The sequence below is a fragment of the Mustela putorius genome, unplaced genomic scaffold (assembly GCF_011764305.1).
Source record: "Mustela putorius furo isolate JIRA1106 unplaced genomic scaffold, ASM1176430v1.1 tig00003875_pilon_pilon_pilon, whole genome shotgun sequence".
In the NCBI taxonomy this organism is placed as follows: Eukaryota; Metazoa; Chordata; class Mammalia; order Carnivora; family Mustelidae; genus Mustela; species Mustela putorius.
Genome location: NW_025422026.1, coordinates 11,475,868 through 11,764,225, shown reverse-complemented (window position 1 = coordinate 11,764,225; position 288,358 = coordinate 11,475,868). Strand labels below are relative to the sequence as shown.

At 45.8% G+C, this 288,358-nt stretch overlaps 2 protein-coding genes, 1 long non-coding RNA gene and 1 pseudogene across 16 annotated transcripts; 2 read left to right on the top strand and 2 right to left on the bottom strand.

Annotated features, from left to right (window-relative positions):
- The first annotated feature begins 57,983 nt into the window (after positions 1-57,983).
- On the top strand, positions 57,984-58,305 carry LOC101691307 (annotated as a pseudogene).
- Positions 58,306-63,721: 5,416 nt separating this feature from the next.
- Positions 63,722-77,726, bottom strand: LOC101689389. Its single transcript, XR_200921.3, has 4 exons — positions 77,583-77,726; positions 69,495-69,609; positions 65,880-66,031; positions 63,722-64,698 (listed from the first exon to the last, which is right to left on the bottom strand). It is a non-coding gene; the product is annotated as an uncharacterized LOC101689389 (long non-coding RNA).
- Positions 77,727-79,041: 1,315 nt separating this feature from the next.
- On the top strand, positions 79,042-123,816 carry RGMA (repulsive guidance molecule BMP co-receptor a). Its single transcript, XM_004774147.3, has 4 exons — positions 79,042-79,377; positions 97,356-97,471; positions 113,376-113,890; positions 121,387-123,816. Exons 1-4 carry the CDS (start codon positions 79,364-79,366, stop codon positions 122,107-122,109), a joined length of 1,368 nt encoding a protein of 455 aa, XP_004774204.1. The 5' UTR covers positions 79,042-79,363; the 3' UTR covers positions 122,110-123,816.
- Positions 123,817-133,443: 9,627 nt separating this feature from the next.
- On the bottom strand, positions 133,444-270,879 carry CHD2 (chromodomain helicase DNA binding protein 2). Of its 14 annotated transcripts, none has more exons than XM_045067161.1 (45): positions 270,743-270,879; positions 268,363-268,431; positions 267,724-267,810; positions 263,188-263,256; positions 262,280-262,349; positions 259,479-259,655; positions 254,483-257,617; positions 253,998-254,130; positions 231,303-231,534; positions 227,515-227,601; positions 225,730-225,791; positions 219,715-219,822; positions 217,605-217,745; positions 216,259-216,392; positions 214,149-214,374; positions 212,500-212,600; positions 211,372-211,416; positions 211,022-211,200; positions 208,987-209,111; positions 207,530-207,746; positions 205,699-205,788; positions 204,706-204,896; positions 197,567-197,755; positions 192,894-193,056; positions 192,421-192,573; positions 189,967-190,038; positions 186,636-186,785; positions 185,747-185,895; positions 184,661-184,757; positions 184,113-184,205; positions 180,574-180,744; positions 179,487-179,662; positions 174,938-174,979; positions 173,522-173,661; positions 162,138-162,276; positions 161,791-161,941; positions 160,542-160,664; positions 159,196-159,324; positions 158,113-158,253; positions 156,260-156,394; positions 150,433-150,611; positions 148,381-148,480; positions 147,136-147,349; positions 141,225-141,468; positions 133,444-136,979 (listed from the first exon to the last, which is right to left on the bottom strand). In XM_045067161.1, exons 8-45 carry the CDS (start codon positions 254,057-254,059, stop codon positions 136,646-136,648), a joined length of 5,484 nt encoding a protein of 1,827 aa, XP_044923096.1. In that variant the 5' UTR covers positions 254,060-254,130; positions 254,483-257,617; positions 259,479-259,655; positions 262,280-262,349; positions 263,188-263,256; positions 267,724-267,810; positions 268,363-268,431; positions 270,743-270,879; the 3' UTR covers positions 133,444-136,645. The 14 variants fall into 14 exon arrangements, with proteins under 14 accessions (XP_044923096.1, XP_044923097.1, XP_044923091.1 ...); XM_045067162.1 differs by having other exon boundaries at positions 263,192-263,256; XM_045067156.1 differs by lacking the exon at positions 259,479-259,655.
- Positions 270,880-288,358: the final 17,479 nt, after the last annotated feature.

Here is a 288,358-nt window from a genome sequence, read left to right as displayed (position 1 = left end):
GCCAGTGGGGCCTCTGTCCCCTCCCTGATATTCTATCTTTCCCCTACGCTACTCTGTTCTCCATCCCCAGCTCTTCGTAAACATCAACAAATCATAGCGAAAATTATAGTGAAATTCACCCCATGTACCCTTTAGGCCCATTTTACATGGATTTCCTAGTTTTGTCTTCCCAAGAGCTCTGAGAACTATCTTCGTCCTTACTTTACCCTTTAGAAAACCGAAGTCGAGTTGGCCTCCTCCATGAAGCCTTTCCTGACTGCCCCTGGCTGATAGTTCTGTGCCTTCCTCTCACTTCCCAGCCTCCTCTGGAGCCCATCATAGCCCCCGCAGGCCCCGGCATGTCATTCTTCACCTGTGTGTGGGTATGTCTGGGGTCCTATTGATGGCCACGACTATCATACTATATCAGCATCCCAGAGCTGCCACAGAAAGTACCACAGACTCGTTGGCTTCTACAACAGGAAGTGACTTCCTCACAGTTCGAGAGGCTGGAATCTGAGGTCAAGGTGTTAGCAGGACTGGTTTCCCCTGAGGTCGTTCTCCTCAGTTTGCAGATGGCCGTCTTCTGTGTCCTAATCTCCCCTTCCCACAAGGACTCGAGTCATATTGAATTAGAACTTCCTGTTACTTTAATCACCTCTTTAAAAACCTTACTTCCAAACAGAGCCACATTCTGAGGTCCTGGACTGGGTTAGGACTTCACACATGAATTTGAGAGAGTGTAACTCAGCCCCTCACATGTGAGTCATGGTTCATGGCCCACAAGGAAGAATCACATTTGTCACCTCATCTGGCTGTATGGAGGCAGCCGGGGCTGTACGGAGAGGAGGTATGATGATTATTACTATTTTTAATCATCCTCCTCACCTCAGCCTTCACTTCCTGACAGGAAGGCCACAGCTTCACCCAGGGAATGGCCATTCCCAGCCACAGCAGGAAACCTCTCTTCACAAGGTCTTCACACCTGAGAGGATGGTTACCTCAAGGCTGAGTGAGCTGACCCTGCAAAGAACTCCCAGGAGGTGCTCCTTCTTCCCCCCACAGCACCCAACACTGCCCTTGAACTGAGCTGGGGGACAGTTGGTCAGTCCCAAGACTGAGGAAGAAGCCACTAGAAGCTACCTCCACCCCCAGACAGACAGCTCGAAGTGCTGTTTGCACCAGAGAAGGCAGAGAAGAAAGAGCTGACGTGAGGTGCTCACTGTTCCATAGTGGCCAGGACCTCATGGATCTCTTCCTTGGGTCCCTCCTGGCTGGAAGGCTCCTGCCTGACCCTGATTCAGGTCTCTGCTCTGCCACACTGAGGCCCATATTTGGCCCAATGTGGGGGCCGGGGCCGGAAGCACAGCGAGGGGGAGACGCTGGGGGCCTGGCCCCTCTGAAAGGCTCCCCCCTCTTCCCTGCCAGCTGAGGAACCCTGCTTCTCAGCAGCAGGGATCCCTCGGAAGCTCCTAGGGGCACACAGGGCAAACCTCTTTTCCCAGACCCAGCCAGGCGCGGTTTCTTCCAACAAATCAGGCCTTGGTGCCTCTGTGTTTACGCCCTGACCCATGGTTGAGGCCTATTTTCTCTCCCGGGGCTGTGACCTTACCTCCCAGGACGCCTGCCATATGTCTGTTGATTTTTCTCCTTCCTGTCTTCTCAGTTTCCCCATCTTTCCCATCTGCAAATGGCATTTCTTTGGGTGGGGGGAGAGGCCCCAGACCGCAGGTATGTGTCCTGTCTCTGCCCGGCCCAGTCAAAGGCAGATGCCTGCGGTGCCCGGTCCTGGCGAGAAGAGAGGAACGCATCCCGGGCGTGTGGTCAAAGGAAAACCCTGCTCCTTCATGGCTGACTGTTTCAGGGGGCAGCTCTCTCCTCGCCTGGGACGATTTTTACTTTGGAAAGATGACTTCTCCTGTCTGGGGGCTCCTGCTCTGCCTAGGGAAACAAGGGGGAATGAAACCACCAAGCGGTGTTGAGCCCAGAGAGTCATGGGTTCAAATCCTCTGCCATCCTGTCTTAAGTGTCCCGAAACTTCCTCCTCTGGAAAGGAGGGATGCTCTGTGAGGGAGGGGGGGATGGCACAGCCACTCTGGCTTGGCTCTGGTCAGGGTGAGGTGGCAGGGTCCCATAATGCCAGCTTCTTTCCCACCCCATCCCACAGGGACCACACCAGCATGAGGACAGGCACTGGTGCTCCCACGCAGGGCGCCCTCCCAGTGTGGAGCCGCACCCTGGAGAGCTGCCCAGGAACAGTAGGCTCTGTGTCACTCCACATCAGCCTCTTGGGCCCTGGAGTTCCCTTCAGTCACCGAACCACACTGTCACATTTTCGGTTCAACAGTGGGGACGGGGGTGTCCTGTAGCTGTTTCCCACCTCTAACCCTCCCCTCCTTGGCCTTCCCCCATCCCTCTGTCCCCATGCTCCTGCCCCACTTGTGGAGTTCAAGTCCTTCCGGTTCAAATCCCAGCTCAGTTCCTTACTGGCTGTGCGACTTAGGGAAGTGGCTTAACCTCTCTGAGCCTCAATATCCTCATCTGCAAAATCAGTGGGACTGGTGGCAACCTCCTCCTCCCCCAGCTGATGACGAGGTTAAATGAGAGGCCACCCCAGGGACACTGGTGCAGGGCAGGAGCTCAGTGGATTGCCGGGCCCCTCCAACAGGCTGGCACTCCTGGCGGGTAGGCAACGCAACCCTGGGGACCCTCCTGTGCTGGTGATTTATCGGGGCTCAGAACTCTGACCAAACTCCAATCTCAGCAGAACCATGGGTGATTTCTTCAGCCCCCGAGCCACCCTTGACCAGCAGGGGGAAGTGGCTTGAAATAAAACTTTCAAGGTGTGGCTTCTACCCAACTTCCCAACTCACCCCAACCCTCAACGTCCAACCCCACTCCCAGGTGTCCCCAGAGTTCATGCTGTGCCCCAGGCAAAGCGCTTCAACTCCTTGTGGGCGCACCTGACTCTGACATCACTGTGGACCCTGTGAAGGGACACAGGTCCCCCAAGAGAAGGCCAGGCACCAAGAGGGCACCCAGCAGTGTGGTCACCCGCACCGGGGAGCCTCCAGGAAGGCGGCAGAAACTGGGGGAGGGGTTGAGGACCAGCGGGGAGCAGTGGCCACCCCACAGACTCAGGGCTTTGTTTGTGCAAAGAATGGGGACACTTCGAGCCCTCACTGGGTGCCAAGCACTGGGCTAAGGGCTTCATATCTCTGTTTCTTGAGGGACAGAAACCACTGGGAATTGGCTGGCTCACGTCCCCAGAGGTTTCCTGTCTCTCTGTGTGTGTCTAGATGTGTGTCTCTCTTTCCTGTCTGTGTCTCTGTTTCTCTCTCTCTCTCTGTCTTTATCTCTGTATCTCTGTCCCTCTCTATTTCTATCTCCCTCCCTCCCTCCCTCTCTCATATCCTCAGAGGTGTTTATGCTGCGTGGGTGTTTTCACAGAGCTTTCCCCACTGAGCTATCATCTGGGATCTCTATCAGCCTCCACCTGCTTCCAGAACTGTGTGCAAACAGTAACATCCAGAGCTCGGGGAAACAGCGGGCATAAAACACTTTCTATTTGTTCTGACCTGCAAAGCCATACGATCTAGAATGTGTGAGAGAAAGTCCGAAAAAGGAAAGAAGAACAGATGGTCGGGCCTGGTCACAGCCTACCAGGAGCCTCCCAGACCCAAATACTGTGGCTTCATAGTACATAAAAGAAGCCCCCAGAATGGGCCTCGCGCCCCATGGTGGGTCTTTCTGAGCAGCCGCGCGTTGCCTGTCAGAAGAACATGTAGGCCTGGGTTAAAATCCTGGCTCTCCAGCTTTCTACTGTGTGACCCTGAACAAACTCCTGAACTTCTCTGAACCTCAGCCCCCTCCACTATAAACAGGACTGATAATTCCCACTGTGGAGGAGTGCTGTGAGGCTGAAGTCCCTGGACGGCTGTTAGCCCGGTGTTTGGCACCTCACAAGGACTGGGGAAATGGAGGTGCCCATGTCGCTGGGCTGGTGGTGGTAGAGGCAGTGATGACAGTGAGGGGGTGGGGGAGGGGGGCCCAGGTGCTAACAGTTCTGGCGGCGATGGTGTCAGAGGCAGGGGCAGAGCTGGCTGTGTTGGTGGGAGGGGGATGGGGATGCTGGTGGTGGAGGGAGAGGTTTTAGGAGGATGCAGGTTGGGGGTGGTCATCCTAGAACCTGCCTGTCGACTTCCCTCCCTGCTACATCCTTCTTGAACATCAAGAAGCCTGGCTGTGTGATCCACAGTGTCCCTGCCTTTCAGGCGCACCTTCTCCCTCAGAGACTTCCAGAATCACCTTTCAGCATTCCCATCCCCTCAGCCTCATTCCCTCAGTAATTGCCCATGAGTTGCCTCCCCCTGGACACCACCGAGCCAGGCTCCATGCAAAGACGCATGCGTTCTTTCACCTGGCTCTGCCCCTGTCCTGTCCATGTCCTGCCCCCAAGCACAGCGTGGCTCCCTAACTGGCTCCCCTGCTTTTCTCCCCGCTCCACTTCCGGCTCTGAAAACCCAATCCCTGGGTTCCTGCCATACTTGAGATCTTGCACTAGGGAAACCAAAGTGAACAGCAAAAATACAGATTTTCTCCTCAACATAAACCAAGACCTTCTTCCTGCCTTGCCCCAAAGTTACCAGGAGGAGACCCCTCAACATTTAGAGAGCAAACTCTAAAAATCAAAGTAGCCTCACAATTACAAAGCCAACCTGGATTTAGAGCACGAGTATCAGGATTTGAGTGGCACGGAGAAAGGGAAACCCTCCTACACTGTTGATAGGAACGCAAGCTGGTGCAGCCGCTCTGGAAAACAGTATGGAGGTTCCTCAAAAGTTGAAAATAGAGCTACCCTACGACCCTGCAATCGCACTACTGGGTATTTATCCAAAGGAAAACATAGTGATCTAAAGGGGCACGTGCGCCCATATTTATAGCAGCAATGTGCACAACAGCCAAAGTAGGGAAAGAGCCCAGATGTCCATCAACAGATGAACAAATAAAGAAGATGTGATATATTTATATAGAGAGAGGTCTCTCTCTGTCAAATAAATAAATGAATAAATAACCCTTTTTAAGAAAAAAAAAAAGGGGGGGTGCCTGGGTGGCTCAGTAGGTTAAGTATCTGTCTTTGACTCAGGTCATGGTCTCAGGGTCCTGGGATCAAGCCCTGCATTGGGCTCTCTGCTCGGCAGGGAGCCTACTTCCCCATCTCTCTATCTCTGCCCCTCTGCCTACTTGTAATCTCTCTCTGTGTGTCAAATATATATATATATATAATATTATATATATATTTAATATAAATATATATTATATATATAATATAAATATATTTAATTATTTATATATTATTTATATATTATTATTAATATATAAATATATTTATATTATATATATATTATATATATATATATATATTTAGAGAGAGAGAGAGGAGTATTATTCAACCGCAAAAAGAATGAAATCTTGCCATTTGCAATCACATGGATGGAACTAAAGGGCACTAAGCTAACTAAGCTTTCAGAATAAGTCAGAGAAAGACAAATACTATATGATTTCACTCATATTTAAGAAACAAACTTAGAGGAACGCCTGGATGGCTTAGTCAGTTAAGCCACTGCTTTTGGCTCAGGTCATGATCCCAGAGTCCTAAAATCAAGTCCCGCATCGGGCTCTTTGCTCAGTGGGGAGCCTGCTTCTCCCTCTGCCTGCCACTCTGCCTGCTTGTGCTCTCTGCCTCTCTCTCTCTCTCTCACAAATAAATAAATAAATAAAATCTTTAAAAAAAAAAAAAGAAACAAAACAAAGGGCAAGGGAAAGAAACATAAAATAAAATGAAAACTGAGAGGGAGGGAAACCACAAGAGATGCTGAATTCTAGGAAATAAACTGAGGTTTGCTGAAGGGGAAGGGGGTAGGGAGATGACGTAACCCGGTGAGAGGTATTAAGGAGGGCACTCGACAGAGTGAGCACTGGGTATTATATGCAACTGATGATCACTGAACTCCACCTCTGAAACTAATATGTGTGTGCATGTGTGTGTATAAAAGAACTGAATGACACACTTTAAAAGATGATATGGACCCAGAGCTCATTTCACCCTTAAGTGAGCCAAAACTTCTTGAGAGACAGAGAGACACTGTCCCATTCAATTTTATAGAAAACATGTCATTCTTGGAGATTTCTGGAAGTATGATGCAAGGAAAGAAACAACAGGTCCAGAACCAGAGGCAAATTTGAGATAAATGTGAAGCTTGCCTCCATGAGGATGAAGGCTTGGTCTGTAAACCAGTGAAGACCTCGGCAAAAACGAGCCTTTTTTTTTTTTAATATTTTATTTATTTATTTAACAGAGAGAGATCACAAGTAGGCAGAGAGGCAGGCAGAGAGAGAGAGGGAAGCAGGCTCCCTGCCGAGCAGAGAGCCCAATTCAGGGCTCGATCCCAGGACCCTGAGATCATGACCTGACCGAAGGCAGAGGCATCTGAGCAGCTTTCTAGAACAACCAAACTTTCATCCTTGAGGGCAGTGCTGTGGCTCCCAGCTGTCCCAGTGCAATGTCCAGGAGCCAATCTCATTCTATTTTCAAGCCCCCTTCTAAAAGCCAAAGTTGCTGTGAGCTCATCACCGGATGAGCTCCCCTGAGAGAGGGTCGGGAAGGCCCATACACTGCCATGAATTGTGGTCTGTGATTGTTATTAATGGAAGCCTCTGGTGCATTGAAATTAGTGGGCCAGCAAACGTTTTGCAGGGTAGCTCATGTATGTGTGTATTGTCCTGGGCCTGGCAGTCTATTCCTGGGGAACTTTCCAGGAAAACAGGGAATGGAGAGTTTTTGGTTTTGTGTTCTTTTTGGGGTTTGTTTGTTTGTTTGTTTGTTTAATCTTCTCTGCCCTTCCTTCTCTGACAAATTCCATTCCCACCAGCCAGGAAATTTGTACGGGGTACAGTCTTCTCATTTAGAGAAGATTGTGGTGACACAACACGGAGGGCAAGTATCACAATTTGAGAAATACTTGGGTTGGTTGGTTGCTAAGTCATTGAAAACCCGCACCCACCCTCCCCTCTACCTACACTTTGCACCTGCCCCCGCCTTACCTGTTTATCTTTTGAACTCAATTCACAGCTCCCTTTTCTGGAAAGCCCTTCTCCTACCGCCCTCTTCCTCTTCCACTTCCTCTAAGCGGTGCCAGAACAAGTTGAACATAAATCTCTAAACTCCGTTCACCCTGTGCTGGGATTCTTTCTTCGGCTACATTCCCTACACCGGACTACCAGCATCTATTGTTTTTTTTTAAATTATATATAATGTATCATATAATGTATTATTAGCCCCAGGGGTACAGGTCTGTGAATCGCCAGATTTACACACTTCACAGCACTCACCATAGAACATACCCTCCCCAGTGTCCATAACCCAACCATCCTCTCCCGACCCCCCGACCCCCAGCAACCCTCAGTCTGTTTTGTGAGATTAAGAGTCTCTTATGGTTTCTGACTACGAGCATCTTAAAAGCAAAGACGGGGCTTCCTTTCCACATACCTCCGTGTCTCCAAACCCGAGGAAACTGAGTGAACCTGCTCACTGGTGTCGAGGTCTTATTTAGAAACCAGAATCTGCACGTTGCAGGTAACAACTGCATTGAAGGGGAGACAACTCAAAAGGAAGGTGGGCGTTTTGTCTGGAAATTGTCTAGAAATTGGAATTTAATTCCCGAAGTCAGTGGTGATCAGGATACATGTCAGAAGAGGTTTTCTTCACATGCATGGCCTGAAACACAACAAACATAAAAGAGAATCAACTAGGGGCACCTGGGTGCCTCAGTTGGTCAAGCATCTGCCTTCAGCTAGGGTCATGATCTCAGGGTCCTGGGATCGAGCCCCGTATCAGGCTCCCTGCTCAGCGGGGAGTCTGCTTCTCCCTCTCTGCCCCTCTCCCCCCACTTGTCCTTGCCTTTTCTACCTCTTTCTCTGTGTTAAATAAATAAATAAAATCTTTAAAAAAGAGAGAGTGATGAACTGGATTGCCTAAGGGTCAGAACTTTTACAAGTGACTCTTCTCTGCAGTGACTCTGGTTCCCCAGGAACAGGGCGGTCTGCTTACTGTGGAGCCCATCTAGCTCAAACGCTTGGCTTCTTTCTTTTTCTCACTCTTTCTCTCTTACTTTCTTTCTCTCTCTCTTTCTTTCTTTCTTCCTTTTTTTAGAGAGGGAGAGCAGGGAAGAGAGAATGCTAAACAAGCTCCACACCCTCAGAGCTCCACTCAACGCTCCATCTCACAACCCTGGGATCATGACCCGAGCCAAAATCAAGAGCAAGACACTTAAGCGACTGAGCCACCCAGGCATCCCTTGGTTTCCTTCTTCAACAAATGATCACTGACGCCTGAAAGAATTACAAGATCGTCAACCATGCAACAGGGACACTCGCTTTCGTCCCCCATCTGTACCTCACCCCTCTGAAAACACGGATTTGACTGTGTCTCTAAGCATAGGCTACAAACCTAAACTTCTCATAGCCAGGTGGCGTTCCCAAAATCTTCCCTGCCACCGTCCACCACTGTCTGCCACCGTCCACCACTGTCTGCCACGTCCACCACTGTTAAAAGCCAAAGAATTCTCACAAGTCCCAAACCAGAAGGCTTTTGCACCTCATCCTTCCATGTTCTTAGTGCTGTGTTTACAACCCCAACGTTTGGCCAATGAGGCAAAGGGAGCCTGTGCCTTCTTGCTAAGCAGGTAGGAGACATCCATCCATCCACCGACTCGGTGGGACACTCTCCTTTAAAATCACGGCACAGATGAACATAACACAGGAAAGTGACTCAGTTTGCCTTTCATCAGAGAATGTAGCTGGATGCCTCCCCTGAAAAATATCTGGACTGGATTTCAAGTCTGCAAATGACTTTTCAGCAACTTGTCAAGAGCACTGCTCCGTGCTGAATAAAGAATTTAAAATTATCCCAGAGAAAAACAGACAAAGCACCAAAAGAAGCCAGTTACAAAAGAAGAGGTACAAACAGCTCTAAAACATATAAGATGATATATTACTTCATCAATAATTTTTAAAAGGCAGATCAAGGGGCGCCTGAGTGGTTCAGTGGGTGAAGCCTCTGCCTTCAGCTCAGGTCATGATCTCAGGGTCCTGGGATCGAGCCCCACATCGGGCTCTCTGCTCATCAGGGAGCCTGCTTCCCTTCCTCTCTCTGCCTGCCTCTCTGCCTACTTGTGATCTCTGTCTGTCAAATAAATAAATAAAATCTTAAAAAAAAAAAGGCAGATTAAATGACAATAAGTAACCAATTTATCACCAATCAAGTCACTACTGATATTATAAAATTAAACAAATGGTTCTGGAAAAGACACACATAAACTATTATCCACTGGAGGTAGGAATGTGAAATGGCTTCTTTCTGGCAGATTACTAAGAAAAACTGAGGGGCGCTTGGGTGGCTCAGTCAGTTAAGTGCCTGCCTTCAACTTAGATCATGAGCCCCGGGTCCTGGGATTGAGCCCAGGGTGCTGGGATGGAGCCCAGAATACGGCTCCCTGCTCAGCAGGGAGTCTGCTTCTCCCTCTGTCCCTCCTCCCCCCACGCATGCTCTCTCTCACTTGCTCTCTCTGAAATAAATAAACGAAATCTTTAAAGAAAAAAGAAAAAGAAATATTGCATCAAACCCCCCAAAATGTACCATCCTCTGACTCAGCAGTTCTACTTCTAGGAAAATATCCTAAGGTAATAATCAATGCTTATCTTTGTGACATATGTTCAGGGATCTATATCCCTGCATTGTTGAAATAGGAAAAATCTAGAAACAATGCAGTTGAATGTTATGAGATAAGAATATTACCATATGTACATTACTGTATGTACATACACAGAATATTATGCCGCTCTGAGAAGCCATTCTAATACAATAGCATGCAGCAAACATTTTCTTTCAAGTGCCAGAAATAAATATTTTCAGCGTTGTGAGGCCAAGAGGCAAAATCAAGCATATTATGTGGTACTTCTAACAACAAGAGCAAACAAATTCCCACAAACCTTCATTGACAAATTCAACATGCAAGAATGACTGAGTATGACTGTTTTGTAATACAGGCCTACTTGTGAGAATAATCTAATTCTTTTCAGACTAATAACATTTTGCTTAATTGGGGTTCAAAACCAGTTTTTCTTACTGTCAAATTGACTTCAAATGTTCATGTGTAAAAAGCATTCTCAGTTCACAGGCTGAAGGAAAACAGACAGCAGGCTAGATGTGGCTTGTGTCTTGCAGTCTGCTGACCCCTGCTAAGGAGGAATGTTCGTGAACGTGGAAGAAACTTCCGGAACTATCGGGAAGCGGACACTAAAATAGTATGAGCAGCCTGTGGGGTGGTCATCACACTGTTCACCAAATATTCTCAAGGAAACAACACGTGACTCTCAAGGGCCAGACTTGACGGGGGGGGGGGGTTGGGGAAGGGGAAATATTTGCAAATCACATATCTGACTCTGATCCAGAATTTATTTATTTTTTTAAAAGATTTATTTATTTATTTGACAGAAATCACAAGCAGGCAGAGAGGCAGGCAGAGAGAGAGGAGGAAGCAGGCTCCCTGCTGAGCAGAGAGCCTGATGCAGGACTTGATCCCAGGACCCTGGGATCATGACCTGAGCCGAAGGCAGAGGCTTTAACCCACTGAGCCACCCAGGCACCCCCAGAATTTATTTTTTAAACACTCCTGATACTTAATAATAAAGAAACAAACAACCCAATTTATTTTAATGGGGAGAAGATTTAAAGACCTTTCACCAAAGAAAATATATGGATTGCAAATAAGGACAGTGAGACACAGTCAACGTCATAGGTCATTACAGAAATGCACATTAAACCCGCAGTAAGATACACTTCCATACCTATCAGAATAGCTTAAGTAACTTTGTTGAAGATTTCATTATAAGTCATCTCTATACCCAGTGTGGGGCTTGAAATTACAACCCTGAGATCAAGAGTCCTATGCTCTACCAACTGAGCCAGCCAGGTGTCCCTGAAATAATTTTTTTAACTGACAATACCAAGTGCTGGGGAGGCAAAGGGGTAACCAGAATTCTCATACATTGTTCATGGGAATGAAAACTGGGACAGTCACTCTGGAAAAGTTTGGGAACTTCTTATAAAGTTGATCATATTTACCATATGACCCCACAGTCTTGCTCATAGATATTTACATATTTTAAAAATCGATATTCACATAAAAACCTACATCTAAATGTTTATGGCAGCTTGATTGGTAATCCCCCAAAACTGGAAACAACCCAAATGCTCTTTACCTAGAGGACAGATACTCAAGCAGTGGTATATCCATACAATGGAATACTATTCGGTAATTAAAAAGGAGGGGACTATTGACAACAGCAACATGGATGAATTTCAAATGTATTTTCTTTTTTTTTTTTTAAGATTCTATTTATTTATTTGACAGAGAGAGAGATCAGAAGCAGGCAGAGAGGCAGACAGAGAGAGGGGGAAGCAGGCTTCCCGCTGAGCAGAGAGCCCAGTGTGGGGCTCGATCTCAGGACCCCGGGATCATGACCTGAGCTGAAGGCAGTGGCTTTAACCCACTGAGCTACCCAGGCGCCCCTCAAATGTATTTTCTAAGTGAAAGCAGTCACACCCAAAATGTTACTTTTTTTAGGATTCCACTTACATGACATTATGGAAAAGGCAAAACCATGGGGCAGAGAACAGGTGGTTTCCAGGTGCTGGGGATAGTGAGGAGTAGATCGACTACAAAATGGAACACGAGGGATATTTTGGTCGATGGGGGGCGGGGGCAGTGACAGAACTGTTCTTTATCTTGATTGTGGTATTGGTCAAAACTGTGCTCAAAAAAAAATGAATTTTATTATATATAATTTTTAAAATAAGTTTTCTTAAGTGTTTAGTAACCATACCAGAAGAAAAAAGGAAAAATACAAATACTAGAGCCTAGACCATGTGGGTGGGCAGCTCAGTCCTGCTCAGCCAAACAGCAAGTCTCCCTGGGTGCAGTGCAGGAGCTGAGGGTGCACTGCCTTCCTAGAAAGGCATCTGCCAGCTCCTGACTCTGCCCTTTGCACAGTCTGGTCCAGCAACTCCCTGGGTCTGTAGGCAGGGGTTCTGCCACATGCTCCCCATCTTTCTATTTCTCTTCCGTTAAACCCAAATCCTCTTAAACAGAAGCAAACAGAAGTCAAGGGAAGAAGCCAAAGGCTCTTGGCAGAATTAGCAGCCTTGGTTGGATGCCGAGCTGTGCCCAGAGAGTAAAGAGGTAAGAACACCTCAAGAGAGATGACCCCCCACCCTCTTGTACAGCGGTGTTCTGCATGAGCCCCAAGCTCAAGGCCTATGCTCCAAGTCTGCATCCTCCTTGCTCAGTGTGCAGCCCCAAGCAGCACCCAGCCAAAGCAGGCCACTGACTTTTGTCAGTGTGACTTCTGTTTGGCTCCTTGATCCTAAGGTCTGCATCCTGGGGCAGGAGCCCGGGTTGAAGGTAGAAGATAAACATTAGACTTGTGTTACACAACCACACGTGTGGTCAAACATCCTAGCAAAGCCTGTAGAGCGCATGTACTGGATACGTGGTCCTGGCCCCAGGGTCACCCCACCCAGAGCCAGCAGTCTCAAAGAGACTGTGTGCTTCCAGCAATGCGTGACCAGTCTAACTAAGTTCAGTTCCACCCAGAACCAGGGCCGCAGCTCCCTGGGGAAGGTTGTGGGTCTCATTCAAGTTTCCAGTCGGCTTGGCAGCAGGCGTAGGCTTAAGTCACATAGGGTGGTAGATGAATGAATGAATGAGTGAGTGAGTGAGTGAGTGAAACTTACTGCGTGCACTGCCGTCTATATGTGTTAGACCAAATGATCAAAATTGGTGAATGAGGGCGCCTGGGTGGCTCAGTGGGTTAAGCCACTGCCTTCAGCTCAGGTCATGATCTCAGGGTCCTGGGATCGAGTCCCGCATAGGGCTCTCTGCTCAGCAGGGAGCCTGCTTCCTCCTCTCTCTCTCTCTCTGCCTGCCTGTCTGCCTACTTGTGATCTCTGTCTGTCAAATTAAATAAATAAAATCTTAAAAAAAAAAAAAGATTAAAAAAAAATTGGTGAATGAAGCAGAAGGGCACAAAGTAGGTAAATTTGTGATATGTCCCTCCAAGGGCTGTGGGAGGATTCAAGGAGGGAATTCATGGAAAGCACTTAGGACAAGGCCAGGAGCCAGGCAAGTATCAGTGAACGGTGGCTATCGTGATCATTTTCCTAATCATTATCACTATTCTGCAGTATCAGAAGAACGAAGCAGCCAATGCGAAAGGAATGAAATGTGGACACTGCTTGCCTGTAAGCCAGGGACCCCCGACAGACCTAATGAAAGGAGCCGAATTAGCAGATTGCCCTGTAGTGCCTCTACCACTGTAATAACAAGAAAGTCCACTGAATAGATTTTGTAAGGATCCTTTTTCGCTCCCGAGCCTCCAGGAATGGCAGGCAGTAGCCGAACGTCTCCTGATAGCCCCATCTCACCTATTGTCCCCGGCATTCTGCGTGTTGTTGCTATTTGTGCATTTCTGTGTTTCTCCATCACTCTCTCTGAGCAAATCTGATCTCATCAGCAGCTAGGAAACAACCGGCTGTGATCTCAAGTCTTTGGAAGGTCGGCTGGAGAGGCAGCATCTTCCTAGCAACAGTTGCCAGGCAAGATTCTGAGGGTGGACTCAAGTCCCACTGGAGACAAGACAGACGGAGGGGCATATAATTGGTATTTGTTTGAATGGGGGGGTAGAAAGGAGTTGCCCCCACAAAGGGCATATGCAATCTCCCACTTGTGCACTGTTCATCCCTCTCGTTAGGAGCTCAGGCTGACCTTTTTGTTTTACTTGATGGTCATTCATTTTCCTAAAATATTCAGACTGAAAAATTATCCAGTCCAAAGTTCCTACTTCTGTTGAATGCAACATTCCATTTTTATAGCTAATATTTTGCAAATATCCCCCTTGCTATTCTTAGATGTAATTATAGACGTGTAACCTACTGAAGCCCATAATTTTAAAAATAAATATAATGCCCCATAATAGAAATAATATATGAAAAATCAAGTAATTTCTAATAAAATAAGGTGAATTTCAATATGCAAAGGCTTGTGAAAAAAAATACTTAAAAGACGTAACGAATAAATCAGATGTTTATATCTAGTTTCGATGTATTGTCCACATTCATTCTTTCTAGTTGACATTTTGAAGGAAGAGCTAAATAAGTACATTAACAACAGATATAGAATCACCAAGAATTCAATGCCTACGGGTACAAAGCATTAAGAAAGACATAGTCATCAGTGACATGATTTTTTCAAAATGGCATATAACTCTTGGTAAAGCTACAAATAAGACAAAGTGTATACTTCTTCAGGTTACATGTTACTGGCCTTTCTAGAAAATTCAGTGTATACCAAAACCATGCAACAATGTGTGATTTTATATGTAAATATACACAGAGTTGGGTTTGAGACCCAGGTGATTACAAACAAGTGTTTTACCGACTTGAGAAAGGATGCGGGGACACACAGTTTAGGATGCCTTATGCACTGTAGGATGCTATCACTCCCTGGTCTCCACCCTACTATCTGCCAGGAGAACCATTCCTAATTACTTGTGACAATCAGAAACATCCCCACAATTTCCAAAACGTTCCCCAGGAGCACCAGGATTTAGCCTAATCCCCTTCATCCCAAAGGTACAAACTGAGATTCTTTGTTGGAAGAAAAGCCACAATGAAATTCAGACTCTTCTCACTCTCAAGTTAGGGATTAGAGCATTTGCTGAAACTTTGTGAAGCCCCTTCAGTCCTTGGATGTGTAAACCTCAGTTATGGGATGAGATATATTGACATTATCCATGGTTCTATTTATCTCTGCCTTCTCTCCATTTTCAAAGGTAACCTTGATTTCTGATTGCCAGTGATTTCTCGTTGGCATTCACTTGTGAACTCTTTGGAAGCTCTCTGATTTTGGCAGAAAGGCATTGTTCTTAAGAGAAAAGAATCGTTTCTCCACTTGCTTATTTTGCTTGGGATAGCTCAACAATAGAATCTGTCAGTGCTCAGCCAGTGGAGGACAATGCAATAAAACCATGCAGAGGTCACAGTGAAGCGTTTTTATTTCACTCATAAGCCAAAAAAAAAAAAAAAAAAGTGTGATATTCTGATATATTATGAAATATTTATTTGAGGGACATCTGGGTGACTCAGTCAGTTAAGCCTCTGCCTTCAGCTCAGGTCATGACCCAGGGTCCTGGGATCAGCCCTGCATTAGGCTCCTTGCTCAGCAGGGATCCTGCTTCTTCCTCTCCATCTGCCGGCCACACACCCTGCCTGTGCTCTCTCTTTCTCTCTCTGTGTCAAATAAATAAAATCTTCTTTAAAAAAAAATAAAAGAATAAATATATATTTGATTTTCATCCCCAGTTCCTGGACAGAATTCTTAAAACCCTGAATTTCTGAGAGATGGGGTAAGAGGAATGTGTTTTGTTATTCATAAACCCCTTTCAACCACACCTGAGTTTATGCTAATGAGAGGACTCCTGAAGGAAGGGGCTGGTTGCCAGGGAAACCAACATTGTGATCAACGGGTAGAACTTCCAGCCTTGCCCCCTGGCCTCCTAGGAGGAAGGGCTGAAGGCTGAGTTAATCACTAATGGCCAATGACTTAATCAATCATGCTACATAATGAAGCCTCCATTAAGAAAAGTCCTAACTGAAGGGCTTGAGAGAACTTCCCAGTTGCTAAACACACAGGCGCTGGGAGGGTGGTACCCCGTGTTGGGCTGGCAGAAAGGGCTACTTAAGATGGCGAAAGTTCCCGCCACAAGACCTGAGCTCGGACAGAACAAAGACCCAAGCAGGAATCTGAAAACCCTCCCGTCGTGGGCTCCCGTGAACCAATGGGACCCTGACAAGTGGGAATCTGAGAGCCCCGCCCTGGGCTCTAGTGGACCAATGGGACCCTGACGAGCAGGCAAAATATCCGAATAAGGGAAACTTGCCAAAAGACCCCTGAACTCCCCTCCAGGCCCCCTTAAAAGCCCCCTTCTCCCTGCCTTGGGCGCGACTTCCGCCACTCTGCTTTCCAGAGTCGGGGAACCTCGCCCGAGGGTGCCCACCTTCTCCCTGCGCAACTTTACTGGCTCCCCTTCTCCTGAGCCCTGAAACTTCCCTGGAGAGTGTTTTTAATAAATCTTGCCTTGCACCCACTTTGCCTGGTGTTGTGTTTATCTTGCCGGAAAAACTTTACACCCCGCAGACAGGGCACAAAAGCTCCACACCCCTTCTCCCATACTCTGCCCTATGCATCTCTCCCATCTAGCTGTTCCTGAGTTGTATCCTTTTATAATAAACTAGTAATCTAACAAGTCAACTGTTTTCCTGAGTTCTGTGAGCCACTCTAACAAATTACCAAACCCTTGAAGGAGGTTATAGGAACCTCCAAGTGGTTGGAGCCAAGCTGAACAGAAGTTGTGAATGACCTGGAGACCCACAGGTACCCTGGCATCTGAAGTGGGGGATGTGTAAACCTCAGTTATGGGATGAGATATGTTGACATTAACCAGCAGGGTCTGCAAAAACACCAGGTAGAGAGTGTCAGAACAGAATTGAATTGTAGGATTCCCAGTTGGTATAGGAAGGCTGAGACGTGGTTGGTGTGGAAAACCCACCCATTCAGCGAAAAGAAGGAAATAGTTTTTCCTTCAAAAGGTATTATCATGTCGTAAGAAAAAGAGTTTTATCCTCTGATTCACTTTCTTACAAAAAAGTATCAGATGTCATGTATTAAGATTATTATTTAAGGGAAACATTGAGGGACTGATATATGTTCAAAGGTGAGGCCCAGGATATGGAGGAAGTAGAAACTAGACACCAAAGGAGGAGAGAAGACTGAGTTGGTGCTGTTGAAGAGAAAGGGCGGGTTGGAAAGATGAGTTCACCCTTGGAAGTGCTCATGGACATCCATGTGGAAATGCCCAGCGGGCCTTTGCCAATGTGGTCTGAGCTTTGTGGTGAAGGAGCTGGGCGGGAGGCCCAGATTATTGGGTCATAATGAAGGATAAGGGAGTGGACACCAAAAGATTAAGTTACATCACCCCCACATAGACATGGGGACTAGGGGAGAAAATACAGATTAAGGCTAGAAGAAACTTCAGGAAAGCCCAAGGGGCAGAAAGAGGCAGAAGGCCAAGAAAGGACAATGAGAAGGAAAAAAGAGGAGAAAAATGAAAAAAGTGTTGTCAAAAAAGAAGAGTCACCAAGGACAAGGTCTTGTGAAGTTTTACAAAGTATGCCATCTTGCCGAATGCTCACCACCACACTGACAGGGAGGTAATATGATGAGCCCCGATTTATTCTTGAAACCACAGTGAAGAAAGGTTAAGGAACCTGCCCAAGAATGCACAGCTAGTAAGAGGCATAACGAGAATCTGAAACCAAGTCATCTGACCACAAAGACTAACCTCTTCCCTCCAGCTTAATTAAAGGAAACTACAGACTAAAGATTGTGCCCTAGAGCAAGCATTTATAACAAAATGCTAAGGAAAACCTAGATTTTCAGCCCATACAGCTGAGTTAGGGGGTAGGACAATTGTTCCAGATAAAGCCCCTCAGGTAGGGGGCAAAGCCGAGATGAGAGTGAGCTCTGCCATTCTCCATTCGTAATTCTCACCCTCATGCACTCCTCAGCACCAGCACGAAGGGGGAATATTTATCATTTTGGATTTTCTTTTCAACAAAGCGAGAATTATTCCCCCAAACAGATCTTCCCAAATGAGTAAAGGGATGAACAAAGAAAACATGAGTCCAATGTGGTATATAGAGCAAATGAATTTTCTATGAAAACGTGGAAAGCAAAAGTGACTGGATCACTGACACTAGTCATTTCTTGCTCCTAACTCTTAGCAGCCTGGTCATCCATGTGAAACAGCAATGCCTACACTCAGGACTGGTTAAGTAAGAGGACAGCCCCAATCGCATCCCATAAAAGAAAACCAAGTATGGACGAATTGATCCAAGCCATCCCACAAGAATGGAGTCCTGCCATTTTGAATCAAACTATCCTTACAGAAAAAAGATGAAATACCCATGGCTTGTCTTTGAGTTTGAGGGATATTTGATTTGGCCAATTTCCTTCAGGAGAGGAGAAATCCAGGTGATCCTCAAAAACAAAATAACAGTCACAGCCCTAGTGAGGCTGTGGTGATGGAGATGAGAGAAGTGGACAGATTTGAGAGAAACTCAAGAGGTAAAATGAATGAGACTTGAGCATGCATAAGGAGGGCAGTGAGAGGGAAGGAAGAGTTGAGGATGACCTGTCGTCACCTTCCTACAGAATGAGGTGAGTTACTGATTTGGGAAAAGGACAGGATGAGGCAGAAAGATCACAGTTTATGGCTGTGGACATTGAGTTCCATCGAGCCAAGACATCCAAGAGGCTGTTGGCATTGGTCAGGATTTCCAGAGAGGGGTCTGAGTTGAAATGGGAGCGACTGGGCCATCCTCATGGAAATGGTATCAGACACCATTAGGGTGTAGGAGACCCCTGAGGTTTGAGAGAGACAGAGGGGATGAGAACACCTAGGATCCAGTACTTGAGGAACTCCCAACATTCAATGCCAATTAGAAGAGGGGAATCCGACAATCCAGCAATCCCGCAAAATCGGGGAAGTGTTACTTCACAGGAGTCAAATGAAGAGAGTGATTCAAGAAGGAGGGAGTGATCGTCATTGCACAACACTATGCAGCCGTCAAGAGAGAGACTTGCAAAATACCCAGTGTTTACACGACAGATCATTCATGCTTTCAGTAGGAACTGTTTCCATGGTGTGGTGGGGACAGAAGCAAGATCGCAGTAGGATGCAGAGGGGCCGTAGGGAAATGAAGGTGTAACGGCTGCCAAGACCTGTCAACTCTATCTCCCATTGTACTTAAACGCGGGCCATTACAAAAGTCTGCGCATGCGTGAACCCACAGAGGGCTGGCAAAGCTGGGCTCCACGTCCCGCATCCGGCACCCTGCCCCTCAGTCCTTGGTCCTCGGTCCTCAGCAGAGAGCCGTTCCTCTCCCAGGGCAGCAGGGAGGACACAACAATAATATGTCTGGGGGTGGCTTACTGGCAGGAAATGGGGGCCACTTTGGGGGCCCTGCTGGCTGGTAGCAGACCTTTGGGTTTTCCCTTTCCAAACTGGGGTTCTTTGTATTTTAAGGAAAAGCTTCACTGTCTTTTCTCACATGCCCACTGCCTTCCATATCAATACCATGATCAATAACCAACCTTTGGAGGTACTGCTACTCAAAGTGAGGTCCCCGCGGCAACAGCATGGCGTCACCTGGGAAGCTGCCAGAGACTCAGAAGGACAGGCGGTGCCTCAGACTTGCGGAATGAGAGACTGCATTTTCACAAGACACCTGGGGGGTTCATGGGCACTTTCAAGTCTGAAGGCATTCGTTTGAAGAACACATCCTGTGCATTTATTACTGATTCCTCAAGACAACTCTAAGTCGGGTGGATTATCCCCCACTTACACTTGGGGATACAGGTTTAGAGAAGCTCCATGCCCCGCCCCCCAGAGGGGAAGAGCCAGGACTTGAACCTCTCCTCTTCACCACCACAGTGCTCGCCTTGCTGAGCTGTGAACTCGAGGGAGCTGGCAGAGGGCCGGTCCCCACCTAAGAGCTGGGGTGCCAGGAGGAACCAGCCTGCAGGGATTCCTGTCCCAGTGAAACCAGCTCTGCACCAGTTAAAGCCCAAGGGTGTCTGGGGCACTCTGCTAGCCATCATCTCTACAGTTCGATGCATTGGAAGGAAGGGGGCAGGGCACTGGGAGAGAGGGTCAGGAAAAGTGACAGAGGTTGTGGAATGGAGTGGAACCTTGACAGATGGGAGTCCCCAGGCAGATCTAGAGGACTGAGGGTACATCCAGGCAGAAGGAGGCTGGCAGCAAAGGCCTGAATGCAGCAAACATTGGGGGAACGCTGGGTCTTAGCATGCAGCAAAGTCACCATGGAACCTGATTGAAAATTAAAGCCTGCCTCTCTGTCCTAATGACAATGACGACAAAAGCCAGCTCTGTAGATCTGGGGAGGAACCGGGAATATGCATTTTGAGCTATCATCCCAGATCATTTCTATGCACGTGGTCCGCAGAAGGAACCGTGAGAAATAAAACTAAGCCGGTGTGCATAGCTGTCCTCCAGGGAGGAAGGAGGAAGATGTAGGAGATGAGAAGGAAACAAGGCCTTGTATTCCTGGAGGCTAAGAGATTGGGGAGAAAAATCCAGCGTGGGAAGTCAGATGGCCCTTCAGAGCATCCTGATCAACAGCTTCCTTCCCACTGAAATACCAGCTTACTGCCACAGCATTGTTCCCCAAGGGTTAGTGCATAGTAGGTACAGAGTACTTCCAGAAGGGAGGGAGGAAGAGAAGATGGGGGGGCAGGGGGAGTAAGGAAGGAACAGTGGCCCGGTACAGAGTGATTTAGGAGGAGGTTAGGGCTAGAAGTCCCTTACTAGCAAAAGATAGGGACCTGTCTGCAGCAGGGGAATGGGTGTGGAGAGAAGGCACAGAACGTACTCTCATTCTGGCGAATTTGAGGCCACAGAGGCTTTTCAGTGCTCTTTGGAGGCATTTCTATATTTCTGGCATATTTGGGAATGTCTGTGAACCTAAAAAATATAGGGGACAGAATCAGGACTGAAATGTATGGCAAAGCCTGGCAAAGGCTTCCACCCCACCCCAACCCTGGGAAGAAGTATTCTTCATGCATAGAGAGCCGGGCCGCGGGATGGGGCTCCCGCCTCATCTGAACCAGAGCACACACCCAGACCAGGCGTCGCAATCATAGCTGTTCCAGCCAGAGGTTTCGCTCTGGGTTTGGCAGTCACTTTGGGGTTTCTGCATCCTAGAGACATTTAACTCTGTACTTAATTTAGGTTTAATAGGCAGCTGTTATAGTAAATAGAGACCAGCTGAACTGATTATTTAAGACCCAGTTATGGTCATTTAACAACTGTGGTTTGACTGCTACATCTCAATAAAGGTTTTCCAGTACTCCGTGATTAGCACAATCGTGCCCTCAGCCACTGTCCTCGCCCTGCCGCTGATCTCTTTAACTGCTGCCTGAGGGCCTGGAAGCTCCCTGCTCTGCTTCTTCCCCTGGTCCCCAGATGGCTGAGCGTCCAAGAAGGAACAAGTGGCCACACAGATCAGAAACACGGAGCAGGAGGGCCCCGCCCTGCAGACAAGGGCTCTCAGCTGCACGCCAGCTCCGGTCTTCACTGCTGATCACCCAGATTCAGGACTTGCCTCCTAGAGGCAACTTTGGGTGGCTTTGCTGGGCAGCTGGGGGCCCACAGCTGAGCCCAGGAAGTGACTAAGGCACTTGGGAAGCCTCTAGGAGAAAAGACTCTGTATGTAAGAAAGAGAACCAGGAGGAAAACTGTGAGCATACAAATCTCCAGAAGTCTGTAGGGCCGTGTTACTGGAAGTGTGATTCACGGATCAGTGCTGGCAAGAAACCTGTTCGCACAGGTCCACAGACTGAGAATGAGCATTCCTGATCATGGGCAGCCATGTGAAATTGCTGTGACGGCCAACATGAGATCAAAGCACCTGGCTGGTCAAGCAGGGTGTAGACGAGTGTGAACTCGTGCACAGAGCCGGTGTGCCTGACCTGGCCGGTGACCATTGCTGTGTACTGGGACCAAGTATCTGTCTCCCAGAGTTTAGAAACAGGCAAAATGATCTTTGTGCTCATTTTGAGAACCACTGCCGTGGGGTTATATCTCCCACTGCATTTGTCTCCTACCCTGTGGGCACATTTCAGGGCACACAGCAAAACTTTTAAAACCTTGATGGGTATTTACAAATAGTTACAATGGCAAATCACATGTGTATTTTTTCACAATTTAAAAAAAAAAAAAAAACTTCCTTAACCTGGATATTTCGGTTTCCAGAATTAAATGGAACCAGTTGTTCCTTTTTAAAAAAATCAAGAAAACTATGTATATTCTAAAAATCACCTAATTGTACACTTTTTAAAAGGGAAATTTTATGATAATTTTTTGTGACTTGTATCGCAATAAAGCTACCATTTTCTAAAAGAGAGAGGATACATGGATATAGATGCTGGATGGATGATATAGATAGCAGTAGATATATACATATTTATAAAGCTGTTATACAGATTCATGAATATATGGATGGATGGATGGACGGACGGACGGGTGGATATAGATGACAGGTAGGTAGGTAGATAACAAAGAGACAGAAAGTCCATAAATGTCTTTCTGTGTCCAAACAAAATCACAATGGAGAGTATGCACAGATGTGGGTTTTATTTTTTAGATTATTATTTACTTGAGAAAGAGACAGAGACAGAAAGTGTGCAGGAGCAGGGGGAAGGGCAGAGAGAGAGGCTAGAAGAAGCAGACTCCCCACTGAGCAGGGAGCTCAATGCAGGACTCAATCCCAGGACCCTAGAATCATGACCTGAGACAAAGGCAGACACCGAACTGATCCAGCCACCCAGAAACCCTACACAAATGTGTTTTGCACAAACTATGCTGGACGGTCTTCTAGCCCTTCCAAATCCACTCTCCACCTGCTGTGCTGTGCCCCAGGAACTGGTCACTACAGACCACCTCACTCCGAAAGACATCCTCTAAAGAGTAGAGGTCAAAGAACAGAGAGGTCAGGGCACCTGCTGTCCAGCCCCCTGCATGCTGGGCTGTGGCTGGGCGGAATCTGGGTCTGTCCTGCATGGAGAACGCTAGTCCCAGTACCTGTGTCTTTGGGTGCTCACCACTCCCAGGTTGTTCTCCATAGTCCCGCTCACATTCAAATACTCCCTCCGCTAAAGCTTGCCTACCACCCTCCTGGTACGTGCCATCTGCCCTTTGCCAGGACTTGGATTGAGACACAATTCACATGGATCTCGTGAATCTCCTGCAAGGCACACCTCCTTGGTCCTGTTCCCTTAGAAACAAAACCTTCCTCTTGGTGACAGACAAAATACTGGTGCACAGACCTAAGGGCAGGTATGAAATAGACAAAAATGTTAGCTGCTGTAGAATTACTGGAGAGCTTTATCCTGGGTAAATATATAACTTCTAAAAGATGTCTTAAATCTGCTTTATGCAACCTTTCAAAGGACAGACTTTTACCCAAGAGCTGCCAATACTCCAACCCAGACATACTGCTAGAGGGTCTGCATGGGGAAAAAAAAAGTATCTCTGAGATGAAAGCCCCACAGGGACGCCCAGGCCTATCTCTGACATTCACTGCTGAGTTCACGACTCATATTTCCGACTGTGCACTGAACATTGTTGCCTTGATGTCTCATAAGTGCCTCGGAATGTCACATACACAAAAACAGCCAGGAGCCTGGACTGCCCCCTACGCTTGCCTTACCCAAAGCAGCTGCTTTTGTCAGGCCTTCCTAAATATCTTAAAAGTCCATTAAATACAAAGGTCCATATTCTGCAGGATTGGGGTATGCATTGTATATGCTCCAGAAAGCGGGCTGCCAATGGCAATGTGGGATGCACAGAGGAATTTAAATATTTGACAGTTCTTCATCTTATCACTTTATGGTCAGTTTCTTTTTTATTTCAAGTATATTTTTAATATATTTTATATTTTCTCATTTGAAAACTTGACACTGTGTAACAAACCACGGTAAATACCAGTCCTGGCGTTGGCAACTGACTCGGGAGCAAGCACACGGACTCAGTTCTGTCAGTCCCCGAGCTGTGAGACAGGAGGTGTTCTGGGGATTTGGGGGGAAGTGTTCTTGTCCTTAAGGAAGATCAGAGCATGAAGTGGTCCCTCTTTCTAACCCCTGGATGTGCATTTGGCCCCAGTTACTCCTGGCAGCCTTCTTATAAGTGCCTAAGGAACAGTCTCAGCACGAAAGCATCTGTATTCATTTCCCGTTGCTGTGTAACAAATTGCCACAAATCGAACAGCTTAGAAGACAAATGGATCATTTCTCACTTTCTGTAGTGCAGTCACAGCGCAGCTGGATTCTCTCCTCTGGGTCTTACCAGGCTAAAGTCAAAGTGATTCTTAAAAAGCCGATGGTCTTTGATGCTGATGCCACTGGTGATTATAATGTAGTAACAGAGCACCAGGTACCAAGAACGGTTCTGCAGCCTTACCTACATTAACACTTAATCCTGTGAGATGGGTGCAATTCTGAGTCCATTCTACAGAAGACAGAATGACGAGAACAGTCAGGGAACTTGCCAAAGGCACAACAACTGGCTACTGGATGCTGGCTCTGGTGCCAACCCAGGTAATTTGGCTCCAGAGTCTCACGACTCTGTGCCAGTGCGGGTCCTTACTGCTTAAGCGGACCCCAGATGAATTTGGCTTTGCAGCCCAGAACATTCTAATCAATATCAGTGGCATCAATCAGAATCTTCACAGTTTGCCCCCTCATGCATTCCCTATTATCCCTTTTACCTACTTTCCTTCTCTGGAAGATTTTATTGCTTTTTTTTCTAGGTGATCCTGAGGCCATAATCAATCCTGTCTAGGTGTTTTGTGAGCCCATCCAAGGCAAATATTCTCAACAAGACAGAAAATCCTACCAGGGAACATGCTAGAAATGGGGGCATAGGGGGGTCCACTGTCCATCATTTAGTGGCCAGGAGACCTGGATGCCAAAGGTCTCAGTCCAGAGACTCTTCTGTACAATAAGGAATTATCTTGCATCCACCACAACTTACAAATGTACTTACAGACATTCATGTGGGTAAAAAAAAAAAAAAAAAAAAAAATCTACTTAAAATATCTGAACTCAAAACTTAACTCCAGTTTAGGGACACTTAACTCCAGTTTAGTACCATGTACAACTCTTGATCTTAGGGTCGTGAGTTCCAGCCCCATGCTGGGTGTAGAGATTACTTTTTAAATATTAAAAAAAAAAAATTTTTTTTACTCTAGATATAAAAAACAAGGTCATTTTAAAATAGTTTTCCAGAAATGCAACTCTAATAAAAAGTGTTCTGTTTAAAACTTTTTAGAAAATGTTAAAACATTTTTTTAAAGATTTTATTTATTTGTCAGAGAGAGAGAGAGCACAGACAGACAGAGGCAGAGAGAGAAGCAGGCTCCCTACTGAGAAAGGAGCCCGACGAAGGGCTCGATCCCAGGACCCCCGGGATCATGACCCAAGCCGAAGGCAGCTGCCTAACCAACGGAGCCACCCAGGCGTCCTTGTTAAAACATTTTAACGTAAAATGTTAAAGCATTAACGTGTTTTAGAAAATCCTATCACCCCTGGCAATGCCCCTTGCAGCATGTCCGTTGTCAGTAAACACACCTGAAACAGATCCAGTCTGAAGTCACCACATCCACCACATCTATGAATGAGCGCAAACATACGTATATATTCAGCCCTCATTTATGCAACAAATGAATAGCTGAATGCTACATCAAAAACTAGTGACACTGGCTAGCCCTTACTTGAAAAGGTCAAATATTCGTTACGTTTCAAAATTAAAATATTATCCTACATTTCAAACAAACAGAAGTAAGTTACATTCTCCTGTAAGTTTTGTACTTCATTATTAAATACAAAATATCCTCTTACAAATATTTCTCATTTCTCCTTCATCTGGCAATGAAAGGCATATTTTTTAATTATCTGAGTAAGTAGGTGATATAGACTATGAATTTCATTTCAGGAGAGTAAACAAGGCATTGCCATATGATGGCCATGGAGAGGTGAGGCCCTTTAGGGTTGCCTGTCACCAGTCTGGTTTACCTACAACCACCATCTCATATACACGCTGTGCAGCACAGTCAAATAATTTCCCTCTCTCCCTCTGCTTTACAGGAATGTTCGAAAAAGAAATTAAATGGCCGGGGCACCTGGGTGGCTCAGTTGGTTGAGCAGCTGCCTTCGGTTCAGGTCATGATCCTGGAGTCCCAGGATCGAGCCCCACATCCAGCTCCCTGCTCGGCAGGGAGTCTGCTTCTCCCTCTGACCTTTCCCCTGACCTTTCTCCTTTCATGGTCTCTCTCTCAAATAAATAAATAAAATCTTTAAAAAAAAAAAAAAAAAAGAAATTAAATGGCCGAGTTCCTCCGAGGACTCATGTATTAGGTTTTGGTGAACGCATCTTCTATGAGCTCCTTTTGCAAATGAGGGAACAGAGGCCCCGAAAAGTCAGGACAAATACGCAAGGGTCACCTGGTGCACTCCTAGAAACCCTTACCTCTGTGCCCTGGGCCCCTGGCAGCTTGGCCCATCCCCCAATGGCCCACTTAGAACCTCCCTGGTTTGGGATGAGTACCAAAGGAGGAAAACAGCAAAACAATGACCTTGGCCCACAGGCCAGAGAGGGATCATTCATACTCCATTAGAGTTCTCCAGAGAAACACAACTAATAGGATAGACAAATGGATATTTATTATAGGAATTGGCTCACACCGTTATGGAGGCTGAGAAGTTCCATGATCTACCATCTGCAGGCTAGAAAACCAGGAAAGCTAGTGGTATAATTTAGTTGGAATCCAAAGGCCTGAGAACGGGAAGAACCAGGGGTGTGTGTTTCAAGTTCAAATGCCCAGAAATCAGGGGTGGGAGGAGATAGTGTAAATCTCAGCCCAGATCTGAAGGTCAGAATACCAAGAGTGCCAATATCCAAGGGCAAGAGGAGATGGATGACCCAGCCCATGTAGGAAGAGCCTTTTTGTTCTGTTCAGGTCTTCAATGGATTGCATAATGACCCCCTGCTTGGTGACAGTGGTCTTCCTTACCCAGTCTATTGATACTAATGCTAATCGTTTCTGGAAACACCCTCAAACACATACCCAGAAATATTTTACCAGATATCTTGGCATCCCTTAGCCCCGTCAAGTTGGCACATAAAAATAACCATCATACACTCACTCAGCCATTCAACAGCCATCTACTGATTCCAACTATTCATCACTCACCAGCCTGAAGACTGAAGATTAACCTGGGGGGCCAGTATTAGCCAGCAGAAGAGAGAGAGATGTGTGCACAACTAGTTGTGACTCTCTGAGTTGGAAACTCACCCGAGCTGTTCATCATCATCAAAGAGCATGAAAGCAGGCGTAATAAATGCCTCATTCACATCAGGGACTCTACACAATCCAGACAAAACTTTGCCACTTCTCCCTTTCCAGTAAATAGAGATCCATTTGACAAGGCTTTCTGGATTCAAGACTTTGACCTCCAGGCACTTTGCCTGGGGTCTGTCTATGAACCGAGGCTGCTCTGTAGTACACGGGCTCCCCCCGCCAAATGAGTCAACACCCCACACCCAACTCTCCCAGATTGGAGGTCTGGGGTTCTGCTGACTTTGACTGCAACTAATTTTGACAGCTAAAGCCTGAGACAAATCTAGGGGAGGAAGGCCTCCCTGGGGTGTTCCTCATGGGCCAAGATACTAAGCATCAGAAACACATGTTTCAATCTGAGACTGTGGAATGAAAAATAAAAAAACAAAACAAAACAAAACAAAAATAATAAAACTGTATCAGTGTAAATCCCACAAGCAGAAAACAAAAATGCCAGAGGTTAGGATAATAGTGCTACAATAGTATCTTTTCATTCATTGTCCAAAAAAGAATCATGATCCAAACAGAATTGTCAGCTAGAATTGTGAATGAAACTTTAGGAAGGACTCTACCAGAATCTTTTCAGGTAAGGGAAATCAGACTTTTGGAGATAAGTCCTCCAATATTGATTTGGGGCCTTGACAATGAGCAGGTAGCTTTCCAAATGCCCGGAAACAAATCAGAAGTCAAGTTGTAATTATAGCAGGCCCCCCTTCTCTGCAGGGGCCATGTTCCAAGACCCCCAGGGGGTGCCTGAAACCACGGAAAGTAGGAACCCCATGTATGCTGTGTTTCTCCTATACATATGTACCTTTGGTAAAGTTTAATTTCTTTTTTTTTTTTATAAAGTTTAATTTCTAAATTAGGCACAGGAAGACATTAACAGCAATAACGAATAATAAAATAGAACAATCATAACAAGATACTATAATAAAGGTTATGTAAATATGGTCTTTTTCCCTCTCTCTTAAAAATCTTATTGTCCTGTACTCCCCCCTTCATCTTCTTGGGCTGATGTGAGATGATAAATTGCCCACGTGATCAGATGAAGTGAAGGGGATGACATAGGCGCTGGGACACAGCGTTAGGTTATTAGTGACTTTCTGACCGTCAGAAGGAGGGTCATCTGCTTCCAGACCACGCCTGACCTCGGGTGACCAAAAGTGAAAAGCGAAGGAAGGGTCAAGAGAGAGACGCCGTATTTATGTTAATCAAGGCAGGTTAGTGTGGATGATTTGAGCCTAAACCCAGTCCAAAGCATCCATCTGTCTCCCTCTCCACTAAGCTGACCTCACCCCCACCCCAGCCTGAGCACATTTCTCACCAAACCCCTTACCTGCCACAAAACAACCCAATTTCGGTTCCATCTCCTGTCCAGAAAACACGCTCTGCCCAAAACCCTTATTTAAATGTCCCAAATATCCTACTTTGCGTTTTCAAAAACAAAGTTGCTTTCGTTAAGGCAGCATGTAACTGAAACCACTATTTCTAATTTTTGCTAGAAAGTTATTGACTAATTTGTGAGTCAAAAAGCTGGTGTCAGCCAGTTCCAACCGAAGCACAATGCGCCTTCCCCACCTCCCTCCATTACAAACACAGGACTGTTGTCCATCACAGACCCCTGGCTCTCAAATGCAAGTTTGCATCATAAATTCTGAGAGAAGAGACTGGCCTGAGTGTCTACATCACCCCAGCCCATGTTCCCAGACAACTCACAGGCATCTGGGCCTACGTATGTCTCCCCAGAGGCCCAGCGCTGCAGACCTGCCAACAGCTGAAAGTTATAAATAGGATAGTTGGGGGGTGGGAGGGAGGATTGAGAAGCAAAATCTAATAAGTATTCAGAAGCAATAGGCCAAGAAAACTCGTTGGAGAGACAAAGAAGAAAAAAAGATCAGTGGTGTGTTTCTAAAACCAAATGGAATGGTTGTTGCCATGAACTTCATTGATTAAACCCATTGTCCCAGCGAACCAACTGTCCAAGAAAACCTGAGGAATTTCCCTAACCCGGTGACATTCCTTGGGGGATGTTATTTCCTCAGATAAGATCCTACCCAGGCTAGTGTCTGGGAGGGGGGGGGGTGCTAGCAGGCCCCTCCAAAAGTGGAATTCCAGGGGACCCCTGAACCTGGGCAAGATGGTGCACAGTAGACATGAGGCATGGCCTGCGCCACTTTCCATCTGTTGGGTGACTCACAATGTCTTCCCACCCGGTCCTAAGCTTTGTCTCTGTCCTCCTTGCCACTCAGTCCCCAGTACCAAGTACCGCACCTGGAGCAGAGCAGGCGTGCATGGTTTCACCGTCCCCTGCCCTGTCTGGCCCGCCTCTGCCCCGAGCAGGGTCTTGCCTCCCCAGAGCTCTGGCTGCACTGTGCTGCGAGCCTGCCTCCCCGTCTGCCACCTTCTGGGCAGTTCAGAGGCCCGTCTCGGGCAGCCTCATGGTCCAAGTACCTCGCATGCCGCCCGGCCCACCAATGTCATGGCACGATGAATTGCTCCCTAAGGAAAACACACAATTTAAAGAGCCCCTTGCTTGTGATCCTTTCCTATTATATGCATTAACAATTTGGGACTCCTCTGTTTCTCCATGAGGTCATATATTCCTGCCTGGGAGTTATGAGTAAGCTGTTCCTTTATAGAACAACTCAGGGGAGATGAGAAACCACAGGAAGGGAAACAATCCTTTTTGTATCATGCCCGAATTGCTTCCTTAGCGATGCTTCCTTTTCTGACATGTGAGGATTGGCAAGTTCTGTGTGACTGCAAACGTCCCCACTCAGGGACCCCTCCCTGATCGCTCTTATGAGGCTTTCAATCTGGGGACTTTAGGATCCACCCTGAATGGACAAAAACCAGATGTGTCCTTTTGTGCACCAACCACACTTAGGCTCCTTCCTAGGGCCTAGAGGGGAGAGTTCACTGAGTCCCCATTTGCCGGCAGTCCAACGAGCCCCTTCCCCGTGTGTCAGGGGCCCCCGCTCCGGGTGGCTGACCTCGTGCCCTTGGAAGAAGCCGAAAGCTCCATCAGAACTGAGATGAATGTCAGCCCCCTGTCTTCTCTCCTGAGGCCTGAAAGTCCTGGCTTGTGGGACAGAAAGAGGGGGCAGATTGAAATGGATCTGCCCCCAAAACAGATGGCAGGAGAAGGTGGTGATTTTCCCCTTGCATCTTCAAATTATGGTTTACACCAAGAAATTCATTTGTAATCACCATCCGGTATATACTCATGCTTATTCTGATGGGCAGTTTGACGCATCCCTGTGTCTAGGCTACAGTCCCCAGCGATTCAAACACGAGGCTAAATGTTGCTGTAAAGGCATTCTGGAGACATAATTAAGGACAGTAATCAGTTTGCTTTAAATAAGACAGATGATTCTAGATAATCTGCATGGGCCCGGTTTGATCAGTTGAAAGGTCCTCCACGCAGAGCTGAAGTTTCCCTGAAGGAGAAGAAATCCTGCCTATAAACAGAGCCTTCAGCTTGAGATCAGAGAGGGGCCTGCGAGGTCTGGCTGGCTCTCCCTCCAGGCCTGTGCTGGATTTGCCTAGGGAGCACCCACGATCACATAAACCAGTTCCTCTCAATAAATCTCTCTCTCTCTCTCTCCATCTCTCTGTGTCTCATATACAGATCTGTATATCATATATGTATACATATTCATGTACACAGATCTGTGTGTATATATATGTTTCATACATAAATACAGATATATATAGAAAAGACACCTTTCCAAAAGGAATTTTGAGGGAAAATGTAAACAGGCTGTACTTAGCAGTCCTGCCCACTTGACATAAGCAAGGCCCAGAGAAATGTGGAGGCCTGGGCACCCCAGGGGAGGGGAGGAGTGATAACAGAGTCAGGAACCCTGAGGTCACCTGCGAGACGGAGAGAAAGGAGGCCACACGGATGGGCTCCCCGGGTGAGTGCAGCCTTATCGAGGGATCAGGCTGTTTCTTCCCAGGAGCAGAAAACAAGCCAGGAAAATCCTTGGCAGAAACCGAATGGGAGACAGCATCACAGAGCCATGGAACAAGGCTTGGGCAGTGGAAACAATGTGGGTCTTGGTGGCAGGTTTCCCCTAAAGACAGTGACTCATAAAGACCTCACCTGCTAGGTTGATGGACCCAGGGGAGGGGAGTTAAACTGATCTCAGTACACCCAGAAAAGAGAATCCTTATCCCTGGGGAAAGAAATCTGAGGGTTCTAGTTCCTCATGGGCTCAATAGGAACCAATGGTGTTTAAAAACAAACAAATAGGGCCTTAGGGTGGCTCAGTGGGTTAAGCATCTGCCTTCAGCTCAGGTCATGATCTCAGGGTCCTGGGATAGAGCCCCATGTCGGGCTCTCTGCCTGCTCAGTGGGGAGTCTGCTCCCTCTCCCTCTGCTCGTCCCCCTGCTTATATGCCCTCTCTCTCTCCCTCTCTTTCAAGTAAATAAATAAATAACTTTAAAATAAATAAAATCCATCACGAGAGATCAGCAACAAGTTGCAGGAAATATGAAACACTCTTCCTAGGTGACACGGAAAAGGGGGTCAGGTCCTTAAAAGACTGGTTAGACCCTACTCGGGCCCCCCCACACCCTTCTCAGGCTCCCACATATCTGCTGGAGCCCAGGACCTCTACAGCAGCTCTCATGGGCGCACCCAACACCTCCACGACGAGGCAGCCATGGTGCAAGCATAGCCCATGTGTCCTGCCACACTCTCCCTCCACATGTCGTGGGGCGTGTCCATTTAGGGGAAAGCCAAAGCCAATCTGTGAGGAGTCCATGAGAATACAGAGCCTTCCAGCAGGGATGCAGGACTACTGTGGGCAGGAGTTGCCCCACCCAACTTCCCACATATGTATCTAGGAACACACAGAAAAGCAAACAAGCAAACAAAAAACCCAGAATCCATAGCACCACCGAGAGTCTGGAACTCAGAGCAGACCTGCCATGAAAATCTTTTTTTTTTTTTTAAGATTTTATTTATTTATGTGATAAAGATCACAAGTAGGCAGAGAGGCAGGCAGAGAGAGAAGAGGAAGCAGGCTCCCGCTTAGCAGAGAGCCCAATGCGGGGCTCGATCCCAGGACCCTGGGATCATGACCTGAGCCAAAGGCAGAGGCTTTAACCCACTGAGCCACCCCTGCCATGGAAATATTGAAAGAAGTGCTATTAGGGTGTATTGGGGTACAGGGGCCAACCGGTAGCCAGCAGAAGGCTTTGTCCTGCACAAGAAGCAAGTATGTGGATTCAGAGAAAGTAGCAAAACAATCTTGGACTCTGGGGTCCTATTTTTAAAGATAAACAAAATACTGTATTTTACCCCAAAACTCTCCCTCCAGCTGACCTGCAAATCATCAGCACAAAGTTTAATAGCACAGGCTCTAAAACAGACTACCTGAGCTCAAATTCTGGTCTCACCACCTATAGCTGTGTGACCTTGGACAAATTATTAACCTCTCTGTGCTTCCGTGTCCTGTAAGAACAAAAAAGAAAGGAAATGCATAGAAAACAAAAAATCACTGTACCTGTTAAGTGAGTTAATATATACAAAACTTTAAGAAGCATGGTAGATTGTTAGCTGTTGCTGCGAGAGATTACATACCCATTCTAGACTAAACCTCACCATCACAGAAAGACCATGATGAGAACAGGATCGGTATGGGAGCACTGTCACACAACACACACTAGCACCGTGTGGGGCAAATCGGGTTCTTTGGGGGAAAGTTGGGAGCAGGGGAAGAGGTAGATCCCACACACTCTCGCCCCTGCCTAGGTCAGGCAAGGGTAGACTGCACGCCCCAGGACCAAAGCTCCAGGACGAGAGAAGCCACTTCCCAATATGCTCCACATTCTTACTGCCCCATGGGCAGCTAGAGATATGTGCTTTGGTAAGTATGTGGCAAGAGCAAGTTCGGCTCAGAGAAAGCAGACAGCACCCAGAATTCATTGACTGGTTCCAGCCGTTCTGCCATTGACTTAACTCGGGCCCGCTGCTAAGCCTGCTCGATGCTGCCAAAAGGGAGGAGGAAGTGAGCCTCCCGCTGTGCAGACACGTCTCCCTTCAGTCCACTCCTGGGCTCTTGGGAGATTTATTAACTCCATGTTCCTCCATAGGCTCTGGCTGACACCTGGATTAGTGGTTTCGTAAGCCTTGTCTGGGAGCAAGGCATCAAGGTTCCTCTCAGTTATGTCAGATGGAGAGTGGACAAGCCGCACTCAGAGGCGGATGGCGTAGAGTCTCTGCCTGGGGGAAAGCCATTTTGGCAGTGCATATCCATGCCTGGACAAATAAAAATTATTTGTGTATCCCCGTTAGCTCTTCACATGCTTCCCCAGGATGGAGGTGCTCCTATCTTTCTAATCAAGTTCTCTCTTCCCTAGCTCGGGGGATGAGCCAGAGAGGCTTTCCTTTCTCCCCAGCAGGGAAATCTATAAGGATCCACGAGCCACCGTTTGTCATCATGAGTGACCTTAGGGACAGGGGAAGGGACTGCAAAACCATCCAAGGCAAAGTCAGTTCCAAGTTCATGTCTATACAGATGTCCTCAGTCTGAGCACTGTGAACCCTCAGATGGCGTAACATAAATTACCATCTATCTCCTGAGGTCGAGGCAGGCACAAAAAGAAAAGCGAGAGGTGAATGGTTCTTCTTTAAATGTGTCCTGTTAGAAAGAGAGGAGGATACAGTTGCTAGAGCCAGTCAGACCAGCAGGCTCTCTCACTGGAGATGCTGGTCCAGGTGACATGGTCACCTCTGCAGGGAACAGTGGCTTTCCCCATCAGCATCCCAGTCCACGATGGGGGCTCTGTTCCCGCAGTGGACCCCAGCACAGATCCAGAGGGCTGGAGTAGACGCGATCGTCTCATATGCTGACTGGTTGCTTCCCTCTGAGTACAGTTGTTTCAGATACTTTATAACATGAGTAATGCAAATATGAGTGACATGAAGATCAAGTTCGTGATCAGTTCCTTGCATTCATTTCCATAGGCAACTGCCTCCATGATCTCAGGGGCCCAATCCCAGATGTCTGGCCACATGGTTAGGTCATTAGCAATGGTCTGCGCAGTGGTTAAAGCCAGGTTTGGGCATTCATTGGAGGTAGCCAATTCCAACTCACAGTGGAATTTTCTAGAGTGTGTGCCATCTTCTGAGAATTTAGTTCCACCAAGCATCGCTGCAGAATCCAGGACAGTGAAGGCGTGAAGCACGCTCCTTGCAGGGGGAGCCGACCAAAAAGGCAGAAACAACACAGGCAGCTCAAGTGCACCCAAGGCCACCTATCAAGTGCAGCAGTAGCCACCTCAAAACAAGCAGGTCTTCAAAGTAAGGCGGATTCACAGCGAGCGGCTGCTGGTAGTCTGGGAAGAGGAGAGTCTGGGGGAAATCTGCAAGATTGTATAAGCTTTGTGGCGGAAAGCCAGCGATCAATAGAAAGGGACAAGGTTTGCAGTCTGAGAATAAAGCCATAGATTTCAATGTTTCCATTAATTAAAATAATACGGAAACTTAACATTCGACTTGAGAATGTTTAAGCCTGAGGAGAGTAGATGAGAGGGCATGATAAAGATAAAGCAGAAATCAAGGAAATTAAAAAAAAAAAAATCAAGGAAATTAATGACCAGTAGAAAGGATTGAAAATTCTAAGACCAGCTTCTACAAACATGCATTTCAACAGAGAAATGTCTGAAAAACCCTAACACAGATTTAAAAAGGAAGAAAAGACTGAGAAATCAGACAAAAAAATGGGGGGACTGAAAAATAAGATGTAAGAACAGATATGAAGGGGGCTTTTTGGTACTAAGGAGAACACAATGGTACAGCTCATGCTAATATATTTGAAAGTCTCAATGAAATGAATCCTTTTCTGAGAAAACACAAATTCCTAAATTTGTCTCAAGAAGGAGTTAAAAAAAAAAAAAAAATCTGTGATGACCAGCACGTAAGAGAGCAAACCAGTTTCAAAGAACTGCTTCGTCCCCAGAAGGCTTTTGGGTCAGACTATTGTCACAGAGTGTTCTTTCAAATGCTCACAGAACAGATAATTCTCACGTTATGTCAAGTGTTCCAAAGTACAGAAAAAGATGGAAAACAATCCAATTTATTCTGTAAGTCTAGCACAGCACTAGGAACAAACCTTTAAAAAAAAATGGATATAGCAGAAAAGTGAATAGATTAATTTCAGTAAGAAATAAAGATACAAAGACTCTAATTAAATCCTAATTCAATCTTAGCACGTTGAATTCAACAGTACAACAAAAGACCGTGGCAGCTTCTGGGGAGATGCGGTAGGATGCACACATTCTAGCCATTTGCCACAGCAAGAAGGTAGGCATCGCTTGAAGGCCATATGGAGGGGCGGGGCCTGGTGCCTTGTCCAGGAAGATGAAGGCTCCCCAGTTCCCCCCAAAAACTCCTCTCTGTATCCAAAGTTCTCAGCTCTCAGAGCGGGAATGCTGACAACCAGGTAGAAAAAGAGACACCAGGACTAGCTGGCAGAAGGAAGATTACTGTCCTTTCCCTGTTCCCCATCCCAATGCACTGAAGGAGCAGCCCCAAAATGGAAAGGACAGTGGGCGACAGTAACAGGACCAAGAGCCAGAGGTCCCCACTTGAGTCTGTGCAGAAGGCAAAGTGGGAGGATTTAACCTGAAGTTAAGACTGAAGTATAAAAGCGGGTTGACTGTTGGTGACTGAGAGGAACCAGAAGGCCACTGCTGGTCCAGAGAATCCCAGAGCTTGGCTGAAAGACATGCCCCACAAACAGGTTGTATTTTTTCTTTTCTTTTTTTTTTTTTAATTGTCTGTTTTCCTAATTTTCCATAATAAGCATATATTACTTTTAGAAACAGAAAGAAAATTTTGAGATGAAAACTGACACTGTGGTGCGTGTGGAAAGGAAAAGTGTGCCATTTAAGAATTGTGTGGAGGGAGGCGCCTGGGTGGCTCAGTGGGTTAAGCCGCTGCCTTCGGCTCAGGTCATGGTCTTAGGGTCCTGGGATTGAGCCCCGCATCAGGCTCTCTGCTCAGCGGGGAATCTGCTTCCTCCTCTCTCTCTCTCTCTCTGCCTGCTTGTGATCTCTATCAAATAAATAAATAAAAATCTTAAAAAAAAAAAAAAACAGAATTGTGTGGAGGAAGTTGTGATATTTCACCCAGGGAAGACTTAGAAGGCACTTATCACGTATCCACAAAGTACCTTTGTAACCCGCAACTCCCTGCAAACATAAGCTACAAATAATAATGCAGTAATCTATGAAAGATGGGCTTATTCTGGGATCTTGCCGATGCCAGAACAAGGGTCACTGATTTCCAACCTCAGGGAGACAGATTTCAGTCCCAAGTGAGGACACTTTCTATCCGCTGGGGCAGCCCAGCAAGGATCAGCTGCCGGTCCACGTTCTGCACTAAGCCATAGAACCAACTTCTAAACAGTGGCCTCAGCAGCCCATCCAATGCCAGCATTCCAGGATTCCTGCCTCCAAGGGCCGGCCAAAGCTGTCTGTTTAATGCTAAACCCAGTGGAGATGGGCAGGCCCATTGCTGGCGTCATCAGCAAGTAGTGTGAGCCTGAGAGCGTCTCAAACTCATATCCATAAGGCCGTGTATTTAAAATATTCACTGCGGGGGCCCCTGGCTGGCTCAGTCATTACGCATCTGCCTTCCACTCAGGTCATGATCCCAGGGTCCTGGGATCGGGCGTGGAGTCGGGCTCCCTGCTCAGCGGGGACCCTGCTTCTCCCTCTCCTACTGCTCATTCTCACTCTCTTTCAAATAAGTAAATAAAATCTTTTAAAATAAAATAAAATATTCACTGTGGTATGTTTGCATGATATGCTATCCTAAAAAGCTGGTTTGGGGTCATGGGGATAGAGGGAGCATGGTGGGATGGGGCGGGGGTGGGGGGGAAGGCAGGGCAACCTAGGCTTTGGAAAAGTTGGGAAGGCAAACTCACCCTTCTCCCCAGAGATGGGCAGCAGGGCCAGCCAAGTGTGCCCGTGTCTGGAGATGAGCCCAAGCCCAGTGCTGCTGGGAACACGCCTCTCTGAAGTGAAACTCAGGGCATCACGCCTTGCTGAGTAGCCCCTGGACCAGATCAAAAGCTTGACCAGAGAGACCCAGGGACCCTGCTTCCTTTATCAGCACTCAGAACACAAGAGCCCTGGACCGTGCCCCAAAGCCCTCAACAAACAGCTCTCGGCCAAACCCTGGCCACCTTCCAGCTTACCTGGAAGGGACCCGGCGGCCGTGACGGCTTCCTTCCCCCAAGCACCTTCTGCAGGCAGGTCCTTCAGCAGGGGTCACGTGTGCCCAGGTGACCCTTGATTGCAAGGGACACGAGGAAGAGAGGCACAACTTTGTCCCGCTCTGTTCTTCACCATCGCTCTGGTTTGCAGCCACGGAGTCCACCTTTGCAGGGAGGCATCGATTCTGTGGGTGTCAACGACTTCCCTAAAGTAATGAAAGGACCCTGCCCGGGGTTAGGAGGGATCGAACCACCAGAGTCTGTAAGACAAAGGGGAGGGTGCCCAACCAGCCCCTGGCAGTCTCGGAGACTCGGCACTAGCGCCTGGCTACCTCTCCAGTCTCAACAACTCCAGCCTGAGTCAGGCCTCCTACCTCCTGGGGCTGGGCCTGGGCCCAGACACCCCCACCCTGCCTTCTGCAGCAACCTCCAATTCCCCCTTCAATTTTCCTCGATGTCTCCTTGCCTGCTCAAGATGCTTTTTGTTGCTCCCTCCCCATCCTCTCCTAGTGACTCGGGTGTGCCTCTCTCCCAGCCTTGATGCTTTGTTGTCACTCCCTGCCTGCCCCGGGGCTGTGGGTCCCTGGGGATAAGAGCTCTGTCTTCTCAATCCTGTGTCCCTAGCACCAAGCCTGACCTAGGTAGGCACTCCACAAGCCCTGCTCACTGACGGATAAAGCAACCACACCCCCCAGCATAGACGGGTCCCTTCTTTAAATCTGTGCAGGAAACAGTACTCTGAAGCCAAAAGGACCACATTTGACAGTGCTTAAAATCCTGATGGCCCGCCATCCTTTTCGTAACTCTCTACAGCACACTCTATGTCCCATAAATCAATCTAGGTGGACATGATTATTGTGCACTTTGGTTAATCGCAAACCCAATCAGCTCCCATAAAAAGCTGGCATTTTACATAGAGCTGAAACGGGCCACTGGTTTTGAAAGTGCATGTGATGAGGTTGCCTGATGGGCCGAGGAACTTCAGGGAAATATTTATCGTGTTCACGAATGACATTCGAGCTATTGTCCATGTTCCTTTTTATGGTATCGTAAAGATTACTTTTTATGGTCAGGCTGGTTGACATCTTCATCAAATGCCCTAATGTGCTCATTCACTGAAGGACCATTTGTGCCAATGAGTAACATGTAGCAACATTAACAAAGGTTTATTGAGTGCCTGCTATAAGCAGGGCACTGAGGAATGGGATCTGTCTCCAAAGCTTTCAAATACGCTAAAAATACGCTCAGTTTCACAAGCGGTGAGGACCAAAAAAAAAAAAAAAAAAAATAGCCTGCTCTTGTCTCCCCCCTGGGGCCCACTGGGTGAAAATGCACCTAGAGTTGCCCAGGGAAATAAAACCTCCCTTCATGGACCTTCCAAATCTCCTGCAAGGTTTTGTCTCCAGCTGGCTCTGGAGAACCTTCTGTGGCATTCCTTCTGCAAGCCCAGTCTCTAAGCAGATGAACAATGCCTCAGCCCCAGGAGCTTGCTAGTCCAGTCCCAGAGACTGGGAGAAACATGCAGAGACACTAGCCAATCCTCTTCGCCCCCCTTGTCAAAGTTCAAAGGCACCTTCAAAGTTGAGGGAGCAATGTGGTTAGTTAACCCCTGAATCCCCAGCCTTCCTCTCCCAGGAAGGTTATGAAAATGAAAGATAATACATTTAAACCACCTAGCATAGTGCAAGGCATCAAGTAGATGCCCAAAAAGGGTCCATCTCTTTACATTTCTTTGTACCATGCAATGGCTAAACAAGATCTCCCACCACCCCACTCCCCCGACCCACTACCATGCAGAAGCAGCAGAAGACATAGAGAAGAGGGAACCGACCGGGGGAAGGAGACTCCTGATAGACCAGGCATGGGAGGGGAGGGAAAGGGAAGGGTTGACAACCATGCCAAAGCTTCTAGCCCAGGGACCATGTGGATGGTGACACCATGGACACAGCCAGGGCAGAACCCCACTTGCTTTGAGAACTCTTGGCTCCGGCTTTTGCTGCAACTTCTGGGCTACCTCACCCACCTTCATTCACTAAACTCTGCCCCCACCATAGCTGTAGCGCCTCCTCATCCAGGAAGCCTTTCTTCATATTAGAGATCTGTTTGTCAAAGGTTTCCATGATCACTGGTTCCAATCCCTCTCTGTTAAGGGGGAGTGATGTGCCTGGGTGCCTAAGGCAAGAAGACAAGGACAAAAAAAACCCATAAATGAACAAATTGTACCCATGGACATTCCAGCAGAAAACAGAATTCAAGCCGGTGGATCAGATAAAGAGACTCTCCTGAGGGAGAGTATCAGAGGTGCTGGCAGGGTTTAGGGAACAAACAGGGGATGCTGAAACACCCAGAGGCAAATACCAAAGGCTGCGGGGGTGGGGGGTACTATTACCACCTCCAAGAGAGGGGAGGGAAGGCGCGTACAGGACGGGAGCAGGGGAGGAAGAGATGCTGCCTTTGCCCGTGTCAGGTGCAGGAAGAGAAGAGGCAGGGAGCACGCTTGTCCCTTCCTCCTCTGATCTCGAGCCCATGGCTCCAATGGCTACCATTGCTGACTGAGCTCTGCCCCGACCCCTGCCAAATTCCTATGTTCAAGTTTTAACCCCCAGTACTTCAGAATGTGCCTGTATCTGGAGATTGGGCCAAAAGAGGTCATTAAAGTAAATGTGGTCATTAGGGTGGGCCCCAGTGCACCAGGACTGGTGAGCTTGTACGAGGAGATCTGGACCCAGGTACAGGGAAGGGGCTGGGGGCGGGGCCATATGACGTCACAAGGAGAAGTAGGCCGCACCCACAGGCCGACAGGAGAGGCTGAGCAGAAGCCCACTCTACTGACACCCGGATCTCCAATCTCCAGAACTGTAAGGGAAAATCCCTGTGTGGTCTCAGCCTCCCGGTCCTGGTGAGTTGTTAACAACGACCCAAGCAAGCTCTTAACAGCTACCCTGCTGCAATCCAGCAGAGTGACGTGGCTGGATGGTCCCCAGGGTCCCCAGGTCCCCAGGTCAGCCTCTCCTGGATGCCAGAGCAGAGGTGGGCAGAACACGAATGGGGGCTGCAGCAGGGAGCAAAGGAAGAATAACCGAGACCCCACAAATCACCAGCTCATACTGGATATTGGGCGCCGAGCTCAGAGGAGGCCATTCGGCGCTCGGAACTGAGCATGACTCTGGAAGTTGGAGCTGTGTCGGAGTGAATGGCCTCTGCACGGGAGCCAGGTCATCGTCCCCTGCCAGACGGGACACTATGGGCTCCGAGAGCCTCAGTAGACAGGAATACAGAGATCACAGCGACTCACAAGCCCGGAGAAGCTGCACGCAGACATGGCTTACCCTGCGAGCCCAGGACACAGACGGTATCTACCAGCGGGTCTTCTTCCCCGCCTCCGTGAGCCGGTGTTTCCAGAAGCCAGAGGAACCGCAAGCCCCGTGACCAGCACGGCGGGGCTCCCGTCGTGTCGGACTTCCACAGGTCCGACTGTGCACCGCGTTTCCCGGGCATCCCATAATCCCGTACGTATTCCATAATCGCACGATTTCCGAGCAGGAATTGAGCTCGAATTTGCACGCAAAGAGACTGAGGGAAGCTCTCAAGGGGGCCTCGCCTGTGTGGGGGCAGAATCTGGATTTTGCTCTTAGCACTGGATCCAAAATCAGGGAACCCAAGATGCCCTGGAGGAGCACATTCAAAACGCAGGTTCCGGGGCCCCAGGAGAGGAACTGGAATTCGGCGGGTGCCCCGGGGACCCCGCGCTTGCGACTGCCGTCTTGGGCGTGCGGCCCGCGCGGGGAGGGCACGGCGGCCTCTAGTGAAAGGCCAGCCCAGCGATGCCTGTGGAGACCTGAGCAGCAGAGAGAGGCGAGGGGCCCGGAGGCGGAAGTGCCCCCTGGATGTGTCTCTCGGGCGTGGCAGCAGGAGGGGGCCCAGGGGCGGTGGCCCAGCAGCTGGCACCATCGACTCCCGTGGTAGCGCACCCCGCAGGAGAGGGTCACCGGAGTGCTGTGAACTGACGCTGGCAGGAGGGGAAGTCCCACCAGGATGAAGTCCCGCAGGGGGTGAAGCCGACATCAATTAGCAGAGTCTCTTTCCTCCCTACTAGGAACCGGCCACCGGAAGGACATGGCTCCTCTTCCGGGATTGCGGCCGATTGGAGTCTCACGCCCTCCTCCAGCCAGCACAGGGCACAACTTCCCGCCAGGGAGGGCCCGCCCACCGATGGGTCGGCCACGTGACCTGCCTCAGCCAATGGCATGGCAGCGAGCCGCAGGCTGGCAGAGGCTTTGAACGTGGTCCTTTGCGCACGCGCCTAAAATCATTCAGAAAGTTAAATGTCCGCCTCCACCGAATGGCAGTAACTCCAGATTTTTTCTGCAGCAACCCTTCTTCCCCTGTGGGCGCTGGACAGGCTGCTGGTGGAGGGAGGAAGGGAAGCATGAGCCTTCTTTTCTCTCCCCCTTGTCCGGAGTTTCTCTCCTCCTCCAGGTCCTATCCCGGTAGTGGCCCTCCTGGGCAAGGCCGATTAGGGAAGAAGGGCCTAGACCTGTTCTCTGGCCGGTGTTGTCCAGCTGCATCACTCCTGCACCTTGCAACACCAGGGACGGGACTCAGACCTCAGTCCTCGGTGTCCTCAAATCCAGTGGATTCTTCACGCATCGCTCTGAGGCCTGCCCTTTCCAGCCAGGCTTGAGGCAGGGAGAGCTCCGTCCTCCTTGACCCTCTTCTCCAAGGACACGCACCTCACAAGCCCCCCGCTTAGGACTCTGCACCTCTCCAAGTCCTCAGGGTAGTCATGGAGGGACGCAGGAGTCAGCAGTCATTCCCAAATGCCTACTTGGAAGAATCACCTGAGCGCCTCCCTTTCCATGGAGCATCTATGCTAGCTCAAGTCTCCGGAGAGGTGACAATTGTAACACCCTATTGGCCACACCGTCCCCCCCCAAAGGACAGTTGGGTTACTTTAGTAACAATGTGCTCTCTCTTTGCTCCTCTGTTCTTTTTGGTTTGATAACTTTTATTTATACTGCACATCCTTCCTGACCATCTCTGGAATCCAGGAAACCCTACCCCCTATTGAAAGATCAGGCTTCATTATCTCTCAAACCATGACTTGTCTCTGCTTCCAGGCCCACATTCCCCACCCAAATCCCTCCTGCCACCAGCAAATTCTGCTCCTCAGCTTCAAGACCTTCAGTAGCTCTCCACTGTGAGAAATGAAGACCCTGGCTGTGTCCAGTTTTGTATAACACCCAGTGCTCATCACATCACATGCCCCCTAATGCCCATCACCCAATTACCCCATCAGAGGTGGGGGGCCCAGACTTGGAGGTCCAGATGTGTCATATCTATGTGCCCGAGACCTAGCCCAGTGCCTGGTGACAAACACGTTTGACATGGAGCTGTAGCTAGACGGATGAACAGACGTACAAATGAATGGATCTTTTCTCAGAGTCACCTCCAATCCTTTTAAGAGACAGAAATAAAGGAAATATAAAACCACAACAACAATGATAATAAAAAACCAGCTATTAGACAAGTGTCTTCTGAGCCGTGGGGTTGGGGCCCAATTCCAATCCCCTCCCCCTCCTTTCTGGCTTGAAATCACAATCCTTGGTAAATCCTCTGCAAGTGGCAGAAACCACCTATAGGATTTGTTCTCTCACAAGTGTCCCCAGGAGCACAGGGGACATGGGCCTGTGCACACAGCTGCTCACCACCCAGCCCATCCCCCACCTGCTGCCTCTAAGGCCACTCCTTAGATCCCAGCGCCCCCTGCCCATCTCTTGAGCCTTTTCTTTCTCAGTCCATCCGGTCAGGAGCTACCCCAGATCCTGAGAGTGTCATGATGACAGCTCCTTGAGGTGGGCTAGGCTGGGCCTGGCATCTGAGAGGCAGGTTTCCCACCATCCTTGTCCAGCAGTTTTTTGTTTTGTTTTCCTGAGACTTTTTGGACAACAAAATCCTTTTTTTAAATGGGAACCTATTATGAGGCTGGGCAGTTGCCAGATCTAACTCCCCTCCCCATTTAGCAGCCATTCCTACCCTGAGACATTACCAAGCCACAGGGCTTTATAGCATGAAGTTTAAGCTCCACAGCCTTCATCCTGAATCTGGGCTCAAACCTTGACCTTCTCCCGCCCACTGAAAATGTTCAGGCATCCTTCTGGCTATTCCAGGCCCCTCTAAAACCAGTGTCCTGACTGAACCGCAATAACTTAGCTGGGCCCCAGCGCCCTCCATCCTACCCACCCCGACCCCGGCAGGCTCCTCTTCTCAATACACTACTTCTCATTACACTACCATGAAAGGAGAGATTGCCCAGAATTACGATGCAGCCCGAAGCTTCTGCTGCCGAGCCCTATCTAGCTCATTGCAGACTCCCATTGTTTTGTTTTACTGATTCAGCTTGTTCAGAACCCTGATATTCCTCAAGGGAACGTTTCCCCCCACCACCACCATTTCCACCCACATGGATGGGATTGACTCCATCGGTCCCCATCCCAACATAGAGACACCCCACCCAAGCTGGATCAGTCGGAGCACCCAGCCCCATAACCGGCAACAGAAATGAGATTCAGTTCTGGGATTTCAACCAGAACTTCCTTCCAAATGTTATTGCTAGCTGCAGAAACCACAGCTGCTGGTGGCCTCTGCATGAGAAAAGCCTGTCCCACAGTGGAGTCACAGAAAGGAAAAAGGAAAGAGATGGGCAGAGACCTATCTCTATCCATCGCAGCATCTGTATCCCATCATGCCTGATGCTGGTCTAACCTTCTCAGTAATAGGAGCCAATAACATTACTTTCCTTTCCTTAAACCAGTTTGAGTTGGAAATGGATACAATCCTCCTAGCAGCTGAACTCTCCCTGACCTCACTTAGAGGTCAGGTGCCCCTTAGAACATATGGTAAACAAGCACCCTTCCTTGCCTGGGCAGCTCTCAAGCTCAGTGTCCCCAGCACCTTGCCTCCCAGGCCACTGCCCTTTGGGAACATCCTCTGCCCTTCCATCCTCCTGGGGCCATTGTCACAAGGTAGCTGAGGCCTTCCCCCAGCCATGCTCCTTTCACAATGGACAATGCTACCTCTTCCAGCCCTTCTCTCCATCTTATTTGACTCTGATGGCTGAAAGGAAAATGAAACAATCACTCAAAAGCAAATAGCAACATTCTTTCAATGTGGTTTTTTTTTTCTTCCTCTGCCTGCAGCACACACAATCTGCCTGTTACAGCAGAAGCATCGGAGCCAGAGTTGAGGGGGACATTTAATTGGTGAGAAAAACTATTTATTGTTGACATGCTGCTGGGTCCAGCTCATCGGTTCCTCCTCCTATTTAGCAACTTGCCCCTTCCCTGTTCCAACAAAATAGGTGCATGCGGTTCCCAGCCTGGGAAAGAAACAGGAGCTGGCTACGTGGCAGTGAAACACATTTTCTTTGTTTTAAAAACTTTGTTTTCCGGGGCACCTGGGTGGCTCAGTGGGTTCGGCTCAGGTCATGATCTCAGGGTCCTGGGATCAAGCCCCACATTGGGCTCTCTGCTCAGTGGGAAGTCGGCTTCTCCTTCTCTCTCTGCCTGCCTCTCTGCCTACTTGTGAGCTCTCTCTCTCTCTTTCTGTGTGTGTGTCAAATAAATAAAATCTTAAAAAACTTTGTTTCCAATGAACAGCATCCCAAGGGCCCAAGATTGAGCCACTTAAGTATTCATTGACCCCCACAAACACACACTACGATAGTAAATACACCAGATTCTGACCTCTGGCCTTCCACCCAGAAACCGTGGCCCTGCAGAGGTGTCCCGTGTAAGATTTCCATGAGGGTCCAGGGATTGGCGCTTACCCTCCCAGGTACAAGAGATTCCGCTGCCCCCTCAATGTCATCACGGCAGTGGGCGTGAGAAATATTAAAGGCAAATGCTGTTGGCCAGTGAGGCTTGGTGTCTGCTGACCTGTAACCTCCCTGGACAATCTCATCCACCGTGGAATCCGTTCCTGCTTTGAAGCTCTGTTGCCAGGTCTGAATGTCTCTGACATGACAAGGTCTTTGAGCCCCAGACTGAAGCTCCCTACTTCTAGGGCAACTTCAGATAACCCACAGATGCCTCAAACTCTGTCTGTTGTCCCCAAACCTGATCATCAGTCCGTGGTTCCCGTCTCAGTCAACTGAACCACACATGAGCTCCAGGCATAGTCATGAAAATCATCCTCAACCCTTCCTTTGACCAGCTGCCACCGCCAGAGCCTGTTGGTGCTAAATGCTTGACATCTCTCTGCCACTCACTCTTCTCCATCCCCACAGCTGGGCCAGAGCCATAGCCTCCCAACCCATCCCTCATTTCCCCTCCAACCCATCCTTCGCCCTCTGGCTGGAGTGATCTTCTCTGCCAACGCTGACCTTCTAGCATAAACTCTGCTTCCAAACCTGGTGGTCCCGGGTAGATCTGTCTGCACTTCCCCCAAGACGTTTCATGCCTGCAGACCCTCATTCAGGCAGCCCTCCACTGGGCCACCTCTCCTCCGTGTTGGTCACTCCATCTTCTGGGTCCCCCATCATTCAAGCCTTCCTCTGACATCGCACTTGCCGTGTGCCTTGTGGTCCTTAACTTCTGGGTCAGTCTCATTCATCAGGAATGGGAACCCCAGGTTTTACCCCTGGGTGGAACCTCCTGCATCTTAGCAACATTCAGAAAGTCCCTTCCAACTAAGGGTCAGAAGGAGTTTTTGCCTTATCAATAATGTTGCCCTTAGTCTTAGGATGGCCCTCCAACTGATCTCAAAATACCTCCAGTCTTGGTGTGGACAAGAATCCATGGGGCAGTTCAAATTTTTGTGCTGAAGCAAGTGCCCCAAGAGATTACAGTGTGGGAGCCTGCCCTTTTGGGGAAGAGAAAATGGTGCAAGCCCCTTACCTACCCCCAGCAAGCCCAGTATGTCCCCAGAAAACTCCTCCTGTCCCATGCATTCTCACTGGTCACTAGGAACACTCCTGGGTATTTATAAGTGTAGGGAATGCTGCTATGAAGGGCTTTTTCCTTCTATTAAGACGTTTTATGTTTTAATGTTTGCTGTTCTCCTCAAATGCAGAAATGTTAGTGACGCCTTACCCTGAAGACCGGTCTTCATTCCTAGGGGATCACTTCACCCGGAAGTCATCTACAGGATCCAGATCCCCAGCCGGTCCTCCAGAAAAGCCACCAGGATGTGGCCCTCAGAACCCAGAAGCCCCAGCTCAGCTCAATGCTGAAAATGAGGGAACAGATGGAGAGAAAGAGTCCACACTTCTCAACAAATTCCAGAACACCAAGTGAGAGCCTGTCCAAAGGCATCATGAAACACACATGCTTTGAACTGATATTTTCCAATGAGCATCTTCATCACGGAAGGTCACCACACTGCCATCAGCCTTTGCTCAAAACACAGGAAACCAGGGGCGCCGTGGTGGCTCAGTAGGTTAAAGCCTCTGCCTTCAGCTCAGGTCATGATCCCAGGGTCCTGGGATTGAGCCCCATGTCAGGCTCTCTGCTCCGTGGGGAGCCTGCTTCCTCCTCTCTCTCTCTGCCTGCCTCTCTGCCTATTTGTGATCTGTCTATCAAATAAATAAATAAAATCTTTAAAAAAAAAAAAAAAAACACAGGAAACCCAAGACCAACAGTGACTCTGGAGTCTGAGACAGAGCCACAGGGAGGCCAAGGCAGGAGTAGAACCAGTCCACCAGGCTCACCGCCGCATGGGACACAAGAATCCCTGCTCTTATTCTACTGAGAGGTGGCAGACAGTGGACAAAGCTGGGAGGGGCTTAAAGCCAAGAGGAGTCTGGATTTCATTCTAGGAGCAACCATAGGTCATCAGGGGCTCTTAAGCTAGAAAGTGACATTCTCTGGTTTATTTATTTTTTTTTTAAGATTGTATTTGAGAGAGAGAGATCTCGAGTTTGGGGAAAGAGGCAGAGGGAAAGGGAGAAGCAGACTCCCCAGTGAGCAGGAAGCCCCAGGATGCTGGGATCATGACCTGAGCCAAAGGCAGATACTGACTCTGCCACCTGGGCATCCCCAGGTTATACTTTAAATGGCCATGGGGCAGTTAGGCAAAGAATGGATTGCTGGAGGACAACAGTAGAAGCAAGAAGATCAGTGAAGAGGTATTATAGACCCAGCAACTGAGGAATTTATCTGGAGGTGGCTCTGGAGATGGCAGGGGACAATCCGAATCTTCTGTTGGACATGTTAAGTTTGAGGCATCAGCATAGCGATGTCAAGGAAGCCCTTGGGACACAGGAGTGTGTGTCGTGTCCTATAATCTGTGCTGTCTACAAGGCAGGGGAAGGTTGAAGAAAATTACCTGGTAAGTCCTGATTCCTTAAGCTCAGAGCTGCAGGTAAGATCCAGATGGCTCAATCAGCACTCAAGTCTAAGAGTCGAGTCCCCACCATGGGGGATGGGGCAGGAGAAGGGGAGGGGGCGGGATGAAGGGAGACGATGCTGCAGCTGAAACTGATAAATATTGATTGTTTCAAAAATAAATATATGCACGCACACGGTCTGGAACTAAAATCCAGCTGAACAAGTGACAAGGCGATGATGAGAGAGTAGCGAGGTCAGACTGGCCGGGATTCGGCCGTGGCAAGGAATGACGTGCGGATTCCTGCTCCCCTGTCCCTGGCCCCCGCCCATGAACATCATGCAAAGTGTAACAAGCCTGCTACAGAAGTCCGCATACTGCATAAGCCCATTGACATGAAATAATTGAAATGTCTGCAGTAGATAAATCCACAGAGACAGAAGGTGGCTGCGTGGCTACCTGAGCCTGTGAAGGAACGGGACTTGGGGGAGAGGGGATGATGATGAAAGCGTCCGGGGCGTGTTCTGAGGGGGATGGAAATGTTCTAGAACTGATGGTGGTGATGGTTGCCCAACTTTGGGAATACACTAAAATTCATTGAATTGTATATTTTGAAGGGTAAAGAGTACAGTGTGTCAGTTATAGCTCACCAGAGCAGTCATATATATTTTTAAGGGAGCTGAGGCTCTCATCCTTGTTATGGGCAGAGTGGTGGGGGGAGGGGGAATAGATCCTGACTAATTCTAAGGGATTCTAGATGAAATGCCTACTATTAATTCAATTACTGAAGTAAGAGCCACTCCTCTGTCACAGGAGAGCGGAGGCTATTCAAGAAATGTGGCTTTCAAAAACTACTTGCTGATTTCATTGTATTCCTAGGCTCATGGCGGGAGGGGGAGGGGTGGCGGGAGGAATATCATGGCTGGCTGTTGTGGAGATGGAATAAAATGAAATCCATGTCATTTCTGTCAATTCTGGCAGTTACAATGTGTGCAGAACCAGAACTGACCCCGTCGGTGTGGAGGAGACGCCATGCTTGCGGGGCTGGTGGGCAGAGCCAAAGAGAGGCAGCCTGTCCTGGTAGAGGCATGCTGGAGGGGTAGGAGCAGGATGGTGGGGGTCGGGGGGTGGGGTTGCTTGCTGGGTGTGGGAGGAGAAGATGCATACCTTGCAACTCAAAATCCTGGCTATTGAAACAAATCTATTGCACTTAGCTTGCCCCCCATCCAATGGGTTCTCAAACGTGAGTGTGCATCAGAACCATCTGGAGGGTTTGTTGGAACACAGCTTACCAGCTCCCATCCCCAGAGTTTCTGCCTCAGTAGGTCTGGGGCAGGGTCTCAGGATTCACAACTGGCCTCACAAGGCAGGATGATACTGATGCTAAAAAGGAATCAGCCAGACCCTGGACCACACTGAGCAGCTCAGTGTCGGGAACCTGCCAGGTGCATCCCGGCGCTGGATGGGAAGATGCCGAGTGCTCCCGCAAGAGACATTTGGTAAGACCTCTTTGGGGATGGAACAGAAAGGGTTAAGAGAGAGGCGTCTCGCCCCTAGATGACCATCTGGGGCCCTCATGCCGTGGAGATTGGCTTCTAGGCTTCTTGCTTATTGATCACCGTCAGTCAAGGTATACCTCTGTAACAAATTGCCTTAAATTATTGAAATGGTAACAGGCGCAGCTGGGTAAATAATGCACAGGGCAGTGCAAGTCTATATTCATTAAGTGGTTGCCCACACGGCATGGCTCCCGCTGGGTCCGACTCAAACTGATTTCTTCCCACCAACCTGATGGCTCTCAGTGCTTTGCCCTTCTGCAAACTTGCCGTTTCAGGGGATTGAAATCCTTCTTGGATTTCTGACCAGTATCTGAACACGGGCTTCAAGGTTTTGCTGCCCATATTCATGGGGTAGTCCCACAGACACACATCCTCAGTGTTTTCAAGCTGTTTCACAGCATGGATGCTAAGGGTATTATCTCCTGACCATAATATCAACTCACGACTAGAAGTCAGTTACTCTCAATTACGGGAGGCATTAGAGACAGGCAGATGAGTGAATTCGAACCTGGGAAGTCTCTGCTTCCAAAGCTCCAATTTTTATTTTCTCCCAGCTTTAGGGAGATATAATTGACAAATGGAAATGTATAAAGTGTACAATGTGAAATTTGACACATGTATGGATTGTGAGATGATCACAATAAAGCTAATGAACATGTCCATCACCTCAAATAGTTTCTATCATGTGTGTGTGCTGAGAACATTTATGATCTCCTCTCAAAGCAAATTTCAAGTATACAGTACAAAGTTGTTAACTCTAGGCACTGGGCAGTACATTGGAATTTTTGCCCTGGTGAAAGAAGCACTAGGAAAACACTGTTTTCCTAAGGAAACTTTCGCTGTAATGAGATAACAGCAGAATCCAGTCTCAGGGGCTGATGAAGATTAAGATAGGCTCCTTAGAAAGCTTCATGAGACGAAGCATGCAAATCACCATGGAAACCAAGCCATGTTTTTATTGTATAATAGGTTTGCTAATTATCCTAAAAAGGTAAGAAAGCCCACTGCCTCAGGGGAGATCAGAGTGAGTAGTAATGAGTCAGACAGCAAGCAAAAAGAGGAGCGGGACAGCTAGAGAGTGTCCATCTCTTCCAGGACCTGCCAAGCAGCGATGATGTACAGGGCTGGCGGTAGTTTCTTGCTGGCCCGTTGGAGGCAGGGCCGTGGGCCTTAGCCGTGGACTAAGGCCTGGTTTCCCCAGCCTCCAGCTGCTGTCTCTCTGATATTTCCAGTACCCAGAGAGCTTCCCAGACTGTGGGAGCAGCTATGTAGCTATAAGAGGCTCCACCAGAACTCAAAGACAGAGAAGGAGGGTCCAGACCCATCCTGGGTGCCTGCCCTGGGAACTTTCACCCACCTCAGCTCACTGAATGCTCTCTTAAAGCCTGGGCCAGACAAGACTGAACATTTGCTGAATGCCACTGATGTGCCCACCATTGGCCCCTTTTCTTTTTAATTCTGAGCATAAAGGGATATGAAGTAAGACATAGGATAATGCTCTAGGTAGGCATGGGCTAGATTTAACATATATAGACTTGCCACGCTTAATTCAGGCCTTTTTATCTTCTAAACACACACCTCTGATATAATTTCCAGAACTTCTGAAATACTCAGCTACGGATGGGTAAATCCTTCCATGTCTCCATGGTTTTACTCTTCTAAATATCTATCCATAAAAGGACACGTAATAAATATTGTGTTTTAAATTTTAGATAGCTGGTACCAAGTTTTATTTATATTTATTTATATCCTGCCACTTAATGTTCTCACTTGACATTGAGCATTCAAGAACCGTGGGTACTGACAGTGTAGATCGCTATGTGAGTTCAGCAACACTGCTGAGTCTATGCTTGAGAACAAGGAGTGTACAGCTGTTGCAAGGAATGAAGTCAGCCTGTATTCTTAAGACTTTGAGACCTAGAATACAGTCAGTCCATGGAAACGGTCCATGTGGGCCTGAGAACACGCATTGTCTCTGTTTATGGAGTTCTTTGTCTATTAGAACTAGCATGTAAGTGGCATATACTTACTATTGTGTGTTTATTTAATCTGGTTTCTAAAAAATTGTGTTTAATATTATAATAATAGGACCTGACCTGTGTTGGTTATTTTTGATTATCACAACTCTTTTTTTTTTTAAGAGTCTGTGTGTTTATTTGACAGAGACAGGGAGAGCACAAGCAGGCAAAGCAGCAGGCAGAGCAGCAGGCAGAGAGAGGGAGAAGCAGGCTCCCTGCTGAGCCGGGAGCAGGACACAGGACTCGATCCCAGGACCCCGGGATCCTGACCTGAGCTGAAGGCAGATGCTTCACCAACAGAGCCACCCAAGTGCCCCGATTATCACAACTCTTCAGAAACTTGTATGATAGGAGTCTTGCAGATGAAGAAATGTAAAGTTCAATGCCGGGAAGTGACAGACACTGGGCTGGAAACCGTCTGCTTTCCAAGGCAAGCGTTCCTCCACCAGTCCATGGCTACAACTAAAGAAATGACCCAACCACCTCCATAAAGAGAGGCAGTTTGGCTTACATTTAAATCCAGATCTGTGAGGCTCTGAAATGGTAACTCTGGACATCTGAATGGTTGCACGAAATCTAGCAGACAGAAACCTGGACTCTCTGAATGACATCCTACGCTTCGGTACTTGGCATTTCAGTTGACCTTGTCGGCTGACATTGGACGGATCCCCCCGACCTTCCCCAGTATGTCCCTATGAGTACCAGGTCCTCCAGGTCTCATGCCCTGGCCTACCTGTCAGGGCTCCCCTGACTGACGGCGGGCCAGCAAGAGCAGGTCCATGAAGTAACAACCAAAACCCAATCCAAAATGTCTTCTTGTTACGTTTGCATTTCCTGCCTATTAGAATGGAAATTTAAAAGGCAGATTCACCATGACATGAACGTGGCTGAGGCATCAAGGCCCCTCCTTTGCAAAGGCCCCAGTACTTCATTCTGTATTCATAATTTTGTTCTCTCAAAAAGGATTCAAAAAATTGTAAGTTCAGGCCACCCAAACCCGGGGTCCACCCCTATGGAAATGACTTCTCCTGAAGATCTCCTAGTCGAGTGGTGTGGCATTCTTGGGGATTTTCAGGTCATAATCTCAGGATTAAAGCTGAGGCCTCCCTGTGCCCGGTCTCCTTCCACTTGTGCATCAGGCTGCGGGCCTTCTCCAACCCCATGGGATCCACTGGCCTTGGTCAGCCCTGTCCCACGGTGGCCTTCAAGCCAAGGGAAGGCCACGGCTCCCAGCTCAGCAATCTGCCTGGGCCCCGCCCTGCTCCAGCTGTGTCCACTGGGCTCTTGGGGAAGGGCCAGCCCAAGCCAGATGATCTGACATGATGAAAAGGGAAATTCTCCACATTCCTTCTGCAGAAGACATTTGCCAAATACAATGCAGTGAGGAGAAGCAGGCTGGGGTTTTCTTGGGCAGCCAAATGCATCTTCAACCCCAACAGAGTTCAATGTAGCAAAAACTGGGTCACATCTAATTAAGTTGAGTTTCAGGAGGAACTAGTATCTGCTGTGGACAGAGCAGGGGGCCAGGGAAGCGGAGGCCAAGCGAGGATGTGGGACCAAGCATCGAGATGCTCTCCTAATGCACACGGACTTCCAGTTTTGGAAAAATGTCTTCATATTCCCAGAAATGACCCAATGGAACAATCAGACTACATTATTTTCTCCAACCATCAATGCACAGTGATGGTTCCAGATGGAAAGGGCCAGAATCCTGTTTTTAACTCTGTCTTGACTTCACACTTAACAACTGCCTGAAGTTTCTCATAAAGGTCCTTTCTCCCAAATGCTCATTTTCCTTTCTCACCAGGAACAAAGGCAATTCAGTGGGGAAAATGTCAGTTTTTCAGCTTGAACGTCCCAAGCTGGCTTCAGCTGGTTAGTTTCCATCAGGATGTCTGAGGGGTTGCCCAGAAAGCTGACCAGATCCCTCTTCCCCACAGCTAGTGGGCAACCAGCAGCTTTAGAATTACCTCCTAACCACGCCTCTTAGGAGCCTAGGCATTTCAGTTATTAGAAGCATTAGATTAGCCAGTCATGCTGGCAAGGCCAAATATTCCTTAAGATTCAGCTGATCCCTTTCTCCATGAAGCCTTACCGTTTTTTGGTTTTTTTTTTTTAAGATTTTATTTATTTATTTGACAGAGAGAGAGAGAGGACAAGCAGTAGGAGCTGCAGGGAGAGAAAGAAGCAGGCTCCTACTGAGCAGAGCACGGACATGTGGCTCAGTCCCAGGACCTTGGGTCATGACCCGAGCCAAAGGCAGACACTTAACTGACTGAGTCCCCCAGGCACCCCCATGAAGCCCTATCTGACTGCCTCCCAGCTTAAAGCTGATTCATCTTCCCCCCACCAGCAACATCTCTGCATAATAGCACCTACAATCTCTTATCTCTGTCTACCTCAGTCCTGGCTGGAGACACCACATGCATAGCATTTCTATGTGCCCACCACATGCATAGAGTTTCTATGTCCCCACCACCCTCCAGAGCTCACGATGACCTGTCATTTACTGCCCAGTTGGTCATGGTGGGAATCCTCCACTTCACAAAGAAGCTGAGTCATGGAATGACTGTGCCTGCCCAGAGTCCCAGAACTGGTGTGGGTCAACATCTACATGTACACCCAGATCTTCCGGGTCAAGGGTTCCTTCTGCTGTTCTGGGCCTCTAGGTAACAAAACTTTAAGGACATGAAGACATTGGGGGGACAAAAATCTAGAACATAGCTTCCCTGCCCTCAAATGGAAGATGAGATGATAAGTTATGGGCAGAGGCTCCCCAAATACGACACAGTCACACATGAAAATGCCCACAGAGGCCAGTCAAAGGCAGGTGAATGGTTAAAGTAGGCTAGGCAGGGACTATCTGTGTGGCACCTGGGAAGCCGCGTACCCCTGAAGGGCACATCCTTCATTCAGAGCTGACAGATTGCTACTACACAGGGACCCAGGCCCAGAATTACTCATTTTAGTTTTATAGTTGGAAATCTCAACTTTAATATAAAATCTCCCAACATTTTTCATGTTGGCAGCTAATAAACGTTTAAAAAGGAAACTGAGGGCCAACTCTATCTTCAAGCTGGGTGTGGCCAACAGTTCAGGAGTCTGCAACCCCTGATGTAGACCCACTCCCAGGCCATCAGATCAACCAGTGCAAAGGAATTTACCTCACTCCGGCGCCCGCCCTGGCCAACTCACATGGCGCCATCTTGCCACGAGAGAACGGGATGAAACACAAGGTTTCCTAGCATGTTCCCTGCATCACTCAGATGGTTACCTCTCTTGGAGAACCAGATTTTTTGAGGATTCAAACACGCAAACGGTGGGCTTCAGTCACCGGGCTCCCTACTTCAACTTAACCTTCTGTTCCTCCATGATACCCGTGTCCTCAAGCTTACTGTCGAGTAACCTCATCATTGTGATCAACCAGTGGGCCTGACACTTCAGTCAGCCTCCTAGAAGGAGACTGTTGTGTTTGTTTGTTTGTTTGTTTGTTTCAGTTCGTGTTTGATGTGGCATTTCTTTTGCTTCCATCAGAATGTCTATGACTTTCTTACAGAATTCCTTTCAGATGGTTCTTCAGGTGCCCCATAGAATCCCACACAGTAGTGGCACAATCACAAACATTCCATAAATGTAAAGCAGAAGTACAAATGGCCTTCCAGACCTTCAACACAACCTCTTCTCCTTGCCTCTCTGCAGGTATTTTCATCTTGGACCAGCTGCCAGGTCAACTCTGCTGGTGCTTCCGTCACCTACCATCACCAAGCTCCTGCCATGCGGCGGTCCTACTCCTCATCCAGTCTTCACAACAATCCTCTAAGACAGGTCCCAACCTGTCCTCTCCTATGGATGAGAAGAACGAGGTCCAGAGAAGAGGAAAACACTCGAACGGTAAACTCAGGGGTTGGACCCCTGTCAAAACAATCCCAGAGTCTACCCCCAATGACTCCAGTTGTACAACGTCAGTGGGTTCTGAGATTATCCCCACATTACAGATCGCGAAAGAGGCCAGAGAGGTTCCAGACTTCCTAGACATCACCCACCCCCACCTGTAAAAAAGCAGAGTTCATGATTCCGTCAGGTCAACCAGAAGCTCAGACCCAAGGAGCAATTGTAGACCCACTTCTAAATTTTAACATAGGCTTCCATGAAATGAAAAAGAGAACTATAATAAACAGAAGAAAAGAAGTTTAATGCCGGCTTTGCTCTAATCCCTTCAAATCATGCCTTTAATTAAAAAGCTACAAAAAGGTACGCATGAACTTAACATGTTGGCTCCTTCCCGTCATTGGTGACTCTGATTCCTTCTCTCTTTACAAGTACACTCCTGCCTCACGGCCTCTCGCTACTCAATGTGTGGTCTGTGGACCAGCAGCAGCAGCAGCATCTGGAGTTTCCCAGGAATATGGGGTCTCAGGCCCCAGCCAGACTCACTGCATCGGAGTCTGCACGTTAACAAAATTGCCAGGTGACTTATGTGCAGGGGCAAGTTTGAGAACTGGGCTATATGACCCCAAGGAATGTCAAATAAAACCATTTTGTGAATAATTTTCTTCAGTGTTGTCTAAAGACAACATTGAAGGGGGTGCCTGGGTGGCTCTGTTGGTTAAGCATCCAGCTCTTGCTTTTGGGTCGGGTCATGATCTCAGGGTCCTGGGGTCGCGCCCCACATTGGGCTCTCTGCTCAGCAGGGAGCCTGCTTCTCCCTCTGCCTTTTTCCCCCTGGTTTGTGCATTCACTCCTCTCTCTCTCTCTCCCTCAAATAAATAAATAAGATTACATGACTAATGAGTACTGGTTTTTAAATCCAAAAAAATCTGCCCAGCAACACAGCTCCCAAGCAAGAACCGCTGGAGGGGACCACAGTGAAATGTCTCAGAAATCTCAGTTCTCAGGTGAGCAAGCTCACTCCTGGGGGCCACCGGGTTACCCCTAAATCCTCAGGTCCCCTGCAGCCAATCCTCATCCTCTAGTCTGGTCTAGCTTAGTCTGCCATGGCTACTTGGCTCCTTCACTCAGTATGCCCACCGGACCTTAGGCAAGGGTCTGTTTTTCACAGAGCTGGAGGGGGTCATGGCTTTGAAAGTCCATGCTGAATGACTAGAGCAAAACTGATCTTTTGCCACATGGAAGAACGCACCCAAAAATGAAGTAATCGGGGAATAGCCATGAACCTTAGGGGCTGTCCCTAAAACAAGCCTAGGATGGGTTGGAGAATGTCCTTATAAAGCCATATGATGACTCCTTGGTGGCTGAGCTGTGGGTGGTATGGGACTGACCAGACTCGTGGAATCCCGGGTTATAGGAAGGTCGGAACTGCTTTGGTCACCAGCCAAATCTACAATTAGTCCTTGGGGGAGATGCACGGGAAGGGACCCTTGGCTGGAAGGGTGGGTCAAGCCCAGGAAAGCCAGAAGCCTTCCCCAGAAGGCGGTGCCCCGCTTTTCCTAGGGCCTGCTGGAATTTCATTATCCTGTTTGCACTGTACAGATGGGAATTTAATAATTAATTAGGGAATAGCTCACCCCAGAGCCAGGCAGGGGGATTATACAAATCAACTGAGATGTAGCAAGGGGCTGAATATTTCATAGTGTGTTTAATTTGCAAATGCTGCCCACTGAGAAGGCTTAGGCAGGGAACCTACCAACATAATTATTATTACTCCTGCAAAACTACTTGAGTTTCCATCAGACTGCCTTCCTTTCGATTGTTTTCACCAAGCACTTCTTTCAAGACATGTAATATTTTTCAAAAATGGGAGGAAAAAAGAGCCAAAATGTAAAAGAATATTTATTAGGAATGAAATGAACCTGTTCAGATAAAACAAAAACTAACCTAGACCCTACATTTGTTCAGCCTGTAACTCTTTTTAACACTCAAAGAGCTCCATCCTGATCATTTTCTCTCTTGTGAACTCTGATTGAGGAAGCTTGACACTAAAAGAATCCAAGGCATTACTTTTCATGTGTTCCGCACATGATTTCATGCATTAATTAAACCACCTACTGATTCTGAGCACCCTTGATACCCTTCCTATACATTTTCCTTCCCTTACCTAAGCAGAATAATTCTCTACTATCTTTGCAACAAGAACTCTCACTGCTCTAGCTGGTGTGGACAATAGGGGCCAGAGGACCACACACCCACAGACTTCTAGCTAATTCCATCTTTTCTACCACCACCACCATCACAAGTTGAAAACTCAATCATTTAGAGCAGGGTCAGCAAACTTTTTCTGTAAAAGGACAAATAACAACTACTTTAGTCTTTGCAGCCCATATGGTCTCGGTTGGAACTTCTCAACACTGCTGTCTTAGGGGAACGTGGCCACAGACTGTATGTAAACAAATGAGCATGACTGTGTTTCAATAAAACTTTATTTACAAAAACAGATGGCGGGCCAGATTTGGCTGCCAGCCAAATTTCTAGATGTTCTGCTGTAGCATTTCTTAGGACTTCATCCAATTTTATGCTTAAAAAAAAAAATTAAAGAAGTTCTTGGAGCGGCTGTGTGGCCTACACAGTTTCCATGGGCACTAAAGATGGTTTCCAGAAGGACATGGCTGGCATTCACCTCCACCACTGGAAATCCTGTTCTTTCTGAACAGGTGGTACTATGTTACCTGAATCCTGCTGGAACTCTTCATATTTCTGTCGAAAGCTCTCCTGTTACCATATCCAACAGCGAATCTAGTCCTAGACATGATGATGTTTCTCCTTTGCCTTGGAGTTGAAGGAGTTCAACTATTTTTTGGTACAAAGGGAAACCTCTGCCAATAAAAGATGCCCCTTGGCGTTAGCATGGCCTTGACCTTCCCACCTGTCACAGTGGCCTCCGATTATCTGCCATAACCTATGTGCTCCACCGGAAGCCATCATGAACAGCATCTCACTCTTCTTCTGTGGCTCAGAGCTGCTGCCTGAGGTGTTCACCCTGAAGGTCTTCTCCAGTATGGACCAGATTGGGAGTACAAACATTTCATTCAGCAGCCCTCCACGGGGTGAGACCATAGATATTTCCGCTCTTTAACCACACCACTGAGAACTGGTGGGTCAGGTTGTCCTGGGAAAGGTTCCACTCTTCTTTGGCACAGACATTTGGGCAACAAACTGAGCAGAAGGCCACTGGGCATCATCTTCTGAGCCAGGACCATCAGCCTTTAGCCTGATCCAGCCTTCAGTTCCACATCCAGTGTTGGGAGGAACAAGGTTGTCCCATCCTGGCCCTTCTCAAAAGCAGTTCCTTGGGGCCCTCAAGTTCCCTTCGATCGTCGTGGCCAAAGCATCTTGTCCGGACCGTGTAAGCACCTTGGGCTTCCAGCAGGACCGGAACGGCTTACTCCCCGTGCGTGCTGTGCACACCTGTCCCCTGAGCTCAGCGAGCCTCAGGACGCTCTGCTCCCAGAGTAAAGCAAAAGCCTCTCACCTCAGTCCTCAGAGACTGAGCTCCAGAGCCTTTTTAATAGCTCCTAATGTTACTTTTCTACTCTCATCATGAAACAAACATTATTTTATAATAAATGTGTCTTTACTGTCAAAAAAAAAAAAAAACAAAAGATGGACTTTCTCTGTGACTCTGAGTATGTGTCTAAATAGACCTAAGTTTATTAGATTAAACCAGTGGTTCTGGGGTGCCTGGGTGGCTCAGTGGGTTAAAGCCTCTGCCTTCAGCTCAGGTCATGATCTCAGGGCCCTGGGATTGAGCCCCACATCGGGCTCTCTGCTCAGCGGAGAGTCTGTTTCCCTCTTCTCACTCAGCCTGCCTCACTGCCCACCTGTGATCCCTGTCTGTCAAATAAATAAATAAATAAATAAATAAATAAATAAAATCTTTAAAAAAAAAAAAAAAGAAAAAGCAGTGGTTCTCACATTTGGCAATGTCTGGAGACCAGAGTTAGCCTCATGGGTGTCTACATCACACAGCTGAACGGGGCACCTGAATTAGGAGGGCCCAAGCCCCACACTTGATTTAATGCTCTTCTGGTGAGTCAAGGTCAGGGATGCCACTCAACAACCTAGATCACGTAGGTCAGTCCCACAGCTCAGCAAAATAGTATCAAAATATCCGCAGTGCCAAGATGGAGATATCCTGGGTCTGACCGTGTGAAATAGCTGATAATCTGCCATCTCTGACGGACACATAAAATCACAGGGTACGGTGCCGCCTCGTGGAACTCTCCTTTACATCTTTATAAGATTTATTTTGTCAAAATATTTACAGACCAGAAAACAGGTCCTCTCACAATCTGCACGTTTCTGACTTCTCTTCGTTCACCACAAAGAAGCCTCTTTAAATCTGCCCCCGATTCGTGCCCTCGTGTCTTTATTTATCTGTCGTGGTTTTTGTAGGAAAGTAACACACACAAGTGCCGCTGATATTCAAGGTTCTGAAACAGTCGGGCGTCTGGGTGGCTCAGTGGGCTAGGCCATTGCCTTGGGCTCAGGTCATGATCTCAGGATCCTGGGGTCGAGTCCCGCATCGGGCTCTCTGCTCAGCGGGGAGCCTGCTTCCTCCTCTCTCTCTGGCCACCTCTCTACCTACTTGTGATCTCTCTGTGTCAAATAAATAAATAAAATCTTAAAAAAAAAAAAAAAAGGTTCTGAAACAGTCTAGTTGACAGGGACTGTCCTGCCGGTCCTGTCCCCCGCCCCCGTTCTCCTTCTCAGAGCAAACCTGTTGATCACTTTTTCATCTGTCCCTACAGACGTTCTGAAAATGGGGCATTCTCCCCACACGGTTCCATTCTAGCTTTCCTTGGGATGTCTCTTATCGGCCCACCTAAAACATTCACCAGCGATCCCCTGTGCCTGGTCCAATCCTGCTTTGCTCCCCATTTCTCGGGGGCCACCAACTTCAGTAACGGGGACTGCAAACGTTCCAGAGTCTTCTCTCCAGCAACTCTGCCTCCTTATTAGATTCCCTTACCCACCCCCCCTTTGAAGTCCTGGCTGAACTAAAAAATAACATTCATTTTCCATTTCCTAATTTCTCCCCCTCGGAGCTCTTTGTCACAGAATGTATTATTGCTCTATTTAAGGTCTGTGGGGACCCAGCGCCTGTCAACGTTGTTGAACAGAATAAGAAGCTCTTGAGCTTGAACCAGGCCAAACCTATACATAAACTTGACCCTCATTTCTGTTCCAGAAAGAGCAGGAAAGAGTCCGATGTTGGAGGCTCTGATTTCCCTCCTATCGATTCCCACATGCAGGGGGAAGGAGGGGCCTTCTCCCCCCGTGTGTGTGAGCGTGAGTGCATGGCACCACACATCTGCTCATAAATTATTAATCCCATCTTTGAATCAAAAAGGGGGAAAGACAAGCAAAAGCAGCCAGAAAAGCATAAGCAGGCAGAGAACACCAATTCAAGAGAACGATTAATTATTTAGAGGTAGTTAACCACTGTCTTGATTCAAGGGCAACATTTCTCGTTGGGAGAAGTGAGAAGTCTGCAGGAAAATGTGGCTCCGGCCACAGCCAGCAGCACATGGCGGCTGAGAGGCCAGCAGGTCCCAGGGAATCTGCCTTATGTTTCCTTCCTGACTTCCCATATCCCACAGCCGCCACACTCTGTCTCCCAGAGGGAAAGCTGCGAGCTCCGGTTTCCCCTGGCCCTCCAAGGTGAGAATGAGGTGTCCTGGGAATGGTTGTCCCGACTGATGTCTGAAGTGGCAGCTCAGTAACGGAAAGAAGGCTGGACTTCACCCTTACGGATGGGGGGCGAGGAGTGTGGTCTCAGAAACCCAGGCGGGTCTGGCATTCATGTCCCCCAGGCACCGCTATCCTCATGCTCCAAGATGACTGGCGGAGAGGATGGGGAAGCCAGATCTGGGGGTGCTTGTCCCATCCCCAGTGGAACAAGTGGGTGGCTTGAAGGAAGGCTTCCAGCGGCTCTCCTGGCTTACCTTGTTCTGCTTCCCGGTGCTACTACCATTCTGTCCTTCCAGGCACCGATGGGTTTGTCCTGGTTGCGACCACATTCCTATCTAAATGAATGGCTTGAGATGGGGATGTTAGGGAGACAGGTGCAGGCTCAGCTAGGAGCCAAAGAATGGCACGGGGGCTTTCGGAATGGTGAAGTTGCCTCAGGATCAAGTTCCCAGACTCCTTGCCCTCGAAAAGCCTGTACAGCTTTGGCGGGAAAGGGAGGGTGGTAAGAAAAGACGTGTAACATAAAGTGTACCATTTTTTACCAAATTTACCAATGTCAACCATTCAAAGCATACAGTTCAGCGACATTAAGTGCATTCACACTGTCGTGCGACCTTCACCACCATCTGTCTCCAGAACTTTCTCATCATCCCAAACTGCTCCCCATCCTCCCCTCCCCCAACCCTGGCAACCACCATCCTTCCTGCGTCTGTGCCTCGGACTACTCCGGGCACCTCAGAGAAGCGGAATTATACAGTATTTGTCTTGTTGCAACTGGCTTATTTCACTTAGCGTGATGACCTTGAGGTCCATCTCTGTCGCTGCGGCATGGGTCAGGATCTCATTTTTGGAACATTCTGCTGAAAGTCTCATCTTCTAAGTGGGACGAGTGTTGACTCTGGAGTTCCTAGAAAGGAGGCCTTTAACCAAACCTAGGATAAGTCTCCCAGCTCCTGTAATACGGATTTCCTTGTTGCTTAATTAGATTCTACGGGGCATTTTCAGGGAAGCGTACAGTATGAGCCCGTCGTGCTTCCTGTGATAGTTCACACAAATCATGTCCAAAGCCCTCCAGAATGCTGTGTGCATAGAAGTTATTACTGTGTAGATGAACCAAAGAATGAATGCACGCTCCTCCTATGTCTGGAGCTGACCTGTTTGAGTGCTGTATTAGTCACGGCCTCCAGAGAAATGGAACCGGATATATACAAGCAGATTTATTTTAAGAAATTGGCTCACATGATTGTGGGGGCTAGCAAAAAATTTGCTGGGGAGGCCAGCAGGCTGGAAACTCAAGCAGGGTTTCTACGTTTCGGTGGGGAGGCAGAATGCCTTCTTATCGCTAAACCCGTCTTCCTCTCAGTAGCCTTCAACTGGTTAGATAAGGCCCACCCACATCATGGAAGGTACTTTCTTTAAAACTCAACTGACTCAAAAAAGGTAAATAAAGAAAGTCAACTGACTGCAAATGTTAATCGTGTCTAAAAAGTACCCTGCACTAGTGTTTGGGCAAACTGGGCACCATAACCTAGCCAAGTGAACACGCAAAATGACCTATCACAAACACATACCTCCCGAATCTAGAGATTTATAAAAATGCAAGTTACTATGGATACTTCTAAAGGGGAGGAAAATAAGGATATTAAAGATGGACAACTGTTAATAATAAGATCACCATGAGCTTGTGATCACAAAGTCTGGAATTGGGATGTTGTTTCTATTTATATCCTGCTTGCTTAGAGAAAATATTTGAAGAATCAGAGTCAAGAGCAAAAACCAAGAAATTGTCAAGAGAGCTGAAATTGAGCTTCCCTGAATGTTCACTTTAGTAGGTAATAAAATCACATATTATTTTATGTTTACTAACTCAGGATTTTGGAACTCGGAAGATCTCAATTTGGAAACCACTGTTTCATATTCACAAAATCCAGGACTAAAGAGATGAATTTACAAAATGTCACACTCTATGAAGCCATGGGCCTCAGCCACACTGCAACCAGTCCACACATTCAAATTAACCTGACCTTTATAGAGCACCTACTGCGTACCAGGCTTTCTGACAGATACCTTGCTAGATACTGGAAACACATGCCAGACTTTTTAAAATCACTACCATCACAATGATATTTTAAGAATGTAACTATTATCCCGGTTTTCCAGAAGAAAGTATTGAGTTGTAGAGCATAAGGGATTTGCCTGAGGTCACAAAGCTACCAGGCCAGTTACTGGAATTCAAACCCAGCCAGCAGGGGCCTGGGTATGTATCCTTGTCCATCATATGATACTGTTTACAGTAGGGAAAATAAAAACATATGCAAAGGTTTTCAGGGTTTGCTTTTTTACTGTTAGGAAGGACAACATGAGACAAGAGTCTTAGAACGTGCCTGGCGGTTATGCAGCTAAGAGAAGAGCAGAGAAGCGCGGTGAGCAGAGAAGCGCAGTGCGCATAGATCCAGATTTTGTGGGACCTGAGGCGCATGTCATCTGGGGAGTGTCTTTCAGATACAAATCTATGAACACAAAATTAGGTGCCAAAATGAATATTCACTTAGCACAAGAAAATACCACACTGCAAATTTTAAAAAGTTGATCAAATACTGCAAACATTACAGTTTGCAGGAAAGAAAAGAGACAAAAGGAAAGAAAGAAAGAGACACAATAATTTCATTCATGATCTGCCTGATTCACCTCTGCAATACTTTCATCCCTATATGTTTGTCCTGCCCACTCTTCGATTGCCCCATCCTAAAACAATGCAATATTTTTTACAGAGAAAATGGATAATGTTGTCCTTCCTCTCCCATGGTGGATAGAAATTTTATTTTTATTCTTAACAGTTTAGAACCAATTCTTTGCACTTCTTGCTAATCTCTGGGGCGGCTGTGTAAATTTCAGGATTGTTGTCAAAACTGAGAAAAACCTCTGAAGGTTTATATATGAGCTGTGAGATTTCAGGGTATTCCGAGTTTTCTTGGGCGGTGACTCATCTTGCTGTCCTCAAATTCTCTGAATTGATGAAACTCATTAACCACTTTGCTGTTGATGTCCTCATTATATTATGTGTTTTAAGTTTAAATTATATTGTTGATATCCATGTTTGTGTGCAAATCAGCAAGAAACTTCTATCTTTTCCCAATGTGTACAAATGTTTGATCCTTTCAGTTAACTAATCTAGTTATCAAAAAATCTGAGGGCTTAGTCATCACTTCCATTAGAAAGAGAATATCTTTCTCTTAATGAATTTCTACCTTTGACATATCTTTAAAATTTTTTCATAATCTTTAACGTCAGAATGATTTCTATCAATTTCATGTTTTTTTAAATTACATTTTGTATATAATCCGTTAATTTGCTCTCAGCTCTTTTTTGTTTGGTTTCCCATTATTATTTTATATTAGTTCACTGGAGTAGAGTTGACCACATGTTACATTCACTTTGGGCGTACGACATGGGAATCCAATTTCTGTACACTTATGCTGCTCTCAGTTCTTTAATAAATTTAAAGACGACACAATAGGTTCATTTTCATCCAAATTAGGAGTCTGTGTTTTCTCACTTCTTTTATTGACATGTTCCAAAGCATCCTTCCAAATTCTAAGAAAAATGCATATTGAAGGTTTATCAACTTTTTTGCGTAAGCTTTGAATGCTTCTCATTTATGTTCAATCTCCTCTTCCAAGTCTTCGAAAATATATTTTGGAGCTCTCAACACATCCTACACTGCAAGGCTCGAACAGCTTCATCATGGGCAGAGATTCTCAAGACACTTAAATTCCTTAAAGAAAAAAATCCAAGCTTAGCCAACCTGAAAAGAAAACATGTAACAGATAAAACATAGGAAGTAGTCAACAACTTTAGGTATGGCAGGGGCAGTGAGGGACAAGGACGGGACATGCCCAAGGTGGCTCCTGATTGCAATGAAAATATTTTATTTTTGCAAATTGACAAAAAGGTATCACTGTGCAAACACACTGGCCTCCTCCCAGACCTCAGAAGGACCCTGAAATAGAATCTGCAAGGTGGAGAGGAGGTATCCCGACAAGGATGAGATAAAGCAAGACAGGGTGCAGGGAACCGTGGGCAGATGAGCCTGCGGAACAAGGGCAGATCAAGGTCACTGAGAAAGGTCGTGCCGTGGATGGTGAGATGCTCTGGAGGGTTTAGTGTTTCTTCCCAGTGTATAGGGAAAGGGAAAAATGGGAAGTTAGCTTTTATTGGGTACAGAGAGTAAGCTGGGAAGGTGCAGAAGTTCTGGAGACGGACGGTAGTGATAACTGTACACCAATGTGAATGTGCTAAATGCCTGGAAGTACCACTTAAGAAGACTACAATGGTCAATTTCCTGTTACGTACATTTCACCACCTACATACATTTTAACACAAACACATTTTCACATTTTAACAGTTTTTTAAATTGAGCTCATTATAGATTCATGGTTGTAATAATATGGAAAATTTTCTGGGGTGTCTGACTGGCTCCAGTCAGTAGAGCATACAACTCCTGATCTCGGTTGTGAGTTCAAGCCCCAAGCTGGGTATAAAGATTACTTTAAAAAAAATTTTTTTTAATCTTTAAAAAAAAAAAAATAAAAGGAAAAAACCTTATACTTTACCTATTGTAAAGTTTGTCCCCTGGTAATTCTTTGTAAGACTCTGGTACAATATCACAGCCAGGATATTTACACTAGTACAATTAATGTATTCTGACTCCCCCATTCTACTTGTATGTGTGTGTGTGTGTGCAATTTTACTGCCCAAATGGGTTTGGGTATCCACCACCACCGTCAAGCTAGGACAGTCCCACCACAGGGATCCTTTATGCTGCTCTTTTATAATCACATCCACACCCCTCCAACCCTGCTCCCCATCCCAAACCCCTGTCCTCCATTTACAAAATGGTATCCTTTCAAGAATGGCATGTGAATGGAATCATACCTTCATCTCACTCATACAGACCTTCTTGGTTTGATCTTCTGCACCCAGCATCATTTCCTGGAGGTGCATCCAATCTGATACAGGTCTCAGCGGCTGGCTCCTTCTCATTCTTGGGTACGCTCCATGGCTGTGTCCCAGTTTGCTTAACCACCTATTATTAAGGGACATCTGGCCTATGGAAGGACAGTTTGGGACTATTACGAATAAAGCTGCTCTGAACTTTTGAGGATAGGGCTCTGGGTGAACATGAGTTTTTATTCCTCTGGGGTAAGTGCTCAGAAATGCCCTTGCTGGGGTCTCTAGTAGTTGCATGTTTGTTTGTTTGTTTGTTTGTTTGTTTTTTAAGTAATTGCCCAACGGTTTTCCAGAATGTGTTTGTGAGCTCTGGTCCATTCTACATTCCCACCCACAACGTATGAGCGATGTAGCTTGGGTGTGTCCTCACCAGCATTTGGTGATGTCCCTGGTTTTATGTTGGCCATCCTGATAGGTGTGTAGTGGTGTCTCCCGATTCCGATGTGCGTTTTGCGAATGACGACTGATGCTGAGCATTTTTTCATGGGGTGAGGTGTTAAGCACGGGAGTGAGTGGCAAAATGGGCACTTCTGAAGGGTTGTTATTGGAAGGGGTTCCCATAGTCCTTGGTGACAGCCACTGGGGGCCTGAGCTGGGCCTTGGAAGCCAATGGACAGAGAGGGGTGGGCTTGGAGGAGTCCAGAAAGGCTTTAGGAAATAAAATGGGCCAAACATGGCAACCAGTGAGATACGGGGAGGAGACTTCCTGCCGAGGAAGACAGAGGAATCCAGAATAGAATTCGGTCTGGCAATGTTGAGGTTTGCCTATGAAACATCCAGGTCACTCAGAGCATTTGGATATGAGTGTTCAAAATCAGGACTGAACCTGGGCTGAAAACATGGATTTGTAAGCTCCTCAATTTCCTCCACTAAACTTTGCAGGGGAGGGACCTGATTTTTTGAACTTCTAGTTTACTGGTTCCCCTGGTAGGCCGAGGACCCCAGGCATCTGGGGACCGCTGCAGAGGACCCAACAATCCACATGCACACCAAGAATTTCCAGGAGCACATGACTCCCCTCACACACCTAAGTGTTATTTTTCAGTTATAGGTAGATTGGGTTATAATTTCACAGATCTGTTTACAAAATGTAATTTTAGATTTTTCCATTATGACTACTTTTCAGGGAGATAAGAAAATCTCTCAAACTGGTGTAAGAGCATACAGAATGTTTAATCATCTAGAAGTGGCCGTGACTTCTGGCTAGTTCGTCTCCTTGGGGACAAGGGGTCTCCACTGCTCTGAAGCCCCCGCCCTTGGGGTCCCCAGATATTCTTTCAATGAAGGCAACCTTCCACCTGCTGCCCTGGGAGACTCTCTGCCCTTCCGCCTGCCCCCAGGCTTTCCCACCAGTTCCTCTGTAGGTAACAGGTGGCTGTAGACCTTCCTGCTGAACTTGAGAATCCTCCTGCCCAGACTACCTCTTGCAGAAGCCCACCTTCCCCAGGGCCAATCCCCTCTGAGTTGTGCCTGGACCCCCTCCGTGCCCCACTCACCCCTCGGGCGAAAATGCTGCCAGCTGTGCACCCCAGGGGCTTTTTCCCACACCTGCTGCGAGATTTCCTTTGCTGCCTTTATAAAGACGGTAGAATTACTGTTCTCCAAAAGCACAATTCCCTCACTCCACCCCCTACCACTACCCCCACCTCTGTAGTATGAAAACACCAAGACAGGCAGAAGAGCAAATCATGGGGTCTCCGTAGGACTGACTCAGTGCCCCAAAGCACCGGGCTGTACCTGTCCACGTATAATACAGCCTGCACTGGACTTGGCCAAAACACAGTGACTATGGAGTCCAGCCTTGCCTCTGGCATCTCATAAAATGGCTGCTTAAATATAATTGCAAAGAAATTGAGGTTCTCTTTGGGAGGGAGCGGGGGGCGGTGGGGAGGACAAGCTTCGGCCTGCTCTGTTGCAATCACTGAGTCTTTGTGACACGGAAGCCGTAGGTCAGATCCAAGATCTCACTGTAGACCGGAGGGAACTGTTGTCTCAGGAATTCGACACTGGGCTCTTATCTTATAACAAGTCCCCTGAAGTCTCCTGTACTGAGAATTAGCAAAGATGATGACACAGGGGACAACAAGGGGACCCCTGCCTGCTGTCCTTCTGCAACCATTTAGCTGATTCTGTTTTCCAGCTCTTGCTTCCGAAAGCCTTATCGTGCTTTTCCAACAATGGGAAAAATTGGAAAGCTTCGATTTTCTTATATTTGTCTTTATGCCTTATTTTTGGAGTTTTCTAAAATTAAAAATCCGATGTCCAGACCCTGGTTATTTAAAAACAGGCAAGTTAACTTCCGCTGCATAAAATTTCCCTGGAGGCCCTGAGATCCCTAAAGGGAAGCCGTCTGAGGAAGCCGGGAGGTAGGGAAGGAGAGGGAGAGAGTCGTCGAGAAGACACCGCTCTTACTCTGCTTCCTCAGTTTTCCTTCCAGAATCTTCTCGGGCCTGTGATCCAAGGACCTCACACCCCCACCACACACCCTGTGCCACCTCCCACATCTGTGCCAACCCGGGGGCCCACCGGAATTTGGCATCACTGCCCCTCCCCAGAGTGATGGAGGTGCCCCAGTTCCCACCCTGGGTAAGGAAAAGGCCTTCTCAGCAACTGAAAGGAGGTGGTGTCATTCTTTTGAGGCTTAATGCAAGAAGTCCCCCAAGCCTCCCGTTAACACAGAATGTCGTAGGCACAATTACATGGAGAGCCTCTCCCTGAAATCTGTAGAGCCAATGATTTGGGGGAGTTCACAGATTTTCAGGGGGAAAAATGGAGAAATATATATGCATTTTTAGCTCTTTGTTGTGTCAAGAAAGGATTTTTTTTTAAGGTTATTTATTTATTTATTTATTTGACAGAGAGAGATCACAAGTAGGCAGAGAGGCAGGCAGACAGAGGAGGAAAGTAGGCCCCCTGCTGAGCAGAGCCCAATGCGGGGCTCGATCCCAGGACCCTGAGATCATGACCTGAGCCAAAGGCAGAGGCTTAACCCATTGAGCCACCCAGGCACCCCTAGGAAAGAAAGGATATTTTTAAAAGAACTACTTTCTGCTAGCACTTTTTAAGAAAAAGCACTTGAACTCGGGCACAAATATAGGTATGCAAACACACCACACAGAAAGAGAAACCCTCCCGAGTACGAAAGAGCCCAGCAGTGGACGACGAACCTCAAGCTTTCTGAAAAGCCAACCACTGCTCCAGAAGCCCCTCCCTCTGCCGTGTGCAGGGACCCAGGCTACATCTCCATCATTGCTCAGCAAAGAGCAGTGGGTTCAAGGGCCCCGATGTTCTGCTGGGAGCTACTCTGGGAAACGTAGGTAAGAGCATATATTGGCTCTTCTGAAATCCATCCCCTCCCTGGAGAAAGAGTAGAAGCGTGACGGACAGACAACCAAAGTCGAGGCCGTTATTTACCCCTTAAGGATGGGTTTCCCAGGTCAACTTAAGTCTGAATCTTTGACTTCAGGGGTGACAGAGGCCTGGCCCAAAGGGCAGCCTGCTCTGCAGTATAGCCTGTTCCTGGGTCCACTGTGCAAGGAAGGCTGCCTGCTTTCATCTTACCACCAAGCCTTAGTCGCTCCAAATGCCCCACAAAGACCCAGTAAGGCATCACTGGACACCACGTAGTCTGCGCTGGATGCCCATCGGATCGCTGTGTACACGGCTCCGCACAGACCTGCAGAATGGAGAAATAGAAGCCTTCATTCGGATGAAGATGCTGATGCCACAGCTTTGCACCAGGAGGGAAGGCCCCATGTTATTCCCAAGGGGGGACACACCCCTGACCCAGGTTATATAAGCCTAGCCTCTTAGTCACTGTTGGCTTTTCTTTGCAAATGCACGTTTTGGGCATTGCTTCCAGCAGCATCAGCCATGGCCAATTTATATTCTAATGGGAGGAAGGACAGGGCCTCTCGGGAGCTTGGCGGGCCAGGCCGGAATCAATTTCCCTCCTCCTTGCAAATGTTCTTCCACCTGAACGTGTGCCTCTGAGGGCACATGAGGAAAAAGATCATCAAGAAACAGCACTTGCAGATGAAGCTCATTCTGAAAAGGGACAAGCTGGTGAACAGGCCACCAGGAAAGATAAAAGACGGAAATACAAAGGGCCCATAAATAGATGTAAAATAGTGAATGCAACTGGTAACTTTTTAAAAATGTGAACTGAAACAGTGAGATTCAATGAGTGATATAGTGCATGTATGTCTAGTGTATCCAATTGACAAAATAATGTTACAGTCGATCTTGTGTCCTAGGGTCTGAGGAAGCTGACCCCAGAGAAGGAGTACAAACAATTTTTCTAGAAGTCAGTTTTTCTCCACTTAGCAAACCTCAGAAACCTGCATATCTTCCATCACAACACCTGCACAAATGCATTCTAGGAAATAATGACAAATATACAGAGATATCCTTATGAAAGGATGGTCTTTAAATACTCCAACAGAGGGGTGCCTGGGTGGCTCAGTTGTTAAGGGTCTGCCTTTGGCTCAGGTCATGATTCTAGGGTCCTGTGATCAGGCCCTGCTTTGGGCTCCCTGCTGGGCGGGAAGCCTATTTCTTCCTCTCCCTCTGCTGCTCCCCTGCTTGTGTTCCCTCTCTCACTGTGTCTCTCTCTGTCAAATAAATAAATAAAATCTTTAAAAAATAAAAATAAAAAGATAATAAATACCCCAACAGAAGGGGTTGATGAAATCAGTTACAGTATACCTAAGTGATAGAACAGGGGACGCTTACAGGGTAACAGGATGGTAGTTGTGTATTTGTTGAAATGGAAAGCAGTTCAAAATATACTGTTCCGTTGTAAAAGAGTTTCAGGCATAGTAAACATAGGGGCACCTGGGTGGCTCAGTCGTTAAGCATCTGACTCTTGGTTTGGGCTCAAGTCATGCTCTCAGGGTCATGAGATCCAGCCCTGTGTCAGGCTCTGCACTCACAACATGGAGTCTACTTGTTCCTTTCCCTCTGTTCCTCCCCCCACTTCCAAGTGCTCTCTCTTTCTCTCTCTCAAATAAATAAATAATCTTTTAAAAAAAATAATAGCGAGTGTATTTTTTTTTGCTTAATTCATCATTTCTTTTTTTTTAATATTTTATTTATTTATCAGAGAGAAAGAGGGAGAGAGCAGGCACAGGCAGACAGAATGGCAGGCAGAGGCAGAAGGGAGTAGGGAGAAGCAGGTTCCCTACTGAGCAAGGAGCCCGATGTGGGACTCGATCCCAGGACGCTGGGATTATGACCTGAGCCGAAGGCAGCTGCTTAACCAACTGAGCCACCCAGGTGTCCCTAATTCATCATTTCAATCAATAAATATTACTAAGCAAGAAGAATGCATCAAAGACCAAGACAGATAGCACCCCACTCATAAAGATTGCATTTATTGCAGTGATGGGGCCTGGGGATTGGACAACAATAAAAAGTCAGTGAGACAATTATTATAGTGTGAAACTGCTAGGCAGGGAATTAAAGTAGGAGACATAACAGAGATGTTTCTGAATTTTAAACTGAGATGCCAGTAAGAGAAGGAGAAAGGAGTGAGAGTGGTCCAGGCATCAAAAACAGCTTGTGCAAAGGTCCTGAGGCAGGACTGAGCTTTAGACAACATGGTCAGACCTAGCTAGACCATGTAGCTAAAGCCAAGTGAAGGAGGGACAGTATGGTAGATAAAGACAGAGAGGGGGTTGGAGCTGGATCATGTGGGGATCGTTAAACCAGGGTAAGAAGCTGGGAATTTTTTCTACATGCTATGGGAAGAACTGCAGGTCTCAAACGGGAGGTATGATCTCATCAGTGTTACTAAACTTCACACTGGCTGCTGTGTGCAAGAACGAATGTAAGAGCCAAGGATGGAGGCAGGGAATCAGGTCACCCGGGCTGCTGCAATCGTCCACGCCAGGTCTCAGGGTGGCTTGGACCTGAGGGGCACGTGGCAATGGAGAGAAATTGGATACGGTTAGTACCAGCAGTATTTGCTAGTGGATGGGTGACTCGGAGGACTTCCCCCTCGTCCCTCCTGTTCCAGATGCTTCCAGCTCCACTTCCCTGCCAAGGTTCATCCATACGCCCTGCCTTCGGGTTTTGTGGGATGATCAGCCCCGTAAACTAAGTCTTCCTCTCCTCAAACTACCTCCAGCTGCTTTTCATTCCTTGCAAGGGAGGTCATTGAGCACCTGCTGTGTTACAATCCTCCCAACGGCCCTGTAAGGAGGGCACAGCCATGGAAACAGGCAAAGCTCAGAGAGATGAGGTGACCTTCCCAGCTCAGAACAGCAGAGCGAGGATTCAAACCCAGGACTTTGGGGTTCAGAGCAAGCTTGTCCTCCTCTCCACTATGCTGGATCATCGAGATGTATCCAGCTGCTAGCTGACCCGCAAATACGGCTAGTTAAGCACTGAAATCTCAGCTCCCTCATTGCACGGAAGGAGAACAATGGCCGCCTATCCACACTAATTTCCCAGCCTCCCTTGCAGCTGGTATGGACATTCAACTTTCTCCAGTGGAGTCTTAGAGGAAATGAAGAGTGTGGCTCCTCCACACCCTTTCTCTTTCCTGCAGGCTGCAAGCCGGGCTTGGCAGTGTGCCGGCTTCAATGAGGCAGATCGCAGTAAGTCTTTGCGGGGGTTGTGGAACAATGACTCAGAAGGAGCCTGAATCCCTGAATGACCACATGGCCCTGAGCCTGCCTCCAGCCTGGAAAGCCAACCTAGCCTGGGTGTGTGAGAGAGGAAGGATAGAACTCTAATCTTTAAGTCATACCATTGCCAGGTTTCTTGGTACAGCATTCCAGCCTTATGTTAATTGATACATCACCTCGACATGATCCATCTATTTTAAATACCAGTGGTCTCTGTCATTAAACACTAACTGAGCCCCTCAAACAGTACCTCCAGACAACAGGTAGACCCTTGAGTTTCCCTACTCCTGTCCATGGCTGAACGTGTCTATTCTGTGGAACAGAGTCCATGCCTCATGCACTCCTAGGAGTACCTTCAAAACCCAGTTTAGGGGTGCCCTTGTGGCTCAGTAAGTTGGGCATCTGAATCTTTTTTTTCCTTTTTTTTTTTTTAAACAATTTTTATTTTATTTGACAGAGATCACAAGTAGGCTGAGAGGCAGGCAGAGAGAGGGGTAAGCAGAATCCCTGCTGAGCAGAGAGCCCAACTCGGGGCTCGATCCTAGGACCCTGAGATCATGACCTGAGCCGAAGGCAGAGGCTTAACCCACTGAGCCACCCACGCATCCGGGGCATCTGAGTCTTGATTTTGGCTCAGGTTGTGATCTCAGAGTCATGAAATTCAGCCCCACGTTGGGCTCAGGTTCAGTGAGGAGTCTGCTTGAGATTCTCTCTCTGTGTGCCCCCTTGCACACACCTCTTTCTCTAAAATAAATAAATCTTAAAAAACAATAAATAAATAAAGCCAGTTTAAGTTGGAAACCAAAATCAACAAGACCTCCATGCATGAGAAATTTTTTACATACAATTATTTATAAAAATATTTGAAGTGTTACATTCTTTCTTGATAAATGCTTAACAATTGATAAAGCAAAACTTAACAATCCTCCAATCTATTGTTAAATCTTCTGGGAAAAGACCAATTTTATTTATTATTATTATTGAACTGGGTTTGTTCCAGAAAGACCAGCTTCTGGGGAGCACGGGCTCTGGCTTTCATACGTTAATAAATCATTTTACTTTTCAAAAACGTGGTGGGTTTGTCAGGGAGCAAGCCAAACACCCTAGTCGATCATGATGACAATTTATTTATATCAGACTGTGCGCTTCTTCCCACAGGTTCCAAATTTAGAGACCAACGTTAAGTTCCCCTGAAATAGGTGTGACTCAGTTACTTCCTGGTAAGTTCCACTGAATACTAAAATAAACCCAGTATCTCCCTGCGCTTCTCCATGGTTCACAAGTGTGACAAAGCTCTCCGGAGTCCACTAGGAAACCAATCTGCTTACAGAGCTTGCCTTGTGGACACTGGATACTTTTGGCTGGAGGTGACAATACAGTCATACTCCACCAGCTTCCGCAGCACTGCAGAAAGTAGGGTAAAAACCTGTTCCCCACAGTGGTGAGCATAGGTGTTTCCATAAGGCCATCAGGAAAGATGGAGAAAGGATGGGAAGGAAAAGGCGGGGCACACACTTAGTAGTGAGAAATGTACCAGTTTGGGATTCAGATGGACGCAGATTCCAATCCTGACTCTACTACGTGCTGTTCAACTCACGAAACTTCTTTAAACCTCAGTTCCCTAGAAAGACACCCACCTCAAAGAGCGTCATGAGGATGGAGGAAGTATCTATAGCTCATATAGAATGTTCTGGCAGACTTGGCACTGAGCCAGTGACTGCAAAACAAAACCCAAGCCGATCCTGCCTCGAGATAAAGAAGTCAGCAAGCCTGCCTTCTTTGCCAAGTAGCCATGAAGGAACGCAGCAGGCCAGCTGGCCTCAAGGTTTCTAAATTGTCAAGGACGGGCTTCTGCGGGTGTTCTTGTGGGGCGGGTGGATATGCTCGCTAACCACATCCCAGCTGTTCTCCTGCAACTGTGGCTGCCCAAACCTTCCAACTACTCTCATGGCTAAACCAGCCAGCAAAGCACAGTCAAGGCCTCATGGAAAAGTCTGTGTTCCAGTCACCTTCTTCTGCTGTCCAAGCTCACGCACAACAGTGAAGGACTGCTTTATGTGCTTTCTGTTCTGGAGGCTGGTCATCCCCTTTTTTTTTTTTTTTTTTAATTTATTTGACAGAGATCACAAGTAGGCAGAGAGGCAGGCAGAGAGAGAGAGAGAAAGAGGAGGAAGCAGGCTCCCTGCTGAGCAGAGAGCCCGATGTGGGACTCAATCCCAGGACCCTGGAATCATGACCTGAGCCTAAGGCAGAGGCTTTAACCCACTGAGCCACCCAGGCACCCCATCCACTTTCTTAACAATAACGAAGTACAAAACCAAAAACAAAATAATCCTCGTGTGCCTTGATTATGGTCCTTACCGTTACACAGCCAACAACTGGGCTATAGGAAAAAAAGCTATAAAAAGCAACAGTGAATTCATTAGGCTTTTTTTTTTTTTCATGATGGGCACAGGCACTGGATTTTTTTTGGCTTCAACCCATGACCATAATATCAAATATGGAAAATCAAGTAATGCCCTCAGGACAGTTTTGAGGCTCCCTCCAATGCTGAGACCATGACCGTCGGTCTGATGGCCATCCACACCTACTCCTTCCAAGCTTGTCCTCATGACTTCCCAGTCTCTGTAATGAGCATTTACTCCCTCTGATACTTTGACATCCCTCCAGCTCCCAGTGAAGCATGTGGGTCCTCCATCAGCCCCTACTTCCCTGTACACTCAGCATCTTGAGTCATGTTCTGATAACATCATACCAAGACTATTAGGATCTTTTGCTGGTCTCCCACCTCCTATTTCTCCAAACCATCTTCCACTGACCTACCAAAAAGTGAGGCTTTATCTGCATCCTTCCTCTGCTCAGTAACCTTCGATGGCTCCCTATTACTCATTCTGCAACCAACGTTCTCCACGATACAGCCCTCAACTCCCTTCCCTATCACATCTCTCCTCCAGGACCCACATTCGCACTAGATTTAATCACTCCTTATTGAACTTACTGACCTTTTCCCATCCCCATGCCTTTTTCATGTGATTCTTCCCCCCGGAATTCTCACGCTCCTTCCCATGCGCCCCCACACTAAACTCAAATCCATCTATCAGAGATCATCTCAAGGGAGACCTCTTCCGTGAAGACTTTCCTAATCCTTCCAACTAGCAATAAATACACCTACCTTCTAAATCCCATGACCTTGAATTTGTACTTACTTTCCTTCTGTCTCTTGTTCCCCTCTACCTTGCAGTGTCAAGCCCTAAGCATCCATGGGGGCTTTTGAGCACGATCTGGTGGGAAGGGAAGGTGGGGAAATGGGCCTTCAAGCCACACTTGCAAAAGCATTGGTTTTACTACAATGAGATAGGAAGAGAGATCAGATAGGGCTGCTGAGGCACGCACAATCCCGCCCACACCATGCAGCCATGGAGACCTTCTCAGCCTCTTTCCTGTCTCGCACCAGACTGCAAGTATATGAAGGGGAGAGGCTGTTTTCCTTAAGTAAATGCCTGCCACAGGGTTGAGCACGACACTCGCTGTGGAGAGCTCCCGGACACGAAGCATGCTGGATTTATAAGAGCAGATAATGCCTGAGATGTGTCCAGCCTACACGGCTTCTTCCGGTCTGTGCTGAACAAACAGGTCTCCAGCACCCATTCCCTCCCGACGTCTTACTGAGGCCAAGTGTGGGACAGCCAGTCCCTCCTTCTTTAACAGGCTCCTATGAGAGCTTCTGACCTGCTTCTCCTATAAGCTGCCCGTTTACTTCTGAAACTGCAATTTACCCAGGAACCCATAATGGGGTGATCCCCCCATCCAAAGGCACAGCCCCCAATGCCAACCCTGAGTGAAGAGTCCTTCCAATTTACTTGGCATGGTATTGTCAGCGGGAAAGAATCCCTTCATGGGTTTCACCAGGAATCCACCTTCCCAGGGTACCCGCTCGGCCTGCAGCCGCCACCCCCCATTTGAAGCAGCCAGAGACAGCAAATTGCCCCCATGCCCTGGTAGTACCCACTTTCCCTGCACTGGGCATGGGGCCTCCTTCCTCCTGCTCCAGTCCGGAGGCCCCACTGACGCTGTACACTTTTCTGTAGGTGAAAGCTCTCTGCACAAAGTCGGGGCTTCCAGAAGGGGCATGGAGGGGGAACCAGCCACTGCACATATCCCTGATTAAAGAGAGAGAGAGAAGAGGAAGAGGAAACAGTGGCCAAGACAGGATGGGAGCCCCAGCTCTCCCGTTTTCCTATACAATTATAAGGCCAGATTCTAACCTGTGCATGGGTGATGAGAGAGAAACTAACACAGACATGACTCTTGCTCTGAATTAGACCCTCACTGCCTTCACTTCCCTACCCCTTGTTTCTTCATGGCCTTTTTTTCTTTATTTTATTTTTTTTTTTTTTAGCACTTGAACCCAGGTTAGCCTATTTCCTGTTCCTATTTTTAAGGAATTCAGGCTCTCTGCAGCAAAGAAAGACAAGCATTCCCTGGAGCTTTCTATTAGGAATGTTTCTAGATTGTTCGTTGAAAGCATGTACATTTGTTAATTCGCGCCATAAACACACCCCACGGCCTCATTTAGCTCTGAGCGCTCATGTGTGCATTGCGACTACCTATGCATGGTTCCAACTTAATCAAATACTTAATGAGCAGCATTAATATTCGTTGCCTTCTCCACAGGAGCCTCCGCTCATCAAGGTAAATAACAGTGGGTTGTCTCCACAGCCTGTGGTTGAGCTAAGAATTATCTGCCCTTTCTCAAGACAGGGAAACTGTTGGTCCCCCAAGATGGGAAAACCCTGCTGGGTACTTTCCAAAGGCTTCACTGTAAAATGAGATGTTTCCACTTAATAGATGCTTTACCAACATCAATGTCAAGCAATCTGGAAGAGTAATAAGAGATCCACCATCCGGGTGATGGTCAGAGATCCTTCTAGCGTTCTATTATGTGCCAGACACTGGAGATCCGATGAGGACCTTTCCTCACAGTGCTTGCAGTCTAGTGGGAGAGACCTATACTTACACTTACGGAAAGGTCATCCTAGAGGACACAAAATCACGGAGTGAGATCAGGGTTTGTCAGGAAAAGCATGGGGTGCTGGGAGAGCCATTCCCTAAAGAAGAGATACTGGAGTTGAGCTGAAATGAGAACGGGGAAGGGATCAGTTATTCGCTATTAGGTCTGCAGCGCACACGTACGCACGCACACGTGCACACACACACACACACACACACACACAGAGCAAAACTCCTGTATTTATACCTAAAGAAACTGAGGCCCAGCAGAGCTAAATATCTTGCCCAAGGTCAGAACTAATTATAGAAACTGCCCATCCCAGTATCTAATCCCTTCCTGCTAAATCAATGGATTTTATGTACCTCCCCACCATAGATTATTTCAATACACTTGGCCAATAAAACGCAGAATATTGAGTTAAACCCACATCCCTCGAGACCGCATGCATAAATAACGATCGTGTTTTAATGCGGAGGATACCTTTTCATTGTGCAAATCCGAATTCTCATCGTATCATAATCCAAGACAGCTTGTTTTCAGGAGGAACGGGAAGGTCATAACCCTGTCTCAAACGCACTGGCAAATCTCTCTAACCGTGCAATGCTAATTTGGGCGTGAGCTGTGTGTTTAGGCTGACTTCATGCCCCAGCTGGGGTTTCAGATTTGCACACGGCATTGGGTGGCTCTGTGCTGTTCACTGCAAGGGGACTCCGGAAGCCTCTGGGGACTTACCGCTAGCCTCCCAGTGTGTGCCTGCGCTGTGTGGCTGAAACATTCTTTTGAAAAGCCCGTGAGAATTCACTTGCAGTCTGTGCGTTTGCATGTAAAAGCAGGGACTGGAGAGAACCGCAGAGGATCACGCTCTGACCCGAGGTTACCTCTGGGAAGCAGCTGCAGTGGGGAGGGCATGGGATACGCTCTTCTTTTTACTCTAGATACGCCCGAGTTGTGTAGAATTGTACACAGGAAGGTATTACATGTGTATAAATTCTTTTAAAGAAAAATCTTAGACAAAACTAACATCTCAGTAGAACAAAGGTGCGTCTCCGCAGGGAGCAGAGGCGTTTCTTCTGGACGTGACTATATTCCAGAAACCTCAGAGCAACTCCCGCGTTGACCAGCAGAGAACTGAAGGTGGAAAACATGCCCTCCCAGCATCCCAACGGGAAATCTGGAAAGTTGGAGGCGCCTCGAGGGTCGCCGCCCTTACGACCCGCCCCCACCTCCCCGTGACAACGGGTGCACTTCGGCAAGTCCCGACTTCACCGCGTGTGCACCCAGCCACCCACCCCTGCCCCCCAACCCGTGCAGGTGCGGGAGGGTGGGGCCGCGGCGGGGCGGGGCCATCCGAGCCCGCTCCCCCACCTCCTCCCGCCCGCGCTCGCCCCCCGCCCGCGCCCGGGGCGCCTGGCCCGCCCCCTCCCCTAGCGCGCAAACGAACCTCGCTACGCGCTCGGCGGCGGCGGGCGGGGGCCGGGCGAGGGAGGGGGCTGGCCGGAGCAGCCCGACTCCGCAGTTGTTTCCCGAGCGCGGGCTGCGCTGCCCGAGCCGCTGGGCTGGGGAAGCACTAGCCGTTGGCTCCCGGGCCGGCCCCTCCAGGCGCTCGCAGGCATGCAGCCCGGGAGCAGGCGGCGTGCCCCGGGCCGCTGCTGAGCCGGCCGGGGCGGCGGGGACCAGCGCCTGCCGAGCCCCTCCCACCTTGCCCCGGGGCCGACGAGCGGCGCCCCGGCACCCTGCTCTTCGCCCGCAGCCCCGCCAGCGCCACCCCCCGCGGGCCGCAGGGGCTCATGCAGCCGCCAAGGTAAGCGCGGGCCGGGAGCGGGGCGGACCCGGCTCTGACATCCCCGAGGAGCCTCCCGCAATTGCGGGGGCCACGGCACTGCTCTGGTCCTCCCCGGCCCCGCGTCTCATCTAGCTTCAGTCTTGCCCAGATTTGGAGCTTTGCTGCGCCTCGATCGCTTTAGTCTTGGCAGCGGTAAAGTTTTTGTGGTTTAGCATTTGCTCTTTTTTCCGCTAAAATGCTCTCCCCGGGCCGCCGGCAGCGCGCGTGCTTGGACAGACCCGGCGAGCGTCTCTTCCACTGTGTGCGGGCTGGGAGCTCCCTCTCTCCCTCGCGGTCACCTCCTCACCGGGTAGCCGCACCGCCCGGCCGGCGCAGCCTGGACGGAGCCGGACAGAGGGCTGTCCCGCCGCGAACCCCTGCCGGGCTCCCCACTTCTGCTCCGCGCCTGGCTGCCTAGGCCAGCTGCAGGGACGCGGAACATGCGCCTGCCCCCGGGCGCGTCGGTGCTGCACCCTCTGGGCTCGGGTCCGACAGGTCCGTGACACTGGGAGCTGCAGCGCGCAGGAAGGTGCGGGGCTTGGGTTCAGCGCTGAGGGGTCGGACTCCCGCGTGGCCCCGGCGTTCCCAAGTGGGCGGGTGGGCCCGGCGGGCGGGCACAGAGACTGTTCCGCGCCCGGCTCGAGCGGTGGCTCAGGCCAGGGAACTAGCTGAAGCAGGGGTACAGGTGTATTTAGGGGGAGGGCCGACGCGGGTGGGTAAGGGACGCTCGGTTGCAATTCCAGATTGCATCCTGTTAGTGTAATTGCATTAGATTTGCTCGGAGGCAGAATCAATTCCCCCAGATTGAGATTTTTAATGGGAGCCTGCGAGTCGCTATTATGTGGTGCGGTTTCGGGAGGCGTTGGATTGTATTTCTTTTCTAAGTCGGGCGTCTGGCGGGCGGAGCAGGGGAAATCGCGCCACCTAGCGGAGCTGGCCAGCTGCGCATTCCTTCTAGGCGATGAAGTTGGGTGTTCTCAAAACTAGGAGACTCCAGCGCCAGGCCGGGAGGCCAGAGGAGCCCTCCCGGGAAGAGCAGTTACGCGCGGATCTAGAGTCGGGTTGAGCGAGAGCCTCCCTGACCCCCAGCTCAGCAAGCCAAGCAAGCCAAGCTCAAGGGACAGAATTACAGGTTGTCCTGCGAGGCAGGCTGTCACCTCGAGGAGATCTGTCACCTCCCATCTGGCTGGAGGGTCCGCCCACAAAAACACAAAACGTTGCCTGCCACTAAGGGGCATCTATTTCAGAAGAAAGGGGAAGAGAAGAAAAAAAAAAAAAAAAAAAGACAAGATGTACGGACTTTGCTGTCTTCTCCAGTGCATCATAAAGGGAGATTTGGGGGCGGATCTTGAACCATGACCCCTAGGAAAGAAATTGGCGGGAAGGGCAACTGAAGGACAGTGGGAAAGGGCCTCCTGGCGATCTGTGCAGGGAAGGGATAGCATACCAAAAATGGCATTTTAAAAAACACAACTCAAAGGGTATCCTGATGTTCCACTGCCACAGAAGGTAAGAAGCAAGCCCCCTTTATAAGGGATATGGTCTCCAGTGAACCACTGGGCTGACTTTGCTAGGTGACAAGCCCCACGGACAAAGGCTCTGGGTGGGGCACCCACACACCAGGCGGGCTCCACATTCTCTGTGGCTGGTTTTTGCTGCCACCTTCCAGGCCGGATGATATTAGCAATGAGCTGAGCTCTCCCTGTTCTAAAGGATACCTTGGTTCCTTGAAGAGCAGCATGGTGGTGAAGACCCTTGCCCTGTTGAAATCCTCTTTCCTGTGGTGCTGGGGAGGAAGGTCCCAGATCCCTTTTCGCAATAGCCCTGCTCTTACCTTTTCTTTCCCAGGTGACAGACAGGTGCTTATATTCCAAATAGACATGTGGAATGGTGGTGGGGGGGTGCATATCTGCCCCCCCCATGCTGTCTCTCCCTTTGCAGGTGTTTATTTAATAACTAGCTTTGTGACCAAAAGGGTCTTACGGTAACCTGGCCTCTTATTCAAGGAGGGCTTCTCTGACCTTTGCTAAGAAACCCCTTGCAAGGCATGACTGCTGTTCCCTTAGTGTGCATGGTAACGCAGAACAGCCAGGAGGGGCTCCTATTATGATAGGAGGTCTTACAGGTCCTATAGGACCTTTGACTTGGCCCTTCGGCCACCCCACGTGGGGCCAAATACAGGAATTCTTAGATGAGATGCATAATAAAATGAACAGGTACTGAGCATCCCTGACATTGGGACAGGAAGTTTTTCAAGCCATCATTGTACTGATGCTCACCAGAACAGGGGCTGGCATTTCCATTTCCCTAAAGAAACTGAGGTCCAGACGGGTAGAGCCCAGGTTCTGCGAGTTGAAGGTGCCCTTTCACTTTCAACAGTGCTACCAAGTGAATTATATCCAAGCACTGGCTTCTACCAAGCCCGGCCCCCAAATTCAGTCACGCCTTAGGAGGTCTGATTACCGATCTCTTGAGAAGTCTGCCATCCAGGCAAAGAGACGGGGATAAACCCAAGTGAAACAGAGCATCAGCAAACTGGAATTATCAGAAACCAGCGCGGGCTCGTTTGAATCCATTGGTTCTGTGAAATGGAAAGGCACCCCTCCAGAAAGACCCCTGTTCTTTAACTTGACTTACAACATCCCGAAGTTCAAATAACTTCTAGCCATTCCGTGTTTCTGTGGCTCTTCAAGGACAATGGCTTTGCTTTTCAAACAACATCCATTGTTTATTCATGCGACAGACTTGACATAAATGTACCCTGAAAATGGGAGGCTCCAGGCTCTCCCACCTGTCTGGTATCCAGCCCCATTCAAAGGACACACTCCCGTTTTTCTTATTTTGACCGAATGATAAGTCCCGTGTCAGCCTCCCTTCCTTTCAGACCAACAGATCTACGAAGGAGCAATGAACAGGGCCGTGGAAAACCTAAGGACTACACTTACCCAAGTGTGTGTGCATCCAAGGTCAGGCAGAAGTCCGTTTCCTTGGTGACAAATAAACATCTTTTAAAAAGATGCCCAGTTTCTCAGCCAGGTGTGACCCTAGGAATAGAAAATGCAGCATCCTATTAGATCATAGGGGTCAGGAGGCAAGAATGCGTGCTGACAGGTGAAATTTTTCTAATTCTAAGGGCAGTAAGAAGACATTTTGAAACTTGGGCAGCAATTTTGTAACAAAGTAAATGCAAATATCTCGTGTAGTCTCATTTTAAAAATTTCAAGGCACTGTTACTTGATGAATATAAAAATGCCCTTTGTACTAACTTGACTTATAACATTATTATATCCAGATTACTAAAGTGAAGAATTAAAGTGTAGCAAACACCGTTGATGCAGGAAAAAATAACAAAGCTACCGGCTGAGTTTACTTCTGGTTTTTCAGTTGTTTGTTTAAAGTAACACTACGAGATGAGGAACTTTATGGAATCAAGATACTAGATTTGGGGCACCTGGGTGACTCAGTTGTTAAGCTTCTGCCTCAGCTCGGGTCATGATCCCAGGGTCCTGGGATCGAGCCACACTGGGCTCCCTGCTCAGCGGGAGGCCTTCTCCTCCCTCTCCCACTCCCCCTGCTTGTGTTCCCTCTCTCGCTGTAAAAAAAAAAAAAGATACTAAATTTGCCAGAGTCTGAAAAATCTGGCCCTTGATAACTTAAAAACAAAAGAATCTGTCAGCTATCTGATGGATCAAGGCCAGTTCCTATAGGTTCTGCGGCCTCCACAGGGCAGAGCAGAGATTAGCAGATGTGAGTACAAACTTACTGATCTGTATCTTTGAGGCCCTGTTTAGTGCTTACTATCCCTCATGGCTGTTACTTATGTTTTATTTTTCCATCTCCGGGGACTCTCCTTCTCAAGGTCTCCACAGCAGCTTTCCTGGCTGACCGCAACTGTTTGTCCTGGGTCCTGATAATGCTCAGCTCTTCTGCCCTTGGGAGCAGAGATATTCTGGCCAAGTCCCCAAGAAGAGCCTTGGTATCATCCCTTTATTCTTCATACACTGTTCTTCTGAAGACGGACGCACACAGTTTTCATCCTCTTTAGGATGTTGAAGACTTTTCTCTTGATTGATGTCTCTGAAAGGCGCTTAGGGGGAAACACCCTAAAGCACACCCTCTGGCCTCCTAAACATTTGTGTCATCAGCCCTGGTGGCCACAGCGCAGACACTCAGCTTCAGAGTTCAGTCTCCTGGTAGTCTTGTATGCGTTTCCCTCATCTGTGCCCTGCTGTGTCTCTTCCCAGCTTTAGCTCTTTAAAAACCAGGCTACCGGGGCACCTGGGTGGCTCAGTGGGTTAAAGCCTCTGCCTTCGGCTCGGGTCATGGTCTCAGGGTCCTGGGATCGAGCCCCGAATCAGGCTCTCCGCTCGGCGGGGAACCTGCTTCCTTCCTCTCTCTCTGCCTGCCTTTCTGCCTACTTGTGATCTCTCTCTCTCTCTGTCAAATGAATAAATAAAATATTAAACACCAGGCTACCTCATTGTTCCAGGTGCTGCCACAAAGTTTCCTCCCTTCTCTCAAAATCTGATCCTCTTCTGCCACCATAAGATGTTGCTGGTTACCCGCTGCCAGGGGGAGCTCAGAAAAAACGTCTGCTGGGCAAAAGTGACTTGGAAATTCACTGCCAGGGTGCATTTTCAGCTTCTGACCCTGGCATCCTGGAGAACAGACCGCTATCATAATACATCCCTCGGACCGCTGGGAGTTGAAGCCACTCTGTGGTGCTGCTGCCTTGGCAAACGTTTCATTTGGCCACATTGCTTGTATGTGTATGTGGAGGGGGAGGTCTTAGACTGGTCATAGCCTCCCCCCACCCCTGTCCCCCATGTAAATGCATGCCCTGGACAGCAGCTACCAGTCCCAAGCAGATGGAAGTTCTAATAACTTTCCCCAATGGCTTTTGTGATGAACAGTCTCCCCCACCTCCCAGAGCTGTCCTTGATGCACCCCTTGGAAAAAGACCCCCCTGGGGTTCACCAAAGACCACTCCTTTGGTTTGAATGGACCAATCTAGCTTTAGCACAGAAACCCTCCAACGCTGGACCCATGCACCCTAATAAAGGCTTGAGCCCTAGTCCGGTCTCTCTCTGCCCCCTCCACTGCCCCCTCCAGGTGTGCCCTGCTCATCCTCTAGGATCTGTGACTTATAAATGTCTCCATTTCAGTTTCTCCTGTGGTCCGCCCTTGAACTGTGGCTTGCCACCCAGCACCCAGGGCTCCACTTAATTTGACAGATTTTGTAACAGAAGAGCACATGGAAATGCGTACCTCATTCTCATAATCATAAACACGGCAGGGTTTCCTCAAAACAACTGGTACTTTGGAAACAGTAAGAATTCATGTTTGTTTGGAAATCTGGGTGTATAATACACTTTCGTTTCCATTTAATTTAATATCCGGTATAGAAAGAGCTAGAGTATAAATAATAGATTTTGTAACACCATTGCATTTTCTCAGACGGGTTTCCATTTATGCAAGAGAGGCAAAGCAATGAGAAATGTAGGGCTTAGAGACCAAGCTCACCTGGAGACACTGTGAGGTTCACGACGGCACCCCCTCAAAGGTCCACACCTGCTAAGAACCCCTCCCTGCTAAGGTGGGCAGCTCATTTTGCACCAGAACAAGGGATTCGTGGGACATTCGTTTATGTTGTCTCACACCCTTTGGTGCAGCTAAAACAGTCTGATATTCACCTTTCAGAATGCTTCCCTTCCTATCTGGAAGCATGGTGGGCTTTGTATCTTTAAGTATCTCAAGAGAATATGGTAAGGAAAAGCCAGATGCCACCGTTTTCCCCACTGTGAGGGTTTTAGCTTGCTTTTATTTTTCTCTGCTGAGATCCCTAAACTCCCAAGTGTCTGATTTCTTTATGAGCAAATGGATGCTTTTGGCAGATTCCACAGACCTCCACAGGCCTAGTTAGAATGTAGCCCCCCGAGCCTTGGCCAAGAGTCAACAAGGACAAAGGAAACCCAAGCCAAGATGGCACCCAAGCCTTCCCTTTCCGGGTCATTGACCAGCCTGTCGGGGCAGAATCCCACCAGCTTAGAATTTGAGACAAGGTGTGGATGGCTTGATTGATAGTCTAGATAGGTCTACTAAACATCTTGTTGTGTCATATTTACCTTGTCAGTCACAGGCTGCATCCAAGTAAACACTCTGTGAAAACTTGACCTAAAAATACCATTTAGTATCCCAAAGAAAGGAAAGGAGTTCTGTAACTATTTCAACTTCCTAAGTCTTTAAAGGGCTGGGGTAGATCGTTCAGGGAAGTTGTTCTTTTCTTAAAATATTTTAAGATTTTTAATTTATTTCCAGAAAGCAGCATATCTCTAAACATATTCTCATTTCTTGCATTCTTTTTGTTTTGTTTTGTTTTTTAAGGTAGGCTCCACTCCAGTGTGGGGCTTGAACTCACAGCCCGTAGATCAAGAGACACAGGCTCTACCAGCGGAGTCAGCCAGGCACCCCCACCCCCATATTCTCATTTCTAACACGTAACCCACTATTATACAAATGGAGTGTATTATTGGACGAACAGGAAAGAAAGTAAACCCCAGTTGAAAAAGCTGGGAAGCAGCTGTACTTTGGGGTGGGGAACACTGAACTTGGCATCCCTTGGCCAGGGTCTGGGGCTCTCCCTGCTCTGATCTTCTTAGTGACCTTGGACAAGTCACTTAATCTCCCAGTGTGTCTGTGTCCTCACTCATGAAACGAAGGCGGCTGCTTCCACGACACAGTTGGGACCACTCAATAGTTACGTGGGAAACTCTGCTGTATTGTGGTCGCTCAACAGAACTTGAATGTTACCAGCAGTGCACTTAGAACCCACCCAGTAATCAAGGATGTCCACGCATCCTCGGGGAATTCTGCAGAAGTCCCCCCTGTTTCCACACAGACAGAGGCAGAATCGGGTGCACAATTGAGACTCTTATTCTAATCTAAAGAATGGTTCTTGTCCGTGATATAAAACTGACATGGTCAGCTACCTAACAACACTCACTCTATGCCAAGCATCTGTTCTCAGTGGTCTGTATCGTGTTAGTTCATCTAATCTCCCCAGTAACCCTCAGAGGGAGCAAAGCATATCCCCACTTCACAGATGAGATCACTGAGATTTAAGGAACCAGTGTTCAGACCACACATTGTCAGCCTGCCTGCTGTGTTGTCTCTCTCGTATCAAAGCGAAGCCTCCAACAAACGTTAAGAAGAAAACAGTGCGGGGAAGGAGGTTGTCACATTAAGGGACACATTTGCTCGCGTTTCTGCTTTGGCTCTTTTCCCCCGCCTCCCATGAGCCAGCGATCTTTATTTCAGCTTTGCATTAGCCATTCTAAACAGTTTTGAATTTGATGAATAACTTGGTTATCTGTTTCTATTGCTAAATGTCTATGGTATTTGTGCTTGGCACCAAATTGTTCATTAATCCAAATCCCCCAGCCTTCTGCCGGTTGAGAGTGAGAGAGAGAGAGACAGACTCGCTGTCCGTTCAGACAGTTGCCGTTTGGTGGATAAATGGCTCCAAGCTGCTGCTTCTCCCCAGTACTTACTGGAATGAGGAGAAGTAAATACTGGGTGGTCTGTTCTCCATGACAGGAAGCTGGTGTGTCTTGGTATGGGTACCCAAACGTTTCTTTAAAACAGGAGGTGATTGGGGCACCTGGGTGGCTCAGTCAGTTAAGCGTCTGACTCTTGGTTCTGGCTTAGGTCATGATCTCAGGGTTGTGGGATCAAGCCCCACATGGGGCTCTGTGCTCAGTCAGGAGTCTGCTTAAGGTTCTTTCTCTGTGCCTATCCCATTTGCTCGCTGGCTTGCTCTCAAACAAAATAAACCTTTAAGAAAGAAAAAAAGAGGTTACTAAGTGTTTTTGAGGTTTCAGGTATACAGGTATTGCTGGGGATTACTGCTGAAGAATTTCATGGTGACACTCAAACATAAAAATGTCGCTCTTCAAGCACCATTTCCTCCTTGCTCGGCCACATTTTTACTTGGGGAGCCCAGAAATGTTACAGATGAGGCCCCAGAATGGCTCCTTGGAGTCCGGTGTGGGCAAGGCTGATGACTGACAGAGCCAGCTCGGTTCACCGGGTCCCTAGAGATGCTAGAGCAGGGAGCTGGCAGACCCCTCAGGGGGTGGCCAGACCATGATTCTGCAGACTACAAAGCTGACGATCTAGAGACAGGAAAGACCATTCAGGGGCCTCCTAGCTTGAGGCGGAGCTGCCCCAAATCCTAGGTCTCTGTCTTTCCCCAGATCCACCGCAATGTCTAGAAAGTCTGTCTCCACGCTGACAGCTAAGCACTACACAAATCCTATCCTGTTCATCCTGGCTCTATAGGCAGAAGAATTTGCAAGCTGTAGACCAGACGGTAGGTGTGTGCTGGCCTCCCAGTGCTGAGGGTCAAGAGGAAAGTGAGGGAGGGAAGACTTTCATATACAAAACTTCAATTATACACTAGTTTGACATCTCCATATAGTCATCTCATCTCCACAGGGAGAGATGCGAGAAGCATCCAAAGAAAAAGCGTTGGCACCTCCAAGAGTTTACAGTGAAACTCAGAAGTCAGGAAGGAGAGGTGAGAAAAGGAGGAAGGGGGTGCTCATTCCCAAATATCATGGGCCTGTGACCCCAGAAAGTGTTAGCATGTGATCAGGAGGGCTCCAACCCAGCCTGGGTAGGTGGGTGGGGGGGGTGGAACACTCACTCCTTTTGGAGGATCAGTAGAGGCACAGGGGAGACCTGGCATCTCGTGCCTGGGAAGGAGTTGGGGAGCTCATCAGAGGTGGCAGAACAGCCAGGAGTCACCCGTGCCCCGCTTTGCCACCAAGCCAGCTGGGTGACCTCGGGAAGGTTCCTACATTCTACGGTGTTAGTGGGGGCAACCGTGAACTGTCCGGCTTCCAAATGAAAGAGGACAGAACAAGCATCTTTAAACAGGAATGGGAGTCCAGAGAGAGCAAAGGATGAAGTCCGTCTGTCTATACATCTGCAATCCCCTTTGGCTAGTGAGCTCAGGTCTTCTCTGAGTGCTCAGCCCATTCCATGATGGAAGAGTTTCCGAGAATGTTTAACTGAAAGGAAAAATAAAATGGGAAATACCTACTGGGAGGGAACAGTCAGAAGGTGGCTAATCATTTTGGGTGAAATGATAGCTAAGGAGCTAGACTGGTTGCTCTTCTATATGTGTTTATATGCCCATGGAAATATCTAGAAAGATGCACATGAAACAACCAAGAGTTACTGCCTCCAGGGAGAGTCACCTAATTTCATTGGACAGGAAGTTGATTTTTTTTTAATGTGCCAATATCATTCTTTCATTTTTTTTTTTTTTAATAAACTTGATGTTGGGCTGAAGGACAAGGAAAGCCCAGAAAAATTGTTCTTCCAGCATTTTCTTTTTTTTGCAAAATCCCTTTTATGTCTTCTGGGCACACTGAAAATGTCCATGTCTATCATGGGGGAGGGGGCACTCCATATCAATGTCCCACGCCTAGTTGGCTCACCAGGCTCGGAAAGTCTCCAGCCTCTGTTCCTGAAAGCAGATTCACGACCAGAAATGCTAACCCAGGGGCAGTTTGAAGTATTGTCCCAACAGGTGAAAATTGGAAGGAAGGTGTTCCAGACAGCATGAGGCTAAGGGAATGTAGATGTCACCAGTCTTCACCGTCGGTGGTCCCGTTTGTTAAAGAAGTTACTGGTATAAACTCCTCATCAGGGGCGCCTGGATGGCTCAGTGGGTTAAAGCCTCTGCCTTCGGCTCAGGTCATGATCCCAGGGTCCTGGGATGGAGCCCCCCATTGGGCTTTCTGCTCAGCGGGGAGCCTGCTTCCCTTCCCCTCTGTCTGCCTGCCTGTCTGCCTACTTGTGATCTCTGTCAAATAAATAAATAAAATCTTTAAAATAAAATAAACTCCTCATCATCCTCAACTCTGAGAGACTCACCAGTTTTGCAGAAGTTGATTTGCAGTAACGACAAAGGGGAGTAAATGCGGGTCTCCCGAGACACATGAACGCCCACCCCAGAGTACTGAGCATGAGGTGCGGAAATCATTTGTCTCTACATCTGACAACTTGCCTGGGCTGCCAGGAGGGGGCCGGATCGTCTGCCCCCATCCTGAGAACCCCCAAAGCCCCCCACTCAGAGCTGAGTTCTCAGTGCTCCGTGAATGCTTGTTGAAGGAGTAAAACAGAAGCACAGTAAATAAATAGGAAGAATGTGTCTTCTGTGGGAGCCAAACAATGTGACTGGTCTGATCACATCCGTTTAAAGCCATGCCCAAGAGCAAATAAAATCTGCTGACGTGTCTTAAATCCATCTGAAAGAATTCAGAGAAAAAGTGAGATGCCTCTTCAGTTTCTAAAGAGAGCTGTTGGAAGGCCAGGGGAACCTGTGTTTCAGAACACCGTTAAAGTATTGGAATAAAGTCTCCACATTTTGGTTACTAAAAATAAGCATCCCTCGTGGTGACACAGAAGCACATGGAAGGGTGTGCACACAGGACAAGGGAAGCCAATGGCAAGAGCTGAGAAGACAAGATTGGCCAAAGTGGGAGCATACTGAGGCTTTCTGAAGTCTACAGGGAAGGGGTCTTTCATGCCAGCATAAGAACAAGACTCACAAATGGTTTGGAAGAAGAGGAGCAGGGAGAGGTCCTCTCCTCAATCATCATGGAAACAAACAGCAGGGAAACTCTATGGCCTCCTACCCTCCAACCATCTAGAGGGAAGGAAGCAGGGGTAATTAAAGATGGTGTCCTAAAAAATTAAAAAAAATAAAATAAAATAAAAGCAACATACAAAAAAAAAAAAGATGGTGTCCATGTCCCGATGGCCAGAATGGGCACTGACTTCCATACTGGGCCTGCGCCCAAGGGTGTATACCCTGGGCCCCCTGCCCACAAAGGGAGCTCCCCCATCTAGGAAGGGTCCCTCTTAACAGCCACTTCATGGAATACATGCGAAGATGTAATATCACCAAGAACATCTGGAAATCCCAATGAACTGGGCAGAGCACCTCTGAGTTCTCTGAGAAGAGAACATGAAACCGGAGAAATCTATTAGCATTCTGGGAGGAGGTAGAAACAGGGCCGGAGACGAGGGAGAAACCCAGGGATGAATTATGTTTAGACGTTCAGAATTCCTTCTGAGAAAGTTCCACCCCAGAGGTCACTCGCAATAGTACGTTGCTCCAGAATGTGCGGGGAAATCGCCACAGACTGGAACTGTCCTTAGAGACAGGAAACAAAAGATAGAATAAACAGGTACTTTGCTGGATGGAGAATTATAAACGGTGGGGATCCCCAAGGATTACTGGGGCTCCCAGACTTAGTTTCAGTGTCCATAGATCATCTGAAGGAGCGAGTGCCCGGATGGTTCCAGGCCTGCCGACGGAGGCTGACCACACTTATGAGTTAGTAAGAAAATACACATTGAAGCCTCAGTTACTGCATTTAGGAGCACAGCATCCAAACGATAACAAAATGGACTCTGTCCAGCCTGTTTACAGCCCAGAAGGGGATCTTGGGGGTCTTTGCAAAATGTTCGTTTGCTAACAGCCATGCAGGACTACATGCTCAGAAAGTGCAGAATGCTTCCAGAAACTGCTTTGGGAGCTAAGCCTAAAATAGGATTCTCCCTGGGCTAGACCCATACCTGGGGGTTTTATGACTTTCCACCAGAGAAAAATATCTCAGTACTGTAGAAAGGTAAGTAAAGTCACCACCCAGATAAAAGACTTGCCTGAGAAGCTGGACTGCTTTGTTCTTCAGTGTGGAAAAATGAAACCAAAAAGATGATATGGTCAAAGCCTATTAAGCCTTGAAAGTTACTGGGGTGAAGGGGCGCCCGGGTGGTTCAGTCCATTAAGTGTCTGCCTTCAGTGCAGGTCATGATCCCAGGGTCCTGGGATCGAGCCCCACATTGGGCTCTCTGTTCAGCGGGGAGTTTTCTTCTCCTTCTCTCTGCCCCTCCCCATTGCCCATACTGGCTCACTCTCTCTCAAATAAATAAAGAAAATCTTTTAAAAATTTTTACTACGATGAGAAAAACAACCTTAATTTTTCCAAGTTGCTGCTTACGCATTTTACAGTAGGAGAACCCTACTCACACCCTGGACATTAAGGTCAGGACTCAAATTTAGGGTTCCCTGCTTCGCTTTTTCCAGGGTACCTTTTGAATTAACCCTTAGAGTTCAGCCCAAGAAAAGGGAGTGACCTCCACCCCCACCACCCTGTAAGGAGTGGGTGCTTGCTACCCTGCTCTCTGTTCCCGGCTCTCTCTGAACCTGGGATGGAGGGCTGCCCCTCGCCTGCCTCCCTGTACACCCCAGCAATCCCACTCTTTCCGGGACCTGTTAGTAATAAATCTTGTGACTCTAATTCCTTGATGTGGGTTATTGAAAACGCACCTTGAATCAGAAACAGCCCTGTGGGTCTCACTTGCCCAAAGTGGGAGCCTGGATGCTGAGGGGACCCCCTGCTGACCCGTGGTGGGGCGGGGCGGGTCCTGTGCCCCCCATGGAGCAGGTCATAATCTGCAGATTCTTTATGTAATACACCAGCTCCGGCTTCTCAACACAGTTATGGGGAGAGTGAAGGAGGTCTCGTTCATCAAATCTGAGACAACCAGACCCCACAGGAGCCCTTGGAGTTTGAAAGAGGAACTTGAAGTCAACCTTGAGTTCAGTTAAAGAGGATTGGGTCCCACGTTCAGTTGTCAGTTGAACCAACTGAGTTCCTTAAGACATGGCACAGCTGAAATGTTTTCACAGGTCGGGGGTGGAGGGCATGAGAATAGGCTCAAGAAATGTTACCAGTAAATGAATGAGGGGTTAGACGCCATTGACAACATACCTTTGTGCTTGTGAGGCCGGTGGAAGGACTTCTTGGGACTGATGTTGGACCATCTGCTCCCTCCCTGTTAGGAGTCTGTGCGCACGAGGGAGAGAATCCTCAATCAAACCAGTTTCAGCAAAGTATGGAGATCTGTTGGCTCCCACAGCTGGAACGGGTAATCCTATAACTCAGAGGAGGTGTAGGGAGAATCACATGCTGGAATGGCGTGGGGAGCCCTGAAAATCTCCATCAGCCCCAGAAAAGCTTGCCTGATAAAGTGCAATTTTAGTAAAAACAGTGTGCCAACTCTGCCAGCACAGCTTCCCCTGCCAGCACTCATACCCACCGGCCTCTCCATCAGATAGCTACCTACAGACCCGTCCTCTGGAATCAGAGACCAGGAAGGGGCTCCCCCATAGCAACAGCCCAGGACAGACTCTGATCGGTCAGCTCAGGTCACACACCAGTCACCGCTTTATTGAAAGTGCTTGTTAAGTTATCTGTCTCAGCAGCCTTGACTTTAAAAGGATAAAGTGATAGACTCAACCTGAGTCTTAGCAGGCACCCAGGGTCAATGACGTGTGATGTGACTTACCAACCTAGCAAATCCCTACAATTTCGTCACCTGGGAGAGCTCGTTAAAAATGCTGATGAGGGGCACCTGGGTGGCTCAGTGGGTTAAAGCCCCTGCCTTCTGCTCAGGTCATGATACCAGGGTCCTGGGATCGAGCCCCGCATCGGTCTCTCTGTTCAGCAGGGAGCCTGCTTCCTCCTCTCTCTCTCTCTCTCTGCCTCTCTGCCTACTTGTGATCTCTGTCAAATAAATAAATAAATAAATAAAATTTTTTTAAGATTTTATTTATTTATCAGAGAGAGAGAGGGGGAGAGAGAGAGCACAGGCAGACAGAATGGCAGGCAGAGGCAGAGGGAGAAGCAGGCTCCCTGCTGAGCAAGGAGCCCGATGTGGGACTCGATCCCAGGATGCTGGGATCATGACCTGAGCCGAAGGCAGCTGCTTAACCAACTGAGCCACGCAGGCATCCCAATAAAAATCTTTTAAAAACAAACAAACAAAAAACGCTTACGCCCGGGCTCTGCCCAGGGATTCAGATTCGGCTGCTCTGGAATGGTTCCTGGGCAGTATGACTGCTCTCTCCTCTTCTTGAGACCTCAGGAGGGGATCCCAGGTGCTAAAAATGGACCCCCCCCCCCCCCCCCCAGCCCATCTTGTACAAGCCCCTGCTCTCCCTGCAGCCTCATCCTCTGGCTTGTCCAGCTCCTGGGGCAGGTCACACCTTGGAACAGGCCTGGAATCCTTACCCTACTCTCCCTCCCTTGCTCACCACCTCCGTCCACCCCCCACAGCACTCTTGCACACTTGGAAAACTTCCCTCCCCACCCTGCACCCCATCCTGGGCTGAAGGCCCCTCATGCCCATGTTCTGTGTCTCCGCTGCCAGAGTCTGTGTTCTGCTTTATTGAAAGTGATTGTTAAGTGATTTGTCGTCCAGCCGTGACTTGCCGCCCCATGCAGGCTTGCACCGCGGGAATCGATGGCACGCACATATAGCACATCAGGCGTGGGCTTGGGCTGCTCAGATCTCTGGTTTAGTAGCCAGTCATCAGGTGAAGACCTGACTTTACTCAGCCTCAGTTTCTCATCTGCAAAATGGGGATGGCTGTAGACCTTAGCTTGAAGTGTCTAGAAACATACTTAGCCAGCACTTGACATAATGTGAGAGCGCGTCGAAATGCAAGGCAGGATTACTGTCAGTCTTCCTAAAATCCTTCAGAACAGCCCACGAGACACACCACCTTTTTGGTAAAGCCTTCCCCATGCTGTTAGTCACTCACCCCTCACCTTCCTCTAATACTGGTTTCTACCAGCAGTGCAAAGACAGGGTCTGTCTTATTTATTTCTTTATCCCTTAGGGACTAGTATGCTGTAGTTTTTTTTTTTAATTTTTTTTATAAACATATAATGTATTATTAGCCCCAGGGGTACAGGTCTGTGAATCACTAGGTTTACACACTTCACGGCACTCACCATAGCACATACCCTCCCCAGCAACCCTCAGTTTGTTTTGTGACAATAAGAGTCTCTTATGGTTTGTCTCCCTCCTGAGCCCATCCTGTTTCATTTATTCTTTTCCTACCCCCCAAACCCCCCACGTGGCATCTCCACTTCCTCATATCAGGGAGATCATATGATAGTTGTCTTTCTCTGATTGACTTATTTCGCTCAGCGTAATACCCTCTAGTTCCATCCACGTCGTCGCAAATCTAGCATGTTGTAGTTCTAAATATGCACTTATTGACTGAGGACTCAGGCCCTGGATGTGGGAACACCCTGTATGTACCCAGAGGAAGGGAAAGTTGGAGCTGCCAACTTGCCTGTCTCTGAGAGAGCCTCAGCCTTATGTAGAACCTTGCCTTTCGGAAATGCCCGGCCCTTCTGCCACCCAGCGCCACTGTCGAACCCTGGAGGCTGGGGGGCAAGGCTTCGTGCTGGGCCCAACACAGCCCACGTTGGGTGATAGGGAGCTAGAGCCACACAAGGGGAGATCTCTAACCCAAGGCTCAGAGTACAACCTAGGGGAGAACCCGGAAGTGGCCACACTCTATAATAGGAACTGTTTATAAGAAGTCAGCCACGCTTTGAGTTAAGTGAGTTTCTTTGGCGAATAGAGTGCTGAGTTCCATAACCCGGTGTTCCAAGAATTTCTTATTGCAAAGACCTGCGGAATTGTCAATAAGCTGGTTGGTTTGGCCAGTATAGATGGGTTGCTCAAGGCCAACATGACCCCATACTGCTCTTTTGGGGGATTGCCTTTCTCTTGATAGTCTAAACTATGTAAAGGCCAAATCTCTACTTTCGTGATGTCCAAATATAGCCTCACACATCTCTCCTCGTGAGGAGAAAAAAAAAAAAAGGAAGCCTTCTGTATCCCTTTCCTAAATCATGGACTTACGTCATAAGAATTGGATCGCCTCACAAAATGGCGGCCAATCTTGTAGCAGGAGCTCGGGCGTTCCCATGGCCCGGTGCCCCTCTCAAACTGTATTTGTTTGCAGTCTCAGGGTGACCATATTATCAGCCTGCCCCTATAGACGATGAAATTGAGGTACGGAGGCTCCAAGTCCTGCTTCCAAAGGTCCACCCTCAGGCAAGGACCACACTGGAAAGGCTGTCCAGTCTTCCAAGCCCAGCAGTGCTTGTGTCTGAGTCACTGTGGGGGCTACCTTGCTGAAGAATCCCTCTCTCATTAGCAAGAAGCTTTAGAGCTAACTGGGAAGGGCACAATCCCGCAAATGGTGTTAATGGACGGACCTTAAAGGTGCCTCTGTGCTGTAGGGCTCTGTGCCTGCCTCAGTGGGCCAGGGCTGTCCTAGGATTCTCTAACATAAACTGTTAGGTCTGGCCGGGGAGCGGGGGCGGCGCTCTAGAAGAATGCCAGGAGAGCCCTGGGTTGGGAGGTGCTGGACTTTCCACCCAACAGGACCCTAGCATTTTACAAATCAGAGCTTAAAATGAACCCCAGTTTGGGGAAATGATACTTAGAGCCTGTTAGGTGGTGACCTCACTCTTTGGGGGAAATGGGCAGTGCAACTTTAAAAGATGAGCGGTTGTCTTCATGGAGTTTTTGCACCAAGGGGACCACAGCTTCCTGTGGCCCCATGGTACAGCTGGTTGAAACAGTAGCCCCCTTTCTCACCTGTTTTGCAGAAGCCAGATTTAGAAGGCTGACTGGGTTGTGACTTCACGGGACATATGGCTTTCTTCCCCTTGCCCAAAGCCTGCTTCCCCAGAGCTACCCTCCCCTCCTGGGAGACAAGAGTCCTAAGTGCAGGCAAAGCCTTGCAGCCTGTGTGGCCTTCAGCAAGTGAGGACTGCGATAGTGCTTAAGAGAAACATCAAAATTGGATAAAAATTCAGAATTTTTTTCCAAAGAGCCAGATGAGTAGGCTTGGAGGAGAGGTGAGGGGGGCCAAAGGAGGGATTGGTTCGACGCAAAAACACTTGCTCTGGCCTATTTGCATTCCATCCAAAAGATGTTTCTCGGGGAAAGTTGCCAGTCTCTTAAATATCCCAACAGCGGCAGAAGAGCCGCAGGTCCTAGGCAACCTTGGGGAGGAGACATTTTTCTCCTGGAAAAATAAGCGACTGAGTTAAGGGAAGTCGCCACCCTGATGCCCTCCCAAAAGCGGCCTTGGTGGCCTTGCCCTGCCAGCCCTAGAAGGCCCGGCCCAGCGCACCGCAGAGACCGCTGTATCCCCACCTCCTCCGGGGTGGCAGCCGTCCTGCGGTCTCCGTCAGATTCGCAGGCCCCCAACTCGGGACTGCAGCCAGGGCAAGTACCGGGGAAGCAGCGAGGTGCTCGAAGGGGATGCGGGAGGCTCAGAGTCCCGGCAGGGTGGGTGGCCCGGGGTCCCGGCGGGAGGGAGCCTCGAGGCGCGTTGGCGGCTGAGAGCCAGCGGGTCATCCCGGACCCTCGGACAACTCAAAAGAGGATTTTCCAGCCTCCTGCATGGGGGCGTGGGGGGTGGAGGGGCACCTCTGAGTGAAAGAAATGAACAGGGGGGTGTGGGTGGCGGCGTCGGGACGGCAGTCTGGTTGGAACGGGGTCCTGGGGTTTGTCTCCTAGCGCAGTTTCTCCTTGGGTTGGATATTTACAGGTTGGATTAGGGGGGCGCTCTGCAGGCCGTCCGGGGGCGCTGGGCCTCCTCGGCCTGGGCCGCCGCGGGGATCGGGGAGCCGGGGCGCACGCTGCACCCCCTGGGCCGGGGTTCCCGAGCTCCCCGCGGCCAGCGTCGGAGCCCCACCGCCCCGGTCCCCGCCCAGCTCGCCCCCCCCCCCACCCCCAGCGGGCCTCGCTGAAACCCGAGCGCGAAGGGGCGGGCCGCGCGGCGGCTGGGGCGGCGGGGCCGCGCCGACATTGGAGGGGACACGGGGGAGGGAGGGCGAGGGAGGGGCTCCCGGGGAGGGGGGGGGCGCGCCGGGCGCCCGCGGCCGAGGGGGACCGAGCCTCCCGGCTCGCTGCTCCCGCCGGCGGAGCGAGGCTGCCCTTTCTCCGCAGCGTGATTTATTTTCCTCTTCTTTTCTTCTAAACTCTTCTTCCAGGGAGAGGCTAGTGGTAACAGGCCGAGCTGGATGGATGGGTATGGGGAGAGGGGCAGGACGTTCAGCCCTGGGATTCTGGCCGACCCTCGCCTTCCTTCTCTGCAGCTTCCCAGCAGGTAAGGCACTGCCCCGGGCGCGCGGGGACGGCCGGTTGCCGCTCCCGGGCCTCGCCGCCGCCCCTCGGCCGTACTTCTGCGAACCGGTCGGAGCCGAAGTTCGCCGGCGTCCCCGGGACCCCCGCCTCCCCATTTCCACCGGTCTTTGTTTCTCCCGCGCCCCGCCGAGGGCACGATGGATGCCCGCGGGGACCCGGACGGGGGCGGGGGGGGGAAGTAGAAGGACCCCGCCCGGCTGCCACGGGAAGGAGCCGGAGTAGGGAGGTCGCAGGGGCCGGGGGCGCCTCCCTCCTTCCGAGAAAGGGGGTTCCTGGGACGCGCCCCTTAGGGGCCCCGCAGGAGGGGGCATGGAGAGGGAGCGCGGACTCGCAGCGGGGGGCACTTTCTCGGGCTGCTCGCCCATCCGAATGCGAACCTGCCGGGTGCCCAGGGGTGGAGCCGGGGCCGCCCCTGAGGTCCCAGGCGGGTCCCCGGCCGCCCCCTCCTCCGGGACCCTGTCCCGTCCAGCCCCACGCTCCTGCCCACGCGGGGAAGCCCACGAACGAGGCTCACGCGAGCCCGGGTTCCTGTTTGATAACATTCCGCGTCGCCCCCTGTTTGTTTTTATTGTGTCAGAAAGGGAGAGAATTTCAGAATTAAAGCTGAAAAAGCCATCTGTTTCCAATGAATCCCCCATAGTTTTTCACAATGTTTTTGGCAGATCGCTGCTTTCAAATTCCTCCGAGCCCGGACCTCTTGTTTTTGTTGGGGGAAGGGAGACCGACTCCACAGAGAAGCATTTGTTCCTTCCCAAACGCTCCAGTTTCTTCACTTTTTTTTTTTCCTTTCGGGGGGAGGGGCAGAGCACGAAACTTAAATCCCCAGTCTGTTTTCTTTATAATGTTTCATAAAACTTTATTTCATTTTAGCCATATGCTACTCACAGCCTGGAAACGCCAGTTAAAGCCTTTATACCCATTTTTTTCTCTTGCTTAAAATACAAATAAACCCAGTGTCACGGGCCAAATGGTCCCCGATGCAAGGCGGGATCTCTCGGCCGGCTCCATTGTGTTGCGGGGTGCCGAGGTGTTTGTTTGCAGAAGTGCGAGCCTCTGTGGCCGGGCGCGCGTCCGCAGCCCCCGCGCACAACCAAGCTCTTTGCAAGGAAGGATTTCGGTTAGACTGGGATTGGGTTGTTTTGTTTTGCTTCCCAGCCAACTGGGTTTCAGGAACTGGCAGAACTGGGCAGTCCGGGCTCTGCCTGGCTGTGAGCTGGGGCTGCCGGCGGGCGGACGCTGCTGGCAGCGGTGAGGGGCAGGGGATCAGTTTACCTTCTCGCCCCAGCCCGGTTGCGGGGGCCTCCGGCGCCAGCCGAGTCCAGCGTGCCCAGCTCACTCAGCAGCTGCGTGCCCCAAGGGCATCACGGTGAGCCACAACCTGCTCCCAGCTCTGGATTCCACTGGGGAGGCCAGGGCCAAGGACAAGAAGGGGGGGTGGGTCAGTGACCCAAAGAGACCTTGGACCCTCATGCGCCCCCGTCGGGGAATATTAATACCTCTATATAGTGAACCCAGCAAGGAGTGGCCTACTGCCCCCTTCACCCACCTTTTAAAAGGCCTTTACCCCTTTTACAGTAGGGCCTGGCTGAAAGGCTATTTTGATTCTCTTCCCAAAACTAAGAATAATAATAATAAATAATAAAAAGGGCAGTCTTCTTTAAAAAGAAATCCACCTTTTGGAGGAGCAGGACTTTGCCGGGAGTGCATCTCAGTTTGGTCTAGATAAAGATCCAGCCTGTTGGAAGTTTTATCAGATGGGTTGATAAATAGCTTTTGTCCCTTGGCTGCCTTGGGGGATGTGATCTCAGCTTGGAGCTGAAATTGAGAAGGGGGGCTTAGAGGCCCTTAAAACAGCACCTTCCCGCTCTTAAAGGGGCAGCGCTTATTAACTGCTGGAATTGGGGAGAGGAAAGGCAGGGCCGGCAGGACTCGCTCGCAAGGAGGCAGCTGCCAGCACCCCAGTGGTGGGGTTTTCCTTGTTGCTCATTTCTTGTCTCCATCGGAAGAACTTTATTTTAAAATCTACCCCCAACACACTGCTCCCCCCACCATTCCCCCCACCGCGGTCCCAGGAAAGCTGGTGGGTTATATAATTCACAATGCACATTCCATCACTTTTGTTTCCTAGAAGCCCATTTCATTTTTGGCTTCAAGGCTGGTAACTAAAACCTGGCAGATAGAACAGATAGCCCCAGCACCGTCATGCCGGCTGGCTCGTGTTTCTTCTAATTTGAGGCCTTGACAGCTGCATTTAGTCAAAATTGCCCACCTTACTGAAATCTGAGCTTCCAGATACACGGGGGGGCTCCGAAAACTTGCAGGCGCAAGGAATCTGGGTCAGAACACAAGTTTCTTAAGGGATGAAATGGGTCCTTTTCGCGGCACAAGACGGACAGACTATCCTCTTCTTGGACCCAATGGCAGAGAGGCTGCTCTGGACAGAAGTCGAGAAGCTGTGGGTCTGACGGAGAGCCGGGAGAGCCAGCGGTGGGGGCTGGAGAAAACCCAAAGCCCTGGCAAGTGTAAGGCGTGGAAACCCAGGGGGCCCTGCCTGCAGGGGCCTCTCCCACTGAAGACAGGTGGAATCTGGCTTGAGCAGGCTCAGGAAAGAATAGGTTTGTTCAGCGCTAGTTAGCTTGAACAGCTGCCAGGAGTAAACCCAAAGGAGTGCAAATTAAATTGGACATAGTTATGTGGGGAAAGATGCCTTAACCTCTGCAGACTGAGAGGGCATGTGTCTTTGGAGAGTGTTTACAGGGACTCGCCCAGTGCCTGTGGCCCCCTGGCATGCCTGCTGGGTTCCTGACTCAGTGGCAGCCTTCAGGACCCTCCTCCCAGCATGGCTGGCGGATCCCCAGCCTCCTGATGGGAAGGGTTCTTTGGTAGTCCTCAGGCTGCAGGGCTGTGTGCTTAGACGGTGCTGTGCCCACCGTGGTTGGGGATGGCCTAGCTGTGGGCAGGGACAGGGGTGGGGGACAGATACATAGATGCTTCTTAAACTTCTAAATCACTGTGACTTCATCAAACAGATTGCTAAGAGAACCCCGTCAAAGGGTTGTAGATATGTTGGCCTGTTTCCTATCAACTTCGGGTGGGTGAGTGTGGTCTATACTCGCACTGGAGTTCTTCAAGTCTGGTGTCTGGTCCCGCAGCCTCAGCCTCCCGCGGGAGCTGCTGGTTAGACACAGACAAGCTCTGGGCCCACGCCGGATGCACCGAAGCCCATACCCCAGGGTGGGACCCTGCAGTCTGTACCCTGCCGGGCCCTCTAGGGGGTTCTGATATACCCTCCAGTGTGAAGACTGCCCTTCTAAAAATTATTGCCTGTCTTTTCCCCTCATTCCTTTCCCTTTACTTTTGAACTGTGCCGGTTACAGAAATGTCAGTCCTCAAAGGGAAACTAAGGCCTGTGGAGACCAAGGGCCGTCTGCGGTGTCCAAGGGCATCTGTGTCAATATAGGGATGAGAAAAGTTCTCCCAGAGCCGGTGCTTGGAAATGTGCAAGCAAGTCAATTTGCTTATCACAATTTTGTTCTCCCGGTGGGACTTGGTGTCCCAAAGGGAGAGAATGATGTCTGGTGGCAGGAACCAGAGGACAGCAGAGCCAGCTAGCAGGTCGGTGTGGGACACACAGAGCCTTGGCTTCCAGGAAGGCCGGATGTAAGATCCTGTGGGCGGTTTACCTGTTAGCCCCTGACGGTGAACTGGGAATAAGGAGAGGATTTCCTTTCTTCCTTCCTTTCTTTCTTTCAAGATTTTATTTATTCATTTGACAGACAGAGATCACAAGTAGGCAGAGAGAGAGGAGGAAGCAGGCTCCCCGCTGAGCAGAGAGGCCGATGCGGGGCTCGATCCCAGGACCCTGAGATCATGACCTGAGTCGAAGGCAGAGGCTTAACCCACTGAGTCACCCAGGCGCCCCAAGGAGAGGCTTTCTGGTCTTGTGGCTGAAGAAGGGAAACCTGTCTGCAAGGTTCAAGTACTTGTAGCAATCACGGAGAAGTGGGGACAGGTGGTCCATGGGCTTGGATAAGGACGCTCTGTGCAATGGGCAGGAGGGCGTCCCAGGACCCTATGGGGGTAAGAGGACGAGGTGGGGACCAGTTTTTAGACTGGGGGTCACATGGTTCCTGCAAAAAATCCCCTCTTCGGTGAAATAGGCAAGGCCCGGCACAGAACTGGGCGGAGAACCCCAACTTTCTGTTTTGACGGAGTGGTTGACTACCATGCTATTCCCATGCTTGGCTCAATTTAACCCGCAGAAAACCGAAGGCGCGGTTTCTTCTAGAGTGACCCACACATCCTAGCATACCCCGGACTTTTCTAGTTTGAAAGCTGAACGTCTGCTGTCCTTAGAAACCCTCCCAGTCCTGGACACACCAGGGTGGTGGCTCACCTACGATTCCTCCCCTCCTGCCCCCGGGGCCAGTGCCTGGTTTGCCTCTGTTAAACTGCCCAGAATGGCTAAGTGACAAGTGTGACATGGGCCTGTCCCTTCGGTCCAGGTGCTTGGGGCTGGGTCTCCTTCCTACGCCCTGTCCTGTCTGTTCCCATTGGCTCCTCACTACAACAGCTGGCCAGCCCTAGGACCCACCCCTCCGGCCCCCCGACCCCCGTGCACACCCCCAGATGAGCTGTTCTAAAAGCCCTGCTCGGGAACTTGTGCCTCCTTGTAGCATCCAAAAGGGAGGACCCTCTGACTTCTGCCCCCCGCCCCGCCCTGAGCTTCTCCCAGGCCTTATTCCCATGGCTTCTGGCAAATCCCCAGGTCCCAGGTCACTCCTGCCCCCCAGACACACAGACACAGTCTGCCAGCACCCCACCACGCCCTCCCGGTGGGCAACCCCCAGGCCCCCCGTGCTCATGCTGCTGCCCATACTGGAATGGAAATGCCCCCTCGATCAAGTTCAGTGGGGTCTCTCAGGGTCCGTGCCATCCCTCCGGTGACCGAGACACCTGTCCTCTTGGCTGCAGACATCTGTGCTTCCTCGCAGCGTCATGGCTTCGTGGGTCTTGGGTTTTTGTCCTCTCCTAAATCACCAGTTCTTTCAGTAAGGGCAGAACGCCATTTTCTGTTTCTTCATACCCTTCTTCTTGCTGCACACCCCAAGTACAACCCATGCGGTCCTGGGAAGGGTGGGGCCCTTGGGTCTTTGGTATTTCTGTTCTATTTTCTCAAGAAACAGAGACCACGGGTTTTCTTTTATCCCCCCAGATACCCCAATCTTTTTTCTAAAATAACTTTTTTTGGTTATAAAAACAACCCTCACTTTAAAATCTAAAAACCGAAAAGGATAAGTAAGTAAATGAAAATAACCCAAATTCCAACCTCGCACAAAGATTACGCACATCCTCCGAGATATAAGAACTTGTGTTATTCTCTCCAAAGTATGATCATCTGAATGGGGAACAATAATTTTTAAACCTCTTTTCATTTATGGAGTGGTCACAAGACACCAGGAGCTCATTAAAGCTCATTAAAGCCAAATGCTTTAAATACAACACCTCCTGAGCTCACCACCCCTTCCTCATGGAATGTCATCACTCCCACTGCCCTGAAGAGGAGACAGAGGGTCAGAGAGGCTGCCTGACATTACAGAGCTAGCTAGTGACAGAGCCAAAGGGAGAACACGGACCCCTACCCTTATCCATATCCCCAGTTTTGAGTAAACAAGCCCATTAAGTTTGTTTTGTGGCATCTGAGAGTTTGTGCTATGGATCCTATAAGGCTTTAAGGAAAAATAAGGAACATAATCAGGAGCTATTCGATAGCAGAATGAAGGGAGACCACATTTTCTGCAGACCTAGCATTTTTGCCTCCTCCCAAGAGCCCTCTCTGCTCCCTATCTGTTCCCTCGCTTAGTATTTCAAAGAAGAAGATGCCACCCAGCCATAGGTCAGGAAAACGAGTTGGCAGGGCTGTCATTGTGCAGATTTTCCCAAGTCAGATTTATGTCTTTTGGGTTTTGCTTATTTATTCATTTCATGCGCCATTTCACCCAAGCAGTCGGAATACCTAGACGCCTATTAAAGTGGTCCGTCTGCACCCAGGTCCCTGCAGAAAGGAGCCCATTCTTGCTTCCCATACTGAGGAATGGCCCATGAACACAGGCTCACACATGTGTGTGCCCAGCTGGCGTGCATTTGCCCTCCCACCGCATGAGGAAGGCGGAGGAGGGAAGCCTGCCCGTGGACAGCGGTGAGGGCAAAAAAGCCACTTCAAATGAACTTGGACCTGGAGCGGGCAAGCAGATGAGCCCAGGGTTCCTGGAGGCAGAGCCAGGATGGAAAATTATCATTACGAGAGCCAGCCCCTAGACTCAGGAAACGGGGTTATACCTCAAAGCAGGAAGACCAAATTGCACACCTGAAAGCTTCATTTATGTAGGAAAAGTGATGTCTTTGCCCAAAACCGCCCTCCTTGTGGAACTCGGGGTAGCTCAATGCTATGCCCTAAGATAAGATGCTCTGGGCATGACATCTCGCTCCCCGCTCAGCCCTTGGCTGGCATGGGCCCCTCTTACCCAGAGGAACTCTAAGCCCACAGGTGCTTTTTTGAATTCCCTGTTTGCCTTTGATCAGGCTCCCCATGACCCCAGCGAAATCTGTGGGGGGAGGGTGTCCCGTTTGGCAAGCTGACGTGTGCCCTTTTCCTTGGCGTGCTTTCTTGTAGCAACTTGGCCTGCGTGGCTGAGTGGGATGAGGGGGCAGTGCCTCCTGCCTCAGCTCCGTGGGTGGCCGTGGACCTGGGTGTGCTGCTGGAGGTATCTGGTGTCTGACAGGCCGATGGTGACGCCATGATGATCCCGGGCAGGTCCTGCGGGAGAGACCCAGACGGCAGGTTCCAGGCATCTCTGAACTCAAGGAGACTCCAGGACATTGTCCAGGCCCGAGTGTGCCCCGTCCTGGCAGCAGATCCGTTCGCTGCCCTGTCCTTGAGTCCCTGCTGAAGGGACAGAAGAGAGTGCTGGCAGCTGTTGGCTGCCAAAGCGAGAGTCCCATGCTGGATGCAGGCAGGCTGCCCCCCCACCTTGGTGCTGCTCCGCACCTCCTTCAGGACCCATCACAGCTTGATGAGAGGGGAGCCTCCGTGCCTCCATGGCCCAGAGTGAGCGGGGACAGGACCAGGTCTCTGGCTTTGTGGGTGACATTTTCACAGAGGCCCGGTCAGCCCTGTTTTTTCAAGCCATTCTGTGCGGGCTCTGTCTGCTTGACCCCAAAGAAAGCCACCACCTCCTAAAAATAGTATTCTGATCATGCCGCGCACTTCCTGAACATTTTCCTGGGGCTCCCCACAATCAACCTCATCAGAGTCTGAAATCAGGCTGGGGCGGCAGGGTCCAGGCAGGAGAACAGAACCACAGTAGGGTACTTCCACGGAGGGACCTGAGTCTAGCTGATTGCTGGGTGCTTGTGGGAGCGCCTTGGGAAAGGCCACGAGGGCCCACAGAGGCACGCACGCTGCAGGAAGCATCTTGGTCCCCCTGGGGTGTGGGGGACCAAGGCAAGAGGAATTGGGGGGGGGGTAGGTCGCTGAGGAGGGTGGGGTGATACCAGCGCCCCCTTGTGGTGGAATATAACGGAGCTGGGTGACCCCTGGTCCCACACTGCTGAGGAAAGCGCTTTGGAGCTCGGTGAGGTTTGCTACCAGCAACCAACCAGTATTTCGGCTCCAGCCAACCTCTGCTGTTCCTGAGGCCAATGTACCTCCTAGACCTCTGTCCCAAGTCACCTGCCAAATCCCACTTTCCCTTCCAGACCGGGCTGAAATGCTTTTCCCCGGGAACCCTCTCCTGCCTCCATCCTAACGTCTTTACTGTGACTCAGGAGTCACATGAAACGTGTTTACTCTGCCTTCTAGAAGTTTGGGAGCTGCTTGCCCCTGAGCAGAGAAACCCAGGGACTTGCCCCGAACAGGCTGAAGCACCTGGTAGGGTCCAGAACTTGCAGCAAGTAAATGAATCTGGGCAGTTGCTGTGCTACAGCAACCCCCAACACACACACACACACCCCTATTCCCACCCGACCCCCCATGCCTTGCCCCAAGTCGGACAAAACTGACCGGATCATGGGGCTTGTATTCCAAATGAGACTTACCCCTTTAAGAGGAGGCAGGTTTTTCCCCCTCTCCCAGCTCACCCCACCCCTCCCACACAGCCACTGAAACCTGATCTAATCCCTTCGCACGCGGGTAATTTATTGGTCTATTGGGCTTTTCTTGGTGGCAAATTGCATTGTCTTTATTCCTGGGTTCTGGCCGTGGAGCGGCTCACCGCATTCCTGAGACTCGTTTCTCAGGGCGATCCTTCACACCCCCTCCGCGCACAGTGAAAATAAGTTTTATTGGACTTCTTTGTTATGCAAACAGGGCAGTAATAATCAGGCTATTATTCCGAAAGATTGGGCTTGATTAACAGTTCAAAGGAGGTCTCTGAAAGCAGCGAATGCCGCCCCGGTGCGTAAATATTTTCCTCCTGCCCGGGTGGGTACGGCGGGCCCCCCCCAGCTCCCTGCCCCCAGCTTGCTGTTTCCAAGGGGCTCTGGGTCACTATTGAAAGGGAAGGAATTAAGTCAGGCCGGCAGTGGGGCTCTCACTCCTCTCGCGGGCACGTCTCAGCCCACAAAGGAGGCAGTCTGGAGCCCACCTCCCCCCAAAAGTGAAATGTTACGTTTGCACATAGAAGCCTCCAGCAGGCCCCCCCCAACCCCCCCGAGACCTAGCAGAGCCCGGGGTTGGGGGGGGGGCTTAAAAAAGGCATCAGATCTGCTAAGATGCTTGGAGTGCGGGGTGGGGAAGATGGGGTAACCCCACAGCTGGGGGGGTCCTCCAGAGGCTGAGGATGGCGACACAAAGTGACCATTAGATAAAGCGATCTTGATGAAGTTGATGGCACAGAGGCAAGGAGTTCCGGCCCCAGTGGCACAAGTCCGGAGGCCCCAGATTCACTCTGCCCAATGACACAGAGGCTGAGATGGAAATGATGCTCAGGAGAGCTGAGTTCCCATCAGATTCTTGATCCCCTGGTTCTGCTCATATGGGCAGTCTTGGATCCAGCCAGAGGTGGCTGGGGAGCCAGAAGGGGGCCGCTTTGCCATCTGGGGGAGCCAGAAGGGGGCCGCTTTGCCGTCTGCAGGAATCAGGCAAGGAGGGGGCAGCTGCCAGCTTCTGTCACCCCGAAAGCACCAATGGCTCCTCGATCTGCAGAGCCCGGTCTCCTCTCCTTGCTTCCTTTCTTGGACATTCACATCAGGAAAAGGCCAAGCCTTGCTGCCTGGAATTAAGGTCTCCGCTTTTCTTTCTTTCTTTTTTTTTTTTTTTAAAGATACGGCACATAAAAATCAGCCCCTCTGGGGTTTCTTTGGCAGGTGACACCACAGCCAAGAGCTTTTTCTTTTGATGCTGGGCCAGGTTACATTCAGATTCCTGACCTGGGGTGGCCTCCAGCCTGTGATGTAGCGGAGTAGACATGGGGCGGCAGGATGACTCTAATGAGGGCTCGAGGGCCCCTCGGCTCTCCCCCTGGGGGGACTGTCCAGCCCTGGCATGCTCAAAGCCCTTCCATGAGACCCCCAGGAAATGATGGCTCATGCATGACCACTTCAGGCAGACCCAGGAGGGCTGCATTGCCACCTGGAGAGAAGGCAGGGGTGGGGCGAGGCGCCCTCAAGTCTGGTCCCAGCTCGTCCCTGGCCTCTTGCACACCATTCTCCCACCCTGAGCTCTAGCTCCTCCATCTGTGGTGGGAGTCCTTGGCCAGGAACCTTAAACAAGAGCTCACTGTCCATTTGGGGGTGGTCACTGTCCTGGGAACCGAGGGTTGCCCCTGGCCCTACATCAGGGACTGGGAGTGGTCAAAGAAAACCCATCTCGGTGTCAGGAATTTTAGGACCTGGATCCTTCTCAGCTGGTGTCCCCAGAAAGGTAGGGCACGTGCACTTCGAAAAGCAGAGAAAAGAGCACCCCAAAAACCTGGCGGCTGTGTGAGCCAGGCATGCTTGCGGGCAGCAGATGAAGATGATAATTCTTGCCCACCGAGTCAGAGTAGCCGTGAGGATCTGGCGTTGGAGCGGTTTGCAGTCTACACGGGCCAGGGAAGATCGGGGCGTCATTATTGTCATCATCATTTCCTTTTTGGAGAAACCTGTGTGTCCTGCAGGTGCGCCCCCACGGCGCTCCCCCACTCGTGTACATGCATGCTGCCCATGTCATGAGCACCCCCCAAAGGGCAGAGTCTCCTCTTCAGCGTCTTTGTGGCCTCTGGGATCGGCCCAGTGTGTGTGGAGGTCCCTAAAGGGAGAGCCGCTTGGGGCCTGAGAGCTGTGGTTCGTCTCCTGCTGCAGTCAGAGTATCTGGGACAAGGGGCTGTGTAATGCCACCAGGCCTCAGTCTGCCTGTCTGTTGAATAATCCTAGGGCCGTCATGGGATTAATGGAGATAGCTGTACAATGTGTGGCATACAGTAAGTACTCAGCACACATTAGCTGTGAGGTACATCTAAGTCTCGCCCCCAGATTACCATTTAAACAAACCAAGTTAACACCAAACTGATTTCCGCTGAGCTGCCTTCCCATGTTCTCAGGGTTTGCTTACATCAGCTCCACTGGTCCCTGGAGTACTGATGACGTACTGACGCATCTTCATGGCACAGAGAGCAACACTGAGCTCAGAGAGGTTAGTGGGTTTGCCCGTAGCCACACAGCACTGAGTTCCAGAGCTGGAATCAGACCACAAGCATCTGCCCTTGGAGTTACATAACTTGAAACCCTCCCCACCAGCACTGCTTCCCAAAGCGAGGTCCCCCGGCTCCCGAGAACCTCCAGCGTAGGATTGCCCAGTGACAGAACCTGTCACCAGCTGCCTTGTTGAGCCCAAATTCCCCCCGTGCTCTGTCTGGGTGGGAAAATGGCCAGGGCTCTCATTTTTCTTTGTGTCCCAGAACTCAAGGTCTGTTCCTTTACTCATTAACAAGAGCAAAGGCGAGCTTGTTGAAATTTTGCTTCAGGACCCAAAGTTTCTGATTCCGGCATCTCTCAGAAAACCTCTGGGTGGAAGAGGCATTGCGGGGTGTGTCGGACACCTGGGGGGAAGGGTCGGCATGGCAGTGGGAGAGAAGGCGGGGCCTGCAGCCAGAGGAAAAGAGCTGGGGTGGGGGGAGATGACGTGTGAAGCCAATGAGAGCTCTCTTCACGCCTCCCCCCAGCCCTCTCCCCGTCAAGTGCTGAGAGAGTCATCGCAGCCCAGGTTACCCCTTGGTGACCACAGGTCCTTTCAAGGAGAGGGGACAATGAAATACGGGGAACCAAGACTACCTGGTCTTCTGGCCCCTGGCCAAGTGAATGTCTCCAGTGATCTGGCTTCTTCAGAGGAGGAGTCAGGAGGCTGGGGAAGGGGAGGAGAGATGGGGCCAGGCTTCTAGTCCCTGAGGCTGAAAGAGAGGCATGGTCGGGTTCTGGTGGCAGCTCTCTAACTCACCCCTCCTTGCTGTGTCCTCCTATGGCCCAGTGTGAGCCCAAGCTCTGGTGTCTCTCTCTTCCTATAAGGATGCTAATCCCATCCTGGGACATCCCTCCGGAACTTGATCACCTCCCAGAGGCCCCGCCCTTCCAAGCACCATCACACTGGGGTTGGGGCTTCAACATAGGAATTGGCGGGGGATGGGGGGCACATTCAGTCCATAGCATCCTCTCTGGTGAAAGACAGTGAGTGAGGTGGTGGGCAAAGCCATCCCAGAGCCCTTGGGAAGTGTGGTGCCCGGCCAGTCATGGTCCGGGACCAATGTGGGTGGGCGGCAGGGGTGGGTGCTCCGTTCACAGAGCACTCACACTCAGCACACCCAAGTCCAGGTGGAAGAAGGGCAGAGCCCAGCTGGGGCCCTAAGGTGAGGACAAAGGAGAGGTGGGGGAGGGGACACTCTGGTCCACTGCCCTTCCTGTCCCCTCCCTGTCCCGGCCTGTGACTTCTAACTTCTTACCTTTATCCCCCTCGGAGACCTTAGCCAGGGCCCCCGTTTGTTGATCGCCCACGGGGTCCCAGGCAGAACAAGTGCCTCTTCTCATTCAACCCTTGGCCACTCTCTAAATTCATAGATAGGAAACTGAGGCAGAGCCAAGTTCCCACAACTACAGAGAGGGGACAGAGCAGGACTGTGAGCCTGACACTCTCCCTCCAGTGCCCACCACTCCGTGTGGCCAGTGTCGCCTTCACATCTCCCCAGGTCTGTCCCTAGTCCTGGGTGACAGCATCGGGAACATTCTCCAGATAACTGAGAAATGGGATGGGCAGGACTTCAGGGGAGTGAGGGGCTGGAGGAGTTCACCCCTGTGCAGACCCTGCTTGGGGTGGAAGGTCTATCTCTTTGGGGCAAGGGCAGCCCCAGGATGACCTCGGTCGCCCCTGGGGGTGGTGGGCGGAGCTGCCATCACCACTCTTGGGAGGCTCCAAAGTGGGTGGGGAGCAAGAGAAGGAGCCCCACTGAGTTGAACTGATTGATGAAAGGCCTGTTCTCCAAGGGCAGAGGGTCCGGGGGCGGTGCCCAGGACTGCTCTGGGTTGGCAGCTGCATCCCTGCTGGGCTTGCCCCTTGGGAGAGGGGCCTCCTCCCTTTGCCCCCTCTGCAGCCCCTCCCACTCCAAAGGAAATGCCCCGTGCACACACTCCAGACTGGCCAGGCTCCAGGAGGTTCTAACTTGGCCCTTTTGGGACTGTTGAAAAGAAAACGGCCCAACTCTAAAGAGTGCACCAGCAGCACGGGCCTCCCTGGGGAGCCTGGCTGAAGTGCAGTCTCCAGCCCAGTGAGGCCTGAGGACTCTGCCCAGGCAGCTAGTGTGCACGTTTGAAGTGGACGTTTGAAGAGCGCTGCTCTGAACAGAGGATTAAGTGCTGGCAGATCCCCGCTGATGACCCCAGAGCATGGGAGGGACCCACTTTTGTGGCACCTCTGGAGGATTTCAGTCACGAGCCCCAGACATCCTGGAGAGTTCTACCTCAGAGACACTGCTCTGAGCCATTTTCAAGGCAGGAAAGACATCAGACTCTTATCACCACCTGTGGAGTCGCCCAGGGGTGGGGATAGAGCCACAAATGGGGGTCAGGAGTGAGACACTTCGCATACCCCACATTGCGTGCAGGCTGGTCCTGCCCGAGGCCCGTTCTCGCCCCCTGCCTTTGAGCCACCCTGCAAAGCAGGCCCTGGGAACTAACTGGTCTACAGCGGGCACGGCCACAGAGCACCTGGGGACCACAGGCCTCCCAGCTGGTGGGAGAATCCGCAGGAGGGGTCTACAAGGAGAGGCTGGAGGTCACTGGTGGTAAAGTGCACCCTTGAAGGGCCAGCTGGGCTCAGTGGCTGGCGGGGCGGAGTCGATGCTCAATGTGCTAATTGCCAGGGAACTGCTCTGGGCGTGGGCTCTTGGGCCCGAGAGGCCAGATGCAAACCCTGCTGCAGCTCCTTCCCAGAGACCTGGGGCCAGAGAAGCCCGCAGGTGAGCCTGGTTGTGCCCCGCAGGGAGGCGAGCAGGGCCAAGGGGCCTGACCCTGGAGCCACAGGGGGAGCTGGAGACAGAGACCAGCAGCCACAGGGAGAGCTGGAGACAGAGACCAGCCAGAGACAGAGTCTGGTAGCTCCGACGTGGCTCTCTGCTGTCCCCAGTCCGCTTTGGCTGAGCTGAGGCCAACAGAGCTCCTGCTTTGGGGTTGTGCCATCTGGTTGTAAGGGACAGGTGGTGGCCCTTCTCCCCTCCGGGCACGCTGAGCACCAGAGGGGGACCCGAACCTGGTGGGCGGTGTGGGCGCGGCCCAGGTGGCCACCACTCAGCACAGGCTGTGTCCTCTTTAGATCGTTTCCTCTGACATCCCGATCTCCATGGTTCTGAGAAAGCAGCAACACAGGTCAGCACATCCTGCACCTGGCACTGGTGAGGCTGCCTGAGGGGACCGTGCATGGGGGCTGCCAACCATAGGCGGAGAGGTGGTGGCCCCCACAGCCAGTGTCTTTGTACCATGTTCCTCTGCACGGCAAGCCCTCCACTCACCCTTACCCCCTCTCCTCACCTCACCTTAGCCCTTTTGCAACGTCGGTTGGGCCTTGGGTGTCTTCTCTAGGTTTAGTTAAATATGAAGACGGCAGGGCCAGAGAATCATCTAGCTGCGTTTCAAGGGACCCCTGCCCCAGGAGCACACATCTGTGGGAAGAAGACCACTGGGGGGCAGGGAGGGTGGGGGGTCCCAACGAGTGCCTTTCCCCTGTTCACCCCAAATGCCTCTTCTTGGCAATTACCCCCTCTTATTAACCAAATCCCCTGGAGTCAGCACGGTTCTTCTACTTAAAATAAAGCTGTGAAAATGGAAAAATCTATAGCTCTCATATCAAATTTGCTTTATTTTTCCTAAGGCACATTTAAGTAAATACGTAACTTCTCAAAAGAAAAAATGTCCACCCAGACTCCACCAGAAACACCCTTGTTTGCCAGCAGTGGTGACAAACACAGGTGAAGTTAGGAGAGGAGCCTGAATTTTAGGACAAGCGCGGGCTCCCCCGTGCCCAGGTGTGTGACCTGGGCCCGTCAGCTTCAGCTCCACACAGGTGTCTGCAGAGGGAACAGATCTCTAAGAGGCCATCCGGAGCAGCTGCTCAGATGTTCCTTAGCCTGCCCTTACCTATTACTGCCCCTGGCTTTATTGGCAACTTGATTTTGAGAAGCAAACTGACTTTCCGAGGGTTCACAATCCAGGCTGGGAACGAATGCCCCATCCTCCTGTTGATCACTCCAGCGCTGGGCTGCAACCCAGGCTGGTCTGCCAGTCCCTTTGCTCCTGGAGCCTGTGGAGAGCCTTCCTTTCTGCTACCCGTCTGCATGCCTGGCTGCCGAAGTTACTAGGGACCGTGCAAAAGAATCTGGGAAGCCAGGAAGGCAGGCTCCATGTGTCCAGGTACAAGATTCAGGTGTGTTCAAGGCACAGTTTTCAGGCATAGCCATTTGTAGCTAATTGTCAGGTCTCAAAGATTGTGGGTGACTTAAAAAAAAAAAAAAAAGAAAAATTAAGGCAGATCCAAGGTGATGGCTCTCAGTTGCTTCCCAGCATACTCTCCTGAGCAGGACAGAGGAGGGAGGGAAGGAGAGATGGCGACCAAGAGGGAAGCCGGCCGTGCTCGGCAGACAAGGAGACAGGACCCAGGCATCCCCCTGTGACCAAAGCTCCTTGAGGAATCCTACTAGCCAGCTGTCACTGACCTGCTCTAGTCAGTGCTTCTCTTGGTCCTTTACTACGTTGACCAACCCCACAAAGCCTATACTACTATGCCTCATTTTCTAGGTAATCTAATGAGGCACAGAGAAGTCTAAGGATTTGCATAAGGTCACACAGCAGAGCCCAGGACACACAGTGGGGCTTAATTCCCAGCCGCATTTCTGTTGAGGATGGCAAAATGCTTGGGGGTAGCTGTGACAATGTTAGCAGACCTCAGAGGCCCAAGAGTGGCTTGTCGGCTCCCACAGCCGGGCTGCCCAGAAACCCTGACCCCTCCGCTTTACCTGCTGGGGATTGTGGGAGGAGCCTGCATGGTCCTTGCAGCAGGTGGCTGGCGCATGCCTGGCCTCTTGGGGTCACCCCAGGCGGAAGGAAGGCAGGTTGGGCACCGCACGTCCACCTGCAGGCACTATTTACTAGCCCGGCGCGAAGGTGACCGGGGTGGGGCCGTCGGGGTGGAGATGCTCTCGGGCCACTAGCCGGGCGCGAAGGTGACCGGGGTGGGGCCGTCGGGGTGGAGATGCTCTCGGGCCACGTGCCAGCGGCGCTGGTCCCCAGGGGCAAGGAGACCAGAGCCCGCCGGCTGGCCTTGACGGCGTGTCCCTTCCTTTCCCCCACAGCCACGTCCCCGTGCAAGATCCTCAAGTGCAACTCCGAGTTCTGGAGCGCCACCGCCGGCAGCCACTCCCCGGCCTCGGACGACGCCCCAGAGTTCTGCGCGGCGCTGCGCACCTACGCCCTGTGCACGCGGCGCACGGCCCGCACCTGCCGGGGCGACCTGGCCTACCACTCGGCCGTCCATGGCATAGAGGACCTCATGAGCCAGTACAACTGCTCCAAGGATGGTCCCACGTCGCAGCCGCGCCTGCGCACCCTCCCGCCTCTGGGCGACAGCCAGGAGCGCTCCGACAGCCCCGAGGTCTGCCACTACGAGAAGAGCTTCCACAAGCACTCGGCGGCCCCCAACTACACGCACTGCGGCCTCTTCGGGGACCCGCACCTCAGGACTTTCACAGACCGCTTCCAGACCTGCAAAGTGCAGGGTGCCTGGCCGCTCATCGACAATAATTACCTGAACGTGCAGGTCACCAACACACCTGTGCTGCCCGGCTCGGCAGCCACCGCCACCAGCAAGGTAAGGGCGAGGCTGAGGCTCGCGCGGCCCTGCTGTCCCCAGCGCCCAGACCCAGACACCGCCTGCAACCCCTCCCCCTCCGTGTTCTTATTTCCAGCCAATGGGCTGGTTATTTACAAAGGAATGTTCTAGATGGTCTTTGTCAGGAGACAAACCCTCCGGGAACCACCTCTTCACATTGTGGGGAGCGTGAGCATTCTCAGACTGCGGGTGCTGCCCATTGGGGGTTTGTGAAATCCCTTTTGCCGGGTCAGAACCCAGCGGTCACTTTTTTTTTTTTTTTTAATTGGGCAGCACAGGAAGGCGGGCCCAACCAGACACCGCTAGGAAAGGCAGGTTGCCCATGTGTCGCACCTGGGAAGGGTACATGCCTCAGGAAGCTTAGTTCTGGTTGTGTGTGTGCCCGTGTGTGTGCTTGGGTACCTGGGCCAGTGCCGGGTCCAGGGGTGAGGGGGATTTCTTACTGGGGTTCTTGTCCACAAATTTTAGAAACACTCGCCAGAGCACTCTGTTTCAAGCTTTGGGAATATTCTTTTCTTGCCCCCAGATTGTGCTTTGTTAGAACTCAGGTATTAAATCCCAGTTAGACAGAATCCTCTTTACAGGTGTGTCTCTATCATTGCCCTCGGTCGGGGCAACTCCGTCCCCCTCCCAGGACACACGAACCCAGGGCCCCGGAGGTGAGGGTGATCCTGCCCGTGGGTTCTCACGTGACTGCATGTTGACAAACTGAACAGATCTTAGAAGATAGTGATTCGAGGCCCCTCTCCCGGCGGGTATGGCACCAGATCTCTGGGTGCGGTCAGGCGTGCTCTGTGTGTGTGTGTGTGTGTGTGTACACGCATGCGTGTTTTTAAAGCCCCCAGTGATTCTGGCCCGTGGAGGGGGTCAGGAACCAGGGCTCTAGGATGCTGATGGGGTCAGCAGGGCTGCATGGTACCCCCCTGCCCTTCCTTTGCCCCGTGCCTACCCAGAGAGGCTGCAGGCCCAAGGCTGACCGGCTGTGGTGTCCGGGAACACCCGGAGATGGAACAAGTGAGGATAGAGAAGCAGCTTCCCGAGCATGCCAGGGGCCACCCAGGCAGCTTTTCCCTCCTCCCTCGGGCCAGCCCTGCCTGGCTGGAGCAGCAACCTTGGACACATCCCCAAAGTGGGATGTACCTCTCCACCCCAAGTGCACCGGGCTGGGAACGCTGAGCTAGCATTTGACCTGGGCCAGGTGGCTGTGCCGAGGGGCATGTTGCCATTTGCCGTGAGACACAGTCCTCATCCGGAGCCCCAGAGGCCGCGGAGAGCTGGTCATCTTCTGACCCCAGAAGGCCTCTGTCTCTGGGTGGCAGGTCTCAGGTCCTGCTCACAGGGCCACAGCCAGAGGCAGCCACAGATGTGGCCCACGGCCCAGGCACTTGGACACCCCCATCTTCTCCCTCCCCTACCTGCTTCCAGGAAAGGCTCCTTTGACCCCCTAACCAGACCTCAGACCTCAGCCATCAAAGGGCGCAGCCTCATGACTAGGGGGCTGGTGGACTCTGAGCATGCAGGGGATGGGGACCTGTGGGCCGCCTCGGGGCCTGGCCCACCAGAGCCCCTGGGGGGTTCCGGACTGGCAGAGCCTCTGTTTTCCTAGGAAAAGCACGTTGCAAGGCAGCACGTTGGGCAGCGCCCGGCTGGTCCACAAAGGGCGTTTCTGTTCCTTCCTGCCCCCCACGCCCCACAGGAGGACAGCGAGGTGACCTGCAGCCAGGAAAATACCCGCCATCTCCCTCTGCCCTGGTGGCCGCCACATGCCTCCAGAGGGTCTGTTTCTGGGCCCAGCTGCAGGATAAGAAACAAGTGGTTCTTTGCCCCACAGACACCCCAGCAGGCCCTTGGCACCAGGCCGTGAAGCCTAGTAGACGGCAGAATCACGGCCAACACTCTCTCCACCCTGGCCGCCCTCCGCAGAATGGGGGGGGGGGGTGTTGTTGCATCAGGGACCCAGCCCCCTTCCCTGGGGCCCCTCCATCTACCCACCTCCCTCCTTCCCCAGAGCCAACATAAATGTACGCCGGGAGCCTGAGGCTGCAGCTTCTAAATCCAGCAGCAGACTGCGGGAGGGGCTCCCGCCTCCCTGTCCCACCCCGGGCCGGGGCACACAGGGGAGTCTGAGGGTATGAGAGCGACGTGGACCTCAGAAGCCCGCCCCTCCTAACCCAGGCCGGTGTGAGCACCAGATGTGATGACAGAGCCCAGCGCCGATCTGGGAGGGATGGTGGTTTGTGACCCGCGAGGCTGGGCTGCAACCTCCACTGACGAGGGGTAGGGGGACGGTGACCGTGGGAACAAGAGCTTTTAGGCCACATCCCATCGGGTCCCGCAGGCCGGGGTGATGTGCCCGGGCTTAGAACCCCTGCGTACCTCCCTCAGCTCTTCCCTGGCGTACCCCGGGAGCCCAGCAGTGCTGTCCCCAAACCACCTGGATTAATGATCTAGTGACTTGACTATCCAGTCTGCACCAGGCGCCCAGGGATCGGGCAGCAGTGCCCAATCAGGGGTGGGAGCTCCCTCTTCCAATGCCAGCATGGGGGCTCCGGAGAGCATGGGGATCCCCCGCAGAGCTTGACGGACCCTGCCGCTTTCTGCTGTGACCTCGGTCCGCTCAGTCTTCCCAGCAGGCGCAGAGCCCTGCGGCCTTCTGTTCCCTCCTCACCAGCCAGGAGGGAGCACAAGGCTTGTCCCCCCATCCCCACCCCCAGAGACCCAGCTGGGACAGGGTCCGCGTGTGTGGCCACGTCAGTGGCAGGCCCCCCCAGGCAGACCGGGTTACACCAGCAGCTGCTTTCCAGTGCCCTTGGCCAGCCCGCACCTGTTCCCGTAGGCCTCTGCGCTCAGGTGCACTGGTTTTGTTCGTTCGTTGATTCCGCAGACGTTTACGAAACATCTCGGAGCCAGCCTCCGTGCCTCATGCTTCTACCACCTGGCCGGTCCCGGGATGATCGTGGAGGACCAAAGCAGGCCGAGGGGTGCTTGTGGTGGAGGCAGGACGCTCTGCCCTGAGCCCTGTGGAGGGCCTCCTCCAAGTCCTTTGCAGAGCTTGGCTCGGGAGAACAGGAGCGGGAAGCTGGGGAGCGTCAGGGCATGGGAGGGCAGCAGAGCCTGGCAGAGCGTGGGAGGGCCGCCTGGAGCCTCAGTGGCAGCATGAGAAGCCAAGGGGCTGTTATCTCGGAGGGGTATTTGTGCCTCCCCCCAGGAGCCCTCTGCCAACCTCTTCTGCCCACTTGAACCTACATGCCCCCTGCCCTTCCCTCTGCCCCAGGGCCTTTGGCTCATTTCCCAGGATCCTGGCATCATCCAGCCCGACCCGACCCTCTGTTCTCATAGGCGATCCAGATGTTGTTTTCCAGCCCAAACTCATGTTTTAGCCGGCTTCCTGCCGCCCTGAGCTCAGCCCCCAGCTCCACCGCCCGCCCTCCAGCTGCGCCCGGAGCAGCCCATGGTACAGATGAGAAGACTGAGCCACTGGGAGGAGAGGAACTCACGCGCCTGCCTTCCCCTGCCCCCTTGCCCGTGCTGGTTCTGCCCTGAACGTACCATCTGTCCCACCACCTAACTCAGCCCCCCGGTCCAGCAACGCTCCTGGACTGTGAGCTCCTTGAGGACAAGGCTCTTGGACTCCTCGGCCCCCGTGTGTGGATACGGTCCCTAGCGCCGGGCCTGGTGTGGTGGAGGGGCCTTGGGTGCCCCTGGGAAGGGGGGAGCGGCAGAGGCAGGAGTGGCAGCCGCACCCGTGGCCGAGCTGGCAGCGAGCCGCCTGGCTTTCGACAGGCCCCTTCATGCTGTTACTTGTGGTTGAGTCCCTGGCACTGGTGCCAAGAAGAGTCTAGCAGGCTGTCAGCCTTCCAGGAGCCTGTCTCCACGAGAGATGACGGTTAGAGGGAAACCAGCCTTTCCTGTTCCAGGAGACTGATGGCACTTGGAAACCAGCAGCACACCCCCCCCCCGCCCCTCTGCTCCCCAGCACACCGGGCAGGGACACCGGAGCCCCTGGTCGCTCACCCCCTCCCCAGTGTCAGGACCACCCACTGCCCAGACCACCCTGGCTCTACCTCCCGGCCCCCCACAGGCAGCCTCCGTCTACATTGGGGCGGGCGCCATGGGACGTGGGACAGAATGGAGGTGGAGCTATGAAGTGGCCATTTTTGTCGGCCAGGGATGGTGGGGGAGCGGCAAGTTCCTGGGGTCCGACAAGTAGGGCTCCAAGTGGGATGCAGGGGCCGCAGCCACCTGTGACATCCCACAGCAAATCGGGGTGCCCTGTTTCCTTGGGACCGGGCAGTGGCCTTGCAGGGGGAGGATAAGGAAATCGAGTCTGGTGCCCAAAGGGCGGTGCCCACCCCAGACCTGGACTCTGGCAGGCCCCCCAGCCTCCAGCTACAGAGCTGCTCCTCGTGTCCCCTGCAGACAGCAGAATGTGCCTCCATCCGTCCTGACCATCCACCGGGCCCCAACAGGCACAGCGCCAGGGGCCCCAAGACTTCCAGGGACCCATGAGAAAGCTTTCATTTGTTTTCACGTCAGAAGGAAAAATCAGCATCATCTAACCTCAACTGTATTCGTCCGGACACGAGTGCAGTCACAAAATGTAATTTTAGTTTAGTTTTTTTTTTTTTTTTTAAAGATTTTATTTATTTATTTGGCAGGCAGAGATCACAAGCAGGCAGAGAGGCAGGCAGATAGAGAGGGGGGGAAAGCAGGCTCCCCACTGAGCAGAGAGCACGATGCAGGACTCGATCCCAGGACCCTGGGATCATGACCTGAGCGGAAAGCAGAGACTTAACTCACTGAACCACCCAGGCGCCACAGTAATTTCAGTATTTTTGATGGAGAAGGGGGCCCACAGAGGCCCAAGGGTTTGAAGTCCCCATCATTTCCCGACTGCAGCCTGGCTCTTGCCCTCAGCTTTCTGAGTATCAGCGTGAGAAGGGGGAGTTTCTCTCTGAGGCTCCAGGCCCCTCATGCACTCCCGGCTGGGTCACCCCTACGCTTCACCAGTGTGAGCAGTGACGAGACAGCCCGACAACTCCAGCCGGGCCCTCGCTACCCTGTGGGATGGCCCAGCCTAGAACTTCAACTCTGCTCCCGAGGCCCCAGACTGAGACTGCGCCCTGCCTGCTTCCCCCTGGGCTGCCTGGCTTGTGGCCCGGCCCCAGATCGCACCCTGGGTCCCTGCCTTTCCGAACCCTGGGCCTGAGCTGGGGTCCTTCACGTTTCTCCTGCCTCCCCTTGCCTGTAGGACCTGCTCGTGGTTTCTAGCACACCCGGGCCCTTGTACTTGTCATACCCCCACTGTTTGGCCAGAAACTCCCTTAGGGCTTCGTGCAACTGGCCCTCTACTCCCAGGGCCGTCCTTGGTGTCCCCCTGCCACTGCCACATCGCCCAGGGTGCCCAGGCACAAAATTCAACCACAGCCAGGACATCAGGGCCCCCTCAGTCTGCAGACCATCTGAGGACGTATGGTACCAAAAGGCCTGGGTGCCCTCTTGCTCCATGACCCGGCCTCCCTCCCTGGCCATGGGCTGGAGTTCAGGTCACAGCTGCCCTTGATTCGGGGGGCAGTGGCCTTCAAGCCACCAGGGGCAAGAAGCTGGCACCTAGGAACAGGAACGAAGGAGCGGTGGTCCTCTCTCTCCCGGATCTGATTCCTGTCCCCAGCCCATGCAATCATCCTAGTTAGGATTAGAGGGAAAGTGCAGCCTGGCCCTACCTCCAGGATGAAAGGGGAAATGCTCATTTCCCCAGGCTGTTTGTCTCCAGCCTTCTCCCAGGCCTCCTACCCTGGGGGCTTGTGGCCAGAAAGAGCCCAGGGGTTGGAAACCAATTGACTAAACTCTGCTCTACCTCTTGCTGGTGGCTGTGCAACCTTGGGCAAGTCACTTGACCTCTCTGAGGGTGACTTTTCTCCGCTATAAATGGGAGGTCATGTCATCCTTCCCAGCAGTGCCCCACAGGACTAGGAGAAGCAGCACCTGTGCCTGCGTCTGTGGTCGTCAGGAAGACCCTTCCCCATGGAACCTCCCCACCAGCTGCTTCTGCTGTGGCAGCTCAGCCCAGCCCCGCAGCCCCGGCTGCAAGTACCAGCAGACACGGGCCTCCCTGCTCCTGCCCTGGCCAGAGCTGCATGCTCATTCTCGAGCCCCCCATCTTCCTTTCCCTGACTGTCGCCCTCCTCCTCTCTTTCTTGCCCCTGCTCAGGTCCAAGGCCTGGCTGGGTGACCCCTCAGGGCAGCCCTGCCACCGTGGCCTCTGCCGGCCTCTGCCTGCCCGTTCTTTCCCTGAGCATGAATCTGTCCCCTTCCACCTGCTGTGATGTTCAGCCAGCGGCTCACAGCCCTTTTGAAGGCATTTGGTGGGAGGTCCACTGGCGGCTTGAGAGGTCGTGTGAGATGGTTGTGGACCGTATTAGTTTCTTGTTGCTGCTATAACAAATACCACAAACTCAGGGTTTCCCACAAGCAGAGATGTATTCTCTTATAGCGCTGGAGACAAGAAGTCTGGAGTGCATCTTCAAGGGCTAACATAATGGTATTAGGAGGGTCGGTCCTTCCAGAGGATTCCAGGAGAAATCGGTTTGGTGTCTCTTCCAGACTCGGGTGGTTGCCAACATCTCTGGCCTGTGGTCACCCACCTCCAGTCTCTGCCTCTCTGGAAAGAGCCTTCCCCCTCTTCGATGGTCCCATCTCCCTCTGCCTCCATGTTAAGAGCACACCTGTAGCTCTATTTAGGGTTTACCCCAGCCAATCCAGGATAACTTCTCCATCTTGGTGCCCTTAACCCAATCACATCTGCGAAGTCTCTTTTGCATAGCCGGTAACTGGTTCCAGGAATTAGGGCTTGATATCTTGGGAGCTATTACTCAGCGTACTACAATAGATAATGAAGTTTTATTTTTAATTAGCTGTGCTTTTCTTTTTATGGTGCACCTCTATATATAGTAAATGAGCTGGTTTTCTATTTAGGGTAGTGATCTAAAGTTCCGATTCTAAGTCAGGTTGTTGGGGTTTTTTAAAATAAAACAAGTTGGTTGTTTTGTTTTGACTAAGTTTTTAGTTTCAGTATGGTTCACATACAACATATGATTCCATACATGACTCAGGGCTCACCAGGGTAAGTGTGTCTTCATCCCCTTCACCTGTTCCCCCCGAACCCCCTCCCGCCTCCATCCGAGAGCCATCAGTCTGTCCCCTATCATTAAGACTCTGTCTCTTGGTTTGTCTCTCTCTCCTTTTTTCCTCTTTATCCTAGAGTAAAACAAGTTGTTTTTAAGAAGAATATTAAGTGCATAATAATGCAGGTGGTACCAGGGTGACCCAAATGGGGAAGGAAGGGAGGGTGTGGGGCACAGAGGGGGCTGCTCCTGTCTGCAGCATCGCCAGCATGGGCTGGGCCTCCCGCCCCTCCGCTGTCTTGGCACCGCTGACCACCTGTCTCCCTGTCCTTCCCTCTCTACCTCCACTAGCTCACTATCATCTTCAAGAACTTCCAGGAGTGTGTGGACCAGAAGGTGTACCAGGCAGAGATGGACGAGCTCCCCGCCGCCTTCGCCGACGGCTCCAAGAACGGCGGGGACAAGCACGGGGCCAACAGCCTGAAGATCACGGAGAAGGTATCGGGCCAGCATGTGGAGATTCAGGCCAAGTACATCGGCACCACCATCGTGGTGCGCCAGGTGGGCCGCTACCTGACTTTCGCAGTCCGCATGCCCGAGGAGGTGGTCAACGCCGTGGAGGACAGGGACAGTCAGGGCCTCTACCTCTGCCTGCGGGGCTGCCCCCTCAACCAGCAGATCGACTTCCAGGCCTTCGGCGCCAATGCCGAGGGCCCCGGCCCCCGCAGGCCGGCGGCCGCCAGCCCAGCCCCCGCGGCTCCAGACACCTTCCCGTACGAGACGGCCGTGGCCAAGTGCAAGGAGAAGCTGCCCGTGGAGGACCTCTACTACCAGGCCTGCGTCTTTGACCTGCTCACCACGGGCGACGTGAACTTCACGCTGGCCGCCTACTATGCCCTGGAGGACGTCAAGATGCTGCACTCCAACAAGGACAGGCTGCACCTGTACCAGAGGACTCGGGAGCCACCGGGCCAGGCGGCAGCTGCGGGGCTGCCCCCCGCCCCCCGGCCCCTCCTGGGCGGCCTGCTGCTCCTTGCCCTGCTCCCCGCCTTCCTGGAGGCCGTGGCCATGTAGGGCAGAGAGGGGCCGCTGCCTATCCCTGAGCCGGGGAGGGAGCGGCTGCAGGAGGGCTGGGGCTGTTGTGAGGGGGGGAGGGCGGGGAGGTGGAGACCCCGCAGGGTCTGCAGGGGTCAGGAGCGGAGGCAGCCGCTGGCCGGCGGGCTGGAGACGGTTACCTCAGAGCTCCCCGGCTGTCTGTGGGAGCGGCCTCCCCCCACGGCCCGCGCCCTCCATCAGGGGCCCTGAGAGGTCCTGGTGACTGGTGCTGTGATGTTTGTGACAGTTGAGCTGTGTGAGAGAGGGAGCCACTCCCCTCCACCCGCCCCGCAGTGTGAATGTGCAAAACAGAGCCCCTCAGGCCGAAGCCCCCCACCCAGGCCCCGCCAGAGACACTGGGATTGATCAGAGTTGAGCTCCTCCCCCTCCACCCCTGCAATGCACTGAAACAGGCCCAGCTGACTGCTGCCCTCGCCCGCCACACGCACACACACTCACACGAGCACACTCGCACACACTAAGCTGAGGGGCTGGGGCATCAGCGAGGCTGGACCCCCTCCCCCCACCAGGCGGGGTCTCCTTTCCCTTTGGGCCTTAGGACGACTGGGGCTGGTGGGGGGCTGCTCGGCATCTTTAGCAAACCTTCATCCTTGACCCCAAGGTTGTGCCCACCTGGTGCCTTCCGGCCCGTGGCCTGCCTGTGAGCCGAAGGGAGACTCCGGCCAGTTAGCAGGCCTCTGCCCCAGAGCCCACAGCTAGGGCGGCAAGTGCTGTCTCCTGAGGTCTGTGCGACGCCACTCACGGGCTCCAACGCTCTGTTCTGGCTCCTTCCCTCCCCGCCCCCAACTCCCCCCTGTGCTTAGGAGGTCACGTCCTCATGTCTAAATGTCTGAATAGAAGTACCCCTTGGTTTCTGTCCCCTTCTCCCCAGCAGATGGCAAGAGTCCCTGGGCAGGGGGAGCTTGGGCCACCGGGCGGGGGCAGGAGGCACACACGGACAGGGCCAGCTGGCCTGCCCTGATCCTCTTCGTCCTCCTCCCCTGCCCCCCAGAACCCCACTCCCCACCCGTCCCCCCACATCTGCAGGCCGGGGAGAGGAGCAGGGTCCGCAAGCTTCTCAGCCCCGAGCATCACGGGCTGGTCTCGTTCCTCTAGTCCCCTCCCTTAAGCCCGTGGCCACACAGCCAGGAGAGGCCTGCCGCCACCGAGAGCCCTGGCGCCCACCTACTGTGAGCCCAGCTGCCCATCCGAGGAGCCCCAAACCAGTCCCGCCCCTGCTGCTGTTCCAGAGAGCCCAGGGACCCACGCCGGGCTAGGCTCCACTCCCAGAAAGGGGCAGGAGGGCGGTTGCCACAGCCCCGCACTGCCCTGGCCCTTCAGTCTCGGGGCAGCCCTTCTGCTGTTCCCCAGGGACCTCTCATACACTGGCCCAGGAGGCTCCCCGCCTCCCCTCCAAGAGGTCCCCTCTCGCTGCCCAACGCCAGGGCAGGCAGGTGGGAGGCCCGGCCCCGGCCGCCCTGCTGGTTTTTAGATGGTCCCTATGTTGGAAGTAAAAAGTGAAGCACTTTATTTTGGTTGTGTTTGATCGCGTTCTGCTAGGAAGTGGGGACCCCTCACTGCGTCCTTGTGTCTGCGACCTGTGTAGAGTGTCACCGCATGTATATATTGTAAATTATTTATTAACGGCTAAATGCAAGTAAAGTTTGGGTTTTTTTTGTTTTGTTATTTTCTTTTGGAACCCGTGTTGGAATTCGCTTTCTGAACAGGCTGGCTCCGTTGGGGGGCGGGGGGGAGGCCCACGTGTGCGCACGCGTGAAGGGGAGTGGCAGGTGTTTGTGGAGGGTGAAGCCATTTAACACAAGCTCCCTACTTCTCTTAAAATGACTTTTTCTCCTTCTGGGGCTTGAGGGCTCCAAGTGTTCTTGCCCCCGGGAGGCTGGAACAGTTTCGGGGACAGATGATAGCCACATGGTGGTGCAACAGGAAGGGGGTAGGGGCACGAGGTTGGGTGGGCTGCCTTCAGACTCAGGATGGGGCCATGTTGGCCGTCCCCGTCAACGTAGGAGCCCTAGAGCTGGGACGGTGGCTGCCACCCTCCCCTGCTGACGCAGCCCAGGGCCAGAGCGATGGCTCAGTAGAGGGGACAGAGACTTGCTTGGGGACAGGTTTCCTGCTAGCTATCATCTCATTTCGCCTCTTAAAACCAGGCAGTGAATCAGGAACACATTCATGCCCGTTTTTCAGACAAACAGAGGCTCAGAAAGATGAATTGATTTTGCCTATGGTCCTTAGGGCAGGGCCAAGATTGTACACCTGGTCCGTTTGGCCCTGTCTGGGTCTGCTTTTATTTTGTTTTGTTTTTTAAGATTTTACTTATTTTATTTGACAGACAGAGATCACAAGCAGGCAGAGAGGCAGGCAGAGAGAGAGAGGAGGAAGCAGGCTCCCCGCTGAGCAAAGAGCCCGATGCGGGGCTCGATCCCAGGACCCTGGGATCACGACCCGAAGGCAGAGGCCTTAACCCACCGAGCCACCCAGGCGGGCCTGCTTTTAATACCAAATGTCAAAAGGGGGAGTGGCAGCAACGGTAAGCCAGGCCATATCCCAGGGTTCTCCCCTTTCCTAGCCCTGTGACCTTGAACAAGTTACTTAACCTCTCTGAGCCTCTGATTCCTCCTCTGTAAGGTGGGAAGTGCCTATCCTATAGGATGTATGGGAGATTCGGCAAATGAACTTACTCCTGTAAGGACTTAGGACAGCGCCCGGAGCACAGGGAGTGTACCAGGGCTGAGTGGGTGGGGGTCACGCAGACCCCAGGAGCTTGGGAAAGGGTAAGCCGAAAGGCTAGCGAGGGGAGGAATCTGGAGAGTGAGCGTGTAACCAGTCCAAGCTGAAGGAGAAGGTCAAGGGCAGGAAGGGAGAACGTTCTAGAACCCAGCTCTCACACAGGCTCCCAGAGGGAGCATGGGATTCTGGGCATTGGCAGGAAGAACCAGACTGGAAGGGACAAAAGGAGTCCAAACATACCTACACCTCTTATACCATTGCCAAAGCCACTGAGACCAGTAGGCTTCTCTCTCTCTCTCTCTCTCTCTCTCTCTCTCAGTTGTAGCTGGGTTGGAATAGCTTGCAGGGGAGGCGCCACAGAGGCAGCAGAGCCCTTGGCAGAAGAACCAATTACGGAGAAGCCAGGGCCCATGGGATAAAAAAAAAAAAAAAAAAAATGCCGCTCACCATCAGATGAAAATGCTGCAGCACTTGCCAGAGAATATTCTGGGTTTGGAATTCGTTCAGGACCCTAAACTTAACCAGCTGGAACTCCTTCCAGTACCATGCTACTGGTCGCCCGTGAACATGGAAATTTGCGTTTCATCATGAATATGGAACAGAGTCTTGAGCTAAACGATCCCCAAGAAGCCGCTTCCTCTCGCTCTGCGGGCTGGGCTGGGAGCTGCTCCACTGAGCCAGCGAGTCGGGGCCGGACGTCCACGCGTGAGCAGACGACATGCGTGTCCCCTCGCGGCCCCAGCACACGGATGTGCGGCAGAGACTCGTGAGGCCAACAGAATTCGTGAGAGGAGACAGGAGGGAAAGGGCTACTGGAAACCCGTGCACGGGGGTCCTCCATAATGAAGAGGGCACATTCTGGGGTGAAGACCCTCACCGGGACCCCCGGGGCAGAGACACAGGTGAGCCAGGTGTGACCAGGGCTCCTCGGGGATGCCAGCGAGCCGCGTGGAGCGGGGGGTGGCCCTCGGTCTCGGGCTCCAGCCCACTTGGCGTCCAAACCGGCTCTGCCCGTCACTCGTTGTGTGGTCTCCCTTGGATTTTTGGAGCCTTAAGACTCCTGATTTGTAGAACGGAATTATGAGTACTAGTTCCTGAGGTCCTTATAGAATATCCAGCGAGCAGATGTGCATAAATTTCCTGGTACAGGGGCCCTCGAGCAGCCCCGGGAGGCTGCCCAAGGTGGCGGTCCCCTGCCTCTGCCACGGCGCACCCCGCACTGTCCCTTGCTAACTCCTTCGTGGGGGGCATGCAGCGGAGTCCGCACGGACTGCCTTGCCTTCTTGCTGGAGAGGCCAGTCTGTGCACAGTGACGCGACCGGGCGTCCAGGGCGACAAGCATCCCAGGGACGCAGGCTCCTCTGAGAGGGAGACCCCCCCCCACCCCAGAACGGAGGTGGGAGGAGCTTTGCTCTGGCCGGGTCCAGGGAGACCTCTGACCAGATCACCTGTGTGGATCTGGGGGACGAGCCAGACCAAGAGCAAGGGGGACCCTTCTATGCAGAGAGGTCGGGGAGCACAGAGGGCCTGGCCACCCAGTGTGGAGTCGGAGGACAGCAGGGCACAAGGGGACGGGACCCCCTGAGCCTGGGGACCAGGGTCCAGGTGAGACTGCAAGTGGCAGGAGGGAGCCCTGCCCGGCCCACCAGTGACCAGGGGGGCCTGACGTCTTGCTGCACCTGCCAGAGGAACCCCTGTGCCGCTTTGAGCAGGGGCAGGACGTGCCCAGCTTGCTCCAGACAATGTGAAGTGGGGTGGGGGGAGGAAGTTGGGGTCTCCGGGGCAGAGCTGGTCAGAAGGGGGATGGGGGCTGGTGCCAGAGGTGCCACGAATGACCCACTTCAGGGCAGAGCACAAGGGTGCTGCAGGTGGGGTTTGGAGAGCGGGAGAACCAGGGGAGGGTGCTGAGCGCCTGGGTCGATGGGGACGCTGCTTACTGAGCCCCAAGAGGAGTGCGTTCAGGACGCTAAAATCAAAATCTTACTTTAGGACACATTGGAAACCACATGCAGTTCAGTGGTCTTTAATTATTATTATTATCATTATTATTATTATTACTATTTTAGATTTTATTTATTTCAAGGGTAGGGAGGGGCAGAGGGAGAGGGAGAGAGCAAATCTCAGGCAGACTCCCCACTGAACATGGGAACCCACACGGGACTCGATCCCATGACCCTGAGATCATGACCTGAGCCTAAACCAAGAGTCGGACCCTTAACCGACTCAGTCACCCAGGCACCCCTATTGTCTTTAATTTTTAAATTAAATGATGTATACTTCCCAGGAACGAGTGTTTACAGAGTGCAGGGCTCATAAAGGAACACCCAGAACAAAGGGAAGGTGTTGTCCTTGAACAAGATGGTTGCAATGGTGTGGTTGGTAAGACTGGCGGATGTCACTTGCGGGCTAGTCCCAAGGCCACGGTCCAGAGCCCCATGGCTCCGGGGAGGGGCAGAGCTGGGGGGCAGGCTATATGCTTGGAAAAGGACAGCTGGACTCGCCAAGATGAGTTCTTACCCCAAATACATAATTATGTAGGGACCAAGGTTCTGATCCCGATGGGGAAAATGGGGGTAAAATTGTAAAACGGAAAATTCAAAGACTAGCAAGGAATCCTGGGAGGGACGTTATCGACTCCCCACAGCTACCGGCTGGTGGGCAGGAGCCTCCGTGGGCTAGAAGGAGGCCCGTCCCATGCCTGGCCTTGCCTCTTGCTGGCTGGGTGACCTGGGACTTCAGGATCTTTGTCTGCACAAGGAAGGTCATGGCCCTCCTACAGGGTTGCTTGGGAAGACTGGGGCAGGAAATATCAGAATATAGGGAGCCCATCCCAGGAAGCCATACGCCCCAACAAGCACTCCCTCCCTCCCCTTCTCATCCTACCGGGTCACACCGCCTTAGGGGGCTCACTGCTGGGGCCGCCATCCAGGGGACGCTCCGGGACTCCAGGCAGGCCCCGGGCCCTGCTTGCTCCCAGGCTGACCGCGACCCAGAGAGTTCCACCCTCTGGCCCCCCACGCAGGGATCTCCAACCAGACAGGAAGAGCAGGAACCCTACTTTGTGTGATGGGTTCATCTCTTAGGAATGATCCAGAAATCACATCTCTTTGCTCTGATTAGCCGTATTTGTCCAAGTCTTGAAACACTTGACAAGCTCTTTGCCCAGCTGCCACCTGGGCTGGAGAAGCTTGGCGTTCTGGCCACGGGTCAGTGGGAACCCCGCATGCCCAAAGCAGGAGTCTAAGGACCTCTAATTCCATGGAGGTCCCCAGGGTCCCCACACCCCGAATCTGTGGGCCATGGGCCCCCTCCCTGTCTCAACAGCTTCCCCTCGGCTACCTTCCCCATCCTTCTGGGCTTCCCACACTTTTGACCGTTTGATAACTTCCAGCCGTGACCCGGGTCTACACCCTGAAGAAGAGTTACAGAGAGAAACACCCTCAGAGAGGCCCCCCCAGAACGGAGTTAATTAAGAGATACAGGAACGGCAGTCCAGGGGCTGGCGTGGTGGGGCAGGGGTGTTTCTGGGATGCGGGGATGCGATCCCAGGCAGCCTAGATCCCAAGGCCAAGGCCGGCACATCCCCGGGCCTGATTCCGTCCTTGCCCAGAGGAACCCTGGGACCGCTCACGGATGCCTCCACATTCGAACCCGTTCCTGCTCGTCTCCTGCCTCCCTCCCGCAGGAACCAGAGCCCGCCTCAGGCCTGATGCATGTGCTCTGTCTAAAGCCGTGTTCAAACCTACTTGCCACCGGGCAGGGGTCAGTGACCGCCGCCGGGGGCTGGCGATGACAGCCCCTCCCGCACACTGTCCTCCTGCAGAGCAAACACCTACAGATGACCCTGACCTTGAGTTGTGCCGCTGCTTTGACAGTTTTCATGATGCCCCGAAGGTGGATGCCTGGCTATTTCCAGATGAACTCCCACACCCAAGCCACCTGCCTGCTTGAGGATGGAGAAGGGGCGCCGCGGAGTCAACCCAGGGTTCTGGTCCTGGGTCAGCAGGGAGTGAGGCCAGACCCCACCCCCTTGCCGGAAGGCTGGGTGGGTGGAGGGACTTCAAATCCGGACCCTGAAGAGAAGAAGGATGGGAGAGAGGGTCCTTCAGATCCGAAGTCTGAGAGGCTCAGGGTTCCAGAAGGAGAGGGTGCGGGGGTGCCAGTGAGCTCTCCGCGGGGTCACTGTGGTCCAGGGGTGGTCCTCCGCCTCCTCGCGGGCAGGGGGCAGGCCTTCCCAGACATGACGCAGCTGCTGCTATAGAGCCAACCCCCGTTTACACGGAGACTGTGGCCTCCAGCGTGACAGCTACAGGTTTGGGCCTCCTGCCATGGGTCAGGCTTCCTGCCAAGTATTTGATCCAAGTGAGGATTTATCGCGGTGGAGCCCCCTTCCGGCCGCCTCCGCCCTGGAGTTCAGGTGACTCGAAGCCCAGGCTCCATGTGAGACAGGGGCCTGGAACGCGGGGCTCCTGAGTGGCCTTCAGGTCAAGGCTGGGGGCCTGGACCACCAGAAACCGAAAGCCAAAGTTAGTGCCGGGCCCCCCTCCCCTGGACAGGACGGGATAATGGCACCCTGGGTCTCCTTGCTGGGATCGAGGCCCCTCTTTGGTGAGCCCGCTCAGCTCTGCATCTGCTGCCCCCGCCTTCACACCTCCTCGCCTCCTCCCCATTCTGCCTGGTCCAGGGAGTCCAGGGCCAGGACGTGGGCTAAGGCAGCTGGGGCTACGAAGCACAGCTGGAATGGGACCGTAATGGCTAGTGAGCGCCTCTCCGAACTGCCCGCCGGGGACCTCTGCAGCCCATCACCCTTCCAGGTAGCGCCCTGAAGGTCCCCGCACCTTCCCTCAATCCAGCAAATAAAGGGTTATCCTCTGGCATGCCAGGAGCATTTGGGAAGATGTTCCAGAAGAGAGAACTGACTGCTTGAAACATCCTGGGAATCAGGAAGGCCTGCCTGCTGTGACCCAAACTCAGTCTGAGCGCCAGCTTGCTCAGCCCCCTGGGCTCCAAGCCCAGCCTCCACAAGGGCCTCGCGGAGGCCATGGCTATGACTATGTGGAGGCACCAGAGTGGGCTGGGGCTCCAGTGGCAATTGTGGGCACAGGGAAGGGACAGACAGGAAGGGAAGTGGGAACAGCAGGGGCCGAGAAGGCTGCTCAGAGGGAACCAAGTTTGAATTGCATCTTGAAGAAGAACCCAGATTCATCAGGCAGCTGGCAGTGATGGAGGGGGTCGAGGGACAGCAGCCTGGAGGTCAGGCTCTGCCTCGAGGACTGGCCAGAGGCTGCAAGAGCAGTTTGGGGGCAGAAGAGAATGGCCAGCGAGGGCAGGTCACAGAGGGCTGAGGAACCCAAGCCAGGAAGCTTAGAGCTCCGGTGAGGATCGGGGGAATTACAGTGATGCCCGGCCTTGTGGCTCAAGATGTCCCTCTGGTGGCCACATGGAGGGGAAAGGGAGAAGGGACTGGACCCAGAAGGAGCCAGAGCCCGCGTGTTCCGGAATCAGGGGCTGCCATAGGGAGAGAGCCACCTGGCTGGCTGAGGCCTCTGAGAGGGCTGGGCCAGGGCTGGCCAGCACTGCCCTCCGGGGCCTCCTGCTGGTGGAGCAGGTGAGGCCGGCTTCTCCTGCAGCCTCCCCTCCTCCCCATCCCCTGTCACACTTCTTGCAGGGGTGAGGTGACTCCCCGTCTCCGACTCCACTGTGGCCTTTGGAGCTATGGGAGGCGCCCTCCAGGGTAGAAGAATGAGGGTGAGCCTCTGGGGCGGGGCGGGGGGGGGGGTCTGTAAATTCAGGTGTCGGTAGCCAGGCAGGCTGTTTGTGGAAATCTGCTGCCCCCTGCAGGAAAATTCTAGAACCACAGTCACTCAGGACCCTCCCTCCAGGAACGAACGGGAACTTCAGCTCCTCTTCCAAACGGCAGGGGCAGGCCCCCAGCTCTGGTGGCAGGAGTGGTCTCCACTGAGCCTGGGGAGGTCTTAACACCGCCCTCAGAGAATGATGACAGATGCCAAGCCCAGCTCAGCCCCCTCAGTGGCCTCACTCACCCCACCACAGCCCGGCAAACTCTGTATCCTGTACTTGAGGCACGCAGAGGGAGAGAATGAGCCCCAGAAGGCCAGCTGCTTCAAACCCAGCTCGGTCCCCTTCCTGGACCTATGGCTTCCCCGACCCCCTCCCCTGGGCTCAGCTAGCAGCACCCCTGTCCCCACGCCCATCTCCTCTTTTCTCCCTGGCGCTCGTGACATTTTGTCTTTCTGTCGTTGGTCTAGGTGTGCCTTGCCAACCCTCAGAGGGGCCCTCATCCTGGTTTGCCGAGTCTGCGTCCCAGCTTCTAGAACAGGGCCTGGCCCACAGGAGGTGCTTAAGATCTTACTTAAGATTCTTAAGAGAAACTTTCTCTCTCATGACCGTCTAGTCCCCACGGGACGGTGAGCACCCTGCCAGGTCTTCCTACCGGGGTCTAATCTCCTAGAGAGGGCGCTCTTCCGGGGCCCCTCCAGGGAGCTGGGATCCAAGAGGAGCAGCCCTGCTGGTCTCAGAAGTTTCTGGGCTGATGCAAGCTGGGGCCGAAAGCTAAGTTGGGCCTGCCCTCCGGGCTGGGCAGGTGCCCTCCTCGGTGTGTCCCCATTGTCCCGCTCCCAGCAGGGGCTGGTGAACACTATCTCCTTCTGGGTAGCCCATCGCAGAGTTTACACCTTTCAACACTGAGCTCTCACGGTAAAACCACATGAACCCTAGAAGCCGCTTCCTTCATGTACAAATGACGATGTCTGGGCCATCTGCCCAGCTGCACCCAGGGGGAGGCCAAACGGAGACAATGCACTGCCCTTCCTGCCAGCCCCCTGGAGACCCCCTGGGACCCCCAAGGCCACCATGTACACAGGGTTAGCAAGGACCACACTATAGCAGTGACCGTCCTCTTGTGGTTCACAAAACAATTTAAGATCCCAAGTGCAAACCCTCCGTGGGGCAGCTGGCCCCAAGCAGTAGATATTCTGCCTGATTTTGAGGTGAGAGGCCTGCGTCCATGTTCCCGCACAAAGCCAGATCTCACCGCCACACACCCGGCTGGGCGACACCCAGACCTCAAGCCTAGGACGGGGTCCACCAGCACCAGGCAGGGCCCGAGTTCTACGGACCAAGAGCGTGTGTTGGGTTGGGCTCCGTCTTTTCCCCAAGGCAGGGAGCAGACACCACAGGCGGGCTGGAGGCCGGGGCCCGAGCGGGATTCCAGACTCAAAGGATGGAGGCTAGGAAGGGCAGTAAGATGGGCCTCGAAGGCAGACCCGTCCCTGCTCTTTTAAGAGCCACAGGTTGGAATCCCAAGTCCAGACCAGGCTGGCAAACTGCAGGGCCTCGCGGTTCAGTAAGTGACCTTTCTGTTGGTGCTAATTGAGAAGGACCTGCTTTAATGCCAGACATGCGAGGCCCCGCCAGGGAGCAGCTGGTGGGGGCGGGGGGAGCCTGGGCCTGCTTTTTCCAGTAAAAGGCGGGCTTCTTGGCAGCAGCTGGTTTAGAAGCCGCGTTGCTATTGTAAATCATAAGCTGATTATTGCAGCGCTTTCAAGTTTCCCAAAGAGGTTCCAGCCGAGCTGTGAGTTGCAACACGACTATGAATTGTTTATCGGCAGGAGGAACCCTCAACTCTGGAGTCTCTGCCTCAGGAACGCGAGGCCCTAAAAATCCCAGCCTCTCCTTCCTGGCCTGGCCAGGATGAGCGGAGGCCCCCCGCCGCCAAGCCTCCTGGGTTGACGGTCACGCGACTTAACGGAACGTATGGGTTTACTGGGTATCAAGAATCGAGAGCTCTGTGAAGATCGGAGTTCGGTTTTGCAGTCTCCTGAGTATCGACAAAACCCCTTGGGTCTGGCCAACCCCTCGAGCTCCCGCTCAGACGGCATCTCCTCCCTTGGGCTGTGCCCGGCTTCCTCCGTCTGGGCCTTGCAGGAGCTGGGCCTGCCCCTGTGCCAAATTGCGAGAGTTAACATTGTGTCAGTGTTTCCATTATAAAATGCCTCTTTCCCCTCTTCATGAATATATAACCCAACTGTTAAATTGCCCTCAAGGCTGTGGGCTGGCACACACGGCTCAGTCACTTCCTCTGGATGGAGGGGGCAGGACCCCTGTCCGGACAACACAGGTCTTCACATGCACATTGCCGGGCTCCCGGGCACCACCACGGGATCCTAAGGGAAGCTCTACTCCACCAGGGGCTACAGATCCTCGGGCTCTCCCAACCCCACCGCCCAGTGCTCAGGACACTGAGGACAGGAGCTGCTCGGCCAGGGGCTGTCAGCTTCGGGGAAAATCTCAGAACCCCCCCACCCCCGACCCCCAGACCCAACGCCACAACTGGCCCCCGAAGGAAAAACAATGAGACTTTAAGAGGCTCCATTTCACACGCTGGCGAACAGTCTGAACGACCCAGAGAACAAGGGGAGGGAAGGGGAGCCGAGGTGCGGCCAGTCAGAGCTCACGCCAACCCAACGCAACGTCACAGTGTTCGCCCAATTCTAGAAATCCTTAGTAACACTTTTTAATATACAAGAATCAAAAGTACAGCAGTTTTACAATGTAGGAAAATTTAATACATACTATATAAACAACATTATTTACATCAGAAATCACTAGGACAGTGGCATTTTTCACAAATATAAATTAATTACTGTTTAGTCAACAGGTTTTAAAAGTCCACAATTTTACAATAAAGAAAAACCATCCGTCCCCAAACGTGTGGGGTCCGGACAGACTAAAGCAGCCTGGACCCTTGGCCTGGCTCTCCTCGCCCGACACGGCAGCCCTCAGACAAGCCAGAAGACCGCTGGCGCTGGGCCCTGGGCCCTGGGCCCTGGGCCCCCGCTCCTGCTGACGAGTGGATTTTGGTCTGTAGGATTCCAGTGTCCCTGTGTGAATTCGTAGCGGACTCGCATGTGCACCACACGTCCTGATGCGGCTCTCGGGCATCAGGCTACAATGTCTGCAGCACGGTGGGAGCAGTGTTCTGGTTTCCCGTGGAAGGGCTAAAGGAATGACTAGAAGGGGCGGGGGGCCGCCCTGGGTCCATCAGATCGGGCTCTGCAGAGGATCTGGCTGTTTCTCTGCAGCCATCTCTGAGAAGACCACAGTGATGTACCTGGGCTTTCAGGGCCCCCTTTCCCAGGGCCTGTGGTACACCGCGTTAATCCTCATTCATATTCAGATCTCAGATGATGCGGACGCCCCTCTTCCTCGACCCCCGCTGTTTCTACCCGGTTATGAAATCCTTCAAAGCTAGGCTCCATGGACTGCCGTCCTCCCGGGTTCCTGGGGCAGTTTATCCCACCCGCAAGGGAGAGAATTCCTACCTGTGCAAATTTGTTTCTGATAAGAGCATACAGTATTCATACTGATTTAGGTCAATGAGGAAATGCCTCCTTTTTCCCAACCCAGTCTTCAAACATACTTCAACATCTAAAATAGATGCTTTTATGGGGATACTGTAATTTTATAATCAATTTAACACTGATCCGGCGAATATAGCCTTTTGCTACATCATATGGCACTACAAGTCCTGAATGTAAACAAAAGGAAGTTCCTTTTTCTTCATGATGAGACATCTTTGGGAATAACTCACATCTCCTATCAACCTCAGAGACAATCAATCACCCTTGCGGAGCCCTGAAATTCAGAGCCTCCAGCAACTCCTCCCAGCTTCCCTTAAGGGAAGGGTGATGCCACGCCTCCCAGGACACAGCCTGACCTCCCGCGGGGAGACACGTGCTGGTGCTCATCCCTCCCCCCCACCCCAAAGAACCCGGCAAGCCAACCTAGCCTTCCACTTGGGCCTGGGCAAGAGGAACACAGGGTAGTGTGAGTACTGTTGGCGGGAAGCTCAGCTGGTGGTGGCCACAGCAGACACAATCTTCTCTCACCGAGCAGTCGCCGTGGGACGACCACGGCCAGGGGCTCCTATGCGTTCCTTTGTGCTGTGCTCCGGGCATGCTGACCCCCTTTGAGCCCACGCTGCACATCCCTAGTACCATGAGGAGATATAGGTAAGGACGGGGCAGGCCCACTACTCCCAGCACAAGCTGTGAGGACCCAGACGCTGGCCAGCCCCAGGGCGCCGCGCACAGCGAGCAGAAATGACCCAGTAGAGCCGTGTCGGCTCCACTAAGGCGCTGGGACTGGGGGCTTTGCTAGTAAAGGCATTAATGGTGCTGCCCAGGGTACCGGCAGGTAAGTGATGATCATTTTGTGACGTCCTCACAGGTTAGTTCAGGGAGTTGAACCCTGTGCGTGCCCAGCGGGAAGCTTCTCACCAGCTCTGAGCCTGGACACGTTTAGGCACGGTGTAGGTTCAAGTCAATGCGTCCACCTAGAAAGGCCTTTGGATATTCACACAATACTGGCAAGCGGTATTTTGAAAGAGGAGAACGGAAGGCCCAGCATCAGGGGAACGGAAGCAGCCTAATGAACTGGTGCAACCAACCTGCCTTCTGACTCCGTTCGGCCCTGCACCACTCTGACTGTCAGCGCGGTCCCCTGGCCTTGGAGGTTTCCTAGTTTGCAAAAACTCTTAAGTTAGGTTTGTACTTTATTTGATCTCATTCTAAACAACACTGGAGTTCAAGTCTACTGCTGCCTGCCTAGCTGTGGGAGCTGTTCCCCGCAGGTCGCTGAGCCTCACCAGTGCACCCGCCACACGGGGTCAGCAGACGTGTGTTCCGCGTCATGCTGGGCAGAGGAAACTAAAGTGCCTACAAGGCGGCTACTGAGGCTGACCTGGCACAACACCCCAGGCCCCCTCTCCCCACGAGACCCACTCACCACCTGCACCTGTACCCCACCCCGCCCTTGGCACCTGCCAGCACCAAGCTTCCCCCGCCACCCCCTGGCCCTCAATGGACACTTCGCATCCCAGGATCAGAAATCCACCAGGGATTCCGGGTCCCTGGCCACACCACCCCCACCCCAGCCCCGCTTTCAGCCCACTCCCAACCAAGGAAGACCCACGCCAACGCCAGTGCCGGCCTGCTCACAGTACTCTGAAGTCCACCAGACGGGCCCTCGCCTCCCTGGCACCAGGGCGAAGGAGGCCCACGGCGGAGACTAAGCATTTGAAATGTACAGATAGTGTGGGAAAAATTAGTGTCGGTCAGGAAGGGGCCGCCGTGGAAGCTATTCCCCTCTGTCCTCCTGTGCCACAGATGTCATGCTGAGGCCCAAGGGTACGGTTTCTCCCAAGAACATGTCTGAGGAGTGTGCCCACTCCCCCTTTAAGTCCCACGAGGCGAGACCCGAGCCCCGCTCCCTGTCAGCAGCATGTCACGTCACAGTGAAGCAATCGTGTGCCGTCCAGCAGGTCCCGGCAGCCTGCACGCACACGCTCCTACCCAGCCCCCCGCACCCAGGCTCAGGGCGCGCGGACCCCGGCAACAAAACATCCCGACTCTAAGATCCCATCTTCCTTCACTGGGGAAACACAGCCCACGAAGCCGGTACACACAAGTCACCTCTTCCTCCCAGCACCCATCGCAGTGGCAGGCTGGAACCAGGCTGGGTGGGATGGGGTGTCGAAGTGCAGGAGTGGCGACCCAAACCCAAGCGGGACCAAGTGAAAGGCCCCCCACTCCTTGAGGTGCTCCTTCGGCCGGCAGGCTGACAGCAGCAGCAGCATGTCCAGAAACTCCACTCACTGGTCTAGATAACTGGCTCCCATTGGATCAGACCAAAAATATCCAGGTGCTTAATGACTCTTGCTCTCCCCTTCTTTCCCAGCTGTCCTTTATGTTTTCCGAACATTCCAGTTATAATCTGGGTTGTTTTTCTGTTCTAGTGATCTCTCCAATGGAGACCTGTGATCCAGGGGTGACTTGGAATCATGGGGAGATTTCTGAGAAGGGGGCGAGCGAGGGTCTGAGACTGCGGGGTGCAGGGGGGGCAGGGGCTGTTTATATTCCCCCAATTTGTCTGTGTGGAAAGAGCGGTAATGGTCCGAGGGTCCTTGGCCATGGTAGCCCATAGGGGGGCGGTGGTCAGACATTCGTCGGAAATCCTGCTGGTGATAATTTTGAGGCCGAAATTCATCGGATCTCCTCCGCTTGGAGTCATGATGGTGCCTGAAATGGAGATGCAAAGATCAGCGGAAAGACGGAGCCCGTCCCCTTCTCCCTTCTCCACTGGCTCTTCCCTGCGCATTCATAGTCCAGGACACTTCCAAAGGACTGTTTGTAAATGCTTACTTTACGAGGAATCCAAAAAAAAACAAAAAAACACCAACAAAAAAAACAACCCGCACAAGCAATAACAAAGGGCTATTTTACACTTATTGGCAAAACATATCCTTTGAAATGACATAAGCCTCAAGTCTGCAATGAAACAAGTACACACTTGAATCACTGGTGGCTTTGTAAAGCTGTACTCCCTTCAGGAAAACTGGCAAGATCTACAAACATTTTCATATTCTTTGACCTCGTCCAGGAGAAAAAGAGCCACGGAAATGATTTGAGAAGTTATTAGTAACAGCAAAAGCTACAATCAACCGCAACGGTCAATAATAACTGATGGGTTAATTACATTATTTTAAAAATTGATTCAATGTGAGGAATATTAAAATTTTTAATTAGCACTACAGTAAACTACTTGTTATCCCATTAGGAGAAAATTGGTGTAAGTCAACAACGAAAAGACAAACAACCCAATTCGAAAATGGGCAAGGACAAAAACAAACATTTCTCCAAAGATCTACAAATGCCCACTAAGCACATGAAAAGATGACCCACATCTTTAATGAACATTAATCATCAGGGAAATGCAAATCAAAATCACAATGAGCTAGCCCTGATTCGCACCCACGAGGATGGCCACGTTTAAACACACACGCACACACACATGCGCCAACAGAAGGTAAGTGTTGGCAAAGGTGTGAGAAAATGACCATTCTTGTACATTGCTAGTAGGAGGGTAAAATGTTTCCACCACTGTGGAAAATCAGTGGTTTCTAGGAAGTCAGTAACAGAACTACCATGTGAGTAACAATTCCCTCCTAGGTGTATGCCCAAAATAACTGAAAATGGGTATTCAAACAAGTACTTTTACGTCTGTGTTCACAGAGCACTATTTATAAGCACCAAAGGTGGAAACGACTAAACGTCCGCCAACAAATGAATGGATCAACAGCACACCGCCATGAACTATTATTCGGCCATGAAAAGAAACCAAGTACAGGCATGTTCTCCAATGCGGGGGAGACTCACATGACACTACATATTCAAAGAAGCCAGTCACAAAAGAGCACATCTTGTAGGATTCCACATATACAAAATATCCAAGGGAAGTAAATCCATGAAAACAAAATACAGACTGGTGATCAGGCGCTGGGGAAACAGCAGAATGGGGCGACTGTGTCATGGTGCTGGGGTTTTCCCTGGGGTGATCGGTGTTTGGAACTCAAGGTAGTGATGATAGCAACACTGTGGATGTATTAAATGTCACTGAATTGTTCACCTTGAAACAGTTAACTCATACTATGTGACTTTCCGCTCGTTAAACGAGAGAGAGGGAGAGAGAGGGGACAAAATGTACAGAACAATGGTTCTCAAGACACCAGATGTCAGGTAACAAAGAACAGTGATTCCTTGAGGGATGGAAATTGAAGGAGATGAAGCTTGTTAACAAACCCCTCACTGCCTTGAGACGGCGTGCAGGCCTCAGCGCAGGGAAGGGAAGACTCCTAGAGTTGAGAGGTGGGGACAGAACCAAGGCAACTGGAGTCCAGAGGATGGAACACAGAAGAGAATGCAGGAGACAGAAAGAAGTTCAAAGACACGCAAAGGGTTCCCCTTGGGATTCAGTGAACAACTGTTCAGGGTGTGCAAGTGAAGAAACTACCTGAGGCCAGGAAATAACCCCCCGGAAGGTCAGAGGTGCCAGTGCCCTGCTCTCACCAGCTATACCAAAAAACAAGCTTCAAGGGACATCAGTAGAGTACAACGAAGCCTTCTTGCCTGGGTGGTGGGAACAATTAACCCCTGCCAGACCACTGCTCCCAATCTGCCCGAAGAATCTTAACAGCAAGACCGGAAAGCATCGAACTGTTGGCAAGTAATCTGTGTCTCACAACAAAGATCCAGAACGTTTATAGGAATATAACATATCCGGTACTCAGTGAGGCATCTGACCAAAAATTACTTGGCATGGGGGCTCCTGGGTGGCTCAGTGGGTAAAAGCCTCTGCCTTCGGCTCAGGTCATGATCTCAGGGTCCTGGGATCGAGCCCCGCATCGGGCTCTCTGCTCAGCAGGGAGCCTGTTTCCTCCTCTCTCTCTCTCTGCCTGCCTCTCTGCCTACTTGTAATCTCTCTCTGTCAAATAAATAAATAAAATCTTTAAAAAAAAATTACTCTGCATGGAGAAAACCAGGAAACTAAAACCATAATGAGGAAATAAGTTAACCAATTTAAACTAATCCAAACAGTAAATTAGCCAACAAGGATATAAAACTATTTATAAGCTGTATTCCAGATTTCAAAAGGTTAGAGGAAGATTTAAACTGGGTGGGTGGGTGGGGAAGGCCCAAATACAACTTCTAGAAATAAAACTCCAATGTGTGACATGCAAAATACACTGGATGGGCCTCAAGGCAGGTTAGATTGAAAAACAAACCTCAGATAAACCCACAGATTCAAGAAGCTCTACACTTCCCAAGAAAAACAAACATGAGGCAAAATACAGCAAGATGCACTATAATCAAATCGTTAAAAACTAGAAACAAAGGGAAAAACACGTTACGTAAAGAGAAACAAAGATAAAGATGACAGATCTTTTCCCTCTGAAACAGTTCAAATGGAGAGAAGATGAACACCTTTAAAGTACCTAAAGTGCTGATTCAGAATTTATACCCAGCAAAGCTATCTTTCATATGCGAAGGCCAACTAAAGGCTTTCTCAGACACAGAGATGTGGAAAGAACCAGCAGACCCCTACCAAATGAAAAGGTCTTCAGGCAGGAGTAAAAAAAAAAAAAAAAAAAAAAAAGTGACACCGAATGGAAATACAGATCTAGACCAAGAATTACAGGGCAAATGCCCACTGGAAGCCGACAAGATGACACAGGAGGGAGGGAGTGGAGGAGACATGGAGCCTCTAGAGGAGGCAGCTGCTACCTGGCCAGAGCCACTGTGCTCATGTGTTACCAGGTCCTCCAGAAATGAGGAGATATTTATATAAAACTTCCCAAATTTAAATTCAAGTCCAAACAAAGCATGTCATTAGCCTAAGGAAAACCAAAGAAGCTGCTGTGAGGTTAAAATACAGTCAAGTCCTAAAACCAGAAAGAACAAAACAAAACCACTTCAGGCTTCCTGTAGTCACTAACTCACAGGTTACAAAGGTAACGGGCTCATATGGTCCTGAACAGCTGTAGACAGGGTACGACTTCAAAAGCTCTTCACCCCTCAACTCTGGGCTTGGGGCAGACAAGGACCATGGGCTGGGGCCCATCACAGTATCCTGCCTCCTGAGAAGCAAGCACCAAACTTAATAATTGGGCTGCAGACTCGAATTTAATTTTAAGGCTACCACTTCTCTACGCTTCCTCAGAGGAATGCAGAGAACGTTTCCTGTATATGCGGAATGATGACCCTGCACAATGATGACCCTGCAGACGGCTCCCTATGACCCGAAGAATACAACTCAAGACCTCTAACCTGGCACTGAACCCCTTCCTAGCCAAAGTGTTCATCTTCTGGGCCTCCCTCTCTGGGTGCTGACCCTTGGCCTGGACCTGTGATAACCAATTCCATTTCTCTTTGCTTAGCAGACTCTTCAGGGCCCGAGGCAAGAATTAGCAACCTCGTCTCTTCCTCAGCCCCCAGGAGAAAAACTCAAAAACCTCTACTTTTTTTTTCTTTTAATTTTTTTAAATTTAATTTTTAAAAAATTAAAAAAATTTATTTTTAAATTTATTTTTTTAAAAATTAAAAAATTTTATTTTTTAATTTAATTTAATGAATTTTAAATTCACTGTTTTATGCACCACACGCAGTGCTCCATGCAGTATGTGCCCTCCTTAATACCCACCACCAGGCTCATCCAGCCCCCCACCCCCGTCCCCTCCAACACCCCTACTTTCAACCCTCCACTCAGCACATGGGCCAGCTGCCTACACCAGGATTCCTCCCCAACACCCTAAGGATGCTCTGACGGCAAAAACATCGGCTCAGACTAGGGACCATGCCTGGCACATGAGGAGATGCTCAGTGAATATGTAATAAGTCCATGAATGTGTATGTCACTTATCTCTCCCCCTGAAAGAGTAAAATTCCCAGCAGAGGTCAGCACCTTGCATCTCGGGGCCTTCAGCTCACCTGTCGTAGTAATCTCGGTGTCCCCTGTGGTCTCGGTCACTGCTGTACTGGTCATAAGGTCTCTTTCTGGACAAGTTGTTGGGTCTATAGCTCCCAGAGCGGTGGGCGTCCACGTGCCGCCGGTCACCGTAATGGTGGTCCTTGTACCAGTGCTGCTCATATGGATGGTGCCTGTCGCTGCCCCACGGAGGATTGTTGCCGCCACCATAGTTGAACTTTCTTTCCCTCTGCCAGTCTCCTCGGTCTGCGGAAAACAAACAACAGTTTCACGACTGCAACAATGGCTGAATTGCACACCCACTGAGGTTTAAACTCAAAGGCTGACACGTGTGATGGAAACACATTAAATTTCCTCCTGCGTCCCCTTTTGCTGCTGGTAAATGTACCAGCACCGAGTCCCAACACTCTCTCCCTCAAAGTTTAAGGCAAAAGAAAATTCACGGGCTTTCTCTTAGGAAATCCCAAGATTTTACTTTTTATTTTCCAAGCCTCTTTACTTTCCAATCTGGGGCCAAACCTTAAAATGAGATTTCACTCAAAAAAAGAAAACCAAACATTAACTGAGAAAACAGAACCTGCTGAGTTTCACAGCTGCAAGGTAGTACCTTCTGTTTACATGTCAAACGTCTGTTTACCTACTAGTACCATAAGCCACGCCTGGTCTCTGAAAGTATTTCCAGACTATTCACACTGATTTACTACTCTTTCCCAGCCCACACCAACGAGATGAACCTCCTCCTGTAAAAAGTAACACCTTTAACTGCGGATTTGGATCAGTACGCTACCTCTCAAGGACGGGGCCAAACTGAAATGTTTTTGCTTCTGCAGCCTTCCTTTTCCCCTGAGAAGAATTACACTGATGTGAATCAAAAAAGGTAGTGAACACACAGAAGTCCAGGAATTGAGGCTACAGAGGTTCAAGTGTGACCCAAAATATATGTACACTCAGAACCTACAGTGTGACTTCACTTGGAAATAGGGTCTTTGTGAATGTAAATTAAGGATTTCAAGATGAGATCACCTTGGATTTAGACTGGGCCCTAGATCCAAGATATTCTTCTAAGAGAAAGGGAGAGGGCAGTCTGAGACAGACACGGGGAGGAAGGCCATGGAGCGAGGGCGGCAGCAACGGGGACCATGGAGCCACCAAAGAGCACAGAGGCCTGACTGCTGGCAGACACTACACAGCAGGAGAAAGGCTGGGAACAGATTCTCCTTTAGGTCTCCCGGCTGACACCGACTTCAGACTTCTGGCCTCCAGAAGTGTGAAAGAATACATTTCCACTGTTCTAAAAAATCACCCAGTTTGTGGTCCTTTGTTATGGGCAACCTTAGGCTTAACGAGAAGGAATATATATATATGTATATATTCCTTCTGGTTAAGCCATATATATATATACATATATATGCCCATATATGCCCATACCCATGGCCTCCCAGGAAATCCATCTTCTATCTACAAATATGCTAACACCAAGAATATGCCACCAGACAGATGTCTCTACTCATTTTGCTGGTCTTCTAAGAACTTTTGTATAGAGTCAAAGAGTAACACCATGAAGGAACCTGTGCAGCTTAGACTCTGACATCATTCAAGTAACATGCAGTCAACCAGTGGCTTTACGTCACTGCTGATCCAAGGTGGGTTGGGCCAGACCAACAACAAATAAAAAACGATGACTATTCTGGTGAATTAACTTAATGGACAAGGACAAAAATGCGACACCTTGGGACACCTGGTTGGCTCAGTTGGTTAAGCAGCTGCCTTCGGCTCAGGTCATGATCCCAGCATCCTGGGATCGAGTCCCACATCGGGCTCCTTGCTCAGCAGGGAGCCTGCTTCTCCCTCTGCCTCTGCCTGCCATTCTGTCTGCCTGTGCTCGCTCTCTCCCCCTCTCTCTCTGATAAATAAATAAAATCTTTAAAAAAAAAAAAATGCGACACCTTCACAACATGAAAGCAAATCACTTGAAGATGGCTTCACACCAAATGGAAAGCAGTGTTTCCAACAGGGTGTCGGTGTCTGTGGTATGGTGGAGATGCTTACAACTCAAGCCAAGCCCTTTATTTCCAGAGAAACCAAACAGTGCTTTTCTTTCTTCTTGAATCCGCCATGAGGTAGGTCGCTGGTTAGAAGTACTGAGCTATTAAGGACATGGGTGAAGAATCCAACACTTAAATAAAAGACTACAGTGAGCAGACTAAGGGGAGTTCTTTCAAAGCATCAGAATATAAAATCAGTGATGTCACACGAATAACAAAAAACTGGTCTGATCCCAGGAAAAAGTCAGGCCCAATAATACAATCAGATACACAAACATGGAAACACTGCCCAGTCACCTTGTACAGTTAATTACCTTTCCTCCCCTCAATGAAAGGGCGATCAATTAATTCTGAACTACTTGGACTTTTAAGATCAGAAGACATGGAACTTCTGTTCCAGGTAGTTTAGAGCAGCTTGTAGCGGAATCACACTCCGCCAAGAACAGTAAGAAACGCCACGTAAACAAAACTACCTGTTTAGAGACATAAAAGAACAGCCAGAGCCATCACAACTAGCAGGAGTAAGACTCCAAAGAGCAGAAAAGCTCAGAGAGGTTAAGAGGTCAAGTGACCACCAAAGCCACTGCAGGCGGTGGGGGCGGGGTGTGGAGCTGTGATTCTGAGCACAGATGAGAAGCTGAACATCTGAGCTGCTCCCAGCACAGGACCAGAGACACCAGCGGAGCCTTGCAGGTCCTTCTAGGCTGGAGAGGCATGGCAGAGCTAAGGGGCTCAAACACACAACCAGTCTTCCCTTAGGACACGTGCTGAGTCTGCAGGAAGCAGAAGGCTAAAAACCCTAAACTGGAAGCCTCAGAACAGCAGAGCAGTCAGGGGCAGTCTCACGGTGCTGAGAAAACCAAGCCTGGAGGTCAAGGCCTACAAGAGGGAAGAGGGCAGAGAGAGAATGCTACTATAGGCTCTCTGCTGAGCACCCTTAAGAGCTAAGCCCCAGGATGAGGGACCAGAGACAGACTAGATTAGAAGGATCGCCTCCCACTCCATGTGCCCAGGGGAGGGAAGAATGAACCCTCTCCAGGGAAAGGAACATGTGGAGCTTACACAATTTCTACAACATAGTTCCCCCCACCCCAATGTATGTATATATATTTAGAGATTTATTTGGGAGAGCAAGACAGAGCGAACGAGAGAGAGAGAGCACAAACAGGAAGGAGGGGTAGAGGGAGAGGGGCTCCATTCTAGGACCCCGAGATCATGACTAAGCCCAAGGTAGATGCTTGAATAACTGAGCCCCCAGGCGCCCCACAGGTTCCCCCATTTAATCAAAACTAAGAAGGCATGCCTAAAGACAAGACTGTAGGACTGAAAACCAAGAGAAATAAAACCTACTACAGAAAATGACGCACAGTAACTTAGACCCTAGAGTTAGCAGGTTTAGATTTTTAAATAACTGTAATTCTTATGTTCAAAAAAGAGGAAAAGATGGAGAAAATCAAGTTTTCTTAAAAACTTGAGAATTTTACTGAAAGAATGAAATGTATTTTTCAAAAGAATCAAATGGAAATCCTAAAACCAAAGTTTAGAAAGAAATACACACTTCTTCTGATTATTACAGAATACCTGACCTTCCGTAAAATCCTGTATAATGACTTCTGTATGTTCTATGTACTTCTGGCTTTGATTCTATATGCGGTTTTCCCTTTCTTCTTACTTGTATCTTTAAAACCCATGCTCAGTATTAACCAGTGAAGCAACAGATGGAGAAATTATTAACTTCCTGCAATCTCCCTCCATTCCCCGCATCGTAAGGTCACTGGTACTGGGTATGTTCTCACGTGTTTCTCTGTGCTCATTCAAACACCCACTATGGAGAACAGCTTGGTGGCTCTTCAAGAAATTGAATTAGAATTACCATATTACCCAGCAATTTCACTACCAGGCATATACCCACAAGACTCGAAAACACGTCCTCAAATACACACAAGATATTTCACAGCAGTACTATTCACAATAACCCAAAAAAAAAAAAAAAAAAAAAAAAAAAGAAGCAACCCAAACGTCCATCCACCCATGAACGGATAAAGAGACTGTGGTCTGTGTCCATACAGTTCAGCCACAAAAAGGAATGAAGTACTAACAAACATTACAATGTGAATAAACCTTCAAAATACTAGGCCAAGTGAATGAATCAGACACACATATATAGAATGAGTCCAGGAACAGGCAGTGTCCCAAACACAGAAATCCACACGGACAGAATACACACCGGAGGATGCAGGCAGGGGGCGGGGAGAAACTGCCTCACAGATACGGGATTTCCTTTTGAGCTGATGGAAATGTTTAGGGACTAAGAGAGCAGTGGTGGTTACACACAACACTGTGAATGTAGTAAATGCCACTAAACCAGATAAATAAAATGGTGAACGATGGGGCGCCTGGGCAGCTCAGTCAGTTAAGCCCTTGCTGTCCACCCGGGTCATGATCCGGAGCTCCTGGGATCGAGCCCCCGGCCGGCTCCCTGCTCAGTGGGGATGCCTGCTGCCCTCCTTCCAACCACCCCGCCCCTGCTCCTGCCTGCTCTCTCCCTCGTGCTCTCTCTCATACTTTCTCTCTCAAATAAATAAATCTTTTTTAAAAACCACAGTATCGGGCGCCTGGGTGGCTCAGTGGGTTAAGCCACTGCCTTCGGCTCAGGTCATGATCTCAGGGTCCTGGGATGGAGTCCCGCATCAGGCTCTCTGCTCAGCGGGGAGGCTGCTTCCCTCTCTCTCTCTCTGGCTGCCTCTCCGTCTACTTGTGATTTCTCTCTGTCAAATTAATAAATAAAATCTTTAAAAAAAAATTAAAAAAAAAAAAAAAAAAACCACAGTATCTATAAAAAAAAGTAAAGTTGGTATTATGTAAATGTCACCTTAAAAAAGCTAAACAGACACATACAGATTTTGTTGTTGTTTTCTCTCCCATTTTTTTTTATTTCTAAAATCAACTCCTTCTTTTTAATAACTGATAATAATGTACAGAGCACGAACGTCCTACCATTTATCTCATGACACTCCTGTTAGTGGATATCCAAAGTTATTTCCGGCTTTTTGACATTCTAAGACCAGAATGGCAGCCTCCTACATCCTGGTAGATACCAAAAAATAAAAAGCTTCTGTATTTAGATATTTCAGATTAATTTCTGTAAGCACTGCAGCAATTTGCACTCTTCGCAATTTCCATGTATTCCACCCTTTTAATTTTTATTGAGTGAATGGGAAAAAAAATTACTTAGCTTGCTACTGCCTGAATTTACATTTCCCTATGAGTAATGATGGCCACTTGTCACACTGGCCCCTGAATTTCCTCCTGTATGAATTCTCTATTCCTAACCTCTGCCCATTCTTCTATTTGGTTATTCTTTTGTTGTCAGTTTACAAGGGCTCTTTCAGTATTAGCAGTTTTGACCATCTGACTGTCCCATATAATGTAAACTGCTCCTCTCAGCCTATTACTTGTTTGTTTGGCGATGTTCTTCTTCATGCCGGAGTAACGACCAGCCTTCTGGATCTTTACCTCACCCTCCGTCTCACTGAGACGGAAGACAACAAAGTCCTGAAGGAGAATGAAGCACAGGTCCACCTGCTGTCTTCAGAATAGAAAATGATTCTTTTGGCATCTCTTCTTAAAACTCCACTTCATGGGGTGCCTGGGTGGCTCAGTGGGTTAAAGCCTCTGCTTTTGGCTCAGGTCATGATCCCAAGGTCCTGGGATTGAGTCCCAAATCAGGCTCTCTGCTTGGCAGGAGCCTGCTTCCTCCTCTCTCTGCCTGCCTCTCTGCCTACTTGTGATCTCTGTCAAATAAATAAATAAAATCTTAAAAAATAAATAAATAAATAAAAAACAACAACTCCACTTCATGACCCACCTGCGTTACTGAAGTGTCTCTTGTTGGGGTGATTATAGTTATCTCGTGGATGTCCGTGCATCTGTGGGCCATGGGAGGCGGGCAAGTGAGGCTTCTGAGGGTGAAGGTTGTGCGGGGTGTGGGACTGAGAGATCAGGGAGTCCCGGCTGGAGCCTGAGGCCTCTGGCCGAAACGGCTTCTTTCCACCAATCACATCATCTTTCTTCTTTTGCTCCTGAGAATAAAAAAGATACCAAAGCTTCATAATCCCCTAGCTGGCAGAGTTCCCAAGAACAGTACAGGAAAATAAAAAAAAAAGAACAGTACAGAAAGCACCACCTCCAAGTATTCCTCTCTCGCCCCTCGTGGTTTTGGACCTGCCATCTATTACACGCTTATAAACCCTGTTCAGGAACTGCCCTGAGCTCCTGCAGCACGCCAGCCTCTCAGAGCAGCACCTGCTGCCCCAACAAGGAAATCACCCTTTGCTGCCAAGTCCCGTGAGCAGGTGTCACGAACTAACATGTCACTGACATGTTAGTGGTGGAGGTGTTCCATGTTCACAGATGGGCCGTGAGTGGCTGATTTGGGGACGGCCCACACGTCAAGTCAGCAGATCTGGAAAAAGGCATGCTGGCCTCAGGAACACGGCCCCTGCAGAATCAGGGAAGCCACTTATATGCCCATCGCCCCCCGCCCCGTGCCAGAGAAGGGAAGGAACCTCTAGGTACCTTCTCGTGTTTGCTCCCTTACATGAGCAGTTGGGACGCTACGTACGAAAGCTAGAAGGACACCAATACATATGGCCCAGAAAAGAACAGAGGAAGTACTTTCTGCCTACAACCCTGTTACTTATCAGGAGTCAGGTTTGTAAGCTGCCACAAGATTGGTGAATAAATGACTCCAGGACAGAGAAACACACGGTTAACGACTCCCTGTCAGAGTTTTGATTCGCTTTGGCTCTAATCCGTTGGCTATTTCACCCATCCAGTGTCACTGTTACTTTTCCCAGTAGGGGAGCATGCCGAGACGCTGCACAAGTAACACGGCGTTAGGGCGCACTGTGGGGGACAGGCAGGGCTGTGCTGGGCACCTCCACCCTCCTGCACCTCCCCCTCCATCTGTATTGAGGGCAGAGAACCAAGGACCCTTCTGGCACCAACAGTATCTTCCCCTGACCATCTTCCCGGGAAAAAGAGTAATGAAGGAATTATGTGGAACTGGTTTTTATCGGATTATATAAATTGGATTAAATGTGTATTTTACCTCCTCTTCTTGAGATCTTTTCTTATGAGCCATCTTGTATAACTTATGCAATTTTCGAGCATCAAATTCTGTAAACTTGGAAACAAAAATCCATAGGTTCCTAAAGAAAAGTAAAAAATAAAAAACAGCTCTAAGTAAATCACAGAATGCGTTAAATGACTTTCTGTTCTCTTTACTGATGACAAGCTACGGAATTCTGCCACAGAGCCTCACCCAAGTGTAGAAATTAAGTAACAGAAACATTCCTTAAGGTCTGCACTTCATTAACACATCTTTAGATGCCAGTGTTTGAACAGAGTCTGACCAAGGAGTCTGGAGACAAGGGTTCGGGACTCCTAGTGCAAACCCCTTAATCCACCGGCACCCAGCAAAGTCCTAAAGTCTCCGGGTTCAGCCACACAATCCATCATTACTCCCATCTTCCCAGCTGGGACCTACATACATTCGTGCATCCCCATGTTGCTGTCCCTTCTTCCTTCCCAGCTGTCACCACCAGGATCTCTCATTTCTTTCTGAAAACTCTGCAGTGCCTCCCTGCAATACCACTGCACTCATCCTAGCAAGCATTACCATAGCCAGCAGAGTGACTGACAGAATGGGAGTTTAGAACAAGGAGGCAGCAGTACTCGTGGTGAGCTGGAAAAGGAGTCTCACCTGCTTCCATGCTTTGGAGAGAACAGTTTGACCACAACACGCCCCCCACAGAAACGGGACTGGCTCCCGAAGCCGTACACCTGCTGCACCGTCCCTTCCTTTTTAAGGTCTTCCAGAGTGGGCTTCAGTGGTCTTAACAAACTGCCTCTGAACCCTAAAACCCGCCCAGCCCCCCTCACTGGCCCACTTGTAAGCCTGTGCCAAAGCCTGTGCCAAGCCTGAAAACTCTCCTGTAAGCAAGTCTGCCCAGCTCAAGTACACCTGCCTGCCTCTCAGAAAGGCATCCTCCCGCACTACTCCTCTGCAGGCCCCGCCTCCTTCTCGAACACCTGCCATACCTGGTCTTGCAATGCCCACTTCAGCATGGACAGTGTCTCTGGAATGGGCAAGGACCTTCTTAGGAACAACTGCTAGCCAGGTCTATAGTGCCCTCTCCCCCCCCACACACACACTTCAACAAAGACAGGCGCCAGTGCCCGGCAGAAAGCCTAGCTTCAAAGATCTACGTACTAGGATGACCTTCTGTTCTCTTCCGGCAGGGATTAACTTGGCTAGAAAAACAGCCCAGTGGCTAGGCACAGGAAGAAGTTGGTGGCGTGTAAAGAAAAACAAAAATCACATTCTGAAACTTAATTTTTCTGAATGGGTGTGAAGCAGGCTATGGATAGCATCATGACAAAGTTCTCTTAAATCCATTTTTTTCAAAACCAATCCACTGGGATTGGGCTTATTATACCAGCATAATTACATGAACCATGAAGTACATGAGTTCAAAGTCACTTTGGATTATGGAAAGAGACTAAATGCTACAATTATCTTTGAGAAAGAAATTCCAGTTGTGTTATCCTAAAAAAATCAAAAGTGAGCACATAAATGAGTATATGTGAGCCATGATGTGCCTTACAAATTAAAGTTCTGGATTAAATTGCATTAATACAAATTACTACTAGAGTTCTTCAATTATCAGAGAGAATGGAAAAATCACCGTTCTGGTGGTTTTAATCCTTCTTTCCCCTCGTGTGTCAGTAGAGAACTATTCAAACAGTTATTATTATCAGCCTGAGGTGGGTGAAGTAATGCGACTAGATGACTTTTATTCCTTCCAGGTTTACAGACCAAGTCTTGGTTCTGAGGCCAGGCCAGCAAAATCAGTCTCCCTGCTGTTCTCTCATAAAATGGTGACCTCATCCTACCTATTCAAAAGGCTGGGCTCAGTGGAATGGCCTATTGCAGGAAAAAGAAACTGAAGCCTGCGGGTACAAAAGATGGTTTTTATCAGGGGGTGGGGGGGAACTCATTAGGTGGCTGTGTCACCTTTTATAAAACAGAACCAGAACCGCCCCCCCCACACACACACTGCCAAATCGCACCAGGCAGTCTGAGGCTGCGGTCACTTACCTTCTCCAGAGTTTGATGTGCTCCTGGTCTGAATAGGCTTTAAGGCACTCGGCTATCCGGTCTCCGATCTTCAGCAGGCAGTTTCGGGTGTGCTCTAGCTGTTCCTGCACATTGAGCCCCTTGTCGGGTTTGTCCAGCTGCTTCAGAGCCTTTTTCACTGGCCTCATCCGCTCTTTGCACTGGAACAGGACAACAGAGTAGAGACATAAAACACCTGCAGCAAAGACCTCTTGTCTTTGTTCCCTGGGCCATGAATGCCCAGAGAAAACCCGGCTATCCCTCGTGCCATTGCACCCCTGGAGGAGGAACGGGTTAAAGCCCTGGGAGCAAGTGTAGCTGTCAAGTCGGGGAAACCCGAGGTGCAGGTCCCAACAGCATCTCTCAGAGTTTTGGCTTTATTACCTCTCAGAGTGATGACTTCTGTATCTTCCTTTTATTATAGCTCAAAATGCTGTTTCCTCATCTACAAGAGGGGTATGATAAAGCCTCAGAAGGCCATTATGAAGATAAAATGAGAAGCAAGATTAGAGGCCTAACCCAGTAATGTCCCACCGCCAGATAACCTATCTAAAACGGCAGGACAGAAAAGTTATAAGTCCTTTGGGCTTGTAAAAAACTATGGAGAAGGCTTGCAGATAGAGATGGTGAGCTGAACACAAGAGTCGTCATCTCTCCTGCCCAACTCCACCGAACAACAGCAAAGGGAGTGTTTCAAAAAGAGGCCCACAAAGAAGGGAAAATGAAAGAGAAAACAAGAGCAACAAAATACTGGCAGCAAGGGAAATGACTTAAGGGACCTGCATGAGAACAAGCTGGTTTATACTACCTGAGGAATATAACCTCAGGCAGTATAACCTAAGGAGAGCTAGGTACCTCTGGTTAAAACTAAGGAGTGGTTATTTCAACAATGCACAGAAGTAGCAAATACCCAGATTCACAAAAGATACCCAAATTTCCAACTGTGCCCAGCAAAAGAGGTTATTCTCTGGAGAAGATAAAGGAGAGGTCTGAGAACTGGGCTGTGCACGGAAACAGGAGCATATGAGCGGACACACACCAGAGGAGCCAGCACCGGGCCTTCTGCCTCCCAGGGAGACTCCAGAATGAGAAGAGCCAGGCCTACACCCTTCACTCAGGGGACTGGAGGGTCCTCGTCCACGAAATCTGACCAGCTAAGACAAGGAACTCCCCACTGCAAGTCTTCCAGTGAAGCAGCCCAGCCATATCACCAGTGAGCATTGGAAGTCGTCCGTCCACCAAGCCCCACCCCCACGCTCAGAGCTTCTAGCCAGATGGTTAGTCCCCTGCTCCCAAGTGTGTATGCAGACAACCAATGATTACAAATCAACGGAAACAAACATCTAACATGGATGATGGAAAACAAGTTTAAGGAAAATATAAAAAACATTCAGAGAACCATGGGCAGGGGGAAGATCTTGGATATAAAACATGACAACAGAAGTAAAAAGCTTAAAAGAAATACTCATGTGAGATAAAGTGGGGGTAAATCTCCTAGAAAGTAGAATTTTTTTTTTTAAGATTTTATTTATTTGACAGAAAGAGACAGAGAGAGAGAGGGAACACAAGCAGGAGGAGTGGGCGAGGGAGAAGCAGGCTCTCTGCTGAGCAGGGAACCCAATGTGGGGCTCAATCCCAAGACCCTGGGATCATGACCTGAGCCGAAAGCAGATGCTTAGCAACTGAGCCACCCCGGCGCCCCTAGAATGCCGAATTTAAAAGACAGAAACAAAAAAAAAAAGGTAGTAATATTAGGGACCCCTCCCAGAGTCCAGTTTCCCAAAACAAAAAGTTCTGTAAAGATAAAACTAAGAATCAGGAGGAAATCACCACAAAATAATTCAAGAAAACGCTTCAGACCCATAGAGCATGGTTGTCAACTATGAGGCATCTGGTACAACAAACTACTAAGGCACACGAGCACAAAATTTCAGAACAAAGAAAACCCTACAAACTTCTATCACTCTGCGATAATTCTGTTTACTTTATGGAGTTCTACCTCAATTTTCAAGAAGTCTACAAAAGAAGAAGATTTACCATAACCTGGAAGGTGTCCATGATGACTCTAACGGGTAAGAAAGACATCAGTATCATGATCGTATAAAGGACTGCTATAGGAAAGGTATGAACAATTACCCCCAAACAGGCAAAGAATACAAAGAATACAATCCACTACAAACACGAATGCCTCACAGACATGAAAACAAACACCCACTGATCAATACTTCATACCCCTCAGAGGTTGGCAAAAATTAAAAAGTCAGAAATGACCAAGTGTTTCTGTGACTGGGAGGCCACCAGAACTCGGGTTCCCTGTTAGGAGTCTGTATAAATCTCCGTAAGAGCTGGAAGGGGTAGTTGTTCACAGGATGGACTGAAGTGACTAAAGTGCGCGCCCAAGGAAACACCCAGAGCTCTGCGCAAGCTGTATAGTCTAGGGAAGCACTTACATGTGTAAATGAAAATATTTATTTATCTGACAGACAGAGATCACAAGTAGGCAGAGAGGCAGGCAGGGAGACAGGAAGAAGCAGGCTTCCCACTGATCAGAGAGTCCGATGCGGGGCTCGATCCCAGGACCCTGAGACCATGACCTGAGCCGAAGGCAGAGGCTTTAATGCACTGAGCCACCCAGGTGCCCCCTAAATGAAAATATTTACAAGAACCTTGCTGCTGTCTGTGTTTGGTAATAAACCTTTGGGAAATCCCGAGGTTCATCTACACGAGAAACAATGAATTGTGGAAGTCATGATATAAAATAATATGAAAGGGTTTTTTTTTTTAGTTTTTAATTTTTATTTTTAAGTAAGCTCTAAGCCCAGTGTGGGGCCTGAACTCACAACTCAGAGATCAAGAGTCGTGTACTCTACACCAAGTGAGCCAGGCAGGTGCCCCTGAAACAGGTTTAAACATAGGTCAACCTCAAAAACAGAGATGCTGCAGAGGAAAATCAAGTTATAGGATATACACAGTGTAGCATTTTTATAAAGTCTTTCAACAAGCAAAGCAAAACTATTTGTCGTGTAGGGACACAAAGGCGGCCGTGCTTGTGCCAAACTCTCGGGTCAAATCTTGGCTCTCCATCTTAACTATTAACAAATAGCTTCTGTGACTCTCCCTTTTTTAAAAAAAGATTTTATTTTTATTTACTTATTTTTTGAGAGAGAGACAGACAGACAGACAGACAGACAGCACACCATGAGTGGGGAGCTGGAGGAGAGGAGAAGGGAGAGAGAGAACCTCAAGCAGACTCCCAGCTGAGCAGGGAGCCCGACTCGGGGCTCAAACCCACAACCCTGAGATCATGACCTGAGCCAAGGCCAGGAGTTGGATGCTTAACCGACTGAGTGAGTCACCCAGGTGTCCCTAAATATTTTATCTTTAAGTAAACTCCACACCCAACGTGGGGCTCAAACTCACAATCCCAACATCAAGAGTGAGGCTCTAATAAGTAAGCCAGCCAGGTGACCCTCTTCACCTTATTTTTTAGTAAGTAAAATGGAGAGAATTAGCTATCCCATAGGATTGTTGTGGAGAAAAAAGACATAAAGGCACAAACAGTGCCTGGCTGTGTGAGTCCTTATTGTCTTCACAGACAAACAGAAATCATAAAATGCTAAAACCAAGCACAAGAACAGTACCGAGATCTAAAACTACTACCCTTACTTTTGGGGAGGTAAAAAGAGACAAGTGTGGGTTTAGAGTGAGAAACACCAGGGGCTTCAACTTAACTCTTGAGTCTTAAAAACACATTTGACAAGGCTTCGTGGTACTTGTTATCAATGTCTATTAAATTTCTTAAATTTTTCTACATTTTTCAAGATTTCAGAATATTTAAACATGACAAAAAGAGCCAATAAGTGAAAGCATTTTAAAAAAATAAATGGTTAGATTAGAAGCATTAGGTTAGGATTTTCCCTTATAAATACTGGACTAAGGGGTGCCTGGGTGGCTCAGTCATTAAGTATCTGCCTTCGGCTCAGGTACAGGGTCCTGGGATCGAACCCCCCACCCCCACATCTGGCTCCCTGCTCAGTGGGAAGCCTGATTCTCCCTCTCCCCCTGCTTGTGTTCCCTCTCTCACTGTCTCTGTCTCTGACTCTGTCTCTCTCTCTATCAAATAAATAAATAAAATCTTTAAAATAAATACATACATACATACTGGACTAAAGAAAAACCAGGAAACAGATCAGCTCAAAAGGCTGGTTGTACAATGAATTTATTCAGTCAGTTTATGCATTTACTGACATACCTTTCTCTTTAGAAATACTTCTAACACCCAGATGTACTTTAACATAAGAATCGCCACTTGCTGTCAGACAGCAAAACACAGAACAGTACAGAGAATTAAGAAAAATGAGTTAAGGACAAAGAAAAAATATATGTGTGTGTACAGATTTTTGAGAACACAGAGAAAGGAGCAATGAGAGAGACAACTACCTTACAGGGTGAGGTCAATATTCTATCCTTTGCTGCTATGCAGCAGGAGTATTTCGAGATTTAGAAGATAAGATTCTCTCTGAGACTGAATTAACTGTTCAAGGGAGCTGTGATTTGTGGAAGGTTGGGCAGAGGAGGCGGGAGGAATCGTGGAGCATGGCACAGTGAAGACCACGCAGCTCCAGTGAGGGGCTAAGGTCCCTGAGGACACGCTGGCGTGTTTCCGTTCCCACTCGAACCCTGGCCCATGCGCTCCCCTCCCCATCACATTGCCTATCCCATATGAGGAAAGAGACCGTGTCCTGGGTATGTCTTAGCCCCGAGCACCACAGTGTGGCAGCATGGAGGACACACCACACTCACGCTCACCACTGCTCTCACTCACCCAGCCAGAACCCTGACCTTGTCCTCATGTGATGTCCCCTGGTTCTCGCCACACTAGCCACAGTGGCCTTCTGTGACCTCACTGCAGCACCGGTGGTCCTGCCACACGGCCTTTACGCTTGGCGCTGCCTTGCCTTGACATGTTCTTTCTTCCCCTCACCTTTTATGACCTTTCCCTCTTCCTTCAGAACGCAGTTCAAGCATCGCCACCCGAAGCATGCCTTCCCAATAGCCCCTGCCTGGTCAATCCCCTTCTTACAGGATCTTTAGAGCCATCTGCTAAAGAAACCCCCCTGCCCATCACAGAAGCACGAGCACGACCCGTGTGGCTATCTATCTCCCCTACTCAAATGTGAAGTCAGCGGCAAGAGAAGCAATTCTCTTTGCAACATGGTCGATGACTCTGGGGTTGGCACAAGAAAGTATTCAGTAACTATTAGCTCAGTGAACACCTCTGTTTCCCAAATGCCTCTAAAGGCCCCTGCAGCCTTTCTCTTTTTTAATGAAGATTTTATTTATTTGTTTGTTTGTTTGTTTATATGAGAGAGGGGGAGAGAGCCCGTACACACATGGGGCGGTGGGGGGTGGGGGAGAGAAAGGAAAGAATCTCATAGGCTCTACCCTCAGTACAGAGCCCAACACGGGGCTCGGTCCCACAAACCTGAGATCCCCACCTGAGCCAAAACCAAGAGTCTGATGCTTAACCAACTGAGCCACCCCCACCCACCCCCTACCACAGCCTTTCTGACTGGGAGCACAAGACAGGAAATCGATTCCCCAAACTTCTTTCTCACCACAGGGTACGAAAACCTCTTCCTGCCTGCCTATCCCAGAGCAAAAGGTCTTTAGATAGCAGAAGCCATGTGTTCCACAGTAACATACTACAGCTCGGCCAGCGGAGGCCGTGTGGCTGGCCCTGGGGAAGGCAGAACCACAGCAGGTGCTGTGGCTGCACACACCGGCACCCCTCAATTTCCAGACTTACTATGCTGAATGTCTCCTGGTCCAGATCATCATCCTCATCCTCTCCAATGGGGACAGGCTCACTTCCTGCTGTAATATGGACAGGACCCTGAGATCGCTTCGATTTACTTGAAGATTTGGCATCACCACCTTTAGGCTTTTGAAAAAGAGTTACAAGGAGTCATTGTCACTGGTGCAATCCTGCCTTGTAAGCTGGACATCTTAGCTATGTCACACCACTCCAGAGGGCCCATGTGACAGGCTCAGTTTACAAAAATGGTAAAATAAAGTCTTCTGAAACATCACGTAATCAAATCTACATGTTTAATGAATGGCTTAATCGTACATCATTTCCACTTCTGACTCCAAACACACCCAATTAAAACTTCAGCTTCAGGACAATGCTATTTTGGCTTCTATTCCCTCATCCATAAAATGTACAAAAACATCATCAACAGGCAGTGGTTATAAACTGGCAGAACTCTTGTATTCTATTATGTAGCATCTTTTATTAACAGCCTATAATCATACACTTTGACCTAGGAATCTGTCTTAACTACGATGCTGTAAATGACTGAAATGTACATGAATCTGGATACAGAAGGATGGAGATACATACATGTACGATGAACATTTAAAAAAATATTACTATGCTTTGTTTACAATTGTGTAAAATATAGTAAAAGCTTAAAAACATGGATAGGAAGATTTCAAACCATGGGAGGAAAAAAGAGTTAAGCAGAGTAAGGAAATCAGGAAAGAAGAATATGGGGGAGCAGGAGGGGGGTGCTTCAATACTCTCGGTAAGATGTGCACAAAACACAAAATACACCAGCCCAACAAAATGCGTCTAGAGTAAATGTGGAAGAATGCTGGCCACAGTTCTACCTTGGGTGGTGGGTAAGCAGATGTCTGTTAAATGGCTCCCTGTGCTTTTATTTTGGAAATATTTCACTCTAAAAAAAGAGTATCTTTCTGTGGGAGCAGAAATGCAAAGGCATCTGGCACAGCACGTTTCCTAACTTAAGAAATTGGAAGTGATTTCAATATGCGAAGTCTATACTGCTCCCAAGGTGTTATAATCAAATAGAATCTTTATCTATTTGAAGTGATTTTAACATTTACCTATTCATGGGGAAAGTTGTTTCTGATGTACTGCTTGCAGGGGGCAGGGGGCAGGGGGCAGAAAGGGCTACCCAAAGTCTGATCTGATCCTCTTTTTATACTTGTACATACACATATAAGCAAAAATTCTGAAGATGAGGAAATCTATTAGAGATTATCAGTGAATGGCAGAATTATAGATGTTACTTGTTTCTATGTTTTAATGACTAAGGGTTAACTGAAAAATAATTTCATCAGAAGCCAGCAAGCACACTCCCAACACCCTACCAGAAATCTGGTTTGCAGTTACCCTCACAGAAGTCCATAAGTGAATATTATATAACAGCATCCATTTCTACTCCAAAAGCTTCTCTTGATATATTTGGGTTGACTCCTCTACTTCTCAAATATTCAAATTCATCTGTGTATTGTCTCTTCTACCATGTATGTGAGAACATATTTGACATCATTACCTGTAAATGCAGCTTTCTCTCACCTGTCCTATCTCATCAAAAATTCCCCTCTGAAACATGTAATAAGAGATCAACTAAAGGCCGTTTATAGTTTAAAAAAACAAAAACAAAAACAAAAAACTCCCCAACTGCACATTTCCCTCTCTGTGAGAGGCGGTGCGGGCATCCCTCTGACAGCCCCGTCCTTCCTTCTTCGATGGACCCTCAAAGAGACGATTATTTCAGGGTGCTCAAGCCCCACTCTGTCTAAATTCTAGAAGAAATTTCAGATACTATGGGTATCTCAGTAAGCAATTACCTTCTCTTTCTTATCTTTTGACTTCTTCCTTTCCTTGTCCCCTTCTTTGTCCTTCCTAGAACTCATTTGTTTCTCCTTGTTCTCCTTGTTCTCTTTCTTCTTCTGTTTCTTTTTCATTGGACTTTTCTCTAAGCCATCATCCTAGAAAACAAACAGGGCTGTGAGCTTTTGCCACAAACTTGAGATCTGCTCATCTGCTTTCTGGAGAGAGGAGCGCTGTCCGCAACGGTTCATCACCGCATCTACACTTACTTAGAGCTTGTTTTCCAGCACACACACCCTACGGCACTCACTCACACAAGGCTAAGCTTTCTGGTAATAACCGGGTAAGGCTGCAGCCACAGATGCTCTGCAACTCACGTCCTCTCTTCAATTCTCACAGCAACCCTTCAACCATAAGCATTATCATTCCCATTCCACAGATGGAGAAAACTGAGGACCAGAGATATTACAGACCCATCACCTAACCGTCACGGTAGTAACCATCGGTAGTAACCGTCACGGTTGCTACGACTTTTTGAACTCGTGTGTCCATGACGAATTCATGCCAGTTTCAGTCCCCACTGCCGATGCTCTTGGAGCTAATCTCAAAGTATCATCACACTTGAAGGGCAACAACATAAAATCCCCTAAAGCTGTCACTCACTGAAACAACACACTGAATGCTACCGATTTTTCACTTTGCTCAAACCAGAGGTCACGGACTGGCAGGCCGTGGGCCAACCTGACCCACCGATGTGTTCTGCTGGCCCATAATGAACTGAACTGCAGCGGCGCGAGGCCCCTGGTAAGCTGGAGTCCCCACAACCACTCCCTACCTTTTTCAACCACGGGGCTGGGTGTCACGGGTCATTTATCATTACACCTCGCAGAGTTCCCGTCACTGACTTCCATTACCTATGGACCCGTGATGGCTGGCTTGAATGAACAAATCACTCTCTCACAGGGGAAGCAGAGACATATATATTCTATTTTCACTTTACTAACTCTTTGTGTAAACCAAACACATTCTGAATGGTTTTATACCAGCCGGCATAATACATGTAGCCTAAAAGAACCCTCAACTGGAATTTAGCCACGTACCTTTACTTCTCCCTCTTCCGACGGATTGTCTGAATGTCTAGGAGATGAAAACTCAACCCCATGCTCATCTTTCAGCCTGGGTTCTTTGTTTTCCTTCTTTACTCGAGGCTTCCGCTTCTTTAATTTGGCCTGGAAAGGAGAAAAAATGACGATGAAAACCACAAACCTCAGGAAGCATGACCAAGTAACATTAGGACTCTGCAGAGCAGTAGCAGCCCAACTCAAATGAGAAAGCTCAGAGGCGGCTCAAAGGAGCGTAACCACTTCTACCTGGGGGAGAAAAAGGAATACAGTAATGTACCGTACATGTCCCTACACTGCAGAAAAGCATGCCTATCCTTGAAACTGTTGCCAGTGTGCAGCATTCATGCTCAAGACAGAATTCAAAGGAAGGAAAAGCACATTTGTGCACAAAGATACAAATAAATCTATGAGACATAAAAATAACATTTAAAAATCTAGACTTACACTCTACCTAAAAATGAAGGTGAAGAATAAAATGCTCTCAATCCACTGAAATATGATACAGAGATCTAAAACAAATACAAACATGATCTAATCTGTCCCTCCAGAACCTAACGTATAATTCGTACTCAACGAGCTATCTGGAGAATGGCCCTACTTATGACTAGGTATGGGATTAGGGAGACATTTCCCCCTAAAATTTGTTTTGTTTCTAATATAAGGAAATTTATGTAAACGGCTGAGTTCTAGGAGCACTGAGCACACACACCCCACCAAGACTGTGAGCGCCAGATGTAACATTTCACTGTGATTTTTCTCATCCTTCTAGGCCTGATTTTGAAATGAAAAATTGGGGAAATAAATAGAGATAAGGTTCGGATGAGCTCATTAGCAAGTTCGCTGGTATTCTGTACTGAGTAAACAAGACAGTCACAACTGAGGAACCGTGGACTCTAACTATCCAACGTCACCTCTGGGATCCATGATTACAAGCAGCCCAGGGTCAGCCGTACCAGGTAAAGCTGGTGGTAGCCATACAGTAACCAGAACCATGTTCCAGAATTGAGGAAGCAGCACAAGGAAGTGGCAGTGCATCTCTGGACCAAAGGCCCTGGCAGAGGCAAGGACTATTTTGAGGCAAAACGGGAGGAGAATGGGCTTGTAAAGAAAGAAGTTGCCAAGATGTCCAGGGCAATTATCGAATGAACATTTCTATTATCATCAACCAAACCATCATGACTGGAAGCTCAAAAACAACACCTGCCCGTGGAAGGTACCATGCAGTGCAGCGCCCAGAAAGCGCAACGTCCCTTGTCCTACCTAACTCTGCAGGGCCGGAGCCTCGAGCCTCTGCAGGGTGCCCGCCCGGCAGCCGCGCTCACCTCTTCCCCGCTCGTCACGGCCCCCTTCTTCTCCAGACTTTTCCTGAGCAACTTGAGCAAGTAGTCCGCTCGGGTCTGCAGCTGCTTCCCCTGAGGCTTTTTATCTGTCTCCACGGGCAGAATCTTCAACAGGAAAGGAAGAGAAGCACCCGCCACCACCCATGTCCCGGTTAGTGGATCTGGATTCACAGAGACAATGAAGAAGTGTGCAGTCCTTTCCCTCCCCAACCACCCGAAAGACAGATAAAGCCTCAGATCCTATCTCAATGTCCATGGCTCCCAGTCACTGAAAATCCCTCATGAGCCGTTCTCATTTTACAAAATGGGATGGAGAAATCCAGCTCTCCCACTGGCTCCTACCTGTGCTGTTAACAGGGTAGAACAACTCAGGTAGGAGGGGCTTGTTGGCTTCATCTGCTAGAGCATCCCAGCCGTCGTGGATTTCCTCCTTCCAGGAGCAGGGAATCCCTGGAGCTAGGTTAAAGCTTCGTTTTAGATTGAAAATGCTTCTTAGAGCATTGCCGGAGAGCACTGAGCTATGCCAGGACGTGATCCGTCCCTGCTGCCCCAGCTGGACCTCTCAGGCCAGACTGGATTTGGTCTCCGCGCTCACGGCGGGGTGCTGTCACCCTCTGAGAACAATTCACACATGGGATGAGCATTGTTTGACGTGCCAGGGAAAGCCCTGCTAGGAGCGCGTCCTACTAAAATTTGAGCCAGTCAGCTTTCCCTGCTTACAGCTCTGAGCACGGCCTTCCTACCGGGTAGCCTGATTCACAACGGACAGGGTGGGAGGCTCAGTTTGTGGGAGAAGTACGGCCAATGTTGAATTCCACTACAAAAAATACCAAGGTGTGGCTCCTTCTCTGTGAGGAGAACTGGAACATGGAGACTTCAAAAACGGTTTTAAACAAGAGGCCAACACTTAAGGCCGAGGACTCCTTGTATTTTCAATCAATGATCTTACCCTGGTATTTGTTGTAATGAGATTGGACATATAGAATTAAAATTTTAAGATTTCTCCTGTGATTTCCCCAAAATGTCACCTGGCTATTATCTTCATCTAACAGTACCACAGTCCACTAAAGAAGGTAATATTCCCCAAAACAAAGAAATCCCAGGAATGTATTACTGTACTAATTTCCAATCTGATCCCCCAACCCCCAGAAAATAAAAAATAAGTTATCCATATAAAAATATTGTATATAACAAATCCTCTGGAAATCTCCAGCATCACACATTTACTTACTTTGTCAGTTAACTTAAGCTCTGGGTCCGTCTTAATTAGCTCCCAGTTTCCATAGCCATGTTCATAAATTCCCAGCAGGAGTCGCGAATCATCCTCCACCCCCCACTCCACATCAAAATGTGCAGCTTTCACTCGACAGGTTAAGCAGTATCTAAAGGAATTTCAAAACCAGGAGGACATGAGAGGAGGGGCCTTTCGAACTTGGAAATGAACACAAATGATCATGGACAAACTCTCCTAATGTGTTACACAAAAGACAATGAGAACACTACGTAACAACACACAACTACAACTTCAGCTCTTTCTTACAGCACAACCAATCACGCGTGTGCCCAGAATAGACTCACTTTTTTTTTTCTTCGGGGTCCACAGGGATCGATTTGTGCAGCATCTCAAACTCTTCCTCATGTTGTATAATGGATTTCACATTAACCTGGACCCCCGATATTTTGATTGTTGGGCCTCTCTTTTTCCCTGGTCCTTTCCCTAAAGGATACCAATTTCACATCCATTAAGTGAGAATGTGCTGAGTTCCACAGAAAACATTATCAGCAAACACTGAAATGCTTACTCACTCGATATAGATCTCTGACTTATTTTGTTAGTTCAAAGATGTAACCTAAAGTCAAAAAGTTTCTCAATTAACTTTCATAAAATAATCTCTAACAAGGGCGCCTGGGTGGCTCAGATGATTAAGTCTCTGCCTTTGGCTGAGATCATGATCCCAGGGTCCTGGGATTAAGTCCTGCATCGGGCTCCCTGCTCATCCTGCTTCTCCCTCTCCCTCTGCTGCTCCCCATGCTTGTGTTCTCTCTAATAAATAAATAAAATCTTTAAAAATAATAGTAATAATAATCACTAAACAATTCAGCTTTTGAAGATTCAGGATTTTTTTTAATCCATGGGTATTTATAATTCTATTTCAATCTTCCTATTTTAACTTTGGTTCCAAAATTGAAAGTAAAGGAGATTCTGAAGGATTAGTAGTAATACTTTTGTTTTTTCTTTTGTTTTCTAACTATCCTATTAGCAGAGTTCAAGAAACTCAAGTATTTTCAAGATGATTTTCTCTATTAAAAAATAGGAGATAAAGTTAATACCATTTGAAATGATGAACAAAAGGTGTCATGCAAATATTTCTTTAGCCCTAATGACTAATTAAAATAATCCTCGAATTAAAAATAAAACCCAGTCAACTCTAGCCAGATGTTGGCAAGATGATGGCACAAGATAATGACACCTGTTTGTAAGAGGAAAGATGGCTCACAGCCTGAGAAAATATTTTTTTTAACATTCAAGTTGATAAAACGAAGCTGAAATTATAAATATTTAGATATTCTTCTGTACTCCTCTAGAATTCAGTTGCAAATGCTATTCCCAATGTATTCTGAAGACAGTTGGAACAGAATGTGTGAAAATGGGAAAGGCACTTCTCCAAAAATCAGAAATCTGAGATTTATTTCCAAATCTACACCAACTACCCTTTGCTCCCTTCTCTCTAACTCCTAGTTATTGACCTCTCTGTGTCTCAGTTTCCTCATCTGTAAAATAAAAGGACTGCAACAGAAATATAGGCAAAGGTAAAGAGATAATTCAGAGAAGGAAAAATAAATGATTCCTAAACATTTGAAAAATACTTGACCTCCCTCGTGATCAGGGAAATGCAAACTAAGTATATACACATAGCATTTCTAACCTATCATGCTGAAAAACTCAAAAATTTGAAAACATTACACTGATGAGACCAAAAGGAAAACAGACCCCCTCATGCAATGCCTGGTGGGAGAGCACAGTGCAAGCTGGCATGCATATGAAATTATTTACCACAACACTAAAGCAAAAGGTTATATAACTGATGTCCCTTAACATACAGTCTATCCACCATGGATTATGCATGTCTTTAAAAAAAAAAAATGAGGCAGTGGGGAAAAGAATAACCATTTTTTTTTTAATATTTTATTTATTTGACAGAGAAAGATCACAGGTAGGCAGAGAGGCAGGCAGGGGGGGGGGGAGCAGGCTCCCTGCTGAGCAGAGAGCCTTATGTGGGGCTCGATCCCAGGACCCTGAGACCACAATGGGAGCCAAAGACAGAGGCTTTAACCCACTGAGCCATCCAAGACTAACCATTTTTAATGGCACTGAAACATATAATCACCATAAAGAAAAATAAGTAAAACTCAATACACCAGGAAGAACTCCAAGTGGATCAGAGATATAGAAGTAAATGAAATCACACAAGCACAAGAGGAGAAAAATTAACAGTGAATTCCTGTTGATACTGGGAGTAGAGGCAATGTTAACAGACTCAAAATCTAAACAACACAATCAGGGAAAAGACTGATACATTTAATTGTATAAAAAATTTGTTTTTCTTAAAATGCCCTAAGCTAAGTAGAAAGACAAATCACAAAGTATAGGAGAAAACCAGCAACCTTAATTAGAAAAAGAAATCCTAAAAATTAAGAAAATGGACAGAAGAGAAAACGAGTGGTTCACAAATGGCTCTTAGAAAACACAACCCACCTCATTAAAAACAAGACACCATTTCTCACCACCAATTCTCACCAATCAGTTTGGCAAAACCCAACCATCTGACAATACCCTCTATTTGTGAGGCTTATAAACAAGTACCAGTATCCATTGCTGGTGGCAATATAAATTATGGTATCAGACTGCTGGAAAATTTGGTAAAATCCAACCAAGTCATGCTTCCCCAGGACCCAGCAGTGCCACCTCCAGAAACCTATCCAGAAAACATGCTCGTAGAGATACAAACAGCATACCCATTAGACTCCGAGTTTACTACAGCTGTCTTTTTAATAGCCAAAGACTAAAAAAAACCCAAATATTCATTACTCAGGAACAAGAAAGTCTGAATTAACATCTACCCAAGTGGTGGAACACTGAAATTATAAAAGGAAAGAAAGAGGATGTTTACACGATAGGCAGTCCTCTCCACAAGTGAAGTATGCAGGTGAAGAACACAATAGGCGGTATGCTATCTTCTGTAGAAGAGGGACACACGCACCGAAATTCTCACAAAGACACAGTGGGAAGATAAAGCCAAAATTAATAAAAATGGTGAAAGCAGGACTCGGGCCGGGGAGGGGCAGGGGGCCATGCTGGCCCAAGAGAGTCTTAAAATGTTTCAGAGTTAAGTCAAATGTGAAATGCTTCAGAGTTGAGTCAAAATGAGAAAGCAATCCCTAAAAACTTAAAAATAACTGAAAATTAAAGAGGATGCATTATCTATTAAGTTAGTGGCCTAAATACACAAAGAAAAGTCTTCTAATAACGTTAAAACATGGTATTTTAACCGCACAGAGCTAGTAGGATGTATTGCTAAAGATCCCCCCCCCAAAAAGAAGAGGCAAAAAAAAAATTCAAACCCTGAGAAGTTTAGATTGGCACTAATATTTAGAAACATGTCTAATGTAGGATAGGACAAATACATAATTATGTAAGCATTTTTAGGAACAAAAATTTTCCACTTAAAAGAGCTATCAACAATCTTCCATCTGAGAGGGGGGCCCAAGTGGTTCAATCAGTTAAGAATCTTCCTTCATCTCGGAGGGAGGAGTCAAGATGGCGGAGAAGTAGCAGGCTGAGACTACTTCAGCTAGCCGGAGATCAGCTAGATAGCTTATCTAAAGATTGCAAACACCTGAAAATCCATCAGCAGATCGAAGAGAAGAAGAACAGCAATTCTGGAAACAGAAAAACAACCACTTTCTGAAAGGTAGGACCGGCAGAGAAGTGAATCCAAAGCGACGGGAAGATAGACCCCGGGGGGAGGGGCCGGCTCCCGGCAAGCGGCAGAGCAACGGCGCACAAAATCAGGACTTTTAAAAGTCTGTTCCGCTGAGGGCCATCGCTCCAGAGGCTAAACCAGGGCGAAGCCCACGCGGGGTCAGCGTGGCCTCTGGTCCCGCAGGGTCACAGAAGGATCGGGGGTGTCTGAGTGTCGCAGAGCTTGCGGGTATTGGAACGGGAAAGCCGGCTACAGAGACAGAGCCGACAGTAAGCTCGCAGCTCGGTGTTACCCTGAACCGGTCGCAGGCTCGGAGCTCGGAGCGCGGCAGGAGGTCAGGCAGACGGGAGTAACTGGGCGCTGTTCTCTAAGGGTGCACTGAGGAGTGCGGCCCCGGGCTCTCGCTGGCCAGAGACCAGGAGGCCGCCATTTGTATTCCCCGACCTCCGGAACTCTACGGAAAGCACTCAGGGAACAAAAGCTCCTGAAATCAAACCTGAACGGATTACTCACCCCGGCCCCTGATAAGGGCGGTGCAATTCCGCCAGGGGCAAAGACACTTGAGAATCACTACAACAGGCCCCTCCCCCAGAAGATCAACAAGAAATCCAGCCAAGACCAAGTTCACCTACCAAGGAGTGTGGTTTCAATACCAAGGAGAGCAGCAGAATTCCAGAGGAGGAGAAAGCAAAGCCCGGAACTCATGGCTTTTTCCCTGTGATTTTTTTTAGTCTTGCAGTTAATTTAATTTTTTTCTTTTTCATTTTTTGTTTTTTTTCTCGCCTTCTGGTAAAATTTCTTTTAACTTTTACCTTTTTCTTTCTTAACTAGTTTATCTAATATATATATTTTTTCTTTTTTATATTTTTCTTATTTGCTTTCTTTTTTTAAATTCTTTTCTTTTCTTTTTTTTTCTTTTTTCTTTTTTTTTTTGTCTTTCTTCCTTTTTAAACCTCTTTTTATCCCCTTTCTCCCCCCTCATGATTTGGGATCTCTTCTAATTTGGTTAAAGCATATTTTCCTGGGGTTGTTGCCACCCTTTTAGTATTTTATTTGCTCCTTCATATACTCTTATCTGGACAAGATGACAAGACGGAAAAATTCAACACAAAAAAAAGAACATGAGGCAATACTGAAGGCTAGGGACCTAATCAATACAAACATTGGTAATATGTCAGATCTAGAGTTCAGAATGACAATTCTCAAGGTTCTAGACGGGCTCGAAAAAGGCATGGAAGATATTAGAGAAACCCTCTCGAGAGATATAAAAGCCCTTTCTGGAGAAATAAAAGAACTAAAATCTAACCAAGTTGAAATCAAAAAGCTATTAATGAGGTGCAATCAAAAATGGAGGCTCTCACTGCTAGGATAAATGAGGCAGAAGAAAGAATTAGTGATATAAAAGACCAAATGACAGAGAATAAAGAAGCTGAGCAAAAGAGGGACAAACAGCTACTGGACCACGAGGGGAGAATTCGAGAGATAAGTAACAGCATAAGACGAAACAACATTAGAATAATTGGGATTCCAGAAGAAGAAGAAAGAGAGAGGGGAGCAGAAGGTATACTAGAGAGAATTATTGGGGAGAATTTCCCCAATATGGCAAAGGGAACGAGCATCAAAATTCAGGAGGTTCAGAGAACGCCCCTCAAAATCAAAAGAATAGGCCCACACCCCGTCACCTAATAGTAAAATTTACAAGTCTCAGTGACAAAGAGAAAATCCTGAAAGCAGCCCGGGAAAAGAAGTCTGTAACATACAATGGTAAAAATATTAGATTGGCAGCTGACTTACCCACAGAGACCTGGCAGGCCAGAACGAGCTGGCATGATATTTTCAGAGCACTAAACGAGAAAAACATGCAGCCAAGAATACTATATCCAGCCAGGCTATCATTGAAAATAGAAGGAGAGATTAAAAGCTTCCAGGACAAACAAAAACTGAAAGAATTTGCAAACACCAAACCAGCTCTACAGGAAATCTTGAAAGGGGTCCTCTAAGCAAAGAGAGAGCCTACAAGTGGTAGATCAGAAAGGAACAGAGACCATATACAGTAACAGTCACCTTACAGGCAATACAATGGCACTAAATTCATATCTCTCAATAGTTACCCTGAATGTTAATGGGCTAAATGCCCCTGTCAAAAGACACAGGGTATCAGAATGGATAAAAAAACAAAACCCATCTATATGTTGCCTCCAAGAAACTCATTTTAAGCCCGAAGACACCTCCAGATTTAAAGTGAGGGGGTGGAAAAGAATTTACCATGCTAATGGACATCAGAAGAAAGCAGGAGTGGCAATCCTTATATCAGATCAATTAGATTTTAAGCCAAAGACTATAATGAGAGATGAGGAAGGACACTATATCATACTCAAAGGGTCTGTCCAACAAGAAGATTTAACAATTTTAAATATCTATGCCCCCAATGTGGGAGCAGCCAACTATATAAACCAATTAATAACAAAATCAAAGAAACACATCAACAATAATACAATAATAGTAGGGGACTTTAACACTCCCCTCACTGAAATGGACAGATATTCCAAGCAAAAGATCAGCAAGGAAATAAAGGCCTTAAACGACACACTGGACCAGATGGACATCACAGATATATTCAGAACATTTCATCCCAAAGCAACAGAATACACATTCTTCTCTAGTGCACATGGAACATTCTCCAGAATAGATCACATCCTCGGTCCTAAATCAGGACTCAACCAGTATCAAAAGATTGGGATCATTCCCTGCATATTTTCAGACCACAATGCTCTAAAGCTAGAACTCAACCACAAAAGGAAGTTTGGAAAGAACCCAAATACATGAAGACTAAACAGCATCCTTCTAAAGAATGAATGGGTCAACCGGGAAATTAAAGAAGAATTGAAAAAAATCATGGAAACAAATGATAATGAAAATACAACGGTTCAAAATCTGTGGGACACAACAAAGGCAGTCGTGAGAGGAAAATATATAGCGGTACAAGCCTTTCTCAAGAAACAAGAAAGGTCTCAGGTACACAACCTAACCCTACACCTAAAGGAGCTGGAGAAAGAACAAGAAAGAAACCCTAAGCCCAGCAGGAGAAGAGAAATCATAAAAATCAGAGCAGAAATCAATGAAATAGAAACCAAAAAAACAACAGAACAAATCAACGAAACTAGGAGCTGGTTCTTTGAAAGAATTAATAAAATTGATAAACCCCTGGCCCGACTTATCAAAAAGAAAAGAGAAAGGACCCAAATAATTAAAATCATGAACGAAAGAGGAGAGATCACAACTAACACCAAAGAAATACAAACTATTATAAGAACATACTATGAGCAACTCTACGCCAATAAATTTGACAATCTGGAAGAAATGGATGCATTCCTAGAAACATAAACTACCACAGCTGAACCAGGAAGAAATAGAAAGCCTGAACAGACCCATAACCAGTAAGGAGATTGAAACAGTCATTAAAAATCTCCAAACAAAAGCCCAGGGCCAGACGGCTTCCCGGGGGAATTCTACCAAACATTTAAAGAAGAACTAATTCCTATTCTCCTGAAACTGTTCCAAAAAATAGAAATGGAAGGAAAACTTCCAAACTCATTTTATGAGGCCAGCATCACCTTGATCCCAAAACCAGACAAGGATCCCATCAAAAAAGAGAGCTATAGACCGATATCCTTGATGAACACAGATGCGAAAATACTCAACAAAATACTAGCCAATAGGATTCAACAGTACATTAAAAAGATTATTCACCACGACCAAGTGGGATTTATTCCAGGGCTGCAAGGTTGGTTCAACATCCGCAAATCAGTCAATGTGATACAACACATCAATAAAAGAAAGAACAAGAACCATACGATACTCTCAATAGATGCTGAAAAAGCATCCCTTCTTGATCAAAACTCTTCAAAGTGTAGGGACAGAGGGCACATACCTCAATATCATCAAAGCCATCTATGAAAAACCCACGGCAAATATCATTCTCAATGGAGAAAAACTGAAAGCTTTTCCGCTAAGGTCAGGAACACGGCAGGGATGTCCATTATCACCACTGCTATTCAACATAGTACTAGAGGTCCTAGCCTCAGCAATCAGACAACAAAAGGAAATTAAAGGCATCCAAATCGGCAAAGAAGAAGTCAAATTATCACTCTTCGCAGATGATATGATACTATATGTGGAAAACCCAAAAGACTCCACTCCAAAACTGCTAGAACTTATACAGGAATTCAGTAAAAAGTGTCAGGATATAAAATCAATGCACAGAAATCAGTTGCATTTCTCTAGACCAACAGCAAGACAGAAGAAAGAGAAATTAAGGAGTCAATCCCATTTACAATTGCACCCAAAACCATAAGATACCTAGCAATAAACCTAACCAAAGAGGCACAGAAAACTATAAAGTACTCATGAAAGAAATTGAGGAAGACACAAAGAAATGGAAAAATGTTCCATGCTCCTGGATTGGAAGAATAAATATTGTGAAAATGTCTATGCTACCTAAAGCAATCTACACATTTAATGCAATTCCTATCAAAGTACCATCCATCTTTTTCAAAGAAATGGAACAAATAATTCTAAAATTTATATGGAACCAGAAAAGACCTCGGATAGCCAAAGGGATATTGAAAAAGAAAGCCAACGTTGGTGGCATCACAATTCCAGACTTCAGGCTCTATTACAAAGCTGTCATCATCAAGACAGCATGGTACTGGCACAAAAACAGACACATAGATCAATGGAACAGAATAGAGAGCCCAGAAATAGACCCTCAACTCTACAGCCAACTAATCTTCGACAAAGCAGGAAAGAATGTCCAATGGAAAAAAGACAGCCTCTTCAATAAATGGTGCTGGGAAAATTGGACAGCCACATGCAGAAAAATGAAATTGGACCATTTCCTTACACCACACACAAAAATAGACTCAAAATGGATGAAGGACCTCAATGTGCGAAAGGAATCCATCAAAATCCTTGAGGAGAACACAGGCAGCAACCTCTTCGACCTCAGCCGCAGCAACATCTTCCTAGGAACAACGCCAAAGGCAAGGGAAGCAAGGGCAAAAATGAACTATTGGGATGTCGTCAAGATCAGAAGCTTTTGCACAGCAAAGGAAACAGTTAACAAAATCAAAAGACAGAATGGGAGAAGATATTTGCAAACGACATATCAGATAAAGGACTAGTGTCCAGAATCTATAAAGAACTTAGCAAACTTAACACCCAAAGAACAAATAATCCAATCAAGAAATGGGCAGAGGACATGAACAGACATTTCTGCAAAGAAGACATCCAGATGGCCAACAGACACATGAAAAAGTGCTCCATATCACTCCGCATCAGGGAAATACAAATCAAAACCAAAATGAGATATCACCTCACACCAGTCAGAATGGCTAAAATCAACAAGTCAGGAAATGACAGATGCTGGCGAGGATGCGGAGAAGGGGAACCCTCCTACACTGTTGGTGGGAATGCAAGCTGGTGCAACCACTCTGGAAAACAGCATGGAGGCTCCTCAAAATGTTGAAAATAGAACTGCCCTATGACCCAGCAATTGCACTATTGGGTATTTACCCTAAAGATACAAACGTAGTGATCCAAAGGGGCACATGCACCCGAATGTTTATAGCAGCAATGTCCACAATAGCCAAACTATGGAAAGAACCTAGATGTCCATCAACAGATGAATGGATCAAGAAGATGTGGTATATATACACAATGGAATACTATGCAGCCATCAAAAGAAATGAAATCTTGCCATTTGCGACAACATGGATGGAACTAGAGCATATTATGCTTAGCGAAATAAGTCAAGCAGAGAAAGACAACTATCATATGATCTCCCTGATATGAGGAAGTGGTGATGCAACATGGGGGCTTAAGTGGGTAGGAGAATAAATGAAACAAGATGGGATTGGGAGGGAGACAAACCATAAGTGACTCTTAATCTCACAAAACAAACTGAGGGTTGCTGGGGGGAGGGGGTTTGGGAGAAGGGAGTGGGATTATGGACATTGGGGAGGGTATGTGCTTTGGTGAGTGCTGTGAAGTGTGTAAACCTGGTGATTCACAGACCTGTACCCCTGGGGATAAAAGTATATGTTTATAAAAAATAAAAAATTAATAAAAAAAAAAAAGAATCTTCCTTCATCTCAATGATCCCAGGTTCCTGGGATCAAGTCCCGCATTGGGCTCCCTGCTCAGCAGAGAGTCTGCTTCTCCCTCTCCCACTTCCCCAGCTCACGCATTCGCTTTCTCTCCCTCTCTCAAATTAAATAAAAAATCTTTAAAAAAAAAAATCTTCTGTCTGAATTAGAAATGCCATCCTAGATCCAGAGTACACTAAACACCAGTTCACAACAAGTAACAGGTAGGGGCAACAGGTTATGCAATGGCAGGAGGATGCAATCAGCCAGATCCGGAAAAAGAAAGTGCATCAAGAAAGAGGGATGTGGGGGGCGCCTGGGTGGCTCAGTGGGTTAAGCCACTGCCTTCGGCTCGGGTCATGATCTCAGGGTCCTGGGGTCGAGCCCCACGTCAGGCTCTGCCCAGCAGGGAGTCTGCGTCCCCCTCTCTCTCTGCCTGCCTCTCTGCCTGCTTGTGATCTCTCTCTCTGTGTCAAGTAAATAAATAGAAAAAAGAAAAAGAATGAGGGATGTGGGTGGGAGGAGCCTGTTAGAAGGAACTATCTCCAAAATATACCATGAGATGGAAAATGCAAGGTGCAGAAGAGTGTGCTTGCTGTATTTGTGTTGCAAGCGACAAAACATGATCTATTCATTTTTTGTAATATGAATTTTCTCATTTTAGAAAGATCCAAGAAATAGGGTTACCAGTTTTTCAATTTGGAGCCTTGTGAATGTAAAATTTATTCACAACAATTACAATGAAAAATGAAAACATGGTAAACTTAAAGTTGACTCTTGGGTGTATTCTGAATGCTATCTAAAACCATGTATTCTCAGGGCACCTGCGTGGCTCAGTGGGTTAAGCCTCTGCCTCCGGATTGGATCCTGATCTCAGGGTCCTGGGATCGAGCCCCACATCGGGCTCTCTGCTCATCGGGGAGCCTGCTTTCCCCTCTCTCTCTGCCTGCCTCTCTGTCCACTTGTGATCTCTGTCTGTCAAATAAATAAATAAAATCTTTTTTAAATAAATAAATAAATAAAAGCATGTACATGGAGCACTGTCCAAACCACGTCAATTTCTTTTTTAAAAAAAAAGAGGAAAATAAATCTAAAGAAAATTCTGACTACACTTAGGACACTTTGAAATTCTCCTTCCTTCAGTAGTTATCTTTAAAAAGAAGATCTAAAGCACAAATAATTCTTCCCTGGTGTCAGTGAACACTGCAAGCCAGACACCATGCTAAGTGCTTCCGGTGAATGGAATCAGCCAGGAACCACTCAGACCCTCAGGGGCAGACACTGCTCTTCTCCCCTGCAAATGAGAAGGCTGTGAGGGGATAACTCGTCCAGCCCAATTGTAACAAATGCTAGTGCCAGGAAAATCTCACTGTAACAAAAATGTTTATAATATTCACCCCATATTTTATTTATTACAATTAACTCTCTAAATCCTTTAAGTCCGCCATAACACCATCCATACTTGTATAACCAAGACGACTCGTGACGCTAGTGATCTGTAATGTCCTCATCTGCAGCCAAAATACAGATGCATCCACTCGGCTCTGCCCACTGAAGACTTTACATCATTCAAACCAATCTAAGGTTTCTGTAGCAACATCAGAAGAAACCACTTCCGTCGCTCATTCCTCTCCATTCCCCACCTTCTGCAAATCGACTTCATTTGGGAACAGATCTCTGGGATCTTACAACACTGAGCTCACATCAGGGCAGGTCAGAATACATACCTCAAAGGATTTGGGATGCATGGGATAGAAGCCTGTTCTTCAAAAACAAAGCCCAATAGAAGCACAATCCCCAGTCCGCAAGTGCTGGGTCTGGGAGAACTTACCCTCGCTGGCGTTTTCCTTCAGCTGCTCTTCATACTCCTGCATGGCGGACACACAGCTGTTGTGAATCAGTTCCCCCAGGCGTTTCAGATCTGCTACAGACTTATCTACCAGCTCAGCATCTCGTGCTATGCACTCCAGCCTGAGGAAGGACAAATACAGCGACAGATCAAGGCCCTGTGCCCACTTCTCTAATGTCCCAGGAGATACCCCTGGGCTCATATAAGCCTGCTCCTGCAAAAAAAAAAAAAAAAAAACCACATTACATTCTTCTCAACTTTATTGATCATTCCAAGGCTCCAGCAAGAAAGCCTCCAACAGTTTCTGAGGGCTAACCCACTCATTTTCCATCATCAGGAACTGTGATTTGGAATAGCCCACAAAGTAATTTCAAAGAACACAGGGGAAGGAGTCAGCTTTCTCTGCTAACTAGATGGACTGCCTGACAGTGCAGTAGAAGTGCCAAGGCGGTCTGCACTCTTCTGCTGCCTTGTGCTCACTTTCCTCTCTCCAGCCTACTTTCATTCTTTACAAAATTCCTAGAAGCAAAGTACAGTATGTTTCAGTGATCTCATACGGAGCATGAGAACACATCAATGTCCAAAAATCAGTCTGCCAGAAGGGGCCAGAGGCACTCTTCAACACCGTGGTGGTTTTTATGGTCCCTACCTCAGATAAGCATTCTATCCTGGGTGGCCAGCAACAACCCTGGAGAGGTGCACCTGACCTTCTTGGCTCCACTGCTACTACTGCTACCCATCACGGCTTTCTCTCCAAATGGAGAAGACAAACACAAAACACACAGGCTGTAATTTCCTTCCACTCCATGAGTTTATCAGGAAGAAGAGAAAGGCATCTGCTATTTCCGTCAAGTCAATACTATTATGTATGGGCTATATTGCTGATTCTGGACAAAGCAAAATAATGAACTAGTTGAGGTAGTCTTTTGTTAAAATCCAACTTCTGAGTTCATTTCCTGAATGCCTGTAAAATAGTAATGACAGCCAACCCTCTAGTAAATTCCTGCTGGCAAGATGTTAATTACACTTAATCCCCATGACACCCTACTAAGAAGTAGAAGACTACAAAATCACGAATTTACATTACTAAATAAGGACTAAATACGTGCATTCTTCCAAATGGAATTATCTGAACATCTCTTCTGGAAATCATTTCCCTGTATTCTGCATGTACTTGCTTCCTGTCCACTCAAGCAAAATCTCTGTACAGATGGTCATTTTTGGCATCCCTCCCCAAAAGGACGTGTACAATCACACAAGATATAAATATTTGTAAAAGAATGTTTCCAGGATGAAAAAAAAAAAATTCCCAGCATTAGTATTAAGTGGGAAACAGTACCCCCCCAAAAAAAGCCTGCTACATAATAAACGTGAAAAACAGGTGACGAAGGAGCTTACCGTTCAAGAGGGAGACCAAACTTCTTATATGCCTTGATGAACCTGAGAACACAATCAATAAAACACATTAAAAAACAGAGGCTTTGGCTCTGTTAGTGCAACATATCCTGTGGCGAATGGACCATGCCGCACACACTGTGTGAAAACAGACTGAGCCCAAACCATGTAACTGCCACTCAACAAAAGAATGCTGAATGTCTTTGAAACTGGTCCGCTTAAAATAATGAGTGCTAAAGATGCAGTAAAATGAAAGATCAACGTTAATTCTCAATGACTGATCAAGAAACCGTTAAGGGATGTAAAAGATAACGGTGATCTAACTCTAATAGTACTCTTTTTTAGAAGGTACAAGTTTATGGAATAAACTTGTTTACATTTACGTAATTAATGATTCAACCCCAACTTCTGTGATAAGACCCCAATATGGTTAAGAGCTCTATCTAGGGACTGTATATTCCATACAGTAATATTTATTATTTTCTGGTCCATAATACAACTGTAAGATTTTTAAGACTGCCTCAAATACTTCCAGGAATAAGGCAAAGTAAAATAAACATGTGATTTAAAACTTCTTAGATAAAACTACTTTGGAAACTCTGCTGACTTCTTCTTCCCGACCTTGTCTCCAAACAAAAATCCAAACAATCCTTCCACAGATCTCTAGCCTAAACTCTACTGTACGTCAACCGTGTCATCTGTTTCCCTCCTTAGAACCAATCACTAACACTTTCACTGAAAAGCAACAATCACTGTACTCGTCCACGTCACTGAAATCGTCTGGTTAGGCAACAATGTAAGGTGAAGTACTTTGGGGGGATAAATGGAAACAGAGAACACAGCAACTAAAAAAAAGGGGACGGGAATGAGCAGGCCCACGGCTGGGAATCAATACTAAGGAAGAGCATGGACAGAAGGACTAGGAAAGTGAACGTGAAGCGTATTCCTCAAGTCTACACTTCTCCTTATTAATATACACTGAAATATTTCATGTATAAAATAATATGATGTTTGGGGATTGCTTTGAAGTAATCCTAGGAGGGAGAAGCATTTCTGGAATGGTGGAGTAAGAACTTCTGAAATTCTGCTCCTCCATGAAAGCAGAAAGAACACTGGCAAAACACTGCCCCCTATGGACGTTGTTAGAACTCTGGCGTTTACTCAAGCAAACGGCCGGAACTCAGTTAAGAACGAACTGAAAGCTCTCTGGCATTTTACCTTTGCTCTATTGCCATGCTCCTCTCTCCACACTCCAAGCCAGCCTGGAAGACCATCATCTTTGTAACTACAGTAGTTGTCCAAAGCAGCAGCCTATCAGCCACTGGAGGAGGGAGAACAGGCCTGGAGCGACCCCAAAGCTCTCTTCCCTGAGAACATGCTAACATGCTCTGACCTGGCACCACCCTGAGAAGCTCCATTCTCAGGCCTGCATTCCCTGACCTGTCTGTGAAAATGACCGTCCAGAGTTCATTGGTGAAAACAATTAGAAGCAAAGCTTTAAGACCATAGCTACTTCAGGCAACATAACCAATTTGGGGTAAGAACAGGATGACCAAAAACTGAAAAGGAAAAAGTGATGGGAATGCCCACAGGGATCTTTGGAAAGCTGACGTGTTCCTGAAAACCTATAAAACCACGCATCAGAGCAAGGGCGTGTGCATGCACAGGGAAGACCTGAAGTGGTTCACCTGTCACCTCCAACCAGTCCCAGGCTCTGTGCAAGCAAGAACTGATAACGAGGCAGAGCCGTACCATGCCTGCCAGACCACTGAAAACATGCCCCCGATAAACACACCGGCTTGAGGCATTTAAGCAAATCTCTGTCCAACCATTAGCTAATGGCTAAGCTAGATGAGCAGAGACTTGAAACCATATGACAAGGAATACAGACTTCGCAGAACTAGTCCGGGAAAGTGACTAAACGATAAAAAGCAAACAGCAAACACAACAAACTGGCTGTCAGGGGAAATCTGATTTCCACACCTGCCACACTGTACTACTTACAATGTCCAGTTTTCAACAAAAATTATAGAAAACACAAAAACAAAAAAGTAGGACCCATGCACAGGGGAAAAAAAAGCAATCAATGAAAATGCTCCCTGAGAAAGTCCAAAAGTTGGACTTCTAAAACAAAGAAGAAATTAAGACATTCACAAATAAACAAAGATAAAGAATTTGCTGCTATCAGACTTGCCCTAAAAGAAATACTAAAGAATCCTTCAGGCAGAAATCAAAGGACACCAAACGGTAACTAAAATCCACACAAAGGGGGCGCCTGGGTGGCTCAGTGGGTTGAGCCTCTGCCTTCGGCTCAGGTCATGATCCCAAGGTCCTGGGATCAAGCCCCTCATTGGGCTCTCTGCTCAGCGGGGAGCCTGCTTCCTCCTCTCTCTCTGCCTGCCTCTTGCCTACCTGTGATCTCTGTCAAATAAATAAACAAAATCTTAAAAAAAAAAAAAAACCTGTGTTGACAGGTTTATAAAGGGTAAAGATATAACTTCGGTGACAATAACAACACAGGAGTGGGGAGAGGAATGAAGTTATACTGGAGTAAAATTTTAATATACCATTAGAATTAAGGTGATAATAATCCAAACTACACAATTCTAAGTTAAGGTACTAATTATCATCTCGAAGACAACCACTAGGAAAATAACTTTGAAAATATAGTAAAAGAAACTGTATAGGAGAATGAGAAACACCAAGAAAAACAAGGGAATTAAAATGGTATATTAAAAACTAACCTACATAACACAGAAGATGGTAGTAGTGGGGGAATAAAGGAAAGAGACACAAGACATAAAGAAAATAGCCAAATGCAGATATAAATTCTATTTTGTCAATAAATACATGAAATGTAAATGTGATTAAAGACTCTGATCAAAAGGAAGAGACTGAGGGATGCCTGGGTAGCTCAGTGGGTTAAGCCTCTGCCTTCAGCTCGGGTCATGATCTCAGGGTCCTGGGATCGAGCCCCGCATCGGGCTCTCTGCTCAGCGGGGAGCCTGCTTCCTCTCTCTCTCTCTGCCTGCCTCTCTGCCTACTTGTGATCTCTGTCAAATAAATAAATAAAGTCTTCAAAAGGAAGAGACTGAAAGAATAGATTTTTAAAAATGATAGAACTACATACTGTCTGCAATAGACACAAGCCAGACTCAAAGACAGGCATAATGAAATAAAAAAGATAATGTGCATACAATATCCAAAAGAGACCTGAAGTGGCTATACTAATACCAGATTTTTTAAATGAACTTTAGGACAAAAATTATTACTGGAGACAAAAGGACATTTTATGAGGACAAAAGGGCCAATCCATCAGATAGAAGACATATCAGCTATAAAATGCATGCACCTAACGAGAGCCCCCAAATACAGAAGGCAAAAACTGGCCAAAGCAGAGGGAGAAATAGACAAAACAGTACCAGGTAGAGACTTCAACACCCCGTTTTCAGTAACAGCTAGAACTACCAGGGAGACGATGAGTAAGGAAATGGAAGACTCAACCCAGAATCAAACATCTGTAGGACACTGTGTGCACCTACAGCAGAATACATATCCTTTTGAAAATAATCCTGAGGGTAAGAAGGAAGAGGATGTTACATAGAAGACCGACTACAAATTCAGAATGGTTAAGATGATAACATGGTAAGTATGGGGGTAAATACCCTCATCTGTCAATGTTTGTATATATTTACACTAATAAATTAAACAAAGCAAGAAAAAACAAACAATGGTAACGTTTAGAGGAAAATAAAGACTTCATAGTTTAAAACACATTGACCTAGAAGACTATCTCATTTAATTACAATATGGATTGGCTCAGAAAGCTGCCTTCATACTGTTTTCTTAGCCTAAAATAAAAAATATCATGCAAAGTGGTTGGAAAAATGGCTTATGCAACAATTTTACATCTTTTCGGAGGGTGTTGTGTGTGAATTAAATACCAACAACGTGCAGTACATAGAGACAGTAAGATACTACATCAATCAGATACTAAAATCAATCAGACGCGGGAAAAAGGCTGCAGAACAGTATTCTGGGTGCTCAGAAACCAAACCACCACCAAACTGGCATCAGTACTAACACTGACAGGAAGTGAACTTCAGAGACGAGGGGTATGAGGGCAGCGTTATCCGTACCATTTTAATTTTTTATATTCACACTCTTTCTTTAATACACACAGACAGGTGTGCGTCTCTATGTATGTTTGCATGTATGTATTCCTATTCTTAAATAAAAACAAGTAAAGGCTCAGGCCAAGTTTGCCTCCAACTGTCTCTTTTGCCTTGGCTGGACTTTGGTGAAATCGCTCAGAGTAACCAGAGAACAGGAAAAAAAACAAGAGCTGTGCAATGCGAGAGCGAGCTCACGTGAGGAAAACCCTGCAGGGCAGAGTCTTCTGAAGACTTGGGGCATGACTCCATCCCCTGCCTTCCTTGCAGGTACCAGCCCCTGCCCACCCTGTCTTCAATGTCAGCAACGCCATCAGCCCACCTCTCGCAGCATGACCTCCTCGCACACTCCAGAGAGAGCAAGCAGACCCTCCACCAACCTTCGGATCTCAGCGTCAGTAAATCCCTCGACAAGGTCCTTCCGCACGCTTCGGGGGCGCCCTCTGCGCTTTGGCTTCTTGTCATCATCAGAGTCATCCGTCTCGCTCTCAGAGGCAGAGGATCTCTGCGCCTGCCTCTTAGACTCAGTGTCAGAGTCACTGTCATTTGTCTGAGCCTGAAAAGGCAAAGTCACATTGTAGCATGGGCCAGCTGCAAGAGTCCAAGGGACTAAAACCAGCCCATCTTAATTCTTTAGAACTCAGAACTTTTCATCATACTGGACAAGTCCAATGTGGAGGCAGGTGTCCTGTAAAGAAGGAACATCTGCTTGGGACAGTTACCTTCCACAGACGTAGTGCAATGTAATGACAAGTGAAATGGAATAAAAGTATTTGAATTGTAGGTTTGTTTACTTCCTTAGGTAAGTTACCCCTCTGTGCCTTGGTTTTCCATTTGTAAAATGGGGATAACTACCTATTACTTGCGTTTTCATGAAGATTAAATGAGTCAACAGTGTAACAGCACAACTACGCCTGGCACACAATTACTGCTCAATCAATACCAGCGACCATTAGTGAACAGGATCTGCTAGGTCTAACAAACTGGCTGATAAAACTTAGTCTAACCTACTTCAATGTTGCTGCAAAAATCAAATGAGATCATGCTTGTAACAGTGCTTTGTAAGCTGTGAAGTATATGTATGTTTTTTGTGTGTGGTTATATAATTTCTTAGTAAGTATTTATAACAAGTGCCACAGATACTTAAAGGCAAAAAGAGGCTGGCTCTGAAAGTCAAAGGCACTGTCAGAGCCAAACAGGTTCTGATTTCCACAGCAAAATGCAAATGTCTTGCCAAATTCAGATCCCATCCATTTGTCTCACCAAGAGCCAATTTACAAAGCTCAAATGTCTCACGGGTGTACTCGGGCACTCCACATTTTTCTATCTTCCTCTGCTAGGTTCGCTATAAAATACCTGCCTCCCATGACCAGGTAACAGTGCGAAGCCTCTTCCTTGAGTAATTAGCACTACTGTAGCCTTTACGACCTAAGAGGTCCTTTCTTATCTTCCAACTCCCTCACTCACCTTTTTAGTGGAACTCCGAATTCGAGGAAGCATGTAAATTTCTTCCAGCTCCTTCTGACGCTCTTCCTCCTCTACTTTTTTCCTCTGCTCCTCCGGAATGATCTCATCCCAGTCCTTGTGAGGACGCTCTTCCAGCTCTTCTTCGTCTTCCATTGTTGCGAAGTTGGCAACCTGAAAACAAATGGACAACTAACTCACTCTGACATCTCCCTGTTTCCCAAACACCATCTGCTAAAAACACCAACTCACCCAGAATTTTTAATCTAAGACTCTATAGGTAGTACCAGAATTCCTATGATGTTATACAATCAGATAATCAATTTTCTGCTAATCTCTCCCTTATCCTCCCCCCCAAATATCTTGCCAAACCCCAAGTTCATCAGAAATTACTAAAAATTAGAGAAACAGATATAAGGATAAAATGGTCTTATAAGTTAAATCATACATATTTTCTAGTAAATATACTAACTGGAAAATTTAGGTTTACTTATTAGATTATCAAATGCTGAATACTTAATACCAATCCATCATGAAGTTACAGTTCTAAATTATAAATTGCTATTAAATAGCACTCATTTGGAACAATGCATAACTAAAAGCCCTAGCAATCAGTAGCCAACTACCTATCTTACTCATTTTTATCAGAAGTACAGAAACTAAAAAAAAAAAAAAAAAGTACAGAAACTAAAAGTATGTAATGATTTCATACACTCAGAAGTGTACTCTACTATTAGAAATCAAAATAAGAATTTAAAATGCAAAAAATTCAAACAAACCTAGAAGAATACTCTATTTACAACATACCAAATACCTATTACCTGGCATCAGTCTGTACTGAAAAGATATGTATATCCCAGAAAGAAAAGCACCTAAGTGTATATATTTCAAAGACTCAGCCTGCAGCTACACGCAGATACATTTACCAGCTCCACCGGCTTATGAGCAGTAGGGGGCAGGCCCTGGGCATGGGCTCCACATCTTTTTTATTCCTTCCCACACAGTCTTTAAGGGTACAATCAAGTACAAAGAGCTTTTGGATTTTCCATTCCTCAAAGTCATTTGGAACTGACAGTGAAGTCATAAGTTTATGACTTTGGACCACAATTAACTCTAATTTCCATCACAGATACTATGATCTTCACAATCAGATTTTTTTTAAATTCTAAGACAAAGACAACAGGTGTAATTTCTTAGATTGAAAACATTTTTTTGTTTTATGAAAATGAATCATTTGAACAATCTCTTAAATTAACTAGTATTTATAATTACTTTAGATCTGACCTTTAAAACAGCCAAATGAAAATGACATAAATGATGTAAATATATACATTAGTGGTTCACGCAGTTGAGAAATGAACTTTTCTGAAGAGGATGCAGAATGGTTACCCATGCAGAATGGGCCACACACTACAGGCCAGACCACCTGCCAGGATGTGATCACAATTCCACATGTGTGACCTTAGGAAATCTACTTGACCTGTCTGTGCCTCAGGTTCCTTATCTCTAAAGGAATAAAATAATGCCCAATTCATCCTACGGTTGTAACAGGGCTTGATACACACAGCAAGGAATACGACTATTAGTTATGTTTACTTAATAAAACTATAATCTTAAGTTATCTCAAAAAAAATTTTGCTATGTTTCCAGTATGTTAGAGTTAAAAAAAGAGAAAAAGGAAAAAAAGAAAGGATTAGTGGAAAAAACAAAGTCAACTCAGCTGAAGCACTCCAGAAATAAAAGAGCCCCTAGATAGGAAGACTCCTACTGTGAACTAAATCACTTGACCAGGTGCTAAAATTAACAGCCAAAAGAGCTTCAGCAAGGCAAAAGTCAACAGCTGACCACTTTCGATTAACCTGCAATATGCAGACATTTTTATACCTAAGTCATCATATAATATTCTGACTAAAACATTATCATGAAGATTACTTCTCTTTAAAAGGGAGCAATAGGGACACCTGGGTGGCTAAGTCAGTTAAATGTCTGCCTTCAGCTCAGGTCAGGCAGGATCCCAGGCTCCTGGGACGACAGAGCCCAGAATTCAGCTCCCTGCAGCAGGAAGTCTGTTTCTCCTTTTGTCCCTCCCCCGCTCATTCTCTCTCTCTCAAATACAAAAATAAAATCTTAAAATAAAAAATAAAAGGGAGCAACAGTCCTGGAAGTGGAGTCTGTTTGAAAAGGTAGTAATTCACCTTAAACCTCAAACACACTGACTCTGATCCTAGAGTTCTCTGGTCTATTCAACAGTTCCTTCTGTGTTCTTCCTCTGAGACGACTTCTACCTGTGGCCAACCTTGGACCTCGTACTGCTTCCTTCCAACACCTCACTCATGTCTCCCTCAATCCTACAGAATCTACTGAACTTAACCATTACTGGAACCTTCAGGTCTCTCCTGCTTCTCTAACCCATACAGAACGAACTCATGCCAATTCTTTCAACCATATTCTCACCTGAGATCGGGAAATCCTTGCCAGTTTGACTCTCCTTAGTCTCTCAAACCCATCTTGGGACCACGCTGGGACCATGAAATGATCAGACCCTCTGACCTCATGTACTTGCTGGAGAAAGTCATAGGACCCTGCTGAGCAGCTCCAACATGAAGTCTTACCTTCCAAATACAGCTCACTCCCTATCATGTTCCTCCTACCCGGCACAACCCCTGGCTGTCCCAAATCATTTCTACTTTACTTGCTTACTAGGAATTATGGTCACGAAGGAAGGAATCCCACAACTCTCTCCCCTCCTATTCCCTAAAGTGTACTTCCCTTTTTCATTTGAAGGCCAACTGCGCCACCTGTCTTTATTACATCCCTTCCAGTCTCTTCTAAGGCAATGTACTATCAAATTTTCCTCCTTGCCTTAAAACTTCCAATCTCCCCCTATTCTCAAGCTCTCTCCTCAACCTGGAGACATTATAACATCTTTCAAAACCCTTTCCTTGCTTGACTCTTCTATCCTCATACATCACCTTCACTGTACTTTTTATGAGCTTTTAAATTACCTCCACCACACTCAATGCTGCCACCTCCTCTTCATCTGGTCCCCATCTTCTGCACTTAGTCCTGATCTCATTTAATTTTGTTATATCAGATACTACCCATAATAGCCTTTAAAACAGCACACACACACACACAAAACACCAAGTCAGCAAGTGCTTACTGCCACCTTCTGCTTTCTGCCTCTGACCCCTCTTTGTCAGCTGATTCTATCACTGTCTCTTCCACAACACTGTCCACGCTTCCCAGAGCTCTGAACCATCTGGGTCTCCACCTGTCCCATGGAGGCACATTCTTCCCTCTTCGCTAACTTTTCCTCTATCCCCTGACTCTGGGCAGGACAGAGCACGTCAGCGATTACCTCCACGTAGAAGATTACGTCTACGCTCATAACACCCCTGGAACTCAGGACGAGAAAGAAAGGAGCCGAGTCAGGTAAAGGAAAAGCAGAGCGCCTTGCGTGCAGGAAGTACTCGCAGACATCAGTGGTTGCTAGCTAACGAATCGGTGCTGAGGACCCCCTCCCACAGTGAGTTCCATACCTTAAACTGTGACAGAAGCTCATCTGTTGCACTTGTTGACACTTCGTTCTCTCTGGTTTCAGCCAAGCGCAAAATTTCATCTATGTCCATTTCCTAAGGGACACCAACAATACAATACGGTGAAGAGGCAACAGTCATCAGTATGGACTGAAAACACTCGATGCAAATGAACCAAATTTCTTTCCCGGGATCCCATCCACCTAAAACAGTACTTGGGTTAAAAAAACTATATCCTTCAAGTAATTACTGTTCTTTACGAAAGCCTCTAACACAGACTCAGCATCTGCTTCCAGAGACACTGAGACTCTCACAAATACTTGTCAAAGAAGTTTTTTCTGGGCGCCTAGGTGGCTCAGTGGGTTAAGCCTCTGCCTTCAGCTCAGGTCATGATCTCAGGGTCCTAGGAATGAGTCCTGCATCGGGCTCCCTACTCAGCGGGGAGCCTGCTTCCTCTTTCTCTGCCTGCCTCTCTGCCTACTTGTGATTTCTCTCTGTCAAATAATTAAAACCTTTAAAGAAAAAAAAGTTTTTTCCTCGTTCTTAATTACCTGAGGCTCTGACTCCTCCCCTTCCAGTTCTTTGAAGAGATCCTCTGCTCCAAATTTCAAAATAGCTGTCAGCTCTTCTTTATTAAAAGGATTTGAGCTATAGAAAAAAAAGGTAGTTGTAATCTCTCAGGAATGTCAAATAACCACCATCAAGTTCCACTATAAAATAGCCACCCCTCATAAACCGGTGAAATCACTGGTGAAAACATAAATTCTGCCCCAAGAAAAATGATCTCTCAAAGATTTCATTTTTTTTTAATCCCCATGATGAGTCTGTGATGGTAAACCTAACCTAGTGGAAGACTAGAAAATGAATTGTTTTCCTGATGGCTCATCTATTACACAATCAAGCAAGAAACTTAATTAGCAACATGAAAGCGGAGAGTTCTTTGCTCTTTGTCTTTTGACTCAGGAAGTTATCATTTACCAAGAATTTTCAACCTTCTCAACTCTGGTCTGAAGCTTTTACCATTTAGGTTGCTTTTGAATGGATTTAGGGAAGGGCTCATTTGATTTCTACCTGTGACACAGCTTCAGGACTGCCGCAGAAGACACTGAACAGTGTGGTCAAAATGTGAACTCGGTCAGAGAAATAGCCGTGCTTCTAAATAAAGTCAACTGAAACCTGACTATTTTCCTTCTACACCCTTCTGTTTCCAACTGGAAAAGTAATCTCCACACAAACATTTTTACCAGTAGTAAGAAAAGAGTCACCAACTCCATCTGGCAGATTCTTGCTACTGATACCTTCAAGGCAACTCTGCACTGGGCTGAAAGCCTAAGGAAGGACACACACCCGCCACTGCTGCTGTGTCGAATGTCACATGCGGAGCCAAAAGAAAGGCAAGAGAGAAGGCCAAGGAGGAAGGAGAGCTGAGAGCACAGGGTTGAGAAGCAAAAAAGAAAAAACAGGGAAAGCACGATAAAATGAAAATGACATCCTCTTGTGGTCTTGGCCTGGCCTCTTCTAGGTAACTAATAGATAACGTCAATTATAGAGAATCCTATTAGAAGGACGAATTCTATCAAATGCTGATGTAAAACTGACTTGGATCTGACCACCTCTTCCACCTTTCTAGAACTTACTTGGACCTTCCTGAGTTGTTTTCCAGAACCGTCCGGCCAGTGGTATCCATACGCTGAATCACCAGATGGTCCAATACCATCTTCTTTTTGGCCCGTTCGATGATCTCCTCCTCCACAGTCCCCTTTGTAACCAAGCGGTAAATATTTACCTGTAGAAGAAAGAAATGTTATGTTTATACCTGATCACCAAAAAAAAATTACCTCTATCTAAAACCAAGAGGAAAAATAAGAACTTATTTCTCTTCTACCAGAAATGACTATAAGCCATTCATCCAAAAGGCGGCTTAATATTTTTACTGTAACAGGTTATAGTCTTAAATAAAACCGCCTCAAAAAAACTGTTACTACAGCCTATTCTAATGATAAAAATCTTGCTAAAGAATAATTAGTTTCATGATATAAAGTTTCACCAAACCAAACCTTTGGTCGAGTATGAAACTTAGTTAGGAGTTACCCATTACTACAGCAGACTCTGAGATTCACACATGAAGGAAACAAGCATGTATTTCCCCAACATAGCTCAGAGCTAACACTCTCACATATAATAAAGTAGACCACCTTGGAACAATGTTAGATTATTTAACAACTTATCCACATTAAAATAGAAAAACATTCCAGTTCTAAATCTATTCATCATCTCTCTTTCTTGGGGTAAACCTGGAAGTCACTGGTGACATAATTTCCAAACAGAAAAATAGAATAGTTCCCTAGGAATTTCCTCTTAGCCCCAAAGACACCTTCTCTTACTAGTTAACAGACAGGCTCTACCCTTGGGGAAATGAAAGCAAAACAAGAAAGAAGCATTTTACAAACATCCTAAAAGAGCTAAATAACCACCCCCTCTTTTCTGATTCCCCCAAACCATGTCCATATGCGTCTCTCCACCAACCTGCTTCTTCTGACCAATTCTATGGGCTCGGGCTTGTGCCTGCAAGTCGTTCTGGGGGTTCCAGTCGGAGTCAAAGATGACAACTGTGTCCGCTGAAGCCAGATTGATTCCCAGGCCACCAGCCCTTGTCGAGAGCAGGAAACAGAAGTCCTGTACACAATGCAATACACTACTTTATGCAGTGGCCTTCTCAGAAACACTTTCACAGTCCAATAAGCCCTTATACCTGGAAACCCCTGCAGGTGTGGAGAAAAGTGAGATATGATGGACAAACTTTATGGAGGCTACAAGAAAGCCAGGGACTTGATGGCAGAGGGAATTTTAATTTCATAAGCGGAAAGAGTCAGTGCAGGGGACAAAGGAGTCAAGCTGATTCTGTTAAGTCGACCAGAACAAAAGAATTAATGTTCTCTCCTGGCTAAAGTAAGTGTTAACAAGCAATTAACAAAATCCAGAACGTAATTAGCAAGGGGATCATTCCAGCAAATTGTCTACACACTTACTTTCTGGGTAAATGTGGATCATACCATGTAAGGTAGTCGGTGTGAGCAAGGACACTTTCTTGTTAGGTGGGCGAGGAGCACACCAACACTGCACTAACAGATCGCGTGCTGGGACGGCCGGGAAGCACGGGGTCCTCGACCAGCACAGCACATGCACACAGAAAACCAGAGCACCTGTGGCCGAAGAGCCACATGTGGGAAAGACTCGGGCTCTCACATATTCCGGTTTCCTCAGCAACAACAGAGACTGAGCAGGCACAGTACACCTGCCTGCGTCTTACAGCTCAGCAAATATGGGGCAGGAGGCACAGAGCAAGTCATAGGAGCCAGAAGAAAAGAAAGCCACAGAGGTTTCTATTTTTAGGGAATTTGATCATGTATGTCAAAGGTGACACCCTTGGCACACAAGTGATGCTCAGAAGCTAGTAGTTCTGTGTTACACTTTGATCAGTAGGTGTATTTAATACACGCAGACACAATGAAAAGCTCTCCACGTTCTAACTAAGTCACACTCACCAGCATCCTGCCACAGAAAGAAAAATGGAGAATGGTCTCAGAAGAACTTTAAACAAATGTGGAGGCACATATACTCTGTGATCCTTGGTAGAGACACAGAGTGACAGCACACTAAATTACAGAAGCCTAGAAGTAAGCAGTTTGACACCTGAGAATGAGATACCTAAACCAAATAAAATCTGGGGTCTGAAAAATCATATAAACAATTTTTGCTGTCACTCTTTTTTTTTTTTTTTAAACCTTAAGATTTATTTATTTGAGGGAGGTGGGTCAGAAGGAAATGGATGAGCTCAGGGAGATTCTGAGCATGGAGCCCAATGTGGGGCCCGATCCCAGGATCCTGAAATCATGACCTGAGCCGAAACCAAGAGTCAGATGCTCAACCGACTAAGCCACCGAGGTGCCCCTTCACTGTCACTCTTTACCAAAGATAATGTGAGTTATAAGATGTTATTTGTGTCTATTATCAAATTGAAAACAAACTCCATGAAATGCAATGCTGCTGAGGGTGACATGAAAATATTCATACACAAACAGAATGAAAATAAACTGCTTTGGGAAATCTAGTGCAGTGCAGATTTTTAAAATGCTTTTTAGAAAGCTCATACACTCTTAACACACAAGGGATTAGGTTTAATCATTGGGTTAAAAAATGGTACAAGCATGAGGAAATATTAGAAACTAAAATTTTTTTTAAAATCTTTAATGACATGGGAAAAATGCTTACAGAATCTTGCATATGAAGTCATAACAAAACTACACACAGAATGACTCTAATTAGGTGAATATACAGAGAAATAAGCAATTATGAATGGAAACACACCCAAATGATGTGAACAGCAAAAGTTGTCTCTGGGATGGGGGGGGATTGTGCAATTTTTCTTCTTTGTACTCTTCACTATCTCCTAAATTTTCTAATGATGAATACAGTATTTCCCCCGATGATAAAGTATTTAATTTTTCTTAATAAAAAAGGCTCAGATGTGCAGACTAATAGTAGAGAACCTGTATTCTATAAATAGCTATGGGGCGGAGAATTGAGAATTATAGAGAAAAGACAGCTTTAATAGTGTTTCTCTGAGAGAGGGCAATATGAAACATTCACACCATTTTTTAAACTAAGAATAGGGAACACAAAACCAGTTTCAATAAATACTAAATAATAAAACTAGTTAGCATTTACTGAATGCTCACAGTGTACCAGGCAATGAGGCTAGTGCTTGCTGTGTGCTGGTCACTGCATTTAATCCCACAGCAGGTACTGGAATTATGATTTTACAGGAGGAAACAGAGGAGAAAACGAAGGGACAGGAATTAAAGGGTGAGCAGTCTTCAGTAATTCAACTCCTCTTCTCCTGAACTCTTCAGAGCCACAGTTCTGTCCAGATTCATAGCCAAAGCTCCGCAAGAAGAACGAACATTTAAGGTTAAAGAAGCCAGAATGCTACAGCTGAAGTGGGACCATGTGCATTTCTAGAGGCAGAAGACGTACCACCATTCTGGAGTAACAGACAGAGTTTTTAAAGCTCTTCAGAAAGCAGAACGTGAGGTCTGTTCATCTACATACGAAGCAGTGGCCCAGGCTCCAGAAGCGCTCATGTTGTACCCAAAACACTAGCTCTACTTCTGGCTCTCTCCACTGCTGCCCTGACCCACACACGGTCCTGCAGCGTTATCTCTGCGCAACCTCTTCTTCCCCATATCTCTCAACTCCCATAGCATTTCTCAGTTTGATATGCACCAACTACAATGTCACCATGGTTTCTCACTTTTCCTAAGCACCCCTTGTATATGTGCCTTAAAACCCATTTTAGAATGAAAATCCAAGCTGGACAGTAGAACTTAAGTTGTTATCAATCGTACCAGCAATCCAACACAACTGAGACATGGCCAACATACTTTTCAAGCCTCAGTCACCAAAAAAGTACAGCTCAGAACCTTCTGATGTAACATACATGTCAAAATTAATCCTACAATCCTACTGGCCAGCCTTCCCAACTCCTGCCCTGCTGCTCTCGCAGGCCCGGAAATTTAGGGATCTGGAAGCCACCAGGGAACACTCAGCTGCTATGAGAACTACTCTGCCACTAATTCAGGCCAGGGCAGATCAACAAAAGCATGCGTATGCTTTTCTGGAATAACAAACAATAAAATTAAGAAGCATCTTTTATATTAGTGATTTCTTATTTCCTTCCCAAAGCAGGAGAACTTCACCGTGAACTGTTTCTGAGACGAAATACATTAAGCCAGAAAGGCTTTCCCCTGGATACAGAGCCCACACTGCCCAAACAATAAAGCCATGCATGGTGTACCTCAGACCCATCTGCATTGAAGTGGTCCAGTGCCTGTTTTCGGATTTCTCCCTTGATGGAACCATCCAGACGCTGTAAAAATAGACCACAAGAAAATCATAAGGCAGGAAGATCAGCTATATTCAGAACAGAACACCAGACTTGCAACCTTTATCGCTCCAACACCCACTTAGTAAAAATAACCGGAATGCACTGGCAACGTGCGGTCTAGAGACCGTGCTTAGGCAGCATATCCTATTTGCCCAAGCTCTCCAGTTACAAACTCAAGGTCAGAAGCTTCTGACTCAAAGGGCTATCTAGGTTTATCCAAGGACCAGAATGACTGCTAGGACCTGTAGCGAAAAGATGGCCCACACTGTCCTCAAAAATGATGTTTGCTTCTATATCTGTAGGGACGGAGATTAGGTCACCGTACCACTGCTCGCCTAATAATTAGCTCATGCAGAAAATGATCCTTCTTAACTAATGTGACTATAAGTTGCACAGTTATTAAGTGCTACACAGACCAAAAAATCAGTTACCTAAGCTTGGAAACATTCTGCCATAACATTGTGTAAAAATCAAGTCGATCGTATATTCCAGCTTTTCCAAAAAATACACTCTGCAATCAGAGCAAAGTGTTTAACCAAAATGCATATTTAAGAAAGCCTCTGGCATTTACTAGTTATATTTTATTAGAGTTATATGTCAGTTCTAGGCCCCAAACAACGTCACCACGGAAAACCACATGTCAAATAAATACTTGAGAATCATTAGCTACGTGGTGTACATATGAAGTGCTTACTTCTTACTCTTTAAAATCACTTTTACATGTGTTCCCCTTACAATCACATCTTGAGATGAACAAAATACCTCATTTTACAGAAGGCAAAACTGACGCAAGAGGTGATGTCATCTGCCCAGTGACGGCAAGTGGCTGGGGACATCATCTGTAGAAGGACCTACCTCTCCCCATCTCAGAGCTCAGCTCTGAGCTCAGACCAGACCCAGGCCCACCTGAACACAAGTCAAATCACACCAGGGAACCCCCTTTCGTCTTTCTACCAGCTCTACTCAGAGCCTCAACCCAAAGATATGTTTAAATGGTAGTTCATAGCCTGTATTCAGTATGAGAAAACCCAAACACCTTTCTTTTAATATTCCCATTATTAGGAGACAGTGGACATGACAGACCCAAGTGGACTCCAGCCAAATATTCCCCACAGAGGAAAGCTATGCATTCTTATTTTACTTAGTATCAACTGATTAGTCTGACCTGAAAAGCTCACAGAGCTCCGGGCACTGAGAGACAACAATCTTCTGGCAGTGGACTGGGTTTTTATTTTGTTTTTGTTTTTTTAAAGATTTTATTTATTTGACAGAGAGAGAGTGAGATCAAAAGTAGATGGAGAGGAAGGCACCGGGGTGGGGAGCAGGCTCCCCGCTGAGAGAGCCCGATGTGGGGCTCCATCCCAGGACCCTGAGATCATGACCTGAGCTGAAGGCAGAGGCTTAACCCACTGAGCCACCCAGGCATCCATTTTTGTTTTTATTCCTAAAATAACCATAGTATCAAACCATATTCTAAGTCAGCTTCTGAAAGACTACATAAGGTATTATGGATAGGACAATGCCTTTCAGGGCATTTTAAAAAGACAATCTGTTAGCGAGTTTAAAGCTTGGCCTTCTCAGGAGAGACTCACTGACCCCCAGTTTCTTCAATACCGGCATGTAATTACGTAAGTAGGCTAAACAGTCCAACCGCTCATAGAAAAAATATTAAGTCAATCTTAAAAATCAAAGCACTATAAAAATGTTATGCACAAAGTCAAGATAAACAGCATACACATCCATAAATAAACCAGAGAGAATTTTCACACAGTCTAACACCCAGAAAAAATATTGTGTTGCAGAAACTCATTTCCCCCTTATCTTGTTTTTCTCCTTATCTTGTAGGAGACAACGGAGTGAAGATGAAAATCCACAGTAACAATCCTACAGAGACAAGGGGGCCACATCCCCAGCTTCAGGGCCCAGAAAGCTTTCACGTGCACAGCCCTGCTGGGTTCCCAGCCTCACAGCCAGGGTCAGCTTGCCCTGAGGTGAATGCACAGAACTATCACCTCTCTTTCTTCCTAGGATTTGGGCTTCTGGGATTAGGTCCACACCTCCTTCCTCTCTCCTCCTACCCCAGACTTAGAGCTGGAAGACACCATCTAACATCCTTTCTCGTCTGCTTTTCCTCTCTTATCCATTCTCTTACTGTACCCTGAAAAACAGAACGACCTCACATGACCACTTTCATTATAGGTGCTTAACGGTATGGATGTAAATATAAACACTGCCCTGGAATCTTCGGCTCAATTTGCTCCAGCCAGAAAACTTGTCTCCCAACTTTAGGGTAATTGAGCAAGCAAAGCATTCAACCTGGAGGGAGGGAAACAGGGAGGGATTAAAATCACTGAGCATCCTTACCTGGAAAGGATAGTGCTTGATCGTCAAGTACTCGGCCAGGATGTCCAACATTCTGACCATCTGGGAGAAAATAAGGACTCTGTTGCCTCTTTCTCGAAGTCTTGTCAGCAGTTTATCTAACAGAATCAGCTTCCCACTGCTCCTGATCAGGGACTGGAGATTGAAAAGACATTCCAATCATCACACTCAAACCTGTACTTGAATCTGCCCTTAACTGCTAAGAGTTCCTAGCTTCACAATTACTCTTCAGCCTGGGGAAGCCCCCTGCAGTCTGACAATTCCTGACATGCTCTTTACCTGGCATCTGCGACCGCCTACTTTCCACGGTTTTCCCAGTGAACTTTCCTCACCTCTTTTCAAAGCTTCTTCTGATGCTCCTTGAAGAGTCACCAAAGGAGCAAAGGGCTCTGGTAAAGAGCATCTACGACACCCGAGTATTTGAGAACTTAACTACAAACAAGGTAGCCACGCACCAGAAGAACCTCCTGCCCATTCTCTCGCTCGTTCTCCTCGGGGGGCTTGATCAGGTAGCAGTGGTTACAGCACTTTTTCAACTCCATCACAATATTCAGGAAACCGGATGTGCTACCTCTTGTCCCTTTGGCAAGAGCCTTGTAGTTCCTGGTCAGAATCCATCTGCAAATTTAAAAATAATGATGTTACTCGATTTGAAGAGACAGAGAATTGGAGGCATCAGAAGACTGTGAGAGAGAGAGCAGTGTTACTGGGAACACAAAAACAAAAACAGGAAAGACGTAAGACCATTAAGAAGGCATGGAGGGATCTGGTATTTTCACCTCCTGCCACCTAGCTGGGACCACTCACAGCTTCCGCCTGATTCAGAATGTTAACCACAGGGCAAACACCGCTCTACTGGGCATTTCAACCTGAACATACACACGCGTGCGCGTGTGAAACAAGTATGGGTCACTGAAGCCCTCTTTCTCACAACATACAAACCTAGTAAGCTAACAGGACGAGACTAGTTAAATTAAGATTAGCATCAGATGGAAGCTTTGTACCCCTTTACAAACTGTTGTAAAAGTGCACTTAACATGATAAAGTGCTCACGGTAACTGTGTTTTCTATCCAAATTTTAAAAAAGGGAAGGGGAAATACGTATGTTTATCCACATGTAAGCTTTAACCATACACTATAAAATATTGAAGTACCTTTTCTTCTGAGCAAGGACAATTCTTTACACCATTAACAATCCCACTTTCAGGACTCTACCTCGAAGAAGAATGCTCAAGGATTTTCAATGAAGCACTATTTCTAGAAGTCTGAAACAAGCTAACTGTCTACCACTGGGGGCTGCGCTGACTACATTCCGCTGCAGACCCACACTGGAGGATGGCACAGTTGTAAAAGAGGAAGAGGAAGAGCTTCATAACCCTCTGCGGAGTGTTCCTCAATGTAAGTGAAAAATGTAAGGCACAGAAAAATGTGTATGGCATGCTGCTGACATAGGAAGAAGGAGACAGCAAAAAAGTTAAAATACATTTGGCTTATGTTTTTAAAATTAAAAAATAGGGCGCCTGGGTGGCTCAGTGGGTTGGGCCGCTGCCTTCGGCTCGGGTCATGATCTCAGGGTCCTGGGATCGAGTCCCGCATCGGGCTCTCTGCTCGGCAGGAGGCCTGCTTCCCCCTCTCTCTCTCTGCCTGCCTCTCCATCTACTTGTAATTTCTCTCTGTCAAATAAATAAATAAAATAAAATCTTTAAAAAAAAAAAAATAAAAAATAAAATAAAATTAAAAAATAAAGGAAAGGTAAACATTAAGAATTTTAAAACTGGTAATTATTATTACCTAAAGGAAAGAAGGACTAGAATGAAGGGGATGAGCAAAGATACTAGATATCTTTGAACACAGCAGGCTTTGTAGGTTTGCCTTTGGAACTCTACAAATATTACAAGTAATTATGAAGCAAAATTAAGCAAAGCCAACTTTTAGGACCCGGCAATTGCACTACTGGGTATTTACCCCAAACATACAGATGTAGTGAAAAGAAGGGCCATCTGTACCCCAATGTTCACAGCAGTAGTGACCACAATAGCCAAACTGTGGAAAGAGCCGAGATGCCCTTCAACAGATGAATGAATAAAGAAGATGTGGTTCATATACACAATGGAATATTACTCAGCCATCAGAAAGGATCAATACCCAACTTTTGCATCAACATAGATGGGACTGGAGGAGATTATGCTGAGTAAAATAAGTCAGGCAAAGAAAGTCAATTATTATATGGTTTCACTTTTATGTGGAATATAAAAAATAACATGGAGGACATCAGGAGAAGGAAGCAGGGGAAACAAACCATGAGAGACTGTTGATTCCGAGAAACAAACTGAGGGTTCGGTGGGGGGTGGTGAGCCTGGTGGTGAATATTAAGGAGGGCATGTACTGCATGGAGCACTGGGTGTTATACGTAGACAATGAATCATGGAACACTACATCAAAAACTAATGATGTACTGCCTGGTGACTAATATAAATAAAATAAACCATTCTGTCTAGCCACAAGTAAGAAAAACTATCTCAAAGTACTTTAAGACTCATCCATTTCTAGTGGAATATACCTTTAAAAACCAAAAAAAAAATTACCATTAAAGAATTTTACCCTTACTCTGTTTTTAGAATTCACATTGCTGATAGTAATCTAGGCACTATTACTACTAGGATTGTGTGTGGGGTTTTAAGTAGGTTGGTGAAGTTAAGAAGTGGAATTCTTAGTATGGGTATAAGACCATTGAGGTCAAATAAAGTATCTATCTTGTATTGTTTAACTGAAAAAAATTTATGATGTATTCTTTATCTTTAAAAACAAATAAATTTCCTAAAAAAAAAACAACGAATTTCCTAATTCTGTCCACTGATGTCTAGTGCAGTCACAAGTCACAGTCTGAGGTCTCCAAATTTCACTTTACAATAAAGCAGTATGAAGAACTTGGTTGATGTATGGCTGACTCCTGCTGTGGGGCAGGAAATGTACAAGATGAATGTGAACATTTTATTCCAGAAAGCAAAAGGCTATGAGCTACAACTAGGATTGTGTCAAAAAGACTCAAATCCAACCTGCATGAGCTCCTCCTGGCTAAAAACAGAGCCATTAGACCAAAAGTATAAAAGAGTAACTGTCAGAGAAGGAACCATGAATATGCTTATCAACGAATTTGAAATCATACCAAAACAAATCTCACTGGTCAAAACCTTTGAAAAAGGATAGCTATAACCTATCATTCCCCTTTTTTTTTTTTTTAAGATTTTATTTATTTGAGAGAGAAAGAATGAGGCCATGATCATATAGTGGTCAGTACTCTGCACTGGGAGAGAGAGAGAGAATGAGAGGGGGAGGGTCAGAGGGAGAAGCAGGCTTCCTTCCTGCTGAGCAGGGAGCCCAAGATCCTGTGACTCCAGGATCTTGACCTAAGCCGAAGGCAGTCGTTAACCAGCTGAGCCAACCTGGCACCCCCTTATCATTTCTTTTAAAGATGTCAAACTCCAACATGGATGAACCTTAAGCATATTATGCTAAGTGAGAAAAGTCAGAGAGAGAAAACAAGTGCAGTATGGTGTCACTTACATGAGGAATCTGAAAAAGCCAAATTCAGAAAAACAGAATGTAAAACAACAGTTACCTGGAACTGGGGGAACGGGACAGATGTTGTTTAAGGATACAAACCTGCAGTAATAAATAACCCCAGAGATCTAATGCATAGTCGAGTGAACACAGACAATAATATCGTATTACTATCATCAACCTTGCTAGGAGACTGGAACTTTAAGATTCCAACCATTACAAACAAAGGGTCATTATGTAATGCTGATAGAGGTGTTTAATTATCATGACAATGACGACCATCTTTTTACAAATAAATGTATCAAAGTAATGTGCTGTACACCTTAAATTTACACAGTATATGTCAAATATATTTCAATTTAAAAAAATAATAGAGGCAGGGTGCCTGGGTGGCTCAGTCAGTTAACCACCTGCCTTTGGCTCAGGTCATGATCCCAGGGTCCTGGGAAGGAGCAGGTATCTGGCTCCGGGCTCAGTGGGGAGCCTGCTTCTCCCTCTCCCTCTGCTGCTGCTCTGCTTACTTGTACCCTTGTTCTATCAAATAAATAAATAAAATCTTTTAAAAAGTCAGATGGTAATTTTTGAAAATTAAAGTCTTGTTTTTATTCAGTTGCATTAAGAAGAAAGGAATATTATCAGAAAGATTACCAGACCTTTAACCGTAAAAGACTGTAATGTTCATGGCATGTAATTAGTTTCAATCATTCCAGATTCAACTCTGAATCATCAAAACTAAAGCACAGAGTGCCTGGGTGGCTCAGTCAGTTAATCAGCTGTCTTCAGCTCGGGTCACGATCCCAGGGTCCTGGGATAGAGTCCACATGAGGCTCCTTGCTCATGGGGGAGCCTGCTTCTCCCTCTGCCTGCTACTTGTGTGCTCCCTCTCCCTGCCTGTGCGTGTGCACATTCTTCCTCACTCTCTCACACGCATAAATTCATTCTAAAAAAAAAAAAAAACAAAAACAAAAACTAAAGTACATTCTATACCACCCCATCCCAAACACAGCATTCTATCATAACCTAAACCAAATCTACAACCTGCCCAGGCCCCTTGGAGTGCCAGAAAGGAGAGCATCTTCCCCTTGCAGCACGGAGCTGAGCACCTTTCCTTCTCTACTCCCATAGTACCTCAACAACACTGTTCTGACCCCTTATCTCTACTCTGTCTTCCCTCCGAAGCAACACATCTGGCAGGAACACATTCCACTCATCTTCATACTCCCAGCATCTAGCAGAATGCCTACCACACTGCACAAGCTTAATAAATGACTGAATGAACAGCAGAGAAGAAACAGACGAATGAGTGCAAAATCTGTGTCTGTAGGAGGGGGATTAGCCCTGAGATTTAACATAGACCAGACCACCTAGAGAATGAAAAGTGCTGTGCAAATTCGCACCCAAGTGAGAAAACAAGAACAATAAGACTTCCTCTTTCTAACCATGAATGTGCTGCTTCTCACATCTGTGTTGAGGCATCACTGAAAAAAGCAGTTTGTCAACTGTGAATCTCACGGCTTCTTTGTCCAGATGTTACCCCTATGGTGGCATGATCCAACCCGCCGCTTACTTGTAATACTGCTTCTGCAGAGCCGACATCTCCACCCTGAGGATCTGTTCCACTTTGGCAGGAAGGGATTTCTCCACGTCCTTTTTGACCCTCCGGAGCAGGAAGGGCTCCAGCACCTTATGGAGGCTCTGGTAGCCGTTCTCCCTCCCTTTCCCATGGTCCTCTTCAAAATCTTCCCAGAATTCAAACCTGGAAATAAAACAAGACAGCATTCATTATAAAACCGGGAAGAAGGAAAAGAGCATTTTTCAAACTAAAATTTCAAATAACTAAATGGAAAAGAAAATCTGATAAAACAAAGAAAAAAAAAGACTATTCCCTTTAAGAAAATATAAATTTTACCAGTCACTAGCTCATGGACACAAGAGAGGGGAAAACAAAAAGGAAAGGGAAAAAAACCAACTGAATTAATCCCATCTGTCTACAATGTGGTAACATTAGGTTTCCAATTCTCGGACGAAGTGTACAGGTCTCAAGATATTTCAGTATGACATGCAATGAGAACATAAGTACAGACAAGTTCTTGTCATGAAACATTCTGCAGTAAAGTTAATAAGCTATCTTTAATAAGCTGCAATTTCGTGGGAAAGCAAATTCAGAGGTAAGAGGATAATTAGTGGCAATATTAGAGCTGTCACTGCATAAAGTTTAAAAAAGTTTCTTACACAATTTCCATCGATAATCCTCACTGTTCATAGATGAAAAAGTTAATGGATTATAATGACATTAGTAAGTGAGACCATGGTCCCCAAATAAGAATAGCAATACGAGTGATACCGATTTAATAGCATTAGAACTTGCAGACACAAATTTTACTAATAAATTTTAAAACCTGTCGCCATAATAATTCTGCCTCAATTCTATAGATAAAAGTTTTTCATGTTTAAATCTTAATTTAATCATCTCTGATTTACTACAGGACCCATGGCCAAAGTCTAGAACAGGATACTGGGAACAGATTTCTTTCAAAAAACAAAAAAGACTGAAGGAAACCTCTTTCATGATTGAAAATAATGTGCATTGTCCTGCCACTAGAAGGCCAGGGAAGCACCTGGAAGAACCAGCTGGGCCCTGTGTGCAGACACTCAGCACAGGAGAACAGGCCACGGAAGGATGCTAGAACCAGAAGCTTCGTCAGCCACCGCTTGTCCTCTGATACCAGGTGGCCCTCCTCTGCTGAGGTCAGTCACACTCCAGAAGACCAGAATGGCTCCACATTATCCAGAGTCTGGAGGACTCAAAAGCATCTGCCCTCTGAGATGGAAAGTGAGAGCGCAGATGCCAGCACCGACACAGAGCACAGCAGCGTCAACAGTCTGCGGCCGGTTCCGAACTGAGCAACAGCCACACGCTTCATCACGTACTGAGAGGTGGATCAACACCAGCTTCAGAACACCTGCTCACAGGTGAAACTGCCCTCTTCGGGGAAGCCAACAAAGAGACCATTTGGGGTAGAAATCTAAAAACATCACTAAAGCTTACGAACTGATAAACCCAAGTTGCATTTTGTCACACTGCTATGCAATGACTCCAGGAACAAAACTAAATTAGTACACTAGGTACTAAACTAGGTAAAAGGAATAAAAGGAACAATGCCAACTGAACAGTCTCAATGCTAGGAATCACACCTCACGCACAAAATGTACAAAGCAACTGGAAATCAGGGACTATCACTGTATCAGGCTATTCTCTGAAAAGCTGGGTGACAATTTCATTCACACTGAAATGTGAATTTCAATTCACATAATATTCATCATGAATTAAAACTATGCTAGTATAAAAGCTTCAATATGAAATTATTAAATACTAAATTATTTCATATTGAATATGAAATTATTTCACAAATATGAAATTATTTAATATTGAATATGAAATCATTTCAATATGAAATTATTCACAAAATTTATTTCCCCTACTGTTTTAGGCAACAAAAATTTTCACCTGCCTAGTTTTAGTATTCTTAGTAAATTAAAAGTTAATGTGACACACTATTTCTTTATATACATGCTGAATGGTTTATGAATTGTCTATGATTTCTTTCCCTCTGAACAGCAGAGATGAGTAGCAGTAACAGAGACTGTAATGCCTATAAGCTAGAAATGTTTCTTTTTTTTTTTTTTAAAGATTTTATTTATTTATTTGACAGAGAGAAATCACAAGTAGATGGAGAGGCAGGCAGAGAGAGAGAGAGGGAAGCAGGCTCCCTGCTGAGCAGAGAGCCCGATGCGGGACTCGATCCCAAGACCCTGAGATCATGACCTGAGCCGAAGGCAGCGGCTTAACCCACTGAGCCACCCAGGCGCCCGCTAGAAATGTTTCTTATCAGGTCCTTTAAGAAAAAGTTTGCTATTCTCCACAAGAGAAAACTGTCAACTTAAAATACATGTGATATAGGGTTATAGGAGTAACCTTAACAATGACATCATGCCACAGCCTAGAGATTATTTTAGAGATTATTTTATTTAGAGATATTTATTTTAGTGTGGTCAGAGTGGTCAAGTTTCTCTACTCACCTTCTGAGGAGTGTTAAACTAGGCTTGAAAAATAAAAGTGAAAAAAGGACAGCCATAGACAAATGAAAACAAAAAATTTCTTGCTAGTAGCTCTGCCTAACAAGAAATAGTGAAGAAGTCATTTAGGCTAAAAGAAATGAAGGAGAAGCCAACAAAGATAAAATGAGATCAATGATCTTGCCATTGGGTAATGGCAAGATGAGAAATAAAGATCACTGGAAATGATAAAATAGATGTGTAATATGAAAGACAAGCCAGGGGGTGGGGGGAGGTAGACAAGCCCAAATAAAGCAATAAATATATCACTGTATTCTTGGGTTTACAACATGAGGAAGGAAGTGAAAACGAAGCCATACTGGAGAAAAGTTGTTATGTTTTACCAGAAATGGGTTAGCCCTTAATCGGAAGACGATGGTGATGAGACACCTACCAAAAACTCTAGCAACCGGTAAGATAATAACTTTTTTAAAAAATCAATTAACAGAAGAATTCAAACGGCACACTAGAAAATAACTGTTAAAAAAAGAAAAGATAAGAACCGTTGAAACAAAAAAAGGCAGTAACAGAAACAAAAACAAAAAAGAAAGAAAACATATGGGGGGGCAGAATAGCATACATAAATCCAACCATAGCAAGAATAACATTACATGTGAATGAACTAAACCCTCAAAAGGCAGAGACTGTCAGACCAGATTAAAAAAGGAAGATGAACCATATGTTGTCTAAAAGAATCATATTTTAAACTCATAAAAAGAAGCTGAAAGTGAAGTGATGGAAAACTGCATACATATCACACAAAACAGATCTAAAAACAAGAAATATTACTAGAGATAAAGAGGGACATACATTTCATGATAAAAAGATCAATGATCAGGAATACAGAACAATTACAAAAGTACACAAACCTAACACCCAAACCTCTCAAATACATGAAGGAAAACCTCACAGAACTAAAAGTAGTAGATCATTCAACTACAGTTAAACATGGAAATGTTTCACTGTCAGTAATAACTAGACATGAAGTTAATAAAGCTATCTAAGACTTGACTAAGACTAAGCTGATGTAATAAAAAGAACTCTACCCTATGAAAGCGAAGTATTATTCTTTTCAAGTGAACAAAGGACATTCTCCAAAATCTTAAACATACTATAGGGGTGCCTGGGTGGCTCAGTGGGTTAAGCCGCTGCCTTCGGCTCAGGTTATGATCTCAGGGTCCTGGGATGGAGTCCCACATCAGGCTCTCTGCTCAACAGGGGGCCTGCTTCCCTTCCTCTCTCTCTGCCTGCCTCTCTGCCGACTTGTAATCTCTCTCTGTCAAATAAATAAAATCTTTTTAAAAAAAATACTATAGCATTTAACAAGTAACAGTAAATCCATTTAAAACATATTCTTTTTTTTTTTTTTTTTTTTTTTTAAAGATTTTATTTATTTATTTGACAGAGAGAGATCACAAGTAGGCAGAGAGGCAGACAGAGAGAGAGAGAGAGAGGGAAGCAGGCTCCCCGCTGAGCAGAGAGCCCGATGCGGGCCTCGATCCCAGGACCCTGAGATCATGACCTGAGCCGAAGGCAGCGGCTTAACCCACTGAGCCACCCAGGCGCCCTAAAACATATTCTTTAAGAAAAAATTAAATTATGAATCATTAGGGAAGTACCTAAAAATTCTAAATTAACCAGCACATTTAAATAAAAAACCATGCATCAAAGAAGAAATCACAAGAGCAATCGGAAAAGGTGAAACTGAATGAAAGCCAAAACACATGAGATCAATATTCAGAGAATGCAGCAAAAGCAGCATGTGGAGGGTAAGCTATACCTTTAAACACCCATACTGAGAAAAGGAAAAAAGGTCTTAAATCAATAATCTGAGCTTCTACCTTAAGAGAAAATGAGACAATTAAATCAAAGGCAATAATAAAGAAGAGAAAAGAGATATATGAAATAGAAAACAGGTAAAAAAAAAAGTCACAAGTTGTTTTCTTTGAAAACAACCTCCAAATTGTTAAACCTTTACCTGAAATGACCAAGAAAAAAAGATAAGACACAATTTTACAAAATTATCACAACCAAAAATTACTGAGATCACAATTTAGTCTTCAAAAAGTAAAAAGATTGTAAGGAAACACTATAACATTATGCCAACAAATCAGACAACTTAGACAAAATGGACAAATTCTTAGAAAGACACAGATTAACAAAACTAAGTGAAAAAGAAACAGAAAACCTGAATAGGTCTACAACTAGAAATTGAATTAGTCATTAAAAATTTTCCCACAAAGAAAAACTAGGCCCATCCACATGGCTACACTGGTAAATCCTATCAAATATTTTAAGAAGAAGTTAACACCAATCTTAATAAATTCTTTCAGGAAATAAGGGAAGAAAGAACATTTTCCAATTCATTCTATTACGCGGACACCAAAGCCAGGCAGACATTACACATACACACACACACAAACACAGAACTAGAGACTAATATTCCTCAAAAACACAGATGAAGAAGTCTTTAACAAAATATTAGCAACATGAATGCAGAAAAACAAAAAAGGATGCAACATCATAACTAAGTCAGATTTATCACCGGAATGAAAGGCTGTCTTAATATCTATAAAGTAACTAATACACCATATTGGTAAAATAAAGAACAAAAATCATAGTTACCTCAAGAGACCCGGGGAGGGGGGTAGGAAGCATGTGACAAAACCCAACACTCATTCATTATAAAAACTCACAAAAATCAGGAATAGAATAACACTTCCTCAACCCAATAAAGGGTATTTTCAAAAATTCTATAGCCAATATCCTGTTCCTAATTCTATTCAACACAGGCATTCTAGAGAATACCACAGAGCAAGAAATAAGAGACATCCATCCACAATGTAAAAGATCCTATATCTAGACTGTGATCCTGTATCTAGAAAACACTGGGAAATAAAGAACAGCAAAAACAGTGGAAATAATTCAAGATCCTTATAAAAAACTCTATTACAATATGAAAACTACATTTTAAAAAATTCCAATCAAAATCAAAATAAGTAGGAATAAACTTAACAAAAGAAATATAAGACTTATGGGCTGAAAACTACTAAACACTGTTGAGAAAAATTACAGAAAATCTAAATAAACAGGAAACTTTCTGTGATGAATAGCTTAAAAAGCTCAATACTGCTATAATTCTCTCTAAATTCTCTCTAAATCGCTCTAAATAAACCTCTAAATTCAACATAATACCTATCAAAGTTCTAGAAGATTTCTTTTCCTTTCAGACATCAACAAGCTGATCCTAAAATGCCTATGGAAATACAAAGGATCAAAAATAGCTAAAATATTTTTAATAAAGACAAAACTGAACTTATATCTCACCATTTTAAGAATCAGTGTAAAGCCTCAGTCATCAAGACAGTGTGGCATCAGCGTAAGGATAGAAATATATACCAACAAATCAGAACTGAGAATCCAGAAACAGAACCTTATATTCATTATCTCAACTGATTTTCAACAAAGGTACCAAGGCAATTCAATAAAGAAAAAATACTTTTTTCAATAAATGGCACTGGGACAATTTCCAAAATCCCACTGCAAAAAAATAGGACCTTAAATCCTCATACTTCACACTGTAACAAAAAATGCAAAATGGAATAGAGACCTAAACATAAGAATTATAATTCCCATTAAGAAAATAAAGAAGAGGGGCGCCTGGGTAGCTCAGTGGGTTAAGCCACTGCCTTCGGCTCAGGTCATGATCTCGGGGTCCTGGGATCGAGCCCCGCATCGGGCTCTCTGCTCAGCAGGGAGCCTTCTTCCTCCTCTCTCTCTCTGCCTGCCTCTCTGCCTACTTGTGATCTCTGTCTGTCAAATAAATAAATAAAATCTTTTAAAAAACATAAACAAAAACAAAAACCCATGGAGCATTTCCCTGTCAAAGTGACAACCCTTCGCTGCCTACTGCATGCCAGAAACTACTCTAGGCAATGTGGACAATCGATGAATTACATGAACATGATCCCTGCAGCTTTTTTTTTTTTTTAAAGATTTTATTTATTTATTTGACAGAGAGAAATCACAAGTAGATGGAGAGGCAGGCAGAGAGAGAGAGAGAGAGGGAAGCAGGCTCCCCGCTGAGCAGAGAGCCCGATGCGGGACTCGATCCCAGGAAACGTGCATAGCATCTCTCCCATAAAAATCTTCTCAGTAAAAACATTCCATGATTCTTTACTAAGTTAAAGATCTGAGTAACACCTAATGCTGATGGCTTCTGTTATCAAAGGTTGGGTTTAAGATTCTAATGCTTATCACACTCTGTATCTTATATACGTCATTTCAATTACTGATTACCTTGTAACAGAGAGGTCTGAGGTTTCCTATTTACCAATTATTTCCCCAATGCATTAACTGATTTCAACATCTGGTAAATAACAGGCTTTTCCTCCTTGACATCATGCTGAATTCTGTGCCTCCTCACATTTATCACGGAACAGTTTACTAATTTTGTTCCTGCGCCTGTGTCACGTTTTGCTATCCCCAAATCATGCCATCTGTTTTCCCTAAGGTCTGTTTTTCGAAAATTAAAAAGCATTGGCATTTCAGACATTCTGCATCTTTGGAAATATACAGGAAGGAGCTTACTTCTCCGGCATAATAAAGTGCAGCAGGGACCAGAGCTCTTTGAGGGAATTCTGAAGAGGGGTCCCCGTAATCAGGAGCCTATGGTGGGACTTGAAATCAATCAGAGTTTTATACAATAAAGAGTCATCATTCTTCAACCGATGGGCTTCATCCACTCCCAGAAAGGCCCAGTTAATACTGCCCAGCACAGTCTAAAGTAAAAACAAAACAGAACGAGCCACCAGGTCAGAAGGGAACCCAAAAGTACTTTCAAGTGTTAATTAATCTCTGTACAAATACCATCACAAAGGTATACATAGAAAACATTTATTCTTCACGGACTTAAATTATATTAGGACTCCTCTGTTTATTCTGTTTCTGGCTAGACTGGTGTCTACTCAGAAGAGCACATCACCATCCAAAAGGTACTGGGGGGAGGGGGAGTCTCTTAGGCCAGGCATTGCTGCATGCCCTACAGCAAGAACACAAAAATTGGTATGCTGGGCAAAAATAATACAAAAACAAAAAAACACAATAGTGCAGTCTCTCCTTCATTAAGATTCTTCTCTGCCTCTTCTACACCCCAACCCTAAAGCACAGAAACACCAAGAGCCACCAAATTGAACTCATTTACACTTATTATCACCAACGGGACCAACTGCCACATTTCTTAGTAATTGTAGAAAGGAGATGGTGTAAAGACCTTCATTCCGAGACTGTTCACATCATCTGTTGTGGAGAAATTCCTTGACAAAGGTATGATGGGAAGTGCCCGGGATGGCGCTCAGGTAAGTCACTGGCCTCAGTCCCCTTTCATCCTGTTTAATTCCATTGGACTAAGCAATCTAAAGTCCCCTTCAACTGGAAGATTCTGATTTTTATTTACAACCTTAATATTCTTTGTGGATTATTTTTTCATTTGTTTGCTTTTCAAAATAAATACAGAGAAGTAACATGGCAAGCAGGAAGCACAGACCCCACCATTTGGACAAGTCACACCACAAAATTACACACCTTATCTTTTAAGAGGATCTCATATGTTGTTATAAGTGCATTGAACTTGAGCCTTTTAGTCTGAGAATGAATCCATTCATACTCCCGTATCTAGAAGAGAAATCAGTAATTAAGATACAATTGCTACTTTTACCTTTCTGTATCACCAGTAGTCTTGTGATAAACATGCCAAATAAAAAACAAACCGGACTAGAATTTAATGAATATTTTATACATTCTAAACTGACCTAAGCAACCACAATATAGAGCCATAAGAGAATTAAAAGATCACTGAGCAGCAAAAACTTTACTGCCAGAATTCAAATAAACTGTCATCTTCCCCCACCTCCGCCCCAAAATATTTGACCAAAACATGCACTGCATCTGTAATTAAACCCCAGTAAGTTGAACTTATCTAGTGATCCCCAAAATGTTAATTTTCTTAAGAATATTTTCGTATTCTTTGCCCAAGTGGAACAAATCCCAACCTCTACCTTTGGGTCAGAAATGTCATTAACTTAGAGCAGAAAGATGTGGCTTCCAAGGAAAAGGAAAGGGAAGGTTACGGGATAAAATGTAATTTCATATGAATGAAAATAATGGATGTAAAGGAAAACAAAAACTACCACATTCATACTGCAGTGTGACTGGACAACAGGGCAAGGAGTGTGGGTGGTGATCACCACCAAGGGGGAAGAAAGAACAGAGAAAAGAAATGTTGGGAGTTCACACAGAAAACTTCTCTGACTCCACAAGTTTTCAGAGTTCACTTTGTCTTCAGATTTGAATGCGCAGTGATTGAAGCCATTCTGCATAATCTAAGAAGGTTTTTTTCTTTCAACTTTTATAACAGTTAACAAATGGATTCACAAAGCTAAGAGCGACTATATGCTGAGAAACTCAAAATAAGAGCCATGAAATCTGCCAGGGTATAGTTAGACAACTTGAATGAAAATATTCAATATATAACATATGTCTCAAAGGTCTGAGGATTCCTGATGGCTTGCTCTTGTGATAAGCAATCCCCCAGAAAGTTTCCTCTAACATACAGTTATGAAATGAACACACAGTAATGAAAGAACAAAGGTCTGGGACCAGACCATTCCCTGTCCTGACCCCAGCTCTGCCACATTCTAGCTGGCCTAGAACGAGCGTTAAACTCTTAGAGTCCTTTACTTCATCAATCGGTTAGGAAGAGTGGCATCTACTTGGAGGACCATTGTGGGGGTTACAGGTAATATACACAAAGTACCCAGCATGGGCCCTCGCACCTAACAGATACTTTTGGAAAAGTCAATTATAATCAAGAAATGACTTGCTGAACAAAGAGTAAACCAAGCCTCTGTTTTCTGAGTTCCTACTACTCACGTTAAGGTTGAAAACAGACAAGTAATTCTCATTTCTATAGCCCTAGCATGGCTCATTGTCCTTTCTCTTTATTCCTTCCTTACAAGTTCTATAACCTCGTCATGTTAAAAGGCTGAGAAACAAACTCTAAGAACTCGGTTTTAGCAGCAGCTCTCCGCTCAAACAGCAAAAATAATATTAACATTCTATGAGGTATTAATTCCATCTCTAAATAAGTGGTCTTGGAAATACAAAAGACAGAAGAAAAATACTACAGTCCAACTAAAAGAGATTCCCATTCATATACTGCCACTGCTTTCCCTTAACACAGTAAGCATGTTTTAAAGACTATCGCTGATGCATTTTTGTGATACATAAATCTCCCAACGTTGGGGGCATGGCAGTGTCAGAATCATAATGTTACTAAAGACTATAACGGCTTTAGGTCAATTTCCAAAATACATTTATAACACAGATTCTATCCCAATTCTTTTTGTTTACACACCGTATTTCTGCTCATCAGGTCACCTATGTAAACCACTACGTTAATCTCTGGTGCCCAGATTTCAAACTCCCTCTGCCATGAGGTGAGGGTGGATAAAGGGACGACTATAAGAAAGGGGCCATACAGCTGGTGTTGGTGGAACAGGTAGGAGAGGAATGATATGGTCTGGATGGTCTTTCCTAGGCCCATTTCATCAGCAAGGATTACACTGTTACTTCTGCAGAAAGAGAAAAATAAAAACAAAACAAAATCATTAGTTCACACATATACACACACACACACGAAGAACAAGGACATTAAAGCCTCAGAATTCACCAAGCAAGGCACTGGTCCCAAGCCCCAACCGAATTTCCTCTCCTGCATGAAAAGAAAGTAGAAGCTATAAAATAGTAAAATAACAAGTGATCTGAGTATGACCCAACTTTGGGTTTCCATCAGAGCCTATTCCAACTATAATCTTTACATTGCACTTTGGTCTTTCTTTTACATCTACCCCTTGTAACAGAGAAGGCAGGTTTTATTATACTGAGGTGTCCAAGAACATGACCTTGGGCTCCAACATTACAGAAAGCAGAGGAAAACTGGCTATCATGTGCTTCTTCCCAAACCACCCACCCACTGCACTCTGCAGGCCACTAGGTTGTTTGATGCGATGCACACTACTCCCTAGGCCTAGGTGCTGCAGGGGCTGTGGCTTGTTTTAAATACAGAACAATCTATATGAGAAGCAGGCTAAGGTTAGATTTCTGAATCCACCCTACACCTACCAAATCAGAGTACCTGGGAAAGGGCTCAGGGATCTGAACTTTTAAACGGACACTTCTGGATATTCTGATGCAGTGTATTCCTTTGATCACACTTTGAGAAACACTGTTCTGGGAAACAGTCTGGATTTCTTTTTTTTTTTTTTTTTTTTAAAGATTTTATTTATTTATTTGACAGAGAGAAATCACAAGTACACTGAGAGGCAGGCAGAGAGAGAGAGAGAAGGAAGCAGGCTCCCTGCTGAGCAGAGAGCCCGATGCGGGACTCGATCCCAGGACCCTGAGATCATGAACTGAGCCGAAGGCAGTGGCTTAACCCACTGAGCCACTCAGGCGCCCCAACAGTCTGGATTTCAACTGGACACTAACAGGAGAGGATTGTCCAGGTGGAAGAAAAACACTCAAAGAAATGGCCAGAGTAGGAAAGTATGTTGGGAAATAAAAAACAGCCCATTTGGCATGGAATCAGGAACAGATGTATGGCAAAAGGCAATCTACCCTCAGATAACTAATTAACCAAGTACTCTTTACTTAAGATTAAAATGATACTACACACACGTATAAACTCCTAGAAGAGCCTTCCCTCACATACTTTTTCTGTTTCTGTAATATACAACAGAAAAAAATAATTATTTGCACTTAACAATAAAGAAGCCAGAAACCATAAAGAAAATTTCATATTTTTCTACCTACTTGCACCAGGAATGAGCAAGCCAGTTGAGGCCTTCTAGCTGATAATCACGGAGCTCCAGATTCTCCCCTCCTAAATATGCCGGTTGTTTCTTTAAAGCCACAAACCGTGGTCTCTGCTTCAAGGCCTGAAAAACCAAAATTAAAGCCCCGGTCTGAAGACTTTCTTGCTGTTCCTATGTTAAAATGCTAGCCGTGACTTATGCACTCTGAACCATAGCACAAGTTTAAATCCCAGATCTGCGTCACAAACCCCACCCCGCCCAGCCCACCACCTTTCACTGTAGCCTGTATTCCCAAAGCCTGAAGCATCCCAAATAGTTCTTGGTTGGCCTGCTCCTGGTCCTGCAGTCAGTCTGTGAACATTACCCAGCACTTGTTCTATAACGTTTCTATCTTACAGCAGGCAGTGAGTGCCATACAATCATCTTCATGTTATCTCGTTTAAACTGTACGACACTCTGGGAAAGTCTGCACACACTAAACCCAGCAGAACTTTACCGTGACAGCATTTGCAAATTCTGAAACGTAGCCCCCATCTAGCTGGGACCCCTAGGTATGTGAGTTTGGTTTTCTTAAGGAAAGGGTGTGAAGCATGGAGTGGTCTATCTAGTAGGGCCATGTCTCTATGGTTTAACGAAATACGGATTCCACGGCTAAATCCATTTGGGAAACAACGTAATAAAAGTTACATAAATTTCATTACTCGTGACTTTTCCAAGTCTAAAATGCTTGTGCATATTGTGAATTTACAGGGAACATTCATTTAGTTCGTTGGCCACAAAGTCTTTTTTCAGGGACTATTTCCCTTGAACATTAGGGTTTTGTGGAATTAGCACCCTGCTATGTGAAGTATCACCCTAAGATCTGTTTGATAAGGTGGTCACGGATCATCCTGGCTCTCCTCTGAGCAGCCCACAGTAAACAAATCTGACTCTGCGCTCAGCCACCAACCACCGCATCCACTTGTGCCAAGTCTCCCCATCGTGCTGCTGCCACCTGATCCTTCCGTCCCTCCACGACTTCCCTTGTCTTCACGCTCTTCTTTCCTCAGGGACTTGTATGGCATCTTCCTGGCTGGACCTTCTGGCTTTTTAAGTACCGCCCCCAGAGTCTCCTGCACACTGCTGTGAGATGGGGCTAAATACGGCTTCTACCCTGCTGCTCTTCTCACATCAGAACCCACAGGGTAAAGCCCAAAATACCCTTCACAGTATTCAAGGTGCCTATTCAAGCACCTTCAAGGAACTCGGACCCAAATGCACTCACTGACGTCACTTTCCTCTCTTCCTACTCAAAGAACAGCCTTCTCTTGCATCCTTCGTGGGAGGGCAATAAACCAGGCCCCCTTTGTCTACCAGGCATTAACTCCTTCTCCAAGGACCAGGGAAGTTCAAGTACCACAATCTCCACTTTAACTCTTTCAAATTCTTTCAAACCTCCTCAAGGACTACCGGAGCCCAGTGACTTCTACCTCTGTGCTTCTTGGACCAGAAATTCTTTACTAAACTCACTGTCCCCTCGGTCATATACTGCGTTTCACAGACAGAGGCTTGGTGCCATGAACTGGATGTCAACTCCTCAGAGACAGAGCCACGTCTTACACAGACTTTTGTTACCGAGGCATACCACTTTACATGGGCAGTGGATTCCGGTGAAGGGAAAGGATCTGAACAATCAATCTAGCAACTGAAAAAGCCTATATATTTGGGCTCTAATGGAGAATTCAGAGCCTCTCCCCCTTCCTGTCACTTCTCTTTAAAGGACTTAAATTCTTTCAAATATTCTGCACATTGTCTCTAATCAGACATACCCAGGTCTGTGAATTTTAAGAATAAAGAGATCAGCAGAGCCATCATACAACTCATGCTCTCCCTGTTTTAATATTTAACTTTGATGTCCAGGTTAATTCATCTTCTTTCACTTCAAAATGGGGAATTATCATTTACTTTTGTAGTATTTTTCTCTTCCCAATATCTATGTGACCAACCCTATCAATACCTCTTTCCCCTGGAAAAACAAAAGCCAGCAATCACACCTTGCATTCTCTTGTCGGGATGGTTTTAGAGTTGTTCCGACTATGGAAGCTATCAATGCAGCTCTGGAACTTCTTGCCAATCAAGGCTTCATCTTCCCAGCTACACTCTGAATAGGGCAATCCCATCCATTTGCATAGATATTCAGGTTCATTTGAAGGTGCCGGCTTCCGACTATGAGCTATTTTATATATAAAAAAGTGTAGGTTAGCATCTGTCATTAAAGGAAGGGGAGTGACCAATTCTGCTTTACATGTAACCACTGAATCGTCACGTGGAAAAACAGTGAATACTCTGCAAAATGCGAACTGCTCTTAAATGCTAACATTTATTAACCAGAGCTTTTGCTTACCTGGAAAATCTGTCTGACCCAGTGTAGACTTGCTTGTCTTCACAGCTAAACAAATGGAAAATAAAATAGAAAAATTACCACTATAACCAAGAAAAGAGTGACACTTTAGGGCCTACAAGTAAGAATACAAATACATTCTACAATGTTGTATCACAAAAGAACGGAAGGAAGGAAGGAAGGGAGAAGGCAGGGGAGGGAGAGAGGGAGGCGGGTAAGAGGAAGGGGGGAGGGCGGAGGGAGAAGGGGAAACAGTCCTGTGCTCACAGCCCTGTGGATCTGTTACCCCATTCCTCTGCTTCTTCTTTACAACGAAACTCCCCAGAAGACCTGCTCCTACTCACTGTCCGCCTCACTGTCTCTTGAAGCCACCCCAATCAGGCTTGTATTCCCACCACTCCATGGATCCAATTCACTAGCACCACACGGGGGCCAACCTCAAGGATCACGCCGTGGTCCTCACCACATTCGGCTAGCAGTGCTTCCTCCTTCCCAAGCCCCATGTATCACTTGGCATCCAGGAGATAATCCCTCAGCCACCGTCCAATCCCACTGACTCTTGTTTGTCTCCTGTGGCTTCTTCCTGACTTCCAGAACGTGGAATGTTCTCAGATTTCCTATTCTCACTATGTATACTATTTCTGATAATCTCAGTATATCTTAGGCTTTAAATACTATCTATGCAGTGATAAATTCCCAAATTTAAATCTCCAGCACAGACTGAGAGATCTCAACTCCAGGCTCACATATGCTATAGCCTTCACAATACTTCCCACTCAGACAACTAAGAAGTATAGCAAACTTAGGAATATCAAAGCAAGTTCTTGATTTTCATTCCAAAAGTCAGGTCTTCCAGGTCTTAACCTTTCATTTCAGTAAATAGTACCTGTATTCTCCCATTTGCTTCGGTCAAAAATCATGGCATCCTACTTGACATCTTTTTCTCTCATCCCCCACATCCAAATATACCAGCAAATCTCTTAACTTGTCCTTCAAAATAAATCTAGGTAACTATATACTGTCAAAAAGTAAACCCACAAAACGCATTTTTTTTAATTTACATTACCCCAAAACCAAAAGCCATTATTCGTGGAGCTCAAACACTGCTGAAACAAGTTTCCATGTGCTCACCAATTACTCTTTCAACTATCTGATACTGTTTGTTCAACTCTGAGGCCAGCTCTTGTTGGCAGTTAAAATATTCCACATCTTCAGGAGAGACTTTTCCCAACCTAGACAGAAGACAGAAAAAATACATCCCAGTCAGATTTGGGAGACCTAAAAAAATAAATAAATTTTTAAAATTCAAAAAAAAAGAAAAGATTTGGGAGACCTATACACATCTCTCAAAGTCAAAAAGAGGAAAAGAAACTGAGTCTCTACTTCCATCTGTCCTTTAGCAATTCCTTTACTACCTTATTAGGGCAGATATTTCATAAAAAACGTACTTTTAGAAAACCTTAGACTCCGGAGCGCTTAGGTGATTCAGTTGGTTAAGCATCTGCCCTTGGCTCGAGTCATGATCCCAGGGTCCTGGGATCAAGCCCCACATCAAGCATCAAGCTCCCTGCTCAGTGGGGGCCTGCTTCTTTCCCTCTCTCTCTCTGCCTACCACTCTGCCTACTTGTGCTCTCTGTCAAATAAATAAATCTTTTAAAAAAAGGAAAACCAAAAAAAAAAAAAAAAAAAAAAGAAAACCTCACACTCATAGGACACACCAGTTGTTCTTTCTTTATAAAGACCTAAAAATAACTTTGTGTGACAAATTCATATATCTAAACAGAATAGGCAATAAAACTGTTCTCCAGATTTAAAAGGAAATGTGCCTGTTTTTCATGTAGGTATGTACTTTAAGAATGACTCAATGTAGCTTTTATGGAAAACTAGTTCTTCCTGGCACCAAAATTCTATAGAAGGATGACAGGAGCAACCTGAAATGAAATACTACTGTACTTCTGAGGATTTTAAATTTCTAACCACTTTATAACTAACCCCATCTTTAGGACTCTCAAAGGAAAAATAAGGGATTTACTGAAGAAACATCTTGTGCATAGTAGTAAAAGGGAAACTAGAACCCATCTGGCCCTATTTCTACCACAAAATAACCGGACCCCATTACACTGACAGGTCTGTCTTCAGGGTTCAACCTGATGATTAGTTTAGGTTTGTGGCTGCTACTGCCCCCACCTATTTCTCATATGCAACTCAGCCACATTCAAAGTTGTAAGAAAACTAACAACACAACAGTCTATCACAGCTTCAGAAGTTATGTGTTTCTGTCTCACCATTTCTGCAAACTGTATAAAACTAAGAATAGTATTAAGTGCACCAGAACCCAGACAGTTCTAGAATATGAGTTCCTGACATGTAAGCTACCCAGAAAAACAGGGAGTAACAAGGTGTTTAGGAGCTCCGGCTGCCAGAGTTCCAATCCTGGGTCCCCCTAGAAAAGCTGTGCTGTGCCTCACTCTTCCTATCTATAAAATGTGTTACGTACAACAGAGAGAATCTCATGGGCTTATTTTGAGGATTAAAAATACTGCGTGCGCAAAATGCTCCATAAACTACTTATCATTAATTAAACTCTACAAACTTGGTGGCCATATAGGAAGTACAGAGTGTCTTCAGGTCACAATTTTATAAACTGGAATTACAGCTGGCTCCGTGCTCAGATAATCAAGACAAAATTCAAGTTCCTAGACAGCTGTGTGCTCCACGCATTACTGAAAAACCTTCCCTTCCCTCAACGCTGCAAATATACCACCGCTTCAAAAATGTACCATTGCTTGATTTCATCCTCTTTCTTCTTGAAGTTCTCTAATTTTTTTAGGCCCTTCACTTTCTGCTGCTGTAAGGATTCTTCGCTCTCCCATGTGCTGTGGATGTAAGACCAACCCTTCCACTTGATGAGGTACTGGACTTCGCCTTCATCCTTTTCAGTGTCAAAGTCACCACTAGGGTCTCCATTAGCTTCGATTGCATATACAGTAGTAGAAGCTCCAGTGGCTACAAAAGGATTTGGGTAAACTTTAAAAAGTGCATTAAACCAGACATTGAAAGCTTCTCAAGCGCATATCCTTTTTTGGATGAAAAACCAAAGTCCTCTGACTTAAAAACATGCAGAAATTCACAAACAATACAGGATGGACAAGATCTGTTATTTCAAGTATTTTCAAAGTCCAAACCTAATTTCTATACTTTAAAGTATTTTCCAGGGGTGCCTGGGTGGCTCAGTGGGTTAAAGCCTCTGCCTTCAGCTCAGGCCTTGATCTCAGGGTCCTGGGATCGAGCCTGGCATCGGGCTCTCTGCTCAGCAAGGAGCCTGCTTCCCCCCCCTTCTCTCTTCGCATGCCTCTCTGTGTACTTGCGATCTCTGTCAAGTAAATAAATAAAAAAATCTTTAAAAAAAAAAATAAATAAAATGTATTTTCCAGAATTTGCTGGTGAAGTTAAAGAAATCCTTTTGTCCAAACACAATTAAAATGGAAGAGAAGTATCCTTTTGGTTTGGTCCCTCCTGACTCATAAAACAAGTCTATCTCCCCAGAAATACTAAGAAAATAAAAATTACCACCACCACCCAATACCAATTACCAACCCATCCAAAGTTCTCTGTTTATTCTCTTAACCTCAAGTGAGGCTGGATGAAAAAAAAAAATAGAGAAAAAAGAATTGGGCAATAATTTGATATTTTCTATATGGAAGGTTACCTCAAAGAAACTGAGTTAGGCGATACCTCAAATTAGATATAAAAAAAATCTTTGCTATCATCCACAAATGTATTTAGCCAGTTTGATACATTTCACAAGGAGAGTCAGAAACACCTAATTAAAGGTAAATTTGTTTAATGTTTGTAAGCAAGAATCTCTGCTACGTCACTGCTTTTTAAGAGATTAACACATCTTTACCATCTTAATTTTTAAGTCTCAAAGGCATATTGCACATATCCCTATATCCTCAACAATGAACCATGAGAATGGCTCAAAAAAACTCCCTCAGTTCATGCAAACTGTACTACTAGGTATTTACCCAAAGGATACAAAAGCACTGATTCGAAGAGCCCTAAGCACCCCAGTGTTTATAGCAGCACTATCAGCAACAGCCAAATTATGGAAGGAGTCCAAACATCCACTGATAAATGAGCAGATAAAGAAAATGGAATATTACTCAGCCATAAAAAAGAATGGTATCTTGCTGTTTGCAACACCAGAAATGGAACTAGAGAGTATTATGCTCAGTAAAGTAAGTCAGAGACAAATACCATGTAACTCCACTCATGTGGAGTTCAAGAAATTAAACAGATAAACATGGAGGAAAAAAGAGATGAAAACCAGAAAACAGATTCTTAATTGTAGAGAACAAGTTGATGGTTACTAGAATGGAAGCAGGGTGGGCAGGGATGGATAGAAACAGGTGATGGTGACTAAGGAATGCACTTGTGATGTGCACCAGGTAATGTGTAGAAGTGTTGAATTTTCTGAAACTAATATTACACTGTATGTTAACTAACTGAAATTTAAATAAAAACTTGAAAAAGGGGGAAAAAAAGGAAAGAAAGAAAGAAAAACTTTCACTCTTCACAACCAATATGAGCACAGACTGAAATTCAGAGCTGAAATACAGAAGATTCGGGCCTCACTGAGCACATATAGGAAGTAATTTGGGGACACCTGGGTGGCTCAGTCAGTTAAGCATCTGCCTTCAGCTCGGGTCATGATCCCAGTGTCCTAGGATCGAGTCCGACATGGGGCTCCTTTCTCAGCAGGGAGTCTGCTTCTCCCTCTGCCTGCTGCTCCCCCTGCTTGTGCACGTGCATGCTCTCTCTCTTCTCTGACAAGTAAAATCTTAAAAAAAAAAAAACAGTAGTAATTTATTTCCCAAAAACACATACCTCCTTTCTTTCCCAGCCTTGAGTCTAAGACCTTTTCAATAGTTTCACTATTATCCTGCTGCTCATCGGCTCCTTCTCCAGTCATCTCAATGAGGTCGTCGGAGTCGGTTTCAAAGTCATCGTCTTCCTTGTAACTGCATAAGGAACAATGCTGAATAAATCAGGAACTGCCTTTTCAGACTTAAACACTACCAAATAATAGCATAATTAAAGAACCATATACCCTTTTGGATCCAACATGTTGTTTTAAGATCAGCCACAGTTAAAGCGACCTCAAAGTTCTTTTTCATCCTACTTAGGAAGTAATGCATGTTCACCGAGAACTACAAGAAGGTTTACTCACAGTTTAAAATAAAAACAGACTACATTTGCAGTGATCTGTGTAAGCGAGATACAGGAGGACACAGCTATGCTTTCGTTTTGTGGTATGAGATCATGGCTATATAAACAAGGGAACAACTACAAAGAAATTGCATAATAAATGAAAAAACAGTTACTGTTTCATTAAGCAAAAAGAAAGCTGTATCTAAGACTAAACACTTGAACCCTATATTTATCTCCTGATGATATTTGAAGAAGATGAAATGTGAGTATTCTCAAACTGTTGAAAACTTCATTCAACATACTTCCTGGTAATATTAAGACGTAATCTCCCACCATATAGAGGCAATAAATGGTCTGGGAGTCACACAAGAGAAAAACACGCTCCTGAATGTGTAACAGCTAGAGGAGGACAAAGTGCTGAACTATACGTTAGCATACTCGGCACCTCGTCCTAGCTGTGGAGTCCTTAACTGGACACGCGGCCAGGTTAGTATCTCCAGGACTTAGCTTCACCACCTTTAAGTAGACCAGAAGAAACCTGTGTATCCTCCAGAAGAAAAAGAAATGCCCTTGACTCCTATAAAATAAAACACTGATGTTGGCATGTATCCCTTCCTCTTTTATTTCCTGTTAGTGCTTCATACCCTATTAGTAAACTTAATAAAACTATTATACCGAGTATGTAATCTGATCCTCAGGAGAAACTAATTGAAGGAGCAATTTAGAACTGAGAATACAATCCAAACATCTTTCCTGAGAGAAGGTATGAAATGAAGGCATCAATCTGAAGCAGTTTTCTTTCCAGGAACAAAGGCCTCGAATGAGCCACTCTTCCTTCCACATTCCCACCGGCCCACAGCATTCCTTCTACAAGAACACTGACCACATCTCTGAGCACAGCCTCCGGACACGAGTCATTACTTCTGCCTATCAGACGCAAATCCTGCCCTTACCACCACCAGGTTCTAGCCGACTACACAGTCACCCTCACGCCAGTGGAAGACTTCTGGGGCACCACCCACCTAACATTTTTAGCCGCTCTGCGACGAGTCTGCCTTTTAGGAGCTTCGTCATCTTCATCATCGTCATCGGAAGAGTCCTGCCTTTTTCTCTTTCCACGCTGAGTCTTCTGCTGCTTTTTAACACGAGGTTTGGGCACTGTTCTGAAATGAGAAAAGAAAAAACAGCGAAGTTTTCACTCTATCCCTTGGTGTCTGTTTCAAATCTTTATCATTTCCCAGAGCAGCAGTACACATACAGGATTAACCTGGGGAGTGCCAGCCACGAACATTCCTGGGTTCCATCTGCTGAGATTCTAACTAACTAGAAATCTGTGTTTTCAACACAAAAGTGATTCTAATGCTGAGAATCCTCAATCACATAAAGAGAGACACAGTGGATTCCCAGGCAATGGCTCCACTGTTCCGCAGGACTACCGGACATGCAATCTATTGCTGATGGTACCTCTTTGGCGGGCAATTTGAAAATACCAAACTTACAAACGTTAACAATTTTACTTCTGGGAATTGCTCTTACAGATACACACAGATACAGGCTTAATAAGGTATTCACCGTAGTACTGATTGCAATAACAAAAAATTAGGAAAATGCGAAATCTTCATCAGCTGGGAATCAGTTCCTGAACAGAATACTAGGTAGCCAGCACCATCCCTCAAAAAAAACCACCAAAATGTTTCCATGTTTTGATAGGAAAGATTTCTAAGAGAAGGAAAGAAAAACGCAGAACAAGATATATGAAATGCTGTCTGTACAGAGGAGCAAAGGACAGAAATCTCTCCACATGAATTTCTGTTACATGCACACAAAGTATATCCAGAAGACGACATGAGAGCATGCGCCCTGCCGCACACCAGCTGAACAGGCTGCGGAGACAGCTCCGTGCGTGACTCCCAGCAACAACCAGGACAGAAAGCCACAGCCTGGGCACTCGGAAGGAAATCCCCAAATACGCTACCCATGATAAAAAGACAAAAGGAGAAAGGGGGAGATGGAAACCCACAATCCTGCCTGTCTCTCTTTTATCTTCCATAACCAATGCCACAGAGACCGATGATCAGGGTCAGTAAATGACAGGTAAACTCTAGAAGAGAAAGCTGAGGTGGCACTTAAACCTGGACAAAAAGACACCAAACTCATGTGAATTTCCCTGCTGGGGTTGGGGCAGCTGTAGAATGTCCTAAATAGGAGGTAGGCAAATGTTTTGCAGCAAATGGACAGAGCATAAATATTTTTAGCTTTCCCAGACAAGAAGCAAAACTGAGGCCACTACCCAGGCACTGATATAATGAGGGAAAATGAATTTTCACATAATATTTACTGACAACACTCAAAATAATCATCACTCAGTACACTTTCTGTGATACACATCTAATGAGAACAGAATTCTTTCTGAAAGGATAACATTTCATTTAACTGAGGTTCAAGCTTAGTGTTCCCTACTATCAGACTATAAATGTTTATCTATAAAAGCTACACTTGGCCGTAAAGAAATAGGTGGTGAGTGGGATCTGGCCCAAAGGAAAAAGCTTGTCAACCCCATCCTCAGCATTACTATGAGGTAAATTTCCCTGCGATCTTTGTCTCCCGCCTTCCTTTCTTCAATACCAGTACCCCTGCTGCCAGACATCCGAACAAAAATTACCAAAGTTTCCTACCACTTCAGACTTCCTTCTCTGCACAATCACGTTCTCTGCTCGTGATAGATTCTAAGAACAAGGTAATAAGCAGTGAAGCATGCTTTCAACCAGCCAGTGTTTTAACTCAGGAATTACTTCTCCCAAAAAGAGCCTACACACTACTCAAATACACAGGGAGGTTTTTTTAAAAGCAGAAGACAAGTCCACCCCTCCTAACTAGTATGCCATGGAGGAAGAAAAAAAAGCTTTGCTGTGTGAGACATACCATGCAAACACCCAATCAAATGTAAGCGTCCCCATCATCTAAACCCTTGCTAATGAGGTAGACTGGCAAGAAGTGAACACAGACTTTCAAAGCCCAGAGTCACAACATGTTGTATCCCAACAATTAAGGCGGTCGTTCTAACACCAAATCATCCACCATCTAACAAATTAAGCACCACCAGAAGCAGAGATGTTCGAGCAAACACTGCACCTTCTGGGGACAGGTCTTCTGGCTTTCACTTTTTTTTGCTCTGGTTCGCTCTCTGCACTGGTGCCTTGTTCCTGTTCATCTTCTGAGGGTTCCCGTTTCCATTTTTCTCTGTGATCAAAAGCAAAGCAAAATCATTTTTTTCTAAAAGAACTCAAGATTGTTTAATTTGAAGAATCTGACAAAACCAACTTCAATCGGATTCTCCAAAAGGCAGCATGTGCATTTTAGGCATTATGGCTAAAAAAGGTTTATTCTAGCTCCATTTAAATTTTGGCTGTGTTCCTTCCTGGACTGTTTTTTCTCTGGTGATGAAAATGGATAGTACAATAGTATTTTTTTAAACTATTCTGGCAAAAAAGAAAAAAAAAGCTATTAAATCTCTCATACTCTATTTTTATTTACTATCATTGAATGGATTGAAGCCATAATATATACTAGACTAGTTCTCAAATTTTACAATGATCAGAACCCACCTGAAAAACTTACTAAAAAAAATATTTGGACCACAGCCCTAGTTTCTTATTCAGCAAGTCTAATAAGAGGCCTAAAAACTCGAATTTTACCATATTTAAAGATGATGCTAATACTGGTTAAAGACTCATTCCAGAACTACTATACGGGATATTTTAACATGTTTAGAATATATTTGATGAAACAGTCCCTAAAATTACTTTTCACAATAAACCTACCACCTACTAAATAATCTGTTCAGCTAAAGATGTAGTCTTTAATAATTATTTATTAGACACAGTAGGTGTTCCTTTGCTCCTTGAGATCTTAGAAGGCTTTAAAGAGCCTTATCTTATAGGTCTCTCCTACCACTCCGGAGTTTTTGAGGTTTGAAGACCAAATGTGGGGCTTAGCTCATTTCTAGGGAAAAAGGAAGGAACATAAAATAGTCACTGGGCATGAAATATCCAGGGGGAAAAAAAAAAAAAACCACGAACTCACAGGCAAGTACCTGAGGTTTTACAAAACAATCACCACTGTGCCTCTGGGCCCATGATTAGGAAGTAAGATTATGCTAAAGACAACTATTAGAGAATCACAAAGTCATGTCAACATTCTTCATAGGAGAATAGGTCAAAGGAATAAAGGAAGCTTATTGCAAGAAGGTGGTTATCAACCGATTCCTGAGAATCTTCCTAAAAAGCCCAGGAGCCACACTAACACCTGAGTAAGTGGAGACTCTAGAAAGCATGAAAAGCCAAAAGAACACATTACTCAAGTCCCACTGGCACTGTTTGCTTCATATCCATCTCCTCTGGCATAGGTGACTGCTCCTGGGCAGGGCCACTTCTGTTCATCTTTGCACCAGACTTAGCACAAAGGCAAGCAAATGGAGGAAGACACTGCTTTGTTAAATAAAGAAATAATTAAGAATGAACCCCATCAGTCTAAAAGACAGATAAGGTACTTTTTTGGAAGCAGACTGCTAATTCACCAAGGCCTATTAATATTGCCTAATAGCCTTCCTTCTCTCATTTAAACAAAGACCTCCTTATGTCTAACTACACGCTGGATACCGGTCTTAATCCCTTTCCCTAGAACTAAGTACAAAAACTGTTTGCTAAGCAATCAAAGGAATAGAAGGGGATAGCCTGGAAGAGAGGAAGGAAGAGGTCTCCAGGCACCGAGGCTGTATTCTTTCTTGGACCAAGTTCAGAACAGTTTACCCCCTGGAACGGGCTCACATAGCCAAACCAAAGTGGTTTCACAGGAAAGTAGTTTGAAAGAACACAAAACAACTAAGATGTAAGGGAGAGCAGATCAGATGAGAAAGATCCACGGTCAAATATTTGTTGTAATTTACCTAACACCACAGGAACTGAGAAGCTAAATCAGGGCAGCTAAGGAGTCCACTTCTACAACTCTGGGACTAAAATGGCAGTAACCTTAATCAGTGCTGAGGCTAGTTTTCCAGTTAAATTACAGGTGTATAAACTTATGGACAACTAGGAAGACTGAGCATCTTCCAGTATGAGAATGTACAACAACTGAGCAAAGCAAGTGGCCCAAGTAAGAACAAGGTATTTAGCATTCCATGCCAAACCTCCAGCCCTCCTCCTTTCAATCATAACCCACTGAAGGCTACAGAATCAGGAAAAGACAAGCTCCACGTTCTGTGAGGATCTGAACAACTGAAGGCTTTTGGCCTAAATTTGTACATGAACTTGAAACTGGCTGGATTATCTTAAATTTTGTTTTAACTTTCAAGAACAGGGGGAAAAGTAAGTTAGGATCAGAGACACTAAGTCACTCTGAATAAAGAGGAGGTGAGAAGAGTGATCAAAAAGATTACTTCCCAAGCCTGCAGATGTCAAAGGCTCTCTTAGACCACCGGTTTCTTATACATAATGCAAATTTTAGGATGATGACTCCTTGATGAAGCCATATGTTACAAGTCAGGCTACAACTGGGAGTTGTCTAAAAAATAAGATTGTGATTGGGATGCCTGGGAGGCTCAGTCAGTTAAGCATCTGCCTCCTGCGCAGGTTGTGATCCAGGGTCCTGGGATTGAGTCCTGCATTGGACTCCTAGCTGAGCAGGGAGTCTGCTTCTCCTACTCCCTCTGCCTGCCACTGCCCCGCCTGTGCGCTCTCTCTCTCTCTCTCTCATTCTCTCTGAGAAATAAATAAAATCTTTAAAAAATAAAAATAAAATACAAGATTATGATTAATAAAATTTTCACATGTCAAAGGAGACTTGAATTGCCAAATCCAGCTCTAAGAGGGCATCAGCGGGATTTCCTAAGAAGAAATCAATCAAATTTTTACCAAAATCTTGGGAACTGGGGAGAAAAATACTAAGATTTGGCCACTGAGGCTCTAAGGCAATGTAAATAGACAAGAAAAAGTCAGAATGCAAGCTAAGTAGGTATAGTTTTGTTCCTTTATTGGAAAAAGGTGTTGGGCAGAACACAGATCCTAAGACACAAATCAAACCTAAACAGCTGTGAAGGAGGGAACGCACAAAATTCCTTCATAAATAAAACAGGCCTAAACTGTGGCCAAGAGTCCTACTAATTATCACTAAAAGCCCAAAGAAGGAGGTTCCGCTCTCTACTTTTAGAAGGCAGAACAGGAAAAGAAGAAAAGAGCGGCTTAAACTTCATTTATTTTCAGTACATTTTCCCAGAAGAAAGGCCTTTCAGGAAGAAGTTCCATTGAAAAAGGAAAATCTGGGGCTAACAGATTCTCCTCCACTGGGTCATGAGTTTGTGACAGAGTTCCAACTCAAAGCACTGGTGGGGGGCGGGGGAAACTATGATCCCAAGAGAAAAACTTCAAGTGACTTACAGTGAACACATTTTGTTTTTAAACTACAGTTAGGAGAAAAGGTTCTGGAACCATTCTAGAGTGGTTTGAAGCACTGGTGGGACCAGGAGTCAGCAAAAATCCTATACAACTTTCCACAAATCTGGATAACATTAATAAGTATGGCATAGGTAACAGTTCAGTGATTAAAACAGCAGGAGTGGGTTAAATAAATGAAAAATTTTATTGGTTACTATGACTAAGTCAGGGGTTACAACTGAAATACCCATTAGGCCAGGCAAGGTCTATAAAATAGGGTCAAATGGAGAACTCCCAGGCCATCAGGTTATAAAGACCACTGTTAAAGGGGCCAGCACAGACAGATTTTTCTAAGAAGCTAGAAATCTGGACTCTTAAGCACCATTTCTCAAATTTTTAACATTGCCAACTAACTTGAAAAATGTTTTCAATATTGTATAGGAACATTACACTGTGTAACTTCTGAATTTTTAAAATGCTAATTCACATTATGACTCTGGGGAGTTAGTCCCTTGTGAGACTCTATTCTTTAAAAATGCCAAAGTCATGAAAGCAAAGTAGTGTGAAAGCACTGTGAAAGTGCTGTGAAGAAACCTGACCACTAGAGATGGGACCCTGCAATGGAGGTAGGAAATGTTTTAAGACATTACTGGGCCAATTAACAAAATGGGAATATGAATTAGACTAAGTATTTTAGCAATGTTAAATCTATTTACATTAAAACTACCCTGTACTTAGGAAAGAGAATAGTCTTCTTCTTAGAAAATCCAGATTTCAGTATTTAGGGATAAAAGGCCATGATGTGTGTCACTCCTAGTCTTAAGTGGTTCAGAAAAAATATTACGTGCAAAAAAAAAAAAAAAAATTACGTGCATGTATATATAAATATATAAAAGCAATAAAGCAAACGGGGCCAAAAGTAGTAACCAAAAGCAAATCTGAGTAAAGTACACAGGCATTCCTTACACTATTTTTTGTTCTTAAAGCTTTTTTAAAGTTTGAATTCAAAAAAATAAAATTAATAAAAATAGCTCCTTTAAAAGAACTTCAAAATCTGTAGTACAGTCTGCAGGGTTTCAGAAAAGCGTTTCCCTGTGCTAATACTTCAAAATTTCCACTCTCTTTGAGTCAATTCTAAAATCTAGGTTCTACTAGGCTTGCTCAGATCACAGAGGGCCCCCTTTAGTGCCTTCCAACATCAGTCACTATGGCACCTCCTCCAATTAATCCCACTCATTAACTGACTCAGGAGAAAAGCTCCTCATAAGCCCCAGTACTCACCAGCTGCACAGTGGATGGCAGGAAGTGAGGCTAGCCAAGTGCCCCCATAAAAACAAGCACGAAAGGAACTCCCACAGCTCTTACAGGTTCCTAAGGAAGAACCTGGGGCTGGGAAGCAGCCTTACAGAAGATACAGGCCCCTGAAAGGAAACTAAGAGGTTCTACTCAGGAGAAGGAAGGCCACTGAGGGCTGTCAACTTTCAAGAACTCTTAGGATGACTGGAGGAAAGTAAGTACACGGGCCAGTGGGCTTCTGCACACACAGAGAAGGCCCTTAAAGTAGGCTATGGAGGTTTCCAAGCACAGCATCATGTAGATACCAGTCAAGAGACCAGCAGAACGTAGCCAGATGGTGGAATAAAGACCACGTGCATGGGCTTCCCAAAGGCTCCCAAAGGCCATTAGATCAGAACAGCTTCTCAAGCAGGCCATGGGACTTAGAACATGGTAGTAGAACAAAAGCCTTTTAAGATGCCAAGAAGTACAGGCCTGCCTACAGTTTCTCCTCCAACTCTAATTAAATATTTAAAACACAAATGAAAATTGGATGTGCTCTGGGGAGGGCAATACTAAATACTTGACTTTCCCTAGCATAGTTTCCAACAACCCTGTTAGGTTGGCAGAACAAGTATTACTCTATTTTGGAAAATGAGAAAATGGGTTTAAAAAATTCAAACTCCTTAGGCCAAAAATTTATTAAGGAGTACTAATATTTTAGGACAGAAAATATATGTAACTGGGGTTCTATTTTAATAGGCACCATGGACAACTATTTACCATGAGAAACCCCTGAATTTGTCTGCCAGGATTTCAGTATCTACATTTTCAAATGCAGCCCCTGAGGAGACGGGCTGTAGAGTTCAGACTATCAGAGATCCAGACCCCCTCCAAGGATGATTTTTAAATTCTAAAAAATATAAATAAAAATAATTTTTCACCTTAAGTAGAGTTTTTAAATTTTAAAAATAATAAATATATAATCTATGTTCTAAAGGAATTTCACATAAGCCCAAGAATTAAAATTTTCTGCCTTGTGAACTGCAGTATTAAAATTACATAGTAACAACAGTGAGAAATTTCATACTACATTGGGTGTCCAGTCAGAACCACATGAAATGGGAAAAAGAGCAAATCTACATTTGTTCCTTGTTCAATCACAATAGAATTTGTGCACATTTTAAAGAAAACCACAATGGGGCTAACGGGCTCACCAGGTGGGGTAAGCCGTAGCCCAGCACACATGGGACACACACAAGGTGGGGTCTCTGGGCCTCAAGGGCTGCTGAGGCAGCAGGACAGAGGAGACAGTGGCCCAAGACAGCAGGAGCCGCAGCAGACTCTGGGACCCGGAGTGGACTACCACATGACAAAGGCAGCCCCACAGAAGTAGACGTGCTCTAAACCCCTGTGTGAAGTACATGACCCATGAAAGACTTACTGTTTCTTCAGCTGCCTCTGGCCTCTTCTTTTTGGGCTCCCACTCTCAGACCCGCTACTTGCCTTCAGTGTGTGAGGGGGAGAAATGATCACAGACTTTAATTCACAGTTCTCAGGGACAACACGAACCCCTGATTCAACAATCTGCTCCATCATAACATCATTCAACATGAGCTTTCAGACAAAAGAACCCTATGTTTGGTGGGCGCTCACTCTTCTTTTCCTTTGAATTAATCTGTCTGTTATAATGGAGTTACCTCTAACACCAGGAAATATTTCTCTCGGCTTAACTTCTACAAGGGCACAGCCCAATAAAATTCTCTGTGATGATGGAAATGTTCTGTATCTGCAGGATCCAATCTAGTAGCCAGCAGCCACAGGGGACTGCTGAGCCCCTGAAATGTACGTAGTGCAGCTAAGGAACAGAATCCTTCCTTTAACTGGACTTTAATACAAATTTTAAAAGCCACATGTTAGTGGCAACCATACTGGATACTGCAGATCTCGAATATCATGTGAAAATGCCACATTTAGTGTGCCATTAAAGGTGCTGACCTACTGATCTATTCCATTTCAGACTCATTAAAGAACATGTTCAATCACGAGCTGAGAGTGCTCTGCTGTCTGGCCTGACAGCACTAGGCCAAGGAAAGTTTACACAGTCAAAAACATCTAAACAGCTCTTTCCCCCCAAACTTAGGGAAACTGGCAAATATTCCTACTGCTGTTAGTCTTATGCCCTACAGAGAATGTGTTAATTTATATACAAAAGAGGACAAGAGTGACTCAACAATGGGACTGGTTGTAACTAACATGGCTCAGGAACCTAGGCCTAGACACCGAGGATAAAGAAAGCTAAGGCAAACCACTCAGAGGTCATTCAAAATAAAACACCATGAAGGCAATGTGGATATTATAGTCAATTAGATCTGTAAAGTACATTTACCAAATTCTACCCCCCAACTCACTAACCTCTGGATATTAACAGTTCACCTTCATCAGAAGGATGTTACATAGTTAAGAATAGCAAAGTCCTCCTAAGAATGCAGAAAGGGGCCATTTCACGGAGACGTAAAAGAGCATCTCTTCAGAATGTGGTCTATAAACCCAATATAGAGGTAAGAACGGACAAAAATACCACACAAACTGAAAAAGGTGAGAAAAGTCTGATGCTATGGAAACAAAAGAACCCAGTACATAATATCAATTTTTAAAAATCACCAATCCATTCAATCTCTCACAATTAGATCAGAGTTATATGTGTGAAGTGTTTTATACTGCACACTAAAAACAGAAAGCAAATTTCAAGAATTAGTTAAAACACATTACTTAGGTTACACAAACTCTCCTTCCTTTCTCAGAAAATAAATCTGAAACTATGTCCATTATTACATTTACCAAGCTAGTGACTCATTTAACAAAATTTAGGAGATTTACAAACTAGGTTATTTTAAAAGATAAACTTCTTGCAATCATCAATTTCACTTGAAATCCAGAAACATTTAAAAAAAATGAAAATAAACATGTGAAGCCAATACTGTATAATATACTCTAACACTCTACTAAAACATTCATTGTGACACAATCTTCCTGGTAAATTTCTTTTCTTTAAAAGACACCTGTGGTTTTCCCTGCAGTTCTAGGTTGAGAAAGCTTGCAACAGAGTCACTTAATTCTCAGGCATAAGGCTCACGTTAATGGGAACATACATACACACCAGAGTTGAAAAGGATGAGGTAAGATAAGGAATTTAAATGTATCCTCTTAAAGCATTTCTTTTTCTTACCTCCTCCTTAATATTAAATCGTGATGGTTCTTGTCTGCTTCGGTTTGACCTCCTAACCCCATAAACATCAGGATATTCTTCCCACATCTGTAAAATTAATAGACCACGTGTGAATCCTTTTTTCTTGATCCCCCATTTACTATTTTCATTACTGAGACATGTATCTCCATCTAAAAAAAAATGTAAGTAACTAAATATCAAAAGGGTTGTTTTGTGTTAGCTTTGTTTAGAGATAATAAAGTACTACCTGTATTATCCTGAACATGGTGAAGTTTAACAATGCCTCTTCTTTACTGAATGGCTCTCAAACTACATGGTACGCTGATTACTGGTCATTAAAATATAAACTTACACTTGAGTAATACAGCAAGGCTTCCACTGAAGACAAAGTTTTTACTGATGAATTTTAAGTCCCTAATGCAGTCCAGTTTCAGGTGTGACTGCACACTGACCTATCTGGGAGCTCAAAAAACAAGCAAGTCCCCGACAATTCTAATTAAGTAAGAATCAGAACATTTGTCTATTTCTTTAAATTCCTCAGGATGCTTACACAACATGCCAAAAGCACGTATATTGGGCATTTCTGACACTTAGCTAGAAGTTCCAGAAATGAGCACCACTGCCAATCTTTCTCTGGATCATTCTACTTTATTCTTCAACAGTAATTAGCCTTTGCCTGGTTTTGGGGACTTGATTTTTAGTAACAATCTTCACTAGTAATTAAAAAAAAAAAAAAAGAAAAAGAAAAAAGTAGGAACACCTGGCTGGCTCAGTCACATGCAACTCTTGATCTCATGGTTCTAAGTTCAAGCCCCATGTTGCTTGTACAGATTACTTGAATAAAACAAAATCTCAAAATAAGTAGACAGCTCTTTCTGTCTATGGGTCCTGTTCCCGTGCCTTCATAAAACCACCTTTTTTTACTGAAAATAGATAAGTAGGAGAGCTTAGTTGGAGAGACAGTTTTTCCCCCCCACAATATACCAACATCATCTTATAAAATATTCAAATCAACAAATCTATAGAAAAAATGTAGAAGGCCCCACAAAACCTCTGAGTGTCTATAACCCCCACCTCGGTCTCCTTCCCACAGATAATTATTACCAAGTATATCATGGCGTTCTTCTAATGAAATCAGTTACACAGAGGCAAAATGAATTTGGATGGATTGTGGGAACACTGAAATGAAGATGTCAATAAACATGTAGAAGAAATGCCTGAGAGCCAAGATTAGAAATGTGGGTTTGTTGTCAAAATACAGGTAACAGCAAATCTCATGAAAATATTTAGAAAGTGAGGCCACAGAAGCCCCTGGCTGAGACTCATGAAGTGCGTGGAAAGTGGACCCCAAAAAAGACAAAACTGATGAAAGACGACTCAGAAAAAAACAGAATGTTATTAAGGCAAGGGAGGATATTACCAAAGTGCCTTTAAAAAAAAAAATGCCAAGTAAGCTGAAGAAACCAAGGCCTCCAAAGAAAACAAGGAAGATGTTCTAGGAAAAGGCATTTTAGAACAAGAAATCAATTTTATCATGGACTCCAGTGTTCTCAGTTTATAAAGGTGACAAATCCATAACGGCCTTGAAATAATCTCAGAGCTGAGAAGACAAAGTGCCCAACCAGAGTTAGGAATAACCAAGTGGCAAGAAATCTAGGTGACAGAGGCAGCAGAACACTGAACAAATCTGAAAGAGAAAGAAAGGCGACAAAAAGGTTTACCTAGCCATGCCAACCCCAACCTCTACCTCAACCCTGACCCCTTTTTGGAACTGTGTTAGAGCTGTGAAATTTCTTTACTCAGCACAGGTATTTAAGAAGCTTTTATAAACTCGGACTGCTAAATCACTGAAAAGACCACTGATTAGTTTTATCATTTTAAAATACTAGGAATCCAGGCTCAAATCCTAGGACTGTATTATACCATAATGTACACATACTAATATCATCCTGAGTTCATCTCTGTCCTTTTGATGGCCACAATATCTAATTCAACCCTTCAGTAAAAAAACTACGATGTAAAGGGACATTGTTCTCTGTATACAGAAAACAAAGAGCTTTCCTCAGAAGTTCTCATTTTAGAATAATATCCTTAAAGTCAAAATCCAATCATTCTAACTGGTTAGAACACACATCCACGCATTAACCTTACTATTTAACTTCTTGGAATTAATCACCTTAACTCTGGAAGTATATTTTAATATTTCTGTCTGAAGCTGTACTTCCATTATGAAATTCAGTCTTAGCCATGATTTCCCTTCTTAGTTCCCTTCATTTTTTTATATAAGGTTAAATATATAAGGTCTTAAAACTTAACCACTGTGAATCCTGATCAACATGATCTCAGTGACGTTTTAAGCACTATGTTAAGTAATATGGTTTCCTTTACTCCGCAAGTCAAGAAATCTCCACTGCACAGATGAAAGTCATACCCAGACTTTTTCAACCCATTATACTTCCCTCCAAATTGTGTGTTGGTGTTCTGAAAAGAGCACCTGATCTAGATGGAGAGGAAAGCAGGCTCTGACACTACACTCTGAAGATCACAGAGAAAAGCCTTCCGCTGCAAGCCTGGGCAGTAAGTCTGAGTTTAGGGATACTCAGAGCAAAGCCTCTAATAGGTGTTTCTACATATATTCCCTCTTGTGAAAGGTCCGCCCACACAACGAGCAGGTAGAGTAGCTGAGGGTCTGAAAGTCACTCCTCTGTTAACAAAGTAGCAAGGACGGCTTTCTTTTCCCATCCCTCACAGCACATCTGTTGAAGCTATTCTGTAGAACCCATATTTTAAATTGCTTGTACTACTACAAAAATATGTGCTTAGATTTCTATCTTAGAAGAATAAAAACCAACTCAGCACAAAGCTTTTTATTTCACTAGGGCATTTTATTCTTAATCTAAAAGAATATTCTTTTCTATTTTCAGTGATTCAAATACAACTGTCTCAAAATGGAATTTTAAAAGATTGGCTGCATTCTTGTAATTAGGCCAACTCATTAATTTTTCCCTAAAAAGAATGCACTTCAAAGTTTGTGCCTCAATGAGACCACACTATGCACTTAGAATTTTGGCTTGTTTGCACTCTTTGCTAGAAGACTCTTCTAAGTTCATAATACTTACATTGCCTAGATGCAGATTAACTTTTTTTCCTATGAGAAGTATTTCTCTTCCATGCTTCAGATACGAAAAAACTATCCTTATTCTTGAACTGTTATCATCAATCACTAAGCTTTACAACTACATTCCATAATCATCTGTCCGTAATTCTCTCTAGTATTGTTCAGTATTGGCTATTACCTTTTTAAATGTTAAAAACCAAAACTATAGGCGTGCCTGGGTGCCTCAGCTGGTTAAGCATTCGATTCTTGATTTCACCTCAGGTCATGATCTCAGAGTCGTGAAATCAAGCCCTGTGTCCGGCTCCATGCTGGGGATGGACCCCTCGGAAGATTCTCTCTTTCCCCCTCACCCTTTGCCCCTTCCCCCAACTAGCTTGCTCACTCTTTAAAAAACAAAATTATAAAAATGTGCCTTTTTGCTTTGTAATTTGACGGTTCATGTAATTATTTTCCTTATGGCCCCGTGTCTACTAAATCAAACAGAACAGAAAGCAGTCCCTGTTTATATCCACAGGCAATAGATGATTACAAAAGGTAGCTACAGTTTAACTCATAAGTTTTATTATTATTATTATTATCCAGATTAACTCATAAGTTTTCCATGGGAAATAGAGGTCTGCTAGCTGGTCCTAGCTCACAGCACACTTTCTCTGTATAGCAAAGTAGATACCTTCTTCACATCCGCTATCCGTTCCTTCTTAGAGGCTGGCTTCTCTTTGGCTTCTGGAAGGACTGGCTGGGATTTGGAACCCGCCGACTCACTTTCAGATTCCGACTGGCTCTCTGAAGACTCAGAACTGCTATTTGACTCACTGCCATGGCCACTTCCTGGATCACTGCCCTGCTCACTCTCCGACTGGCTTCCTGAGTCTGAACCGGAAGCTTCTTCAGATGCTGAGTGACTTAATTGAAAAAAAAAGAAAAAAATTAAGATGTAAGAACTGCACATAAATCTGTTTTTGTAGAATCTGTTTTTTTAAGAAGCGGTAAAATGAAAGCAGAGTATTGATTCTGGTAATACAAAATCAAAATCTTCAAATTCGGATTTGTATTTTTATACTGCAAATAATGTCATTATTATCATTCCCAACCTCCCTAGTATCTACAATTTCCTGAGTGCTTAGATCATGCCATTTACCACTTAATTTGTATAGGTTAGTTCTTTTATAAAACTCCAAAGAGGGGGGCGCCTGGGTGGCTCAGTGGGTTAAGCCGCTGCCTTTGGCTCGGGTCGTGATCTCAGAGTCCTGGGATCGAGTCCCGCATCGGGCTCTCTGCTCAGCAGGGAGCTTGCTTCCTCCTCTCTCTCTGCCTACTTGTGATCTCTCTCTGTCAAATAAGTAAATAAAATCTTAAAAAAAAAAAAAAAAACTCCAAAGAGGGATATTATCTTCTCCTTCAATCAGATGAGGAAAAACAAAAGCTCAGAAATAGAATAGCAAGTCTCCCAAGGTGACACACGAAGGTCAACCAGTCTGGATCCACTAAGTCTCATTTGTTCAGTATCACTCTCTCCCTAAGACAAACCCCCCACCCACACAAAGGAAAAACCCAACGCAGAACAAAAAAAAGCAAAGCAACGTTACTGGGGTAAGCAACGTTACCCCAAGAGTAAGAACACAACCTGGTTCAATTATCCAATCACTGGTTCTCAACCACAGGTGCAAATCAAACTCATCTGGAGAGCTGTATGAAAACACATACACATTACCCCCAACCAGATGTCCTGCCTTGCAATCTCTGGCAATGAGTTCTGGCCCTGGTACAATCAACAGAAAAAACTAAAAAAGAGCATTCCTAGTGGGACGTGAACGCCTAATCCAAAAAAGACCACTATGGGCTACCACACATCCCACTCCTTCATCCTTCCAAACACCCCTCAGGAAAAAGCAACCTAGGTAGGCAGATGACAGCCGAAGCCACAAAACAGAAGCACCACAAGGCTATGGGAAGATGGGGTATCATCTTCCGGGAGTTGAACAATCAATATACCCTCCCCGTAGAGTAAAAGCAATTCAGGGGCACATCGGTATCAGTGAAGTTACTTTAAAGGGAAAGACCGAAACTGGATCGACTCCACAAAAACACCTGGGCCGTCCAACTCTTCTGCTCAGAGCTGGAGCACAGGAGGGGAAGCGCATTAGCAACCCAGAACCCAGGGTTCATGGTAACTTAACAAAAGGGTTCTTGAGTTCCCACGGCATGAAGCCCAAGAGGGTAAAGAAGGCTCCGAATTTACCACCACTGTATCTTCCCAACTAGCAATGAGGGCCTATCACTTGACAAACACGTCCACAGAATGGACAGGGGCAGGACACGGGAACTGGGACTGATACCCAAAATCCAAAGTGATCCACACAAGCACATTACAGCCCTGAAGCCTTTTAGTTTAGATGAGGGAGCAATCGATGAGAATGGGGTTGGGGGGGCAGGGGAGTCTAGCTTGGGGAGGGGAGAAAGGAAGGGGAAACCACATATTAACTGCTTAATCCTCTAATAGGTACTCAGCGTTACTTAAAGGACTATATATATATATATATATATATATATATATATATGTATATGTATATATATTACCTTGCTTATTACCCAAAATAATCCTATTAGGAATTACTATCCCCATGTGAAAGATGAGAAAACTGCGGGACACCTGGGTGGCTCAGTCGGTTAAGTGTCCACCTTCAGCTCAGTTCATGAGCCCAGGGGTCCCAGGATTAAGTCCCACATTGGGCTCCCCGATCAACAGGAAGACTGTTTCTTCCCATCTGCCACTCCCCCTGCTTGTGAACCCAGCGCAGTGCCCATGCCTTCTCTCTCTCTGACAAATAAGTAAATACATAAATCTTAAAAAAGAAAAGAAAGAAGAAGATGAGAAACCTGAAACAGCAGGGATCCCAACACTCAAGTCTGGCTCTAATGCCCATATTCTTCTACTTTAAAATGTTAGCAACTCAGAAAATAAACCTTGTCCCTGTCCAAAACTTTAAAATGTTAGCAACTCAGAAAATAAACCTTGTCCCTTGTCCAAAACCAGTCAGAGATCCCTGTAACAGGTGACTCAACACTTCCAAGGCCTCATTATACTGACTGACCCCTTGGCCCTTTGGAGAGTAAAAGCTGCCCAATCCAGCTGACTAAGGTATTTTAAGTCACTTACTCTCCACCTGTGACCAAGCACAAGGTGGTCATCAGGCAAAAAAAACAAAGAGGAAGGCTGGACAGTGTAGTAAAAAGTGCAGGCTTTGGGGTGCCTGGGTGGCTCAGTGGGTTAAAGCCTCTGCCTTCGTCTTGGGTCATGATCCCAGGGTCCGGGATGGAGCCCCCATCCCTGGCTCTGCTCAGCGGGGAGCCTGCTTCCTCCTCTCTCTCTGCCTGCTTCTCTGCCTACTTGTGATCTCTGCCTGTCAAATAAATAAAAATCAAATCTATTAAAAAAAAAAAAAAGATTTAAAAGTACAGGCTTCAGCATCCACAGCTGGGGTCTCTGTCCTAGCTCCTCTCTCACGGCCATGCCACTTTTTAACCTGTGCCATCCTTGGCAAGGTCATGAGAGCACCGAATGGCAGGCAGGACAGCAGGACCCTATAAATGACAAAACCTTACTCAAACATTAGTAGGATTTTCAGAATTTCACATCTAAGCTCAGGTTCCCCTTCTAACCCAAAGTTCTTCCCTGCTAGTGCTCATGAGTCAACCAGTACCACACAGTTTATGGCAATAGTTAGAATTTATTACCTTTGCCTCCACCATTCGATCACAGGGACAGTTCCAGAATTTCCTGAAGAGGAGTTTAGAAAGAAACCTCTTTCTACACACTTGGAAGGGTGTTAGGAATGTACCTGGAGGCTGCATCTATATACCAAAGTGCCTGCAGGCTTAGAGAGGCCTGAGGATGAGGAGCTGGCTGCCCACCTCCCCCAGCTGCCTAGGCGGTCACTGGGAACCCCCAGTCTCCCTCCACGTGCCTGTGAAACCTGGCCTCCCTCCTCAAGTTCTCAAGACTCAGGGCTTCAGCCCTCCTTCCCCTCACCCCCACTGCTCCAGCCTCACTGAACCACTTGTAGGACACAGAGGAAGCCCAAGGATTGCTCAATCTCTGCGGGTGACAGATACCGCTAGTATTTTATCCCAGAGATGTTAATACATAATATATATAAAAATGTAATATATATAACAACATACAACTATAATACATAATACCTCGGGTATTATTACCCTTCTCTCGGAAAACATTCCTTGTGTCCTCTCCAATCCTAAACTCAGTGCCTACGAAGTAATTCCGTAATACTCTGCCACAGCAGTTCATGCCCCTGGGAACTCAAACAGGCGGCCTCATTTCAGCGTGAGCTCCCACCACCAATGCCCCGCTGGCTCTCCTCACTTTGGGCAATGACACACATCCCAACCAAAGGGCTGGGCTTCATTATATTAACATCTGTGCCTCTTTGCCTACCATGTGTCCCATTCCTATACAAGTAACTTGGTCACTTGTCAACCTCCCCAACAGACTTGAGAGCAAAACTGTCTTCTATGATGTTCCCTGTACCAGTACGCCAGAGAAGACAACAGACAGGGGGACTCCCTGACTTCGCTAGAATATGCAATCTTTTTAAAATCCTTTTGAAAATTTTTTTTAAAGATTTTTTATTTATTTGACAGACAGAGATCACAAGTAGGCAGAGAGGCAGGCAGAGAGAGAGGAGGAAGCAGGCTCCCTGCTGAGCAGAGCCCAATATGGGGCTCATCCCAGGACCCCGGGATCATGACCTGAGCCAAAGCCAGAGGCTTAACCCACTGAGCCACCCAGGCGCCCCATATTTTTTTACTTACTATAATGCTTAGTATCTCCAGACAAGAGATTAAGGCTAGAATCACATTTTGACAATCACCACCAACTAAAACCATCACAAGACCATAGGATGTTCCATGAAATACAAAACATTCCAACAAGACAGAAAATATTCAACTCTCAACTTAAAGAAACAAAAAGCCAGAAATAGCAGCATTAGTAGGCTGAAGATAACCAGAATGGCCCAGTTAACTGGAAATCCTGTGAGCCTTTTGTGCTGAAAAACAGTAATCACTGTAGATGTGATGGAAATGTCCCACATCAGCACCCACATGGAGGCGTGTATAAGTAGGCTACCCCACTCCCTTTAACTGCCTCATAATATGGATACATTTTATTTAATCCGTCCCCTATTCCTGAGATATTGAGGATATTCTTAAACAGTTCTCTTAGCCAATAAGCTACAAAAATCCTTGATACACTCTACATTTCTGTATCTCTGACTAGAATATTTAGGTTTCCAAATTGCTCATTGTAACCAACAAGCTATAAATATCCTTGTATATGCCTTCTTGTGCAGCTGCATTCTTGTGTTTGTGTAGGAAAGTGACCCTAGAAATGTAACAGTGTACACAAATAGCTTTGCAGGATAAAAAAATAGCCATGTTTGCCATCAACACCTATCTATGTGCACAGATACACTTTAATCACAAAACTGTTAACAGTGGTTTATTCTGTTGGATAAGTTATTTGAAGTATTACTAATGGATACAATAAACTACTTGTGTAATATCAAAAAAAAGGAGAATGAAAATCAAACCTCTAAAAAAATAAACATCCAATTCACAACTGTACTTACCTCTAGGGTTGAGCAAGGCAGATGTGATCAGAGAATGACACTGGTGATGTTTTATGACTGAAGCTGAGTGGTGAGTTGGCAATTGTTCATTATGTAAGTATCAGTCTTTTTAACAGTTAAAATGGTTCACATTAAACCCAGACAAAAGAACCAAATGCAAGGCAAAGGATAGAAGTACCCCCAATCCTACACAAGATGAGCTAAGAATATGAGTGAAAGACTGTTTCTTAAATTATTTTTTAAACCAAGTCAAATAGGACTTTAAATATAAATGACTTATTAAATATAATATACTTAGAATAATATTCAGGGGAAAAAGGTGTTTTAAAAAGAAAGAAAGCAAGCCTTCCCACAGCTAATGTCATACTCAACGGTGAACAAGCTGAAAGCCTTTCCAATCAGATCAGGCACAAGAGTGCCCACTCTTACTTCTCCTATTCAACACAGTACGTAAGTCCTAGCTACAGCAATCAGGCAAGAAAAGGAAATCAACATAACTGAAAAAGAAGTAAAATTGTCTCTATTTGCAGATGACATGATTTCATATGGAGAAAATCCTAAAGGCTCAACCAAAACACTGTTAGATCCAATCAGTGAATTCAGGAAAGTTACGGGATACAAAATTAACATACAAAAATCAGCAGTATTTCTATACACTAAAAACAAATTTTCTAAGAAACAAAGAAATTGAACCCATTTACAACAGCATCACCAACATAAAATACTTACGAAAATATTTAACTGAGGTGAAAGATCACTACTCTGAAAACTGCAAAACGTTAATGAAAAAAATAAAATATGACACAAATGGTGGGGGGGGTCTGGCAGGCTTAACTGGTGGAACGTGTGACTCCTTTTCTCAAGGTTTTAAGTTCGAGCCCCACACTGGATACAGAGATTACTTGAAAATAAAAACTTAAAAAAAAAAAATAGCACAAATGGAAAAGTATCCCATGTTCATTAAGTGGGAAAAATATTGTTAAAATGTCACTATTACCAAACGTCAGCTATAGGTTCAATACAATGCCTACTAAGATTTCAACGTTATTTTTTCAGAAGGAAAAAAAACAATCTTAAAATTTGTATGAAACTGCAAAACCTCCAAAGAGCCAAAATAATCTTGAGAAACAAGAATGTAGAGGCATCACACTTCCTACTTTCAACCTATAGTATAAAGCTATAGGCATCAAAACAGGATGGTACTGGCATTTAAACAGGAAAAAAACAAACAAAAAACAACAAACAAACAAAAAACAGTGGACCAGATCTCAGAGCCCAGAAATAAACTCAAGCATACACAATCGACTAATATTTGACAAGAAAACTCAATGGAGAAAAGACTATTTCTTCAATAAATGTGCTGGAATAGCTGGATACCCCAGGTTAAACAATCTAACTGGACCCATATCCTATCCCACTCACAAAAATAAAGGCAAAATTGATTAAAAACTTGTATGTATGACCTGCAACCATGAAATTCCCAGAAGACACAGAAATAATGCTCCTTGCCAGTAGTTGGTAATGATTTTTTCGATATGCCATCTAAAGTACCAGCAACAATAAATAAGTATATAAATAAAGTACCAGCAACAAAGTCAAAAACTCAAGTGGGACTACATCAAACTAAAAACCTTCTGCACAGCCAAAAAAAAAACCCACCAACAAAGTGAAAAGACAACCCACAAAATGTAAAAAAAAATTTGCAAAGCATTTATCAGATAAAGAGTTAATATCCAAAATATAGAAAGAACAACTCAATGGCAAAAAACAAATACATTAAAAATTAACAAATTGGGACGCCTGGGTGGCTCAGTGGGTTAAGCAGCTGCCTTCGGCTCAGGTCATGATCCCAGGGTCCTGGGATGGAGTCCCACATCGGGCTCCTTGCTCGGCGGAGAGCCTGCTTCTCCCTCTGCCTCTGCCTGCCTCTCTGTCTGCCTGTGCTCGCTCGCTCTCTCTCCCTCTGTCTATGACAAATAAATAAAATCTTTAGAAAAAAAAAATTAACAAATTAATGGGGCACGTGGGTGGCTAAGTCGGCTAAGTGTCTGCCTTCAGCTCAGATCATGATCTCAGGGCCCTGGAATTGAGCCCCACATGGGGGGCTCCCGACTCAGTGGGGAGTCGGCTTAGCCCTTTCCGTCCACTTCCCCTCATGCACATGGGTGCACACTTTCTCTTTCTCTCAAATAAATACATAAATATTTTAAAGATTTTTATTTATTTATTTGACAGAGAGAGACACAGTGAGAGGAAGAACACAAGCGGGGGGAGTGGGAGAGGGAGAAGCAGGCTCTCCACTGAGCAGGAAGCACAATGCAGAGCTCGATCCCACAAGCCACAGACAGACACTTAACGACTGAGACACCCAGGCCAGGATGGTTCAGGTCATGATTCCAGGGTCCTGGCATGGAGTCCTGCATCAGGCTGCTCGCTCAGCGGGGAGCCTGCTTCTCCCTCCGCCCGCTGCTTATGCTCGCAGCTTGTGCTTGCTCGCGCTCTCTGAAAAATAAAATCTTTCAAAAATTTTTTTAAATTTAAAAAATGTGCAAAGCACCTCAAGAGACATTTCTCCGAAGATATACAAAAGACCAACAGGTTTACGAGTAGATGCTCGACATCACTAGTCAGTAGGGAAACGCAAATTAAAGCCACAATGAGGTATCACCTCACACCTGTTAGAAAGGCCATCACCAAGAAGACAAGAGATCAAACAAGGGTTGGCAAGGATGTGGACAAAAGGGAACCCTTGTCCACTGCTAATAAGACTGTAAATTGGTATAGTCACCATGGAAAACAGTATGGAGGATACTCAAAAAATTGGCAGCATTCCTTACAATAGCCAACACATGTAAACAACTAAGACAGACAAATACTAAATACTGTACAGTCTCACGTAAAAAAATAAATACTGTGTGGTCTCACATGGAATCCAAAAAAAGAAATAAACAAGTAACTGGAGGAAGGTATTTTTAGAAGGTACAGACTTCCAGTTATAAGACAGGTAAGTACTAGATAACATAAAACTAGTATGTCACTAGTAACTAGTACTAGTAACATACAACATGATGACTACAGTCAACACTGCTGTAGGATATATTGGAAAGTTAAAAGAGTTAAATCCTGTAAGTTTTCACTACAAGAAGAAAAAAAAATTTTTTTTTACTGTATCAGTATGAGTGATAGATGTTACTGCAGTAATCATTTCGAGTATATGAAAATTAAATCACGCTGTATGCCTTAAAATTATAGTAACATATGCCAATTATTTCCTCAATAAAACTAGAAAAAGTAAATATACTTCCTATACGATGGAAAAAAGTCTTAACTTTTTTAGGTGTAACTCTAATTTGCATGCTTCTCTCCTATGAGGGTAAGCTCCTAAATGCTGAAAAAGAAAAGCAGTATTTGTTTAAAAAGGGGAAAAAAAGGAATATTGAAAAACAAACAAAAACTATAAATACCTACACATTTAAAGCACCGATAATCTGATTATTCCCTCAAATGATAGGATTAAATATTATCCAGATTTGTTATTAATGCCTAATCATAATACTAAATCATTATCAATAATTACAGCTTGTGATGCCAACTTAGACCAGGAGATGTGGAAAATCCACAAGACTCAAGTAAATGGGTCAAACTGAGTTAGTGGGGGGAGAGAGGAAGAGTCCTTTATTTAAGCTTTTACCTCAACAAAGAAAGTCATAAAATTACCTGATTAACAAAGTCATTAGTAGTGCTAAAGCAATTAAAAATGGGATATTCAGGAATCCATCACATATACAGAATCCTTATGAAAAAATACGTGAATATTAAAATTACTCAAAATCTAATTTGCAAACAAGTCTTGTAAACAATCACTACATAGAAATACAATTCAAAAATAATGAAAGGGACTCATCAAAACTGGAATTTTTTTTTTAAGATTTTATTTATTTGAGAAAGAGAGAGAAAAATAGCATGAGCAGGGTGAGGAGGGGCAGAAGGAGAAGCAGACTCCCTGCAGCGCAGGGAATCTGATGAGGGCTCCATCCGGAGACTCCAAATAATGACCCGAGCCAAAGGCAGATGCTTAACTAACTGAGCCACCCAGGGGCCCCCAAACTGGAATTTTAGATTCCAACAGAAATTAAATGCTTATTTAAAAAAAGTTTAACACCTCTTTTCAATTGTGGATAGAAAAGGATTTGGTATCTCTTCAAAACCCTTTCTGAAGTTGACAAAAATGGCATGAAGTGTATTTATTTTACAACTGTGCTTCGAAAGCAAACGGCATTGTAAGAGCTATTGTTCCCGTTTCAATTTTTTATAGCTGTTTCCCCCAATGGCCACAAGAGGTCAGCAGAGCAACACTTCAGTTTAAAGAAAAGCCAGCCTGTGGGTCCTCGGCCCAGGAGCTGCCATTTCAGCACTTGGGTAAGTGTTTATTTTTCTGGTACTTACAAAATGGCTGAACTGCTTGGCAGAGGATGGGTTTTTTTTTGTCAGTAAAAGCAAAATCTGGTAAAAACCACCACGCAACCTACACTGAAATTCCTTAAAACTTATCTCCAGACTAAATTCCATCGATGATTTAATAGGTAGTATTTATGGAGCACTTAGGTATCAAGCATATGCAAAAATCTTCCTCTCAGTCTTTACAAAAACCCTCTAAGACAAATTATCCTCCTTTATAGCAGAGGCTTAGCTCTAGTGTCTATACACAGGATTCTATCCCGCTGCCCCACAGTATGGAATTCACACTGCTGTGCCCGCCCTGCATACATTCTTCAGTTAAACAGATCATTGAACCACCCACAAATGACGCAGAGCAACTTCTGTGTTTTGGGAGGCAGGAAAAGGCAAAGATCATTAAACCATGAGTTTCTTATTGATAAAGAATACTGGATCCAGTTCCTTAAATAAATGGAATGACATTTAAGGCCTTTGTTAAGACCTCCACCTCTGATTCAAGTCCTACCATTCTGTAGAAAACGCCACACATTATAAACAAGGTGAAAACACAAGTAACAGATTCAGAAAAGAAATTTCAATATAATATGAGGAGAATTACAGATCAAAGAAAAATCCACAGAAAACTGAGAGGTCAGAGACACCAACTACAGAAAAACTTATGAAAAGGAAATTAAACCTTAGGAGTGATTTGAGAAGTGTATTATTACAACACATTATTTCACATTCATCTGCTTTGTAGAAATTAAAATGTATGCTACTACTAAGTGATGCAGAGAAAATAGGCAAGAGGGTTCTCATATACTGTTACCCGAAAAGGGATCGGCAGAGGCTTTGCAAAGTAACTTGCCATTTCTGAGTAAACCTCAAAACAGCCATAGAAATGGTGCAATTCATTCTGTGGGTATATAACCTGACGAATTATTAAATTTGTGCAGGAGGGGAAAGTATTAAAAGTGTTCATGGCTCTGCTCATAAAGACCAAAAAAATAAAGGAAAAAAATGTGGATTTATACTATGCAATCAACTACAAGTTAGACTAGAAATGGATTAGATCTGTAACACTGGCAATTTCAAAACTATTAGATTTTTAAAACACAAAACACTGTGCAAACCATGTTACATGGTTTTTTGTTTTTTTTTTTTTAAAGATTTAATTTATTTATTTGACAGAGACAGATCACAAGTAGGCAGAGAGGCAGGCAGAGAAAGAGAGAGGAGGAAGCAGGCTCCCTGCTGAGCAGAGAGCCCGATGCGGGACTTGATCCCAGGACCCTGAGATCATGACCTGAGCCGAAGGCAGCGGCTTAAGCCACTGAGCCACCCAGGCGCCCGTTATATGGTTTTTTAAATGCCAACAGTTTTCATATGCCGAGTTCATGAAAGTGACTAAAGAGAAGGGGCAAACAGAATTTTAGTGATATGTAATTTGTATAGAGCTTTTAATTGTATTCTTTGCATTTTTCTGAGTTTTTCTGAATTTCTCAAAAAGGACTATTTCTAACATTTCAGAATTGATCAGTATTCAGGAGCAGGCCTTCCTGGGGTCTGACAGTTCTGGAATTTACTTCAAACACTGGTAACACCATCGCTTTTCAGAAAAAAGTCAATCTATTAAGAAAAAAAAAAAGCCCCCAAAAATGCTGCTTACAGTTTCAAATACTAAAAAGAGAAGTCTCATCAGCACCTCCCATATTCAGAAATTCAGTGCAAACAAGGGAAAAGCATCCACTGTAATAAGCATGCTTCTAACATTCTCAAATGGAGCCAGAAGTCCTCTTGTCTTGATCATGCTACCTCTGCTCCCCCATAACCAGTTAAGGCTGAGTAGTCCTAAGGAGCCCAGGAAGCATCAAACAAATGAAACTCACAGACACAAACCACTAGGAAAAAATGAATTAGAGCAAGAAGCCTGGGTGAGGTACAAACCAGATAACCATTTCACAAATAGCTACCCAATTTGGATCTGCCAACGCACTAAGGATCATACAAGAACAGGACATGTTTTCTACAGGGGTAAGAACAAAGCCGCCAAGTACTGAAAGCAGGTAGGGGGAAGCTCCTCCTATATCCCACCATCTCATATGGTTTACTTACAACCATTTCAGAGCCCTCAGGGCAGATGGATTAGTTTGGCCACAAACTCCTTTCAGCACTCCGGGTCTTAACTACTCTTTCCTTACTTTTAGGCTATGATCTTTAGACTTCCATAAGGCAGCAGCAATTCCAATGTTCAAAGGAGGTTTAAAAAGCCTAAATGCTAACCTCAGCAGTAAATGACTTCTGTCCAGTGTCAAAGAACTTAAGTGTGGTCCCAGGATCAAGACCAACTTTTTTTTTTTTTTTTTAAGATTTTATTTAACTTGACAGAGAGAGAGCACAAGTAGGCAGAGAGGATGGCAGACAGCAAGGGAGAAGCAGGCTCCCCGCTGAGCAGCGAGTAAGATGCAGGACGTGATCCCAGCACCCTGTGACAAAAGGCAGACACTTAACCAACTGAGAAACCCATGCACCCCAACTCCCAACTTTCCTGGTAACAACCCATATTCACTGTGCCAAGGGCTATGCTAAATATTTCAGACCAGTGTCTAAAGTGTGGCATTACTGACATTTGGGGCCAGATAATTCATTCTCCAGAGGCTGTCCTTATGTGTTACAGGGTGTTTAGCAGCATCCCTAGGCTCCACCAAGCAGACGCACCCCAGACCCAACGAGAAATATCTCCAGACACTGCCAGGAGTCAGGGAGGGGGATGTCCCCAACAGGAAACCACTACTTTCAGAAGCATTATTTTATTCAATTCTAACTTCCCCAGGAGACACATACTCTACCCTTTCTCCTTTTTTAAAAAAGAAACAAGCTCAGAGGTTCCTGCCCTAGGTCTTACAGCTAAAAAGCAGAACAGAGGGCGCCAGGGTGGCTCAGTCAGTTAAGTGTCTGTCTGTGTTCAGCTTCAGGTCATGATCCCAGGGTCGCGGATTAAGCCCCACATGGGGCTGCTTCTCCCTTCCTCTCCGCTGTTCCCCCTGCTTTTGTTTGATTTCTCTCTCCCCCTCTGTCAATAAATAAAATCTTGGCAGGGGCAGATCAGAGACCCAAACCCCTTTCCCAATTAGCCCTTATTTCCCAAACCAGCCTCCTCACAAAAGCAACCATGATTGTTGTTCAACATACAGGTTCCCCAGGAACCTCCCACCCCCGATGAAATTCAAATTTCCAGGTGAAAAGTCTGGGAATACGTTTACATTTAACAAGCACTCAAAGTGACTCTTTGCAAGTAAATCTGGAGACTTCTATGCCTCTATAAAGCTAAATTCAAAGGCAATTTTTTTTGGTAAATCAAACAAGGGAAATGGATAATCTGACCCATCACTGGCCACTCGCCTCCCTCAAAGTAACAACTTAACCAGCCATACACTGTTTCTATTTGGATGTCAAATAACATCTACTGGAACTGAAGACACTCAAGATTTAACACCCACCACAATCAAGAGCTGTTTCCTTTCAGAGCATGTCTACAGAACTGTCCCCAGTCCTGGCTACACAGCAGACCCACCTGCGACACTTGGACAACACCAATCATCTCCCCTGCCACACTGCATAACCCCTAAAATCCAAGCAGATATGGGGCCTTAAAAAAAAAATCTCAAGTGATTCTCACACAAGAGCTATTTGGGAAGTAAAGATGAGAACTCAGCTTAGAACAAAACAAATTAGAAGCCCAGTCTTCATAATCCATTGCCAAATCCTTAGTGTGGGGGGGGGGCAATGGGAGTCAGACAACAAAAGGACACACAGTTCTTCTGAGATTTCCAGTACATCCCCCTCCCATTTACTCTTCTTTCCTCGTGAGTCCCCAAGCACCCTCATGGGAATCACTTCAGCAGCCACATATTAACTAGAAATTCTTTATGCAAAACGATGACTTACAGAGCAGCACTGAGTTTCCGGGATCGATCAACCCTACAATGCATTGAGATTTTTGAGGTGGGTTTTTTTTTTTTTCCAGTTTTTTTTTTTCAGGTTTTTTTAAAAGCAGTTTTTGGTCTTGTTTTGTTTTTTAAAGAAACCGCCCACAGGATTATTCTAGATTTTTACCATTTTACCCTACTGTACAGTTTCCTCTTAGCCATCTAATTTGATGGCAAGTTTTGACAAGATGCTTAAATGACCCCTGGAACCAGACTGCCAGTGTTTGAATCCAATTCTACCATCTACTCCCTCCCCACAATGCCTCAGTTTTCTACTGGCAAAACAGGGATAGTGATCACACCTACCTCACAGGCTTGCGAGGATCCCCCACATTAACACATACAAAGGACTCGTTCTAACAAGTTCCAGGCCCACAAAAGGCCTTATGTATTGTGTCTTTCCAAAGCAAACAACTAAGTTTTCACTGAAATATTTCGCGATCCTCTCATCCACTGCTTTGGTACCTTACTGAAATGCAAAATTGCCAGTGAAACCAGTATAAACAAATTTGTGAAGGATCTGCACATCCTTGTTATGTATATAACTCAAGTGAAGGAACACAATGGGATGGGTATGAAAGCTAAGCAGGACTCAGGACCACCCACAGGCTTTCAAAGGAAGAGCTCCATGGCAGCTAACGTGGGGAGCTCGGGAGCTCGCTAACCAGGAGGAGGTCACTAGCATTTCTGCTACACTAACAGTAACATTTAACAAAATACGCATTTAAAAAAACAAACAGGGGCGCCTGGGTGGCTCAGTGGGTTAAGCTGCTGCCTTCGGCTCAGGTCATGATCTCAGAGTCCTGGGATCGAGCCCCGCATCGGGCTCTCTGCTCAGCGGGGGGCCTGCTTCCTCCTCTCTCTCTGCCTGCCTCTCTGCCTGCTTGTGATCTCTGTCAAATAAATAAATAAAATCTTTAAAAAAACAAACAAACAAAAACACCTTAAAATACAGTGCCTGTCAAAGCAAGTAGACAAAAAAGCATACATCTACTGCAGTACTTTCCCATAAAATTCTTAACACATGCTGTTTTCCTTTATAATAAAATCCAAAATTAAAGATCACCAGCCTTATGTGTGCTGAACTTAGAAGTAAGCCATACAAATGCCATTCCCTGAGGTTTATTATCAAATTCTATTTTTCTTTAATGCTGGTGACTATTCACAGCCCACCAACGTGTAGTAAGCACCCCTCTAAATATCCGTTCCACAGCAGAGCCCACATCCATTGCTTTAGAAGTCACCTCTATCACCTGGTAAAAGAAGCATCAAGTGGAGAATTACAGCAAGTAACAGCACTACAATTTAAAGCATTTAAGACAAGAATGCAAAAATCTTGGGGTCGAGAAAGTCCATCAGCACACACTATTGCTGAGTCAGGCATTACACTTAATGCAGCAACTGTTCCTCTTCTGTCAAGCACACAACAACCCGTAACAGCACCCTACACACTTCTGCTTCCAGACCTCTCCAAAGGCAAGTGTTGGCAGAACTGCCCTAAAGGGGCACTGAGACACACAACAGCAACATCAAGAATTAGAAAAAGAATCCAAGAGTGCTCTCTGTCAAAAGATTCAAAACACATGCAAACATGTAGAAACACATGCACATTTAAAATGCATGGAGAGCTTTGGAAAATTAACTCAATCCTAAGGAGCCAGGCTAGACTGGAGTATTCTTTGAAGATTTTATTTATTTGTTTGAGAGTGAGAGTGCAGGCATGCAAGAGAGAGAGAGAAAATAAAAGGGCACAGAGAAGCAGCAGCAGACTCCCCATTGAGCAGAGTCCCCTGTACGGCCAAATCCCAGGACCCTAAGATAGAGACCTTGGCCAATGGCAGATGCTTAAACAGCTGAGCCACCCAGATACCTCTGGACTGGAGTACTTTTAAGATGCCCTCCAGGGTCTGCAATATGCTAAGTCAAATATATAGTGCCCTAGTGAGGGTGGATTACTAAGAGCCGGCCACAAACAACCGGACATTGGCTGTAAGTATTAGCACGGTTACATCTACACCCAAACAGCACTGCTCCTTGCCTTCATTATTCACTCTTGCGCAGCTTGAGAGGGGAAATGAGGCAGCGGGTAAACCAGGGCAATAATCACTTGCTCCAGAAGGTGGGTAAAAGGTACCTTACTCGAGAGTGACTGCCAAGAGTTGGGCTGTGACTCACCCAAGAAGCTGTTCTGGTCCAGAAAGAATCACACACTCCCTTTGAAAGGCAGGTTTTCTCAGAAGGAAATTCTAGGAGAGGATTAACTGAAAACACACCCAAGGTTTCAACTAACTAAAAGGGGACTTGCCTTCTAAAATCATTTTAGAATGGTTTAGACATATAACTGTATCAGCTGGAGGGAAAGGGTTCTAAATTAGGCCTAAATGATCTCCTGCAGGGAGGCCAAGACACCAAACTCACTCAGGGAAAATCTGGCTCTTAACAAGGGACGTAGTACAAGACGGGGAAGAAAGTAAAATAAAACTTAACGGGACGCCTGGGTGGCTCAGTTGGTTAAGCAGCTGCCTTCAGCTCAGGTCATGATCCCAGCGTCCTGGGATCGAGTCCCACGTCGGGCTCCTTGCTTGGCAGGGAGCCTGCTTCTCCCTCTGCCTCTGCCTGTGCTCTCTCTCCACCCCCCCCCTCTGATAAATAAATAAAATCTTTAAAAAAAAAAAAAAAACTCAAGTAAAATATTACTCACACCTTACATTTAAAGAGCACTTTCAATATAACAGGCTGTTTGCTAATAAAGCACTTCGTAGGCATTACATAACTTCTTAACCCAATGAAAATTATCATTATCCACATTTTTAAGAAACCTGAAGTCCAAGAATGAGTACTTCACGGGCCTATACTGGGAAAAAAATTTTTCAGTATCCACGTAAACACTGCACTGGTGTGTATTAGGTACACAGCTCCTGCCAAGTACGGAAGTTAACAGTTACACACATCACAGATAACAAAATAATTCATTAGATGGAATCCAAAATATAATATCAGGACCCATCCTTAGAATGATGCCTTAGCCAAGGCTTGTCAGCACCATTTCCCCAAAATACAGGATCTCTCCAATAAAGAAAATTTAAAGTACTTTTCAGTATGGAATATAATCCAAACGATGCCTCTGAACTAACCAAAAAAGGTGGCCCTAACCAAGTATCTTAACAATGAAATACTAAATAGGAACTGTTCCAAGATGTACCATGAAAGGCTTCCATACACTTAGGTTCTCCATGACTTACTTCACAAAGCAAAGGCTCATTCCCCACCTCCTAAACTGCATTCAAACTTATTAGAAAGGTCTCTGTCCCCAGGCTTGCCATGCCAATTAAAGTTTAAACTGTTTAGGGGAAAAGGTCATAGCAGACATATAAACAACATGTTGCAACACTGTTCTAAATTACTGATTACAAATTAAACATACAACAGACCTTAAGTCTAGGTATTTGATGGTATTTGGTATTTGATAGTATCTGATAACTGAGTCAAATTTGTCCTTCTGGCTTTACATTAGTAACACTAAAGCTCCAAAGCAACAGCAATTCTGCTATGGATCTCCCAGCATAATCTGGCCAGCATAATTTATTTGTATACTCAATAATTCTTAGGAGATTTAAAAAAAAAAAAAGAACAACTTTCTTCGCTAATGTAACCACCACCCCTCAAAAAAGCCCAGTTCTAAGGTTTGCAGAAAGAACCTAAAAGGCCTTTTAAAAAAGGAAAAAAAAAAAAAGGCCCATAAACAGATAAAAATTTATTAGGTGTCACACAGAGCAGTCACTCAATTTTTTGTCAGGAACAAGTTTACTACCACATTTTATAGGATAAAGTAGGAGAAAGGGTAAGAGTTTGGAAATCTCAGGGGCCTCAAGAAGTACATCACAATTGTTGGGGATATGCTGTAGGAGGGAAGGGAGAGGGGTCAACTACAGAATCTATGAGAGACACCTGGGGGACTCAGTCAGCTGAGCATCCGACTCTTGCTTTCGATCGGGTTATGACCTCAGTCTTGTGCAAAGTGTGGAACCTGCTTCAGATTCTCTCCCCTCCCCCTGCTCCCTCTCTGGCTCTCAAAAAAACAAAAATCTGTGAATTTCAGATGCTGTCAGATAAAAGTCAACCAAGCTTCAGATTCACCTCTCAAACTGGAACTTGCTAAAACTTTCACAAAATTCTTTTATCAAACATATGTTCCTGTGAGGACTTCATCTTTACGGATGTTAATTTCCAAGGTGCCAAATATCAATTGGAAATTGGGTTTTAAAAACCAACGAAGAAAAGAGAAGTTAAATCAACATTCTCTGGCCATTTCATGCCAATTTGCACATAGAAGGAAAATGCACTGAAGTTTTAATGAACAGGCCTAATTACTCTGGTTCTTTAAGAAGTTCACTGGCTCCAAGGGACACGCAAACAGTTCATAAATTACTGTTATCATAATATGTACTTTAACTCAAGTAGTAATGGTATCTATTTTGGGCTAAAACGCCTTCAACAGAGTAATCTATACCTTGGAACATGAATACAATGTTGCTTAATTCTTACCCTAGTTTTTAGGAATTTAAAGGCATCTAGCAGTAATAAAAATGTAAAACAACTAACCAGAATTCAATCTCAATACACAGAAAGAAAATTTTTTTTGTTGCTTTAAATGCACTTTAATTTGAAACTCAGTTAATGGTCAAGTTCTACAAGTATTTACCTCTACAGCTAATTCTTTTGTATATAATTTATACCTGAGCATGTAATTTAAAAATCTCTGATGAACAAGTCTATAACACAAACTGAAAATCCAGCTTCACCTAAAGTTTCCATAAACTCTTCAAAGAATTCTTCCTGAAAAATCCAAACTAAGTGAACATACAAAACCAACCATTACAGTGAATTTTGTCTTTTTTAAAGCTTTATTCAGAAACTTAAGAGATGCCCAGACAAACCTCTCTACCTACAATCCACACCCCTCCTGAAGTGAACGTATTCCATTCAGTAAGAATCTTCTGAAAGGGCCAACTACCTAAAGCTCACTGCTGTTACCGCTACAATACTCCAATCGCATGGGGAGAGGAGGGTACTTTTTGGCAGGGTACAGCAGGAAAACGTTAATACAGTCTTTCCTTCTTAAATTCATTATCTGTGACTGAATAATGAAATCATCAATTGCTAAACTAGGTTTTTTTGCTGTTGTTGTTGTTTTAAACCAGAAATCCTCGCCAAGGGTTTCCCAGTAAGACAGACCATGAGCATAACCACAGCATTTTAATAGGTTTACCCAGACTGAACTAAAATTTCCAGAATCGGGGATTTGAGAGGTTTCCGAAGGTTAATTCATTCCACTATCAACCAAGTTTTGGGGAGTCACAGTTCCTTCGCCAGGTGCTATCAACTTAAAAGGAGCTGTTGTCTAACAGTTGTTTGCATAGTAATGGGTGCTTAATACTGTACTCTGACTTTTTAACAGTATTTAGAGTTAAGTGAAAACTCCTACGCTCTTTTGTACTTATCCCCATAATTTTAGAAATAAATCACTTTGCACATACTGACCTGAGTTTTCCTCCATCAAATGCCAACTGAGAAAATGTATGGTACCAAGTAAAAATGCACGGGGACAAGTTCAAACAGTCTTCCCTTTGTTTATGAGCCATGATTGGGTAACAGCCTAACACCCGTTAGGACGTCTCACTTGAAACAAAAGTATCTCCTCTGAGCTAAAAGGTTTCGGTCAATGGGAACAAGATTAAGTTTACTAATCTCTTCACATTGAACAGAAGAAGGGGGGAAAAAAAAAAAGACCCGCTAGGATATGAGAAAGGAAAGCGGGGGGGGGGGGATGTAAAAAACTGGCACGTTTTCGATTTGAAGGTTCCGATGAGCGCCTTTTACTGTCGCCGAAAGTAGAAGCAGCTCCTGAGAGGAACACCGTTCCCAGGCATGGGCAAAGGAATACACGCCGCAGGGTGCGGACCGCTAGAGGGAAGGGCGCAGACTCCCAGAGGCGAAATCGGCAGGGGAGAGGCCGCCCACCGGAAAGTCCCAGCCAGAGCTTCGGCCCCTTCCCTTCCCTACCCCCGCCCCCGAAGGCTGCTGGCTCGCTAGACGAAGAGGAAGAACCCTGGTTGCGCACGCAGCCCAACGTCACTGCGTTCGCTCCTCCCAGGAGCGAGGCGACGCGCCTTACGTCGCGGGGCGGGACCTGCCGGAGGCCGCCGCTGTTGACCCGCTGTTACCAGGCGTGCGCACAACCAATCAGCAGCAGGCGCCGGCGCCGGCCGGCCTTTGAACTCCGCACGGCAACTTCCTGCTGTTTGGCGAGTACACAGTGCAATGCAGTATGTCTGTCAGCGCTGCGGCACAAAGGAACAGCCATTTTGTGACTGAGCTGGACCTGCACCAAGATGCCAGGGGCTCACAGAGCTGCTGCCTGCGCTAACTACCGAGCTGCCCTTTATTTTAACATCAGAGAACCAAAAAAGGGGAGGTGGGAGAGGGGGAAAGGAGTTTTGATATTTCAAGTTTCCATTCGATTTTCAGTATTTTCAAAAATCCCGATTCTTAAGAATTATCAGCATCATAAAATGGCTGCCACTTAAAAACTGCCTGTTCAGTCCACAAGCAACTGCATAATGCCATTTCTAATTAGCCCCACGATCTTAGAGTAACTGCTAAAAGGCTGATTAAAAAGCAGATTTTGCCCGCACCGCAGCTTGTCAAAATAAATCTGGTTCAAAGGCAGACGATTTAGAGGTAAATTTAATAAACTGTCTCAGTTCTTTAGGTAAAATTGCAAACGCAGCGTCCTAGAACACACAGAACTCTTTGTGTGCACAGTTCCATTCACATCCCTTCTCTCCTGTCTCCATTTTTTAGTATTACTGAAGTTACCCCCAAACTGCCAATTACTTAGGTAAGAAGTACGTAGCATACAGTTCTATATATACGTCCTTCACTAAAACTTTTAAATATTTAAAAACTTTACAGATTTCTCAAGTATTTAAAATGGTATTTTTGAAAGTGAACTTTTTAATCTTCAGAAATCACGATATACAACACATAAATTTAAAATCATTCACAAAATACAGGAATAACAAACTTAAAGTCATTGCTTTATTTCCAAAAACAGTCAAGTATCAGGTTTACCTAAACTCGCACTCAATCCTTTCAGATCCTAAACTAATTCTCAGAACAAAATTTACTTTACCTACAAACTCCTCCCTTCCTCTCTTGTGGCCCAGGCTACAAGTGATTTTTGTAGTATTCCCTAAATATTAGACTTTGTGCCATTGAAATAGGTCCTTACAAAGAAATTCTGAAAGACTGGAACCAAGTACTAGTACCTGACCAGTCTCCTGAACTTTAACTTCCTAAAAATTACATTAATCTACCACAATAAACACCACTAGCATCCCATTAAGCTTTACAATTTTTAAAGGAAGTGATGTCATAATTATGTACATGTATTAAGGTATGCAATTTTGGGTAAGGAATTTTAAACTCCCATCTTCAAGGAATCTCTCGGATTATTTTTGAACATCCATCAGCTATGTGAATCAAATTACTTGACAAAGTGCATTTAAAAGTACAGTACATGCTTCCTTGTTAACCATAACCCCACTGCCAATAGGTAAATGCATGACAACTTCCAAGTAACTTTTCTAGGCAGTAAATTATTTTTTAAAAAAAATAGCAACACTGCTTAATTTTTGAAATTAGAAGGCAGCCTCATCAATGACGTTAACCACAAACCTTGCATAAGAAAGCCAAAACCTATGTGAGAATATGCAAATCATACATACTCAAGGGAGTAACAATTTTAGGTACTGAATCTATAATAATTTGTCAAATACACCTGGGGATTCCTATTTCTTCAAATTGCCATTACTTTTCAGAAAAATCAGCTCAGGATTAGTGGAGAAAGAAGTTTTCTGTTCTAAATCAAACCTAAGTAATGACATGGGTAATTCAGTTCAAAAAAGACAGCAGTCCAAACTGTATGACAACTCAATTTGCAAAAGAATGTGGATTTAGAAGCAAGAGTCAAAATAGATTAAGTATAATGAAACATAAACTTCAACATCTGTAATAAACCACTTCAAAACTTTCAAATTCACTAACCTAGTAATAAAGTATATTACTTCTATAAAATTAAAAAAGTAAAAGCAAAACTGGGGGGGGGTGATCATATAACCAATCACATCCTTAACTGTAGGATTTAAAATTCATAACATGACAATTTGTAAGAACACACATCAAGAAATGCATTTATATGTACTTTTCAAAATTAATATACAGATCATACAACAAAATGTCTAAGAAGCTTTATTACTTAGTCACTACGATACTCCAACAAATGTGAAACAAATCGTGATCTGAACAAACAGTATATTTGTAAGCTTCAGAAGATAAAGCATTCCAGGCGACTCTGTCAAAATAAATCAATAAATTTAAAGCAGCTACAACTAAAATGCAAGAATAAGATACTACATATCTACCAAGCAGAAAGCACTGTCTGAATATAAGCATATAAATGCAAACCTTAAAATATTTTAAATGCAAAATATACAAATATAATCACAGTAACAAACACAAAAGAGAAGTATATTAAGAGTATTCCAGTATTTCTGTGATCACAGGTTTGATTTCATAAATGCAGGAACTATAACCATGGAGTAAAGGTTTTGATAAATCTTATCAAAATTTCCTAAAATGTCAAGAGTATCAAAAGAAATATAGAGTCAAGTAAAAATATAAACTGAGAGGCATCAGTCAAAGAGTCCTTTTTGCAATTTCATTTTAAAATGTACATTTTTTCATTCATATAACTTTCTCAAACATCTATTTACTATAATTTACTACCACAAGGCTCCTCTATGGCCTTCAGTTACAAGTTTGGGTATCCTAGATTCTTCAAAGAAAAAATTTGCCTTGTATGTAAAATGGTGCAATGCAGCAATGGCTAAACCGACAAGGTCATTTTTCTACAGCACAAAAACCTAAAAACTGAAATTTATTAACAGAAAAACTGTAGTTTACAGGAAAGGCCCCTTTGAATAAAGGTACCTTACCTTTTGACTGCTGTAAGAGGCCTTAAGTCACAACTCAACTTTCATAAATTGCTACCAAAAAATTAGGGTGTGGCATATTAGCAATCTCAAGGTCACGCTTTAAAAAACGAATCCAAATTAGTAAAATACTTAAAATAAAACAGACAGCTTTCCCTGTCTGTCAAGGTAAACAATGTAAGCTGAGGTTCCCCCCCAAAAAAAAGAAAAAAGGAAGAAAGTTGATAGCTCATACCTCGATGCATTGCTGTGTAGCGAACTGTCCTCCTCTTGGCTTTTGTCCTTATTTCTCATCATCTTTTAATTCTTAAATATTAAGGGGGAGGGGGAATCTGTGTTTGCTTTGAAGTCCTGTGCCCAGGTATTTACTGTCAAAAGTTGAAAGAAAGGTAAGGTCCCGGCTTCTATGGATGGTTTTTATTATCAGGAACAAAGTCCTGACGATGTAACGATATTCTTATAACACAACAGCGGTAAGCACCAAAAAACAAAATATTTCTATTTTTTCCTTAAAAAAAAAAAAAAAAAAACCAAAACGGATAAACCGAACAGGGAGAATCATCACTATCAATAAGGAAAGTTTCTCAAAGTAACACACTGGATACAAATAACAATCTCTGTATCTTATTGCGTCATCCAGGAATTTCTCATATTTACAGAAAATAAAGCGAACTTATACATATAAATCTTTAAAATTATCACTAACGATCATGGACTTACCTGATCCATGTAGTAGGTCCAAAGCAAGAGTCCTATCTAGTAGTAGAAAAATATCAGATCCCAAATAATTAAAAATAAAAACAAAATTCTCCGTTACAAAAACGAAAAATAAATAAAATAATCCTCCAATATGTTAACTGGCCAAAAAAATAAAGCAACAATTAATACTAAAACGGGTCCGGAAGGAAAAAAACCTCATTAGGAGAGCGCACAAAAATGGAGGTGCGCCATGGCTTCTAAGCTGGAAAAAACAACGACCTGGGCTCTCAGTACGGCTGCTTCTTTCCAACAAGGCACGAAAAGAAAGCTCCTAAAAGCTGCTTTTCTCCCTTAAAAAGGTTCGAATCGACCCCAGTAAGTCACTAGGAGAGGCAGGGGGCTGCGGGGGCCCCCTGAGGCTGCCCGAAAGTTAGGGAAAGTTGCGTAAAGTGAGGCGAAGGCAGGGAGCAGAGCGCGCTCTCTCTAAGGCACAGCCGCCATCTAGAGCCTCCTTCCCAGCTCTGAGAGCTCTGCCTTTGATTGACACTCTCTACATTTACCCCACAACTCAGGTGATGTACCATAGACCCACCCCTTCATCTCCACCAAAAAAAAAAAAAAGAAGAAAAAAAAAGATCCTCCATCCCAGGGAGCCTGAGGACCCCTACCCCCACACCTCCCTGCCCCTCCAGACCACCCCATCAAGGGGAGGAGGGAGGGTTTCTTAACCCCCTCTGGCTCAAGCACCCTTTTTAAGCCAGAGAGAAATGTAATTTGTTCCTTTTGTCTAAAGATCTGCTAAATATTTCAGTCCTTGAGCTAAAATAACTTCCTCTCTGGACAGGAAGTGGTGTTTTATCAAGCCATTTTGAAAGAGGGATAATTCCTAGAGAATATAAAGCTAAGCTTAAGTATTAATCTCTTTAAAAATTAACCCCCCCATGGGTAAAATGGTTTCTAAACAAAAGCAAAACCTCAATTTCATAAATTAAATTCAAGTCTTGCCTTCTTTATGAAGCCTAAAAATTATCTAATGACAAAGTTTATGGGGGAATTTTCCATCCCAACTGGAAAAAGGGGTACAACTCAACAGCGCCTCCCTAGTGTTCAGTTGCATTAGAGCAAAAAATTAATGCAACTAGCTTTTACCCAAGGACCTCAATCTTTCCTTAAACTTAAAATAAAATTCTTTAACCCATTATATATAACCTTGCACACTTCACCAAAAAATCCTCATAACCACGATGAATTTACTTCACACAGTCAGGCAAAACAAAGTTCTTAAATTCAAGAGCATGGAACTACTATGTACACCCTTTAACATAAACCCAAGAAACTCCACCTTCAAACCAATACAACACACATATATCCCAACCATTACCTTTTATTTCAAATCAAATTCTAAAGCATATACCCATTCCAACAATGGCAAGTTAGTAACAATTGGTCCTATTTGATGGCAAGTTATCAAAGTAATGTCACAAGACAAATTCTCCTAAATACCAAAACCATGAGATCTATGGAAACAATATAACTACTAATGCCAAAAAACAAACAATTTAACACATTTCTCTCAAAAAGCACCCCAAGAAAACATTCACGCATCTAAAAAAAATCAACTTTCCTTACTTACATTTTAGTATACCAGAACAATGTCCTCGCCTCATTTAAGAAACCCATTTTAGGTTTATACCTAACAAGACCAACAATGTTGCATCTAGGTAGTAAAATCCATAATCAAAACCTAGTTTCAATTCTATACCTTCTACAAAACATTAAATTTTCTACCAGAATCAAAATCCAAAAGTCCACTTTTCATTTATACAGACCAACCACCTCAAATCACTTAATGAGAATAAATATTGCACATGTATTGATCAGAGATGTGTACACTATGGTATTTGGCATTAGTCACACAAAATGATTATTTCTCATGAAAAAAAAAAAGAATGCAACCTGAACTCTTCCTTGTTATCTGTATAATGGGAAAATACAATAAACAAGTCATTTGGTCTATCAAAATGAAGTCTATCCCACTTTTATCATTGTTACTGAAACTGGTATTAGTCAATTATCAATAAATGGAACAGTAGCATTCACCTAGAATTCAAACAATCTACGACACGGCAGGATTTATTTAAATTCCTAAGCAGAGTAAGAAAAATAGAAGATAAAGTCCTACCTTCATATTTACATAAAATGTATTATAGACATTATTGCCACCAAAATCTTAAATCCTTTTACAAATACCCTAAGGACACTTCCATATAAACCCAATACCTCTTTTCCTGATATTAACCACTAAAACAACAAGAGGCACCAGTTTAAAGGTTCAGGTGAATATTCTACTGTAAAACATAATATTAAAAAGCATAGGTAAGAGAGACCTTTTCCATCAACACAAAATAACTCATAAAAATATTTTATCACTCATTCTGAATTTTGAGGCAAAAGGCATTTTGTTTTATAAGCTTATTACAATCTCATGGCAAATTAAAGTTCCTATTATTACCCCTTGGTAAGTTATTTTCCAAGATGTTTCAAGAAAGCTCAAAATAGCATTTCAACCAAACCACCATCTCTTAATGCACAAATTTCCACAACTTTGTGAAAAAAGACAAATATTTATCAACCAAGTGAACCCTCTTTCAGCACACCATTTCCATTTTACCAGCTTTATTCAGTATACCTACTGCTGGGGAACTGTAAAAGTCAAAGTGTTAAGGCAGTAATTGAACATTTAATGAAACTTCGGCTTGAAAAAAAAAAGCCCAAACTGAGAAATTTTAAAGTGTAAGAAATTTTATTAAAGTTAACATTCCACAAGATCATACTCATACAAATCCAACTGCAAAAATTTCCAGGCATACAAACTAACATCTGTGTTACTGTGCCATCTTTCTTCTCCAATTGTCAAGAATGTACTTGATTTAGGGATACAAAAAGTCTTTAGAAAGTCAAATCCACTGTCCATTTGTGCTGGGTAAGAAACCTATGTCTTCATTTCATGAAATCCATGTTAAAAGAACCCTGTCTTGGTTGTGTATTATCACAGCACTCTTGTATTAATCCATTTTCCTCAAATCCCCATAGTGGACTGCCATCTTGTTTTCTCAGTGGTAGGGTCCATGTGAGACTCTTCAAGCTGACTGGGTGCTTGATGAAAACATTGAAAGAAAAAAATGCTGTTGGAATACCGATAATCTTATTCCTTCAAACAGAGAACATCCACCCACCTTGAAGATACTCTTACCATACACAAAGTTTTAATTTTGTAACAGCTTTAAACTATAAAACTGTATTAAAGTTTCTATGTTCTACACACACTTCTCAAGGAGAGGATCATGGCAAGACTGCAAGTGAGTAACAAAGTTCTTCTACTGTCACAGATACATATGTAACTATAAAAAAGTGGCAGTGAATAGTCAAATTTTACATACTTAATGTTGTTACACTGTCAACATTGAGAAGTAAAAACAAAAATTCAAAATCCTGGAAAGCTAAATTATAGCAACACTATGTATTCTAAATCTCAATGCAGAAAACTTTCCAAACTTCTTCAAATAAAACTAATTATGGAAAAGAATTTTGAGATTAAGGGGGGAAAAAAAAAAAAACCAAGGCAGTGTATAACCCCATGGTTTTCCAGTTCAACAGATGTTAATTAATTCTGTTTAGGTAACACAAATGGCCAAAAGAGATGCCACCATCTTCAGCAACTTATTTGAGAATACAGAAAAAATATGTAGCCAACTACAGAAAAAAATGATAAAAATGTAAAATATCTATGTGGCTTATTTGGTATTTGCCATAAATTGCTATCAGATTTCAAATTAAGTGCAAGTAAAATACTTCTGTTGCCGAGGTTATCAAATGTTCCTCATAGAGAAACAAATCCATTACTTAAATAATTTGACCTAAAGGGACTAAGTGGGAAGCCAGGATATTCTACTATTAAATGATCTGATCCATCATGAGCAAACGTAATTGCAAAGATAAGTTTTAACTCTGGTCTTCATCAATTTTGCAGCTCTCAAACTAAATTTGTACACATAAAGTCTAGGTGACTAGATTATTAAATATAAGGCATTTTTGCTCTTCAGGTACTTAAATCTTATCTCCTAAACTATAATTAGGATCTGTTGTCTACATACACAAAATAAATATCTACTTAAGTAAACTACTTGATAACAAACTACTTGATAACTACTAACAAGTAGTAAACTACTTGGTAACTACCACTCATACTAAAAAAACGACTAAAATTGAGTGTCACATCAGTAATAAACATCAAATATAAGATGCTTCTCCTTAACATACTTTACTGGTTTCTCTCCACCAAAAGTAAGAACTACACAACTCATCCATTCTTCATATCAATGAAGTATCTTCCATTTGAACTACTCATTCCCTAAAACGGACATATATTACTATACAGAAGTATTAAAAATAAAAGTACCATCATTTCTCTTTTACTGTTTATATTAATTTCTCCCCAATCTCTGTTATTACATTGCAAGATCAAGCTCTAAATAAAGTTGGAGATGTAAACATGATTACGGATCAACAATGACACTAATGTACGGATAACAAGTTTTAATTGTTTCAATGGCTAAGTGAAATGTATTCAGTTTAGTACATTAAATGATTAACGCAATGATTTATATTCTTTTGCCACAGGACAAGAGGTAAAATTTGTCCAGGACACTGAAATTTCCTTTTAAAATCATTACTTTAAAAAAATTTCAAAAGAAAACCTAATGACATTAAAATCATTCTAAAATTGTTCAATAAAATGCAATAGTTTGTGTAACAAGAGGTTACAAAATACTAGCATATTGATATTCTATCACCTTACATGTTTAAGACAACTAAAAAAAGACAAATGCCACAGGAGCAAACAACTCTTGTGACATTAAAAAGTCATAATCGGTCTTGCACTCCTATAAAGCCAATGAAAAGTAAGAAGTGAGAATTTTATTAATATGCAAAAGTGCTCAGTCAAGCATCAAAATACCTTAAAAAAAATCAATGAGGGATTTGTGAGTAAGCCATTTACTTTCATGGAATTCCAAATTCTTGAAAAGACTAAATTTGCAAATAAGCAAATTTATGTTACAAAATAAAAAGGAAAGTAGGCATGAATTCTGTGAGCCTGGATCTTTTCTTAGTAACAAAATCCACAGTTCTTCATCTGTAAAACAGAAATAGTAGTACCTACCTCATGTGGCAGTAGTGAGAATTAAATTAGTACATTTACAGCTTTACATTACCTGGCATATAGAAGGACCTCAATAAATGTTATTCAGCTACTACACAATAACCAAAGTACATGGAGATCTAAAAACTAAACTTACTAATCAAAATAATTTATATTCCAATAACAAGACCTCTGAAAAATCCATTGGATAAAGGGGGTCAACTATTTAAAGATACTTTCTGCTTTAAAGAGAATTTAATCATGCATTAACATTGGTACAGAAAACTGAGTATGGTTCAGATATCAAAGCCTTAGATTTAGAGATTATCAATAATCTCTCCAGTAACTTGTGAATTACTGCAGACATACTGAAATGATGATGGTTTGATCTAGAATTCCATCATCAAACAGACCTAGATCTTTTGTATATTTTACATACAGGCTTCAAGCTTATTCTATAAACAGGTAGAATTTTTCCACCCTGCTGTTCATAGTTGAGATCTTCTTTTTAAGGAAAACTGTTCTAAGAAAATTCCCAAAAGCATAAGTAAAGGTTTCTATGGTAAGAAGGTACTAACAGCTATCTCTTAAAATCCCTAAGTACTGTACATCCAGAAATTTAAAAATATAAAATTGGACACGGTCTTCTTTTTAAATTCTAATTCAGTACATTTGTTCCAAAATCAAAGATATTGTAAAATAAAGTAAGTCAGCTGAAATGCAAGCAAGTGACGGAAGCTGAAATGAGATTCTTTACTGAATTGGGTTTACAAGGGGCTCTGCTAAAATAAGCATAAGCCACCTCCTTATCTTTACTTCCCAGCAACTCCCATTTTTAATACCACCAAAAAATGTGGGGGATAGGGAGGGGAACAAGGAAAAAGAAATGATTAATGATTCTTAATTTTAAAAGTAGATGGCTCTAAAAAGGTCACAATAAGTTGTTAATGTATGTCACTTTGAAACTCAAATAGTTATTGCAAAACCAAAGGGACAAAAGCATGTAAAAGAATGATAAGCAGAAACTGATCCTTCCCATCATGTAATTAAGATTCTTGGTGCTTATGACTTGACAACAGTCTTCTTTGTGCTGGTCTTTAAACCTGAAAATATTTAATACTGAACTCACACAGGTGTCCTATTATAAAAAGTAGCTTGAATCCTCAATAGAATTACAATATAAGTCTGGGTGCTAAATACAGTAGGCATAAAAACCAACCACAAACTTATTTTAAAAAGACCAGCCAAATGTTGATCACCAAGAGAGTAAGATGAATTATGGTAACTAAGAATCATCTAAGGTTTTACAATCAAATCAAATCTTTCCCGTTGTCCCTATTATTAGTTTAAAATCTGACATGTACATGTTAAGAGACTGGAAGTTGTAGTTTCTTGTCCCTTTTACTCTTTACTGAGTCAAGGTTTTCATTTTCAGACACATTAAAAATAATTAACGATTAAAATTTCTATTTTAATAATGGTTTTCTAATTAGACCTAAGCCAATAGTTGACAAATAATGTTTAACAGAAATGATATACCATAAATAACATAATTATTGAGCATCCACTTTATGCCAGGCAATTAATCACTTTAAAATATGAGACATGAGATCAATAATTGTACATCAGGAAGTTTTCAACTCTGGCCTCACTATCCCCATAAAAACTTAAAAAAAAAAATGAAACCCAGAACTTCACCTTCTGTGGGACCTAGTAGCCATTATACAATGGAAGTTACGTACTAATGAGGAACAAAATTATCTTCTAAAATCTACATCCCCAAATAGGACTCAAAATATTTATGAAAGAGGATGTAATAATCATACCTATAAAGTCCTGTCAATAATAAATAAATCCTTTGGAGGATCCTCCAAATTCATTTCTACACTCTCTTCTCACTTTTTCTCATGTTGGGTGTTAGAATGTCACACAGCAGTAGTAACCAAGTCTTCTAAAATCAAAGCATAATCTCACTGTGAAAAGAACTTTCTGTTGTACCTTTTTTAAAGGCATAACACAACTTTTTTTAAGGAAAGGTCAGAATTACTTTATATCTTAAAACTGTTACACTGAAATCCATTAAAAGTATGTTCTATTACCAAAGGAAAACCCAAGGGCTTCTGAGTTCTACACAGGAAGGATTAAGCTGATGGATCTAGGACAAGGCCAGGTAAGCTTTCTTTATAGAACAAGGTAGTAATTACTTCAGGGTTTGTGACCATTAGCTACAACTATTCTCAACTCTGCAGCTACAGTGGGAAAAGAAACACAAACAATGTGTAAATGAAAGAGCCTAGCTGTGTTCCAATAAAACTTTATTTACAAACATGGGGGGATGACTTTACCACCACCTAATTCTAGGGTGAAATGCTGGAAGGATGTTCATATGTGGGTTACTTTGCATTCCATCAGAGTTTAAGAAAGAAAATGACAGGTTGGAATAAACAAGCAAAACTTTAATCAGCTTCACACATATCTAACCAGATTTTTTACTTTTGTTCTGCTTTGAGCTTCACTAAATCCCTTTATGTTTCTAGAACTCTGACTCAATTATTCAAATTTCCAAAGTCACTTTTCATTTAAAAACAGATTAAACATGAAAATTAAATAGAACTTACTAAATGCTTCCACCAACATCTACTACGTTGTACAGGCCCTTTAGAGAATTCAGTCTCTGGAGTCACATTTCTGCAGGAAACAAAAAGAATATAATTTTATGCAAGGAAGATTAAAAAATAGACTACTAAAATGCCATGATTTATTCCAGAATTTCAAAACAAGAATCATCAACCAGAAGACCAAGACATACATGTATTTACAAACAAAACAGTCCAAACAGAAAGTAAGTTCTAACCCCGAGAATTTTAAATCTGACTATATACAGCTCACCTGTAGATTAAGTTACTATAAAAACCATGCCTAAGACTCATTCACTAAGAACTACAACAGAATAGGTAATATTTGGTCTTTCTAAATTTAATGGACCATCAGGGTATACTACTAGCTGTTTAACAGGGCCCAACATCACTTTTTATTTTTTTATTTTTTTTTTTTACAATTTTATTTATTTGACAGAGAGCGCACACAAGCAAGGCGGAACTGCAGAACAGCAGCAGCAGGCTCCCCACTGAGCAGAGAGCCTGATGTGGGGCTTCATCCCTGGACCATAGGATCACAACCTGAGCTGAAGGCAGCCACTTGACCAACTGAGCCACCCAGGCGCCCCTCCAACTATCACTTAACAGTACAGGATCATCCAAATTTTCTGGTTGTTCATCTAATCCACTTTCAAGAGTTGGCTTGTTGTTGTTGTTGTTTTTTAATTCACTGATTTAAGAGATGGTGAGAGCGCTAGCACAAGCGAGGAGGAAAGGGAGAAGCAGGCGCTCCGATAAGCAGGGAACCCCACATGGGGCTCAATCCCAGGACCCCAGGATCATGACCTGAGCTGAAGGCAGCCACTTAACTAACTGAGCCACCCAGGTGTGCCCCACTTTCAAGATTTCTAAAAGAAAACTTCCATTACCCACTTGCCATGATGTTTCTCACTCATTAAAAGCCATCATATTTATTTCACATCATCCTGTACTTTAATCTATTTTAAGATAAAGAGAAAGGAAATCTTAGACAAAATTTCAAACTACTTTTATTACCAACTGTAGAGACCTACTCAAGCAACACTAACACTTTTTTAAAATACCTACCTGGTAACAAAAGTCTCATATCCATGCTATTCTCTAGTTAGAAATGCCTCATAAACTATACATGGAAAATGAGGTTTGTTTCAAATGCCCTCTGAATAAAGGTATGTATTTTTTTCAGTCACTCTGCTCTTAAGTATAATTAATAATCATAACATGTAGAGCTATCAAAAACCTCTAAGTTTAATACCGAAGGGAAATAATTTGGGGTGCCTAGGTGGCTTAGTCGTTTAAGCATCTGCCTTCCGTTCAGGTCATGATGGGGGAGGCATCTTGAGATGAGGCCTGCATCACACTCCCCATTCATTAGGAACTCTGCTTCTCCCTCTGCCTGTGCTAGTTCTCTCTCTCAAATAATTAAAATCTTTAAAAAAAAAAAGTGTAGTAGTTTAAGGCTTTTTAGAAAGCAGGATAGTTTAGGATTTAAGTTACCTACTCAAATGCTATTCCATGACTAAGATTTCAAATTTTCAAATTATAAGGCAAGTTCCTAATTATACTACCAAATCCAAATCGCTTCAGTCATTTAGACTACTCTTAATCAAGAAATACAGCAAAGATCTGCTTCAAAATTACCTCTAAGAATTACGATGCTAAAATATACTACTACCAAGTTAACAAATGAAGCCAATTTACAAGAAACAGCATTATTTATCTTTAAGCTTCCAAATTTAATCTGACCTTAATAGGGTATACAGCTTGTTAACAAAAACAAGTACTAAATCAACCAAATGAACTAAACTAATTTAACTCCTAAGAGAAAGGTGGAACTGACATCCACTGGCAAAAGGAATGTCTGAGGGAATCCTTCACACTGGTCCGACATTGTGACTAAAAAGCTACCTATGAGAGAGTATGTGCCTCACTCCACCAAAACAAGAGAGGACTTGGATCTCACTTTGCACCACTTCAAAAATTACTGACACCAATGTAATCTACCATAACATCTCCTTCCCCAAAATAGAGAAAGCAGGACTCTGCCTTCCTTTGAAAAGGGTGGGAAGGACCCAAGTTTTGCTTAAGCAGACTACAAAAGCTGGATTGTGCTCATATTCCTACCTATCTTTAAGAGTTTGCAATATTATAGATTTTCATTTAATATAAAATTTTAAGTGTAATGTATATTTTGAATTCTGACCTTTTTATATTAAAAGGCAAAGACTCATCTTTATTAGCCCACTTGTGCTTTTCTTAAAGTATAGATTACATCAACTTTTAACCTGTTAAAGTCCTTAAAACAATGTTTACATTTAAATCGGAGAGCACTCTGAAATAAAACCTTCCACATAAATAAGGTAGCAATAAAGTCATTAACATTCGTAAGTCAACTCAGAAACCATTAAAGTTAAGCAAACTATATTCATCATCTAAATTAAAATGATTATGATTATTATGTAGTACACATTTGGGTATAAATTGCTTGTTTGGGAAATATTCATTATCAAATAAACAGCTTAATTTCAAAAAGCAAAGGATTATTTTCCAAAACACAGATCTAGCCTATACAATGTACAAATCAAAACTTCATCTGGTTGTAGAGAACATGCCACCTGAATGTTATGAAAACAATCAAGTCATACAGTTTTTATTTATAAACTTCAGAACATCCCTGAATTTAAATTGTAAAGGTTAATTACATTCAGAAATAACAGCCAATTTGAAAATTCTAAGTTTGTATTGAGCCACTCAACCTAAGAATGGGAAAGTAGCTGGTAAATTGAAGATATGTATCTTTGAGGCATAAAAATTTCTTAAGAAGTCGATTATATCAAGCACGTAAATGATAAGTCCTCATTTATAATTGTGATAGCCAGATGCAAATGTTACATTAAACACACTAAATTTTAAGTATATTCAATCATTAGGGGGAAAATCCAACAATTTTTTACTGCAGCATTCTAAATCCCCCTTATTTAAATAAAATTTCACACCTTAACTATTTTTTAAAAATCAACCTTCTAACATCTGCATTTATATTAATATTTTGGAATGCATACCATCAACAAAGTTGGGTATACTCTATCACCTGGGTCTCATGTTACCCAACCCACTTCTTCAAAGAAACAGCACACATAATTTCTAATGCAAAAATTATAAAAACTATTCTCCAATTTGCATAAAGGAGTTAAGATACTCCTTTAAAGTTATTTTTAACCGCACAATTAAGAGCTAAAGTATCTTAAGAGATAAGAAACTCATTTTCTGTAGATTAGGAGACTAATGTCTACAGAGAATGTTGAGATTACAGGGCTAATCTACATTTACAAGTTCATCTCCTGATTGCTGAATCACAGCTGTATTTTCCACTCTATCACACACACCTCATTAACAAAGATGGAGATGTCCTCTCATTATCTTTTTCCCCTTATGCCTCTCAACAAAAAAATCTCAGGAGAGAAAATAAATTAATTGGCTGTCCAGATCAAATTTTTAAATAATCAAAAAACTACAAATAACACAATTCAACTTAAAAGAAAATTTATACTCAAAGTTACCTATGTCACGTAATGCAGCCTGTAAGTTCATGAAAATCTTGTAATTAACTATGGGCATGCACGGCTGCTTTCATTTCTGTGGAATTTCAGGTACTTTTTAATAGTATCATAATAACAAATGCAATGAAACCTAGTCACCAATTCGATAGGTGATTTTTATGATTCAAAAGTTCGTTCAAATGCCCAAATAAAAGTATTTAAGTATCACTTCAGTTCTGAAACAAAATACAGTAGTAAACTAGTAAGTTACTTTTTTAAGAAATTTGGGAATTTAAAATAGTATCTACATTTATATTTGCTCTCACGTGTCCATTACTTTTGCCCATCAAATGTATTGCCCATTTTTACAAGCTTGGCCCAAGCACAAATACCAGAACACTGAATATAAGCATCATCATGAGGGTTGACTTAGATGTAAGACCTTTTTAAAATGTGATTTGCTATAACCCTTTATCTTACTGGTGATAAAAGGGAAGCTGTACTCCATCAGATTGGGGACTAATTTAGAAGTTACTGTATCATTTAGATTTTGGTCATATTTATTGATACTGAAGTAAAAAAAAAATAAAATAAAATCATCACTTAACACATCTAATGTTCATCCATTCATTTTTTATTTTAATTGGTCAAATTGTACCTTCTTCGGTAGCCCATTATAAATTTATTGCTGACTTAAACTTAAAATCACATTATATTTCACATACATTTGTGTCTAAGAGGCCCAATTCCTCAATTTTTCTAAAAGTGCCCAACCACATTTGTAAAATAATCTAATATCCTATCACTTCTATACAAGAAACCATAACCTTGGCATTTATGTTAAAGGTTAAGATGAAAAATGCTTCATTTTTTTCTGTATGATGTTAGATCTTTAAAAACACTATAGTCAAGTCTTAACATTGTTTTCTTTTGCACACTAAACACAAATTTGGTGAAACTGCAAAATGACTGAAAAGGAAAAATTAAGCTACAACAAATACAATAAAAATATTACCTTTATCACCTACTTCAATGAATACAATAAGCCAACATCAAGAGATAAAAGATTTTCCACATTTCAAGGACAAAGATAAGCTTGCCTTCGTATTACTTATTTGACTGTTCTTAAAATTTTCCAAGATACCTCTTACTGTATATACATATTTCCTCTGCATCAGCTTAGCAGCAATTTCCATGATCAGTGTTAACTTGTAAGAAACATTTCTTGAAAATTATCAGCAAATTTTTTTCATTCACATATCTAGTTTTAAGTGTCAAAGTATCCCATACACGTTGAAAATTATTTCTCCCTTTTACGCTTTAGAAACAATTTTATCAAGGTTGGATTACAGATCTCTTTAGATCTGCATTATTCTAATTTCCTGTAAGATAACTCATTTTACTACCTATTTAAAAACAAAACCGTAAAAATAGGTAAAATGAATATATTAAATCCACTAATAAGAACTAAAATATGAAAAGTATCTTCACTTTTTAAGATATAGTTCTTTTAAGAATTGGAGATCAGCAAATGCAAAATTCTAGGGCATTTCAAAAACATGATCTATATCATCAAAAAAATGGCTAAAAAATTTCAGATTATAAAAACATATGATTGTGATAACTCAACAACTGATTTAACCATAATCCTGAAGCAGCATATTACTAAAAAGTACTATCTTACTCTCTGATATGAATTACGGATATCAACTTTTAATAGAATACGTAAGTGCTTTGATACAAGGTAAAGGAATTTGATGGGCTTTTTTCCTCATCTCCTTTTCAATATAAAGAGTCTATATTTTATGTTTAATTGACAAACTTTAGTGGTATTTTCCTATTCAAATGTGGTAGCTATTTAAGATGCTAAATAAAACGTTTACTTACTTGCTGTATAAAATAGAGACTTCTGCGAATATTTCCTTTATACTCAAGGATAAAACTCCATGGTTCTCAGTCTTCAAAATGGCATACCTTTGGGGGAGGGAGGGAAACACACCAATATTCTAAACAATTTACTGACGGAACAACGAACAGCAAATACTGTTTTAAAACTTTTATTATATAACTGAAAACAAAAACTAAAAGCTATGCTCACAAAACTTGATTTTTAAACTGTTCTTCCCTATAATCTACTACTATGAATAGTACCTAGTTCAAATTTTCCAATAAATTCATTTCTTTAAATACTTAAAAAATTAGTTTGTACAGTACACTAGAGAATTAAAAAGAAAAAAAGTATCTCTGGTTCACCATTTTTCTCAAAATATAATCAGTCTTTTCTTGCTCCCAAAATTAAACAAAGGCTTAAGAGACCTTCAGTATTTTAAACTATTCAAAAGGCACATTAAGTTACAATGGCTCAGCACATATACTCTTCATTCAATTGTAAGGTTTAAAGGCTTTTTAAAATTATTCCAGATATTTAGTTTACTCATAATCACCACTTCCTAGAAAACCAAAGAGCAAAATAGAAACCAAACAGGCTTATTTCTGTGTGAAAGTAATAAAAATTTACCGTCTTACCTCAAATAAAAGAGCTGTATTTGTTCAGAACCATCATCAACCAAATTTAATTTTAATCTTGTAAGTTACCTTAAAAAAAAAAAAAAGATGAGATCAATGTTTTGATTTTTTGAACAGTTCTTGGCCAAAGTTTCAGTGTGATGAAACAATGAGAAATATTCCAAATACATGATCTATGGACAAATTTAGGAACGGCTCATCCACACACTACCTTTACATTTAAGGTTGCAATTATTTCTTATCTTAATGATGTATCAATCCATGTTTTCCTCATCTTTTAGTGGCATGAACACTAGATATTAAGGCACTGAGATTAAATAAACTCCAGAAAATTCACATCCTCAAGACAGATTTAGGATTATAACCTTGTTTTTTTATTTTTCTTTTGATGCCAGGTAATACACAAAACAAAGGAAAAAGTTACGGTTTTTAAACACATTTGAAATCATCTTAAAATTCCCACTGCCATCTAGAAATACCTTTGGCAATTATGAGCAATTAAATATTACTCCTCCAGGAGAAATTAGTGAAGTTAAAATGGCTACTAGTTACTTTAAATTTTTAAACCACAAGTTACTTGATCTCACCAAGTGTGCTATTAGCTTTGTTTTTTAAGCAAGTCTAAAACATGTAGTATCTATGACCTTTATACAATTTCAAACCAGGGTCTTGAACATTTTCAGTCTCTCCCTTCCCCCATTTCTCCCGTAAAAAGATCTTCCGAGGTTAAAATTGCTAGCAATTATTTTGAATTTCGGTATTCAAAAAAAGGGCCTGAAAAAAATAGTTTCAGAATATACATTTAAAACTACTTTCAGTGTTCGCAAATTTCAAAAATGTTGTTTTAAAAAACCAAAATTGGTAAAGATTCTGTAAAATCAAGATATGCGCAACTGATGTAACATGTAGCACTGTATGAATGCTATTCGGAACATAAAACAATTTCACTGACAAAAATACCATCAGAAACACAGTGGATTACACCAGTACCTTTGATTTTCTAGGTACTACGTAAATCTGCCCAACACTATTTTTACGTAGATCTGCACCTTTACAACACAAGAGCTACCGCAGAATGAAGACAAATATATTCTAAAATACACAAAGGTTTGTGCATCTGTGGTTTGTTCTTCAAACCATTAAACTTATATCCCCTCTCTATTTTTTAAACTCAACTACACAGGACTCTGCAAATTTTCGAGAAAGCAGTATTTATTACTCAAATACTGTTCCGTTTTAAGCACATCTAGATTTTTATGCATGCAACAAATGCAACAAATATGGCTCCTCTTCATCTCCCATTACCGAGAACAGTCCTACTTTGATATTTACACTACGAGAAAGTAACTTCACAAAGAGATTTGGCGTCAGAATATTCCTTTGCAAAAGTTTTGCCAACCATGGCTTGTGCTAACATACATTATTGTTAAAAATAAGAAAATGATAAACTTCAACTTTTTTGAAGTCCAGGAACTGATCCAAGTACGTTCTAACATTCAGGTGTGGTAAGTTACAGATAACGGCTCCTTCTGACCTTTTAAAAAGTACCGAACAGTCTATTTAAGCCTTATTCAAACAGGAGAATGTCAACTAATCCTGGCGTAATTAGTCGGTAAAATAAACTATCTTAATCAAACGTCATCGTCTAGTACCGAAATGAAAACCTATTTCCATTAAACAGCCTAGACGGTATAGTAAACTTATCTTCCTAATTTCTGAAATACCAGCGGCACTTCCCCAACTTGCATTTCTTTTTTAAAGACAACCTTAACGTCACAGAGGTTTAATCAGCAGCAAGTACCTTCTCATCTGTAACACTGCAGCCGTTTTCAAAATCGGCTCTGAAAGAGTTAAAAGCCAACACCCAAAAAGAAAAAAAAAAAGCAAGTTTTATTTTTGCTTAAACGCAGTCAGGCTTCCATTGTTCTTTTAAATTCGACCACGAAGATGAGCTCCCGCCTCGCCGGAAAGAGGTTAAAAAGCTCCCCCGTTGGAGAATCTGAAAGGAATTTTTTTCCCTTACCCTAAATATCAAAATAACTCACCCGGACAGAAAGGGGCTCTCCTCGCGCGGTCCCCTTCGGGCTCCCGCCAGCGGTCACCCGCCGCCGCCCCTTTCCCGGCCGGGCCGCTGCGGGCAGCGAGGCCGCCCCCCGTGGGGTCTGCCGTGGGGCCCCGCGCAACCCCCGGCCCCGGCCCCGGCCCCGCGGCGCCCGGCGCTTCCCGCCGGGAGAGCCAGCAGGCGACGCCGGCGAGGCTGCCCGGGGAGAGCCGGCCGGCGAGGCCCGGCCCGCCACCCCCTCCTGCTCGCGCGCTCAAGGACATTTTGCTTTTCCTCCCAAGGACAAAGGACAATAAAAGGAGCCGGGGAACCACTCACCGGGTCCGAGCGCGGCTGTCGGCACCTCCTGGCCGGCTGCACCCGCGTTCCGCGCCAGGCCGACCGCCCGAGCCTCCCGCCCGCGCCCGGTCGAGCCGCCGGGGCCCCGGGGAGCCTCCGCGGCCGCTGCCGCAGCGTCGCTTTCGGCGTCGTGGGCCCGGCCACCCCGGGAGCCTCTGCCGCGGGCTCCGACACCCGCGCGCGGCCCGCCTCGCCTCAGCCACGACCGCTTCGCTCCCGCGGGCCTACGGGGCCGCCCGGGCACAGCTTCCCGCCGGCCGGCGGGCCCCGCGGCCGCGGCGGAGCGCCTGACAGCTCGGGGTGCTGCTGCCTCTCCGGCCATCTTGTGCCGTGTGTGTGTGGTGTCTCTCTCCCGTCTCCTCTCTCGGCTTTACTCCCTCCTCCTCCTCCCCCCGCCCCACACACCACACAACATGGCCTCTTCGCTGCGGCGGCGGCTGCGGCGGCAGCAGCAGCCTCCGCCGCGCTCTTGCCCGCTCCCCTCCCCCACCCTCCCCGCCTCCCGCCCGCAGCCCCACGTCCCAGCGCGCAAGCGCGCCGCCGCCCGCCCGCCTCGGCCATTGGCTCCGAGAGCTTCCTGCCTCCCCTTCCCGGGAGCGGCCTCACGCACGCTCGCAGGCGTCTTCCTCCCTCCTAACAACAACCACTTCAAATACTATTGGCTGATTCTGACCCCACCCCTTCGGCTGCCGCCGTGCGGACAGGCTGACTTAAGTGCCATTCACTGCCCTTAGGTGTTTCTGGTTTTCTTGTGGGGCACCAGCCGGGGATTGGCTGGTGATGGAACCTTTGGGTTTGGAGGTGGGCTGTTGCTTTGCGCCCCGCAGTGCGGACCCCTCCAGGCTGGCTGTTGAGGGGCGGGAGGGGTGGTTCCTGGCGCCAGAGAGGCCAGGTTAGAATCATTAGTACAGAGACCTAGAAATAAGGGCCTCACTTAATGGAAAAAGCTAGGAATTCAGTGTTTCCGAGCTCCGATTTTTGTCCTCTTTTTTTTTTTTTAGAAGAAAGAAAATGACTGACAGGTTGACGAGCAAACAAGCCATATTTCCTCGACTGTAGAGCTCAAGATTTTTCTTCTAACCAGCCGGTCCTCCCTAAGGGTCACAAAGTCAGGACCAGGGGTTTTGCCACAGAGCGCATTGCCCAGCCTAGTATCCAAATTGAGTTGCCATTTGTTTGATGGGTGGTGAGCTTCCTGTTGCCCATTTACGTAAGACAGCCTATTCACATGTCCATTGTCCTTAGAATTTAGTGAATCGTTGTTTCATAATCCTGGTTGGGCCTGATGATACCACCCTTTCGGGAAATGTTTGTTTAAAGGGATCGTTTTAACCAAAGCCTACCTGTCCAGCCCTCTCCCAGAGAATCGGGCAAAACAAACTTCATTCTCTTTAAGAAACTCGCGGTTTTTTTTTTTTTTCACTAGGTCTTAAATCTGGAAGCAATCTAGACAATCAATAGGAATAACTGAAAACCTAAACTTTCCCGAAATGGATGAGAGAAGAAAAAGTAGCTTTCTCCCACTGTCAGCATTTTCGAAATCTTGCTTCTTTTGGCAAGCGACCTCGGGAAAAGGAAAGGAACACCCGAGGCTTTTGGTTTTAACAGATACCTTTGAGAGGCTGGTTCTTGGGGCAACTCTTGAATTCTCTTGAGACCCTTCCCCTAGGTAAGACTCAGAGTATATTAAATACTCATCAGGCCTAGGAACAAGTTCTGGCCCTTCTTTTAAAAACGGCACAGCTATTAACAGCTCAATATGGCATGAGGTACGTAGGGCAGAGCCAAGACTGGAACCTAAGTCTCCTGACTTAGAGATACTGGGTTCCTTCTATGTAACCTGGCCACTTGCCTTAGCAATATAAGTTGGGCTCTAAGTGGACACAGAGAAAGAGTATTTCTTTAACTGAAATTAAATTTTCTGCATTGAATCTCCAAGAGACATGCCCTTTTACAGTCTGGCTCTTTGAGCACTGTAGACCTGCAGCAAGACTTTTTTCTCTGAAATAGTCCCTCCCTGAATCCCTTTTCTTCATGCTTCTTGGTTTGCTATTGCTGTGCCATTGTTCACTCCCCTTTTCCCCTTCCGGCCACTACCTAAAATCCATCTATGATTCTGCTTTTCCATATTCTTCTCCAAGTACTCTGTGCCAGCAAAGCAAGCCTGAACAGGCCTTTACTAAAAATAATAATGGCTGGGGGCACCTGGGTGGCTCAGCTGTTTAAGCATCTGCCTGCAGCTCAGGCCATGATCCCAGGGTCTAGGGATGGAGCCCCAGGTTGAGCTCCCTCAGATGAGGCTCCTCGGGCTCAGTCAGGCTCCCTGCTCAGTGGGGAGTCTGCCTCTCCTTCTCCCTCTGCCCCCTGCTCTGGCACTCTCTCTGTCTCTCAAATAAATAAATAATCTTAATTTTTAAAAAAAAATTAATGGCTGAAAAGCATTGAGTTAGCTATGAATCAGGCATTGTTCAAAGCCATCATTGTAGGTTAACTTAGCATCCCTGTGAGAGACTAGTATTGATGAAGTTCTAGAACCTAGGTGAGGTTTGGTGGGCTGAGGTCCGGAGCCGATGACCAAGAAAGAATTCTTGAGACATCTTTGGTGCAAAATGGTAGTTTATTAAAGCACATTTGCAAACCAGGGGAGACTCCTGTCTTGTAGGATTGTGATCTTAGCAAGTTAACTATTTATCATTTTATGGCAGTCAGGGGTGCCTGAGGAATGCTACACCTATGGAGGGGAGCGGACGAAGGGGGGGGGGGTGCAAGGCGCCAGCTTTTGCTTTGTCCTCAGCCAGCCTCCTGTTCCCTCATCAGTATTATTCCTCTGTATTATCTTCATTAGGAAATTGAGACTCAAGGAGTTTAACTTGCCCGGGCTCTCACTGCTAAGATACACCAGAACCAGGATTGAGCCCAGATGCTCTGGCTCTAGACCGTTCCCTTCTGCCTCTCCCAGTTTCTTTTTGAGGACTGCCCCCTTTCTAGATAGGTTCAGTAGATCCTCTGTCATGCCAAGCTGTCTCATTTGCCAGCTGCCCCATCCCTTACTTCATTGCAGTATTCCACCTTCAGAGTTGGGCTTCCCGCCAATTGGGAAATGTCAGACCCATTCTATCTGAATTCCCAGATGTGGACCCCATCTTGCTACTGTCAATCTCCTGGCCTGCCACCTGAGAATGATCTCACTCTTGTTTTGTTCCATCTTTGATTGTGGACCCCCACAGCTCAGCTGTGGGGTGACTCCCTTTTATGAAGATACACCTTGGGCCGCTTACATAAAACAGCTTTCTTCTCCTGAGCTTCCATCCCACACAACATCCTCTTCAGAGAAAGCCCTCATCTGCCACATTGAAACTTTATTCCCTGCCACACATCAACAATGATTTCTTTTGCTATAACTTTTCCAACTCTTTGGCCATCTCTTGTTAAAGCTAGACTAGCTCTGTCCTAAATGAAAAGCACCTGAAACCTGAAGGACCCCATCCTATCCCTTGCACTGTTCCTTTTCGTGCAAAGTGATCTGCCAATGAACAGAGAGGAGATCCCTCCCTCCCTCCCGCAGTCACACTCGCTCCTATTACTGCTGTTTCTTTACAGGGGAAAATAAAGAGCCCTTAGCCTTGGCTCACTTAAAGGAAAGACCTCTGTGTGTGCTCTGAGTAGTTCTTGTCCTATATAATTGTGACCAAATGAAAACATGGATGGGCAAAGAATATTTCTGTAAGGATACAAAGATCTGTTTATGCTAGTTGCCTCCAAGGAGACCTCACAGGTAGAGAATGGGGTCAGAAAGTCACTTTTCCCATCCAACCCATTGGTGGCTTTTGAAATTTGAGCCATGTGAATGTTACCTTTCTGAAAGAAAGAAAGAGAGAGAGAGAGAGAAAGAAAGAAAAGAGGAAAATTCAAATAATCTACTGAGCTAAAAACACTATTAGGGGGCACCTGGGTGGCTCAGTGGGTTAAAGCCTCTGCTTTCGGCTCAGGTCATGATCCCAGGGTCCTGGGATCAAGCCCCACATTGGGCGCTCTGCTCAGCGGGGAGCCTGCTTCCACCTCTTTCTAACTGCCTGCCTCTCTGCCTACTTGTGATCTCTGCCTGTCAAATAAATAAATAAATAAATAAAATCTTTAAGAACACTATTAGGAAGGTAACTTTTAACTTTTTTCTTAAGATTTTCTTTATTTTTAAGAGAGAGAGAGAAAGCACAAGCACAAGCAGTGGGGAGGGGCAGGCAGAGGGAGAAGGAGAACCTGACTACCCCCTGAGCCCTATGTGGGACTCAATCCCAGGACCCCAGGATCATGACCTGAGCCAAAGGCAGATGCTTAACCGACTGAGCCACCCAGGTGCCCTTTTTTTAACTTTTTAATTGTGACATCTGCATTTGTTACAATAAACACCTTTTTTTTTTTAAAGATTATTTATTTATTTATTTGACAGAGAGAGATCACAGAGGAGAGAGGAAGGGAAGAGATCACAGAGAGAGAGGAAGGGAAGCAGGCCCCCTGGTGAGCAGAGAGCCCGATGTGGGACTCGATCCCAGGACCCTGAGATCATGACCCGAGCCGAAAGCAGCGGCTTAACCCACTGAGCCACCCAGGCGCCCAAAACACCTTTTTTTTTTAATTGAAATAAAGTTCACACAATAGTACCTCCAGGGATGTGAACAGCACCTAAAATGTCCCTGGTTGATGATAAAGATTCTTGGTACATAAAATGGGGCAGCCGCTTTCAATCCCAGTGTAACATGGCCTCCCACACTACAGAACAGGTCTGCTCACCGTGCACCCATGCCCTCCTGTCTTCATATGGCAGTTAAAGAGGAAGAGACACCAGTGAGGTCAGCTTTTCTCCGTTTCCCATTGTCTGTGTCCACCTTGGTCTTAGACGATCAGTGCAGCTCATGATGGAGACTCAGCGGAAAACCGGAATGTCCTTGACTCAGGTCAGAGGCACAGTTTTCAAATACAGACCTTTCCAGATTCCTGGAGTTCTGCTCCCACTCTTCCTGCAGTTTTGCTTGCTGCTTATATTCTGTATGATTTACATGCAGACTCTGTCTTACTTCTGTACACACCCCACTCCCTCTTCCCATGTGGCAGTCTTTCTTTTTCCCAGGGTACTTCACGCACAGGATTGATGTTCATTTGATGCTCAAAATATCATTTCTAAACACGGTTAGAATAATGTGCTCAATAATGAGCTCCTTCCATGTTGGAGGTACTGTTTTACAAGCTGGGGATGCTGGGGTCCCTGTTCTCAGGGAGCTTACATTCCAATGGGGCAGAAGTCCATAGATATGAAAATACCAGGTAATGATAAGTGCTATAGAGGGGGCCTAATTTCAGACGAGTGGTCAAGAAAGGCCTCTCTGATGTTTAAATTGGAAGCAGGAAGCGCACAAAGGAGGCAGCTATGTGTATAACGGCATGTGAGTTTCAGGCTAAGATGGCAGATGGTCTGCGTGCAACTAATTTTGCTCCAGCCCAAAACTGCTCTACACAGATTTTTTTTTTTTAAGTTCGTTTGTTCATTCTTCTTTCGTTTATTCCCCTCTTTCTTTCTTCCTTTTTATTTTTATTTATTTATTTATTTTTATATATTTTTATTTACTTATATGACAGACAGAGATCACAAGTAGGAAGAGAGGCAGGCAGAGAGAGAGAGGAGGAAGCAGGCTCCCTGGGATCATGACCTGAGCCGAAGGCAGAGGCTTAACCCGCTAAGCCACCCAGGTGCCTGACTTCCTTTTTATTTTTAAGTCCTAAACTCTTAAGGAAAGGAGAACAGGAGAAAAGAACAACACAACTTCAGAAGCCAGAAAATAGATGGATGAGTGGTGACTGATTTAGTAGATCCAAGAAAGCTGAGCAGCAACTGGCTTATACTGGAAATACCTTAAAAGACTCAGAAACTTGCAAAACCAGGGATCACTGGGCCTGAGGGGAGAGGAGAAGGCGAAGGTAAGAACTGAATGAAAGCAATCTGAAAAGCAGTTGGATTCTATATCCCATCCCTGATCCCAGCAGAAGATTGGAGGTTTATCCTCTAGGGAGAGTCTCTGGTCTAGAAGATGCCAGGCACACTCGGAGGATAAGAACCACAGCAGAAATGGGGGGATCCAGAGGCCATATGTACACCAAAGGCAGAAATGCCAACTACTTTGCACCATGTGGCTGTCGGAATGCTGGCAATGTGATCTTCACCTTCTAGATAAGAGACAAGAAAATTCTTCTCAAGGACTCTATCAGTCTATAAGGAAAGACCCATGGAGTCTGACACTGGGGAATCTCCCAGCAGATCCAACCAAGTCACCCTTCAGTAAAGCTCAGGGTCAGGGTGCCAAACACCTTGTGTACACCACTTCTAATCCCCTTGGTCTCACCTCTTGCTCTGCCCACAGATGCAGCCACCATCCCATCAAGTTCCATATGGCTTCCCAGAGCGAGTACAAGAGTTAAGTGCATGGGTCAACTTGCCCCAGCTGCAAAATGTCCAGATATTAATCTCTATTTCTAGGTGAGTCTGTGAGGCTATTTCAGATGAGATTAGCATTTGAATTGGTAGACTGAGTAAAACAGATTGCCCTCTCTAATATGAGCTGGGTGGGGGAGGGGGGGCTTTGCCCAAACTGTTGAGAGCCTAAATAGAACAGAAAGGTGAAAGAAGGAGAAATTTGCTCACACGTGCTCTCTCTCTCTCTCTCTGCCTTATTGTTTTTGAGCTGGGGCATTGGTCTTCTGCACTCACACTAGAACTTATGCCATTGACTATCTTGGGTCCCAGGCATTTGGACTTGGATTGGAACTATGCCATTGGCTCTTCTGCATCTCCAGTTTGCAGGTGGGAAATCTTGGGACTTCTCAGCATCATCACGTGAGCCAATTCCTTATATCTATCTCTGTCTCCTAATGTTTCTGTTTTTCTAGAGAGCCTTAACTAATACAGCAACCAAAGTCTAGATAAACAGTAAGAGACTCTTAATCTCACAAAACAAACTGAGGGTTGCCGGGGGGGAGGAAGGTAGGGAGAGGGTGGTTGAGTTATGGACATGGGGGAAGGTATGTGCTATGGTGAGTGCTGTGAAGTCTGTAAGCCTGACGATTCATAGACCTGTACCCCTGGGGCAAATAATACATTATATGTTAATAAAAAAAAAACATTTTAATAAATGTTCTTAAACATTTAATAAATGTTTAATAAAAAAAAAAAGCGGGCTCTCTGCTCAGTGGGGAGGCTGCTTCCCCTTCTCTCTCTGCCTCCTGTCTGTCAAATAAAATATATATATATATAATACACTATATGTTAATAATTTAAAAAAACCACTAATACAGCAAGCAAAGTCTCACCTCAGCCCTGAATCGTAGCTTTTTGTCCCAAAGCTTCTTTGATATCCATGTGGGTCTGCAGAAGCTCTCAGCATCTGCATTCAGGCAAGTGCAACCCAGAAATTCAGGGAAGATAATGTCTGTGGAGCTATCATTGAAGATAAATATTTCCCCCTTTTCATCACCTGAGGGAACAGTCTAATTTCATAAGACCCAGAATATCCCATGGAATGGAGCACTAGTCACTACAGCAATGGTCAGCGGGATAACACATTTAACATTTAGTTTGGCTTTCTCTCTTTTTACCCTCCCTCTATCCCTCATTCCTGCTTTTTTGGATTGCTTAACAAATGCACAACCTCCATATAAGTCTTGGGACCTGCTTTGGGGGATACCTTGGGTAAGATACACAACAAGGTCTGAACCCACACTCAGAACTTCTAAACAGCCTTTTAGACTGTACTCGTAATCATGAGCAAACAACTAATGCCCAGCAGCTAAACAAAGCTTCTCACTTGAAAGATAAAGACTAAAACCAGCAGGGGGGATAAAAAAGTAACTTAAAGGGAAAACAGACCATGCAGGGAAAAGACACCAAAAAATAAATTTAGAAAATTATCATCAGGATTTTCAAAAGGAGAAGAGATGATGTTGCATCCATGAAAAAAGAAAAAGATGCCATATAAAGAAATACTTCAAAGAACCAAAAAGAATTCTTGGAAATCGAAAACGTTATGTCAGAAATAGAAAACTCCGTAGAAAGAATGATTAAATTGGAGAAAATTCACAGAAAGTAAAACAAAAAGACAGAGATGGGCAATGGGAGAGAAATGTCATGAGAAATAAAGGGCTCCGGCTATTTATAGGATGCTTTCGTGGTAGTTACTACAAAGTGAAGGTTCTGAAGATCTCATCCCATCCCCAAGAGACTCCACATTAGGGGTGCCTGGGTGGCTCAGTGGGTTAAGCCCCTGCCTTTGGCTCAGGTCATGATCTCAAGGTCCTGGGATCGAGCCCCGCGTCGGGCTCTCTGCTTAACAGGGAGCCAGTTTCCCCCTCTTTCTCTCTGCCTGCCTCTCTGCCTACTTGTGATCTCTGTCAAATAAATAAATAAATAAAATCCCAAAAAAAAGGATACTCCACATTAAAAAAAATACAAAATAGGTATTAATCATCAGTTTTTCTGGGTACCCAAGTGGCTCTGTCAGTTAAGCATCTGCCTTCAGCTGGGGTCATGATCTCAGGATCCTGGGATAGAATCCTGTGTCGGGCTCCCTGTTGAGTGGGGAACCTGCTTCTCCCTCTCCCTCTGCTGTTCCCCCTGCTTGTACTCTCTCTCACTGTGTATCTATCAAAGTAAATAAATAATCTTTTTTAAAGAACCATTGGAGTGCCTGGGTGGCTCAGTGGGTTAAGCGTCTGCCTTCAGCTCAGGTCATGATCCCAGGGTCCTGGGATTGAGCCTTGCATTGGGTTCCCTGCTCAGCGGAAAGTCTGCTTCTCCCTCTTTTCCTCTCCCCTAATCAAGGTCTCTTGCTCTCTCTGTCAAATAAATAAATTAAATTATAAAATAAAAATTTGGGGGCCCCTGGGTGGCTCAGTGGGTTAAGCCTCTGCCTTCAGCTCAGGTCATGATCTCAGGTTCCTGGGATCGAGTCCTGCATTGGGCTCTCTGCTTGGCAGGGAGCCTGCTTCCTCCTCTCTCTCTCTGCCTGCCTCTCTGCCTATGCCTATGATCTCACTCTGTCAAATAAATAAATAAAATCTTAAAATAAAATAAAATAAAAATTTTTAAAAAACAACAGTTTTTTATTACAAATGATAGAAACTGTACTGTTATCTACATTTTGTAAAAAAAAAAAAAAAGTCACCACAAAACTTAGTGACTTAAATAATAATTCACATTTGTCATTCCACATAGTTTCTGTAGGTCAGTATTCAGGAGCAGCTTAGCTCTGTGGTTTTGTCTTAGAGTCTCCTGTGATGTTGTAGACAAGATGTCAGCTAGGGCAGCACTCATCTGAATGTTTGACTGGGGCTGGAGGATCCAAGATAGTTCACTCACAACGCTGTTTGCAGGAGGCCTCAGTTCCTTGCTACGTGAATCTCATACAAGGTTGCCCGAGTGTCTGCACAACATGTAGCTAGCTTCCCTCAGAGCGAGTTATTCAAGAGAGAGCGAAGGTAGAAGCCAGCAGCTGTAATGTCTATTATGATCTAGCCCAGGAAGCCACAACACATCATCTCCTCCATGTTCTGCTGATTACACAGGTCAGCCCAATTCCGTGTGAGAGAGGACCGTAGAAGAGCGGGAATGCTGGGGACTGTCACTGGGCCCATCTTGCAGGCTGGCTGCCACACCAGCTGGACTTCATTATTAAATGAATTTAAATGTCTCTTCTTCAAAACCAAGAAAATGAAAAGACAGGCAACAGATTGAGACAAAATATTTGCAAATCATGTAAGTGATGGGTCTTGTATTCAGAATACATAAAGAGCTCTCCATATTCAATAATCACAACACAATCTTTTAAAGATTTTATTTATTTGAGAGAGAGAGAAACCATGAACAGTGGGGAAGGGAAGAGGGAGAAGCAGACTCCCCACTGAGAAGGGAGCCTGTCTTGGGACTTGATCCCAGGACCCTGGGCTCATGACCTGAGCCAAAAGCAGGCACTTAGCCAACTGAGTCCCCCAGGTGCCCCAACAACAGAATTTTTTTAATCAGGTGAAATATTTGAAGAGACAGTTCATTGAGGAGGATATACAGATGGCCAATAAACACATGAAAACATCCTCAGTATCCTTAGTGATTATGGAAATCCAAATTAAAAGCAAAACAAGATACCACTACACACACAATAGAAAGATGAGAATTAAAAAGTCCCTGCCAGGCAGTAAGGATATGGAGCAACTAGAACAGTCATTCACATTTTGTTGGTGAAAATGTAAAATGGTACAGCCACTTCAAAAGAGTTTCTCTTTAAGTCTTAATATACTTAGCATATGACCCTACTCCTAGGTATTTATTCAAATGGAATATCTATGAAATGACTTTTGTTTGTTTGTTTGTTTTTTAAGGATTTTATTTATTTGTCAGAGAGAGAGAGAGAGAGATCATGCACAAGCAAGGGGGAGCAGCAGGCAGAGGGAGAAGCAGGCTCCCTGCTGAGCAAAGAGCTGAATGTGGGACTTGTTCCTGGGACCCTGGGACCCTGGGATCATGACCTGAGCTGAAGGCAGACACTGTACTGACTGAGCCACTCAGGCATCCCTACTCAACAACTTTTTTTTTTTTAAGATTTTATTTATTGATTTGACAGACGGAGATCACAAGTAGGCAGAGAGACAGGCAGAGAGAGAGGAGGAAGCAGGCTCCCTGCTGAGCAGAGAGCCCGATGCTGCGGGCTTGATCCCAGGATCCTGAGATCATGACCTGAGCCGAAGGCAGAGGCTTAACCCACTGAGCCACCCAGGCACCCCCTCTACTCAACAACTTTTAATGAATGAACTACTGATACATGCAATGTGGATGAATCTCAAGAATAATGTCACCTGGGGCACCTGACTAGTTCAGTCGGTACAGCATGTGACTCTTGATCTTGGGGTTGTGAGTTCAAGCCCCACATTGGGTGTAGAGATTACTTAAAAATAAAATCATAAAAAAAAATGACTTTGCTTGAGTGAAAGAAGCCAGAGCCCCCCCCAAAAAAAAACAAAAAAACAAACAAACAAAAAAACTATATAATTCCATTTATGTAAACATTGAGAAAATTCAAACGAGTAAAAAGCAGACTGGTGCTTTGGTGACCTGAGGATGGGAGACAAGGTGGGGAGAGGAGGAAGAAGGAATGTAAAGGACATGAGGTAGTGAATATGTTCATTATCTTTATTATGCTGATGGCTTCACAGGTGGAAATGCATGTCAAAACTCATCAAATTATGCAACTTAAACAGGTACGGGTTACGTGTGTCAACTTTACCTGAAGAAGGCTATTCGTTTAAAATGACAGAAGGGTTTGCTTGTTTGCTTATTTTTTGATGGAATGTCCTATGAAGATTGTACCCTTTAAACATTTGTTTCTATTTCATTCCTTTATTTTTTCAGCACACATGTTCTAGTCCTTTATTTATTTATTTTTAATATTTTATTTATTTATTTGACAGACAGAGATCACAAGTAGGCAGAGAGACAGGCAGAGAGAGAGGAGGAAGCAGGCTCTCTGCTGAGCAGGAGTCCAAATTGGGGCTCGATCCCAGGACCCTGAGATCATGACCTGAGCCACCCTGGCGGCCCTTCTTCTTCTTCTTCTTTTTTTTTTTTAATTTTTAGTTTTTTAAATAGTTAATACCTCATTCAAAGTTCGAAGAGTCCAAAAGGGTAGAATGTGAAAAGTTCCTCCGTCTCTGTTCCCATCTACCCAGTACCCCTTAGGAAAATAGTTCATGTAACTAGTTTCCTAGGTATCCTTCCAAGGATATTCCAGATTTTATTATATGGAACATACTATTAGGATGACGTAAATTGTATTAGATCACATTTTACCTGTTGGCTCAAAGCTCTTGGCCTTAGGGTCATCTTAGGAACTTCCACACCACGAAAGCCAAGTCGAGAAAGGAGCAAATGTGTAGGCAAGGTGAAAAGAACAGAGGACAAGGTAGAGGGCCAAGTAAACCACTAGCTTGTGCACCCACAGAGGCCCCAGGAGCATAAACAAGGAAAGCCAGAGGTGAGGGACACCAGTGCCAGTTGTTGGGCGCATGCCTACTTCTAGAACCTGTCTAATGGGTCTAAAACATCCATTGCCACCAGATCTCAGGGACCTGGTGAGAGACCCACCTCGCTCAGACCAAAAGAGGAACCAAAACAGTCCCTTCTGGCCCTTCCCCCCTGGACCTGTGCCATTCTGGACAACTTCTGTTCTCAGTTATGGCTGAATGTGACATGTACATAGTAAGTCATCCCTTCTGCTGCCTTAGCTGGAGAAACAGAAGAAAAGTTTGCCGAATCAAGGTCAAGCGCAGCGTCAGACTGGTACAGTCCTTGTGAAGCTATGCCAACAGGAAATCCCTTCCCTAAAAATATGACCATCCGCCTCCAATGGTTCTCTCCTTGACCTCTGTCTTGCACCTCACAGTGGCTGCTCACCTCGTGGAGCTCTTGGGACCCAGTTCTCTCTGATACTGTCGCTCCTTGCTTTCTTCCACCTGCTTCAACCATTTCTTTCTCAGTCATCTTTCTGGTTGGGCTTAATGACACTGGTCTTGATGGGCTCCCTAGAATGTCTCATCTGCTTGTAACTCTCTGCCCAAAGGCCACTTTCAGGTCTCGGATTGGTGTTTTGCCAGTTTAATACAGCTGCTACTCAGCAGGATGGATGGTGTCACTGTCGTGTGATCTTCTCCGGCACCTGGCAGCCCCCCCACCTTTGCGCAGCCTTCCCTACAGCCCTCAAATACATGCTGCACATATTTCCTACTAGGTACCCGTCCTGCAGAATCCATTCATACCAACTGTCCTCTCTCTCTTCCCCTGGAAGAAAAAAAAAGAAAGAAAGAAAGAAAAAAAAATCCAGAAAACAAAGTGATTGCTTCCTCCTTGGAATTTTTATGAGTTAATGGCTATGCTATTCAATATTCAGGTGGCTCTTATCACGAGTTAATATTTGTCTATGTGGGTATAGGGATCCTATCTCCCTAAGTAGACTACTGTGTGGCTTTACCGGAGGTAGAGACCTTGACTTCGACTTTCATTTGTTTATCACGGCACAATTGTAGATGCTCAAAAAACAGCTGATTGAAGATTTGCTACGGTAAAATTGCCCAACAGGTTGGCAAAATACCCATCAGCCACACAATCAAATTCCACTTAATAGATTAGGAGAACTTGATATTGAATGGGCTTTGACAGGATTTAGACAAAGTAAATAATCACAGCTGAATGTACTTTTAATGTAAATATAGGTTTCCATTTATTAGAGTTCCTTCAAAGTAGGACACACCCTGTGTGTGGGTGGTAAAAAATAGATCTTTGCCCCTGGCACTCGGATAGAATCTCTGGAATGGCTGGCATGTTACACAATCGCCCCTGATGGGCCAACCATAAGTATCTCCATCCTGGGCACCCCTTGGGACTTCACTTAGGCTCTTATAATTTTCAGTGTGCAGTAGAGTGACTCCTTTATTGGTGTTTTCTCCTTGTTACTTGTAGGCTCTAGGAAGGCAGAGTGGATAGAGGCAACCTAACAGCAAGCAACCCAGCAGGATCCCTGGCACCATGAAGTTTGGGATCCAACCTGAACTTAACCATTCTCTCTGGTTATCTGACCCCAGGCAGGTTCTGAACCTCCTCTACAATAAAAGATCATGATTCTCTAGAGAACCCTGCTTCACCCACTTGTCTGTACCCCTTGGCCACCCTCATAACCACCACCTGGCAAGGAGGAGATGGCCTTGTGGGTCTGGGAACTTCTCAGGCTGATGGGAAACAACTGTTCCCATTGCACAATAATGCAGGATTGTAAAATAAACAAACAGCAGGTCTGCATTTACAATTTCGGTATTTTGTCCATTGGGACTATTTTAACATTAATTTTAGCTTAAAATTAAAAATACTACCTTAAACCATAATTTGTCTTGATTGGTGCCTCTTAAATTTTGTGCCCCAGGCAAGTGCCTCACTTGGCTCCCCTCATCCCAGCCTTCCTGGGATTAGAGAATTGGGGAAAAGGGATGGTGGTAACCAAAAGGCTTTGGTTCTGACCTCAACTTGGCCATTTACAAGCTTCAAGATCTGGGCTTCCCCGGCCTCACCCCCCCCACTTCCTCTGCCATACAATATAGATGATTATATCTGCTACATTTTCTTTGCAGGGCAATTCACTACAACCGACTGTCTGATGAGATAACGTAGGAAAAGAACACTTTTTAAAACAGTATTGTGTGACAAACACGAAAAGGAATAATAATTAACAATAGTTTATCTGCAGGCTTGCACTTTGAGCAGGGATTAGCAAATACAGCTTGATCTGTGAGCTCCCAAGTTCAGCATGGAGAGTCAAGCAAACTAAACCATCTTTCCCCAAAGTTACTTAGATGCACAAGGAAGGGGTATCCGTGACACGCTAGCATATATGCCAGAAGTGATTTGCATGAAATTATGTCTGGTTTTTAAAAGTTGTAGTAAGGGACGCCTGCTCAGTCCATTAAGTGTCTGCCCTTGGATTAGGTCGTGATCCCAAGGTCCTAGAATAGAGTCCCCTATCGGGCTCTCTGCTCAGTGGGGAGCCTGCTTCTCCCTCTGCCTGCTGCTCCCCCTGCTTGTGCTCTCTCTGACAAATAAATAAGTGAAATCTTAAAAAATAGATATAGATAGATAGATAAAAATTGTGGCAAACTACATATAAGATTTAACACCTTAATCATTTTTAAATATACAGTTCAGTCACAAATCCATTCACATTGTTCTACCTGCTCTTTAAGAGTTCATGAAGCACTTCAGGATTTTGTGGCTTGTTTGGTCACTGTTGAGAACATTAGTCAAGGCTGTTTGGGAGACTTGGAAATGACTGTAAGGAGAGAGTTGCAGTTAACAGAGGGCTGGCTTTGATTCTCTAGCGTTCCTGTTGTTCTCTGGGTTTGGTAGCGCCACGATGGCCTGTGTGCACCCCAGGGTATGTTAATTCTTAGAGGCAGTGTCATACAGGAGCTGAGAGTTGGGTCTGGAGCCAGAATTAAGGCTGTGCCGCTTATTAGCTGTAAGGCCTCAAGAGGCTGCTTAATCCTCCGTGCCTCTATCCTCTCTTTTTTAAAATGGAGGTAATAGGGGCACCTGGGTGGTTAAGCATCTGCCTTCAGCTTAGGTCATGATCCCAGGGTCTTGGGATCGAGCCCCACATTGGGCTCCCTGCTCGGTGGGAAACCTGCTTCTCCCTCTCCCACTCCTGCTGCTTGTGTTCCCTCTCTCACTCTCTCTCTCCTTCTGTGTCAAACAAATAAATAAAATCTGAAAAAAAAAATGGAGGTAATAAAAAAAAAATGGAGGTAATAACACCCACCTCATTGGGTTGCTTTGAGGATTAGTCACGTAAATACATAAAGTCCTTAGACTGTGCTGTGGTGTGTCTTCCAAGCTATGAGACTCAGGTATTGTTGCTGGGGGAGGAGAGGGAAGAAGAGATGTGGGCGGTGGAACAGAGGTGATGTTTCTGCAGTTTGGCCTTGAAAGAGATGGAGCCAAGTCAACACAGAGGGTGGAGCCGAAACAAAACAAAACAAACCCGTGTAGACATGATTTCTCTCCACGATACCAGCCCTGTTTGTGAAGTGGGGTCTGAGCCAAGTTCAGAGCCTTTCCTCTCTGCTGATTTTGTTTTGCAACCTTTTGCTGTGATAAACTAGAGCTGTGAATACAACTATATTCTGGGTTCTACGAGTCCTCCTAGCAAATTTTCGAAGCTTGGGGAAGTCTCGGGGACCCACAACACTAGGAAATTGTAAGATAATGCCATTTTAGTAACTTTGCCGGCTGACTTGTGTTTGGGCACAGCACTAGGACAAGTGGTGGAAAACCTGGTCCGTCTTCTGACTCTGTTGCTTGCTATCATCTTTTACATATTTTTCCCCTCTATTTCTTCAGTTTCCTGATTTTTCAGAGTATTTTGGATGCTTTTGAATTCCAACACATGCGAGTCAATGGCCACTCCTTTTCAGGGATATAACATACGTCAATTTGGTGGCATTTTTCTCATCATCCAAGCATTTTCAGGTTAGCAGTCATCTTTAGTGATAACAACCAAAATGATGTGGAGCCCGGAATGTAATTATTCTATGAAGAAAATATTTGCAACAGAAATTACTTTTTTGAAAAATGCATTAAAACAACACGTAGCTTATCTAATTAGATAATAATTTTAAAAGGTATGCATTAGCTTGGAAATACTCTCCAAATATTTTTCTTCCTGCTCTTTCTGCAAGATTGTCAGTAATGGTATTCCATTTTCAGATGAAAAAGTAAATAACCAAACAAAGTGACTTTTCATTTCTGGCCCCTAAACAGTGCTCAAGCCCAAAGTCCTCCCTTGGATTTTATAGGACAACAGAATAGGTTAAAACTTCCAAAGTAGCTCTGAATGGTTCAAATTACCTTTGGTTTACATATTGTAAATGTGATTGACTACTTATGACCCTTTGCTTTTTTCAACAATAGCAACAACAAAACCCAAAAACCCAAACAAACAGACAAAACAGCTCCAAAAATCTCCAAAACAGGACTTCCTTTATTTTTTTAGGAGATATTATTTATTTATTTGCCAGAGAGAGAGAGCCCACACAAGAAGGGGTAGCAGCAGGCAGAGGGAAAGGGAGGCTCCCCGCTGAGCAAGAAGTTGGAGGCAGGACCTGAGCTGAAGGCAGACGCTTAACTGACCTAGCCAGCCAGGCCTCCATCTTTACTTGTTACTTGAGTTTCTCCATCAATAGATTTCACCAAAAAACTCTTCCTTCTAGTTCTGTGTTTGCATTTCTATCAGTTTTGCATCTTTTGTATTATTCTGTGGAATGACAGAAGACTTTAAAGATCTCTCTCTCCAGGGATCTAGGGGAAAACTTTCTCTTGGATAGTTGCTGCTGCTGCCGAACCTATGGAAAGATAATTAATTATTCTTTCAATCTGTGAAACAGCATGCTTAAAAAAAAAGTAATTTCACTCAAATGAATGTCCCCACAAATCAAAACCACAACGAGGTATCACCTCATCAAGAGGTGGCTATACAAAAAGACAAAAAAGGGTCACCTGGGTGGCTCAATTGGTTAAGCGACTGCCTTCAGCTCAGGTCAGGATCCCAGGGTCCTGGGATCAAGCCTCCCATCAGACTCTCTGCTCAGCAGGGAGCCTGCTTCTCCCTTTCCCACTCTTCTGCTTGTGTTTCCTCTCCTCTCTCTATGTCAAATAAATAAATAAAATCTTAAAAAAAAAAAAGACAAAATATAACAAGTGTTGGTACGGATGTGGAGAAAAAGGAACCCTTGTGCACTGTTGATGGGAATGTAAATCAGTGCAGCACTGTGGAAAACAGCATGGAGTTGCCTGAAAAAGTTATAAATGGGACCACGGATATGATCCAGCAATCCAGTTCTGGGTTTTACCCAAAGAAAATAAAACCACTACTTTTAAAAGATATGGACACCCCATGTTCATGCAGCATTATTATTTTTTAATATTTTATTCCTAAGTCATTTCTATACCCCATGTGGGGCTTG

Coding starts and splice junctions, on each gene's coding strand:
- RGMA (XM_004774147.3), top strand. Junction 97,472..113,375: donor TCTCTGCAGCTTCCCAGCAG/GTAAGGCACTGC, acceptor TTTCCCCCACAG/CCACGTCCCCGTGCAAGATC. Junction 113,891..121,386: donor CAGCCACCGCCACCAGCAAG/GTAAGGGCGAGG, acceptor TACCTCCACTAG/CTCACTATCATCTTCAAGAA.
- CHD2 (XM_045067161.1), bottom strand. CDS start 254,059: ATGATGAGAAATAAGGACAAAAGCCAAGAGGAGGACAGTTCGCTACAC. Junction 231,535..253,997: donor CTACACAGCAATGCATCGAG/GTATGAGCTATC, acceptor TTTTCAATTAAG/TCACTCAGCATCTGAAGAAG. Junction 192,574..192,893: donor ATGGGCAGGAGGTTCTTCTG/GTGCGTGGCTAC, acceptor TTCAATCTCCAG/TCCCTGATCAGGAGCAGTGG.